The sequence below is a fragment of the Ambystoma mexicanum genome, chromosome 8, assembly GCF_040938575.1.
Source record: "Ambystoma mexicanum isolate Mex_15411 chromosome 8, UKY_AmexF1_1, whole genome shotgun sequence".
Lineage (NCBI taxonomy): Eukaryota > Metazoa > Chordata > Amphibia > Caudata > Ambystomatidae > Ambystoma > Ambystoma mexicanum.
Window position 1 is genome coordinate 342,116,892 of NC_090929.1, and position 288,358 is coordinate 342,405,249.

The 288,358-nt window shown below is 47.3% G+C and overlaps 1 protein-coding gene across 4 annotated transcripts; it reads left to right on the forward strand.

Moving 5' to 3' along the window:
* The first annotated feature begins 2,218 nt into the window (after nucleotides 1-2,218).
* On the forward strand, nucleotides 2,219-224,535 carry LOC138471918 (ectonucleoside triphosphate diphosphohydrolase 8-like). 4 transcript variants are annotated; one of them, XM_069609790.1, is made up of 12 exons: nucleotides 2,219-2,372; nucleotides 31,884-31,967; nucleotides 84,504-84,549; nucleotides 87,429-87,563; nucleotides 119,999-120,116; nucleotides 137,629-137,776; nucleotides 157,427-157,586; nucleotides 171,228-171,458; nucleotides 194,157-194,420; nucleotides 201,432-201,542; nucleotides 216,098-216,235; nucleotides 220,758-224,535. In XM_069609790.1, the coding sequence occupies exons 4-12, from the start codon at nucleotides 87,438-87,440 to the stop codon at nucleotides 220,968-220,970; spliced, it is 1,509 nt and encodes a 502-aa protein (XP_069465891.1). In that variant the 5' UTR covers nucleotides 2,219-2,372; nucleotides 31,884-31,967; nucleotides 84,504-84,549; nucleotides 87,429-87,437; the 3' UTR covers nucleotides 220,971-224,535. The 4 variants fall into 4 exon arrangements, with proteins under 4 accessions (XP_069465891.1, XP_069465889.1, XP_069465892.1 ...); XM_069609791.1 differs by lacking the exon at nucleotides 2,219-2,372 and adding an exon at nucleotides 2,373-2,491; XM_069609788.1 differs by lacking the exon at nucleotides 84,504-84,549.
* The last annotated feature ends 63,823 nt before the right edge of the window (nucleotides 224,536-288,358 follow it).

Genomic DNA, 288,358 nt, shown 5'->3' on the forward strand with positions numbered 1-288,358 from the left:
GGCAAGCTAGACTTTTAGTGCGAGAAGTCATTTGTGGAGTTTGCCTATTGTCCCACAATTTGTCCTTGACTGAAGAGAAGTCACTTGATGACAATGTCCAACTTAGTCTAGAACACTGTCCTTCAACTCAAGCGAGGCGTGGTGCTGTCAAGGATGGAGGTATGGTTTTCAGCGACTATCTGTTCTTTGGACCCAACAGCCACTAGAACTAGTTCTGCTGAAGAACCAGTAGGTGCTCAGGCTGAAGTGAAAGATGCGTCTGTTTCTGTACGTCCATCACCTGGATAGAAGGGTGGGTTGACACATAGTCATTCTGTGGTCCTCTTTCACATGTTCATTTGCTCCACGTTGTAGACACTTGCAGAGTAACTTGTGTGGGATGAGGGGGGGGCTTGCTAAAGCCAGACACCTGTTTATCATAGGGAGCCCCACTGCCCCTGATGTGCCCTGCCAATATGGTTTGTTCCCCTGTGGCTTTTGTGGGCCTGATTGGGATGGTGTTTGCAACCTGCAATTTCTATATGTCTATGTCCCTCCTTGTGCTTCTTGGGAGCATCCTTGTCCTTCTGGGGTGTCCTGTGGTGCATGCAAGGGTAAGCAGCTACTACCATCTTTGTTTGGCTCTGTTTCCTTGAAGCCAGGTGCTATTTTGTCTCAACGGTTGCAGCATTATAGAGGTGTTCAAGCATGAACCACTGTCTCATACCTCACATAGTTTTCACCAGTGTATGAATTATTCACCAGTTTAATTGTTGCCCAATTGTGCTATGCTCCTTCACATCCTTAATAAACAGTTTAAACTCTGTACAAATTTACTTACTTTAACTGTTGCCCCACTGTATTTTGTTCCTTAGCATCCTCGATTGTTTGCCTGTGCTATGGTATGAATGCTTTGCTCCAACGCTCTCTTCTTGTTGTCCAAACGCTGCATACACAGACCAACTATGCCATCCGCAACCAGCTATTTAAAATTCCTCCCTACAGACAAACAACAGACCTGGCTAACCTCTAAACCAACTTTACAAGCACCCCGCACTCCTGCCAATGCACCCTAGCACCATGGGCAAACGGGGTCCCCCATCTGAACACAGGCTACCTAGAAACTGTCCCGCACACAGTACCCAAATACTCCAAACTGCATGCATGAAGCTATCCTGCTTTTTCCCTCTCTCCCCACTAACCTAATACCCCCACAACCCTTTTCTCTTTCAGATACGTCAGAGCCAGTAGATCAGTGCCGAAAGTGGCAAAAGAAAACAAGGCGGGGCTGATCAAGGGGGCATGGGCTAAGAGAGGCACCTGCCCCATTAGACCACACCCCCTTAAGGAGCCACGGCTAAATGGGTTACAGACATTGGCGACCCCCACCCACCAAGCAGCCCTTTGCTGAGATCAGCACTCATTAACAAAAGAGATGCCTAGTGGGGGACAGCACCTCACCTTTTCAGTGTTCATGGTGGCGCTGTCCCTCGCCAGGCATTGCGCTAAGAGATTGCTGCATCTCGTAACTAAAGAAATGCCTGACGAGGGACAGTACCACCATTATATCTGAAAAGGTGAACCTGCTGGAAATCAAGGCTTTAGAAAAAAAAGACCAGCGGCATCATCTTTTCTTCATAATGGTGATGCCAGCACCCGGGCATCTCTGGTACCGTCGCCACCATTATGAAAAAAAAAATGTTTTCAAAGCCTGAAGCTCACATGAGCGAGAGCTTCAGGCTTTAGAAAAAAAGATTTGGGCTCTTGAGGGCGGGCTGCCAGGGTACAAGAGGGAGTCCCAGCAGGGCCACTTCTCAGAAGCATATTTCTAAGCCTGTCAGGGCTCTGCTCACTTTAAGCCCTGCAGTAGAGGCCATACAAATGGATTGTGATATAAATACCAGTAACATAACATAGAGCAGCATAACATTTGCAGCATCCGGCTTTAATAATTGACATTTAAGTCCAATTTGTTAGAATCAAAGTCCAGTTCCGCAAATTGAAATTAGACAAGAATACACCTCCCAGATTGCATTGTTTGGTTAATGAAAACCGAGGATATGAGAAACGGTGATAAGGTGAAGGCTGAATTTAGTCACCAAGGCTTTTTGGGGCTCTCCAAGCCAGCTTTGAACGTTACCAGGAAACGTGCGAAGCGCAAGTGAACTGGCTGTTCGCTGCTCGTGCTCTGGCTGGCTTTCTCTGCTCTTGCCAAGAGGAAGGAAAAAGAAACACATTAGCATTCCAGCGCTGAGCAGCCGAGTTGAAGTTTTGCTTTCATTTTTCGCCGTCTGAGCAGGAAGTTGCAACAGAAGCATACACAGAGACAGGACCCGAGCAGGAAGAAGCCATCCCCAAGACAACTCTTCTCGAACTGACGTTTTCGCAAAGGGGTGAGTAGGGCGTTTAAGACACGCGGCAGGTCTTCCGGGGTCAGAGGTTATTCGCATCGGTAATCAAAGTAAAGTTTATCGCGGACCCTATCTGGGGCAACCGAGTTGTCGGAAGGCAGGTGAGCAGCTCACGCCGCGTTGCTTTTCTTCTTGCCTTCTGCAAATATTGGTCCTGTGCGTGTAATGAGAAAAACAAAACTACATGTGGCAAAATACAAAGGATAAAAACAGCGCTCAGTAAATGTGACTGGCTCTGAGTGCATGGCACCGAGACCTAATAATCCAGATTGAATCCCCCCACTCATGATTTCTCAGCCAAAGGGGTATCCGGGCTGCTTGTGGCACGCCCTCCAGTGGTAACACAGAACAGCTTGTACCATTCATGTTCTGTGTTATTGGGATTTGTACCGAGTGCTACTGGCATTTTCACAGTCTTCAGGCGCTCTGTTGGATTTGAAAAGGAAGGAGGGCTGAGTAGAGTTATTTAGTGGGCTAGAGAAGGAAACCGTAAGAGAGCTTTGCTGTGCTGTTGGTAGCTTCACTTTGGGGAAAAAGGTGACTGTGCGCTGGGTTTGGATTTGTTTGGAAAGGTTTTGGCAGTGTTTTGATGTATGAGTGTGTATGGGGTGTTTTATTGTGTTTGTGGTTTAGTTGGGTGTTGCGGGATGTGTGCTGTTTGGATAGATGGCAATTTTTCACAGTGGGCTCAAGGGTCTCTTGCGCGTTGTGCCACTCGCATGGCCCGGGACACCAGACATTTGCATAATTTGCATAGCTCCATCCATCTTGACTAAAAGTACAAAATGCACTGTCAACCCACCTCGCTGCCGACAGATGCATTATAATTAGAAACAGAGACGTTTTGCTTGCATTCTCTTCTATATAATGGTGTTTAATAGTGTACGTAAATTGAGAACTCAAAGCACCTACATCGCTTGCTTGTTTTTTAAAATGAGGCAGTAAGCTATACTTTATTTTTTATTTTTTATTCAGGGCTCCCAAATCTGCCAACTGTAAGAAGTCATAGGTCAAAGCTCTCTAATTGTTTTGCAAATGCAGACCTTAGTAAAGCTATTGCAGATGAAAGTCCCACTTTGCATCTATACGATCATCATCATTTTGGAAACATGATGACCTTGTTTCTCTGCTTGAGGTTTTTTTTCAACACCTTTGCGGCCTCAGGGATTTTGTGTGCCAAACACGTGAGTCGCGGGTCAGTTGACAGCTCTGAGTTTCTGGTGTTTTCAGGTTTCTGCAGTGGCAGAGGTATGTGTGCGTTTTGTTTTTGTTGTTTGAGGGTGAGTATGTAGGATATTGGAAAGTTTCTAGTAGGATTAGTGGTGAGAGTGCTCTGTGCACTTCTCAGTGAGGGTTATGTTGGTTTGGCTGGGTTCATATCCTTGTATGGTGGTTTTGGATTAAAATGCTTCGTTTCATTGGGGTATTCAGATTACGGTTCATTAGGGTTCTGTTATTTTGGTTTGGGTGTTTTCTCCGTGTGTTGTGGTTGGCTGTTTCTCTTTGACATTGTTTCGGGTTTAGCTCAGTTTGCTAATGAGCCATGTTTTTATATTTATTTATTTATTTATTTATCTATTTATACAGAAATACAAGAAAGCAAATAACAATAAAAACCAACAGTAAAACATATTAAAGCATAAAAGTACTTAAACAAATTCCCGAATTTAGATACAACTCCATATACCAAGTTAAAATATCAACAAACAACTAGTAAACTTCAAGAAATCTTCCCCAAATTTTGTTAAAAAAGTTCATCTTTCTTTGTCTCCTGAAAATGTCATCTTCCAGATTTGCAAGGGAATGCATCTCCAAAATCCAATCTGATGATAGCAGTACAATAGGTGATTTCCAATTGTGCAGTATCATCTTTTTACCTATTGAGGCACCTCTAAATAAGAACTTCTTTTTCGAAATTGAAAGATCACCCAATAAATCATCACAACCTAAAATCATCGTTTTGAAGTGCAGATCAATTATTGTGTCGAAAACAAATATGCACATATTGCAGATATCTGTCCAAAACCCTTGAATCCGAGAGCGATGCCATAAAAAATGCTCCAATGAACCAACATCGTTCAAACATTTCCAGCATTCATCCGTTTCAGTCATCCCCCGCTTCATCATTCTTTATGGTGTCCAATAAACTCTATTAAGGATCTTAATGTGTCTAGATCTTTTGCATAGATTCAATGAACATAGTTTCACATTCCCACACATATCCATCCATTGTCCTACTGAGATGTCAGATCCGATCCTCTGATTCCCTCCTCTCGTAACTTTACATTGTCCTTGTACTTTGAAACAATTTCCCTGTACACTCTACTTGCCATCCCTCCTTCACCTGGTCCTCTCCTAGTAGTTAAGAGACTCAGATCCACCATAACCTCCCATTTCACCACACCAATACTCTTCTTTAAACGTCTATAGTCATGATCCGTGAAATTAACAATATTCCATTTCTGATGTACTTCCGTTCCAGAAATCCATCTCTCATTCTGCCATAAGTCACCAATCCAACATACTCCACCAACAAACCAATCCACCCAGAAAAGCATTTTTCATTTTTCCTTAAATGCTGCATTCATCCAAATGGAAGCACTTGGCGACCTCAATGTATCCGATCCCAAAAAGGTACATAAACCAGCCCAGCATTTCCTCAGATGCTCAGTAATGGGATTTCTCATACTTTTAGTATTACTCGTGGTAAGATTGCCCTCGACAACAGTGGTCCAATAAGACCAATCTCCGCAATAACCCAATCATCTGGTTGCACTTCAAGAAACGGCACAATAAATTGACATGTGAATGCTGTATGATAAGCCCGAAAGTTTGGTAAGCCCAAACCCCCTTTTTCCACAGGAAGTTGAAGTTTCCAAAGTTGTAAACCTTGCTGGCTTCTAATCCCACATGAATGATTGTATCAAATATTCTAGCTCTTTCCAATAGGAAGTCTTAATTTCCAATGGGAGCATGCTAAGTATGTAATCAATTCTCGGTGCAGCAGTCATTGTCAAAGCATTAGCTTTACCCCACAATGATAAATTAGGAAGGGACCATCTTTCCAAACATGCCTTAAGATCTTTACACACCTCACACATGTTCTCTCCCACCAAGTCTTCAACTCTTGGAGTCAGCCATACACCAAGATATTTCATTTTCCTCGCACACCATTGAAATCCCAATGATTCAATAAATGCCTTATCACAGGTAAATTTTAAGGGCATAACTTCCGATTTGGACCAGTTGATTTTGTAGCCCGAAACCTTGTTAAAATGCCCCTAGAGTCACCATCAGAACCGGTAATGAAACATCTAATTCATATCAACAGAAGATCGTCTGCATAAAAACACATTTTTTGCATTACCCCTTCAAAACCTACTCCACACAAACGCTGATTTTTGTCGTAAAGCAATCGCCAATGGTTCAATTGCCAGGACAAAAAGCACAGGTGACGGGGCAACCTTGCCTAGTACCCCTCAGCAATGCAAAAGTTTTGGATTGCAAACCATTTGTTCTTACATCTGCAGTTGGAGAAGTGTATAAAAGGTTTATCCACAAAATAAAATCCTCTCCAAAGTTCATTCTCTTCAAGACTGAAAATAAGTAGGACCAATTTACCCTATCAAATGCCTTTTTTGCGTCAAGTGAAAAGGCAACAATGTCCTCAGACGATGACTGTGCAGTAGATATTGTTAATAACAATTTCTGAATATTACTAGAGGTCTTCCGGTTCTTAATGAAACCCGAATGATAAACATGTACGAGAGTACCAATCAGTTGATCAATTCTTAAAACCAACACCTTTGCAAGTATTTTATTATCAGTATTGATCAAACTGATTTGACGATAACTCAATGGTAGATTCCCATTTTTACCCTTCTTCAAAAAGACTGAAATTGTTGCATGTAAAGTGGAGATCGGTAAAAGACCCTCAGACTTTGAGGAAATGTACATATCTTTTAGCAGGTCCAAAGCAGAGTCAGGTAAAATCTTGCATAGCTCCACTGGCAACCCATCTGGACCCGGTGTCCTACCAGTGTTCAATTGGTTAATCGCCAATTTAATTTCATCTAATGTTATTAAATTCTCAAGCACTGCTTTATGAACATCTGATACCTGTGGAATTTCCATGGAGTCAAGAAAAGAATCTCCCTGACCAGAAATATCTGGCTCATTCTGATACAGATTCTCATAGTACTTCCTGAAAACATCATTTATTTCGACTGGTTTAAATATTGCACGACCCTCAAGACAACATATAGATGTAATAGCCCCCTCACAATCTTGTTGACGAAGCTGGTAGGCCAACCAGCTATCACATTTTTCGCCATATTCAAAATAGGAGCATTTTAGACAGAAAAGCTGTTTCTCAGCCCTTTCATTAATAATTCTATTCATCTCTCTCTTTAAATTACACAGTTCCTTTTTCTTAACCGGATTTGCTGGATCAGTTATTAAAACATTAGTCACCTCCTTAATGCGAATCTTTAAATCTGTTCTATCTTTTTCCATCTTTTTCCTCTTACTACTCGACAAACCTAAAACAAGGCCCCTTATTGTACACTTAAAAGCTTCCCATATTCCTGGGAGCAGGTGCAAGTGGGTCTAGGTCACCTGGCCTAAGCACCACCCACCTTCTTAGCCCTGCCTCTTCCTTTCTGCTCTTAACCCTTAAATCAAGGGCGTCTCTCGCCCGGGCGTCTGAAGCAAAGGGCAAACAAAGAAAAGGGCAATTCCTGTTAGGACCTGTTTGGACCAGGAGGACCCAGGGGCCGACCCCCGCTCAGACAGCAGGTTAGCACGTACCAAAATGTGTTTACACCCTCTGTCCCCACAGGCCAACCTCACCCCCTCTTGTCCCCTGTGATGTTTCTTTGTGCCCATCCCTTCTCACACACAGGTGTTGCCTGTTTTGCTTGATTCTTCTACTCTGCTTCCCCCCTCCCCTCCTCCTCCTCCCTCCAGCCTACTTCTGCAGGAGTCTGGTTTCACCATCACCGTCTTGTGGCCAATGCTGGATTTGACTTTTATGGACTTCATTGATTCACGTTGTGTCACCCTTTCTCAACTCTCAAGCTGGACTTCCGTTGCATCTTGTACTCATGGTGGTCCTGAATCATGCTGTTCCCGTCTTCATCTTGTATCCTGGCTTGCAACATGATGTGTTACTACCGACTTCTGCAATTGTATTCGCTCTCCCCTCTTGCTTCTCCACTCTTTTGGACTGCTTACTCTCTGTTCTCCCCTCCTTTCCCTTCTCCTGTCTCCTCCCCTCCTCCCCTTACTTTCTTCTATGCACTTACTCTATCAGAATTGTCCCTGGAACTAGTATGATAGAATCCTCGTCTGTCTCCTCCCACCTCCCCTTACTATCTCCCCAATCCCCATCCAGCACTATCTGAAATGTCGTCAGGCCGAGCACGATAGTTAATTTCACATACTTACTGTTCATGGCCTGTAAGAATGTCATTGTATTTTCCTTTGTTCCATTCCCTTGCCTTGAAGCGCTTTGAAACACATTGTGTATAGGCGCTATATAAATAAACTATCATATCATATCATTACTTTAACATTCAAATCGTCAGTACGATTTTCCCTAACAAAATGGTCTACCTCAGTTCTAATTTTGTCAAGTAACTCCTCATCTTGTAAAATAGAGGTATTCATCCTCCAAGTGAAGGACTTATGGAGAATAAAATCAAGTTTCACTGCCAAAGAGACTGGGGCATGATCAGAAACCACAATATTCCCAATCTCACCTGATCTGAAGTTTTCAGTCATTTTACCACTATTTAGAAACATATCAATACGTGAATAGGTACTGTGAGAATTGGAATAAAACTGAACTCCCTCAAATGTGGATTCATTAAACGCCAGCAATCCTTTAAGTAATTTTCAGCCATCAGTTACTGAAATTACCTGAAAAGAGCATCCTTTCAATTTCCTCACATTCATTGGTTCAATCCAGTTTCGGATCTAACACCAAATTGAAATCTCCACCTAGAACCACATTGGCTGACTCAAAGTCCTGAATTAATTGTGAGACTTTCCTAAAAAAAGGTACCGTCATCTATGGATGGTGCGTAAATATTACACTGTGTCACCTTCAAACCTTGAACTTCCACTAGCAGAACAATAATTCTACCATCTTTGTCAGCTTTTTCAGGTAAGATCTTAATAGGGGCATTTTTACGGATCAGTATTGCCACTCCCCTAGATCCAGAGGAAAAACAAGATCCATACGCACCACCAACCCACTGTCTCTGTAATTTTTTGATTGCCTCTTTCAACAAATGTGTTTCTTGCAAAAAGTAAATATCACATTGCTTGTCTCCCATATAATCAAATATTTTCTGTCTCTTGCTCAAATTATTCAGACCATTCACATTCCATGTCATTACCTTCAAATCTGATTTCACAGAATTATGCATCTCTCTGAAAAGATCTCGAAGTACACCAATTGTTTGAATATGTAACAATGAGCCATGTTTTTAGTAATTTTCTGAATCTTAGGTGATCTTCTGTTCGTATTTCTTTCAGGAGTGAGTTCCAAAGTTTTGCCAGGATGCATAAAGTTTGCTCATTAGTGGTATAACCCGCGAACACATTAGGCAGGGAAACAACCAGAGGTACATAGCTACCAAGTTACCATGTGTCATGCGTGACACATCAAGCTAGTCCTAGTATTTCCCAGTAAATGCTGGCACTTGGGGTTTGGTGTTTCCCTTTGTAAGTATGGGCCTACAAATCACAGCACAGGGTACCTTGGCAGCTATGCAGGGGAACTATTGGGTGTGGGGCAGAGCTCGCAAGTTTCCTGGTTCCTTGCAGAGAAAACCATCCACTATCCATTTTTCTTTTGAATTCTGGGGCTTGTAGTATGCATTTTAAGTTTGGAACTACAAATTCCAGAATTCCAAGAAATAAAACTGGTCCGGGTGGCTTTCCTACTCATGGAAATGGGATACTTGAGAGCTCTGTCTGGGGTGAGCGAACACACCCAAGGCCAGCATGTACAATACCATAAAAAGTAAAGGTAAAAAAACAGAATGGGAGCCACTAATGTGCAAATATATCTACTTTGAAGTAAAACAAGTTTCACAGGATGCAAAACGTGTGCTAAAAGGTGTAGAAAATATATACTAGGGGATCAAAGATCCCCATCTCAGAAAGAACTGGTACACTTAAAGCAGCAGCCCACTTCCACCCCCGCAGACCCCCATGCAAAGAGCAATAACCATGAAAACCCAGGGGTAGACTGGCTTTGAGAGAGACAGAGGCCCTCATTACGACCCTGGCGGATTTTTTCCGCCATCGGCGGACTTTTCCGCCATGGCGCAAAGTCCCTTTACGCCATGGTGGATGGCGGACTTACCGCCCCATTCCGAGGTCGGCGGGGCGGTAAGTCCCCATTGACCCATTTACCCTTCCCCATTCCCATTTCGGCCCCATAGGGCTCAATGGGAGTGGGGAAGGAGTTAATTACGCCACCGTAAAGTACGGTGGCGTAATTAACACCAAGGTCCCAGAGCGCCATGGATTTTTCCGCCCGCAAAAAGCGGGCGGAAAAATGACCATGGCGCTCCGGGAACTCGTAGTTGGCGGTAAGGGGTCCGCGCAGCTAACGCTGGCGCAGACCCCTTAGCGCCAGGGTCGTAATGAGGCCCAGAGACATTTCCCAGACGGCCAGGGCTGTATGTGTATTTATGTGACCTATAAAGAGCAAACCTATAGCTGTGAAGCACTGGTTCACTGTACATATGGGACACATCCTGGGGGTTACAGGTAGAGTGCGGGCGTAGCAGAGAGAGCTTGGATGGGCAGATGGAGTAGGGGATGGGGTGCAGCTCCATAGGAGTAGTGTTGGGGTGAGCAATCAGAAATTGTCACCATGTTTTTTGAAGAGTAGAGTCATTGAGGCCTTCTTGATGTCTAGGATGAAGGGGGACAGTCTTATTTGTATCGATAGCTTGTTCCAGAGACACTGTGCACAGTTGGAAAAGACCATTTGCTAATTGTTTGCCAGATGCAGTTCTTTATTTCCAGTCTTGTGATGTTGTACTTCTGGTGGTGCGTTGACGTCTGCAATTAGAGTAGTGTTTTGGTAGTGACTGCTTTGTAGGTTATAGAGGATGTCTTGAACCTGATGCATTCATGAAGGAGTACCCAGTGCAGCTACTTGAGGATGGGGGTGGTGTGGCTGAATTGTCTTAGTCCTACGACGAGGCGTGGCCAAGGTGCTGTTGCCATCGTCCAGCTGGGAGATGATCAGGACTAGAACATCTGTTTTGAAACTTAGTTCAGGGAAGAAAGGCTTGACTTTGCGGAGGCAGCGCAAGCTTGTACCATGCTGTTTTGGTTTCTTGACAAGGTGTGTTTTAAATGAGAGGTCGCAGTCTATGGTAACGCTGAGAAGTTTTCCACTGGGAGAGAGTTGAAGTATGAATCGATCGATCTTGACGTCAGTCAGCCAATTATGCACTTGGGCATGCTTGATGGGGTTCCTTGGGAGAATGACATGGGTGTTGGTCTGGTTGAGATTCAGGTTGGCACTTGACATCCAGACATGGATCAGGGACAGACAGTGCTTGAGTTGATGGATGTTGTTGATGCAATTGTTTTTTTAAATAAAGCTGTGAGCCGTCTTTGTATTGGTGTTTCTTGAAGTCAGTGTTGGCAAAGAGTTCCCTAGACGTTCCGTAAGGGCTGAAGATTACCAGGGACAGGACAGAGCCTTGTGTAACTCTGCCAGTTGCTTGCATGATCTGGGGCCTGCTGGTGCCCATCATTTTCCATACAGGCCAGCCCTTGGTGGGGTTTTTCACATGTCAGATATAGTAGGGTAGGCATATGTGCTAACAATCCCCATTTCATTTTCAAGGTCATCATCCGGTCCACATTTCTTTTGTTTGTGTTCTGAGTCTTATAGTCCTGCGTTTATGTTGACAAAGGCAATACTGCAAGTCCCAGAATGCAAAGAAAAAACAGGACTGGACGAGCATTTCCCAAATTACATGCAGTATGTTGGCGTGTGTGGCAATAATTGGCTGTTGGCCAAGGAGGCTAAGCTCTAAGCTAGACTTCTTTACATGGCTAAACTGTGTGATCCTGGGCAAACCAGAGCTCCCTTTTCTTTCAACCCCCTCGCCGCCCTTAAAACACAATTGCTTCAGTATTATTAAAGTGACATGGCCATTACATTAACATTGTGTCAGGCTAACACTTCGGATGCCAGTTCTCCTCCACCAGGACTTTGCATCGTACACAGTATATTCCGGGACTTGACTTCTCGTCTTTTCTTCCTTTCCCAACATGACCCAGTCTCTCAAAGGTGTTGCCCTGCAGCTGTTGGTTTGCCTCAACGTGACAGGAACTGGGATATTGAATGCAGCATGGAGAGGAACTAGAAAGGGTCTGCTTGTCTTTTTGTTGGCAGTCTTCATTGCTCAAATACAGTCAACACACGTGGATTGCTTTCCCTCTGATTAGGCCTTCTCACAAGTGAAATGTGAAACTCCTATTCAGAAGCCATTTACAAGCAGACACAGCACACATTTAATCTCCTTTTATGTAATACCTACAAGCAAAGACATGACACCAACTGGCTCCACTATTAGGTTTATAATTATCCCAGCAATTCTGAAGCACACGCTCACATAAGGAAACGTAGCGTAAAATAAACCACTTTTATTCATCCAGAACGTGGCCAGGCTGTCACTTTATGCTTTTGGAAAAAGAGAGGGTACATATGATTTGGAATTTGCTGGTTAAAGGTGTCCTAGGGCGGAGGGGCGTTACCAGTCACAATGAAAACATGTCTGCTGGGGTTACTGCCGGGGAAAAAGAAGGATACACTGTTGTTGAAGTTTGTTATGCTAGGGATAACACTGGCGAAACGACAAATTGCCATGAAATGGAAACAAATGACGGGTTTTCCAATACGGGCTTGGTCCAGTGAGATCGGCAAATGGGCAACAGCGAAAAGGGGTATAAGATTGGAGCAGGCTGAATTTATGGAACAGGAGCGCATTAAGGTTGTGTGGGATGAACACCTAGATGCTGTTCTGGATTCCCTGGACTTACTGCCCCCATGAGGAGGGAGGGTGGGGGGGAGAGGCTCATAGGATACCAGAGATGGTGCATGGCAGGGAAGGGAGATGGAGATACAAATGCCTTATAAAGGTAGAAGGGGAAGGTTCTGGGGAGGTTATAAGGGCCTTTGGTGTAGGGGATCATAGGGCGATTACCACTGAAGGGAAAAGTGGCTGATGAATCAGAAGATCTGGGGGGTCGGGAATGGACATTGGTGCTGGAGGGAGGGAGAGGGGCGAGGGCATGTTATTAGGAGTGGAATACAAAAATAAGGCGTTAAAGCAAGGAATACGTAGTTTATGCCTTACTTTTACACTCCAGCAGATTTAAAATGTATTTCATGTAGGGGTTGGGGCTCAAAACGAATTTAGCATTTCCGCCATGTTTCTCCTAGTTCAACTGACCCAAGGTTTTACGCCTGCATTGGATTTTCATGCATGTGTAAAACCGATGGATTTCTCTGAAATCTGCTTGCGTTTAGCTGCTAAAAGCAGGCTGATTTCATAGGAATCCCTTGTAAATAGCAGCTGCCAAGCTCTATTTGCAGACAGAATTTACATTTTTTGCCAAACAATGATTAAAATGAAAGAGTAAAGGTGAGTTCTCCTCTTTTTACGGTTATATTTTCCATTCTGTACTGTAAAAGTGAAAAATTCCATAGAGGTGACCCAACAGCACTTAGATGCTAATTATGTTTGTCCCCTGCATGCAGTGTGATGAATCCTGTGGAGTCTTCACTGATCCCCAGCCTAAGATCTCCCATGTGGCCTGGGGATGGCAGCCGCTACCTGATCCTGACCATGGGGTTGATATTATGAGGAAGGATCACATGGGAGGAGATAATTGTCGGCGAGATGTGGTGATCCCACCTGGGGGGACGCAGTATTCTTCCCTTGCATGTGAAGAAGGCCATATAATTCCTAAATTCCTGATGGCATGTTGTCAGTATACAAATCCTTTCAGTTGGGGGTGGGGGGGTGTAACCGTTGAGGAAGTGATGCAGTAAGGAGACGTGAGACTCCCACCACCACCTGTTAACATCCTGACAAAATCCTGGTTGTAGTGCAGGCAGCTGGTTCGGAGTTGGTGCAGCGGTTTTTGCTTCCTTTCGCCAAGATATCGTACAGAGACATTCAATTAACCACATTCACTGTGCCCGATGACTCTGTCAACGGTATAGTATCTCTACTTCTAATGTTCAGATATTCACCAGTAATTTAGCTCCACTCGCGTCTTTCATCACACACATTTAACAATGTTTTTTCATGTGCTAACTTTACAATGTTGCCACTTGCAACCTTGACTTCAACACAGATCGGTCTCCCCAACGCACCGGCTGTGTTGTTCTATGTCACTTCTTTGTTCTTGGAGCCAAGGACGATACCACAGTGTCTGCTGCTCCTCCCCCCCTTGGTCAGTTCTGCAGAAGGACCCTCAATATCTGTGACATACAATGCAGGATTCTTTAGTCTTGTTTCCTGGTCTTACATTTTCTGCTTTGAGGGTTTCTTGAAAGTAACAACTTTCTGTCAACGAGGTCAAGGGTATTCCCCCTTTCACAAACCTCTCGTGCCTGGCCGTCTTTCTCCCCTCGTACAACTGCCAACTCGAAACGGCTGTACCTTTGTGTGTTTTGCCTCACTCAGAGTGCATTCTCATGCTCTGCCTTTTTATCTGTGTGGTGAAGTGGAAGGAAGTCAGGTGTGAGTGATTGTCGATAATTGCCTGACCTCGCCTGACCATGGTATTAGGACATGTCATGTACACGGTTTGGGTGTGAGTCTGTTTTCTCCCAGAATAGGCCATCTGTGAGAAGGTGTTCGTGCAGGAAAAGGGGGAGGGAGGGTTGAGTTTCTAAATATCCCATCGGGTAAGATGGGATAAAGGTGTTACAGGGAAGAGATGATACTGCGTCTCACCATTTGGAGGACCCCTCGCCCAGGTGATCCTTACGCACTGGTCCACCCACAGGGTCTGGATCCAAAGGTGATGGCTGTGCCCTGGCCACCTGAGAGAGGGATCTGTGGGGAATAGCGGGTGAGACGCCTTTGGGTTTCTCACACATCCCAAGACCTATGCCTTGGCTCTCAGGAATACAACCTTGAATCTAAGCCGCAGCCCTTCACTTCTTCAGCTGCACACATTCCTACCAAATTAGTTCCAAGACCTAACTTATGTGGGGGCAGGTGTGTGTTCTTTACTGCGCCTGGGAACCGGGATGCAATGGTGAGGCGAGGGATAAGGCCTCATTCTGTGTTTCTGTGAAAACATGGCGTGCAAGGATTCAGGCCTACTTGTAGAGGCAGTGTTAGTTCGTGTTATGACTGTTTTGTATATAAGCGTACTATGTCCTACATAATTCAATTGCAACACTGCTAATTAACTTCCCCCTTTATGGTTTCCTACTCCTGTCAATTAGCCCTGCCCATGACACACACCCTTCCCCCTACGCCGTCCTGTGCTCATTTCCATATTCTAATATATTTTTATCTAAATCGTCTAGTAGGTGCGGTGGCCTCAACATGCATCCCAACAAGAGCCAGTCACTTTGAGGCAGTGATGTGAATTTGAAGATGATCAAGGGACGTTCTAACGGTTTTGCATCTGGTGAAGTTATGTTTGTTTTTGTTGCCAGTCCGCAAGACGGAGAAGTGTGGAGGCCAAGGAGGAGGCTCACAATAGTCAGGGCAACTGAGTAATAGTTGCTATTAGGGCTTTGGTAGAGTGGTAGGTGCAGCAGTAGAGGTAGCAGTAATAAAGTGGTGGAGACTGAAGCAATTTTTCAAAAGGACCCCAGGGCTATGTGCCCTTGAGGGATGGGGAAAGCAGGCTGGGGAAAATGAGATGGGAGAAACAAGGAGGGCGAAGGCATTAGAGGTGAGAGTAGATCACTTCAGTCTTTAAAAGAGTTGAGCATGATACCTCGAAGTATCACCCAGTGCGGATTGCTTGAAGGCAATCAGAAATATCTGCAAAGAGATCAGGAGTGCAAATCGGAAATTGGAAGAAGATTTGAGCATCATCTGCAAATAGGTAATCGAGGCACTGAAAGCAGATGAGATGTCCAGTCAAAATGGTGATTATTAGTGGTCTAAGGACAGAGCCTTAGGGGACACCAACATGGAGGGAGGTTGAATCAGAGGTGGCCACGATTCATGAGATTGAGAAATGAGATGGAACAAATGGTGGTGAAGCAGTCAAGAGAAGTATCCTGGATCTGAAGGGCTTCAAGAGTCTCAAGAAGAGGGGAGTGGTCCACTGTATCAAATGCAGTGCAGAGGTTTTACAATGATTAGGATAGAGGAGAGTTTACAGTCCTGAGAGGAGATCAGTAAATCTGAGCAATGAGTGAAGGCTGTTTTGCCAGAAAGATGGCTGCAGAAACCGTTCTGGAGAAGTTATGGAAGTCATTAAAGCCAAGTTGGTGGCAATCCTGTTAAAGATGTGTCTTTCAAGGATTTCAGAGTAGTGTGGAAGGAGAGATGCAGGCCTATCCTTAGAGCGATTTTTGGGGTTAGCTGAAGACTTAAGAAAAAAAAACATAGCAGAGCAGCTACCGGAAGCCACCAGGGGGCGCAGAGATGTATTGACACATCCACGTCGGTCTCCTCCTCCGTGGCTGATTTAGGGAACTGAGCCCCCCTTTTGCCCCCAAGAGTGTCCACCTGACCCCCCCAAGAGCAGCATGGCCCCGTAGAGCAGCTAACAAAGACAATCCCGGTGTCTCTACCCCCTGTATTGCCCGAGAACGTCGCTCGCACTTAGGAGGTGGGGCTAGCGGGTGCTGAGGCCCACTCTGCAGCTCCACAGCAAATTGCGGTGTTGTTGAAGCCTGACCACCGAGGGCAGGAAAGGGACTGGTGTATCCCTCGATTGCCTCCTATGTACGTAACCGCCCACTGAGAGAAGGCGTTTGCATTTAAGTGTCTGCTGGAACTAAGAGGCGTGTGACTCCGGTCCCAGGAGAGGCTAGACCCGCCGCTGAGAGAACCCACATCGGGAGTGGAACAGTGAGGAACTTTGCACCAGGGGAGTTGGTGCCGCGGCTCCTGCGCATCTACCCGCCGACCTGGGCACCCTCACCGTGGAATAAGGAGCGGGAGACGCCGGTTGATCGCGGGCTCCTCCGGACTCTGACCAGGTGTGCAGACCTCCCACCTGCCCCCTCCAAGGTACATGGTGGCGGGGGAGCTGAGGAGAGGGGGGCCTCCTGTCATCCTCAAACACCATCAGTTGTGTCCCACGTCCCAGACGGGAGCTCGCAATTAGGAGGAGACAGCCTATTTTTCTACAACACTTGCCCTTTAATCCTCATGAGGCCTCTCCCGCTTGACACCAGAGACTGACTATTTAATTGTGAACGCACAGAGGCTTGCGTAATCTGCCTCCCTCAGGCAAGTACACTATATCCATTACTCGCAGATCCGGCCACACTGCACTTCACTGAGGCTGTCAGTCCCTCCCTCACTCCCCCTGCCTTATCGGCAGAGGACCCCTGACATCAACTGAACACTGAGGCGCCACTGGACAGTACCAATAGGCAGCAGTACCTAGAGTGTCCAGTGCAGCCACCCCAGGGGGAGCCGCTCTTGCAACAGCGATCTGACCCAATGCGGCTCCCTGCCTTGCATCTCGCATAACCTCCTCTCTCCCAGATGATCCTAAACTACTGGTGACCGTGGGCCCCCAACCTCCATGGCCCACACCATCCTCACCTGGGCTCAGAAGTAGGTGGAAGAACCAATGACAATACGCCCAACACGGGTGACCCCTCCACGCATAACTTACGTCCCAAGAGTGACAACAACAGTTTTAACACGCTTGCAGCATACTCTTCTGCTGAAAACTGAGGAACAAGCCCCACGTTCAGGCGTCCCAGACCTCGACACTGCCCATCAATCCATAGACCCTTCGACGGTGCCGCAGTATCATTTTTTGGAAAAGTACTGTCCGCATACAGCGGACCACATCGCACTGCATATGAGTCCCACGCCTACGCTCCCCTTCCCCCTGACTTCAGGAGCAGCACAGATAGGTGTGGAACGAGTGGCCTGCCTCCCCCAGGACCTCTCATCTGCCGGAACCCACACTTCAGTCTCAGGATAATCAATGCATAACTACTTACCTAAAATAATGCTTGGGAAATTACAGCCTGTCCGAACAAGGGCCCCAGGGAAGATCCTCTTACGTACCTGCACCAGATACCCCTTTGACGACCCCCTGCTGGAACTTTTCATCCTAATAGCACCTACCTCAACGTCCTGGTCCCCATTCAGACTCCGGTCGGGGCCTCTTGGTCCTCTCCTGCGCCTCCTTGGGCAGGCCACAGAATCCCTGCTAGGGCAGGGATCACGTTTTTGTTGGGGGTGGCGGTCATTCTGATATCTCATGATGGACTGGGCTGAGGAGCTGAAAAAATACTGCTGCACCTCAACTCCGCCGCTCCAGCATCCCATCATGCCCTCTTCCTCCCAATACGAAGCAGAAGAAACCCAGTCAGTAAGTAAGGGTATGGCAGCCCTCTTAGGAGAAATAAGGGGCTTTCGGGCAGACATCTGTAAAAGGTTGGACACTCACGATAAAAAAGTCGACACCATGGATGACCGTTTCCAAGTCCTTGAAGCCAGTAGAACCTCGGTCGACCTCTTGGAGACCCAGATAGATATGCGCCTCTCTGAAATGGAAAGGAAGGAAGAGAAATGTACCCTCAAGCTAGACGACTTCGAAAATAGAGAGTGTCACAGTAACCTGAGGTGCCTGGGCTTCCCGGAGCGGGATGGAGAAATGCAATTGTACATCATAAGAGCTGTCAACGCAGTAATCAGAAAACCTTTCGATGAAAGCAACACCAACGAGCCAACAATCGATAGAGCTCACAGGACGATTTCTTAGATGTACATTTGCCTGAATACTGTTGACATATCCAACTACCTTTCTCTTTACTATAATATTCAATATCCCCCCCAAAAAAGGTAGGGATTACATTCGATACATAGGGCCTCATTATGACCCAGGCGGTAACCATGGCGCTATTAGCTCCATGGTTGCCGCCGGAACCTTACCGATTCTGCCATGGTGAATGGAGCAATTACCGGCCCATTCCAAGGTTGGCGGAGGCGGTAATTCCCCATTCACCATGGCCCTTCCCCATTCCCATTTTTGCCCCCATAGGGCTCAATGGGAATGGGGAAGGTGGTAATAACGGTACCGCAAATTGCGGTACTGTTTTTACCTCCAAAGTCCCTTTGCGGGTCCTGTCCTTAACGCCTGGTAAAACCAGGCGTTAAGGTAGGACCCGCAAAGGGACCTCGGAATAGGGTGGTAAGGGATTACCGGCACCAGTGCCCTTACCGGTACCGGTACTCCCTTACCGCCCGGGTCGTAATGAGGCCCATAGTGTTGTGTTGGGTTTTCCTCAAATTTCTAGTAGTGTTATTGTACCTGTTGAAGTACTCCCTTGTAACCAATTTCTTAAGTTCCAGTGCCTAGATGCCTCTGGGTTACGTGCGCTTTATAAATGCCAAAATAAAATAAATAAATTGCCAAAATGTAAACACTTTTAGGGAATCATACCCTAAGTCCTTTATCTCAAAATTGTGCTACTTTCTGAGCTTTTTATACCAGAGCTCTTCAGTTTCAAGTGGCCATCCAGTCCTTTTTTTCACTTTTGGATCCTGGGATGTGTAGTTTTTATTTGCCATTTAAATTTTTAGAACTACAAGTCCCAGAATTCCAAGCAAAACAGTACTCAGCGGCCTTCTCGGGTATGGTCATGGGAAACTTGAGAGCTCTGTGGCTTTTCTTACCCATTATCCACAAAACGTTTGCACCAGTAATTACCAAAGATACTCCTGTAATGAAGTGATGATAAGATATTTTAATATTTTATTGGTTACAGTTTATTTATTGAGAAATAAAGTGATGGCCATTTCATAAATACCTAGATGTAAATAAAACATTTACACAATAAGAAGCAATGATGGTGTGCCATGGGTACAGTCGGTTTAAAGTTGTTCATGTAAGCAATCGTAAATCTGAATATTTATGTTCTTGTACCCAGGTGACTTGTGCGGATCAACACATTTTACGGTGGGAAATATGCCTTATATAATAGTAAAATGAAATCACATTATTTTACATCATTCATGCTGCCCCATTTCATGAGCCTGTAGTCTGAGAAAGTCAGCTACAACTGTTGGCTTTATCAAAGTTTGCTTTTAACAGACCAGTGCAAGGAACAGATGTAAATCAAAGGGCTGACTGCACACTTAGTTCAGACGTTTTTATGACACCTGTCGCACATTTCTCCAGCGGCATTTAAGCCTTTAACTTTTAGCAGACAGCTTAGAAATAATACTGGCAAAATCTGATGTTACTGCTTAGTAAAGTTATCTCAAAGATAACCTTGGTTGATGTGTTTTGGGCAGGCAGGTACTGGCAGGAAAGGGCTGTAGGAATTAGCCCGGCCATGGGCAGTCAATGGGTGGGTAAATAACCAAACAAGACCTACAAGCTGTGTCCTTCATCACATGCCACCTACCTGCTAGCTTTACTCCAATTCAATAGTTTTGGCTTGTAGGTAGTGCTCAAGTGCCACCTAATAGCCAAAGTTAAAACATATTTGTTGTTAAAGGATAGTTCCGGGACTTTTTTTTTATTGTTCCTATGGTTCGGCCATGTGTTTTTAAGCATAAATCGGTAGATCGTAGAAAACTTTCCTATGGACCTTACCCGCCTTTTCGTCCATTAATGCACTCGAAATCAGCCGCCATTTTCTGATAATCCCATCATTTCCCCCCATCGCCCTGGCTCACCTGCTTTTGCGGCACTAAATCAAATCCCCCGCCCCTGAAACAGACTTGATCAAAACATTCATATTCCCCGCCTCTATCCGTGACGTGACTGAGCTGCGTAGGCAAACGCGCCCAGGCGTCTTCTACGCGACTCCACACAGAACCAGGAAATCAACACAGATGAGTTCAAACAACACATCGCGCCACAATTGGGAATCTGAAACTGTACTTTTAAATTAAACCGCAAGATTGTAAATTTGGTAAAGTACATTTATTTGACATCAAATGTTTTGAGAATATTCAGCGATTAGCATTTTTATTTGCTCACGTTCCAAAAAGTTCGTTTCGAGGCACACGATGTTCCTTTGCTGTACACAGGGTCTTAGATCATCTCACAATACAGCGCCACAATTCGGAATATGAAACAGTGGTTTAAAAGCAAACGGCAAGATTGTACATTTGGCAAAGTACATTTATTTGACATCAAATGTTTTGAGAATATTCAGCGATTTGCATTTTTAGTTGCTCTCGATCCAAAATATTTCGTCTTGAGGCAAGCGATGTTCGTGTGCAGTAGACAGGGTGTTGGTTTACGATAAAATAAGCTCTTCGGTCGCACTGATAATCGCATGGCTATTCCAACAACGAGGCACTAGGGCACCACAACGGTCTGTATGTTGCATCTAGCCGTTAGTACCACGTAAGGGCATACTTGTACTTGGCGATCGTCCCACAAAATGGTCAGGGTGCTAACGTTGTTCACGCGGAGAAGCAACTGGCGGTTGAAAAACCCATCCGCCGGTGTCTGGTACTCGTGACACAGACAATAATGGACGATGTATCTATTTGAAAAACATAAAAAAAGGAAATTAGTCTCACCATCAGATCTTTATTAAAATTATTCATTTTATATATTAGGTCTGGAAATTATTTCATAGCTAGGACAGTGCAACTGGGTTTTCTACGTCAAGGGGGGCTGTAGGATACTGAGACAGTCCCCCAGTGCAGGGGTTGACAGGGAGTGCAGGTGGAGAGTGGAAGGGCCCAGGACCGAGGTCGCAGACAGTGGACAAGTTAGATAGTGCGCGGTACAAAACAATATGCCACATAGAATGAACAAGTACAACTTAACCCGTCTTTAAAGCTACTGTATAGTAATTAAATTGCGGTATAAACTCATCTAAAGAGTTACTTACATTATATTTGCATTTTCCATTGTGTCTGTGCGTAGGGCAGCCCCGAAATACCACTCCTTCTATGCCGACGTTTTATTTCTTCTAATGAACGAACATGAAATGACTTTCGTTTCTGAAATTATATTCATTATCGTTTCTTACGTGGTCCCGGCCTGTCAAGGTCAAATAACAATAGAACCTTATACTGAGTCGTGGGCCATTCTGGCACCCGAGAAAAAATCAAAGCAGCTGACCTTTACTTTGAACGAACACACATTCCTAGTTAGCTACATTCAGTGTAAGGCCGTCTTACAGGACTTGAAATTTACACTCCATCTTTGCATTTTGTCTGCTTGCTTTGCTGCCCCACAGAACCATAAATACGGAGACATTCTATATTTTTGGAAAAATAATTTATATTACTGTTTGGTTTAATTTAATGCGCAAATGAACAAGGTTGGATATATAAACATATTCAATGGGCCTGCGACATGAGGAGACTCGAGAGAACAGACAATCAAATTACAATCATTTAAACCGTGATGTGTATTTCTCAATGAGCTCTGCTTTAGGTGGACATGGAACAGAGGCAATGTTGGGTGGCAATGCAGTTGTCACCTGCACAGGTTCGTTCACGACTCCATTTATGTGCCTATCTAGGACGTCAACAATAAGTCTCTCAAACTCATATTGCATATCCTCAAACACTGGTTTGATCACCCATTGTTTACTTCTTTTAGTGAAGGCCTTATTGTAGCGAAGCGTCCCTAAAGTTCCGGTCGTCCTACTTTGTTGACGGCCAACATTATGGTTATGTGCCAAGACCGCTAGAAGAGTCCGATTTATCATGCCCTCCATGCCAAAATGCAATCGTTTTGGCCTGTACTTTAGGCACATATTGTGGAACACCTCCAAATCTCCTGTGTGGCAGAATTCCGTGAGTCCCCTCAAAGCTTTTGTTATAGTTTTATCAAATACAATCTTTTCAATGGCTTTGTGAGTGGGTGATGAAGGAATCAACCACTTCTTCTTCCGTGCCTCCTCTGTGGACAAATGGCCATGTTCACAATTGTGGAAATGTTGGTTCGTGTTCCAGCTGTGCACGTTTGTACAGTGTAGCATTACTGACCGCCATTTTTCCAGTAGAATTTCCAACGACCCTCCACATGTTTTTGAGCTCCACCAAAGATGGTTGCTGATTGACTTGGACCACTGTGAAATACCTTGCATATCTTTTTTTTTACCTGCAGCCGACAATTTTTTATTGATTGTTTTTGCAAGATGCCAAACGTCAAATTGGTGATTTATATTTTTGTACTCTTCTCTCATTGTCTTGGCAATTGAAACGTGTCTGTCCGTGGCTATCAGGTCGATCACCATTCCCCGCGATTGTAGTTCTTGCAATGATGCTACAAAGCCAACTTTCTCCATGGCCACTGAGGATGTACTTTGTGACACCTGCACGACCACCGAACTCACAATTTTCTTACTTTCCATGTCCTGAAAGTGGTAGGTGCAGTACTTGGCTGAAAATCCTGGGCTGTCACACTGTCCATCACCGGCTAGCCTGAACCGTTTGCCCGCGAATGTACTATCAATAGACATTTTTTCCATTCTCCAAGCTTCGCTAATGGCTGGAAATAGATAATCGGTTTGGTATTTGTAGAACTGAGTTTTCGCAATGAAACGGATTCCCACAAACTGAAAGAAAGACTCTAATTTTTTAAAACTTGAACCACTAAAAAGTGCAGCCGCTGCACAAAGTAGATTGCCTGCTGGCAGTTGTCCCAGCGTGGGTTGTGCAGACCATGAGAAAGGATGATATTTTGTACAGGTGGCATGTATTTTAAGGTTAGTGCCTCGAATTGCACGAGTCACATTAATCAATGGCTCCCCACATACTTCCCCACCTACCGAATGCCCACATTTCAACCGAATAATAATATCAATCAAACAACTATCGAATACAATGAATTTGGCCTCTTTCCTTATACTGTCACTCTGCATCCCAGCTGGTTCGGCCTGTAACGTTGAGGACATGTCACTCACATGAAAGGTAGAATCTCTGATATCGTCTTCCGCTATGTTCAGTGATATTGAAGGTGTTTCATTGTAGTCCACTTCATTCTCTTCCATTGCAACATCTGTTCCTTCTCCGGCAATGGGTGAATAGGACAATTTCTTCAACTTTCTCGCGGTCTTAGTTTTTGCGGGTGTAGATTCTGTGAATTTATCTCCAACTGCATCCGAACTACCAGGAGGACATTCACTATCAATGGCTGGTGGTGGTATAGCTCCGTTGTCAATCACTTCATATTCTTCCCATTGGCACGATGCATCTCCAGTCTCAAGTCCCTGCCAAAAGGTTTGACAAGCAACATCTCTCGTTCGCTTCACTGTCTGTGTAGATCTAGTTCGTACACCCACTCGCAACTAGAGGACAGATTGGAAAAGGGATGTTCAGTTTAAACACAACTTACAGTATTGAACTATTAACAGTGAAAAACAACATAATATAGTGACCAGGACACTAACCTTCTTTTGCTTTCTTTTCTTTGAAACTTTCTTGCCTCGAACTTCAACATCAGGACGCTGTTGCTCCGACTCGTGTGTGCATGTCTCCACTTCCTCTTGCGCTGCAACGACTACATTTTCATGATAAGCACATCCATCACGCACTAACGCTCCATCGACTCCCTGAAACATAGAACTTTCATTAGTATGTATAATAATATCGAAAACACAAAATGTACTTGGGGACCAATACCCACGTACATCTCAATAGCAAAACACGAATGAACGCTTTGTGTAGAACATTCAAACGACAATTATTCACGCATTGTTGATCTAGTTAGATGGAACTGTCAAGATCCATACCTCGGGCTCCTCATAGACTTCCATTGATGATATTAATGAAGATGATGCTTCAGTGACTCCCTGAAACACAGTAATTGCATTAGTATGGTTTTCTATTTTGATAAAAAGAACAGAAACTTTGTGCAGGCGTGAACGGCTCATCTAAATAGACCTGCACAAATGATCAGTTGTCTAAAATAAATAATGGATATGTAAATATGTTTCGATTTGCTTGATCGTTGGAAGTGTCACCACCCAGAGATCTGCATCAACTACTAGGGGTGATGTTCTTGTAGAAGGAGCTCCGTCATCTCCCTGAAACATAGTACTTGCGTTAATAAAGAAGGAAGTATAGAGGATGTAATCACGTCATATGATTTCGCTTGATCGAACTGTCAGTATCCATACCTCGAAATGCATAAGAACATCAAGGGACGATGTAACTGCGGTGCACACTTCTGCAAGCTGTTGCGCCGACCCGTAACTGCATGCTCCCCCTTCTTCTTGGACTAATGCTCCATCGACTCCCTGAAGCATAGGACTTTCATTAGTAATGAACACAAAATTGAAAAAAGAAGACACATAGGAGGGCGACGGAACTGTCCTGAAACGTACCTCGAGCATCTGAGTGACATCAACGGTAGTCGTCAATACGCTGGACTCCTCAGCATCTCCCTGAAAGACAGTACTTGCATTATTTTGGATAACAATAATTATAACTGAAAACAAAGACTAGAGGACGAGTACAAGGGTGTACCATTAGGTAACATAATTACACGATAAATTAAAACTATTGATTTACATGCCTAAAACAAGTCAGTGGCAGAATAGCCAAGTAAGATTACCCGATAGGCGCTTGAAGTGGCTGATGACTGCAATAACGACACGGATGGAGAATCTTCCGCCTTCATATTGAGTGGATACATGAATGGGAAATTATTGTTAGCTAATGCTACACACTACCGCAAGGCCAAGAGATAATATACGTAAACTTAACTCACCAGTGTAGGGATGTGGACGAATAGAGTGGGAATAGCGGTTGAGAGCAATTTTCGCCTCGCTCGCGGTGTGTTCTTCTTTATTAGCAATGATGTGGAGTACATGTCAGAGGTAAAGTGCCTGCTGCAGATGCGGTATCGATCACCCCTCTTGTCCGCAAAGACCTCTAGGACTCTACTTTCAAGCTCAGACGGTGGATATCCGCAATATCGGACCCATTCTCTTATCTGATCTATTGTCTTAGGGAAAACATGCATTATAGTACCTTCAGATTTATTATGGGTCTTCGAAGGGCAACCGCCAATGGAACAGGCAGGCATTGTGGAAAGTTCTGAAAAGTAAAGATCAACAATTCTCTATGAATACCAATGTAAACTCAGAACATGTGACTAGTTCCTTGCATGTACTGTCTTGAACGAAAAGAAATTGGACGCAAAATGATTATCGTACATGGCCTTACCTTGACGAACAAACAGTTAGATGCAGGGATCAGAGTAGTTTCTTGTCGTAGAACAGGGAGCAGTTCACAGGTTGCAAACTGACGAGTTTCCTCGAAGTGGTCACGGAAGTTCACAGAGACGAAGAGCAGATAACCAGCACCTTCACGGGTTGACTAGCAAAGCGCAAAGAAGTGCTCATTAGAAATATGAAGTGGGTTATAAAGAATTCGAAACAGGGGTGTGTTTGTGAATGAATGACGTGTATATGTTGTGGCATTATGTGGATTGCAGGGGGCCGTCCAGCGTGAGGGGGGATGCTTGGCAGGAGACACGGGGTCTGGAGGTAGACATGGGAACAACAACCCATGCTCTGTAGACCACTTTGAAGTGTACATGGTCTTTGGCACCTCTTGGCCTTTATCGCTCCCTGACTGCTCCAGTTGCCAGCACAAGTACCCCGGTGCGAACTGCCTTTGATAGGGCGGGGGGGTGGATTGGGGCGGTGGTCGTGCAGACAAGACACAGGAAGACTCGTGAATGGAGACACACTTATGTGGATTGCAGGGGGCCGTCCAGCGTGAGGGGGGATGCTTGGCAGGAGACACGGGGTCTGGAGGTAGACATGGGAACAACAACCCATGCTCTGTAGACCACTTTGAAGTGTACATGGTCTTTGGCACCTCTTGGCCTTTATCGCTCCCTGACTGCTCCAGTTGCCAGCACAAGTACCCCGGTGCGAACTGCCTTTGATAGGGCGGGGGGTTGGATTGGGGCGGTGGTCGTGCAGACAAGACACAGGAAGACTCATGAATGGAGACACACTTATGTGGATTGCAGGGGGCCGTCCAGCGTGAGGGGGGATGCTTGGCAGGAGACACGGGGTCTGGAGGTAGACATGGGAACAACAACCCATGCTCTGTAGACCACTTTGAAGTGTACATGGTCTTTGGCACCTCTTGGCCTTTATCGCTCCCTGACTGCTCCAGTTGCCAGCACAAGTACCCCGGTGCGAACTGCCTTTGATAGGGCGGGGGGGTGGATTGGGGCGGTGGTCGTGCAGACAAGACTCGTTTGCCGCAGGGCCTCACCAAGGAGAGGCCATCTAACTGCATGTAAGAGGCTGGCTGCAGGATCTAGTACATGGAAGGCAGGGGGGTGAGTTTATAAATACCTCACCCTCCCAGGAGAATATATGGGTGCAGTTCACCCTGGAGACCCTGGATGCCTAGGCAGTTAGTCAGCAGCAGGCTGGCCTGTGGTGGCAAGGCGGCACGGGCCAGAGGTGGTCATCTCTGTACCCGGTGCCCAAAAGGATGATTTATTATGATCAACCATATTTACCTATAACCATGTTTTGTATCAATAAAATACAACGGCCTTCCTTTTATTGCCAACGCTTGAACAAATCAAAACAACCATTGTTAAAATATATATTGGGTTTTATTTTGGATCTTAATTTCAATTGAACATAAATAATAAACATTACACATTGTAAATTTGCGGTTGCAGCACATCCAGGGAAAATCCGCGGTATTGTCCACTGTCGCTGGGGAAATGTTGTCTAATGGCAAGTACCGCACAGGCAGGTATTACTCTCCGAACGCGGTGTCCGAGCCTCCCGTGAAGCCACCAAGTGAAGCAACGATAGGCCACCAGCCTGTACCACCTGTGAAAATGAAAGATGCAAACTGTATTAAAATGACAAAACTTTCTTATCACTGTCGATTCAGGCAAAAAATGTCATTCTGCTTTAAAAAAAATTCTATCTAGAAAATGCTCAATATGGAACCAATTTACATGCATTCGAATGATATGTAGATGTAATTTTATATGTGTGAGACGACCATGACATAGTAGTGGCATCACTGGCATCACAAACAGAGTATACTTACTCGTTACTCGGATTACGCGGACGAACAGTGCCGCGAAGTTCGTGCATAAGCACCATCATCATCCTCAACACGGTCCGTGAGAGGCAGGCTTCCCTGAACTCTGGCAGCTCAGTGATGCATTGCGGACTTGGCTCTCCTTCCGAAATGTAGGCCAGGCATCCCGAGTTTTCTTGGCAGCAGCAGTTCTCCTCCTCAGTTGGCATTAGCTCGCACCGATTGCACGTGCACCAGGTGGAGACGCCGTCCATGCGACATGGTCCAGGCTCTTCATCCGTTGACTGGTCTTCCCAACTGCCGTCCGAATCCCCATCGTTTTCGCGTGCTTGCCTTTCCAGTAGTTCTTCCTCGGTGTACTCGGGCTCGTACATATACGGCATTATTGTAGCCATTATGTGGTAAAGAAAGTAAAATAATTTATAGCGGTGGTACTGGTATCTGTTCACACGGGCTACAATCAATGAAGGTAGCTGACCAGAGCACAGAAACGAGTCACAGAATACTCAAAGTAACACAGTGAGAGGAATGGATTCGAAAATCTGCTGCTGTGTGTTGTGAAACGGTCTGTTTATACTTATTGAGGAAAGAGGCGTCCTGCCATTTCCATGGCGACACTTCATTAGCTGAGGCGCAGCGATTGTTGACACGAAACGGGAAATGGGCGGTATGCGTCTGCTGATGTCAGGCTCAGGGGCGGGGGATTTGATTTAGTGCCGCAAAAGCAGGTGAGCCAGGGCGATGCGGCAAGTGAGAGGATTATCATAAAATGGCGGATGTTTTCGAGTGCGTTAATGGACGAAAAGTCGGGTAAGGTCCATAGGAAAGTTTTCTACGATCTACCGATTTATGCTTAAAAACACATGGCCGAACCATAGGAACAATAAAAAAAAAGTCCCGGAACTATCCTTTAAGTAATGAGAGGATACTCGTGAATCCTGGGCAACTCGTGCAGTTGGAGAAACAACATATAAGTAAAGCATTTCACTAACTCCTTTGTTCCCCAGGCAGTAGGATTAGTTAGCGAAGGGCCCATTACTGTTAGAAGCACTGCCGCTGCCTACGAGTCATAACATTTTAACGTTACTAATAAATATACTGAGGTAAAGAAACCACTTCTGTTTCATAGATGTTGTAACGTCAGCAACAAGCCATAGGGCTTGTGCTGAGTCACATGCGTGTGCATGTGACCCGCAATAATAAAGCTGCTGAGCGGTCTTCTGCTTGGCAATTAGAGACCAAGCCTTTGTCAGAGTGGTCATTGCAGCTACATGCTGCCATCCAGGCCGTGGCCCTACCAGGCCGCCGTGCCCTCCAGGACATACTCACCATGTGGGGGTCAGAGACCCCGGACCCCTAACATCTGGTGACAAGGTTCTCTGGCCCCACGTGATGCTGGGGCATCCTCTGGAAAGAAAATTTAAAAAAAGGAAAGGAAAGGACATAGGATGCGTTGTCGGCACCCTGTAGCGGGGAGGCAGGACATGCCCAGCGTCGCCTCAGACCAGCTTCCGGAGCCCCCTCACGCCCAACATGGTGCACTGTGGTTGTAGCTTCTCTGGCACTAGCTCCAGCAGTGGGAGTGAAGATGCGGCCCGTGGTGTGGTGCCGCAGAGTGCCCCATGATTGACTCTCCAGTCGGGGGCGGGAAAGTGGCCAAGGTGTATCCACTGCTTTGGATGGGTCTCCCGCCGGATGGAGGAGTGGGGTGTGAGGACTGCCGTCACATTGCTCCAACACACCTGACTGGGGCAGTGTAAGTGGCATGCTCGCAGCCAACAGAAAATAAAATGAAAATACATCTCCCACTTGGGGGAGCGACAGCGGCGTGTGCTCACCGCCTCAATAAAAGAACAAAAGAAAACATGAACCTCCCTCTTCGGGGGAAGGGAGTGAAAGCGGTGTGGCCACCATCAAGAAGGAGCTCTGACCTGGGGGAGATGCAAGCGTGGCGCTGCCGCTTTGGCGGAAAAACAAAAAGTAATTATTAACTCATAACTCTCCCGCCTGGGAGAGAGAAGTAATGAAAGGTATGAATCTGTTATTTGTTTCCATGACCATCAGTTTGGCTTTAGAGCATCCAGAGGCACAGACACTGCTGTTCTGAACACCAGTGAAAACCTGCTCTCAAATCTTGACTCTAAATCTCCTTCTATCCTCATTCTTCTCGATCTCTCTTCTGCCTTTGACACTGTTAACCACAACATCCTGATCCCCATCTCCATGATACCCTGTGCATCACAGATCTGGCTCTGGCGTGGCTTGCCTCCTTTCTCTCTAACCATTCTTCCAGGTGAAACTTGGGTCCTTTCTCTCCACTATCACTTTCTCCACTTGTGGTGTCCCCCAGGGATCTAACATATCCCCATGGTTCTTCAACGTCTACATGGCTTCTCTGTCCCACTTGATCTCTACCTTCAACCCTAACTTTCAGTGTTTGCGGATGACGCACAGCTCTCCTTCAGGCTACCCTCGGCCTCTTCCTCCTCCTCGCTCATTCCTGACTGTATGTCCGCAATTCAGTCTTCGTATGCTGCTAACGATCTCTGCCTCAGTGCCAGTAAGACTGAGATCATCCTCATGGGACCCAGGCCCCCGCTTTCCCAATTTGCCACTGGCCGCCTCCCTTGGCTTCTGCGCCCTTACCTGCCAGTGAGGCAAAAAACCTTGCAGTCATTTTTGACTCCACTCTCTCCTTCCCTTCTCACATCTCGGACATCTGCACCTCCACAGAGGTACTCTACCTTTGCTCACCTTCTCCCAAAGGCTCACCATCCCCAGAACCCTGGTTCTCTCTAGGCTGGACTACTGCACAGCCTCTTTCTCAATCTACCTACTTCTACTCTCCGCCCCCTACAACTAATCCAGAACACAACCGCAAGACTTACCATTCGCTTCAAGCCCAGGGACCACATCTCTCTGGCACTGAAATGCCTTCACTGGCTCCCCGTGGCTGCTAGGATCAAGTTCAAGACACTCTGCATACTCCACAAGGCTTTCTGGGGCCATGCCCGCACTATTTACAATGCTCTCTTCCTAAATACTCTTTCTAGAGCCCTCAGCTCGGCCTCCTCCAACTCTCTGCGTGTGAGCCGTTTTTCCAAGCAGAGATTTGGGGGTAGATATTTATCCTCTGCAGGTGTCTCCCTCTGGAACAACCTCCCTGCCTCTCTCTGCATTGAGCCGGAATGCCCTAAATTCTGGGAAACTGCTGAAGTCCTTCCTTTTCTCTTCCTCTTTCTCTCCCTCTCCCTTGCTAACCTCCCCTCTCTTTCTCTCCAGCTTCACTGCTCCATCTCTCCCCTAACCCTGCTCAGTTGTGCTGACTGGTCGCCTGGCTCCCCTCCAGAGCCTCACAGGTCCCAGGTTCCCCCACTAGTCTTTGCCCTTGCCTCCGGGCCTCTTCGCTATGCTGTGCACTACTGCACTTTGAGTTTTTGTTCCATGAGAGGGGTAACCCCCACTGCACGTCAGCATAAGTTCCATGAGTGATGTAGATCTATGCACTTGACCATGGGCCCTGCTGGACTAGGCGCACTTGTTTCCCCCTGCCCCCTCCCTTGCACCTCCGTCTGTACACTTGCATGACCTGAATTTACTAGGCCTAGTAAGTTCTGTCTGGTTCCCCCTTGGTCTTCCCTCCCATATCTGGTTGCACCTGAAACACTTCATGCACTTGCACTAGGAGAAATGCAGTCAGGCCTAGTACGCTAGTAACTCTGTGTTAGATCATTCGGAAACTTCAAGGCCTAAGAATGACTATTGTTTTTCCCTTGCTGCCTTACCGCCTTGAAGCGCTTTGAAACACTTCACTTGTGTATAAGCGCTATACAAATAAGCAATTATAATTACTCTGTTCTCTAGGGCCACAATGTTCAAAAAGGATCACGACTTTTGATGCAGTGTAAACAACTTTGTAGAACCCTAGACCGTATGAAAGAATGATTGTGTGTGCACACTGTTCTGCACCCATATTTCTGCTACATTTATCCAGGAAAAAAATTTAAAAATATTGTTGCATTCTATTTAAGAACTGAATTCCTATTGGATTCGGTGACGGTACTTATTGCCTGGTTCATGCAAGGGCGTTGTTTTACGTAGTACATTTTATGCCCAGTCTTGCTTGGTATTTATGATATAGTTTACCCCACGGTGGGGCATTTATTTATTTATTTATTTATTTATTTATTTATTTATTCTTAGCAATGCAACTCTTAGCAGGGTTTATAATACTGTGTTTTGTGTGCAGGGCTGCTTAACCTTTCCTCTACTGTTGGGGATTCCGGAGGACATCCATCAGCATCGGTCCCAGTGGAGACGCTACACCATTAAGGTATGAACTTGTGCTACTGATTGCTTGAGACCTAGGCCTTGAGTTTAAGAAAGGCTCGGGTGCGCGCTTTTTTTTTTAGGATATATCTGTATTTTGTGGTGATTGCACCTGCTCTGTGCATGAAAGACCCTAAGATTTCATGCCAACCTTTTAGTTAAGCCAGTCCCACAGTGTTCTCCTTTTACGCTTGGCGGTAAAATAGATGAAAAGTTGTATGTTTGTAGTTTTTTTAAAACAATTTTCAAAAGCCTATTATAATCTGTGTAAGCAACATTTATATTCATGAACGGTGTGTAGCTCATAGGTTAGGCGCTTGACTCAGACATGTGGCCAGCTTACACTTCAAAGAGGGCATGAGCCCCCACACCCACCCACCAGGAACGAGGATCTAACAAAGAGGACCCAGCGAGGAGGTCCCCGTAAGGAGCACGCTGCACCTACGAAGCAACCTGCCCCCCCCCGCCTGCAGCCACAAACAAATGCTGCATCCAGCCCTGCCTGGGCACCCCATCACCTCCACGGCTTCCCTGGCCCCCAGTGTCTCCCTGGGACCGCACGCGCCGACATATACCAATTTCAAAATGTCGGGCGCGATGCGGCACGAAAACGAGGCTCAGACGCCTCTTCGTTGCTAAGCAACGCGCGTTTGTATCTCATACGAAAATACAAACATCCGCCGGCAGGCGGAAGAGCCGGCGGCCATCCAAAGGCCTCTTAAGGCCAGTCGAGCCTGTTTGCTCCTGTTTGCGCTCTGTGACGCGCTCTCGGAACCAGCCCCACATCTGGTAGTGTGGAAAACCAGCCCTGTACCAGTACAAAAGGAGCCTGAGCCTGGGACCCGCACCTCTGCCCTCCCCGCTCTAGGTAAGCTGCCACTGCTACTGTACCACATAATTGACTACTCAAAGTTGGAACTCTATACCTTTTTGCTCCCACACACAGCCCCTCCTCTAGCAAAGCACAATCCCCAACTTGCCATATAATGCAACTCCTTACTATGCTAACTAATCCGACTCTAGGTCACCCATCCACCCCCTGTGCACCCTGCTATGTTATGAGCCTTTAACTGCTAAAATCAAATCTAGGTGACTCACTGCCTGTGCACCCTGCTATGTTTTATGCTTTGAACTGCTAAAATCAAATCTAGGTGACTCACTGCCTGTGCACCCTGCTATGTTTTGAGCCTTTAACTGCTAAAATCAAATCTAGGTGACCCACTGCCTGTGCACCCTGCTATGTTTTATGCTTTGAACTGCTAAAATCAATTCTAGGTGACTCACTGCCTGTGCACCCTGCTATGTTTTATGCTTTGAACTGCTAAAATCAAATCTAGGTGACTCACTGCCTGTGCACCCTGCTATGTTTTGAGCCTTTAACTGCTAAAATCAAATCTAGGTGACCCACTGCCTGTGCACCCTGCTATGTTTTATGCTTTGAACTGCTAAAATCAAACCTAGGTGACCCACTGCCTGTGCACACTGCTATGTTTTATGCTTTGAACTGCTAAAATCAATTCTAGGTGACTCACTGCCTGTGCACCCTGCTATGTTTTATGCTTTGAACTGCTAAAATCAATTCTAGGTGACTCACTGCCTGTGCACCCTGCTATGTTTTTATGCTTTGAACTGCTAAAATCAAATCTAGGTGACCCACTGCCTGTGCACCCTGCTATGTTTTGAGCCTTTAACTGCTAAAATCAAATCTAGGTGACCCACTGCCTGTGCACCCTGCTATGTTTTATGCTTTGAACTGCTAAAATCATACCTAGGTGACCCACTGCCTGTGCACACTGCCATGTTTTGAGCCTTGAACTGCTAGAATCAAACCTAGGCGCCCCATCGCCTTGCATACCGCTAGTGACCTATGCTTCCCTGTCTGATTGCCAATATCAATTCCAGGTGACCCACTGCCCGTGCACCCTACTAGCTACCCAGGCGGACGCTGCAACTGTACTAGAGCACAGCCTGCCTGTACTGGATTAGTGCCCCCATTCCAGGTGCCCAGACAGCTCACTGAACCCTAGCGCTACCCACCCAGCACCCACCAATATAATGCTAGCACTCCTCACCATCATCATGTTCCCTTTTTGTATAGTCCCTAACATTACACCATGCACCAGAGGACACTTCATCAAGGTTGGCAATGGATTAGTTAGACCAGGTTGTCCACGCCACTTCCCCATCCCCTGCCCCACCCCTTTCCTCCCTACACTTCCCCCCTTCCCCATACCATCTTCTCAGGCCCACACTACACCCATCACCATCAAGAAGGAAGCAACCTCAGACATCCCGTGCCTTAGTCCTAACCCGCCTACACACCATCACACCATACCTAGCTGCATTAATGACACAACCTCACCCATCCTGGGCATTGAAAGACTCTATAGACTCATGTCTAGAACCAAAATGTCCCTACGAGATACCACACTCACCACTTCACCCAATACACTGACCAAACTAAACACCACACCTACTAATTTCCAACACAAAAGATTCCATAACGCTCCACTCAAACACCAAACCAATAACAAAACCACTGACTCTTCCCCCATCGAAGGTAACACACCACCCCCTGCCCCCACCTCCACCCTCAAAACTACACTCATCAATGCCCGTTCACTAGGTGCCCATGCTATAGATATCCATGACCTCATAGAAGACCAACACCTTGATATGCTGGTGGTCACTGAAACCTGGCTTCACCCAGCAGCAGGACCACTTCTAGCCCTTGCTATACCCCCAGGATTCAGCATCCTGAGAACAGACAGGACAAACACCCAAGGAGGCGGAGTTGCCATAATAGCCAAAACCTCCCTGGAAATCAGAGAATGTCCAATAGAACAGATTCAAGGTTATGAACTCCTATTAGTCAAGTATACCTCCAACCCTAAAAGCTCCACCAACCTACTAGTGGTGTACAGAGCACCTAACAAAAACACACACCCTGACTTGGACATCCCACTACTCCTAACGCCCCTCATCAAGCCTAAAACCAAATGCATAGTCCTCGGTGACTTTAATCTAGGATACAATGACCCCCTCGACATAGAAGCATCTACATTCTATACAGCCATGACAGAGATGAACTTCATACAACTGGTAGATAAACCCACCCACTCAAAAGGAAGAACCTTAGACTGGCTTCTCACTCTTAACTCTCGAGTCACCATTGACTCCATCCTCCCAATCAACTGGTCAGACCACTATGCAATCAACTTCACCATAGACAACGCCAGTACCGAACACATCACCCCAAAAAAACCAGAAACATTTGAGACTAGAAATATCAAAAAGCTCTCCTCCGACAAACTCACTCCAGCCCTGAGTGCCTCCTTTGCCCATATGGTTCTAGGTACCAACAACCCCTCCTACCTAGCAGAACAATACCAACAATGCCTCACCCAAACCATCGACCTACTTGCACCCATCACCACCAAAACCCGTAGACCTGATAAACGCTCCTTCTTTTGGTTTAATGAAGAACTTATAGCCTTAAGACGCACAAAAAAATCACTTGAACACCTTCATAAGAAAAACAACACCCCAGAATCGGCATCAGCCTTCGCCGAAGCCAACAAAACCTACAAATCAGCAATAATCACTCAAAAAGCCAATGCTTTCAACCTCCGCATTGCCAACGCGTCCTCAGACAGCAAAGAACTCTTTACCATTCTTAGAGAGCTCGAAAACCCCTGTCAAATCTCAGCACCCTCAAACGCTAGCAAAGATTGGTGCACCACCATTCAAAACGCACTCTCATCCAAAATCCTCCTACTTCAAAATAAAATCGATAGTAAAAAAATACTCCTTGCTGACAAAACTCCTCCCACAATATCAACGACCACCTCAAACGCCACTACTGGTCCCCCATTCCAATTCTCACCAGTGACCAACAAAGAAGTCTTTGACACTATAACGAAACTCAAAGCCTCCAACTGCAAGGAAGACCAATTCCCATCCCATCTAGTCAAACTATGCGCCCCCACTCTCACACCTATCATCACTGAATTCATCAACGCCTCCTTCCTCACTAACATAGTCCCCACCAGTATCAAAAAAGCCTGGGTGACACCACTTCTAAAAAAACCTTCCCTGGACCCAACAATACCCACTAACTACCGACCTATCACAACGGTCCCATTTCTCTTAAAAATAATCGACAAAATAGCCTACTGCCAAATTCAGAACCACTTGGAACAACATCACCTACTAGGAGACCGCCAGTCAGGTTTCCGCCCCAACCACAGCACAGAGACAGCCCTTCTCGATCTGAAGATCCAAATGGATGCCACCAGAGAAGCAGGTAAACTCTGCCTTCTGATGCTCTTGGACCTCTCAGCGGCCTTCGATCTGGTCGACCACGACAAACTCTGTAACACTCTAGCAAACAACTTCAACCTAGCTCAGAACGCTACCAACTGGATCAAATCCTTCTTGGCTGATAGGACTTCCAGAGTATCCATCGGCAAAGAATCAGCAGACCCAGTGTCTGTCCCTGCAGGTGTGCCGCAAGGCTCCTGCCTATCCCCCACTTTGTACAATGCCTATACCAAGCTTTTATTTGCAGCCCTGGATGCCCTGGGTGTCATCTATACTAACTTCGCTGATGACACCCAAATCCTCATTCCTCTCTCAGGCAACCATGAACAAGACTCCCTCCTGGTTAACCAAATCTACTCACTCATCCAAAACTGGATGGCTAACAACAGCCTCTGTCTCAACGACGACAAAACCGAGCTCCTCATACTAGGCTCCTCCAGCAAAATTAACACCCTTGAGCCCGCCTTTAAATCATTCACCATCGATGGAACCATTATCCCTGTTCTTAAACAAGTCAAGACCCTCGGCGTGTACTTAGATGCCACACTATCCATGTCTAAACAAGTAAACACACTAGCCTCATCCACTTCCTACACCTCTAAACTCATCTCCCTCAGTCGTAAATTCCTCTCTACCAGCAACTGTGTTACTCTAGCCAGAGCACTCATACTGTCTAAGCTAGACTATTGTAATATCCTATTCCTTGGCACCTCCAAAGCCAACATAGCTAAACTTCAACTCATGCAAAACAAAGCCCTCAGAGCAGCTTTAGGCATCAAAAAATCTGAACATATATCCAACACCAGAAGAGACCACCACTGGCTCCCCATACAAGCCAGAATTCAATTTAAAACCCTGTGCATCACCCACAAATGCAGGGCTAACAAAGCACCCATATACCTCAACAACACAGTCATGATGAAGCCCCAGACCAGACTCCTCAGGTCCAACAAAAACGCATTCCTTGAAACCCCCAGATACAAAAGAGAGAAAGCAGGGGGCAGCAGCTTCAAAACACTGGCCCCCAGATATTGGAATGCGCTACCTACCCACATTATGAATGAAACCTCATTCCCCAAATTCAAAAGCCTCCTGAAGACTTGGCTCTTCAACAAGTTCTAATTGAAGCAGTGCACTAATCCCCTCCAATCAACTATTTCACCTGACTGCTTTGTATATTAGTGTATTTTATTGATTCCTACTATTGTATATTTCTTGATTGTTATACCTGTACACCTCTTTGATCATTATAAGATTGCATTATCCCATTGTCTGTAACTACGCCGTGATACCCCCGGGTCTGGGCGTATAACAAATGTAATAAAATAAAATAAATAAAAATAAATAAAAGGTTCGAATCGCAGTATGGCTGTCTCAGGTCTTCATCCTTCCGAGCACAATAAAATGGGAACCATTAAATCAAGCATTATACAAAAACCGAATGTTTCGCTTATGTTTGTGAGCTATCATCGAATTCAGGTTAGACAGCTCAGTGAGATAACCATTTGCTGCAGAGATCTGTGTTCACACTCCAGGTCCTAGCTAGGCTTGAATCCCAGCGCCGGTGATTTAGGCAATGGTGCATTGAGTGACATTAAATTGGTTAAAAACCATGGATGTTACTAACATGCTACAAAGTGGCTTGCTCTGCCTAAGCAAGCGCTATTTGCACAACCTCTGCAATTCCTTATTTACTGGATGTGCTTGATATAAGTTTGTATCCTCTCTTTTGTACCTTTTTTCGCGGCGCTCTCCCTGTGAAGAAAATCCAGTACAAGCTACTGTTTTATTATAACAAGTAAGACCGGTTTTCCAGAGCAAACACATTGTGCTTTATAGTCTGTTTTGTGAGTCGTGTGACATTTGGGAAAATTAAAACAAAGTTCACAGCCCTCTAACTTCTCTCTCTTCCACCACTCTCTTTCATATGAATGCTCTCCCTCTCTGTTTTCATTGAAAAACATCTTTTTAACTCTTTAAAAAAATTTTTTAATGAGCACCTTTTCAGAAACCCAGAGGTTTAGGTTAAACTCGTACTTAATATATTGTTTCCCATTTTTTTGTATGATCAACTTATTCAACGTGGGCCCAGCTATCATAGTGCTAAACACAGAACATACAACTTGTACAATAAAAACTTAGAAGAGTATAAAATTAACCAAGGTGGCGGGGCCTTGGGGGAGCTTAACGTGGAGATGATCCTAACAGGTAAGCTTTGAACTTATTCCTGAAACTAAGATATCCCAGAAATAATTCAATAACAGAGAATGGACCTCCACAATCAGGGGGCTTTCCAGTGAAGAGAGTTGTCTCTGTTTATGATAGCTAGAGCCACCTACTTCCAACTGGACCAAATTCAGTTTACTTTGCTACCAGCAGAAGGAGCTAGCTTGGCTGTAAGGTAAGAAGGCAGGTTACAGTGGATGGACTAGCAGCCAACAGTAAAAGGACCGAGCTTCTAAGAGGAGTCAATGGAATTGGTGTCACGTGATCAAACGTGTAAGAAGGTTTCAGTACAGCACAGCTTATCACGCGGCCAAACCTCGATAACGCATGAGCTTGGAGTGACCTTCTAAAATGGACCACTTGAGGTTTCCTCAAAAGATGGAGCTGGAACTGGCCGGATTGATGAGGATGCCGAACCCTTTGAGTGTCCTGCGATGCATAGATAAACTTCTGTTACCAGGCAGATGTTGACATTCTAATTTGGAGAAGAGTTGGTGGGCGGGAACTGTCTCCCTGCCCCCAAAAGTCCTGGGAATCCCCCAGGAGAACATTTTATTTTTGTGCCGGCACTCTAGGCCCCCAGGAGAAGGGGAGGCATCAAAAGATTAAGGTTCACCTGCCTTGGTTTGAGTCCATCAGGAACCATTGCTGAACTGAGAGACAACACTCACTTGCGTGGTGAAGGTAGAATTCAGTCTTGTGGAGCCATGACAGCCATCCAGTTTTACGAGCCCTGAGACAGTCCCCCGATTGTCTGAATAGCTCGTCAAACCTGAAGGTATTTTTATTTTATAATTGGTTATTTATAATGCGCTTAATACCGAAGAGGTTTCTGAGCACGGACCCAGGTTTCGAACCTGTGTTGCTCTGTGTCGCCTTGCGCCGCCTTGCGCATTGCCACTGAGCTATATACTACCTGTGCCGGTTAGCGTGATATCATTTGAATACCAGCGGGCAATGATTCCAGTGGTACCCACAAAGCTCCATATACGTATTTAAGATGATGGGAGAAGGCTACAAGCGGGAAAAAATTGGGTAATTAGTAATGGGAAACCTTAATTGTCTACCTTCATCGTTTGCAGTGGATTGGCCAGGAAAGTGGTTGGTGAACCTGCACATCACTGCTATTATTATTATTATTGTTATTATTAGGCTACTGAGTGCAGACCTAGCTCCGGGAAGCAACAGAGTGCTTTATAATTATAGATGGAAGAATAAGGTTAGGGAGCACAGAAAAAAAGGAGTGGGGATCTAACAACAGGAGAGGTAGAGCCATAGTCTGCAATGGATATACAAGTAACCAGAGGAGGAAACAGTGGGGATCAGATTGCCCAGTCTCAGGTTAGGTGGGGAGTCGATACTGACCTCAGTATGTAATGTAAAGTGGTCTTAAATAGGTAAAGAAGGCATGTTATCTATAGTAGACGCAGGCACAATAGATTTAAGTTTAGAAAACGTTTATTTGGTATTTGTGGTTGGGTTGGTAGAATTTCTAACTGGCCCTAACTCTAGAATGGGAGTAGTCCCGACCATTAAACAAATAACAAGTCCAAGTCAGTCTAGTCAAAATAAAAAGGCCTATACTAACAAAACTAACCTTGTCCTCCTTCTCAAATGACAAATGTGTTCAGGGAATACAAAAGCAAAAATAGTGTCTTAAAAGAAATGTCTGAATGGCTTAGGTAACAACTCCCTTACCCACATTCAGCAGCACGGGGTCTCGAGAGTTTCTTAAAAAGGAAGGGTGGATGGCACAGTTCTATCAGTCTTGCACATTTTGGCTTACTGGTACTATTCAACAGTTCAGGCTTGGGCTTCAAGCTTTTGGCAATTCTATCAGTTCCTTAGGCTTTGTCCGCCTTGTCTCAAATACACAGTTCTGCTCTTGACTATTACTTTGGCACAATTGAACACAGGCTTCCCTCTGCCGGCCTCAAGCCTGTCTTTCTCTTTGTAAGGATTCCCTTCCCCACGTTTTGTCTTTATATCATTTTACTGTTAAAGACTTTAAAAACTGCAAGGATTTTACGTAGACATCTGCATGACACTTCGACCTCTATTTAAACAATTTAACAATCATTCTCATCTCGCAACAGCAATGCCTCTTGGTGCGTGTAGTTTCCCATTCTCTTTACTTTGCCCTCTAGGCCTCTTTCAAAGTTCACATACTTTGCTTTTCACTTATTAAACTTTCATTCGCGATCGTGGTTACTTTCTTGCCTTCGGTTCCCGTTTTAATACACTTCAACTCAGAACATTCACAGAGTCTTTCGAATGTGCGATTCCGCCCCACAGGATCGCTCTGTTACTTTGTATACTTTCCTTACAATTCAGCAATTGTCCTTTCCAATACGCGTTTTACCGGCACACGCGCAACCTTACAATTTGTTTCCGTTACTTTTGATTTTAACACAAACGGGACTTTTGTTGCCTTCGATAACTCACCAGTCATGTTAATTGGGTGTTTTTCATGTAACCGTCAAGGCCGTTACCAACGCCTTCTCTGCTCCCCCCAACTCTGTCGTTCACCCGGGAGGGTAGCGGGCCGATTTGAAGCATCTTGAAGGTTTCTCCTTTCCGCTCACTCGGTTTTAGTCCTTGGACGCTTATGGCTTCCCAAAGTGTGGAATTCTCTTGTTCTTCGCAACTCCCGATCAGTCCCTTGGCCTTCCAACTTCCATAGCCTGGTTCTCATCCTCAAAAGAGCTGCTCCTTCTTGTACCCAGCCTCGCTCAGAGCGTGCCTGTGTGCACCACTTTTTATCCTGACAGGGAGTGTTAACAAGTAGCAGGTGTGTATAGTTAGGATTACGTGCCTGACTCTGCCTGGTCTCATTAAAGGGGCAGAGCCATTGCAAGTCAGTAGATGTAATCTTTCTGGCCTCATTCCTCATCTTACTTGGCTCAGTAATGTTGTCAATGTGAAGTAGGGAGGAATTATGGAGCTTTATTTTCCCATACAATAAGCAGGGATAGGGGTTAGATGGGTTGTGGAAAAAGGGGGATACTATGTCTCACAATCAGGTGCTTCTCTCCCCTCCTACCCAGGTGATCCTCCCTCGCTTGTCCACCCCCAGTGTTGGGATCCAAAAGCGATGGCCTTTCCCTGGCCACCTGCGTACAGGAAACCCCTGGGGACTAGATTGTGAAACACCCTCTCTTTTTTTACATACAGCACTCTTCTGCCAATAATGTTGGCCTCACTGAGCATGGTTCCGTAAGAAAGGAAGGCAGGTTGTGTTAGTTGGATAGCGGGAAGGCAGATACAGAAACCTATGGTGTTGATGGATGAAAGTCGGGTGCCTGTTACCTGAGTGTCAATATGAAAATCTCTGTTGTTTGTGGTTGGTACCGACTGGGCAGGTAAGTCATTTTTTATTTTTTGTTTATTGATTTTGACAAACAAAGAATGATTGCAGCAGTCAATTAGGCAATGGTAGTTGTACAATATATGGTGAAGCGCATGACCAAATGCTTCAAAATACACATAATTAAACACTAGAACCAAACAAAACAACAAAGAAAAATTCCCCATGCATGTTAACCTAGGCTCTGACACTGAGCAAGTGGTTCAATAAATACAGTGGCAGAGGTATATCAGCATGGGTACTGCAGGGGTAACAGGATGACAATAGAACTTAATTAGATTCAGGAGGGGGATGGGGGTGCCGAAAACGTACACATAAGAAGACACAATTACCAAGTGACAAAGTGTTCATGTGGGCTTATCGTCAGATGAGTAAACAAGCATTTTCCAAGATTCATAGGAGTCCCCAATGGTTTCATGTAGACTATGTAATGATCTAGCCCACACATTAGTTTCAGCTTCACTCCAGATTTCAAGTTCACGGTACCACTGTTTTATATTGTGGGCCCCCGTTGACTTCCAGGACACAGCAATGCGACGTTTAGCAAGATTGCAGGTCAAATCCATAAATGTAATGATATGTTTGTGGTTGCCATTCCTAGGGTATGCGCCGAGAAGGCATTCCATCGAGCCCCAGTTTTATCTAGCAACGCCTGCCCTTTTGCAAGCCTGTTCGATGCGAGACCAATATGCTTGTACCTTTCCACAATACCTGAACATGTGGATTAGGTCACCAAGGGCAGATCGGGTGCTTGCCTTTGTTGAACTTAGCCACTCTACTGGGTGTCATGTATGTACAATGGAGCACATTTATTTGGATTAATTTAAGGCAAACATTTCGAAATACAACTCTAGGAAAACTGAGTATCCATTCCCACTCACGCTCTTTGACAGTTCCCAAGTCTGATTTCCAGTGCAATTTCAATTTAGTGCCCCAATGGTTAGGTCTGTTCAGCAGGCAGCAGTATAGTCTGTAGACAGGCCTCTAGCCATCCTCCGGGGTAAACATCAGGGTTCGTAGTTCAGTTTCTTCTGGTTCAGTAGGCCACCCACTCCATTTACGTCTAGCCACACCTACCACTTTCATGTACTGTAGAAATTGCCCTTTGGGTAGGCCAGTTTGTTGGGCTAGGTTTTCAAGGTCCCCAAATTTACTGTCTTCAAAACATATCTCCCCAAGTGGAGATACCTGATTCTTCCCAGCACCTTGCAACCGCAAGGTCTTCTCTATTCCTACACACGTAATTCATATTGGGACATTGGGCGAGTAAGGACATGAAATTTAGAGCAGCTTCAATGTTCTGGACCACATCTACAAGTAATGGCAAAGAGTGTAAGTAGTTGGGCAGGAGCCACAGCATGTCATTGAGGTGGGCTGGAGCTACCAATTGCTGTAGTAACAGCGTCTCAGAAGTGATATAGTCGGATAAACATTTTGTTACAAAGCTGAGTTGAGCCACCAAGTAATACAATTCCAACGTTGGTATTGCATGCTGCCTTCTTTGTAAGGCAAGCGCAATACTGCAAGGGCAATTTTGTGTCAGGCAGGGCCCCATAAAAATCCTCTGAGCAGTGTGTCTAATAGGCGAAAGAAGGGGCTTTGATAAAGTAAAGGACATTGGTGAAGTAATACAAAAATCTATTGAGGACAATCATTTTTATAATTGCTATTCTGCCCATGAGCGAAAGCAGCAATCAGGACCAAAAGGACATAGATTTTTTTAAGGCCTTTTACCACCCAAAGGGTGTTACGTATGTGTCCTCTGGAGTATGCATGATCTGAACGTGCCAGGTATCCAAAGGAGCACGTTTCCCACGGGAGTCCCAATTCCGGCAAAGCAGCTTCACTCACCCCACAAAGACCAGCCAAAGGAAAGAAGCAGGACCTCTTTCTGTTGAAGGAAATCCCAGAAAGTGTTGCAAAATTGTCCAGTACATTTACAACCATTGGTAGGTTGTGTTGTGGTTCACACAGCTAGAGCAAGACGTCTTCAGCATATAATGACACAAGATGTCTACTACCACCTACAATGATACCCGCCTCAAGGTATTCCTGGCGCAGGTAGGCCATGGGTTCCAGAGCCAATATATACAGCATGGGTGACGGTGGGCAACCTTGACGAGTCCCCTGCTGAATGTCTCACACTTCAGATGCATGTCTACCAGACTTGACCCTGGCTGTAGGCGAGGAATACAGCAGCCTTATCCAGCGAACAAAACTCTCTCCCAACCCAAAGCTCTGTAACACAGCTAACAACCATTCCCAGTAAACAGAGTCGAAAGCCTTGATCTTGTGAAGTGATGCCACAACACAGTGCTCTGTACCTGTGTTGGTTTGTTCAATAATATGTTGTATTCTACAGAGGTTCAGAGAGGTGCTATGGCCAGGGACGAACCCAGTTTGGTCTATGGGTATCAGGTCTGCAATAACTTTACAGAGCCGCTCCGCTAGTACTGTGGTCAGTATTTTCATATCATATTTTATAATGGCAAGAGGGCGGAATGAGTCACAAATGTCCATTGGTTTCCCGGCTTTAGGTATGGGGATTACCAAGGTTTCTCTCATACTGGCCGGGAGCATGCCTTTAGCGTATGCTGCTTCATAAACCTTTAGTAACACTAGAGCTAACGCTGAGCTGTATGCTTTATAGAATTCAGGGAGGAGCACATCACTATGGTCGTTTTACTTGTAGTAAGCAATGTAATTGCTTTTCTCACCTCCTCCACCGTGATAGGTTGGTCTAGTAGGGATTGCTGTGTGTTTGTAAGCCTCGGTAGTAGAATAAGGTAGAGAACCTCTGCCACTATACCAGGGGATACCCGTTTATTGTGTTTATATAGCTGAGAATAGTACATGACAAAGATATCATTGATCACACTCTGGGACCTCCATGTGACCCCCCCATATTCATCATGTAAGCAACTAGTGAGAGGTCTAGGATGTTCTCATTTACAAAGCCATGACAACAGCCTTCCGGGTTTATCCCATTCTGCGTGTGCCTTGGTGGTTTGCGTGACGTAGTCAAACTTAGACAACCTTTCCCACACCTGAAGGCAAAAAGTCTGGGTCTTGGCTAATGTCTCTTCGTCCAACTGGAGGCCCGTGTGCCGGGCCTCCAGTTTACGGATCTTTTCCTCCATGGCTTCTAACTCCTCCTGCAATGTCCAATGGATACCCCTAGCACTAGCTATAATTTCTCCTCTGGTCACCACCTTCATGGCTTCCCATATAGTGCCCCACTCTTACATGCGCCCTACATTGTGCTCTAAGAATTCAGAGAGCGAGGCTTGTAATTTGTTTTTAAAAGTTTCGTCAGTTAGGGCACCAGCAGGCATGCGCTACATCGGAATTGGGGGGGTCTAGGGTTCCTAATGTTCCATGTGATCACTAAGGGGGAGTGATCAGATATCGAACGTCCCAAATACTCAGCAGTACAGATGTCGGCCATCTAGTCGGAGCAGTTGGACGTCGACTTTGACCTGATCTATCTTTGTCTTCAATGAGGATCTCAAATGCCTATTGCAGCCAGGACCTGGTCTTCTTGTGGGACTTTTTCTGGGATGCGACAACCGTGCTCTGTGGGGACTCTCTTTGTTTGCTTTGACTGGAAAACGAATCCATGATGGTTGGTTTTCCTTTGTTTTTGGTGGGTGACATTATTCCGGACAGCAATCAAGACAAGCTGGGGTGTATGCCCTAATAAGTATTCAAATGTTCTGTAGGTAGTACAGGTTACGTGCGTGTCTCCCGGTGGCGCTGTGCAAAGTAGCACATTCATGTGATCTCAAAGTACAAGCATTGCAGGTGCCGTAGGTTGTGGTGCTCAGGGAACCTCCAATAAGTGTGTTGAAGCAGCAGGAAGGACGTCAGAGCGCAGTGATGCTTAGCCCAAGTAGGGGTATATGCCCCAATACGTTTTTGAAAGTACCGTGGGTAGCAAGGGTTAAGTGAGTGTCTACTCATGGCACAGTGCCAGGTGGCGCTTTTGTGTGGACTCAGAGTCCAGACATTGTGAGGGCCATTGGATATAGTGCTTGGGGAAACTCCGCCAAGTGTGTCAAGGTAGAAGGAGGTAAGTCAGAGCACAGAGATTATCAACATCGTCTAGTCTCTCAGGCAGTCACAATTGTCCTCACGCAGAGACCTGGATTACGGCAAGACGTTACAGTACAGGGCCTTTGCAGTGGGCCAACAACTATGGTGCTCTTAAGTAAGGAAGTGCAAGCTTGCAAGATTCCTCACAGACAAACGTTTCCAAAGCTTGGTAACAGTGGTGGCACTCAGCAGGACATCTGGCTCCAGTGAGCACCCTCTATGTGTGGTTCAGGTGCCAAGGGGAGAGGAGGGAGAAGTGAGGGATCCCAACCCAGTAGTTACACTGCACAAGGGCAGTATTAATAAAACGTGCTCCCCGGCTCCCGATTCATAGCAGTTAACTTACGGGGAGAGATGCAGGTCTTCATACAAGAGGTCCGATGACCTCGCAGGCATGAATGAAGTTGCTCCCGCTTCTCTGCACCTCAGGCTGCGTTGTGCCGGGGCAGATCTCTTTTGCTTGCAAGCGCTGGCTCCTGGCAGTGTCTTAGGTGAGGGCAGCGCGTTCCTCATAGTCCGCGCACCGTGCGGCTGCCGGCACCCGACAGTGGGGAGCCATAGGAGGATTATGCCCACCTCCAATTTCAACCAGGGTGTCATTGTGGGGTAGGATCTCAGTGCGGGTGCCCCGGGAAGTATACGCATGGTGCAAGTACGTCTCCGTTGTTCCGCGACTTTCACATAGTCACTGTGATGGCCATCTTGGATCATCCGAGCCCAAATGTTCAGCGCGATTTTCTTTAGCACAGTGTCTCCGATTTTTGTCAGGATGAAGTTGATCAGCCGGGCACTGGTATCCGCTGCAAGAAAGTGCCTATAGGTGCCACGGAAAGCTGTTACTACCGGCTTATTACAGGATCAGAAAGGATCACAGTAGGAGTTCAGTGGGATCATAGCCTTAACACATGACCCAGGACACACACCCCCACCTCCAGCAGGTCAGTCATATGGGCAGCCCCCGGATTGTGGAGTGCAAAAATGAACAGCATGGTTGTTGATAGAAGATGGATTTGGTCTGAATCTGTTAAGAACACTAAACCTAGGAGGTCATCCGTAGAGTCTTGGAGGTGTAAGGATGCAAGATTATAGTAGTGAGGAGCTGGTTGTGGAATGAGGGGTGGAGAGTGGGGTTGAAGGTGTTGTCACTTCCTGGCTCTTGGTGGTGCATTTCACTCAGATTAAAGGTGCAGCTCCGTACCACGCAGGAGAGGTTCATTGAATCAGCTTAGATGCCCGCAGAAGGTAGTGCCAATAGTTTTGAAAAATGTCTGTCGTGGATAAGCCCATGTTTCTGTGCACAGTTTATATTCAATTGCTATAATTTTCCTTTTATTTCAAAGTTGTTGGTTGAAAAGCCAAATCTTGAACTATTTCGTGAAAGTCAGGTGGTTCTCCTTCTGGCGTTTCACAGTTTCCCTAATTACTAGGGATGTAGGCACGTGATGGAACTATGCCGTAATTAGGCATGTGTAGAAGTCAGTTAATCTTTCATGCAGATGTAAGGAGCAAAGTACTACAAGAAAGCTCCTAATGTGTTTGGTATACAGGTAAGTAGTGCACAGAATGAAATCTGGCTGTACGCTAAGTGCTCATGTATTTATATTAAGTTAAACAGTTGTTATAGAAAACTGTAGCAATACAATTGATTTAACCTAGCCATGTGCTAGGTAGCAGGCCAATTCAACTATGCATTAGTGGTCGAGTATAAATCAGTTATAAATCTGTTATATGCTAGATATACTTGGTTGCAGTGTAAAAGCCATAAAAGTGTGAGGCCAATGCTATGTTTAAACTAGCTGTGTTGTGTGTATGTGTGCACCAACAGGGTCTATGTGGCTATGTGCTTGGTATGCAGGCAATTACAAAGAGTTAATGTAGCTATTTGTTAGGTTTTATTGTGTGTTTTTATTGTCATGGATTAAAAAATTAAACCTTTCACAAATTACATACAGTGTTATGTATGCAGTGAACGGTATGTGTTTGCAAGATATTGAGAAGAACTTTATGTTCTTGAATTGAGTGCTAACAAGAGATTGCACAGTACCAGGAGGTAGGGGTTGCCAAAATCCAGTGAGTGAAGGACAACATAAACATCTTGCTGGCTGGCTAGCTCTTTGTTATGTCGCTTCCAAACCCCAGATAGGCAAGTATTAAGCTCTCAAACTCTATTTGGAAAAAAGTAGACAAGCATGTTTTAGTAGCTTTGTCAGTCGAACCGTACCATCCTTTCCTTCCCTCTTATCCAGAAGGATGCACCTTCCTACACAGTCTGTTCTTTAATAGGCCACACCCAGTGTTCAGGACAGGCAGTCCCAGAATTGATATACTGGAGTTTGACTTGCAGTATACTTTAAGGTGGGTCCTGGCAAAGAAGTCAACAAATGGAATTGCCAAAGGACATCTCGAACCATTCAAGTATCCCAATATCACATAGTATGCTAATTTTCCTATTCTTCAAATCTGCCTTCTAACCCATTCCAGTTAATCCTGTGCACATCACAACAAATGCATCGTTTTTGCAACATACGTTCAGATCTACGTTAAAAGACCCTATTCTAAAAGCTCGAGTTACAAAATAGCAGAGCCGACTTACTCACATTTTGTAACTCAAGCTTTTCCGAATGTGCCTTTTTGTCCCCCGCTTTACATTTAATGTATGCGTGGGTCCCATGCCTGCTGGTCCTAGAGACCCAAGCTGATGATGCCCAACAAGGCGAAAACATGTCTGGGGATGTTTGTGGTCTCGTGCAGAAGGCATGTTACCTAGCAGTTCGGGCTGGACTACCCCTTTGGGGGTGGGACCAAGCCTGATTTGCATATGGTCTTTCCCATTTTGTAATGGCTTGGCAAGCGAAGTACAATGGTCTGGAGGGTTGCCCAGAGCAATGCCAGAGGTTAAAATGTATTATAAACCTTCCAGCCATCACCTCTTTTGTTTTGCTATTGTCACCCCGAGTGGGACGGGTATGCCCAGACCTGGGTCCTGTGTCTGCTGGGCCTAGAGACCCAAGCTACTACTCACTGATAATGCCCATCAAGGCTGAAAAATGTCTGGGGATGCTTGTGGTCTCGTGCAGAAGGCATGTGACCTAGCAGTTCAGGCTGGACTACTACCCCTTTGGGGATGGGACCAAGCCTGAGCTGCATATGGTCTTTCCGCTTTTGTAATGGCTTGGCAGGTGAAGAACGATGATCTGGAATGTTGCCCAGAGCAATGCCAGAGGTTAGGATTTATTATAAACCTTCCAGCCATCTCCTCTTTTGTTTTGCCATCTAACAACAGTGCCTGGCAAATGTATAATACTTATAAACCAGCCAAAACTGTTGGCTTTGCCAAAGCTTGTTTTTAACAGAACTTCAGTGAAGGACATGCATAGTGCTCACAAATTGAGTGGCTGAAGGCAGACCTGGTTGAGACATTTTTATTACACCAATAGCAGGTTTACAACTCCAATGAAGTCATTAACTCCTGGAACACTGCTTTGATTAAACAGTGGCAGGCCCTTGAGAGCTATATTTAATGGTAAGGCTTGATTTGAGCGAGCTCAAAGAGATCCCAGAAGGATTTGTTTTGGGCAGTGAGGGGCAAGAACAGGTGGGAATGGTCATAGCGATTAGCATGCAATGGGCAGTCAATGTGTGGACAAGTAGCCATACAACACCTGAAAGTTGTGTATCCCCCCCTCACTCAGATGACATTTCTCCCCACCTCTACTTTAATGCAATAGTTTTGGCTTGTAGGTGTTGCAAGTGCCACCTAATAGCACCAACTATAAATATATATAAGTAAGGAGCCCTGATGCCAGTTAGCTGCTCCATTATGCAGAACAAATGCATCCTGGTGAAACCTTTGCTACAGGTGCAACCATTTTGAAGGAGAGGATTTCCAGTTTAAGTTGATGAACAATTTGTTAAATGCTGATGTGGAGGGCTTCAGTTGCCATGGTTGGTGCATTGATATTGATGAGTTTTGTATTTGTATGTTGCATTACACTGTGCTTTACATTTCTGTTGTCATTATGTTGTACTGTGCTTGCACATTAACAAGAGTGGCTACAGCGTATAGGGTAGTTCAGTGCGTTTGCCCTCCTTCTATTTCCACTGCTCTTTTTTAAAAGGTAGTTAAGACGTTTGATGTTTTTGCATAAGGGGGTTAACATAGCTGGCCCCTTAGTTAGGTGATTTAGCAAGAGGGAGTGGCTGGGTGATCTGCACATTGTGTTGCGTCTTCTTCCTTCACACTTGTTTGTTTTAGGCTTTAGGAGTGGGTGTCTCTTATGGTGTGCTTTTGTTGCCGAGAGTGGTGTGAACACTTTTGGGGAATATTGGTGTTTGTAGGAGCAGTGGAACTGCATTGTTGGTTTATGGACTAGGAGCTGTGTTCCCGTTCTCCCAGCCCCGTTTGGGTCCTTTGATGGCCTCTGTAAGGGGACCTGGCAAGATCCAGTTTAGGTTGCGGAAGGGCCGGCTTCAAGGGCTTTCAATTTTTTTAATTGCAATGGGGCCAGCGCCTGGGATGGAGGGGCGCAAGCAGCTGCCCCTTGTTGGCAGTTTGATGACACAGCAACATAAACCTTTATTTCGGATATTAAATGTACTCTGTGCAGCGCTCACGTTACAGGCTTCCCTCTGCAGGTCGCCACTTCTCTGAGCTTTTCAGTATCGCGGGATTCTTCACACCGCGTGTGTGCTGTTTACAGGGCCTTTGCTGGCACCTTCAGGCCCTCATCTGTATTGGGATTTTCGGTATCCAGCAGCGTTCTTCTCACCTCATTGCCATTTTATTTTATTTTTTTGTTCAGCGCTGGCCCTACCCAGGGGGTCTCGGAGCGCCTTACATGGTTCAAAGTTTGAAAAGGTGGGAGTTGAAAAAGAAGTTACACAATGTTTTCAGGAAAGGAAAGGAAGATTGGGATAGCCATGTGGTAGCAGTGGAGGAGGGTATGTTTTGAGGCTCTTTTTGAAAGTGGTGATGGAGTATGAAGTGAATATATGGATGGAGAGGGAGGGTGTTCCATGCCCGGGGTGCCCAGTGGGAAAATGCTTGTTTTTGAGTGCATGTGGGTTTGCAGAGTGGAATGTGTAGAAGGTGTTGGCTGGCTTGCCTGGTATTTGTGTGGGTGATGGGTTTGAGTTTGTCATGAAGGGAAGATGGAGTGTTACTCCGGTTTCATCCATATTAGCCCCTTGCTGATAGAGCGATTCAGCTACATTTACAAAGCTATTTTCAATGTATATCGTGTTTTGGCTGCTAAAATAAGGAGACCTAGGATGAAAGTATGGCCACTGGAAGGACTTGGCAACCATAGTCTAAAGCTGAGCAGGAAATACTTTTTGGATAAGCCCCTCTCAGCCAGGAGCATGTGCGAGCCGGGACAGGAGTAGTCACTCATTCACTTCCAGCCAGATCATAGGTGCACATTTTCTATTTGTCCATGGAGCTGTTATTTGTGTTTAAAAGGCTGAAGGGGAAAGTGAAGATATCAGACAGGGCGTTCATATTTTATGGCCAGTTTCAGTGTTGCTGCCTGCTCAGCAGTGCCCGACTCAGTGGTGGCAGCACCCCAGGCAGTGAAAGAAACATTTGCCCCCCTGCCCTGTGCCCCTAGTCAAAGCGAGGATCGGGGGGGGGCATTTTATTTTAACTCCAAGCTCCCGAACCAGAGCAGTGAGATAAGCACTGGAATAGGGTGCTGATGCAAATGCATCAGCACCCTATTCTAATTAAAACTGCCCGCTCCCATGCCAGAGCAGGGAGGTAATCACCTCAATAGGGTGCTGATGCAAAAGCATCAACACCCCATTGTTATTAAATGTAATTGAACACAGACAGTTCTCAGTCTCACTGCACTGAACAGTACAATAGTTACAGGTGTTCCAAGTAATTCAAAGAATGAGGGATTTCTCATGAGTCCAATGAGTTAAATAACGAAGTTGTCTAACACGTGTTTCGAGTCATCACTGACTCTTCATCTGAGGCTGAAAGTTTCAAGAGCCCAGGGCTTACTTTCATTTCATTCAGTTCAGCAGCATTGCACAGAGTTCTGCAATTGCGAAGCAGTGAGAGAGTGCATCTGGCACTGGCCACAATATACTTAATTGGTTAGGCTAGCTCTTGAAACTTTCAGCCTCAGATGAAGAGTCGGTGTTGACTCCCCTGCTGGAAAGCCCGGCTCCAGCACAAGAGCAGAGCACATTTAATTTCAATAGGCCACCTGGCGGGCCTTCTCCCACCACGCCAGCTCGGGTGAGCCCTTGAAAGACTCCCGCGAGCTGGCGTGGTGGGGGAGCTAATGGCGTCCCGGGCGGTCGCCTTAAATGCCCGGCCCTGCTGCTCAGTACCCTTTGCATCTCACACATAGATGCTGCATGTGTTTAGCACCATTCCAGATCCAACCTTTCGAGGCACTCTTTGGATAAACATACCCAGCCAGTTATTTGAATAAAAAGATGGCGGGATTGATATACAGGGACATTTGTTTAAGTAGCATTTTGTGCAACACTCGTCCTGCTTCTAAGAGCTATAATAAGGACAACGTGATCTGATGGCAATTTAACTTGTGACTACAAACGTTGCACACATGTCTTCGGAAAGTGCTTTACCCGTAGAGCAATCTTACAACACCCTTTCACGTCTGTAGTTTCAATGTATTTGTTCATAGTCTTGCAAGGAGACGTGTGAGTGAAGTTTTTGTATGTGCATACCAGATGTGTGTGTGAGGAGATATGCAAATACAGACTGTTTTTATTTCATAAAAATAAAAAGATAGCTCGCTGGGACTCTGCGTCTGCTGCAGAGACATGTCTAACATGCAGAACATATAGATTGGAATCCCAGCAACGTCTAAAATTGACTTAAATGTGACCGAGGTTAGAAGCTCAAATCGGGCACTGAGGATGAAATGACGTGCATTGAAAGGTCTTTGAAAGGTCTGAAGCCTCAGCAATACTTTTGGATACATCCCTCTCAGTTTAGAGCAGAGGTGTTCAAACTGTGGGGCGCGCCCCTCTGGCATCCCAGGGGGGCGCCAGAGCCCATCATGAAATGTAAAAAAATATATATATATATATATTTTTTTTTTTAGATTGGAGGAAATGGGAAATGGGAAGGGACAGCTCACATGGTCAGACTGACAATAAAACGGTCTTAGGCACCAATGAAAAAAATGGCCAGCAGTTGCAAATGAATATTCAGTCCTTTAGTCACATACTGTTTGAATAATACCCAATGGGTTGTTTTTTGTTCAAATGTAAACAAATTGTGATATTTAAAGAATATTTATTCAGCAACAATGGTGAAAACTACTAGCTGCATAGTGAAGTAACTTGTCAAACTGCACACATTGGCCAAAACAGTGGCCCATTTTGACTGGCCTACACTAGCATTTAGCATTTTTGGTACGGTCATCGCCCTATTGCCCAATAGGCCAGTCCAAGCCTGCCGGCTCTTCCATAATGAGTGAGGGGGCGTCCACCCACTGGCCACCTCACCCATTATGGAGGAGCTGAGGAGCCAGCCCAGTGAAACACGGAGCACTCCCTCAGCAGATTTTTCCATTTGAGGGAGTGCTCCTGGGCTGGCTGAACTGTCAAAGGGAAACACTGTTTGCCTTTGACAGTTCATTTCCCCAGCCGCACATGATCACTGAGCCATGCAACGCTGGGCGTGTTTTGCTTTGCAGAAGGTATGTTTATGGTGATTTATTTTTTATTCAAATGTGTATGGATGTGTGTATGCTTGTGTTATGGGATTGTGGTGGGAGCAGGTTGGGCAGTAGCACTGGGATAGTAGTGGGAGTAGGGTGGGGAGAGCCCAGGGTTGTACTGGGAGTAGGGTGCGGTGACGGCACGCAAAAGTTCATAGCGATTTCTACATACTGTCCATCTGGCACTTTTGGGGGGGCCCGGCCAGCCCAAAGTTTGCTCAGGGGGGGCCCAGGCCAAAAAAGTTTGAAGAGCACTGGCCTAGAGTGTGTGTTAGTCTGATCCGATGGACTGCAAGTACCAGAATGCATTTGATTGCTATAGGAAAACTAAAACAGTTTCCATTTGTTGTCATCGACCCCGGGATGGAACTGCTTTTCTTTATAAGAATGAAGTGGAGCGTGCTTTAAGACACTCGTGTAAAGGGGGCTAGCATGCATATTGTATGACCTGTTTTAGTTCTGCGCGCTCAGTGCCCTTTGCTTCTGCCACATGTTATGAATACCATGTATACAGCAGTCTAATCACCTGCAATGTGACTTTACAGTGCATACCTGGTAGGGGTGTAGGAAGGCGTGATTTACAGGCATAAAAAGATAGTTTGGGATTTAAGGACTTTCAAATAAACTCCATTAGCAAAATACAGCCATGATAGACCCAAGGCGATCTGAAAAGGGGGCTACTTGAAGTTGGAAGACTATGAAGGATCCAGTCTCTGGCCCTCGAGTGACTTGGTGTTCTAGTGGGAGGTCCTCCTCCAGGAGCACCCACTGAGCAGGCAGCGGACAAGGGCCTAAAGCCATAGGCCAGGTGCAAGTGATCCAAGCACGGAGAGACCGCCTTGTGGATGTCGGTTATTTTGGCGATTCAGTTTCAAAAGATTAAACCACATTTATAATGTTCTGGGTCCTCGGCACTCTTTCTAATAACATGATCTGATCTGGAAGGTTATTTCACTAGGAAGCGGGGGGGGGTGGGTGTAGGTGGGGGTTATGGAGACGCTAATGTGTGTAGCATTGTGTGCCACATTACTTCTGCTTTCTAGCGCTGTATTATGGATGAGGAACTTAGTTGGCCTTCGCGGTGATTGGAGACGTCACTGACTGCAAGCTGCACACAGCTCTATGAAGGAAGCTCTTAAACCGTTGGGTTATCTTGCAACAGAGGAATCCATTTTTAACACAGCATGCACAATGTAGATGTACTTGATATGTAGGCATGCAAAGAGTCTAAAGAAAGTATGTGTGTGAGGTGTGTGTGTGTATGTGGTGTTTAGTATGTATACATGAAAGAGGCGTGTTTCAGAGAGATGCAAATGCAGGCTGTTGGTAGTTTATACAATTAGATAACTCACTAGGACAATGTGCACGCTGTAGAGATGTGTAGAACCTGTAAATCAGAGGTTGGAATCCTGACAGGTGTGACGCAGCACTATATTCTTTTGAGGTAATAATACCTCAAAATATTCTTTTGAGGTAATAATACCTTGATATTGATAATTCAATATCAAAAGACAATTCAGCAACTGGTCTCCGCCATAGAAATGACGGTATACTCAAAAAGGATAAGGATCCTAAGGGACATGTTCAAAGGCCTGTACATGTGGCTTGATGCAAGCTGAAATCGGCATCGCTCCAATGACGCACTGCGTAGTAGCCCGTTCCCGGGATGGAAAATTATTATTATGCTGCAAGAGTGTAAATCATGACAACACCTTGAAATGCAGACAAGGCCGGGCACATTGCCACATGCACAACCTTCTCCTGTGAAGATAGCAGGAATTTTTCAAGGGGTGGTGACCCCTTTGTTGGTTAAGGCTTCAGTGGAGATGTAGGGATTATTACAGTGTGGCATTTAGGGTGAAATTGGGCATGACCCGTATAATTTTCTTAGTTATGGGGGATTCCTGGAAACATGGATCCTCCCCAAAAGGATAAAACAGTTCATAGAAAATAGATCAACTTGTACAAGCGACTAGTTACTAGGAATCTAAAGTCACACAGTGACTGCCAGGACTTACTTGACAGAGTGCCTGCCCTTGAGGCAGGAAACTGGCAGGTCTTTCTCCTTAGTTAGTCTCTTAAGAAAGAGCTGAGAAACAGGGAAAGCGGGCCTGGCATCCTCCAGCTGCCGCGTGAAGCTGATCAGGCCTTTCATTGGCTCCTTTTATCTACCTAGGAGTATGTTCAAGGGGCGTCATCCTGTGATGGTAGACCACTTCTGACCATCTGCATGTTTACTTGTGGTTCAGCTCCCTGTCGTCTGTGTTTAGTGTGCGTTTTCTTTGTGTGCGTCAACTTTTAACTGCTTCTTTATTCATAAAGCCATGCCTATTTGCTTGGATTATATTACTTTTATTGTGACTACTTTTACAAAAATATTCCGTGACTAATTCGGTATTTTCCTAGTCCTCCACAAACTTTGCCTCTTAACCCCTTGCCATTGTACTCCATCCCCATTTTACTTCCTCTGATCACAACTCGTTCAAAGAACACAGCTCCTGGTTTGACTGCCTGTGTGTTTTCCTTTTCCCTTTTCTTGACCGATTATAAACTGCCTGCCCAGACAGTTGTGACATGTTATAGTGATGTAATGCGCCGTTTTGGATTGTTGCGCACAAAAGGGGCTAACATGTCCAAAAGCAGCCACCTGGCCGTTCTTTTATTGCCTTCCAACACGCACATGAACCAACGCAAAATGATTTCAACCTCTTGTTCAACGTGAAATACTGGAAAAATACCATTTTGTAGGTGTTCAGTATATATTTCAATACATATTTCAAACAGCTGCAGCAATTACTTTTACTGCAGTGGCCTTATATTATCTATTTTAAATGCTGGCTTATTTCACTTTGACAATATTGTAGAGTAATGGACCTTAACCAGGTCCCAGAGGAAGTCCCGCAGGAAGAGCTGCGAGATCACGAGCGGCAGCTCCCACTCAGGAATTCTGAGCGCGGCAGCCTGCAATATAATCGCCCCTGCACCCTCCTGCCCAGAGACCCTACTCACCTTAATACAGGAACTACTTGCAGGACAATGTCAATCATATAAATAGATGCTGCAATATATGATAAAAGGTGATTATTATATAAAGACAGTGTTACGTGTGTAGAAATAATAAAAGCACGCTAACTCAACCTTCAGGCCTAGTGTGATCATTGTAAGGCCACTACAAATATCTAACTCATTATTATTGCCTCCTCTGCCTCAGAAACAGTATCAATATCCAGGAGACTAAAACACACATTGCGTCTGATCTACGAAGCTTTTTTCAATGGGATTTCCGATTGAAAACGCTTCTGTAAATCAGGCCCATCGTGTACAACCTCCCCTTTTGGCAGATAGACTCTCCCAAGAAAATCTTTCTCAAGCAAAAAAAAGCCATTTATCGAAACAACTGTTTGCGTCAGAGACAGTCTAGTTTTAAATTAATAAGTTTTAGCTTGAGTATATCACTCTGCATAAATTAACTGAAAGTGCAAGCCAGCTTTTTCAGACTAAAGAAACATTTTATCTTTCGAGCAAATTATTCTGGTGACCAACTTGTGTGAGCTCCCCCATTCACTTCAGACCACCCATCCCCAGTCTAGTGTTTGAGCTTTCCCCCAAACTAACCTGGTATGTGATGTCATTAGTCTCCCCTGACCACGTGTAGGGATCTTCATACACATCCCTAGCTGTCAGTCTACCCAACACTCCGACCAATCGCCTCTCAGCCCTGCCTCTCTCACTTAAGTAGCAAAAGTTTGCATTCGTTTGACCTACCTTTCACAGAGACCTGTCCATTTTCATGGGAATAAAAGGTGGTATTGTAGAGAAGGAGCCAAGTACCCTCACTTCAACCACTTCGCCCATATTACCTACATGTTGGGAACCAGAGTGTGAGACATGTGCGGTACCAGTAAAAATACTGATATCGAAGAGAATCCTGGAAGCAAGGTTCCCATTGAGAAAGCCATACCTGCATACGAGACAGAATGATGGCCATTTGAATGAAATCCCGGAAGAAGCAGGACCAATGAATGGAAGGGAAGAATGGTGACATCACACGAAGAAGCTGACGTACATGGACGAGATACAGAGACAAGAGAATGCAGATATTCTACAAGGCATCAAGAAAGGATCAAAGATAAGTGACATCTTGGGGTCAAGATGAAGAAACTTATGCTGCAGAAACGATGAAGATATCAAGCTATTTTACACGTGTACAGATGCAAGCAGACAAAGTATTCTTGAGGCTAGTTTTATAGTGAATAGATTGTTGCATGCGCCTATATATATATATAAGAATGGATGTTTCCACTACGTATTATAGCAGAGCTGGACCAGAGAAGGAAGGCCTCTTTTCCAGTGTGTCGCAGTTAAAAAAGCAATTGAATTACAGAAGCAGATCTCAGAAAGGCAAGGCTGGACGTGTCCCAAGAAGCCATAGTCTTATCAGGTTTGGGTGAGCAGACATTGGATACAAATTGTGTGAAAGAACAAAACTCTTGTTCAGAAGACATGGACAAAAACAAAGAAGACGTTAGAGGTCTATTAGAAAATAGTATTTTATATACACTAGAGCTCGATTTTGTGGTCTTCAGTCACGTGGAGGGATGAAGTTGGACAAGCACGATGGTGACACCTATGCATGAGGGCAGAGCGTGCCTTCACTCCCCTGAATTCTCCAGAGCAAAAGAACACTCCCAAGGACAAGTTCAAAGCCTTAAATGACAGCAGACCACTGAGGTGATGATATATGAATATGCTAATTGGTGGGATGCTGTTACGCTCACCTGATATCCCCGGGGGCGTCTGGAAGGCACTGAGATCTGGAACCCTGGATGCATAGTTCCCCAGTGCTGAATAATGAATCTTAGTTATTTGTAGGGTGAACTATCCGTCCTGCGTTTTTTGTGCAGGGGCGCTTGACGTTTTTGGCGAGCTGCCCGAGTTGCTTCACTGGTACAGTACGCCTTCCTTGGGCCCAGGCCTGCTGTGACCCGGAATCTGCTGGTAGGCAGGTAGGTTTGTTAATTGTAAGTCTTTTTTCTGTTTATGGTGGGAATTCGTTAATGTATTTATTTCCTTCTTTTCAGGTGCGAAGGTCTTGATGCTGACATGCCGGATGGAGAGGCACGGTTCTAGGTAAGAGAAAGCGCGAAGCGCAGCGCCTTTATTGTCTTTTAAAGATAACCTGTGTTTTCTTCTTCTTCTCCTCACAGGCCGCTGTGGAGCTGCGAGTGGATGAGAGCGCAATGAAAAACAAGCTCCCGGAATCCGTTACGGTAAGTACAGCGCTGTGCGTTTTTCTAATATTGAAAGCGAAACTGAATATGTCTCTTTTCCTTTGCAGATGTTACTGTGGTGCTCCGGATGGAAGCGTGGCGTAGCGCGATGGAATTCAGGTAAGACTGATGGACTTCGATGTTTTGGAAGCGCGCGTTATAATATTGTTTTTCCCTTTCTCGTTATTGCAGGTTGCAATGTTCGAACAGCAGCTGTGGTAGCGGTTCGCCGGAAGTCCTTAAGCTAGTACTCACAGGTGAGTGATGTTTCTTCTTCTCTCGGTTTGCAGCGCGGTTGAGAGGCTGAGTGCTGGATGGTGTTTTCTCAGATAAGAGAATAATCTTGTTCTTGCAGGATTACAGGAAGATGCTGAAGACCAGGAGCTGGACACGGTGAGCGTGACTCTGCTGGTTGCAGAATAACACGAAGCGTGTTCTGCCGTCAGGGTGTGGGTTATATAGCCCAGGTAAAGTGGTACCAGGGAAAGTAGTTCCAGGTCTGCCACACCCAAAACACTAGACCGCATAGCTTGGTTCTTAGAAATAGACTGTGTGGGTGCTTCCATGTTGGATTTAAAGGCCCATGTACATAAATGGGACCTAGTTTAAACAGCCCTTCCTTCCTACATATGAGTCTGGTGACAAAGGCGCCAGGACTGGCTCCAGGAGCCCTTTTGCAGTGGTTTTGAGGCCCTCAGGGTTCTGGTGGGAACCTGCTTGTGGCACAACATGTTCCCCCTCACAGTGGTCATGACAGCACCCTCCCCCCACCCCCGAGGCCCCTCTCATTGTATCCTTCCTGTCCGGTCCGGGTTTGGTGGGGTTATCCAGGTGAAACCTCTCAATCAGACGTGGTGTGTGAATATGTTCACTTGGTTCCCAAGTTCTGTCTTGAGGCCCGTACCCTTTCCAGTCCACCAGATAGTATAGCTTAGATCTGGTACGTTTCAAATCCAGGATGTTTTTAACTTCAAATTCAGGCTCTCCATCCACTAGCACAGGTTTTGGTGGTGTTAAGACTCAGATTCCTGGTTGTACAGGTTTTACAAGTGACACATGGAACACCGGATGAATTTGTATGCTTGGTGGTAAGGTTAACTTGACGGCCACCGGATCTATCACCAATTCGATGGTATAGGGTCCTAGATATCTTGGACGAAAGGTCCGGGTACCTTTTATGGGCACATGTTTTGATGCCAACCAGACTTCGTCTCCAACTTGGTAATCGGGAGCTTTCTTTTGATGCCGGTCCGAGAATTTATTTTCTCTGTCTTTGGCTTGCAGTTAATGTTCATTTGCCCTTTTGAAGGCTTGGGTTATGCTTGTGTGTAGAGTCTTTACTGCTGGCATTTCCAAGGTTGTGGGGAGTCTAGTTCAGAGGTACGTGGATGTCTTCATTGTATTGTGTAGAATGGGCTTTGTCCCGTGCTGGTGTGTACGGAGTTATTGTATGCGTATTCCGCTATCCATAACAAGTCTTTCCAATTCTCTTCCACTTGATGCAGCATGCAACGTAGATACTGTTCTAATGTCTGGTTTGTTCTTTCTGTTTGTCCATCCGTTTGGGGGTGATGGCTAGTGGATAATCGAACATCGATTTGTGCCATGGTACAACATTTCCTCCAGAAGTTGAATACAAATTTGCTTCCACAATCTGAGATTATGACTGAGGGGAAAGCATGCAGTTTTATAATCTGTTCAAGAAATGCTTTTGCCAGACCGGTAGCGTTAGGAAGTCCTTTGAAGGGAATGAAATGTGCCATTTTAGAGAACAGGTCTACAACCACCAAAATGGTATTAAAACCTTGACAGGAAGGTAAGTCCGTAATTAAATCAAGAGAAAGAGTATGCCAGGGAGCCGGTGGAATATCCAGTGGTTGTAGGAGGCCAGCTGGTTTCTGTTTTTGTGATTTATTCTGTGCACATATCCCACAGGATAGAACGAATCAAGCAATGTCCTTACGCCAGGTTGGCCACCAATAATTCTGTTTAACCTTGGCTAGAGTCTGAGCAATTCCGGGATGGCCTTCGATAAGGGAATCGTGATAACCAGACATGACCAATTCTTGCAGATCTTTACTTGGTAGATATACTCGTTCCCTGATGTAGGGTAATCCATCCAGAACCGTGTGATGTTCATTTTGGGAATTCCATTTCTGCATGATCTCGGGGTTCATTAAGGTTTGAATCTTATCTTGAAGTTCACTCAGAGTCAATGTGGTGGTGAGTCCCAGTAGTTTATCACTTGGGTTGATGGCAACAGGGTCCGGGGTACTGTTGGTTTTCTCTTCAAAACCCATACGAGACAAGGCATCGGCTTTGCCATTCCGGACTCCCAGTCGGTATGTTATTACGTAATCGTATTCTGCGAAGAATAGAGCCCACCGCAACTGTCTTGACGATTGGGCTTTTAACTGACTTTAGGTATTGAAGGTTTCGGTGATCTGTGATTACTGTGATGGTATGTCTGGCACCTAATAGATACTGCCGCTAGGCTTTGAAGGCTGATTTTATTGCCAACAATTCTTTGTCTGTAATTGAATAGTTAAGTTCTGGTGGTGAGAATTTACGTGACCAAAAGGCCACAGGGTGTAATTGACCTGTCTCTGGATCTCTTTGATAGAGAACTGCTCCCATAGCTACACTGGAAGCATCAGTTTCCACTACCTAGGGGAGATCAGGGCGAGGATGTTGTAAAAATTTGCGCGGAGGTGAATCTTTTCTTGAGTTCTTGAAAGGCCTGTTCCGCCTCTTCAGTCCATTGGAATTTTTTGTTGTTTTTTCTCAGTAACGATGTGATTGGGTGGACTATCCGTGAGAAATCTGGAATAAATCGGCGATAAAAATTTGCAAAGCCAAGCATGCTTTGGGTTCCTTTAAGTGAAGAAGGTGACGGGCAATTAAGGATGGCATCTACTTTGTGTAAATCCATCTTGACTTCCTTTGGCGAGAGAACAAAACCGAGGAACTCAACTTCGGTGACATAGAAGGAGCATTTCTCGAGTTTAGCGTTCAGTTTGTGCTGGCGAAGTTTTGCAAGGTCCGAGCGAACAAGTTCCACATGATCTCTTTCAAAGGGGGAATACACCATGATGTCGTCAATATAGACCAGGGCACAGACATCGATTAATTCCCATAATACATCATTCATGAAGTATTGGAACGCTGCGGGAGCGTTGCACAGCCCGAAAGGCATTACTCGATATTCGTACAGGCCATACTTGGTGCGAAACGCGGTTTTCCATTCATCCCCTTTCTTAACATGTACAAGGTGGTATGTTCCTCTGAGGTCCAGTTTGGTGTAGATTCGGGCACCCTTGACTTGGTCCAACAGTTCTGGAATAAGGGGCAAAGGGTAGTGTTTTTTTACTGTGATTTGATTAAGTGCATGGTAATCGATGCAAGTCCTCAAATCTCCTTCCTTCTTGGGTACGAAGAATAAGGAAGAGGCTGCCGGTGACTTTGATGGGCGGATATACCCATTAGCCAGGTATTGATCCAGATATGACTTCAAGTGGAGATTTTCGGTTTCTGTAAGTGCATAAATTCGACCACAAGGAACCTGTCCGACAGGTATCGGGTCGATCTGACAGTCATAGGGTCTATGTGGCGGTAATGTGTTAGCCTGTTCCTTCTGAAAAACATCTTGATAATCCTGATATTCTTTTGGTAAGGTGTCCATTGGTTCCGCGATCCCCGATGCTATTCTTTGAACAGATTTCAGGTTTGGCTGTGGTATAGATTTCGGGTAGCAAGCGTGGGCGCATTCGTCGGAAAAAAGATCAGTCTCTTTGCACGCGAGTCTATCTGGGGATTGTGAGTTACTAACCATGGCATCCCTAAGATCAACCGGAACTAAGGAGCTCTGATGAGGTCAAATGTGAATGCTTCTTGATGTCCATCCTGACACAGAAGGATTAATTCTGTTGTGCATTGGGTTACTGGTCCCGAAGCAATTTCGGTACTGTCAACAGTAGTTACCTTTTCAGTTGTTAGTTTTGCGATAAGGGAAGTCCCATTTCTGTTGCCAGATCTCGATCTATGTAATTACCAACTGCTCCGCAGTCTATATATGCTTCTATGGCATGCATCCATGATGGTAGTTGGTGATTGATCAAGGTTACTGGTAGGGCGAAATGTGAGGACTGTGACTCATCCTTCTCGCTCGACAAGCAGACCTCTACGCTTGCCGGGCCTGGTAGTTTTCCGATTCCTTTCCATCATCTTCTTTCGCTGTAGCGCCTACCATCTTCTTTGGAGGTTTCACTGGGCATTCTTTGAGGTAGTGACCCGATTTACCACAGTAAAGGCATAACTGTAGCTGTCTCCTCTTGTCTCTTTCACCCTTGGTTAAAGGGGGTCATTGTCAAGTTTCTTATATTTCGGTATTGAATTTTGGTAATGAATTCTTAAGTTAACCTTAACTTTCACTATTACAGAGGGAGAGTGTCCCAATTCAACATGGTGGTAAAGAAGCAGGCGTTTGATTGGTCATTAGCATGCTGTAAGGTGATTGGGTGAGAATGAGACAGGGGAGTTTCAGCAGGATTCTAAACTGCCTTTCATTGTCACACCTGAAGCAGGAAGGTCCTGTTTCTTATGAAGTCTAAGTTTTGTCCCAATACAAGTTATCTTATGATAAATTATCTGGAATTTGACTCAGCTTTCAAGTTAAACCGCCGAGGGACAAGACAAGCGGACCATTTGGTGGGAGCGCTGCGCTCTAGTACCTTAGGAGAAGAGGCTAATGGCAAAACTATATTTTTTGAAGTAATTTCAAGAAGTTAAAACTGAAAACTTAAGGAACAAGTTGTTAAATTTAGTTTAGGTATTTAGTTAGGTTCTTTGAAAATCAAATCACCAGTGACTTGTTTCTTTAAGAGTTCTGCAGACTCAAAGCTTAAATGGCATCTTTATAATTCTCTGAAACATGCTATTAACGCTTGTAACTACTGATCAACTTAGCGTAACTGTTTCAATCCTTTAAGTGATCTGTGTCGTGTACCTGTTTGCTTACGGTGTAATGATTAGTTGGGGAATGAAACGCCGTTACAGCTTGTAATCCTTACTTCTGTGAGTATCTGATGCGCATGCGCGAGACGGTTCCCTTTTCTTTCCCGTCATTGCGCATGTTTAATTATTAGAGTTAAATGCGCATGCGCGCTAGACGGATTAGTTGTTTTGAGGTTTCCCGTCTTCGAGCATGTTTCAAGAGGTAGCATTTCTTTTTTGCACACGCGCTAGTGAGAAATAGTGTTCCTTCACTAATCTCGGTGCGCGTGTGCAACAAGGAAGAATCAAACACTATTTTTCCAAACACGCGCTTAGTAGCGCCTGTGTATAGTGTACCTACACGCATCTAGTGCGCATGTGCAACAAGGAAGGTTCAGAGTCTATTTTTCACACACGCGTGTAACAGTGTCAGTGTCTCTTTGTTTCCTTAATGGTAGTGTGCACTTAGGAAGAAGTGTTTAATAAGTTCATGTTTGACAAAATCTGAAATGTTATATCTGCATGCAATGATATATTTTTGTGAATTACACAATGTATAGTGAATTTAGAATTTAAAGTAATATGACACCAGATCTTTTAAAAGGAAAGACATTAATGCACTTTGGTTTGGTTTATGTACATTTACAAGGAAGGTTCATTTTCTTGAATTACAAACCAATCCAATGTCAGCTATCTAAGAACTCATTCTGAAGAAGAGTCAAATATAAGATTCTTTACAAATGATTCCATTTGAAATACAAACTTTGCTAATCTTTTTCAAAGGAAGAGAAGGACATTAGTTACTTTGGAAGAGAACATTTAGGTGCCAGTCAGTTTGAACTTACAGTCGGCTCTCCTATCTTCCATAATTAAAGGAGTTATTTGGGAACATTTTAATTCAGGAAGTTATCATCCCATTAAGCATCTACAACCAGTCAATTCAATAGACAATTTGTTATAAGTTAAAGCTACAGTTGCAGAATTGGAGTTTAAGAAGTTTCATCATCTTTTCTAAGAGTTTTGGAAAAAATTTAAAGAACTACTAAAATATCCACCTTTCAGATTTCTGGAAGGCAAAACAGGCATTAATCTATTCAAGGGAGGTTTGGTCGGAGAGAGATTTTTTGGGAGAAAGTAACATTATAATTTTCTCGTCCTCTGCAGGTGCTCAGCTGTTTCGAGAGAGAGAGAGAGAGTGACCTGTGTTCTGTTTTTTATTTTATCCACTTTCCCCTTTTCCCTCTGAGGTGTGGAGATTTCTGCTGTGTTATTCAGTAGTTGACTACACATCTTTGGGGGACCTGTGGGGCCAGCAGCTTCCGTGGATCCAGATTCAGGACCTGGCAGACATACTCCTCCAATCTGCATGGGTTCTGTTGTATTTTCTGATGGACGTTGAACATTATCTTTTGAACGTGCGTACATGGCACGATTTTCGAGTCTTCTTCGGTCTGTTCTTTGATCCTGTAATCTCTGGTCCAACTGAACTATCAGGTTGATAAACTCTGCACAGTCTTTAGGTGGGTCTACCACTTGAGCAAGGACATCCTTCAGGTCTCCTCGTAGGCCCTGATAAAACAACGTGGTTCTTTTATCTTCTGGCCACCCCGCTTCTACAACCAGTCTTTTAAAGGTGGCAATATAACTCAGCAAATATTGATTGCCTTGGTGGAGGGGCAGGAGTTCGTTATCAAGAGCTTGTCCATGCAAGTGTTGAGCAAATAACTTTTCCATCTCCTGTTGAAAACCCCTGAAGTTCTGCAGTAATGGGTCATCCCGGCTCACTAAAGGTACCAACCAGTCTGCAGCACTTCCACTCAAATATGATAACACGAAGGCCACCCTCGCCTGGTTGTTTGGGAAAGCCCCAGGCCTACAAAGAAAATGGAGGCGGCACTGGTTCATGAATGTTGCGTACCTTCTGGGGTCTCCATTAAACCGTTCTGGTGGTGCCAGGGGTACTTCTCCAGGCAACGTTATCTGTACTGGATTGACTGATGATGGTGTAGTGATGGATGGGGCGAAAGCAGGCAATGGAGCCTCCCCGCCTGTGTTTGTAGTAGCTGTTTGCTTAGTTCATCAGTACAGTCTTTTGTGACTATTAACTCTCGTTTTAAGGCATTGGTTTCCTGCCGGGCTGCGTGTACCTTGATGCATAATTGTTCCCAAAGCTGGGCTAACTGATCAGTTTCAGATGTTTCCATGACGCCCAGGTGGATAAGGTTTAAAGGCTTTGTGTTCTGTTGTGCTCACCTGATATCCCTGGGGGCGTCTGGAAGGTTCTGAGATCTGGAACCCTGGATGCGTAGTTGCCCAGTGCTGAATAATGAATCTTAGTTATTTGTATGGTGAGCTATCCGTCCTGCGTTTCTTGTGCAGGGGCGCTTGACGTTAGTTGGCGAGCTGCCCGAGTTGCTTCACAGGTGCAGTACGCCTTCCTTGGGCCCAGGCCTACTGTGACCCCGAATCTGCTGGTAGGCAGGTAGGTTTGTTAATTTTAAGTCTTTGTTCTGTTTATGGTGGGAATTCGTTAATGTCTTTATTTCCTTCTTTTCAGGTACAAAGGTCTTGATGCTGGCGTGCCGGATGGAGAGGCATGTTTCTAGGTAAGAGAAAACGCGAAGCGCAGCACCTTTATTGTCTTTTAAAGCTAACCTGTGTTTTCTTCTTCTTCTCCTCACAGGCCGCTGTGGTGCTATGAGTGAATGAAAGCGCAATGAAAAACAGGCCCCCGGAATCCGTTAAGGTAAGTACAGCGCTTTGCGGTTGTTTAATATTGAAAGCGAACCTGAATATGTCTCTTTTCCTTTGCAGATATTGCTGTGGTGCTCCGGATGGAAGCGTGGCGTAGCGCGATGAAATTCAGGTAAGACTGATGGACTTTGATGTTTTGGAAGCGCGCGTTCTAATATTGTTTTTCCCTTTCTCGTTATTGCAGGTCGCAATGTTCGAACAGCAGCTGAGGTAGCGGTTTGCCAGAAGTCCTTAAGCTAGTACTCGCAGGTGAGTGATGTTTCTTCTTCTCTCGGTTTGCAGCCCAGTTGAGAGGCTGAGTGCTGGATGGTGTTTTCTCAGGTAAGACAGAATAATCTTGTTCTTGTTCTTGCAGGATTACAGGAAGATGCTGAAGACCAGGAGCTGGAGACGGTGAGCGTCACGCTGCTGGTTGCAGAATAACACGAAGCGTGTTTTGCAGTCAGGGTGTGGTTTATATAGCCCAGGTAAAGTAGTACCAGGGAAAGTAGTTCCAGGCCTGCCACACCCAAAACACTAGACCGCATGGCTTGGTTCTTGGAACTAGACTGTGTGGGTGCTTCCATGTTGGATTTAAAGGCCCATGTGCATAAATGGGACCAAGTTTGAACAGCCCTTCCTTCCTATATATGAGCCTGGTGCCAAAGGCGCCAAGACTGGCTCCAGTAGCCATTTTGGAGTGGTTTTGAGGCCCTCAGGGTTCTGGAGGGAGCCTGCTTGTGGCACAACTTGTGCCCCCTCACAGAGGTCATGACAGAAGCTATAGTTAAGACTAGCTCACCAGCATCTGGAAGACCAGCCTGCATGCTGCTAACGTAGGTGGAAAAATACTGATGGAGGTTAGAGTGCCAACCAATTGTAGGGGACCGCGTGATTAAGGGTCCTATAGTTTGTGTAACTAATGGGACGTCATGTATTTAGTGACATTCATAGTGGCCTGTTTAAGGGGAGGGCTTAGTTGCCCCATCTGATGTTAAGAAACAAATCACTTTTCTTCATTCTCTTAGACGAGTATGGATCGTATACTTAGAGGTTCCTTAAGAACCTATCACAATTGTCACTAGGATTTTGTAGTTTGCCACGTAGAATGACATAGGTTAACGTCATCAATTACGATTTTTTGCTATAAAAGAATGCTTTTTTTAAAGATGCATTGAGAGATCTTACGCTGAGACGTCTGTCGATTTCCGTTGTACACCCTGTTTTAGATAATGGATATTAAAACAGTTGCCTTTTTGCCAAATACCTGAGTCGTTTAGATTATTGATGTTGGAGTAACTTCTGCATCCCAATCCATCTCAAGGGTATTGCTACCTTGTCTTAAAGGGCTGGAGGCCCCCAGTTTACTATTGTTTTATTATAAGCACAATCTTGAAATGAAAGACGATCAGCGTGTGCTGTCTGTCCTATGATTGGGTGAATTATTGCAGGGCAATGGTGAATGCTGCTGAGCCTTTCTTCTACTCTAAAGTCTTAACCCTGGAATAGGTTACCCATGCTCACCTGGAAATGTAAGTGCCAGTGAGCATAATTCTTGCAACAGATTTCAGAACAAAATGTCCGCTCTTCACTTGCAGTGTTAGCAGTCACACCAGTCGTGCCTACAATGTTGTACAGGGCCCCCCTTCACCAACACCCCCTCCATAGTTTCAGCTTGCAATACTTGACATATTGAAAATATAAATGACACAAGTAGGGGATTGGCATACAATGTCTTAAGTCCACTTCTGTATCATTTTTTAGTGCAATGAGGATTGGCAGGTATAGGTGACTAATTAATACAATATGTATGTATTCTAAGTCCATTCAAATATGCAAGTCGGCACAGGGGCCTGCACCACCAAGTCCTTGCAGGTTAGTCTTTTAATTTCTGATGACTCCTCTTGTAAGTCCAATGCAGCCGAGGAGGTGTTGAGCCTACTGCAGCGGCCATGCCTCTGTACTTATAGTAGAATAGGCCATTTCAGCTCAAAAACCGCAGCACAGCGCCAACTAGTGGCCGTCACTGGAAGTCCACCTGCAGATCACAGCCACACAGCAATATACTGTGGCCATGAAAATTAGCTACAAATCGTGCTTTATACTCCATGTGAATTCTTTTTTCTCTTATATGACAGTGCTATTTTATACATAGCGGTAAATCTTCTGTGTATCAAATACCAGTGCCCTTTGTTATCCAGACGCTAATTGCTTTATTACCTAAACGTTAGGGCAATCAGGAGCTTAACTACCTATAACTTTCACTTAGTTCAATAGTGTTAACGTGGGTAGGTGGTAATTTAGCCCCATTAATGCCCAAATCTGCATGCACCACTGCTACATGAACACCTAAATGCAAACATCGGCTGTATCTCCACCAATCAGCTTCAAAGGATAAGCATTCACTCCACTGCCTTGATGGTGCTACCTGGCCATATGTTAGCAACAGCTAGCAAAAGGTGGTAGTAAGGGGCCGCATTATGACAGTGCCTGGCAAGTCCTATCTAATGCCTATATAAGAGCAAAACGGTTGGCTTTGTCAATGCTTGTTTTTATCAGAAATTTAGTTCAACGGACCGATGCAAGGGCACACATATCTCTGATGTGAATCAAGTGGCTAAGGGCCCGCAGAGTTATATTACAGCAGGAAGTAGTTTGCATCTGTAATTAAGCCACTAACTTTCATAAGACTGCATAGAAATAGCAATGTCATCCCCTTAAAGGCACAAAGCTAGCTCAAAGAGATCCCAGCGGGCTGTTTTTTGGGCAGTGAAGGGTGGGTGGGAATGGCCACGTGGAAACACATGGACAGGGGTGCTCAATAGGTGGGTAAAAACCCATACTGCACCCACAGGCTGTGTTCCTGCTCACATCCCTTCACTCTCGTATCTTCACTTTCAGGCCAATAATATAGCTTTTGGGCAGCACTTACAGTGCCCCCCAATAGCCAAACCTGAAATCAGTGAGGCTAGATCAAAGGTTGCTGACACAGTTTTTGATTTCAAATAATTAAATTTGGTAGTATCGCGCAGTCTGCATACACAAAGTAGATATTGATATAAACATAACAGGATCTGAACACGACTGCCTATGAGTAAAACACACATGATGTGCGGTGCAAGACTGTCGTTCCTATTTATCTCTGTGAATGTTCTCTCCTTTTGTAAATCCATACAAAGCAAACCAATCCTAAAGTCTATGGCGGCGCAGCCGTTCAGCCTCTCGAGTAATGAAAGTGCTCCACTACTGCAAATCCGACCGTCGCGAAACCTGCTTACTGTGGCGCTGCCCCACCGCCGCGTACTGTATAAATAAACGGGGCGTTCCCGGCCGCGTCAGAGCGACCGGGAAGCCTGAACTGTAAGGACGTGTGTCGTGTGTGGTCCTTACAGGGTGGGGGCTTACGGGACCGCATGGGGGCCAGGACACACCCCCAACAGTGGCGACGAGTGGATGCGGATGCCCGGGCCCGGCGGTGAAAGAATTCCGAACATTTTTCTCCATCAAACGGAACGCACTGACATTTCGTTTCATGCCGTGGCTGCGGATCGCACACGCGGCTGGCGGCCATTTTGTCAGCAGGGCCGTGGAACTTCACCAAACGCCGGTTTGGATGGTGAAGGTGATCCAGGTCTAATTTTTTGACATACTGCTTGCAGGCAGTCAAACCTGCACGCCCATGCCCGTTTTTTGGATTTTTCTCCAAATTTGGGCCTCCTACGTAGAGTGAAAGCAAGGAGAAGGGCTAAAATGGCTGGCCCTGTTTAGCCCAGTTCTTTTTCTTCACTTAAATTTTGGAAATCCTACACCCCTGGGTGTTTGCTGCAGCGAAGAGGCACAGTGCTTCTTCATCCCCTTCATCATCAGGCTGCTGTGGCCTCTTCTTCGCCCTCTTCATCATCAGGGTGGATTACTGCAGTGGTTGATCTTCAAGTTGGCAAGTTTTTCTTCTGCTTCTTCATTTCTGGTGGCAGTCTTAGGAGTGCTGAGGACAAGAGTACACCATCCCCCTCCCCAGGTTGGACTGTTATTTTGCTTGTGGGGGGTGTCCAGACTGTGTGGTGGTGGTGGGTGATTGAGTTGCGGCCCCCAGATTCCAAGGTGGGGGTGCCTGTGCGCTCAAACCCATGAGTGACTCTGGCGGTCAAGGCAGTGGGACTCCTGCAGCCGCACAGCTTCCCCAGGACGGTGGTCAGGTGGCAGCTCAACAGCACGTCCTTCAGGCTCCGGTGCCTCCAGTGCAACACCCATTGGCGGCTCCACAGCTACCCCCTCAAGTCCAAGTAGGTGGTCAAGCTCCTGTGCCTCAGGGGCCACCGGTGGTACAGCCAATTGCTCAGCAAGGACTTCCCATTATGGCCCAAGCACGTGCCCATGCAGCCCTGCAGCCCATCCCCGAATTTGAAGCATCAGGCCCACCATCCAGCATGGGGCCCAGGTGGAGGAGGTGGGTTGGGCGCCTCGATAAGTACTTCAGGGCCGCCCAGTTAACGGATGATGACAGCAGGGTGGCAACTATGCTGTACTCCACGGGGCCTTCGGTCCAGGAGATTTTTTAATCGCTTCCTGCAGGGGATGGCTCTTACGACGCGGCCAAGGCTACACTCCTGGCCCATTTTCTGCCCCTTGCCAACGTGGACTATGAAAGATTTGTCATGCTATCGGCCAAGCAAAAGGACGTTGAAACACTGGACACCTTCTATGGTCGCCTATGTCGCCTCTCCCTGGGCTGTGCATGGGGAGGCGCGGAGGACATGATGCGCACAGTGCTGATTCAGGCGTGCTCCTCGGGCAAACTCAGGAGGCAGGTCCTGAGAGAGCCGGGTATCACTCTACACCGCATTCTGGAACTAGGCCGGTGCCATGAGGTGGCGGAGGCTCGGGCAGCCAAGATGGAGGCGGGGTCCCGCTCAATAAAATCGGAGGAGGTGTGTGCCATGTGGCGTGGTGGCAGAGGAGTGAGAAGGCCTGGTGTGGAACCCCGTGACAGAGCAAGGAGAGCGGGGGAATCGTGCCAGAAGTGCGGGTATGACCTCCCCCACCCGACGGAGTGTCCGGCGGCTGGAAGGACATGTGGTAGGTGCGGCCTGCCTGACCATTTTTCGAGAGTGTGCAAGGCAGTCCTGTCTGTGATGGTGCCAAGAGGTCCGGCTCGGACGTGGGTCCCGCGCCAAAATCGCCCACCAAATGTGGCCCAGGTGGACCAGGGTGGGGAGGATGCCCAGGTGGACGAGGCCGAGGAGGAAGAGGAAGAGAACATTTTCTTTGTTTCCAGCGTGGAGATCTTGAAAGGGAAGGCCAGGAGGCAACCGAGGTGTGTGGTGGAGGTCAATCACTCGCCGGTCCCGGTGCTGGTGGCCACGGGTGCATCGGTCAATGTGATGGCCCGGGGACACTATGATGCCCTCGACTCGCCCCCAAAGCTACTCACGCCGAGAGCCCGCATATTTGCGTTTGGAGGACTGGAACCAATACCGCTGGACGGTGCCTTCGTGGCGAAGATGGAGCATGAGGGCTCGCAGATCAAAGCCCGATTCTATGTGACACCCGTAAGCAATAACACTCTGCTGAGCTATGCCGCTGCTGAGGCTCTTGGAATTGTCACTTTCGCATACTCAGTATACCTCCAGGACATCAATGATCTGCTCGACAAGTATGCCGCCCTCTTCAATGGCATTGGAAGGATGGCCGGTGACCTGGTGAGGTTGCACATTGACGACTCTGTGCAGCCCATCGCCCTGAAACACCGCAGGGTACCATTTCATCTGAGGGAGCAGGTCGATAAGGAGCTGGACAACCTAGTGAATCTCGACATCATCGAGAAGGTGGAGGGCCTGACCCCCTGGGTGTCGACGATTGTTGTGGCTAGGAAGCACAAACAACCTGACTCTGTCCGGATCTGTGTAGAAATGAGACTGCCCAACAAGGCCATCAAGAGGGAGCGGCATCTCACCCCCACTATCGATGACATTAATGCGGAAGTACTAGGGGCTCGGTTCTTTTCCAAACTAGACCTCCGAGCGGGCTATCAGGTTGTCCTCCATCCCGAGTCCAGGTATATCACCACATTCACCACTCACCGAGGACTATACCGGTATAAGAGACTGAGCTTCGGGGTGTCATCGGCTGCCGAGGTCTTTCAGAACATCATTCGGGACGCCCTCGCAGATCTGGAGGGTGTCCTAAACATCAGCGATGACATTTTGGTATTCGCAAGGACTGAGGTGGACCATCTGAGAAAGCTGGGGAAGACCTTTGAGAGACTGCAAGTGCTAGGCCTCACCCTTCACAGGGACAAATGTGAGTTCCTGCGCCCTTCCATCGAGTTCTTTGGTTTTGTCTTCAAGGAGGGAGGGTGTCGCCAGACCCGAGGAAAGTCCAGGATATCAAGAAGGCACAGCCCCCCGAGTCGGTGTCTGACGTGCGGAGCTTCCTCGGCATGGTGACCTACTGTGGGCGTTTCATCCAAAATCTCGCCTCTAGGTCTGAACCACTCCGGGCTCTGACGAAGAAGGAGTCAGCCTGGCACTGGGGCCCGCTCGAGCAAGCAGCCTTTGAGGACATCAAGAGCGCCCTGACAGCTGAGGACACCATGGCGTTCTTCGACCCGGCGCTGACATCAGAGATCATTGTGGACGCCAGTCCATTTGGCCTGGGTGCCGTGCTAACCCAGGTGGATCGGGATGGGAGCATCCGGCCAGTGGCCTACGCCAGCAAAGCGCTCTCCGAAACTGAACAAAGATACTCACAGATCGAGCGTGAGGTGCTGGCGGTCCTCTGGGGCTGTAGGCATTTTCGACTCTATGTCTTGGGGCGTCTAGTGACGGTGGTGATGGACCATAAGCCCCTGCTTCCCTTTCTGGCAGGGTCATCCTCGAAACCACTTGCCAGAATTGAGAGGTGGATGCTCGCACTCCTCAAGTACGGGGTCACCCTGGTGTATCGGCCGGGGGCCAATAATGCGGCGGACTATCTCTCCAGACATCCGGGAGTGCGTGGGGGAGATGAGTATGACACCTGTGCGGAGGAGGCCGATGATCACGTCTGAATGGTGGTGGAGGCGGCCACGCCAAACGCAATGCCCCTGTCAGAACTGGAGGCGGCAGCTGCCGAGGATGAGTGCTTCCGGATCCTAAAGCACTCCATGCAACAGGGCTCCTGGAAGTCTGTCCTGGAAGCGTTGGCGGGGCGGACCCAGGAGGCCAAGACAGGCCTTGGGCAACTATGGAAGGTCAAGGAGGAATTGTCCTTCTCAGCGTCGGGCCTGCTGCTCCGAGGTGACCGGATAGTGGTCCCCCAGTCCAAGGTGAAGGACGTGATCACCTTCGCCCACCATGGGCACCAGGGCGCCGCCAAGACCAAGGCCAGGCTGCGGCTGAAGGTCTGGTTCCACGAACTGGAGCGGAGGGTGGATGACTTTGTTGCGGCCTGTGTATGGTGCCAGGCGGCATCTCCTCTGCAGCGAGAACCGGCCATCGAAGCAATGCCCAGAGGCACGCAACACTGGGAGGTCGTCCATGCAGACTTTGGGTCAACGTCCATAGGCACCCATTTCCTTGTAATCGTCGACGAATATTCACGGTATCCGGAGGTGGAGTTTGTTGAGTCGGTGGCCTTCGAGCACGTGGTTGTGGCCGTTGAGAAAGTGTTTGCGGCCCATGGGTTCCCCCACACCCTGTGCTTGGACAACGGATCACCATTTCAGAGTGAGCGGTTCTCCGAACTCATGGAGAGCTGTGTGGTCCAGTATAGGAAGGTGTCTCCGTTGTGGCCCAGGGCAAATGGAGATGCTGAAAGACTGATGCGGACGCTGAACAAGACATTCAGGATCGCCCAGGGACAAGGCGCGTTACAAATACCATATCATATCATATCATATCAAGGACAGCCATTCCAACGAGCCCTATACCAGTTCCTGCGGGTGTACCGTACCACCCCACATGCATCCACGGGGGTGGCTCCAGCTGAGACCCTGTTCAAGCGCTGCCCCCGGGGTCTGCTACCCGAGGTCGGGGAGAAGGAGCCCGGGGTGATTGACAATCAACAAGTCGAGGTAGACCGGCAGGTGAGGATTGAACACGAGAACCTGCGAAGGGGTCTCCACCACCAGCGGCTCGAGCCGGGGGACGAAGTCCTCATCCGTAATCGACACCCCCATGGGAAGCTCTCGCTCCCCTATGAGCCGGAGCCATTGGATGTTGTGGCTGTAAAGGGGTCCATGGTGACGGCCTCTGATGGAAGATCTGCCGTCACCCGGAATGTCAGCTTCTTCAAGAAACTGGGTGATCCAAGAACTGAACCGCCGCGGGAGCCAGACGTAGTGGAAATACCGGAAGATGGAGGAATTTCCTCCAGCACACCTGGGTCTCCTGTCTGGGGGACGTCGGCCGAAGGACTTCCCGTGCCGGAGGTAAGCGGAAGGTACCCCCAGAGGGCTGGGCGAGGGAAACCCGCTTACCTCAGTGATTACGTGCTGGGACAGTTGGTTGGTCAACCTGAGTGAGGGGATCCGGGTGGCTGACATTAAAGGGGTGTTAAGCAAGTGTGGTGTGAAATTGTTTTAGTGGTTTGCCGTGTATATTAAAAGCATTTGTGTGTCCTCCCGAAAAAGGAGGAGTGTGGCGCTGCCCCGTGACGGGACGCGCACGCGGTGGCGTGACGTTGCACGCCGCCACGTGCTGTATAAATAAACGGGGCGTTCCCGGCCGCATCAGAGCGACGGGGAAGCCTGAACTGTAAGGACGTGTGTCGTGTGTGGTCCTTACAGGGTGGGGGCTTACGGGACCGCATGGGGGCCAGGACACACCCCCAACACTAAAAGCCTCCTGCCATGTAGGCCTGACAGCTGGGCTGCCATGTTGAAAAGTCCATCAGCCTCCCTGATGCCTGCAGACCGCCTGCAAGGATCACTGATACGTTTCTCTTCGGCTATAGGTCGGGAGCTGCCACTTCTTCATTTGTGGAACAAGCAGCCGAGGCGAGGCGGAGCAGTCGGAGAATGTTGAGCAGTCATTGCCTTACCTCTTGCTGTGCGTATGTGCAAAGTAAACAACGGTAAAACCATAATCGGGCCGCACCCCAACCACTTCCGAAACCAAACCTTCCACATGATATTCCGTCTTCCTCTGCCCATTCTGGATGTACATGCCTACTTAAACTTAACTGCGGGAGTGGGCGGAGCCTGCAGTTATTTCTTATGGGAATTCAGGATGCACATAAACGCCCTTAGTACTTAAGTGGTCAAAAGCAAGGTTATCATATATGCACCAAAACCACGAAATATGCTGTATGGTGATCATGCATGCCAAATGTTACATTTATATTTCCAATAGCTGTCACCCCCCGCTTTGCGCGGTAATTCCTACTAAAAAAAAGAAAACAAAATGAGACAAGGGTATATTCATATTTTATACTTTTAACATTGTCTACACCATGGAACTTACCCACATGCCACATTTCAGGTGTGTAGCATGTTTGGAAGTGTGCTGAACATTTCAAACAGACACACACACATACCCAAGCATTCTAGACCGGTTACAAAAAAACTGCTTAAAAAAGAAACAAAATTAGAAAAATGTATATTTTATACTTTTTACAATGTCTACACAATGGACCGTACCCACATGGAAAATTGCAGGTTTGGCCAAGTATGCTGAACATTTCGAACAGACACACAAACAAATCCAAACATTGCAGACCGCTTTAAAAAAAAAAGCTCTAAAAAACAAATTAGAAAAATGTATATTTTAACATTTTTGCACTGTCTACACCATGGAACCTACCCACATGCCAAATTTCTTGCTGAACGTTTCGAACAGAAACGCACACACACATCCACAAATGTCCCTTTTATATATATAGAGAGAGATTAATGAATACAAGTATCCTTTTCCTCCTGTTCTCACTGTGCATTATGTTGCCCCTCTCATTATCACATTTCAATGATAAAGCAGGTGCAGGGGTGGACTGGAACTCTGGAGATTTCCCAGTAGGCCTCTGCATTCAGGACATCTTTTATGTTGTAACCTGTTTTATTTCCACATTTTCTCAAAGCAAAAGGGTTGTGCTTGCAGAAAATGTGTAATATTGGGCCACTTTAAAAATATTTCCAGGGTTTCTTTTGGTTCCCAGTCCACCCCTGGGCAGGTGGTCCTTTCACTACATGTAGTGAACCCAAATGCCCACACGTTCTGTGCGTTTCACACACTCCAAAGGTTATCTGTGGTATTAGTCATAGCGAATGTGTGTGTTTATATATAAATATATATTCAATGAAACACCTTAGTTATGGTGCAGTTAAATTGTGCAGATTTAACGCAACAAAACCCTTGAAATTCAGCAGATGTGGGAAGTCATGACCAGCTTAACGTGGTGCATTCCCCCCTTAATGCCATGTCCTCCATAATGCAATTTTGCATGACAGTGTGAATCCCGTCTATTAGCAATGGGAGCTCACTGAGTTAAGCTGGTCATGACTTCTTCATCCGCTGAATTTCAAGGATTTATTTTTTTTAAATCTGTGCAACTTAATTGCACCTTAACTACGGTTTCTGAAGTGAATTTCAAAGGTTTTGTTATACCATAGTTTATTCAAAGCCACTAGCCATGACCTTCATTGTTGCCCCAATCGGATTTCTTTAGCACCACTTTGGCAAAAGGCCGGCCTTGGCCACTGTACATGTTCCACCTATAGGTTTTCTTGGGGCCCACTAGCCATGGTCTTTGGCCAGGTCTCGGGAGGATAGCTCAGGGGCAACCTGCTCGCCTTGGAAGCAAGACGACATGGAGAAACACAGGTTTGAACCCCAGGTCAGCGCTTAGAAACCTCTGGGTATTAAGAGCATTATAAATAACCAATTATAAGTTATTATATAAATGATATGGTCAGTCTCCACAGCCTTTAGCAGTCGCCACTGTGCTTGTTTCACCAATAGGTTTCTTTACGGCCCACTAGCCATGTCCTTCAGCTGTGGTCACTGTGCATGTTACACCAATCGGATTTCCTTAGGGCCCACTAGCCATGGCCTTTGGACATGGACAGTGGACACAGCCATCCACCTATAGATTTCCTTGGGCCTGCAGCCGTGCCCACTGTACATGATCCACCTATAGGTTCGCTTGGTGACCACTAAACTGGGATAAAACGGAGGTCCTGGTCTTTGGGCCCACTCCTGAGTCTTTAAGATGGTCTTCAGCTTTCTTGCCTGCCGAACTTGGCCTTCTACCTGCCCCGTCCAGAGTAGTTAAAAAACTGGGGGGGGTCAGCTCTAACTGCCAGTTCGTTCATTTCAAATTGCGCATTCTGGGCAAGGTTCTACCAAACCTTCATTGTACCCTCTGCGCTTTGGTAGTCTTCTTCACTCACACTGTATGGATTATTGTAATTCACTCTTTCTTGAGCAGCCCAGCCTTTTACTCCAGTGGCTAAAAGTCCTTCAAAGTTCGGCTGCCAGGAGGGCTACCGGTGCTGCCCGCTATGACGACTCTGCCTCTCCCATTCTCTTTGCCTTGCACTGGCTACCTGTGGCCAAACGGGTGAAGTTCAAGGTCCTCTGCCTGGTACACTGGGTGTTTTATAAAACCGGGCCAGAATACCTTGAGGCTAAGTTCATTCAGTGTGTCCACTCCAGCTCCTTACGCTCTTCTACGGCTTTACGGATTCTTGTTCCCCGATTCAGACTTTTTCGGGTTGGCGGTCGCTCTTTCTCAGTGGCAGCTGCCCTGTTATAGAACTCCTCCCCGCTGTCTCTGCGTGCAATTATGGACCCTCTGTCCATTCAACGTGCTTTGAAAAGCTTTTTGTTTTCAGCCTGAGTTTCCTAATCCCTTTTTCTTTGACTCCTACTCGACATACCGCCCAGCGCCATGATGCCCTAGTTGGTGAAGGCAGCGCTTAATAAATGCAGCTAAAATAACATAACTAGCCACAGCGTTTGACAATGTTGCACCAATAGGTTTCTTTGGGGCCCACTGGCCAGGGCCACTGGCACAAAGACCCATTTCCCCCTGCCTAGTAGATGTGATAACAATAGATGTCCCCTGATAAAGACATTTCCCAGGTGTAAATTAACCCGATTATTATCCCGCTAATTATCGCAGTAATGAATACAATAATCTCTGCAATTGCTTCAGATTTATGTGGATCTTTTAAAAAAATAACGGTGCCACCATGACCTCAGTAGTTTCCGCGGTAATCAGAATCACTGCAGTATTACCCAGATAATGCGAAAACGTTTGAACTGCAACTGGCTCCACAGAGCACCTCCAACTCCCCAACTTCGCCTGGTGTCCTCTTTTCCCCTCTCCACCATTAGCCTGATGCCAGTTCATCCTTTCTCCTCCTCGAAACAGCTTTTTTTGCCACTTTCCGTTTTCACATTACCTTGGTAATTACCACGGTAATCACTTGCATCGAGCCAAAAAAAGGCAGCTTTTTCATTTCTGAAAAGGCTTGCTGATGCATTGTGGGACACTTATATAGCTATAATTTTGGGAGAAGGGGGCACTCTATTGGTAAATGAATGGAAGTAGGCCGAAAACAACATTTTGCAGACAATTTTGTACGTCTCGCCATGTCCACTCTATATTACGTCCAATCGCCCGTGTCCACTCTTTACTTTAAAACACTACTGAGTCACTGGCCATGGGCAGTGATTTTTCACCCCGACCTCACTGTATGTGTCCCAATTAATAATTTTGTTATTTTTATAACTTTTTTCCCATAGCCACAGGTATACCCCAGGTTATACCCGAGGGTATTTGTAGTACGGGTACTGTACGTTTTGTCCGACTATCAAAGTCCGACCCCACCAAAAGACCTAAAACAAACACCACGAAAAGTTCAGACTACTGAAAGTCTGAACTTTTCATGGTGTGTGTTTAGGTCTTTTGGTGGGGTCGGACTTGGGGCTGGGGGGTTGTCAACCGCAACTCCCCTCTCACTACAGTGAGCAGTGGTTGCGGGGGACAACCCCACAGCCCCCAGCCAAATGCAGAAAAAAAAAGCCAGGGGCTGTGGGGGTGTCGCCCGCAATACCCCGCTCAGTATGCTATACAGTATAGTGAGCAGGGGTTGTGGGGGAAACCCCTGCTGCTCCTGAAAAAAAAAGAAAAAAGAAAAGGACCCTGTGGCGCCGGTTCCCAATCACGGAAGTGAAAGGGAACTGGCACCACAGGGACACATCGTGAAGGAAAGATAAGTAGGCTTTGGTTAGGTTGGGGGTGTGGTTGGGGGTGTGTTGTGGGTATGTTGTGGGTGTGGGTCGGGGTGTGGGTATGTAGGGGTTTTGAATGCGTGTTCGCATGGGAAATGTGCAAACCATTTGTGGTTCACACATTTCTCATGCATATTTTTCCGTCGCTGACTTTTCCGCGACGGAAAAATCACGCAGATCCGTAGTACGGGCTACATATACCCGCAAGTATTGTAGTTTTATACCTGCGGTTATTGGGAAAAACAGTGAAAAAACAAAAATGCTTCCAGGCCCTCACCAAGTTCCCCCCTCGTGTGTCATTTGTTTGTAGCAGCTAATATCGGCCCAGAGACAGCTCCAGCATAAAACAGAACCCAGCGGTATGGACAAGGATCATGCTATTTGTTGTTTCAAGAGACAAGGCTGTGAGGGAAGACAGAAAAGGATAGAGTGAAGTGCTAACTAACCCTACCTAGTGCAGGGTCTCAACTAGGTTGCGGTGGTGTAGCGCCTGTCTAATAGTGATAGGATAAGAATCACATTACCAATTTCTATTGATTGTAATACATTCAGCCTTGTTGGTCCTATATCGCTCCCTTCCACTGTGTAAATATATTGGAAGAGAATGTAGTAAAAAAGCGCACCAGGGAAAAACACGTGGGGCATCTATTGGGATAGTATCTACTTTAATAACCCATAGATTGTCTCACTACCCCTGGGGTGCTAGTTAAAAAGACACAAATCAACAAGGGACAAGATTTTCCCTTTTTGATTGATTGATGGATTTATTATTTATTTATAGAGCACTTTACACTAAGGCGCTGTACAGTGGAACAACATAATACAAGATAACAACAAAAAAATAACAGTGGGAGCAAAATTACATCATGAATCATTCCACAAAACAGTGCAAAGAGCAATAGAGCAATTAACTGAAGGTGGGGGGGAGGGGAGTGGGATTAGGTGTGGGGGGGTGGAGATGAGTTGGACGAGGCTAATGGAAGGGAGAGAGAGGAGGAGGGGGAGAGAGAAAATCAGAGGGAAGGGAGAGGGGGGAGGGAAAGTAACGAGGGCAGAGGGGGAGTTTTCAAGGAGGAGAGTGGAGGAGGAGGGATTTAAGGGAAGTGCGAAATTAGGTGAAGGTTGTGGTAGAGCGGATTGTGAGAGGGAGTGAGTTCCAGTGCAGAGGTGCAAGGAGTTGGAAGGAGCGGAAACGGGAGGAAGCGCAGGGGGATGGAGGTACAGTGAGAAGAAAATGATCAGCGGAACAAAGGGAACTAGAGGGGGAGTAGAAGGAGAGAAGGGAGGAGAGATAAGGAGGAGCAAGACCATGGAGGGATTTGAAGACAAGGCAGAGAAAGTAAAATTTTTGCTGTAAGTGAAATGGTAGCCAGCCAAGGTAAGAGAGTGAGGAAGAGATGGAGTCACGGGAGGTAAGGAGACAAAGGGTATGAACAGCAGAGTGGTAGATGGATTTAAGAGGGGCAAGATGAGATGCGGGAAGTCTAAAGAGTAGTGAAGAGCAGTAGAAGAGGCTGGAAAAGTTGAGAGAGGAAATTAGGAGTTTGGTAGCATGGAATGTGAGGGAGGGACGGATTTTGCGAATATTGTAGAGGTGGTATCGGCAGGTGCGAGAGGTGAGTGAAATGTGTTGGGAGAAGGTGAGAGAGGAGTCAAAGAGAACTCCTAAATTACGAGCTTGGGGAGAGATAGGGAGATTGGTGGGAGGAAAGTGAATGAAAGGGGGTGGAGAGGGAGGAGGAAGAGAGTTAGAGGGGAAGAAAAGGACTTTGGTTTTATCGGTGTTAAGAGAGAAAGCGGGAGGACATCCAGTTCTTGATAGCAGTGAGGCAGGAGGAGAGTTTAAGGTGAAGGTCAGTTGAGAAGAAGGAGAAAGAGAGAAAGAGTTGAGTATCGTCAGCATAGAAATGGTGGGATATGCAAAACGAGGGGATAACAGGGGGAATGAGGGAGGTGTAAAGAGAGAAGAGGAAAGGACCAAGTACAGAACCTTGAGGAACGCCGTAAATAAGAGGGAAGGAAGGAGAGATCTGGCCACCCCATGATACAGCGAAGGAACGGGAGGAGAGGTAAGAGGATAGCCATTTTAGAACAGGGCCTTTAAACCCGAAGGAGGAAAGAGTGTGGAGCAAGGGTGGATGATCGACAGTGCCAAAAGCTGCAGAAAGATCAAGGAGAATAAGGATAGAGGATTGCTTGGCATGTCGAGCAGAGAGGAGGGAGTTAAGGATAGAGGTGAGAGCAGTTTCTGTGGAATGATTGGGACGGAAGCCAGATTGGAAGGGAGGAAGGAGAAAGGAAAAAGTGACAAACGATGAGAGCTGAGAGTAGGCAAGGCGCTCAAGAAGGGAGAAAGGTTGATGAGGAGAGGCAGGTGATGAAGAAAGTGGTAAGGTAAGGGATAAGAAGAGGGTAGATCTTGGGGATAAGAATGGAGGGAAGAGGGTCAGAAGGGGCGGACGTGGGGAGGGCTTTGGATAGAAGGGAGGAGACTTCGGAAGGGGAAACAGGTGAGAAGATGGACATGAAGGAAGAGGGAGGAGAGGGGGGAAGATGAGAGGGGGAGTCAGAGAGGGAGTTGATTTTTTTTTTTGCCAGAGGGTGAGGATTTTGGAGGAGAATAAGTTAGCAAAGTCAGAGGGAGAAAGTGTGGAGTTGGATGAGGAATCAGGAGTAGGAGGAGAGAGAAGACGAGAGAGAGTTTGAAAAATATGATGAGGGTGGGAGGCTTGAGACTGGAGAAGGTTAGAGTAGTAAGAGGATTTGGCCGCTGCAAGACACGAGTTGTATAGTGCATGGTAAGAGAAGTAAGAGGTTTGATTAGAAAGCGAGGGAGTTTTGAGTCATAGTCTCTCCAGCCGTCGGAGAAGGCGCCGCATAGAGAGGAGATGGGAAGTAAGCCAGGGTTGACACGGAAGAGAGAAGGGGGGTAAAGTTGATCAAGGGCAGTGGAGATAGAGGAGGAAAGGGAGGATAGAGCATCGTCCGCAGAGAATAAAGCAAAGTCATGGAGACATGGAAGAGAAGAAGAGCAGGTGTCGAAAAAGATGGTAGCGTAGAAGTCACGAAAGTCACGACGTGAGTAGATTGAGTAGATTGGAGGGGAGGGATTAGCAGTAGGGGATTGCGAGAGAGGAGAAAGGGAGAATGAGAGTAAGGCATGGTCAGAGAGATAAACAGGAAGAGAAGAGACAGGGGAAGAGGGATAGGAAGAGTTGAAGATGAGGTCAAGAGTGGAGCCAGAGGAGTGAGTAGGGGACAAAAGAAAGGGGGGAGAGGAGGTAGGAGTCAAGGATGGAGAAGAGGGGAGAAGATTGAGGGGGAGAAGGAAGATGAATATTAAAGTCGCCAAGTACTAAAAGAGGAGAGGTGGAGGGAGAGATAAGCGAGAGGAGATGATCAAGGTCTTCATAGAAGGAAGAGAGAGGGCCAGGGGGACGATAGATGATCAGGAAGGAAATAGGGTGGGGAGAGGAAAAAGACTTATAGAGGAATTCAAAGGAAGGGAAAGAAGGGAGAGTTGGAGTGGAAGAGGAGGAGATGTATTTGGGGTGGTAGAGGAGTCCAACGCTTCCACCACGGCCAGAGGAGCAGGGGGGGTGTGGATGAAGGAGGAAGAGGAGGTTGTTAAGGAGGCGGGGACAGAGGTGTTATGAAGGGGAATCCAGGTTTCAGTTAGACAGAGGAAATGAAGGTTAAGGCATAAGAATAGTCAAGAATATCTGTGGTTTTATTACAGATGGATCTGGCGTTCCAGAGAGTTGTGTTCATGAGGGCAGAGTGGCTGGCGGTAGGGGGTAAAGAAGGTTAGGACGGTGAGCGAAGGAAGGAGCGTGACTGGAGGAGTGGGGGTGAGGATAGTGAAGAGGACTAGGCATTAGGAGGAAAGAGGAGAGTAGGAGGGAAAGGAGAAGGTGGAAGGGTGGAGAGAGGGGGGAGAGGGAGGTGGAAAGGAGATGTGGAAGATCGCATACCAAAGGACTCAGAGAAAGGACGAGTAGAGAAGGGCAGTAGTTGTAGGAGTTAGAGATGGAGGAGGTAGAGACCAGTGTGATCGTTACAGAAAGGGGGCAGTGTGCAGTGGAGTACCAAAGTCTGGTATGGGGAGAGGATAGATCAACAGTAGGTATAGGATGGCGCCAAAGGTGGTCTCCACGGTCACTTTCAGGCTGCTAGATTCCAATAACAGTAACCTTATGCCTAGATATGACAAACACATCTAACCATTAAATCAAAAGGGGAACAATACACTAGTGAAACCACGCTTCTTGACCAATTAAATAAAATTCTTTCCCCCCTCTGCCTTTCTCTAAACTGGGGAGGGTGAATCACATAAGATTACCGCATGTGACATCGACAAGCGGATAAGACATGATCAGATAGAGCCTACCTATTAATAATACAAATATATGTGGCTTCAGGTTTGAGCCAAGAATGAAAAAAGAGGATACTAATTACCAGCTGCCTCTTTGATGGAAATAGCGAAATGTGGTGTCTCTGTAGTAAATGTTTGTATATGTGAATGACATGAAGTAAAGTGCCAATTCATAATCCAGTTATTGGAATCTAGCAGCCTGAAAGTGACTGTGGTGCATATTCTGCTTTTGCCCATAGGTTCCCTCGTAGACTGATCCAGTCCAATGACACCTACAGCCAGGTGGTAAAGTATCAATCCATCTACCTGATCCTGTTTCCCCAATCTGGTTACTAATTGTGTGACAATACCAGGTTGGATAAACCGAAGACTGTCCTGGTGAAAGTGGTTTTATCCAAGTTTATGTCACTGAAACCGGTCAACGGTGTTTGCTACACTTAAAAGGCATAAATTGGCCTATTTTTGGAGTTGGAGGAAACCTTTTTACCTATCTCCACCCACCGCCAGTTTAATATATCCACAGACGGAGAGTGGCGATTGTATTGTCTTCTTGTTCTGGGAAAAAGGGACAATCTTGTTCCTTGTCCCTTGTTGATTTGTGTCATTTTAACCCTAGCATCCCAGGAGCAGTGAGACAATCTATGGGTTATCAAAGTATATAATATCCCAATAGATTCCCCACATGTGTTTTTCCCTGGTGCGCTTTTTTACTACATTCTTTTCCAATATATTTACACAGTGGGAGAGAGCGGTATAGGACCAACAAGGCTGAATGTATTACAATCAATAGAAATTGGTAATGTGATTCTTATCGTATCACTATTAGACAGGCGCTACACCACCGCAACCTAGTTGAGACACTACACTAGGTAGGGTTAGTTAGCACTTCGCTCTATCCTTTTCTGTCTTCCCTCACAGCCTTGTCTCTTGAAACAACAAATAGCATGATCCTTGTCCATACCACTGGGTTCTGTTTTATGCTGGAGCTGTCTCCGGACTGATATTAGTTGCTGCCAAAAAATAACACAGGTCTGCGTTTGCCTGCTTTTTTGTGTTAAAATAAATTGAGTAAGGGCAACACCCTGTCATTTTGATGTAACTTGCCCCCCCGTTTGGTTACACCCCCCCTCATGTGTGCCTGCTCCCCCAAGCCCCTCGATGGCCTCCTCGCCTCCCCTGCCCTCTCCCATTCCCGTGACAGCACTCATTGTTTCTGTGATGCAGTTTTAGTTGAAATGAAAGGTAGCTGTGGTTGTACCCCAGGTAACCGAGGGTATGGGAACAATATTTCAGCCTTGTGTTGCAATCTTGATCTCTAGCCCCCCTCGAGCTCCTACATTTTACTTGGTGTCCTCTTGCCTCCTGCCACCTCTACACTGATGGCATTTGCATTTGTTTTGACCTGCAAAGGCTTTTTGTCTGTGTTTTTATTTTCCAATACCCCGGGGTATATCCTGGATTAGTACCCGGCGACATGTCAAGCAGAATGCAGCACGCATTCTGATTGGCTCTCGCCGGGTCCTTACCCGGCCGAGAATCCTTCAATTCTCGGCCGGGATTCCAGCCGCCTTGTCCTCGGCAGGGGGGGGGGACAGCCCCTCAGCCAATGAGGAGGCTCGAAGCGGGGCCATCCCCGCTCCGAGCCTCCCCACGGCTTCGCTCTGGTCTATAACTATGGGCCCCGGGGCATTACCTGAGTCGGTAATGCCCCTGCCACTCGGGTCATATTGCTTAAGTATAACCCGGCTATCTCTCGCACTGAGAGAAAAAGAAATGATGGCGGCTGTTTCATTTATAAAAACCCGATAACTCAGTGTATCTGGGCAGATGTCGCTATTTATTTTGAAAAAGAGGCAACCGCCTTCTCCGTCAAATATTTAAAAAATAACCCCAAACCACAAACTTTCAGTCACGGCCACTGTGCATGTTACACCAATAGGATTTCAGCCAAATCCCTCACACGAGTCAAACGTTATTAGCAATTCATTTGGGGGATTTTCTGTGAAACTCTGTCTCACCTTAACTATGATTGCTGCCCTATAATATCAGTCTACTTTGCAAACATAATGGACACTTGCAGAAAAAAGAACACCAGTGGTAACTTACTGCTCTGCCGAGGTTTCTGCTCAGCTTGGCAATGTCGCCTGTGGTATTGCAAATGCACATTATTTCTGACAGTGTAACATTAACACGGGTACAAATACCACTGGTGCTTTTCTACACATATCTGTATGCTTTTCCAGCAGCTATATAAATACCGTCACAGGTAATTACTGCCTCCAGTAAAATTACAGCCGGTTAAGTATTTACATTTCAAGAGCTGGCATGTGACCTTTAACGCACAAACCACTCCTCCATTATCACATGCTTATGTACTGTTTACACATGACATATTCTTCATGCGGGAGCAGGTAGTTATGGGTGCTGTCATTTTTAAGACCAGCTTTTATATTAGGGAGTAAATGCAACACATATTTGCCAACGTGATCCATTCCATTATGTAGGTGGTTATCTAGTCCTGCTCTTTTTCTTTGCATTCTGGGACTTGTAGTTCCACGTTTCCCATGATAAAACTCGGACTACAAGTCCCAGAATGCAAAGAAAAAAAACGGACTGGATAAGCACCTATAAATTGGAATGGTCATGTTGGCAACAGGCCAGGCTGTTTTGTCCTTAATGGGGACTGATTGCCGTTCTTCTATAATATGGCCCATGTTTTAGCTATCGCATGGGTTATACTTGCAATTGCGAAGCCAAACGGATTGCATGAGCAGAACAGTCTCATTGGGAACTGCGGGACAATACAGGGGTACAGTCAGGCCTTCAGCATGACTGTCCCTCTGACATTTGGGGTGCTTGGTTGGTTCTCCGAAAAAACCTCTCAGAAAAGACTTCAAATGTCCATAATTTCGAATGCCCATTTTGAAAGTTTGTCAAAACCTTCATGGCTGTCGAGAGACCGGGTTGATAAGAGGGGAGGAGGAGTTGGAGCTCTGGGGTATTTGGAAGGGCACCGCCCATAAAAATGCATGGGGCATGGGGTTAACTAAAATGTTCTTAGCCAAACTTCCGAGGACTTGCACAGAACCCTGCGTTCCCATTCAGGCCTGCGAGTGTGATGCTGCCGTTCTATGGGGTGAATAACCAGCCTGCTTCTCTTGCAGGTCGCCGCGATGAAGGCATGCCTGCTGCGGCTGAACATTCGCTACTTCCTGGCCCTGATCTTCCTTCTCGCAGTCTGGATGGCCTTTTTGGTCACATTGAGCGTGAAGACCGCGTACCTGCCGCCGGGTAGGAAGGTAGGTGGCCGCTGGGGTGAGAAATGCTGGCGCCCCTAAGCACCTGCAGTGCTATTGCTCGGGGCATGCAGCCACGAACAGCGGATGACGTAGGCTTCCATTGCACTCACACTTCAGAGGCTTTCGCTGCATGTGTACGCTTGTCTGTTTTCTTAATCTTTTTTCAGCAGCTACATTGAACGCCATAAAGGAAGCTTTCTGAACATTCCCGCCTATAAAAACAGCAGTTTCATTCCATTCCACAGTGTCCTCTTTTTTACAAGTGGTGGATCTCCCTAAAATGGTATAAATACCCTGGGATATTCAACTCCAGAGCACTTCTGCTCCTCCCCATGACCTCGGACGCGTGCAGAAGTGTGTGGGGAAGGGGAAGGGATGTATTTTACTTCCTGTGTGTACATGAGACTTCCTTTGGAAATAGCAAATGCAATTGAAGTCCAGAATGTTTCCTGTAAACTCCCAGATCAGTTTATTCACTATATCAACTCTTTATTTTTTATTAGCAAAATGTGTTCAACAATAACTTTTTCCACTATACATGCAACAGTTACATAGAAATTACACATCATGTCAACAGTTAAAATCTAAGAAGAAGACAGCAAATACACCGTCATCCAGATAAAAACAATACATTGGGCCTCATTACAGGTCCAGCGGTAACCCTGCCGGTGCTACTGGCGGGTTGCTGCCGGACTTACAATGTTTACCGACGCCCAGCTTCCCGGTAACACTGGGGGATTACATCCCCGGCGTTACGGGAAGTCAGGCACCGGTAATCGTAAATTCCCATTCCCAGGACTCAATAGGAATGGGGACCACGGAAGCACTGGTACCGTTAATAATATTGGACCGGCACAGTTGTAATGAGGCCTGTAATCAATCACCAATTATTTTTCAGGGAATGACTCTCTCAAAAAACAAAGTGCTGCAAAATGGCAGTCATTTGTACTCTACCCATACCGCGCACCCCCCCCCCCCCGGTTTGGCAAAATCTTCAAGTTATGAACGGTATGCACATATTAACAGAAAAAATGAATGAAATGATAACGGAAAAAATATTGAAAATATACATATATATATGGGGTAAAGGGTTACAAGGTGTGAAAGGGGTTCACCGTGGGGTTGGAAGCATGGGAAAAAGGGGGGATTGGGTGGACAGGCCCCCCAATGAAAAAAAATCAACATTTGTTTTTCTTCATGAAAATTTCATTCGTAATTTTTTCATTTGTTCAATTCACATGTAACCAATATATCAACTCTTGAAAAAGAGGTGGGTGGATATGAAAGCACGACAGTGAGTGAGCCCCCTGCCCCCCGAAGACCAACGATTGGAGGATGAAGACTAATGTCCAGTTAGGGAATTCGATCTAATACCCAGGTACACCCTGAGAGAGAGGGGGAGGGGGTGATTATTTAATAGGTCTTTCCAGTGTTCAAGAACTGCTGCTTTTCCAATCCTTTTGTGCCCGAGGCCGGTGTGGGGCCCCAATGTCTTATTAGTTCAGCTGATAGGACTGGCACAACCAAAGTGCAATCCAGCAATTAACACGAAACTATGCAAAGTGTCACCATGTGCGACCCCCGGGTTCGACCACTGCAATTGTCTCCTTGTTGCAGCAAAATCCCATCTCAAGTGCTTGTAATGTGGACACGTATATCCTACAAACCACTTAATTCACACTTTAACATTCAATACCAATCAATTCTGTTTGAAAGAATACCAGCATATTTTCTTATTTCCACAATGCCTTCTCAAAGCAGTTATGATTTTCCATAAAATATACCCTGCTCATTGTGCCTGCCATGAACCTGAAAACTTAAAGCAGCTTTCAATCAGAGATGAAAGCTGCTAGAATCATTTAAATCATTGCCAAGCCGTACCACTAGTTTGATTACATTTTTCAGAGCGTATCTTTAGTTCAAATGCTCTTACTTTCTCCCAGCCAAACATCAACTCGGACTGGACATTCAAGAACTGCTAATTTCACACACAGCATCAGTGCAACCTGAGCAAGACCTGCAAACACATTTCTTTTGTCAACACATGTTCCAGTCTCTCTGCGCCAATGAATAAAGTATCAGAGACTGCTTAAATTGCAGAATTCCAGGTGTAGTAAGTACCAGTGTCTTTTCATTATAGTCTTTTCATGATTGGCAGTAAAAAAGTCAGCAAACTCAGGAGAGAAGATCTGCTCCAACCAAAAAGTGGTGCCACAAGACAAGGCTCTAACAAGATCTGACTCATTACTAGATACAACATGGACAGCCATATACTTTACACTATCATGAAAAGACACTGGCACTTACTACACCTGGATGTTGATATTGCAAAATCGGTAGATCCACACCCTAATTTTACCTTCAGCAAAGGGATCACTCTTAAGAATATACTTAGCCCCTCCTTCATGCTAAATATGGAACGCCAGCCAACATGTTTCTATAAAGATCAGTTCAAAGGATTTTGCAAATGCAGCAGCTGTTCGATGTGTCCTTATACTTTTGACACTGAAAGTGTTCAATTTAACCCAGGACAGGAACATACAATTGACTCATTCATTAATTGCAATACCAAATTTACTGTGTACTGTATCATTTGTGTGTGCAATAAGAAATACATCGGCAGCACTATCAGACCACCCAAGATCCGAATCAGAGAACATCTATCCACTATAGCAAGTCAGGACGCCAAATATCCATTAGCCAGCACTGGCAGAAATGTCACCAATTGGATCTCAAAGAGAACATTAGATTTGTTGGTCTGGCCAGAGCCATGCTGCCCCCCGGGTGGGTGGCAATCTGACACATACTTCGCAGGCTTGAAGCCAGAGTTATTTACGAGTACAGGGCTGCCCAGTGTGGTCTTAATTCCGACCATTAATTAGCTGTCTTTTTATAATTCATGGCCTCGGTTCCGCCTCTTATAAACACTAATTAATTTCTTCCCTTAATTGCCACTACAACACAAGTTGGTCTATGCCAGTGATCATTTATAGCATTATGTGTGTTCCTTACTTGTATATTAACACTACCAAACATGTTACTTCAGTCCATCCCCAACTGGTGCGCCCTTATTCATAACACTTAGTTCATTGTAGACCCATGCCAATAGGAGCCAGGTTGCTTCGAGGCCATTAGAGACTATGGGGGCATAGGTTAACTCAATATGAGTGCACGTCCTGTACTTGGTCCATCCATCAATTAGTCTGGGTCTCCCCATTAAACAGCGTATGAGTATGAACCTACAAATTGGTTCCACAATTGGTGATTGCCACGTCTTTTTTGTGGCCGTAGCGATTACTCCACGATATGCTACATTTATGCATTTAAATTTGCAGAACTTAATTAGCCTCCATTCATAAATCATAATTTATCAAGCATTGACTTATTTATTCAATTTGTGAAGATCCGGGTACGTGTAATTTCTTTACAAGAGCCACTAGACTTACAGTGGCTAACTAGTAACCACACAAACAAGCCGCCCTCGAGAATGCCTCCACGAGCTAGCATCCACTGGAAAACAAAACCAGGCTGGATGGCTCGGCGCCCGTGTGGAGATTAGTTTTGCACGAAGCAGACCACCAGGTAAGGATTTGTTTATGGTCCCTAAGACCAGCTGTGCGCTAAACTTTAAACTTTTTGATGGAATGAACACACGAGACGTCAATGACTTCTTATATATGCACTGTTTATCTTCCTTTCCTCCTTGTTCAAACGGGACTATTTACATCATGGAATCGTTTCTACCGTCATGGTTACCTGCACATTTTTACATTTCACGGGTCGGACAACAGTAATGTTCATTCCGCACTAGCGAAGAATTGAAGATATGTTCCATTGTCTATTCACTTCGTTTATTTGTCTTGCCAAATTGCAAATACAATACATACCATACCTTCATGGCCCTTAATACTGCAATTCAATTTATTTTCATTTTCATTTTCATTCACATTTTGGAATCATCCAGTTACAACAGCCAATAACACTTTAAGATCATTAGGATACTTTGCCTGTATCGTCACTGATCAACTGTATCAGATCTCTTTTCATACACAAGGTATACATTTTATTTTACATGCGAATAATTAACTCGCTTTAATTAATAGAAATACGATTGTTTAGCATCTTTGCATTCGGAAACAGCATCGTCTCTAATGGACAAATTGTTGGTTGTTTACCCCCTAACCCCACTTTTTTACTTGCCTTCTTCAACCATGGCTCCTTCTCCAATTGGCATACACCATATCCACGGTATTAAAAAAAAATAAAAACTTTTATTTTTCCTTTTTTCGGTTACCTTTGAATTTCCTATGTATATGCTTGTGTTTTATCTACATCGTTGTGTACTGATGTATCTTTACAACCAAAATATGCCTGTGGCATTGCATGGGCAGTTGACTTGTGTTGGTGTTTTGTTGCCTTACCCCATCTCCCCCTTACATGTTTGCTTCCACCATGTCACTTGCTTCAATTGCATGTATATTATGCACTGTTTTGTCCAATTTACTTTGGTTTGTGTGGAATGACCTCTTTCATTTAACTTAAATCAGCCTCAGAGGAAGAGCAAGGATTGCTCGAAACACGTGTCAGGCTGCATATGTTCTAATTAAACAATTGTGCAATTTAAGCAGTCTCTGATACTTTATTCATTGGTGCAAAGAGACTGGAACATGTGTTAATTTTGCTATTCCTGTGGTGTACTTGGGCAACGTACCCACAATCTCCAGCCACCTGCTGCCTTTGCTGTGTTAATTTCTTTTGCAAGCGCAGTGTCTCACTGGTCTTCTCTGCCTCCTTTTTTGTTTACGTTTCTTTTGTCAGCGGCAGAGCTTTTCATATGTATGATGGAACTTTTTCAGCTGAAAGACCTGCCCAAGCACCAGTTAACTTACAAATCTATAATTGTTAAAGTGAGCAACACAAAGCACCCATTTAGAGGATTGTTCATACAATTGATGTCTCCTAGCTTGACATGCAAAAAAATAAAGGTGCTTTATGTCACTAATAAAATGTTCTCAACGTCATGAAAAACATCGAGCTGGAGGTTTGTTACAAAGAATCTCCATATCCATCTGAGTTTATTATGAAACTTCTTTTATTTCGTGTCTTAAATCACTAGTACATTAGGGTTAAATAGACTTTTCAGGTTTGCTTTATCTTGCATTATGGCACTTATAGCTTACCATTCAGGATGTAAAAATAAAAGCCTCAATGTTAATCTTTTGGCTTAACATGTTGCTACAAGGATTTACATGTTGTCATGTGGCTTTACTATGCAATTTGCTTGTTTTGTAAGTAAACTCTATAAAACAGTATTATTGTAGGCCTTGAAATTCAAAACTTAAATATTTGTACCAAGTAAAGCTTGGAAGGTAAGCTTGGAAGGTACGTGGTAAAATCTGCAGAGAGGGTTAAAATTCCTGCTCCACTGTTTAGCCAACTTGTGCAATCCTGGTAAATTATTATAATCCACTCTGGCTTAACTGCAAACGTTGGAGTCCTTATTTCAAATAGTGTGTATTTAATTGCACTATTTGAAAAAACAACACCCTTGCAATGGAACTTAATGCATAGGAAGAAAATGGTGTACTTTTGTACTCCTCTGTTAGTGGACCCCCAAAGAAGTCACCTAGAATATCACTGGTGCATTGGCCCTTCCTCAGTTCTGTATCACTTGGTTTGACAGGCAAATATATAGTCTCAGCAGCCAGTCAGTCTGCTGCACTATAATTTTTGGTAAACTAGCTGTGGTAGGGCCAACATTAATTTTCTCTCCTCTTGAGGTCAGTCACAGAAGTTGCTTGGGCCCTGCAGAGTACTATCCCACAAGACAATGAGTGAAACTCTTTGCTATGTCCTGTTATGCTATTTTAGGGGAGCCTGAAAGCCAGAGATTAAGACCTGCCGGCACTCTGAGTAAGAGACAGATAATTTGAGGGTCTGGCACCCTACCTATCAACAAGAGAACCCCAATGAAGAGAGAAAGCCTAGCTTGACAGGAGAGTGAACCAAGCTATCAAGGAACTGTACTGCGAGTCTGGAGCCCGCACACAAATCCGAAACGGAGAATAAGAAGTTTGAGACCCTGAAAGAAAGAGAAGGAAATACTGAAGAAATCCATGCTTGGCAGGTGAGTAAACCAAGATTGTTGCAAACAGCATGGCTAGTCTCAGACCCACACCCATAACAGATTCCAAGAATAAAGTGAGCTTTATTTATAGCAGAGGGTCTGGCACCCAAGAGCAAGAGACTCTTAGAAACTGTCAAATTCCCCTAGATGGTATTTTGGCAGGAGAGCGAAGCAGACCTCCCCAGGGAATAAACGAGAAACCAGGTTTCAACAGGAAGCCGACTATTTATGAAAGAGTGGAAAAGCCAGGGAACGGGAGGCAAGTTCCCGGGTGGATTAAACATTGTTTCTCAGGAGCCAATTTCTTAGCTTGTGAAGTGGAACAAGCAAGAAACCAGGGGAAAGGAGTAATTCCCTGAATATTGGCACAGTGTATCTTTGTAAGAGAACATTTCCTTTTATTAATACGACCATTGACATTTGGAGCTTTCCTTTGATGAAGGAGTTTCATCATCACCTTTTGAGAAGAGAACATTCTTGCACTTAAGATTTATGCTATTAGTGTTAGGGTTGGAATTAGGGTTTTTGTACACGACTGTGACTAACGTTCTATTTGACATCCTGACAGTTTCACTAGTTTTCTTTGAGGCAGGGAAAACCCTCTTGCAATTTAGACATAGGGGGGCATTTTTCCAACCCTCAATTTACTTTAATAAAAGTTTATGACAACAGTCATGTCACATCAGTGTCGGTGCCAGTCTTCTGCACCCTTACAATACCCAAGAAGAGTTTTCCCAGAAATTACGAGTTCCTGAAATGGGGATTAAGTTCTTATGTATGTATAGAGACAAAAAATTGTTGTTCAGGGACAAGTCCCCGGGGAAACTGGGTTGCAAGGAAAAGAGGCTTCTTTGTGAATGGTAGTCTGCAGGATGTCGTAAAAGCTGTGCCATGCACACTGACACATGTGAACTTGGAAAAATAGTGTGAGGTTGGTAAATTACAAACAGACAATCATGCCACAAGCCACATGGTTTACAATAAGCTACCTACACCGCAAGCTAAGTCAGCCGGTTAATGAGTTACCCAAACTGGGTAGAGAATGATTATGATCAGAGCTGTTGATGTAACTATTTTCTTCTCTTCTATATTCCTTCGATTGCATGTTCTTATTGTGTCATTTGTGCTTTTCTTTTGACATGAATGATTAGAATAGACTCTGTTTTCTTTTCAACTAAAAAGCGTGGACTCTAATATAATTATTGATTTATTATTAGTGTATTAAGTTCTTCCCCCGTTAAATTCATTTTCAGGACTAAGGGCCTCAATACAAGTATGGTGGTGTGGGTAAAAATGTCAGTAATGCAGTTGTAATTCTGTTACCGCCACATTATTGCACTGCTGCACTACACGTTTCGTGATAAGGTGGATGATTTACTTCCAGCAAAAAGCTGGAGATATATCCTCCACCGTACCACCAGCGGAATTACTGCTGGTGGTAATTCTGCCAAAATCTCCATGGAGTCCTACCAACACTGAAAATGGTGATTAACACAGCCCACAAACCACTTTTAATCGTGCAGTAAATCCGCTTGACCAAGTGGCAGTAACAGTAATCGAGTTTGGCTGTAATTCGGCAGATTTACAGCTGAATTTTGATGGTTCCCAACAGAACTGGAGAGGGGAGGGAGGCTTCCTCTCAGAGACTGGACAATGACTCTTTGTTCTTAAAGGGTCTTTCATGGGTATCGCTTTCGATCACACTGTCATAACCTATAAAGGTGAAGTTTTAGAGGCTGGGTCAGGCTGTTGTGGGATTGTTCTGGTAATGTGAACATGTAGCTCTGTACATTGTCTTGCAAAACAATAGAGCTGCCCCTGACTTTGCTACTGCATGAGAATGATGTGAGCTCTGTTTCTCTGACCATTTGGTGCCATGACTCTTATTTGTCATGCTCCAAGTTACACTACCGGCTTGCTGACCACGTTCCATTGAACCCCTCCAGTGCTCAAACTAAGAGGTAAGGAGTCCTATAAAAACTCTGGCATGTGGTCAGTGGGAGGCTGAGCATAAGTGGTGTTTCTTTGTACCCACACAGGGAACCAGTTTTTACTATGCAGTGAGACATCACACAGAGGGTGTGGTTAGGCATAAATAACATATCAGGTCAGGTATAAAAAAAAGTTACAAGCAGTAAAATGGTTGCATCTGTTTACTGGTGTCGTAAAGCAGCAGCATATTCTCTGGAGTCCGGTATTCTAAAATGCCTCCTCAGCAATTAGTCAGGAGAAATCAGGATATCGGTATGTTTGGCTGTGTCTTTTTTGCTACTACCCAAGAATGATTTCAGGAGCTCTTTTTCTCTGACAGACCTGAGACAGTTGGGTAAGAGGGGCGACCACAATTTCTTCTTGCCAGCATAGGAAGAAAATATCTGGCTAACACTGCTTGAGGTGAGCCAGTCTCCAGACACAACCTTGCCCGTAAGGGACAGGAGAACAGGGAAGTGAAACCATCCCAGAGACGTTGTTTTTCATCTACTGTAACTCTTGCAAAAGATGCAATTGAAGGTCTCAGGCACCAAACGATGGAAAGACAAATAGAGCGAGAAAGTGACAGAAAGCCAGAAGAAAGAGCCAGACGATGCTTGAGTAATTATCCTGTTTTCTATCACATCACTCCCAACAGCAACTAGATCCTCTGTACCTTCTTGTTGGTCTATTTTATGTTGTTGGTCCAAGCCCTACTGTGGTTTGTAATTGATAACCCTTTTTAAAAATTGTTCTTTTTACTTGGGCAAGCACATTTCTCTATTGTTGTGACTTGCCTTTCTGACTTTGCTTTGGTATTTTCTTTATACTGTGCCCAGCTGAGAGCCTTGTCCGCAGAGTGGCGTATTGTGCCCTGTCTAGGGGAGCCAGACCTTTGTTGGGGAGTGCATCCAGTGCCCCCAACGTGCACGGCAATACAAGCTTCAAAAGTCTCTTTGAAGAAACTAAATGTTATAAAGAAAGCAGATTCATGCAGTTAGATGTCCCTGTGTAGGCCCAAAATGTGCTAGTGACTGTGCTTCCATAAGCAGTGTCCCTGAGTGACAAGTATGTTGTAAGTCCTAGACCATATACATGGGTTTAACCACATATCCCTAACAAGTATACTAGCATTTAACATTAGTCAAGGAACCATTATGGGCACCCATAATGATAGCAAAGGAAGGTGAGCTTTTACACTAATTGAATAGATGGTATATAGTCTTTACACCGAAAATTGTATGTAGACATGCACATATAACAAATATTTTATATAGGAAATACATAACGAAAATGTATGTGGGGTGGGGTAAAGGGTTAAATATAGTTGGCAAACGGTTGGGGTGGGTTTTTAGGGGTGGGAAACTGGAGTTTGCCCCCCCCCCCCAAAATAAAAAAAAAAGTTATGTTTTTTGTTATAAATGTTTCGGTATATGTGCATTCTACATAACATGTTGTTATAAAGACATGTAACCTGAATAGATGATACATAAGTAGGCCTTGAGATAAACCCGGATATCCCTTTAAGTTAACAATCCTAATCCTCATGAATTAGCAGAAACTATCAGCAAGGCCCTTCTAAAGAAGCACACATATACGAAGCTGTAACTTCCCTCAGTAAGACTGAATGCAGCACAGTGATTGGTCAATGCAGGTAGGCGAGCACATTCCCAAGCCTGAATTTCGGTAGTTGAGTCATGCTAAAGCAACAAAGAAGTAACAAACCCTAGAGCTATAGGACACACACTGCCCACAGATTGGTTGAGACACATCAGCTTAGCCAAGTTCCCAAGGATGATTTCAAAAGATATATAACAAATGATGTTCCTAGCTAGTACATCGAAATGTATCACAGTGAAGGTCACAAGTTGGTAGGGGCGAAATAAGGAGCAATTAAGAGCATGTTAAGGAAGAATGATCAAGGAGCAACACTGCCCTCTGTAGGAAAAACCTCACTGAAAGAGATTCAATCACCACAACAGAGACCATACCCCGACACCATTGCAAATATAATAGAATCAATTAGGCATTCATGATTTATTAAAGAAAATTATGAACACACCCAACAAGACACACACAATTTTGATCAGAAGTACATTTATGATATCTCAATTAATACATATAAGCATCCTTATCATTGTAAGGAAATTAAGTTTGCTGACATCCTAGCCCCCAGCTCATAAGGTCAAAGACAGAGTGAATGAAGTCATGCACAAGCCAAGAGAAATTAAGTGCTAAAGGGGAAGCGAGTACTGTTTCCAACGAGGAGTTGCAACGTTAACAGGCAATAAACAGTTCATAATGGTGGCAATGGTAAGTTGGTGCCAACCAATGAGGTATTTAAAAGAGGATGTAAAATTATCATTTTTGTTGCTGCAATGTCACTTCTCACATCTCACACAGGGATTGGTTGAAAACTATTTGGTCACTCACCCCACAAATACTCCTCATGGAACAGCCAATTGTGAGGGGTCTGTATGCGAGTCGAACAACTGCTTGGAGGTTTCTCAAAATTAAACATTTTATTAAAGTATAAGTTTGCAAATAAAGCCTTGCTTGCCCTACTCTATCAAAGGATTCCCTACCTAGTCTAAAGGCTAAGGGAACGATCTCTAACATAGGTAAACTGGCCGTCACTCTAAACAGCCAATATTCAAATAACGTAATAAAGCAACACCAAATAATAAACAATAAGCGAACAATATATGGATTATTTTCACCTGTCCTTGGTAAAATCATGTTTCCCAGGTTTTAAAGTCAGCTTCAAATGTTTAAAGGAAGGGAAAAGTCTTGAACCAGTTCTTATCAGTTCGAAGTCAAAACAAAAGTTCATCAAACAAACATCCACTGAAACCAATTCTCTGGTTTCGGTTGAAAAGATCCCCTTCCAATTCTAGCCTAGAAAATAGCACCAATGGTAATTCTGGATCTCTTCTCTTTGAGATGATTTGCCACAGTTCAAAGAATAAGTATTGTAAGAAACCTATGGGGGTTCAAAGAATAAGTATTGTAAGAAACCTAGAGATATTCTGCCATGTAGACCCCGGTATTCCTCTATTCAGGTGGCCAGAGGAGGGTCATTGCTTTCTGATCCCAACCCTGGGGGTGGACGAGCGAGGGAGGATCACCTGGGTAGGGAAATCCGGGGTTGCCTTCTTGGGAATGCCCCAGACAAGACAGAGTATTCTGACGGCGCAACAGAAGAGGAGGAGGAAGTCCTGGATGCCTTCATGGGATACGTTGATTCCGGTCACCCTAATCCAGGTCTCATTTTCCCTTAATACAATCCCGCCATCAGTGACCCAAGGGGAGGGGTGGGGGAAGAGTCAATTGCCCAATGTGGGGAAGGAAGAAACACCATGTCTCAAAGGTACACAGGCCCTCCTTCATTGACAGCCAAGGCGGGGAGAAGCGATTGCCAACATGGTACTGTCCTTGACTCTTGACAGCAAAGCAATGGCAACGAGTTCAGCACAGCCGGTGAGTTGGAGGAACTGATAGCTGACCGGACTGTGTTATGCTCAAGGTTGCAAGTGGCAGTCTTGTATGTAGAAAGAGAACTTGAATACAATTGAACTTTGTGAAAACAAGATAGGTACCAGATACAGAGTGGTCCGGCGCCACGTGGGTGCTCACTCGAAGGTCTCTGTTTGGTGCCCCTCCTCCCTGAACGGGGAAGAATTATTGAACTGTGAAATCAAAGTGGTCCTCCAGCGGGTTACGTTAAATCCTGTGCACATTTGAAAATCTTTGATTGTTTGTAAACTGAAATTAGTCCGAGCCTGGCCAAGGAAGACTAATTGTAAAATTATCAAAAATAGGCTGTGAGCTTTATTGGACAACAAGCTACGCATAACAACCACACAAGATAGAACCAGCAATGGTAAAAAACATTTTGGGGGACATGGGATCAGGTGAGCGGGAACCCTGCTCCATCGTAGGGCCAACTCGGGGCTGATCCCTGCCGCCACCGTGAGGGGGTTTACGGCCCCTCAGTCCCCCCAAAATATGCCTTATGTACACCCTCTTTCTGACAAAGTCCAAAAATTCCCTGTGAAAATCTCCATCCTTTTATTGATAGAAGTACCCCATCGTTGAGAAATGATTCCTTGTTATTTAAAGAAATGGCCCCATGTTTGATGAATTTGGGGCCTGTGTATGTGCAGACATTTCCCCAAGCTTAGTTTAATTTTCTTTTGGAAATTACTATTGCTTTATTAAATTATGCCCCATGCCAATGCTGTCTGGCTAGTATTTCAGATATCATAACCTCTGTCTGGACTTCAAAGTCCAACTGCTTTACCCGATGCAGTAACTCTCCAGAACCACCAAGGTGGTATTTCTGACTGCAATACCTCTGCATTCCCCAAGTAAATCGCTATGCTACACATTTCCCTTAAAAACCATCTATTGCCAAGCTTGGCTAAATCGTTTCCTCCAGAGTTTATTACTCGGTGGTCCAGGGGTCTCCAATACCTATCAAGTCAGCCAACCTATCATGCAAATCATCCTGCAACATCCCAGGTGAAACCCCCACCATGTGATTGTGGTGTTGTGAAAAGAGAGGGGGCAGAGTGGGTGGCATAAAAGAAAACACCTACTTTTGCAATGTATGCCCTTCCCACTATCGTAGTAGACTTGTTGGTGGGGTTAGGGGGGTTGGTCCTGTGGGAAAACATGGGTTAGTGAGTTAAATCTTGTTGCTTGTAATGTACCCTTGAAACTCCACTTTCGACCTCCCAGCATTTGAACCCCTTTTGCCCCCCAGCCCACCTAACCAGGCCACAGTGACTGCTCCACTTCTGAAGGGGTGGGTGCCGAATTCTGGCATTTCACAGCCTGTCCCCATGTGTCCTATTTTCACATTTGCAGCTTACCTTCATATTTTTGGTCCATCATACACCTTTATTTCAATGCCTCTTTTCGAGGCGTTAGATCTGTTTCCATCACCAAATCCTTACGTATTACTAGTCAATCAAAAACCCTATTTTCTTTGCTTTTCTTCGAGGCATTTGTCGTAGTTTCCTCTTTGTTTTCATTTTTTAAGTATCCATTTTGTCCTTTTAGTTGATGATTTCCCCCCCACCCCGACCCACTTCGGGTGGGTGGGAGGTTTATTCTTTGGCATTTATGTGCCTTGCCTTGTTGGAGCAGTTTGCCGTGCTGCAACGCAAACTTATGAAGAGGGGTTGCAGGCAGTCACCTCTTGCTCTTTCAAAGGGCCGGTGACCCCCAATGGTGGCCTGATATTTTCATGAATGTCCTAGTGGTGCCTATTGGGCAGTGCACTTCATCATCTGTACCATATAAGTTCATTATTCAGCCTTTATCCTGCTTATCCATTTCAGACTTTCTTGACATGCTGGACATGCTATCCTAGGATTAAGTTAAATCACCCCATGCCAGCCCTTCTTCAGCTTGTGTGTCCCTGGCGATGATCTTAGTGACCCTGAAAGCACCTAAAGTATGCTAGGGCCAACGCATGCACCTGGCATACTGCCCCGCCGTTTTGGATGCCAGCGCTTGTTGTGCCAGTCCATTACTATATTTGTGGCATTTTATTTATTTATTTTTTGTTGTGCTTTTTATGGTTATACAATTGACAACCTTTCATCACAGGATCATCCTTTGATATAAAAATAACAAGACAAACATTAAAAAGGAAAACGAGAGCAAGAGAGAAAGAAAGAAAATACAATTCAGCTGTCATCTGCTAGTTTTTTTCTGAATGACAATTAACAATTTGACCAAGGCCAAAGTTATTGGTATTTTGTCACCTGACAACATCATTTTCCACTATAAGTCCGTCGGACTGTATATTTGTGGCATTACTTTGTAACTGCTGGACAAGCGACTGCTATTGGAATCTCTTCCCATATTTTTCTTTTTACCCTGGTCTCTTTTCTTGTTGTATTATTTGCTTGTTGTCCTTCTCTTGTTTTGCATTTTTGTTACCCTTCCCCTGGTTCTTCTGTTACCGGGGTCATGCACTGTTTTACTTCTGGGTTTAGTTTTCTTAAATTATTCAGTTGAAAATGGGATAATGCCTCCACGAGCCCATTCCTTTTCCCCGCAATGTACCTTTCATTCATTTCACTATTCCGTTTCCATGAAAGATAAGAATCCGGAATTAAGGCATCCAAAAATATACTGATTGACACTCAAGTCACAAGGATTCAAAGTCAAACATGTTTATTGCAATTTGCATTCGATCAAATGGGTCTCAGCACCCTACGACGTGTAAGGCAGACACCGTGAGAGGAGAGAGAACGAGCATCAGTACAACAGTCACATATATAGAAAGTGTTGCCTGGCCCCCTTTGTTCAGACATCATCAGGCTAGGGTTCAAAGGGTTACTACGTAATTTATTCTAATTGAACATTATACATTCTCGCTGCCATTGCCAGGACAATTAACTATCTGACAACCGGGTGCATCTGGATGGGGAAGGCATATTATGTTCCCTATAATGAGGTGGCATTCCTTGCTCTACCAGCTAACGTTATCTTTCTGTGCTAAGGTCAGACAGTTCTGAAGCAGGAATGAATAACAGCTCCCACAGAGGAGCACATACCATCATTTATATTTCTCTCTAGCTGCCTGCTGAAATGGCCTAACGAGACTGGATGGCACCTGGGTTTGCTGATTAGTCGTGCTCATGTACAGCTTCAAGGTTCTCCCATTAGAGGACAAACAATCCATTTGGCGGCCTGGCATTTCTAACTATGTAAGCAACTCAAAGTTCAAGCAGCGGTCGGTTACTGTGCTCAAGCTGAAAACCAGAATATATGGGATGAGCAGAGAGCAGAATATAACTCAAAATGGCCCCCTTACACAAAATGGCTTCTCGAGCAATGGTTTCAGGTTAACATTGTTTTATGATGCGAAAGTGATGCGAGTGTGTTTAGGCCAAGACATAATCAGACGGCATAACTTCATTTATGTTTTCACATCCAGGGCACACTGGTTCTGTGCCTAATAATGTCCTTTTGTTTATAACCTGCACCTGTGCCAGGTTGTGTGACATGTTGTTAACATACCGATGCTTGCCCCAAACGTGGAGCACGAGCCAAATTGGAAATCTCTAACAGCGTAATGTTCCTCTCACAAGGTTTCCTATATAGCTAATACTTATTTTAAATTTGCGCCCCGGTGTGTGTGATGATGCTTTGGTGACCCCTTTCAGTTTAAGTTTAATACCTTCTGCTTTTAGATGTGTGCCTTTGTGGTAATATTCTGGGTGCTAGAATGTGAATGTGCCTAGTGTGCCAGGGGATGGAAGGAAGATTCATGAACTACAGCATGCCACAACCTTGCCCCTGCTTACTTTATTCGTTTAAGCATTTCTGTGGCTAACTTGAAGTGTATGCGTTTGTGCTTGCAACATGCACCATACCTAGCTTTTATTTGTCTTGTGTTATCACATGATATTCAGAGCGCATCTTAACCTTCCTCAATATCATGCCTGAAATTCGAGGCGCATATTAACTTACCTTCTTTAACAATGTCACTGGCTAAATGTGGTGTGAGTGTTTTCAACTTCAAGCATACCTCATACATGAAATTTCAGGGCGCATTTCAACTTTCTTTCTTTAAAATTATCTCCGAGTCCGGGGAGGGGGATCCAGGGTGAAGAGTAAATCGCCCGATGTGAATATTGAGAAAGGAACTTTCTTTGTTGTTTATGGTACATCAGGTCGTCTGAGGCAAGAGACTTTGCACAAAAGAGACTTGGGCACAGAAGACCCTGATATTGGTGAAAGGAACTGTGACCTCATGCCAGAGAAGCCCAGGAATGTGCTGTGCTGGAGCAACCCACCTTTTCCCGTTCTAAAAACGCGGGGAAGGGAGGCCAATGGCCTAAACATCCTGATTTATCGCTTTGAGAACACTTCTTTCTTTTTGTGAACATTACCCCACACTATTTAGTAGCATAGTAGTAAGGATTGGCAATATTTTTTTTTTAGTGTAGGCCCTTTTTATTTGACTAGACTCCACTAGGACTGTATTATTATTATTTGATGGTCGTAGCTTGCTCCCATCTTAGGTTTAGGTTTTTCACAACCCTGATAATGTTCAATAAACACCCTTGAACTGTGATCACTTCTGTCTGTCTTTGATACTATGCCTTCCATACAACGCCTATAATAAGACATGGGGTCTTACTTGCAGGCTATGCCAGCCCTACTTGGCTTAAACGACGGGCCCTAGACAGTCAGCAGGACCGGAAAGTAGAGGGCGTGGGGAGATAAGCGCCGGGGGCTGGTCCACACCGACTGGCAGTTTGGTACCCCCAGCACAAGGAATCAAGGCCCAGCCCCCACACCCTGCAAAAGCAAGAGAAAAGAAACAAAAGGCAGGAAGAGTGGGCAGAGCCCGGGCGAATCAGGTTGAATGAAAGCACCATCCTCATGTGCGAGTAAATGGCAGAGGTCCGGTTGAGAGCCGAAAATCCCAGGACAAACTGGTTTCAGACAAAAGATGGACTCCCCATAAAACGGGACGGCCGGCAGCAGGTTGATACATTCAGAAGGCAAACACATCCACACCGATATGCTTGGAAAGGGCAGCCAGGGCAAGGAGTTTTCTTTTCCCACCACACCCACCCTTATATGAGCATTGAAGGAGCTGGCCAGAAGCAAATGGAGAAAGCCAAGCGGCAATACGCTGCTTGACAGTCGTAGGAAGGGGAGGGTGGTACGGGTCAGAGGACATAATGCCAACTGTACATATGAGGTGCACCAGCCAGAAATGGAAGCACGGTAAAAGATGAAGGGGAAAATGTCCAGCTTGAAAATTCAAAAAAGGGCCTTGCCAAACATAGGTCAAGGGAAGTGGCAAGCCCGCTCTCAAAGGCTGGGAAGAGCTCCGAAGCCATCTGTACCTGGCTGGTGGCAGGCATCAATCTCCTGGACCACGAGGTGCCCAAAAGAACACCTTGAGTTGTTGTGAATTGCTTGTGGTTGTGTTATGTTACAAGAAAATGAAGCCTTCCCCCCTAAAATAGTTTCCAAAACAAGCCCTGTGGTACAGTGTATTCAATTCAGGTACATGAGGTCTTACTTGCGGGGTATGACAGCCCTACTCAGCTTAACGGGACAGAGTGTGAAACAGAGGCGTAAAAGCACCACACCTTGCTTTTAGGCTTCTGTTTCATGCTCTGCCCCATTTAAAATGATGCTGTTATTGTTCCAAGTTTAAACAAGCTAGGCATTAATTGACAATAATCTTTATTTGCAGTTGGGAATGTAATGTTTCCTTCAGTAAAAATATACCTACCACCATATCGGGCAAGAAATGACCCAGCCTAAAATTGGAAAATCAGATCCTGCAAATAGTCTATTGTTCAATGGCCATAGCCCTTTCAGTCCACAAAACAACCAACTAATCGTTTTTTTTTAATTGATCACATTCGTATTTATCCAGCCAAAAATGCGTGTCTTCTTTTTTCCCACACATTTTTATTTCCTAGATCGCTAAGGCACAATGGAGCTGAGAATCTAGTAAAGGTCAGGAGGTCAGGAGTCATGAGAAGGGGCGGATAGATCCAGTTTGGGGTGCCCATTACAACAGCGTCTTCTTGTGGCACTAGCATAAGCATGTGGGTTGATGCTCAGTTCCAACGTTATGCAACAAGGTGTTTTAGCCCTCATTTCAGGGGCAAGCCAGAATAATCAACTGTGACAAATAATAGGAGTTGATGCCCAAAACATCTAGGGGTCAGTGGGTTGCAGAACTCTCTTGTAGACCCAATCAAGAGCTTTGTGGCAGGGCTAGGGAGATCAGGCATAGGGTAGCATTCAATGCCATGACATGCTTCAGGGTTCCACTCTTGTATTTTGGGAAACCCTAAGGTTGGTTGTTCTTACAGTGTTTTGTAATCACTTAACTTGAGGAGAATCTGAAGTATAGAGCCAGACAGTACCCCTCCCACTCCTCATGCCACTGCTGCCTTTTCAGGGGTGCAGGGAAAGGTTAGGACATGGGCCGGGTAAAAAGGTGAAGGAGTGGTGGGTACAGCTGGGGCTGCCACCCATTGATGGACGGCATCTCTGACATGCCGGGCGATGAGTTCATAGATTCGATCTGGATGCCTCGTTCTGGAAGCATGAGAAAGTCACTGCTGCTTCCTTAACTCCTTTCAAACTCATGTCAAGAGAGCATGTCTTGTTTTCATCTTCTTTATCCTGCTTTACCCAAGCCACTCTTATTAGAAAAGGTTTCCTGAAACGGCTTCGTTGCCTCAAGCAACACACAATCCCCACCCTGTAGTTGAGGTTTCCAGTGTATTCATCAAAGCCATTTTTCCCCCTCAGCCCACTCATGACTATATGGTAGGTCTGAAACTTCCCCCGTCCCTTTCGGTACAGTTTTCTTCTAGGGCAATAGAGACTCTATGTTGGCAGTCACTACTTTCTTGAGGCCTCCTCAACCTGCCTTAAAGAGTTTGTTTTTTGTTTTCCGGGGGCCCCGTGGCTTGCATTCACCAAGTACTGCTGTGCCCAAAACTGCTCCTTCCTATTATTCCTCCCGCAATCCCTACCAGTTCCATCAGAGAGGCAGCATGACAATGCCAGTGGCTCTTGTAGGCCATGGTTCACTCCCTGCTGTCTTCTTTGCTACTCTGTTCTCAGCAAAGGTTTGCATTATTAAAGGTCTGTAATTGCTCACCACAGCCTAATCTGCCCTGCACTCGTTTCTCAGCGGTCATTGGGGTGAATCTCCAAGTGGAACACAGCCCTGGGAAAATTGGCCTTCTCCACAATACCACAAATACCCACATTGGTATTGTGGCTACTTCACCCTATTAACCCTGCTCTCTACACTAATGCAAAGCTCACAATAGCATCCTTTGGATTGGATAATGGATCCGTTACCAGAGCTCCAAGGTCGGGTGAGTATCTTGGAGCATCCCTCCCCCATCTGACTTCTCTATTTTTCTTTATTGCTTGGGTTCTCTGCCCCCATATTCTGGGTTTTCTGCACTTAAAGATGCTAATTCTCCCTTATCTGCGTTCTCACTGTAGCTTCATTCCCGGAACAGCTCTTCAGTATCTATAACCCCTGCCAAATTTCAACCACCTTCTGTGACGATTAACTTCTCTGTATATTCTTCTTCTCTGATAAGGGCCACCATTAAAACGTTTGTTCAAAGTCCACGGCACATAAACATGTGTTGCGACACTTCTTCGAATTTATTTCCACCACCCTAGAGATTCTTTATTTCTTTGTCTGTTGGAGGCATACGTGCATCTGAAGCGGCCCTTCTCCTTGAACTTGACAAAGTGCCTGGGCTGCTTTATGAGTAATATCCTCAAACAATTTCATTGTGCAACCCAGAAAGTGCACTCAACGGCCGTTTCAGAAGGGCAGTGAAATTTTAATGTGTCCTCATGATTTTAGTACAGCCAGCAGTGTTGATTATTTTCTGACCTTGGCATTGGCCCTTCCTGCAATAATCATTTTGATAGTGTTGGTTGCAAGTTGAAAAAAGGAGGAATTGACTTTGACATGTGTCCTCCTTCATTCACCGGCATGTCTGTTTCGTGATCCAGTCTCACCTGAACCATCGATCCCATTTCCCTGGATTCACTTCTGTGCACTCCCTAATTGGTAAAGTTAGTGTTTTCCGGTAGTGTGGCCCAGGGTGTCGAACGCTGCTGACAGGTTTAAGAAGATTTGTGATTTGTAGAAAGTTTTATAAAGTGCAATACTTTTACTGAGTAGACATCTTGCTCCTGTAGAAGGACATACAGAAGGAAAGACAAAAGAGGTTCAATTTCCCGATGGAAAATACGGCAGCCTCAGATGAAGAGGGAAGGACTGAAAAGGGCTTTGAAAATAATACTTTTTAATGACTTCCTAAAAGTCAGTAGGTTTTCAGTTAATTTGATCATCAGTGGCAGGTTGTTCCAAAGCTTTGGTGCCTTTACACTAAAGGTCTGTCGACCTGCTTTTTCTGAATATGGGGATGGTAATTCTACTATAGTCCTGAGGTTTCAATGTTCTAGATCGTTGATAGTTGAAATCTAGGTTGTAAAGGGTTAGCTTGTTGGCTCTGTGTGAACAAGGCACATGTCTTTGAATATCATCCTTTGTCTGATTGGCAGCCAGTTAAGAGATTGCAGACCTGGGGTTCATGTGATAAAACCTTCTACGTCTTAGCAGAGGTCTGGCATCTGAATTCCTTGCGTGCTACAGTTTAGTTATGATTTTTAAGCTAAACCCAAAGCAAGCACTATTTCAGGAATCTAGCTGGGATTAGATAAAGACATTTACAATGGTATCTCCAATGTGGTAGAAGTTTCCTTAGTCTTCTGATTGGATAGAAACAGGATTTTTGGCGTATGAGTCGTACTGTATTTGGGACAAGTCAGTCAAAGATAATGCCGCTGTTTTTCAAATATGGAGAACACCTCGGGCAATCATCGAAGGTTTCGGGCTAGAAAGTGTTGTCCCAAGGGGAAGAGAGGGTATTGACAGTCATAGCATTGGTTTTGACTGGATTGATCGTAAGGTAGATGGCATCCATCCAGCTCTTTATCGCCAATAGGCAATTCTTGGGATTTCTGGCAGAGGTGACTCTGTCACCAGTTAGCTTTATGAAGAGCTGTGTGTTATGAGCATGATTAAAAAAGAAGAGGTCAAACTTCAGACAGTGTTAGCCCGAGGAGCCAAATATAAGTTAGAATGTTTAGTTGACAGGTCAGAGCCCTGCAGAACCCCAAAGGCTAGTAGTTTCTGTGAGGAAATAAAATGATCTAATTTCGCTATTTGAAAGTGATTTATTAGAAAGGAACTAAGCCATTCGTAGTTTTTTCAGAAAGTAAAAACATTTAGCATAAAAGCAATTGCAACATAACAAAAACATATTTTAATAATATTAGAATTTCTTAAGCAAAGGGCTCCCTCCATAAAGGATTTCAGGGACCAAGCAGCAAAAGGATCCAGAGCACCAATGAGACATTTGACCGCTGGTCAATATTGCCTTATGTTCAGGTTGCATAGAAGTGGAACATAAATATCTCTCCCTTAAGTGCACGAAGAAGAACAGAAAATGAAATGTATTAATGATTCAACAGAATCTGGACAGGAAGGACACATTGCATAATTTAGTTTTCTTCCACTGTTTGAGAAAATCTAAACTGATCCTTTTCAAGACCTGCCCTTTTCCATGAACTGAGCAAAACCAGAAATATGTTCTCATTGATAATCATCTGTTGATGTTGAAGCAAAGAGGTTATGAGTGACTTAAGTGGGCAAGATTATATCCTGTTGGAAACCAAAAGACTGCCTCTATATTGTATCTCTCCAGCTCTGAAATCTCTCCATTGGCTCCCAGTGGATGCAATGATTAAATTCAAAACCCTCTACATTGTCCACAAGGCTTTCTGGGGCCTGGGTCCAACATACCTTCAGCTATCCCTCCGCAAATACCTCCCATCTCGAGCACTCTGCTCCTCTACCTCTAACTCCCTCAGGGTCAGTCGTTTCTCAAAGAAACAAGCTGGGGGTAGATCTCTGTCTTCGGCTGGGGCCTCCCTCCAGAACAGCCTCCCTGCCACTCTAAAACTTGAGGAGAACCATCTCTGGTTCCGGAAGCACCTCAAAACCTTCCTCATTGCTTCTGCCTTCTCCTCCCCTCTCCCCTGTTGATTCTACTCTCCCTCGGCACCATGCACCTGGCCACCCTCTGTCCTCCGGGCCCAGATACCTGCTCATCTTGCAACCCTCATGAACTGCCTCCGGGCCACCCCCTGCACTGGGGTCTGTATCTGTACCCATACAGCCCTCCCCTTTTCTTCCTGCACGTTCAGACCTACATGGCCTGCTGTCATAAACCCAGCACTTGCCACTTGCTGGCTGCACTCCCATTGTTTGTTGCCTTTTTATTTATTATTTTATTATTATTTTTGTTTTTTCCCTCTCACTCCGCACTCTCCTTTTTTTCCCCCTTCCATGCACTTCTCCCCCTTCTCCCTCTACCCTGCACTTGCACGTTCTCAATTTCACTGGGCCTAGTAAGATCGTTGTTTTTGTTCTCCCCTGTTCCCCTTCCCTTGCCTTGTTGCGCTCTGAAACACTTGTGTATGAGCGCGATAGAAATAAAATATCAATATCAATATCAATATGCATTTAAATAGCACCAAATTCAATTACCGTTACCGCAACTTGGTCCCGTGGAGTTACCATGGGATTACAAGTGGTGATAATTCCCCATTTCTGGAGTTCATAGGACTCCATGGGGATTTTTGGTAGTTGTATTGTCTACGGAATTACCCTGTGGTAAATCTGCTGATTTCTGGAGGTAAAGTGGAGGATTTACCTACAGCAACAAGCTGGAAGTGAATCCGCCACTTTTCCACCAGTGGTAAATCCGCCAAAATGTATAATTTGGTGGTGCAGGGAAAGTGGCAATAACAGAATTGCTTCTGTACTGCATACTGCATTCTAATGATGAAATAAATAAGGACTGAGTTTATAGAATGTACTACGAAGAAAACATTTTAGAACTTTTAAGGAATGTAGTAATAGAGATTGAACATGACGAATGCTTGATTATATATATCAGTTGTGAGCATAAGGTTGGTCCAGGGGAATCCCTGAACCTTTTGTTACTATATTTTTAACCCTTGTGCTAAGGGTTTTTCTACTTGTTTTCTCCAGATACCACGACTTACTTTTTGTACGAAATAGATCTACTCATTGATACACTAATGTATTTACTATAGTGGTGCTCACCTCTGTCCTTTCTTCGATAACAGAATTGCTGCCACTTTTTTCTCCCCTCACCACCAAACTTGTAATGAGGCCCAGAGTGAGGTAAGGAGAGGGCAGCAAACCTCCGCCAGTGAACCAGTTGCAGAGTGAGAGCCACATTCCAGGATTACCCGACACAGGACCACAGACAGACAGATTGGGAAAGCCAAAAGCTTTGTAAGTTCTAGACCAACTTGGCAATCTGGCCAAAATGCGGATGTTGTGAAAATTGAAGGATCCATGACCCTTCAAATCCTGAAAGAACCAAGAGTGTTTCCTAATGACAAGGGCATGATAAGCCCCATTGCAAATGATGTGGTGTGACGAAATGACTAATACATTGTAGAAATACAGGGGTACACTATTCTAAACTCCAACCCCACAGTACTATTAAACCAGCAGTGATCTCAATCATAAAGATGAAACTGGCATTACATGAATGTTATAGCCCCTTCAGCACTTCATGGTAGCATAGAACAAGGGCTGGCTATACTCTTCAACAGGGTCTGAGCCATAATGGAAGCATCTAAACGGCAACAGCACAGTAAGTACCACAATAAAAGAAAAATCTAATCAAGGTTCTGTGGAAATAAGACTTTAATTAAATTAAAAGGACCGACAAATAATTAAAAACACTAACAACCCACCCCTTTAATTATATACACAGAGAATGGAAACTTTAGGTGAAAAGGGCACTTGGATATGAAGGACAGGGGTCTGCAGGTAACAGTCTTGTAGAAAAGTAATCAGTTTCAAGAATATATCTTTTAAGGTGTAAAGTGAGGTCTTAACTATCGTTATGCCAATAGAACAAAGCCCAGTGGACAGACACACTGTTAGATAACGTATTGTTTTATTGCAGAAGGGAATCAAGGTAATTCATCACTTTTCCCCAAGGGGGAGCCTCTGACATGAGGCTAGGGAGGTGAGCCCACAAAACACTCCATAGCGGTCGGGGCAGGTGGGACCTCACTGGGAGAGACTCCCCCCTTTGGGGACAAGGACTCCTATTCCTTTACTTTACTTTATTTGTTGTACCGTGCCACACACCCAAAGTCCTCAGGGCACACGAGGAACTCCCTAAGTCATATCCCATGGTGGCATACATGGGAATATCAGATGTACAGTATACAATCCAGAGACGTGTTCAAGAGAAAACTAAAATATACTCTTGCCAACAAGAGAGAGGATCTATCCCTTTAAACAGAAATCTCCATTTAACTCGGACGAAGAGACTGGAAGGAGAGGACACACCAAATTGTGCTGAGGCAGAGGGACGCGTACGCAGGCTGGGGAGGCCCCCTGGCAGCGTAACTCCTGGGAGGGGAGGAATAAGCAGCAAACAGTTCAGATACCCGCAGTGTTACCAGCTCGCAAGGAGAGGGAGAGAGCACGGAGAGCGGCACATCGGACAAGACTGAGATGTTGAGAAAACAAACAACTAAACACACCTAGAGCAAAGAAAGTCCCCGGAGACGTTTCCCCAACAGAATCCAAGGTAATGGTGAGAATGGGAGAACCAGGAGGCCGCCGGATGATAATCATGGAATAGCAGGAATTTGTCTCAGTAGAATTGAGGAGAAAGTAACGTTGAAGTCAAGGAAGTGGAACTATAATAGTGAGAAAGTGCAAGTCCAGATAAATGCTGGAAGAGATAACAGTAAAACTGAAATACAAATACCCTCGAAAGAGGGGAGAGTTTTATATATGTTAAGATGCAGAGACTGTACACCAGAAGGAGAATCCCATGAATGGAGGCCAACAAACGCCCACAAGAGTAAAGATAAGCTAAACGAGAGAGGGGGAACCTTAACTATCAAAGCATACAACCGCTAAGGAAACGTGTTACCAAAGTACAATGGGCACTTCATTGTGGAGGAAAAGATAAGAGAAAGGAGAGAGAAAAAAAATCCTGGAAAACAATTTAAGTGGAGAGAAATACCACAGACCTTATGAAAGAGTTACAAGAACCTATACAGAGGGTGACAAGTAACTATTCTAAATTAACCTACTAATAAGAACCGTCAATCCAAGGAGAACATCTTGAGAGAAAAAGACAATCAGGAGAAGAAAATCATTCTCCTGATCTTATTTTTGTTAGATAAGTGGTAGGGTCAGTTAGAATTTGTTTTTTGGACAGTAGACCTTGTTTGTGTTGTTTGACTTCCTGACCACAAACCAGCACTTTAGGTATTTATATAGGCTGGGAACACCCACATAGCAATATGGAAAGTTAGGCATTTTCTTATCATTTAATAATTATCCAAATAGAAATGTCAACACTATGTCTGCTCTTCTGACCCTCCACAGAGGTCAACAGTGTCGAGCTAGGTCTCTGGGAGCTTTCCGGTGCATCGAATCTTCTTTGAGTGGTTTGCCCTTATTCGACGGATTCAGCAACACAGTGCATTTCAACAAGCAACAACAGCTTGAGACTCGAAGAGGCTTTGGACAAGCAATGATGTTCAAATCCACACGGATCAAAGGTTTGTCTGGTCTCCATACTTGGAAGTGGCGATTTACTTCAGTGACAAGCTGACCCAACTGAGTTCAACGATGTAATGAGTTTCAACAATTGGCAAAAGCTTGAGGCTCAAGGAGGTTTGGGACAGGCAGAAATTGTTTGGATAGTCCCAACTCAAAGACACTCAGAGCTTATTTTTGCATCTACATTGAAAACTACTTTGTTTGATCTTTGCAGTGGCTCAAAAGTGTTCAGAGCACTCGCAGCTGCTCAAATCGTATTGAAAAGGCAGATTCCTTTGGTCCTTGGTTTGCTAGGAGACCCTCCACTGGGCCTTTGAGAAAATGCAAGTCAGTCTTCTGCCCTTCACAGTTAGAAAGGTTGTCAGGAACACTTGCAGCGCTGGCCACTTCAGCAGGCAGAGTCCTAGATACCACTGTTCAGCTGTATTCAGGCCTTTTCAAACGCAAATCACTGCAAATGTTCCCCTGAAAGCGTTAGCGAGAAGGTCTACACCATCCGTGGAAATCCTTATCTTAAGCGCAGTGGATAGGAATTTTGGGGAGTCTTTACAAAAGGTTACAGTCAAATCTTGGAAGATGCTTCAAGAAGATGGTTCCATGAAGATGATTCAGATAAGGGGGGTTCACCCCTTTACATAGTCTTTTTGCCACAGAGGACTAGTCCACTCCAAACCTTATGTAAGTGGCTAATCCCTGCTTTTGTAACAAGGGTTATTCCTTGTGATGTCAGCTCCCAGAGTGTCTTATTTACAGGTAGTTGGGGGTGGGGGGGCATGTTCAAGATGGTTGATCCGTTCTCCTGTGTGCAGGTCCTCTCCCTAGCTACACTCTACTCCGCCCCCATCCCTCTCCTGACTGCCCGGGATCAACAGGACTCCAGTAATTGTCTTCCTATTGTGACTTTCCCATTGTGTTGTAGAGTTGACTTTAAAGCTCCCAGTCCTCACCCCATCCCTGGAGGACGTGTGTCTCATTCTCCCAAGAAGATGGCAAGCCTTCCAAGCAGAGAACAAAGAGCTTCCAGAGCTGGTCCACCATTTGTTGTGGGTGGATATCCCAAGATCAGACACAATACACATATGGCTCTGCTGCTGCAAGGGTCACAGGAAACCAATTAATAATAAAACATCAGATTGCGTTTTGGCAGTTTTAACTGTAGCTCCTCACATGCCACAATATAAAACCAGATATAGTATTATATTTATACTTTACCAAGGTTCCCCCACCAGGAAATGAGGATATGCAGGTAAAGGTAGTTTGAATCATGCCTGTCCACTGTTAAAAGCAGCCCATGGATGTTGGAATTAATTTGCAATGCAAATGTTACTGCGTTGCTGCCATGTTGCCACATCACATTGCAGCTTCTGGTGCCAGTAGACTGGGCACAGCAAAATACACATGTATGAACTATACTTTGTTAGCAAAAAGCATTGAAGAAGGAGACCTGTTTAGTGTTGCTCGCTTTCTGGGATAGAAAACCAGCATCATTTTGCAAAGCAAAAATAAAAAAGCTGAGGATTACACACCCTCGGAGATGGGATACTTTCAGAGGCAGAAAGGGTAAAGCAGGTGGAATTCAGAAATGCCACCTGTTTTACGATGTATCATTCCTACCGACTACGAGGTGGGGCATATTTGCTCCATGATGTCTTTATCTTGTGCAGTAAATAGTACATAAATCACCTCCACATTTAACCTCCACCAGAGAGGTGGAGGTAAACATTGTAAAAAATCCCCAGAAGATGTTTTAGTTTTCCTTCCCTGCATTGAAGGTAAGTGCAAGCACCTCCCTTCACTGCTGAGAAAATAATCCTTCTAGGGGGTGCAATGCACACATTTCTCAAGGACTATGCTTTTGAGCAATTATATTTTTCTTATACAGTAGCAGTGTAAACAGTTGCTGTATACCTTTAATTTCCAACCTCAGAATTACAGGGAAATGGATTCAAATAATTGGAAAGAAATGCATGCAGCTTTCTAGAAATAATGCATGCAGTATTTCAAGTTATCCGCAACAGTTACTAGCAACCTAGCAAAATTCTCATAATTCGGTGTATTTTCAGAAATACCACATGCGCTTATCATAATTGCCACATGCCGTATTTCCCTTCGGAAATCAGCCTAACTCGTAAAGAAGCCATATAACCCTTCTTTTTGAGTAGGGCCCTGCATCCCTCAACAATGAGAAGGACGAAATATCCATTAACATTAAGAAAGACCCAATATCCCTTAGGAGTGAGAAGAGGCATTATAGCCATTAAGAGTGATTTGTGGTGCTATACCACTGGAACAGAAAGAATTTGGCTAGACACTATCCTGGCAAGACCAAAAATAGCAAACTGACCACTATATCCATGTGGGGGGAATTGTGGTAAAGCTAGGCTGTGCGCTATATTCCTGTGGCTGTGAACTGAATGAAGAAGTGGCTGGGAGCTATATCCTTGTGACTTATAATGGGAAACTATACCCCAGAGACTGAGTTGAGCATAGAGAACCAGAGGAAGCCCAGATTACTTATTGGAGAGGCAACACTTATGCCTCATCTTATTACCCCTTCCCCCCCCCCCACCCCGAGACCCTGTGCTTTTGTCGTTACTGGAGTGGAACACCATTTTAGTTTAAGATAAGCTCCTCATTTTCATAGGTTCTTATCTCCCCACCCCCAGCCACTTATTTTTTAATGAACCAATGTTAAAACCGTACTCTCTGCGTTTCCCCTGTTCTCCTCAGATGAGGTTTCTAGACAAGTCCGATCTATGAAAGCCTGTCAAAACAGGTTCTCCCCTGTTCCTCCAAAACCATCAAGGACCACATTGGCTCCTGCTCGGACTGATTTCTGCAACCGCTCCTTGAGCCTCTGGAGCCTTCCCCTCCTGCCTGAAGCACTCCCTTGTGCACCCTCTTCTTAAGAAACCCTCTGCCGACCCTTCCTGCCCTGCTAACTATCGTCCAATCTCCATCACTCCTTTCCTGGGCAAACACCTGGAAAAGCTGGCCATCTCCCAGCTTAATCTTCACTCTGAATCTGTTGGTTGTCTCCATGACCATCAGTCTGGCTTCAGACCTGCCAGAAGCACAGAAACTGCTCTCCTGAATATCCGCGAAGACCTGCTTTCCAACCCAAATCCCAACACACCCTGTGTCCTCATCTTACTTGATCTCTCCTCTCCCTTTGACACTGTCAACCACGCCATCCTGCTCCACCGTCTCTGTGATAATTTGGCTATCACCGATCAGGACCTAGATTGGCTGACCTCCTTCCTCTCCGATCAACACTACTGGGTCCAATTTGGATCCTTCCTCTCTTCTATCTCTATCTCTACCTGTGGTATCCCCAGGGGTCTAGCCTCTCCCCCTGGCTGTTTAAGCAATACCTGGCACTTCTTGCCCACCGCATTGCCGCTTTCTGCCCCAACTTTCAGTGCTATGTGGATGACACTCAACTCATTTTCAGGCTCCCCTCTGCCACCTCTTCTCCTTCTCTCATCTCTGATTGGCTGTCCGCCATCCAGGAGTGGTGTGCCGCCAATGATCTCTGCCTTAATGCCAGTAAGACCGAGATTCTCCACATCGGCACACCCGCTCCCTCCTTTCCTGTCACTCTGTGGTCGGCCTCTCTTGACCTTCTTCCTGCTCCCACCTGCGAGGCCAAAAACCTCAGGGTCATCTTCGACTCCACACTCTCCTTCTCTCCTCACATCTCTGATGTCTCTAAGAAGTCACACTACCAGCTGCGCCTCCTCAGAGGTATTCTTCCTTTCCTCTCCTTCCCCCAGAAGCTCACTGTCTCCACAGCTCTGGTTCTTTCTAGGCTGGACTATTGCAACAGCCTCTTTCTGAATCTGCCTGCTTCTTCTCTATGCCCTCTGCAACTCATCCAGATCAGGACTGCGAGACTTGTCCTTGGCCTCAAGCCCAGGAATCATACCTCTCCAGTACTAAAATCTCTGCACTGGCTCGTAATGGCTGTGAGGATTACATTCAAGACCCTCTGCATTGTCCACAAGGCCTTCTGGGGCCTGGGGCCTCAATACCTTCAACTCTCTCTTCCTAAATATCTTCCTTCTCGAGCACTTTGCTCATCCCCCTCCAACTCCCTCAGGGTCAGTCGCTTCTCCAAGAAGCGAGTTGGTGGTAGATCTTTCTTCGGCTGGGGCCTCCCTCTGGAACAGCCTTCCTGCCTCCCTGAAACTTGAGGAAAACCATCTCTGGTTCTGGAAGCACCCCAAAACCTTCCTCTTTGCTTCTGCTTTCTCTCCTCCTCTCCCCTGCTGAATTCCTGGCCGAAACTGAAACTGCACTGGTTACCTGGCCACCCTCTGATCTCGGGCCCAGGTCACCTCCCCCACCAGTTGCACACCTGCACTGCCTCCCTGGCAACCCCCCGCACTTTGGGGATTGTTTTTCTGTATCCCTACAGTCCCCCTTCCAGCACTTGACACTTGATGTCTGCACTTCCTCTGCACTTGCCACCAGCTGGCCATATTTTTTATTATTGTTCTATTTATTCTATGTATCCCATGTACTGCACTGTCCTCTGCCCCTTCCCTGCCACACTTTTCCCCTTCCCATGCAATCTGAATGACACCTGGCCTACTTTGTTTCGGGAGGATAGCTCAGGAGCAACGTGCTCTCCTTACAAGCAAGACGACAGAAAGCACCACGGGTTCGATCCCCGCTTCCGCGCTTAGAAACCTCTGGGTATTAAGCGTGTTATAAATAACCTATCATATCATATCGTAGTAAGATCGTTGTCTCTGTCTTTCCCCTGTTCCCCCTCCCTTGCCTCGGTGCGCCTTGAAACACTTATGTATAGGCGCGTTATAAATGCCATATCATATGATGTTGGGAACATAAGAATTACCATAATTTATAGTGGGCCCTGGGCTCTTCATTTGCTACAGTACTCAACCTAACAGAGATGGTGCTATGAAGTCGCCTGGGAAATGGCCACAAGGGGGCAACATATCCCCAAAAATGCACCCTCAGTAAAATCAAACCCTTTCCCCACAGGCGACTTTTTTCATGCCACATTATCACATGGAACCAGAGAGTCAAGTCTGGAAAGCACAACACGTATCCACTCATTTGCACAGCCTACCAGTGGATGTGAGGCTTGGGCTGTTAGCGCATGCAGCTGGCAAATTAACTGCTAAGTCTGCCCGGGCTGCTGGGCCTTGGGCCTCCATGGCACCGTGCTCCAGCAAGACTAACTTTGCCGTAACGCAACTCTGTCTTGTTCCGGCGCAATTCAGTGCCTGCATTTGATAGACAGCAATGGTTTTGCACCAGTGTGTGGGAGGATAGACATCTTGGAATTCAGTTCCTGGTTTCTAGCGCTGAATCCCACCTGCTCTGGGATGCACGCCAGGTGTATATTATATGTGACTCTGAGGCAGGGCCAGCCTGAAGGCCAGCAGCGCCCTGGGCGAACTGGCACCTCCCCCTCGCCCACCGCGCCCCCTGGTTAACAGGGGGCGGGGCAGACGGGGGCGGAGCCAGGATGGGCAACTTTTTTTTTTTTTCCCTCCTCGCTCCGGCAAGGAGGTTAAATAGGTGCCGTTAGTACCCCATTGTCATTGAATGAGCCCGCCATTGCTGGTTCATTCAATGACATTGTGGCACCTGCCACACCCTCTGCCACCACGCCAGCTCGGGGGAGCGCTTGAAAGACTCCCAGGAGCTGGCGTGGTGGGGGGCTAATGGCGCCTTTTCTTGTGAAAAGTGTCCACGGCGGAGGGGCGCATTTCAATGCACCCACCTCAGCGGGCACCTTTTACAGTAAAAGGCCGCCTGCTGCGCCTTGCCCCACAACGCCAGCTCGGGGGAGCCCTTGAAAGATTCCCCCGAGCTGGCGTGGCAGGGGCAAAAGGCGCCCTGGGGGGCATAGCGCCCCGGGCGGTCGCCCGGCTCGCCCCCCCCTAAGGCCAGCTCTGCTCTGAGGGCATGCATCCGCAGGTGTATGCAACACTCTCTGAATTGACCTTACATGCACATCATTGGTAGTCCACCAAGCACTCGGAGGGCATGGAGTCTCGAGTTATAAATCACACGTGCCTGCACTGCGCTGCCACTCATGTTCACTTGATTCCTGATATGATATGGCATTTATAACGTGCCTATACACAAGCGTTTCTTGAGAGGAGGAAGCATGCACTTTAACTGAGGAACACACTGAGGGTCATATTCACTGTGAACTAGAGTAACAATCATGCCTGCAAGGACTTCCTTGCATCTTTACGACTGCCTTTTTTACGTAGACACTACTTACTAAAAGTAATGACATTTTTTTTTGTTTTGTGTCCCCTTTCTAGGCCCCCTTCCCACACCTATTTTTAACTATTCCCGACCCCCAACCCTTTATCTGCCCTTTCCCACCCCCCAAAATTCTGATGACTTTTACCTAATCTTAGGCATGGTTTTGACTCTACTACGCAGTTTTACTCATTTGTGTAGTGGAGTGGGGACGCATAGACGGATTACCGTTTCCAGCAACACTCTGTCATACACATGTGTTGGCTTCCTAGGAAACCCGCTTCCTTGCACGCCACCTAAAAGGAGGCAGAGGCCATTGGAATCAATTTTAAGCAGCACCTGCCTGCGTACATGCAGTGCGATGCAAAACCGAGAGGCCTATAGGCCAATAGCCCGCATTTACACCATTGTTTTGAACTTTGCAGTGCAAAGTACTACAATTGCACGGCGAGGACCCGTTTGCATGCAAGTGCAAATGTGAAAGGTCCTCTTCTGACATGGATCCGGCCTGTGAAAAAGAGCACCACTGACTTCCGCTTTTCTGGTCTCCCTACAAGACTTTTCCATGTTTGGACTTTTCTACTTAATGGGTTGTTTTTCAAACCTTGTCAATGTATTTCCTGATAGAACCTTGACTGTGAGGTCTTTTCTTTTTTACTAAAAATAAAGCACACAATGATTGATAACCCCCCCAAGCACCCCTTTAGAGAGTTTTCTAAGGCGCCTCTGTTCTCCATTGTTACCTGGCCAGCCCTTTAATGCTTCTTGCCCTGTGGGCGGGGTAGGTGTTCAGCCTCCCATAAGTGACGTTCTCTCTTCTCTCTTCCTCCTCAGTATGGAATTGTGTTCGACGCTGGCTCCGTGCACACGGCCCTCTACGTCTACCAATGGCCGGCCGACAAGGAAAACGACACTGGCATCGTGAGCCAAGACTACATGTGCAGGCGGCTAGGTGGGTATAACGCGGATTCTTTTCCCACTCAAGCCAAGTAACTGCATGCGTTACTAGCCAGCTGAAAGGGCATGGTATGCTGAAGGCGGGCCCAGTCAGGCCACAGGAAGAATGCCCGTTGCAGTTGCTTTCTGCTGCATGCTGTTGTGGCAAATGGGTTTTTGGACACTGCTTTATTTGCATGCAGTCGACACAATCAGTGGAAGTTCTAGCTGTTACATGAGAAGGCCAACTGCAACCAACAGACACCACTAGGTGTCGCTCATGGGTTCCAGGATGCGGGTGTAGTCCATCCTGCAGTAGATGCCCAAAGCCCCATTAGATAAAGGGATGGACTAGAAAACATGTGTAGTGCTCATAGGTGGCACTTTAATGAGGGCAGTGGTATAAGTGGTGGGGGGTGCAGCCTGAAGGTGTGCTTTATCCTCCTACCCAGTCAGCAGGTGGGCAACAACAGTGGGCAAGTGGGGTGTTTTCGACCCTGCGACCCCTGAAATTGTTGGTTATTTTGACTTTGCTTGCCTAGAAAGCTGTGGGCAGGCCGAGAAGGTCACAAATGATACGACTGCACTGTTAACAAAGGCCTGCAAATGAATTCTGTAAAACATTGCATTGTTGGCAGCAACTGCGCTTTTCGCATGCCTACATTTTTAGGCAATTGAAATCGTGATGGGATGTTAGCACTTGATGTCAGGAGAGTGCTTCGAAGGGCGAGAGGACACAGGGGACCGCTCATTCTCACAGCAGTCCTATCAGTGCTAGGCTATTATGCAAGTCTGTGCAAAAAGGTACCCTGGCCTGGGCTGTGACAAAAGGCTGTGGTCACACGGCAGAACACAGACAAAAGAAACATGCAGACCCAGAGTTGCCACTTCCTGGGGCTCTGCTGCAGTCCCCTCACGTGCCAGCATAGCCCCTTTTATTAGGACGAATCATGATGAGGTCATGACTCGTTTTCTTAAAGGGGCAAAACACCCATGGTTAAATGGGAAACACACAACACTGGGCTGCTGATCGGGGCGCTTGGCAGACTCATAACCGGGGGACTCGAAGTCTTACACTAGCTTTCAGAGAACTGGTCCACGCTGCATGCAGCGAGCTCTGCTGCTCCAGTGCCCCCTGGCTCTGTAACGACAGCCCCATAACCGGCCGCATGACTTCTCTGCTTGGATCATGTGTGTGTTAAAAATGCATTGTGGTAACGAAATGAGCCAATTTAGGTGTCTCAGTCCATACAAATAAAAAACAGTTTAGTTTGTTTTTGCACATAACAGATACTACCTGACCATAAGTTTGCAACAGGGGCAAAGTGTCTCTGTAGAAGGCCATATGTTAGGAGTTCTTGCCTATACAAAAGCGCTTTAAACGCAATTTATTTGTTGTATAAGCACCTAACAAATGCCCAATAAATAAATAACACTAGGCAGCTGGGCTTGCCTCTAGGCTAAGGCGGAACATGTTGTGGCAGACCTTTCAAAACAGATCAGTGCTTCCTTTCTGTTTGCTGCTAAACCCTTATCCCAGGTGGAATCTCTGAGAACAGGTGAGTCATGCTAATCTCCACAATTCTATCCAGATGTGATGCAAGGTTATCTTCACAGTTCTATTTAGATGTGACACATGCTAATCTCCAAATTTCTGTCTAGATGTGACACAAGGTTATCTCCACAATTCTATCTAGATGTGATGCAAGGTTATCTTCACAGTTCACAGGCCTTCGGAGACGTGAAAAACCATGTGGCGCAGTCACGTTTGGACACTAGTCACAGTTAGTAGCTAAAAGCAAGCTAATCTGCAAAATTCGGTCTAGATGTGACACAAGGTTATCTCCACAATTCTATCTAGATGTGATGCAAGGTTATCTTCACAGTTCACAGGCCTTCGGAGACGTGAAAAACCATGTGGCAGCTAGCCACAGTTAGTAGCTAAAAGCAAGCTAATCTGCAAAATTCGGTCTAGATGTGATGGAGGCTAATCTATACAATCCTGTCTAGGTATGGTGAAAGCTGACATTCACAATTCTCTCTAGTTGTGACGCAAACTAATCTTCACAATTCTCTCTAGATGTGACGCAAGCTAATCTTCACAATTCTCTCTAGATGTGACGCAATGCTAATCTTCACAATTCTGTCTAAATGTGACGGAGGCTAATCTTTACAATTCTGTCTAGATATGACGCAGGCTAGTATTACAGTTCTGTCTAGAAATGACGACAATGCCAATCTTCACAATTCTGTCTACATGTGACGCAATGCTAGTCTTCACAATTCTGTATAGATATGATGCAGTCTAGTATTACAGTTCTGTCTAGATATGACACAATGCCAGTCTTCACAATTCTGTTTAGATGTGACAAAGACTAATCTTCACAATTCTGTCTAGATATGACGCAGGCTAGTATTACAGTTCTGTCTAGAAATGACGCAATGCTTATCTCCTTAATTCTTCTGAGTGTGAATCATGGATAAAATTCACCTGGACAGAGTGTAAACGCCTACATTGGAGGCACAACAGTAAGTTCCTCTTCCTCAACTAAACCAGACCACTACTTAAGCAATGCCACTCCTACCGTCATGTTTAAAAAAAGTTGTAACTCATAACACTACTTTGCATAAGGCTAAAGACCCCCTGATCAAATGTGCCCTTATCAATGCCAGATCTATCCCAGCAGATGCACTAGACATTGCTGATTCCATCGAAACTGAAGCCTTAGATTTCCTAGCCCTAACAGAAATATGGCTACATGCAGCATCGGGCCCCTCACTATCCTTAGCAGTACCAGAGAACTACGCCATCATTAGATGTGAAAGAGACTCCTCACTCTCCAATGGCGGAGGTGTAGCCTTCATTTTTAAAAGATCTCTTAATTTGCGACAAATACTAAACTCACACATTAACTTTGCAGATCTATTAACAGTCACACTATAGACCTCTCCCACTCAAACAGCCACATTTCACCTTATCTACAGACCACCGAGCCCAATCAACACCTTCGTTGAAGACATATCAGCCCTTATCACAGCTAATACTAAACCCAACACCCAAATTATTTTACTTGGCGACCTCAGTCTAGGTTATCAAGACCCCAAGGACCTGGCAGCACAAGACCTAGCCAATTTACTAATAGACTCCGGATTCACTCAACACATCCGGGAACCAACTCAGAGTAAAGGAAGAACTCTGGATTGGCTTGCCGATGTGAACTGTTCCATCAATCTTGGATCCGTCACACCATGTACTTGGTCGGATCATTATAAAATTACTTTCACCATTAAATCTAATCCCCTTAGTCTCAAATCTAACACTGCACCCCCATCCACACTAGAAATAAAAAGGACATTTCCAAGGAGAAACTTCTCCTAATCCTTCCTCTTCTAGACAAAGCCTCTGAAGCCTACTCCGACCCCACAGTCCTGGTAGACATCTACAACCAAACCTTACTAAAGGCACTAAATGCTATAGCTCCTCTTAAACTAAGGAAATCTAAACCTTGCCCCCATCTAAATTCATGGTTTACTCCTCAATTAAGTGATTTACGTAAAGCTAAGAGAAAAGCTGAGGCACATTGGAAAGGCCACCCCACAGAATCAAACAAAAATATCTTAAACATGGCATCAACTGCATACAAAGACGCTATATTCTTGGCTAAAAAAGACACTTTCAATAAGCGCATATCTCAGGCAGAATATAACACCAAAGAGCTCTTCAAGATTCTCAAAGAACTTGAATCTCCTATAGCCCCGATCGACAACTGTATCACTGACACCACTTGGTGTACCAATATCCAAAAAGCGTTCCTAGAGAACATTTCTACCTTACAAATCAAAATCTACTCCAAAAAATGTAGCCTTCCGATTGACCACCCCTACAACCCCATTACCAACAACCACACTACTCATGTACGCACGTTCAAACCCTTGAACTTCTCCCCACTCTCCATTTGGGAAGTAGAAAACATCATTAGAAAGATCAAACCATCCAACTACCAAGGCGATGCATGCCCTGCCCCAATCATTTAATTAAAGAGGCTTCTCATGAACTAGCTCCTTTTATCACGTCTTTCATTAATGCCTCATTTAAAGCTGGGACTGTCCCTGACAACCTTAAAGATGCCTGGGTCATCCCTCTAAACAAAAAACCCACCCTTGATCCTAACAACCCTGCCAATTACAGACCTATTACAACGGTGCCCTTCCTCCTAGAAATTCTGGACCGTGCAGCATACATCCAAATTCAGGCCTACCTAAAAGCAAATAATCCCCTCAGTCTATGCCAATCAGGTTTCCGACCTAGTCATGGTACAGAAACCGCCCTAATTGATTTAAAAACACAAATCAAGGACCTAAAAGACAAGGGCAAACTGGCACTACTACCATTGCTTGACTTATCAGCAGCTTTTGATTTGGTGGATCACCAAATCCTTTGTCACCACCTCAAAATTGCTGCACATTTCTCAAAAGAAGCCACCTCATGGATTAAATCCTTTTTGGCTAACAGATCCATGAGGTTCTTCTCACCTACCGCTTCCGCAGAGCCATCCCCTGTACTATGTGGGGTACCGCAAGGATTTTGCGTCTCCCCCACCCTCTACAATGTTTTTACTAAGCCACTCTTTGATATTCTTGACTATCTGGGTGTCATCCGCATAATTTGTGTAGGTGACACTCATCCCTATCTCAGGTGGCCATGTACTGGGCTCAATCACCATCAATAAGGTCTATGCGACCATCCAGGCTTGGATGGCCCACCATGGGCTTTGCTTGAATGATGAAAAAACGGAGTTACTTATCCTAGGCTCTTGCCCTAGACTGAACAAACTAGACGCATCATTCAAAGCATTCAATATCGATGGGAATACCATTAAGGTGTCCAATGATAGTAAAACCTTGGGCATCTATCTTGATTCCACCTTATCTTTCGACAGACAAACTAATGCTGTGGCATCAGCGGCTGCTTATACCTGCAAACTGATAACAGCCTGTAGACCCTTCCTTTCCACTGCTAACTGCATCACACTCGCTAGAACCTTAATAATGTCTAAGATTGACTATTTTAACGCTCTCTATCTTGGAACTAGCCACAGAAACATCAATAAACTCCAGGTAACGCAAAACAACGCCATTAGGGCTGCCCTTAACATCCAGAGGAAATCACATATATCTGACACGAGACGTAAACCTGCACTGGCTACCCATTGACCAAAGAATAGCACTGAAAACACTCACCTTCACTCACAAGTGCCAAGCGAACCGCGCACCTGAATACCTCTCAAACCGCTTCCTGGCGCACACCTCCACACGACACTAAGATCCACCCAAACCCATTCGCTGCGCATACCTAGATTTAAACTGCAAAAAGCAGGTGGGGCCAGCTTCCCAGTCTTGGCGGCCAAGTTATGGAATACCTCCCTACCACAGCAAGAGCTGTGTATTCCTTTTATTCCTTCAAGCACAAAGTCATCCTTTGACCAGGATCTAGCTGCGGCCCACACATAATGGCCTGTTACATTCCCTAACAGCACACTTGTACCACTGTAACTGCTTCATGTGATATGTCTACTGCATCTGTGATCTTCGTTTATTTATCTGTACATTTGTAACTGTCTATAATTTGCTTGTATGTAACCACTTATGTCACCTTTATGCGCCTAGATGCCCACGGGCCCGGATGCGCTTTACAAATAAAATAAATACAAATAGGTGCAAAACACCTACATTTTAGGTATCTGGATAAAGGGAGAATGCTTAAGTATGGGACAGAACAGTAAATAACACCACTGCGGTTGGTACACAGCATTGACAGGGGTATTCTTTACTAGCTAGCTCATTTTGGTACGCTATGTTGTGTAGGTAATAAGAGAGGCAGGGCTTTTTGGAATACAGTGATTGCTGTACTCCCCACCCAGACCACACTTATCTTGTCAGTTTCTGCTTGTTGACAGCTGGCTACTGGCTTCTCAGGAGAACACGGGCAAATACTGTCTGAAGCTGCTTCTTTGGGAGCTGCCCTTTGCCTTTGGGCCCTTAGCCGAATGGGGCTGCATGGGCAGTGGGCTGCCCTAGGGGGTGTGGTGAAGAGCCTACCTCCTGGATGGAAACAACCAATCACGGGCACGGGGCAGTGGGAGGGTGGGGGCAGAGGAGAGATCACAGTTGTGGCAGAAAAATCAAAAAAAGACAGCTAAATAACAGGCAGCAAAGCAGGGGAATGGATGACAAAAACGAGCAGGGCAGAGCAAGGGAATGGATGACAAAAACGAGCAGGGCAAAGCAGGGGAATTGATGACAAAAAACAAGCAGGACAAAGCGGGAATGGATGACAAGAAACGATCATGGGAAAGCAGGGGAATGAAGGAAAAAAACGAGCAGAGGAAAGCAGGGGAATGACAAAAACAAGCATGGGAAGGCAGGGGAATGTATGTCAAAAAACGAGCAGGGGAATGGAGAAAAGGAAGGGCACAAAGCAGGGCACAGATTACAAAATGGAGGAGGGGTAGCAGGGGCAAAAGTACAACACCTACCCCATCAAGACCAGGACACTGGATGGAAAGAGTGTCCTGGTCTCCAGAGGAGGATTTGGCTTCCCATGGAGAAACAGCCAATCAGAGGCATGGGGCAGGGGGAAGGAGGCAGCAGGGGCAAGGTCACAGGCGCAGCAGAAAAATGGAAAAATGCTGCAAAATAACAGGCGGCAAAGCAGGGGAGTGGATGACAAAATAACGAGCAGTGGAATTAATGACAAAAATTAGCAGGGTAAAGCAGGGGAATGGATAACAAAAAACAAGCAGGGGAATGGATGTCAAGAAATGAGCAGGGGAATGGGTGATACAAAAACGAGCAGGGGAAGGCAGGGGAATGGATGACAAAAAATGAGCAGGGCAAAGCAGGGGAATGGACAAAAGGAAGGGCAAGAAAGCAGGGCAAAGATTACAAATTGGAGCAGGGGCAAAAGTACAATACCTACCTCAAGGCAAGGACGATGGATGGACAGAGTGTCCTTGTCTGCAGAGGAGGCTTTAGCTTCCCATGGGGAAACAGCAAATCACAGGCACGGGAAGGGGGATCGAAGGGGCAGGGGAAAAGTCTTAGGTGCAGCAGACAAATGGAAAAAGGACTGCAAAATAACAGGCAGCAAAGCAGGGGAATGGATGACCAAAAAACGAGCCGGGGAAAGCAGGAGAATGGATGACAAAAAATGAGCAGGGCAAAGCAGGGGTATGGATGACAAAAAACATGAGCAGGGCAAAGCAGGGGACTGAAGAAAAGGAAGGGCAACAAAGCAGGGCAAAGATTACAAAATGGAGGAGGGGCGGCAGGGGCAAAAGTACAACACCTACCTCATCAAGGCTAGGTACGCTGGATCAATGGAAATGTCATTATTATAATAAATAGCTCAGAAAAAGGCTGTGTAGTGCAATCTAGAGCTGGGTCACACAGTCAGACGAGTGGTTTTCTGGTCCGTGCTGTGGACAGGACTGTACATGCCAGCATGCCCTATTTCATTCGGACATTCTGATCCATTCTTGGTTTTTACCTTGGTGTTCTGGGACTTGTATTCTTGGGCTTCCCATTATAAACCCAGGACTACAAGTCCTAAAATACAATGTTAACTTAGAACCGGGACTGGATGAAGATCTCCCGTATGGAATGGGGCGTGTTGGCAGGACTGAAGTGGGGAAAAGATGCTTCAAAGCACCACGGATAAACCTTGGATGTTTTGTTTTTTTATCACCATCCAAACTGTCGTCAACACGCCAGCCCAGGCCCGGGGCAGTGTGAGCATGTTGGCGTGCATCATTAAAATGCCCCAAGAATTCACTGAGAAATACAGTAAGAACAGTTATAGTTAACCCTTTGAAATAAAACCTTAGCAATTCTCAGAAGAAAAAAACATTGTTTGAAGAGACCGTATGGTTGCAGTGCAAAATACACAAACCACAGAAATTCCCCAGTTATGGTTCAACCATAATCCAATGCCCGCCTGGCCCTGGTCATCATGGTAGACCAACAAAAAAGTTCCCAATTAGGGAGCTCACGTCCCCTGCACACTATCATGTGTCTGGTAATCCAGAGCCATAACTTATTTAGTGTAAGAGATTATTCATTCATAACCAGTAAGTAGTATTTAATTCACATATTCTCATATGTGATATTTTTATCATGGAACAATTATAAGCAAAAAATGTCAGTCAAATTTTTATCACAAGTCTTCTTTTTATTCGTGATGATGGTACCAAGGGGGCCCAACGCGTTTCGAGTGCCATCACTCTTCATCAGGGGCATGTGATTTTCTAAAGAGGAAGTATATATAACATTCTGTTAGAAAAAATGATCTCTACAAATGTGTTCAATTTCAAGGTTTACAAAGAAAAATTAGGATCCATAGTATGGTGCCACATGACATCCCAGATGGTCTGCACATACCCACAGTTCACAGGGCAAGAAGAACAGAAACCGCTGAGCAAAAACAGCAGTTCCTCAAAAGGCTTTTGCTGATTTTCTCTTTTGTTTGGAGGGTAAAGGCACAGCAAAGATCAAATGCACCAGAAAGATTATGTTTATTAAATGTGTTCCCATGTCTTTGAGCAACGCATGGCAGCTTGCATCCCGGACCATAACTGTAAATGTCTCTGGCTTTTATGCTTTGCTCTGCGACCATAATGTAATGTTTCTTTAATGTTTTTTCAAATGTATTGTAAAGTCATATACTGCGACTTTTTAGTTACGCTTAAGCTGAACTCAGCATGTACAGACCACTATTTCAGACACTGATAACTTCCGAAACCATTCAGGACACAATGAATTTCTTTGGTAGGTTTCGCGATTCAAAGTTATAGCAAGGGTTCCCAAAAGATGCACTTTCCACACGAACCCCCATGGAGAATGTTTGCTCTGGTCTACACCAAACACTGCTGGATGGATCTGCATCAAACATGTCTGAGAAGCTAGTGTCTGGCCCATCTTGCAATCTTCACTTGGTCTGGGCAAAGCCTTTGCAATGGTATACATGAAAAACCCCAGACAGTGTGCAGAGAAGGGCAACATTGAGTTGCAGATATTTTGGGCTTCAAAACTCATGTGAAGATCCAAATACGTCTATTGTAGCACCTGATTCATAGTTATTTTAAGTTTGCAGACCAGGACGGCAGTAAAATGGAATTTGATTGGAAGAGAACAGTTCCTATTGGTTAGAGAAGAAATGATAATTTTTCAATCAGCCTCCATCTTGCTCCACAGACTTTATTCTGCACTGAAACAAAAAGGATAAGAAAGATATAACATCATTCTGAGGCTTATTCCAATCCATAGCAACGGTAGCCTTTGCCTTTCAAGGCAATTGCATAGTCCGCAGACTGTGCGATTCGAAAGAACAGGGTAGCAACCATGCCATGGCACTCGATGCTACTGTTAGATATGCTCTGATGTGAGAGAAGGCAAGGGAATGTGTTCGATGCAGTCGGCAATGTGTTCGATGCAGTCGGCACTGTGGTGGTGTGTTTGTGTACGAGCGCGATATAAATAAAATATCATTTAATTTTTGAGGTGCCCAGGGCATGGTCTTGTGGTGCACTACTCACTGGTGGTGGCTGCAGGCCATGTCTAGTGAGCACTTTGGGTCTCTCGGAGGTGCCTGTAGCCTTTGTGAAGGCCATAACCCAGGCGCAGCCTTCACTAAGCATGGCCACCGGCAAACAAACTCCCTTTAAGAAAATGCTCCTACAAGTTTCACCCACAAGCAACAACTGATTTATGGGAGATTAGACGTTGGACCCTTTGCCACGATTTGTGTTTGAAGCAATCTTTTATATTTAAGGCCATGTTGAAAAAATGTATCAAATCAAAAAGAGAAACTGGGGCTCAGTACCATTAAACATTAAAACCACAGCTTCCTGTCAAGATCTGATGTTGTGATCCGGGAAGTGTGATTTCAACCATGCCCCCTCTCGGCTTTATAAAATGGGCAGATCAAAAGAAAGTGAACCAGGTCTTTGTCCATCCCCATACCACACAGGCATTTTGATGAGGCCTTGTGCCAACTGGCTCTTTTGGCAAGCAGATACGGGCTTAGCCTAGTCCTAATCAGTAACCTCCTCCCCGCTGGTGAATTGAGGCTGCTGATGGGCTCGGGAGCAGAAAGACTCCCTTTTGCTTCCACATTCATAGCGAGAGAGGCCAAAGATTTAACAATATCCGCATCCGCCGCCAGCGCTCTTTCTCGAGACCAACGTTTGATTGCTGATTTCACTTGAGCCGGTTGGTCCCACAATTATCTACCCCCTTTTCAGCTAAGAACGATCCCAGAGACTGCTCCCTTTCTTGAACCATGTAACTGTGTCCGTACCCGGAGCAGACACCTAGACAGGGCATTTCGGTTGTTTGAATCCCCCCATTTTAGTTTGGAGAAGTATGTCAGGTGTCTGGTCTGTGACATAGACGAAATACTCTGTAGCCCTAATTACATTTTTAGTGCACTGCTCAGGCACCCTGGTGGTAGGCCCAAAACCTGGTGCCAGAATTGTGTCTGAACTATTTCCAACTGCTTACAGTCACTGTATCCCCAGATCTCACTGCCATACAGTAACTGTGATGACACCTTAAGTTAAAAAACTTCCATGCACTTGTCCAGCCTGAGGACTCCATATTTAAAAGAAAAACCTCTGCCGCCCTTTAACTTAACTCTGGCCTTCGACTATTGTTTAATGTGTTCCGTCCAGAGACTATTCCTTGCAAACTTTAAGCCTAGTTAGACATATGAGTCCACTACATATGCGTCACACTTAGATAGAGTTGTGAAGATTAGCCATGAGCCAGAGTTAGATAGATGGCGAAATTAACCATGTGTATCAGTAGATAGGATTGTGAAGATTAGTCATGCAAAACACTAGATAGAATTGTGTAAATTAGCCACCTAGAAGAACTTGGAGAGAAGCCAATGCACTAACCACCCTGCTCACCTCCAACACATCCTCCAAATACTATACACGCCCATGGGGCTAGCCAAATTCTACACAAACACACACCCAACATAAGTATGACTCGCATACAACAAACAGTCCCTGACACTGGACCTTACCCATACGGATACAACAAGCCAGTGCTCACAACCACAACCTAAATACCAGCCAACCTACATGTGAACAATGGACAGCCCCCCAACATAACAAACATTCCCATTAAAAAACAACCTAGGCATTGGGCCTTACCCATACGGATACAACATGCCAGTGCACGTAATCAACTATCTGCAAGCCAACACACACAGATGCCAGTTTCACCTGGTTCTGGACTTATCCTATCACTCTACCCACACTGACCAACCCGTCCTCTTTCTTGCAGAGCCACGTGAGCGACTGGGGACTGCCCCTTGGTGGTTGCGGTGTGTGGTATAAATTAACATAACATAACTCCAATCCGTTCCCCCTTGATTTCCCACCTGAAGGGATTCCCCTTTTTCCAAAAAATCTAGATTTTGGTTTTACTTTTGTTTAACTGTAATTTGTGGTTTTCAAGGAAGTCCCTGTCATAGTAGAGTCATTAATTAAGGCCAGCTGGGGTTAGCGCCAATATAACTGTATTGTCAGCATGAAGTAATGTGCTATATTCCTTATTTCCAAGCCTAGGCAAACATACCATGATATCTTTATCTGGTTCAACATACTAGTAGACGGGCAAGCTGACAGCCCTGTTTAACCGCCCTGCTGGTCTCAAAGCAGGGTGTATTTGCTCCCACTCCTCCATGCACCACTGCTATCATAGTCTGGTCATAGCATAGTTGAACCAATCTTAGTAGACTGTGAGGGATCCCCAATGCAACTAATTTCCTCCACAATGTGCCCCTATCAATTGCGTCAAAAGCCTTTTCCAGCTCTAAAAAGGCAGCATACACAGATCTGGCCCGAAGTCTGCAGTATTTGTCGACAATTGTAGATATTATAAAGCAATGGTCTATCATCTGCTGTGATGACTGTAAAATGTTGTTCTCTATCACCCAATCTGCCAAGAATGCACTTAGCATAGATTTTGGACGCAATATCCAATGGTGACATAGGCCTCTAACCGTGGGGATCATCCAACTCGCCTTTCTTAGATATAGGTACTATGATCCCGTACCTCCAACGAGTCGCAACTTTCAAGGCTTCCCCAATTTCCTCAAATAGTTTTGCCAATATTGGCACCCACCTATTTGCATTCCCCACAAAAAACATCTGAGGTTAACCCATCCGGGCTGGCAGCTTTCACCTTCACCAGTTGATCGATGGGCACTGGAATCTCTGACTCGGGGAACGTGATATTGTTACAAGTACCAGCCAACTGGGGCCAGTCCTTCTTACCCAGGTCAACATAAAAGATCTTCTGGAAGTTCGTCTCCCATCTTCCTTTGTCTATGTTTCCCACTTATCGCAGTCCGTCCTTTCCCAGACTTTAGCTGCCAGCCTCCAGAATAACTTACAGTTATTGGTGCTCACTGCTTGGGCTAGAATATCCCATTGTTTTTCCGTTGCCTCTTGTTCTTTCTTTTCAGTAGCGCTTTATATTCCCTTTTCAGTTCATATCTCTGTCTGGCCTTTAAAGTGCCTTTCCTAAGTGCCTCATGTAAGAATTTCTTTCTGGTCTGGCATTCAGAGTCGAACTACGCTGCATGCAAGTTTGTTAGGAGCCTTCTTGATGTTCGTGTCCAATCTCCTATGCATTGTATCGCAAAGGGTATCTATAAAGGACTCAAATACTGCCACTATTTCTGCTGCAGTGGGCCCACTATCCAGTAATGATTGACACTGGATGTTAAAACCTTCTGAGATGAGGCATTTTCAGTATGAACCCTATCCGGTTGCCGGATGTGATGTACCGTCGAGCCCAAGGCTTGTTGGATGTCATGCCCGAATGGCCTAATATATAGGAAAATAGCAGAATGGTCACTCTCTACTCTTTCCTCAACCCAGAAGTCAACCACTTTATTGAAGAAATGGCAGTCCACCACAATGTAGTCAATAATAGATGTATATGATCCTCTAGTAAACATATGTCTAGGTGGAATGTCCCTCTGTGTCCTGCCAATCAATTCCACCATGGAGAATTTAGAGAGAAGATTAGCTAACTCTCTGCCGCCTTGATCTGGCTTACACAGGGCTACGTTCCGCTTGGGGATTCTGCAGACATCATTCAAAAATCAGCTAATTAAAACTGGCCAGGCTTCACATTCCAATCTCCCTTCACAAGGAGATTGCCTGGAACCACGTCTACCATAATCTCATTCAAGCAGTCCCTCAACTCCCCTAAAGTTATCCTTTCCTTTTTAGGTAGTGAATAAACATTAATAATATCTCTTATTCTGGCAGTCACCCTCCAGCCATGTCAAACACACAATGACCATTGACTGAAGGTCAGGACGTGATCTGGTCACATTCCATCTGTTCTGCACACGAATCATGGTGGTTAGCCTTCCTTTATTCCTCTTTATGTTTTTTTTCGCAATTTCAGAGTATATACACGGAAACCTGGTATGCAGAAGTTGTCTTTTAGCCAGTTCCCTTGCGGGCAGATAATGATAAGTCGGGCCAGATAGTCGATCCAGTCGGCATACAGCTGTTTTGCTCTCACCCCAGCCACGTTCCAGGACATAATGCTAGTGCTCGCACACTGGCTGTTATTTTAATTCCCCCGGAGTCCCCTATCTGTGTATGTAACTAAAGGTGAGCTGGGTTTTGGAGAGTAAATCAGTTGTACGCCCTGCCAGTGGCTTTGGCTGTGGGCTCCCAATTCAGCATTTTATCTGCCATCAATGTTTTATCCAGTTCCCCCTTAGAGAGGTCTACTATCAGTGGGGAAGTGCGGGCAGGGGGAGCATCAACTAAAGACCTAGGCTCCCTCATATCCCCAAACACATCTGTTGCCCTGGCCTGAGCCGGCATGATATGATCGAGCCATGAATCATGGATGTGGCGCTGCCTGGCCTTCACATGTTGGAATACCTCAATCCCTTTCCCCTCCAAAGAGTTTCTGCATTGTAATAAGCATGCACGAAAGTGGGTGGTTACTGAAACAGTAACGAAAGTTACAACCCCCACAAAACATGCAGTCCGACAAGATTCGCACAGCACTGAAGTTGTTAAAAGAAACCGCAGAAAAACCCAGCGTTTCTTGGATGGCTGCATCAAAAGCACGTTTATAGGAGTTCTTGTTCGTGTGTGTTTGACCTTTGAAGGTCACGATCAGGTTTAACTCCCTCCAGTTAAGTTTATGCACATTAATCGATGAACGATATACCAAGTAATGACAATAATTGCTGTGTATAGAGAACAAATAATTGATGTATGAGACGCCTCATTGTACTTCATATATTCACACCGATTTCTTTATAAAAAATATTTTGGGACAAACAAGTCTGTTGTGAAAACCCCTGAATCTAAACAACTGTTTAGTTGAAGTGTCTGTGCCCTTTTTTGTACCTCGTTGTTTCTGGAGGTACCTACCTTTCACATGTTTACTGGATCCTGTAGCACGGATTTAACAAGAGCACCTTGAAGTGAGTGCATTTAATGATCTTACTTTGCACTTATTGAGAGATACCTGAAGGAAACTGAGTGCACCTCTACACCACCCCAATAACAACCTTAACTCCCTCCCGTCCCAGGGAGGATCGGCGGTCTCCATAGTTTTTGAGATTTCTTTCATTGAATAGTGTAAGGGTGTAGACACGGGCCACAAAGGTGGCATGCTTGTTGGCATACATTTTTATTGTACTCAAAAATAAGGAAAATACCCTACCTGTCCCTATGACTGAGAGGGGCTTCCCTACCTAAAACAAAACTAAGGTAAATATCAGAATGTCTGTCAAAAATAAATAGTCCACTGCCCTACATCCCAAACCGATTTCTGCCCCTTACACTTCAACAGAAACCTACAACTAGAATGTATCCTGCCTATAACAGGATGACTCCCTCCTTCACGACATTTCAGGTAGTTCATAAATGGTGGGGGAATTTCTTCTTCCCTTAGCCTCCACTAGGCATTTAATGTGTTGTTCCCAGTGGTCGGTGAGAAGGTTTGTCTCTCTCCAGACCTTCTCAGCAAAGTTCCAAAACAATATTGAGAAGGTCTTTCCCTACGCCAAGCCTTCGTCAGGCTCTCTTTTTCAATAGTCTTATTTATTCAAAATTGCATCTTCTGCTAAAGGAGGTTTTTCCCTTCCTTTGGACTTTTCCATACCTTGTGTCATGGGATCTCTCCCCCTTGACTTCTCGTGACTTGGGCCCAAGGAGCTCTTCCCCTGGACTTCTTGTGACCTATGCCAAAGGATCGCTTCGCCTGGACTTCTCGTGTCGTTGTGTGGGTTCCAGACCCCTTTCTCAGCTCTCTAAGGTGTATTTCTTAAGCTCGGCTCACTAACCTGCCAGGTGTTATTTCTTATGTATAAGTTTCTTGGTTTCTCAAGATTTGGGTTCCCAGGCCATCTTTCCACTTTATAATGTCTCTCAGCTAGGTCTGGTTCACTCTCCTGCCAGGCTTCTCCCTGTCTCTTTGGGGGGCTGTTTCACCCCCTCTGTCCTCAACTGGTCTCTTTCTTGGGTCCCACTGGTATGAGGAAGATGCCTTTGCACTTCCTCTCAACCACAGCCTTTGGGTCTCCCTGTGCCTTCCCGTTCCCCCTACGCATACCTTTGAAGTTGGTCCATGAGGGTTCCGGTCCCCGGCAACACCGTTAAGCTTCTACAGCTTCCCCTGGGCTCTTGGGTTTTTCTTGCAGCTTTTGACGGCTCCACAATGCTGGTTTCTCACTGCGCGGTACTCGTCTGGCTTGGATTCTGCCATCGGACACCGGTTTTCCCAACAACTAGGTAGGTCGTGGCTCTTCTCTGTCTTCTCGATCGCTGCCTTCTTGTGGCAGGCGTTTGGGTGTGCAGCGCGTCCTTTCCGTCTCTCCCGGCTTCCCAGCATAAAGCTGCTCTGGGGCTGGACTGACGATGAGCAGAGTCCTTGGAGTGCTTTGTCACGTTATATGCCTGATAGTCTTTCTAGATTCCAATAGTTAGTATGTTTGCATTACCCTGCTCTTCCTCGTGCAAGTACCTTAGGAGTCATCCACATTCACTCTTCCCTCGCTGTTCCTCTTCACAGTACCATCTGCCCGATGCACATATATGTGGAAATTAGTAGAGGAAAGAGGAGATTGAGAGGATGGGGATGTCTGATCCCCATGTGTATGTTTGGGTGATGAGGTCTGGCCGCATGATAATGTGGACACTGCATTCTCTCTGGGTTGTCCTCACTCCTCCCATAGCCACCTATGGGATTCTCACACTGAGTCCCACACCCAGGATGATTCTCGGGTAGTGGCCTCACCTCCCTAGCCACATGGGGAGGGTCCCCCTCCCATGGAGAAGTGACGACATTGAGGGATTTGTCACAATAGTTTGTTTCCGCAGCACCAGTATAGTTTTCAAGATTGTGCTACGAGCCCCACTGATACTTCCCTTGGGGTCCCTTGTTAGTTGTTGTTCTGGCGGTTGAACATCCTTTGCAGATTTGGGGAGTGGGCCTTCCTTCTCCACCCCTCCACTAATTACCGGGTACTTCACCTCTCCTACAGTCTGTATGGGCAGGCCAGGCCTTCCGCCCTCGATCTTCTGAGTTTGCCACCCACCTTCCCCATCCTTTTGGTGTTATTACTGATGTCAGTACATTCTGCTCGTTCAGCTGCTCTTTTTTGGCTATCGAACTGCCTAGGCAATATCCCCCTCGTAGTAATATTTGGAATGTTTGGAACATTGGATGAGTGCAAGTTAACATGCATGCAATTTGTTCTCGTTCGTCTTACTCAGCTGGGGGGGTGGGGGGGATGAAACAAGCTATCAAATGGAGCACCTTGAGGAGGCACTGCCTGTCTAACCTGCAATCCACTTTTAGGCCAGCCAAGGTCTGGATTAGCTCAACCATGGCGGCCTCCAATCGCAGCATAGCCTGCCACATTTTGTCTTGGGACATCTGCTCCCTTTTGCGAAAAAGCCATGATGGTGTGGTTAGGCTATTGATATTGGGCCAAGTGTCTGCCCCGAGATCTAATGGAAGGCTCAGACTCTCCTCTCGACTGTGCTTTCGGATGACAGCTGTTTTGTATATTTCATATGAATATGCACAGCGAAAAATAAAATAGGCGGGGCAATTGTTTGGGCTAAACAAACCTCGATCTGATAAAACCAGAGGACAGGAGATACAGCAAAACCGCAATAAACCGCCAATAGACACATGGGTTTATTGTTCAAGAAAGTCCTCTGTAACCTGCTCGTGCATGTGTACAATCTCCAACTGTACAGTCTTTTCCTCTCTGCAACCTCTACAAACCAGTGTCATGAATGGATAGCCAGGGAGTGATTCCTGCTTACATTAGAACACGCAAATATGCAGCTGAAAAGAAATGGCAAAGAGATGGCAAGACAACATTTGCTTCCATGTGTTGTGCTTCATTGGTGGGGCACCGAATGCCAACTGTGAACCCGTGAGCCCTTTTCTTTCAGGAGGCATTTCATCCTATGCTGATGACCCAGCTAAGGCCGGCGAGAGCTTGAAGGATTGCCTGGACAAAGCCATGGAAATCATTCCATCCAATCAGCAGAAGGAAACACCCATCCTGCTTGGAGCCACGGCTGGAATGAGGCTGCTCAGGTACAGCACTATCAATATGCTATTATTATGATAATAATGAATAATGTGTTCTTGATATGTCTTGCTACTACTCTTTGGCTGTTACATAGGGAAGAAGACAGCAGTTGATTCTGTTACCATATGAAAAGGTACTCAGTGTCTTAATCTTTGAACAATGAAGAGCAAATTGGCTATGTGGGGGTACGATCATGTGACTTTTTGGCAGTGAATATATTGGCTAGAAAATGTATTTTCTATATTCTGAGACCACTGAACATTTTGCTTATTTTTTCCTGATGCCCCAAGTATATTTTCCCAGTGAGTTCCATCCAGATCTCTTTGGGGAGGTGACTCATATGTGTTGGTGGCACTTTGGAGACCCTTATGCATCCAAAGTTGGAGGCTACTGGAAAGATGCTCTAAGTCTACCTGAGTCTATATCCTGACCCAGGCAGTTCTACTGGTTCTGGTTGTTGCCAGGATAAATGTGTACATTGCTGCGCGAATAGTAGCCCTTCTTGCTCACCTGAAGCCTTTTCTCTTTGGAGGCTTCCAAAATGGAATGGGATAGGGTTGTCAAATCAAACATCCAGCCAACTATGGTTTGCGGCCATAGAGTGAGATTGGAGTGATTGCAGTAGGTGTACGTCTGGGCTTCTCTAGAATTCACATTCACTGGGTTCTGCACAGAGAAAGCCAAACATGTCTTTTTTGTGGCCAACACTGTTTGTGTTGCTGGCAAATGTGGTATAGTGCACATGTGCACATGTGTCTGATAGGATGGCGTAAGCCTCCATCCTCCCCAAAACGCGGCCATCTGCTGGGATTTGATCCTGGAGCATCTCCTGGGATGACTGCATAAGCTCTGTACCAGCATTTTCTGGGACTGTCAAACTCCAGCAGTAAAGTGCTCAATCTCTTCTGACCAGAATCTACTGTGTATGGTGCACCTTTCATCTGGTGCAGCTGGCCCAGCTACAGCCATTCTTAAGGCAGTGTTTCAATGGCTCTTCCTCTCTCAGGACTTGCCTCTGCTGCTTGACCTCTGAAAGCAGGCACTGCATCCTCCTGACGTCCTGTGTGACTGTTGTTTCTGTTGGACCAGTAGTGGACAAGCCATCTGTGTGCCAGGAGCCTTGTGCTGTTCTCCTAGCATGGGGACCTCCAGTGGGAGGTCCTGCTGCATTTTCGTTCACTTGCATCCTCTGACCCTGACTAGAGTCATGATTGCTGGATATTTGCACTTCGGTCATGAGTCACCATTCCATTGCCTGTTTAAAATGTTTCCCAAATGGCCTTCCCAATGCAATACTCAACCAGTAGCAGGTCATACAAAAAAGAGCTGCTAGATCTTCCTTTGCCTGTTCAAATCTTCAAGGGGGCGGGGTGGGGGGGTTCTTCCCACCTCAGCTGTACTCCCAGGTTCACTCTTGCAAAGACGGGGGTCTTGTGTTGCAGACCCTGCACATGGCTGTCAACCACAACCTTCCCAGCTGGTGCTCCAAGGACTCCAATCTGCAGGACCTTCACTGGAAGGACTCTTTTCTTCCCTTATCAGGATCTCATTTAGGGAGGTGGGTCCTCTTGCTCATCTCTGGAGGTCTGTTCAGTTTGTCCATGGCTCTTGTGCTGAGCTAGCCCATCCAGTACAGAACCACCATCTTTCCTGCTGGTGACTTCATCACTCATCGATGTAGTCGCCCGTTCTGAGACGGGTGAGAGAAGCTCTTGTACTGGACTGCATCTTGTGAGTTCTCTGAACCTTCAGGAAGTCTTTAGTTGATCCAGTCCTCTTTTCGGGCTCCAGGTATAGCCCTCTCGTTTATCTCCATAGGATTATATTTGTCGTTTTTTAAATTATTATTTAATTTTTATTGTGTTTCTTCTCCGAGACAATTTTCTGAACTTTTAATCATTTTCTGAAAAAGTAGCTGTTTTATTGTATATTAACCTGTATGCTGTGTAGTTACTTCCTATGCATAGTTTTATTATGAAAACTATATTTTTACCGGTATATTGTTTGGACCTTCTCTTAGTGGCTGATAATCAAAATATTTAGTGTGCTTATAAATCCGCTGACATCTTCTGAGAGTTACCTTGACTCAGCTGGCCATCCTACCCCCTGCAGAGTTAGGAATTGAAAGGAGGGACCCTGTAAACTGGCTAGGTGGATATACATAGAAAGAGAGCCAAAGAGACCCAAAGGACAATCTCCCTAACATCTGTTGCCAGTGGTGTCATACATGTTTTTGGGACTCAGGGAATACCTGAGAAAATCACCAACAAGAACGATACTAATGTGGCAGCGCGTAAGAAGGACAGACTTATAGAGGCTTATCAAGCACAGGATCTTAGTGATCAGGCTTAACCAAAGCTGACCAGCTGGCAGCCATTAACACATTTCACAAAGGAATAGTCAATGATTCTAACCCCCCTATGTTTGTTTCTTTGCCCTCTCCTGTTGTTGATCCTGATGTTTTAAAGTTAAGACAGATGGAGTTTGCCCTTAAAACAGCTCAAATAGCAGATGTTAAAAAAAGAAACTAGACACATCGAGTACCAGGTGTATGGTGACTGCCTGTCTTGTAGAATGATGTGTTGTTGTGGCTAGATGCAGTTGAGTTGCCATGTAAACGCTGATGTGTCGGGGGAGGCTCAAGCTACATGTGCGATTGGCCTTTGACCTCCGAGTGGATACGGGGCTATTCTTGAACTGTCCGAACCGGACCTTCCATGGGCCACTCCTTCTTCCCTTCTTTGGAAGGTGTGGCCCATGGAATGCATGACCCTTGCCAAGACCAGAGGATCGCCTATGACAAGGACCTCTTTAAAATACAAATATATATATTTACTAGCTGTAGGCAGCGTATAATTTTCAGAAGTAGCACACACACAGTCACACTCTGTGTGTGCTCGCTCTCACTCTGTGTATATCTCTCTGTTCTCTCTTTCTCTGTGTGTGGTCACTTTGTCTGTTTCTTTCTCTCCCTCTGTTAGTGAGTGTCGCATCATCAGGTGTACTCTCTTTGTCAGTTCTGTTCGGCATGCTCACAATGTCTCTCTCTGTCGGTGCAGTCTTTTTTATCTCCCGTTGTATGTGTCCGTGTGGTCTGACGCTACCTCTTCCGATGTTTGTGCGTTCTCGCTGGCCCTGTTCTACCTGCCCCTCTGTGTCAGTGAAGTCTGGTATATGAGCAGTCTTTCTGTCAGTATGGTGTGGTTTTCTCCCTCACAATTCTGCCTCTCTCTCTTTTCTCCCTTTCACACTTTCTCTTTTTCTCGTTGTCTCTCTCGCTCCCCCTCTCCCTCTCAGTCGTAGTCTCCATCTCTCCTTCTATGTGTCTGCATGACTCTCTGTCTCTGTCTCTCGCTCTGTCTCTGTCTCTGTCTCTCTCTCTCTCTCTCTCTCTCTTGGTCAGTCGAGCTTTGATGCTCATAGAAAAACAGATAATCCTTTTTAATGTAAGTGTGACGGACAGTTTTAGAGACAAAATGGTTTCTCTATGTACATTGTTTCTCAGTAAAATAAACTATTAAAAGATAAATAAATGTTGATATTATTCTAACTTTATAAACCGTCTCTTTTTAAAATTGTACAATGTTCATTTTTAATGATCACTTCCAGTACATGTTGAGGTCATAATAAGAAATTTCATTTGTCTTAATGAGCAAAGCACATTAACAAAACCTTGAATAAGTATATACATAATTTCCACTTAGACTCTTTTGAAATTCCCCATTAGAAAGGAGAAAGGGACAAATAGCACAAATGAGGATTGCATAAAATCAAATATCATTTTGGGGACTGGTCTGTCCCCAGAATTGGCCACTGTTTTGTGATCAAAGGATTGTATACTCAAAACACCAAGTACATAATGTGCAGTGGTCTTGGTTCTTAATTTCCTTTGTCACTACACTCACCCTAACATTAAAGTGTTGGTAACCTTAAACCATATGTATTCATTTGGGCAGCTTCAGGATTTGGAGGTAAAGATAAAATAGCTGTCACACCTGTTCCTCCGTTGGGATCCAAGGGCTGTCCTCCTTTTTGGTTCCATGATAATGTTTCTTATCCCCACTCTGGATTTTAGACGAGGATGGGCTGACAGGAGAAGCCACAGTTGCAGGGCAATGCGCACACAGATGCCCAGTCCCCAATGTGCAAACATCCTTTGAGAAATGTGTATAGGAGATATATATATATATATCGGACTAAGAGATCTGATTTTCAGCTTCACGTGGTCAAGCCAATTTCTTCCCTTTCGCTACTTGTATCCGAAGGTGAAAGCAGCAAGTGCCTGGGTCCTTTCGAGGATAGACTAAAGCAGCAGTCTCTACTGTGACCTTCCCAAATCACTACTCCACCAGCAGCAGGTCATACAAAAAAGGGCTGCCAGATTTATCTTAGGTTGAGCCCTAGAGACCACATTACCCTGTCTGTGGAACCATTTTACTGGCTGCCATACAAAATACAGTTACTGGCATAAAATTCTTGTTGTATAGGAATTGTTCGTATTACAACTGTTCGAATGACAATTGACCTTTTCACAATTGACCGAATTGTGAAGGTCAATTGTAACATATATGCGGGGGGAAACCCCCGCAACCCCCCACCCAACCCAAACCCGCCCAAAACCCCATATATATATTACCAAAGCGATATATATATATATATATATATATATATATATATATATATATATATATATATATATGCGGTCAATTGTGAAAAGGTCAATTGTGACCATTTAAATTCGGTCAATTGTTCATTCGAACAATTGTAAACAAACAATTTGGGTAATACCAAAATTCTGGCATAAAATTCTCTGCATCATCCTTCTGACCGACTGCAGTTCTGGCCTTATGTACCTCCAAAATAAAGGGACCAAATACTGCCCTCTGAGGCTTTTAAGATTTGCTTCCTCCAGGTCCCTGACCATCCGACGAGTGTGGAAAAAGACAGGACACTAGATGTCTCCGGGCCTAGTCCATGGCAACATCTTTCAATATCCCTCAGAGATGAAGATGGGTCTATACCATTTCCCTGCACTGGACATTTAACCTCGCTTTACCAAAGCATTTCTTTGGGAAGGCAGCTCCACCTGCCACCTATGTTTACACTCCCTCCCCCTTTACTAGTGTGCCCATACACCCTGTTTTTGCCACCTCTTGTCCCACAGCCAGTCCTACACCTTCTGTAGTAAAATGCGGTGGACTGTCCTGCAGTGAAATGGCAGCGGTGGTGTGAGGGATACCAAGAACACCACAGACTCCATAGATGCCTGCAGAACTCACCTCCTACTTGCATCCTCTAACGGAGACCTTGAAGCTCTTCTGTGGCACTCTTTGGGTTTGGCGCCCGGCCTCTGGCACTTAGTTCTTATTTCTTTGTATGTATTGCTTTCAGTGTCTCGCACCTCCTCGTTCCTCATGCATGCTTTAGTTTTTTTATCCACGGCCACTGAACCCTTACCTGCTTTCCTAATCCTTTTCCCCATAACCTGTACCCAGTGGGTATCTATGCAGGGCTTTGTAGTACACAGGTGTCAGAGCATGTATACCCTCCAACTGTGAAAGTGTTCAGTTAATATAGATCTGAGGAATCAACACTCTAGAAGGTTCTCGGCTTACTGCTTTTCCGTAGGCTTGGATTGTACTTTTCATGTCATTGTAATTGGGCTCAGGGACAGACTCCCCAGTCTTGGCAGGCAAAGGACCATGTTCCTTTATCATGCCTAATATTGCCACATGGTGTACAAAGAGGCTGCTAGGTTGTCAGTACTTTATCTATTTTTACTGTGCTATTGCAACAGAAGGGCCCATATGCTCCAGTATGTGCAATCAAGCCAGTCTGCTCCTGTCTGTGGCGGTAAAGGGCCTATGGCATTGCAGATTTCAAAGGTGATGTGTTTGACCTAGTGTCCTACTTTTTACCCGGTTCTCAGCTGGCTGACAGCTGGAAACCTAAACTTCAGGCAGGGAAGCTGTACCATCATGTACCCCTTACAAAACATGCTTGCCTTCTCAAATCCATGTCTTTTAAGAATGCTAGGCCTGCATTCAATCAGCATCAATCATACATTAAAATCATTACACTCTATGCCATTCATTGCCAGACCCGCCGGAAAGTGTTTTTTTAAAATAAAAAATGTACTCATAGGAAATGCTCTTGCCATGTTGTGTCTTACACAGATTTTGGTGGCTAACACCATTTCTACAGTTACTGACATGCAGCCTCCGAACTATAGTATCAGATATTGAATTATTCAATCACGATCAGAAAGAGGGGGTGGCAATTATTTACAGTCAGAATGTATTTATAGCATAACAAACTGCTCCTATTATAATAAACACATCATTGCTGTTGGTAAAGGTCACATTACAATGCATTGTCCCCTTTACTATTCTACTGAGTTATAGGCTTCTTCATGGACCAACTTGCAGATGAGGGAGCTGAACTTCGACTGTCAAACCCAACATTGCTAGTTTTGGGTGTCCTGAATTTCTAGTTTTAACATATTAAAGACACAAAAATACCTCCTTGAAACACGTAGCCTGGAAACCTTTGCCTTGTCCCATTACTGGCATTCCACAGTCCTGTAGAGGGAAGCCTGACCCTTCCCGTTTGCCATCTTTTTATACCACAGGATCTTACCTAGGCATTTACAGACTTCGTAGTTTGCCACCAATTCATAACCTCCATTTACCTCTAGAAGCAAGAAATAGAACGGGCTCTAGACACAATAGAAATCACCACACACCTTCACAGAAATGCACTATATATTCAAATTCTTCAGCAAGAACCAATAAGCAATCCACCTAGTTCACTTGGTACAAAAATGCACTTGTAATAAGCACTTGCATTGGGCACATTTAAAAATAAGCGAAAGACACACTTCAGATCAATAAGCCATTTGCATTGGGTACATGTGAGAATGAAAGAGAAACACACTACATCAATAAGCATTTTGCATTTCAAACCTATGTGATTTTCTCTATAACCTAGGAAATCCTAACTGTCATTCATTTGTGATGACGGCAATGCAGTATGTGTACAGTTTCAGCTCTTGGCTACTCCCTTACCCTTACCTAACATTAGAATGGTAATAAGATTATGGGATTTATGGACTCTCTGCCTTTCAGAAGAGCCTACCTCTGCTCTTGCCCCTGATTTGCCAGGCCCTTCTTGCGGCAAAGTACGACACAGTCCAACTCTGCCAGGACACGACACAGTCCAACTCTGCCAGGACAATGTCCCAGATTCGAATTACGGCCTTTAAAGGACTTCATCTGCAGCTACACCATTCTGCGCCTTGATCGATGATCCTCACCAGAAACAGCCAGGAGGGCCAGTGCTCTCTCTCCAGCAAGCCAGCCAGAAGCAGCACCTCTCTCTCCCCAGGAAGCTAGAAGATCCTCCTTGTTCCCTGTCTTAAACCTCTCAGTGAAAAACACATCCTTTCCTTTACCTCTGTACATTTTCTGTAACATGTTTTTAAGATTTAGCCTCCTTGCTTCCATGATGGCATCTGTCACCACCCCCAAAAACAGGCCATGTAATTTTCCAGCCCCCAGCAACCTTTGGACAACATTTTGCTAAAATGGCATCCTGAGATCCGGGGGGAAAGGTTACACTTCATCTCCTCCTTACTTTCCTGAGCTACAAACAATGAATTCTTATTTTCAAGGACCATCTCGATGTTACATTGCATGCTCTGAAATCCGCCTTGCAAGTGTTAGGGTGGTCAGGAAAGGTCCCCATGATTATGAGGGATTCATGTGATGCGCGCCGTATTGCTAACTGGGAGTGGCAGAAAACTCTGCCGCGATGTTGCAATTTTCATATGTATCAAAGTGTAGTTAATTATGGATGGGATATGTTACCTTAGTATTACTGTTGTCTAGAATTGATACATATTAGCATGCACATGCATAGAAAGATAAAATGTTAAACCCACCAAAATGTAAAAACATACATGCACATTAATACAAATACATGAGGAATTCATGAATCTCATTATAGTGGGTTTGTACAAATGAATCAAACCATGATAGTCGGGATTGTTTGCAAGGTGAACTTTGACTGTTAAGTAACTGATTCTGTGAGGTTTTAGAAGCCAGGGGATGGGTTCATAAGTAACTCCACAGCCTTTGTGGTCAGCACAGCTACAGGAACTGGCCATGAGTTTTATGGTTTGATGAATTTTACAGATGGCAGAAGATAATCTCCTGATGAATGCGAGCGTGACAAGAAGGGGTTTTCATTATTTTTTTTAGCTAGCAGTCAAACATGGGATGAGCCAATGCCAAGGCTAACTAATAAGAAACCAGGAGCTGCAATTGTATTGTCAGATGTGCTATGTGCGATAAAGCGGCACAGTATTCAGATTAGAATTGTCCACTGAGACTAATGAGCTGGGGAATGAGATAGCATCACTAACTCAAAGAGAAATAATTTACCCAACCTTTGTCATATCGATGGGAATATTCATGCGAACCATGTGCAAATCAAGATTTAGGGTCTAAACGGCTTACGGCAGTTATTGCTAATAATGAATTATGTTTCAATACCAATGTTTAACCATGTGCTGATGTCTTGACCCACCACAATTGAATCCTAAGAAGAGGTGTGTTCTGTAGATGACTATTAAAATAAAACTGCCCAATGAAAATGGGATTTCTTTGAAGAGGTATTTGTCCAGTCATATTTGGGGGGTGGATTGCAATAAAGTATCTGGGAGTGTTTTAACTGTTGCAAACATGTATAAAAGATGACAACTGATGTGGTTTGTTGAGACTTGGGTTAATTTGGTTCTGCAACACCATCTAACTGCTCCCCGGATAATTGTACAATAAACCTGCTTTATGTACAAAGTGTGCACTCATTCTTCAAGTGTTGGGCCCACTTGGGTTGAGGTGATTACGGGGTCTGCCCTACACAAGGCACTGCAGAATCAATCTCTATTTCTCATTAGTTGCTGAAGTATAATTTTCTGAACGAGGGAATGTCTCTGTTCATGCACCTTGCTGAAAAGTCAGCACGTTTGTGGCATGTGGCCTACAAATCAAGCCAACTCTACTTACCCCAATACGAAGTGTTAGCAACCAGTGTCACCCCACTTGTTATCCCCAATACTAAGTGTTAGTATCAAAGCACTTAACTACACTTAGAATATACTGTACACATTCTTTAGCTCATAACCTCTCCTACAGTCCCCGGGCTGATCACACTTTCAATGAGATCATTCCTTCTTTTGATGATTCAAGGCTTTTGCTTCCCTTTCCAGTTATCTGGTGAGATCACAGAGGCATTCCTTTTTCTATGCTCGCAATCTTTGTGTAATAACTTCCTACTATTACTAGGCACCCTATCGAGACCCATCCTTGGATATGTTATGTTATGTTATTTTGCATTAATATAGCGCCTTATGTACCATTGGTATGGTCTGAAGGCGCTGGTAGGTTGAACGCCCTTGTGAACCGAAGTTCAAGTCAGTAGAGGGAGTAGAGAGAGTCAAGGTGCGTGTGAGCACCGGATATGTGTGCAGCTGGTTTGGCATTCGTGTAATAGCTTCTTCTTAGCGGTAGGTCTGGTGGTTGAGAGGTCAAGAGTATGTGTTTGTTCTGGCAGGATTTATTCAGACCGATTGTGGCTGCGTTAGGCCTGAGGAGAACGCCTGGCTGGGGGGTGTGTAACCAGCAGTGTTTAGTTAGAGTGATGTGGAGTATGAGGCAGATGTTGGTATGAGAACAGCTATACTGAATGGTGTCATAGTATCGCTGTGTTCTGTTTGAGTAGTGGTGTAAAGAAGAGAGTAAGCGTGGAGGTGTGAATATGGTGGTTTACTTTAGGTGCTTGAGATCGCGCCCACTCCAATAGTTCCATGAACTTCATCCGTTCCATGTACTCCGACTGTTCCGTGTATTACGACCGTTTCAAGCACTCAGACCGTTCCTTTCAATGTTCTTTCATGCCCTCCAAACCATTCCATGTACGTCACGCCATTCTGTGCACTCCAATCCGTTCCATGAACTCCCACCCGTTCCATGCACTCCCACCCATTGCATGCACTCCCACCCGTTCCATGGACTCCTATCCTTTCCATGTACTTCAACCATTTTATGCACTCCACCATTTTATGCACTACTCCTTTCGTTCGTTCTACCCACGTTATCCTTTCTCCATGCATCATCCATACACATACATATTCACACAGCTCCTTTCATTCGTTCTACCCTTGTCATCCTTACTCCATGCATCATCCATCCGCATATGTCATCTTTGCACGTTCCATTCACTTAACTAATTCCACCCATTTCACTTGTTCAATCCACTTCACTAGTTCCAGGGCACACTTCTAAATTCAACCAGGGCACGCTATTAGGCACCCTCCTAAAATTCAGCTTTGCACAGAAAGGATATTAGGCGCACTTCTAGATTCGACCAAGGCGCGCTAATAGGTACACTCCTAAATTCAACTTTGCACAGAGAAGATATTAGGCAACCCAATTCAACTCTGCACAGAGAAGATATAGAGGACGCTTCTAAATTCAACCAGGGCACGTTATCTGGCACACTTCTAAAATCAGGCAAGGCACGTTATTAGGCACACTTCTAAATTCAACTTTGCACAGAGAGGGTATTAGGCACACATTCTAAAGTCAACCAAGGCACACTAATAGACACAATTCTAGATTCAACTTTGCACAGAGAGGATATTAGGCGCACTTCAAAATTCAACGAGGGCACGCTATTAGGCGCACTTCTAAAGCCAACCGTGGCACGCTATTAGGCACACTTCTAAAGTCAACCAGGGCATGTTAATAGGCACATTCCTAAAGTCAACCAGGGCATGTTAATATTGCACAAGTTCTGAGGCAAAAGAGGGACCCTAGTGGTCTAGGTGCCAGCTGCTGGCAGGTTGAGATAGGGTTCAGTTGCAAGAAAGTCAAAGTTCCATAGGAGAAGATCTCAAACCAGTAAATGTTCACTTTGGGTTATTGTGTTCAGGGACTTCTGAGAAGGCTCCCTATGTGTTCCAGTAATAGGCCTGGGCAAGTGGTCTGGGGAAACTCCCACCACACGAATCACCCACTCAGCCTCACAGGATGCACACCAGACTCTTTAGGGGCAGTGTTGCTGGGGAGCCTGCGGGTCCTCCTTTAATGTTATTTTCCCTATATACCTAAGTCAAATACAGTTCTTAAGGATAGAGAGATACTTAGTGTCATTCCCAAAACTCTAGTCAGCCTTCAGTGGAGTGCCAAAGGATACTTGGTATCCCTCTTCTATCTGCTCCTGTGACTTTTTAGTCACCTACAGAATGACCTACTTATGGATGGTGGCAGTGGATGCGTTCTACTAACTGTTGTGTATTTTCTATACTGCAGGCTATGTCCATAGTTTTGGTAGTGCACAATAGGGGCGCCCAAGTACCAACTTGGGGCATCCCTTCTTTCTTCGCCATTGCTAGCGTGGTTCTTTGTTAGCCATTCTACCATTCTGGCAGGGGGAGGTGTGTGTGTTCTGCCTTTGTCGGAAACTAGTAGGTATACCCGCCTATGCTCCAGAGTGTCTGGCCAGGCAGGAGGTGGGAGAGGAGTCTTGTTTCCCCCCCCCCTCCCTGTCCTTTGTCTGCCAGAGGGCCTGAATAGGACCAGCTCCCACAGGGGAGGATAGGACAGCCCAACGCTCCTTTCCGTAAAATGCTGAGTGATTGCGTAGGAGTGTGCTGGAACTGTATAAAATGTTGAGGCTTCTGTAGTGTAAAGCAAGTCGTCCACAGGAAACAGAAGTAACTGAAGAAGACCAGAGACACCTGCAGACCCTCTGCAAGCCCGTGAAGCACCCACCGCTGCCCTGACCCCCTTTTCTATGCGACAGAGGAGCTCTGAAGAGGACTGTTATGATATGGCTCACTATGGACTCCACAAAATCAAGGTTTCTTTGTGGGTGTACATTGAAGTAGAGATGCCCACCAAACTGTTTTTTTCACAGATTGTTTATCCACAATTCTTGAAGTGATAGCTCGTATCAAGACGATTGAGACCAAACGGGTGGTTATCACAAGAGATGAAAACATCTAGAGCGGAACTGACACCACTCGCATGATCCTTCATAGGAATTTCTATTTAGAAAGCAGCTTAAGCTAAACAAAAGCAATTTTATGAAGGAAAAAAAACCTTTGAACCTTTCCCTTTGTACGAAAATAAATAAAGCGTCTAGTTCCTGTAAATATTATTCAAGCGTTAGGGATTCAGATAATCCCCAGCTACCTCTTCAGTTATTGTCCCTTCACAAGATATGTTGGACACTATCAGAATTAGGTCTGAGGTTGCTGATAGTTTTGCCTCTAAGACAGGAGAATGGCCTAGTCTAGAACCGCATGGACTCAATCTCACCCTTTCTGTTTCTTTGCTTGAGAACTTTATTTTTTTACCCTCGAAGGAATGGATACATTACTATTCTTTGCCAGGTGCGTGGTATCCCCACTTGACATAATTTCTTCTAAACATTCTAACTAGATTTTCCCCCTGTTCAACTTTGAGATACAAAAAAATCTTTATAATCTTTTACTGTCAACTGGTTGGTTCCTGGAACAGTGGAAGCGAGCAGTGTTGTGCCCGTTAGTGAAAAAACTCTCATTGGATTTAAATCACCCAAGCAATTTATGGCAAGTTTCGTAGCTAGCCTTCCTTAGTAAATAGCTGGAATGGGTGGTAATTAAACAAATGAGTATGTTTGCTGAGGAGAGTAGCCTCCTGTGTCTGGCATAACTTTAGATCAAGTTGTTACACTGAGATGGTTATAGCTACTATGTGTGAATTCTTGAGGGAGAAAGTTAATGGAGGTGGCACTGGGCACCATTGGAACTGTCTACAGCATTTGACACCATGAACCATTGTATCTTGTTATATCAGTTGAAATCCTACATTGTAATTGGCACTGCACACAAATGTCTGTCATGCTTTATTTTGGGTCAATCTCAGTCTGTACGGCCAGTTTTTTGGATGAGAGTTCAGGCCATTACTTTGTGGACTACCTCAGGGTTTGACACTGTTGCCCCCTGCTTTTTAACCTTTAAATAAGACCTCTAGCACAAGTGATCAGACAGGCTCGTGTTTGCTTTTCAAACTATGCAGATGATGCACAAAACCTGGTGAAACTATCTGGAGGAAGATTATTCCCTCAAACAGAGGAAATGCCGAAATTGTTTTAAAAAGTACAACCTCTTAAAACTGAAGTGCTGTTGTCAATGCAATCATGGATCTGCGGAGTTCGTTAATTTGGCCCAAATCCATCTGTGTTTGCCCCGATCACTCAGCAGTTGAGGTATCCTGGAATCCTGATGGACTCTATTCAGTTTCAGGTGGCAAAATCATTCTTTTTAAATCTGCAGAAATTGAGACATCTGCTGCCCTTTTATCATTTCCCGCTAGGTTATGACTGTAAATGTTTTGGTTTCCTCATGTATTGACTCTTTAAACAGCATCTACCTGGGTATGGTGTGGATGCAGAAGGTCAAAAATGCGATGACAAGGTTCCTCCTCAGAATCAAGAAATATGATCCTATTTCCTCTCGATTGGCCTCCCTACATGGGTTGGTAATCAAGAAAAGGGTAGGGGTCAAGGTGATGTGTTTGGTCTGTAAGGCCACCTTTGGACAAAAACCAATAATTCTTGCACATTGCTTCACTCGCTATCAAACAGACAATTGAGATCTAATAAAAGATCTCAACTGACCATCACCTGAGATAGGAACATCGAGTTGGTGGTCAATCCTTCCCATACCGAGCTGCGATGAAGTGGAATTTGCTTCTACTTGACTTGAGTCTTCTGTTGTCAGAAAAATCTGAAGGCTTACACTTTTTAATGAAGAATAATGCTTTTGGCCAAAACAGGCTATAATTGCCCATCATTGAACACTCATAGTTGTATAGCTTTTATGTCAATATGTGAAAAAAACTCAATGCAAATGAACATTTAATCGTCCAAGCCTTTAAATCCTTAAATGTGTATCTTGCTTATCTCAAGCACAAGCATGGACAAAATATAAAGTTATGATCTTAAGCTACTTTTCTATATGGTATTTATAATTATGTGATTCAAGTGGGTTGCTTAACCTCTAAGGCGTCCCCTAAATGGGCAGTAAGAAAGGTATTTTCTGGGGTTCTCGTGTGGCAGTCTTCGAACATGCTTGTGAGTTCCTTTAGGATATGAATACGGCAAAAGCTGCTGGTTTTATAAGGGTTTTTATTGCTGAGGGCATCTTTATGAGCAATTTAGATACTGGTCAAACTCTGTGTGTTTAGACAAACTCATATAGGATTCCCACAGGATTACTAGGCCCATCCTATTGTATTCTGGTATACCTTCCTTTAAGAAACCAAATGTCTCTTGCAAGCCTGAGTAGATTTCTCACTGAGATGATTATTCAGGGACCTGAAGGTCAGATGCTTGAATGCTTGCACGTTCAGCTCAGCCTTTTGTCTTTCTGAGGTTGATTAATTGTGTACAGTTAAATTGGTTAACATAAGAAAGTTGTATTTACTGTGCTGTGAATTGTCAAGAGCTCCGGTAGCAAGCTGTATGTAAAAGCACATTATTGCTATTATAATTCTTGCTCTTCTATGCAAGGGTCCTTTAGGAAATTAGCATCTGAGGGTGGCTGAGAGGAAATGGAGGGCTTCTTGTTCATCCTCTGACAAACTGGACTGTCACTTGCTCCAAAGGCAATACCAACTCTCTGTCCTCAGCAAGAATCAGTCCACATTCAAGCTCGTGTCTCTGTGGCATCTAACAACTCGGCCGAACTCTTTAAAATCTGCAAGGAGCTGGCCAACCCTGCTGCAGTCTCTACCCCTCCTGTTGCCTCCCAGGCTCTTTGCAATGCCCTTGCCTCTCACTTTATCTCAAAAACCCAGGACATCCGGTCCACTCTCTCCACCCTGACCCCTCCGCTCCCCTCTCCGTCTGTGCTTGCTGAACCTCCTTCAGCCACCCCCCCCAACCCTCCTTCTCGTCCTTTGCTCTTTTCTCCCCTGATGAGGTCGCTAGACAAGTCCAATCTATGAAAGCCTCATCAAAACAGGTTCATCCCTGTTCCTCTAAAATCATCAAGGACCACATTAACACCCTCGCTCCGGCCCCTGCTGATTTGTGCAACCACTCCTTTGCCTCAGGATCCTTCCCCTCCCCTCTGAAGCACTCACTTGTGCATCCTCTTCTCAAGAAACCCACAGCTGATCCTTCTTGTCCAGCTAACTATCGCCCAATTTCCATTACTCCCTTTCTGGGCAAACTCCTGGAAAAGTTGCCCATCTCTCCGCTTAACCTTCATTCCAATTCTGTTGGATGTCTCCATGACCACCAGTCTGGCTTCAGAGCCGCCAGAAGCACAGAAACTGCTCTCCTGAACATCCGTGAAGATCTGCTCTCCTACCTTGACTCTAACATTCCCTCTGTCCTCATCCTTCTCAATCTCTCTTCTGCCTTTGACACGGTCAACCATACCATCCTGCTCAACCGTCTCCGTGATAACATGGGTATCACTGATCAGGCTCTAGCCTGGCTGACTTCTTTCCTCTCTGATCAACCCTCCCAGGTCCAACTTGGGTTGTTCCTATCATCTATCTTCCTCTCTACCTGTGGTATTCCCCAGGGGTCTAACCTCCGTCCCTGGCTTTTCAACCAATACCTGGCAACTCTCGCCCACTGCATTGCCATTTTCTGCTCAAATTTCCGGTGCTACGCTGACGACACTCAACTAATTTTCAGGCTGCCCTCGGCCACCTCCTCTCCCTCTCTCATCTCTGATTGCCTAACTGCCATTCAGGATTGGTGTGTTGCCAATGATCTTTGTCTAAATGCCAGCAAGACGGAGTTCCTCCTCATCGGCACACCTTCACCATCCTTTCCCCTCACTCTCTGGCCAGCCTCCCTTGGCCCTCCTCCTACCCCCACATGTGAGGCTAAGAACCTCTGGGTCATCTTTGACTCCACACTTTCCTTCTCCGCCCACATCACTGAGGTCTCTAAAAAGTCAAACTTCCTACTGCACCTCCTCAGAGGTACTCTGCCTTTCTTCTCCTTCCCCCAGATCTCATGGTCTCCCATGCTCTGGTTCTCTCTAGGTTGGACTATTGTAACAGCCTCTTTCTAAATCTACCTGCCTCTACTCTCCGCCCTCTGCAACTAATCCAGAACAGGGCTGCAAGACTTGTCCTTGGCCCCAAGCCCTGGGATCGTATCTCTCCAGCTCTGAAATCTCTCCATTGGCTCCCAGTGGATGCAAGGATTAAATTCAAAACCCTCTGCATTGTCCACAAGGCTTTCTGGGGCCTGGGTCCAAAATACCTTCAGCTATCCCTCCGCAAACCTCCCCTCTCGAGCTCTTCGCTCCTCTACCTCTAACTCCCTCAGGGTCGATTGTTTTTCAAAGAAACGGGCTGGGAGTAGATGTGTCTTCGGCTGGGGCCTCCCTCTGGAACAGCCTCCCTGCCACTCTAAAACTTGAGGAGAACCATCTCCGGTTCCTGAAGCACCTCAAGACCTTCCTCTTTGCTTCTGCCTTTGCTCCCTCTCTCCCCTGCTGATCTTTTCTCTCTTGGCACCGTGCACCTGGCCATCTTCTGTCCTCCGGGCCCAGGTACCTGCTCACCCTGCTGCCCTCCCGCGCTGCCTCCGGGCCACCCCTTGCACTGGGGTCTGTATCTGTACCCATGCAGCCCCCCCTTTTTCTTCCTGCACTTATCAGACCTACCCTGTCTGCTGCCTTAAACCCAGCACTTGCCACTTGCTGGCTGCACTACCACTGTTTGTTGCCTTTGTTATTTATGTATGTATTTATGATTATTTATCTGTTTCTCCTTTGCTCCGCACTTTCCACTTCTCCCCCCTCCCATTGTACTTTTCCCATTTCCCTCTCCCATGCACTTGCGTGTTCTCAATGTCACTGGGCCTAGTAAGATTGTTGTTTTGTTATCCCCTGTTCTCCTCCCTTGCCTTGTCGCGCTCTGAAACACTTGTGTATGACTGCGATAGAAATAAAATATCAATATCAACCTGCCCATATATTGCTATGAGGATAATCCAATTGCATCCAGGTGCTGTAGAGACTCGGTCCTTAAGTCAATATGTTCCCGTTTACTGCTATTGTTGAGGGTATTGTTAGCAATGAATCCCAAAAGGGAGTCAGTTTTACCTCTTGCTGAATACATGTTAATAAACAATTTCAGCTCAAAACGATGATAATGAGGCCAGGCCCAGTTCGCATCTCAGGGCCTCAACGGAGATACCCCTTGGCAGATCCAACAAAGAATGGAGTAACTTCTCCTCTACAATACCAAGCCAAGATACAAATTGTTCGAACAAAAGCCACACAGGATTTCAGGGATCACACATTACTTGCAGAACCCCAGGCAACTTCAATTGAATTAGCCTCTTTTCTAGCATGAAGTTCTTCATTACTTGCCATTTGTTACTAGATTTCCGTGAAAGAGCATTCTTATAGTGTGACGCAGTTGAGCAGTTCTTTAATGGCATGCCCAGATAATTTTAAGTATCCACTACTGGGACAAGTATTGACTCTCGCCATCTGTCCTCGATATTACCTGATATCACTATTAAATTAAAAAGTTTGGGAAGTAGGTGCACGCAAAATAAAGGATTGCTTTTAATCTGAACGTTTGATCCACCATCAAACCCTGGAGCCCTGGACCCTTTTAGTTTCCTCATGACATTTAATGCATCCCCAATCCCATATTCGAGGTCAGAGTTTACAAAACAGTATTTATGTTCCATACCCGACTCGACTTCAAGTTTTTTATCAAAAAGATTTTGCACATGATTTCCCCAACATTCTTTTGAGATTTCGTGGATCTCCTTCCTTTGACGGACCAAAAAGTGCATAAATGTGGCAACATGTTTTTATTATCACGACCCTTAAGAACACTGTGACTTTATTTCCAATTTGCATTATGGAGATGCCAATGTATATATCGTGTACGCCTGGGGCTAAGCAATTTGTTCTTGTCTTGGCTGGTGAGAATTTTAGATCTAGTAATCTGTCATATAAAAGCACGCGGCATTTCTTTCTCTTTATGAATGGCAATATCAAAAGGACCAAGAGATGTTTTATGATCATGTATAATCACCCTACTATGTTTGCAGTTATTCCATATCTTTTTCAGCATAATGAAAATATCCCATTCACTACTATGTAGCAATTCAACAGCTGTTTGCCAACAATTCTTCAGCTCATTATTGATCCTTTCTACATTCCATTGTGACCAGACTATTCTATTAGCATGAACGTTTGTTGGGACTTCTTGCCCAATATATCTTTTTGTCTGGCCGCATTAAGTACCAATCGTTAAAAGCAATCTAGCATGGTAATTGTATAAAGTGAAATGAGCATCTAAAGTTTTAAACATTTTCTTAATTCTATGACACACAAAAACATAGTCTAGGCTTGATGAAATTGTCCCATTGGTCCATGTATTAAAATGATGGGTGATGCCTATTCATCTATTACAATGCAATGCTGCTCTGCTAGTGATCAGAGACATAAAATGTGTAATTGTCATAGTGTTGATTGTGTCCTGGGGCAGACAAGATCAACAAAAGTCAATAATTCAAAGCAAACAACATTGGGTTAGCAAAGAAAATATGACACAAAAACTGTACATATAGGTAAAGCTGTGCATGTGATCCTAGTTTTCAACAAAGTGTGTTACCATTCTGCACAAAAGTCTCCTAAAAAAAGTTGAATAGCCTTGGAACGGGATTTAGCTTGGCAAATGGGATTGGAAAATTGGCAGAGAGGTAGATGTCGGGGAAGAGCGATCATGGAGTTTCGCTAAAATAAACAGAAAGGGGTGCCACAAGTGTCAGTTATTGGACTGGATCATTACATACGTGTCAGTGAAGAAAAGTGGTCAATTCATTTGGCAAATGGACATAGAGAGAACCATTAGGATTTTGTGGTGCACATGAAGATGGGTAACCAGCCAAAAGGAGGTATTTGTACCACTGCACACCAGTTAAATAAGGCCCTTCTAGTGTATTGTGTACAGTTCTAAAAGACACACCTATATGTACTATTATGTATAGTTCTGGAGGTCAGTCTCCAAAAATGTAATGTGCAAACTACATGTCCTTTTAGGGGGGATGTCTTTTTACAGACCAGTATTCCTGGCAGAGTGGTTAGAGTACATGATTGTGGCCTGGATGGGGCAGGGGTGCTTCAGGGAGGTCTTAACATTCAAAATAATGTTTTTCTCATAAGAGATAGTGGTTGAAATGCACAACCTTAGAGGGGGAGGAAGCAAAACATTACATACTCGTTTTTTGTGCCTGTTCAAGACAAATGTAAAAAAGTGTATACATTTGTTGGGAACAGGTACAAGAGAACAATTGTACTTTGTGCGTAAGCATCAAGCAAGACACCATTTATGATGCAGGTGTTATGAGTAGGCAGGAGATGGACTGGATGGGTTGACCACCTGCTCATAATCTAACACAAATAACAGGGAAAAATGTGTAAAATATGTTTTCTTTGATTCCTATAAGTTCCAAGAAAAGTTATTTTTGCTGTGACTCAAAAAGCTTGAAAGCATCCCTTGAGCTTCTGTCAGACCTATAACCCTTCTGATGCTGTGTCTTTTCAGAGAGAAGAACCCAACGAAAGCAGAGCAAGTCTTAGCCGAGGTCTCCAAGACTCTCAGGACGTATCCTCTGGATTTCCAGGGAGCACGCATTCTCTCTGGAAATGAGGAGGGGTCCCTAGGCTGGATCACCACCAACTATCTCCTGGAAAGCTTTGTGAAGGTCGGTGGCCTGGTTTATGGAGGGCGGGGGATGACCAATGGCCTCTCTTGCAATGCAGATATACTGTGCAACTAGCCAGATGCCTCAAGGGTTTCACCTCAGAATTAAACAGTTGTCTGTTCGTCAACCAGGCTCGAACTCCCCCAGAGGGCAATGTGAAGGGGTCAACTAAATAGGCTGGTGTTGGCCGGCTTTGTGGGGAACGTTGGCTTTTTGATGACTTGCCACTTTGTAGTTGGTGTTTCTAGTGAATTTAACTGGATAATATGTGCCAATAATACTCCCCCATGTACCACTTGAACACTATGCCATAAAACAAGACCAATTGTAATGTGCAAATGGGAATCACTCTTATTTCAGCGCTCGGGCAGTTTTTGTCCCACTCTGACCCTGCGGTCAACTGTGTAAATCTAGACAAGGTTCGAATTCATTGGAAGCTTGCGGCTGCGCGTTCATTTGTTTTTCCCTCAGCCGTTCTTATATGGTTCCTAGTGACCGCTTATGGGTGGGTTTCATGCTGGACATCAGGAAATCCCTAGATGAATTGTGGGAAAAGTCTATGCTGGAGTTCTACTAAACACATCTTGTAACATTCCTGTAAGATGCTATATATACATTCCTACATAATGAACAGTGTTTATTTAGTGATTCCTATTGTTTCCCTGTGTAACCAGGTCTCTCCTAGAAGTCATATTAGTGGCTCCCTTTATAGTGCTGACCGGATAGCTCACTGAGTGAAACACTCAACGCGGGGACCTGCAAGTCACAGGTTTAAATCACAGTGACCGGATAGCTCACTGAGTGAAACACGCAACGCGGGGACCTGCAGGTCACAGGTTTAAATCACAGTGACAGGATAGCTCACTGAGTGAAACACTCACCGCGGGGACCTGCAGGTCACAGGTTTAAATCACAGTGACCGGATAGCTCACTGAGTGAAACACTCAACGCGGGGACCTGCAGGTCACAGGTTTAAATAACAGTGACCGGATAGCTCACTGAGTGAAACACTCAACGCGGGGACCTGCAGGTCACAGGTTTAAATCACAGTGACCGGATAGCTCACTGAGTGAAACACTCAACACCGGGGACCTGCAATCACAGCAGCGATGGCTCACACTTTCATGCTATCTGGCAAACTGAGTAACATTACATTGGATAATAGTAACAGCTGTTAGACAGCAAAAGCTGTAGTACTATTCATTATATAAAAGTCAAGTTACTGTATTAATTCATGCTTGATGTCCTGCAGGAAACTGTCATGTAAGCATGCAAAGGGTCTACCATTTAAAGTTCATAATTGTTCATATAATATTCCTACTTACTTTCCAATAGCAATTTTGAAGATGGTTGTGTGTGGGTAATGGCAGCACTAAACGCCTTTTTTGATTGCATGCTAGTGGGAGAGCTATCTTTGGCTTTGAGTGGCTAGTTGGACAAGCGTTGGTGGCACTGATGCACTTTGTTTATTTGTAACCTTGCCTTTTGACCTCTCAATCTGAACTTTGTTTTGCCTCCCAGTGATGTCTTGCTACCACTAACGTGCACAGCAAGCCTTCCCTCCACACTTGGCATAGAGCTAGGAGAGGAGAAGCACAGCAAAGTCCTGCAGGCTGGATTTGCCTCTCGGTGGATGTTGAATGTCACTTTTCCCTGTTGTCTTGAAGCAAGTTCTCTGCCACGTGTTTCTCCAGTGCCTCCTTGAATTTTGTGTTTCCTGATTTCCCTCCATCATTGACCGCAGTATGAAATGCTGCCACTGACTGCAAAGCTGCAGAGAAGGAAAAAAAAGCAAGCAACAGTCTCTTCAGACCAAAAGTGCATACCGGGTGCTAACCACCTGTATCACTAGGTCTGTCATATTGCCTCTGTTTGCCAACTTCGTATTCCAGCAGGTAGAACAGTGACAGTACCTTGTTGAGTCCACAGTACTGTGTCCCATCTGGCTGGTGACCTCAAATGTAATTACACATTTTATCCATTTCTTCATATACGCTTAAACACTATCAAACCAGAAAGTCCCAATCATATTTTTAATTTAAAGTAATTGATTTGCTTTTGTTTTTTTGTAAACGCGGAAAAGCCACTTCATGGTTGTGGGGGCTCGGGGGGGGGAGGGCGGGCGGGGGGATGGAGTCCGGGCAGGAAGCAGGCATGCAGAGTTCACAGCGAGCGGCTTGCTCCGGGTCAGCCTAAGCCAGGCTTTGCACTCGGTCAATCAAGCATGTGTCCGATCAGTAAGGACTCGGTCTCCCAGCAGTTGCCCATCTGTGCTGCAGTCTTGCTTGATGCACTTGAGTTCATTGCTTGTCCTGCAATTGTGCCCAGGTGCGCCCTGTGCGCATGTGTAATGTATGTCAATTCCACAATGGGTGCGAAGCGGTGGTTGCTATTGTTGCCTGTGGGTTTGCTAGAAACTCAAACTATTTAAGATGTGCCCTATCCTCAAAGGGCATTTGAATGTGTGAGTCATAGATGCACATGCCCGAATGCCCTCTTTTACCCACTTTTTTGTGCAAATTGGGGTGTTGTGGGGGAGGTGTCTGTGCATTTTAAAGCACATCCTGTATCCTGGAACAGGATGCACTTTAAAATGAGCAGAAACCTCTCCCTCCACGTGGCTCCTTGGAACAAGGGCAGGTGGGTGCACATAGCGTGACTGGGTCAATCCTGATCTTGTTATGCATATTTAGTTTGGGCTATTGGGTGGCAGTTGCACCACCTATAAGCGGAAACTATTGCATGAGAGTGCAGATAGGGAGAAATGGCATATGAGGAGGGTCACAAAGATTGTAGGTGTTGTTTTGTATTTGCCCACCCATTGACTGCCCATGGCCATGCTAATCCCTAGTGCCATAACCACCCAGTTCCTGCCCCTGCCCACCCAACACACTGCCTAATGGGAACTCTTTGAGCCTGCTTTAATCAAGCCTCACCATTAAACGTTGCTCACTAAGTGCCTGCCAGTGTTTTTTCAACGAATTCTTCCGAGAGTTAATTACTTAATTGCAGCTTTAAATATGCACTGGTGTAATACAAATGTCTTAACCAGGTCTGCCTTCAGCTACTCAATTTATAAGCACCATACGTGTCTTTCACTGAAGTCCTGTTAAAAGAAGTATTGCCAAAGCCAACAATTTCGATATGTGTATACATATTAGGCATTTGCCAGGCACTGCTATTCGATGCCCAGGTACTCACACTATTTTCTCTCCTGCTACCATCAATGGTCAGTTAATACCATTATGGTAGTGCCTGGCAAGTGTCTTTCCCATGCCTGCACAAAAGCACAAGCTGTTGTCTTTCCCAATGCTGGTTTTAATTGGAACAGCAGTGGTATGAAACACTGCTGCCCCACTTGTATTTCCATTCCTCAATCGGGGATAGAAATGCTTTTTTCTGTTGGCATTTCACAGTAACAAGCCCATTAGCATCACCGTTACTGTGAAATATGCCTCCAGGAACTCTGTGGATGCTGGGAGGTCCTCATATATGGAAGCATGCTCACAACACTAATGTATGCAAGGGGGCTGGGCAGTGCCTCTTTTGTGCTGCCCCGCAGCTCCCAGGAAATGGGCAGGTCACCTTTGTGGATAAGGTGATCTGCACATTCCTACAATGAACGCAAATGAAAAAGCTCTTCCTCTGCTCTTTTGTCATTTGTGTTCATTTTTGAGCATCTGCTCCTATGTTTTTAATAGTGCTTTCCCCTTGTGGTGATGGTCCCAGAATGTGTGTTCCACTTCTGGAATGGAGCGGTAGTTAGTCCCAGAGTGTAGGGGACAGGGGGTGCAATGGTTGTAATTCCAATCCTTGGCAGACATTGGTAATATTTGCTTTCCGTGAGCTGTGGCTTGAATGCAGATACCACCTGAAGCTCTGATGTTGCTGATGGTTGGCCTACTGCAGTTGGTGTTGAGGTGTTTTTTTTGGTAAAATCGCGGCAAAAATGTCGTCTGCGCAAAAAAAAATGCAGAAAAAATGCTGTGATTTGACCCGATAAAGGTGTACCCTATTATACCATTTAGGGGGAGCAGGGCTTGCAGGGGTGTACCCCGCATCCATTACATGGATTGTGGTGGCAAAACCACGGCCTTTTTGACGAGGTTTTTTGTGTAAACGGCCATTTTTGCCCCAATTTGAACACATGGAACCGTTTTCCCCATGTGATTTTCAGTGCTGCTTCTGATGTGCAGGGTATTTGTTGGCCGGACCATAGGTGCTGGGTGTCTGCATTCTTATTTTACTGTCCGCGTGGAAGGCTTTCACACGTTTCTGAACTCTTCAGTGCTTTGTTCATAAGTGTTCTGAGCAGGGCTGTCAGAAGATGTGGTGAGGCCCGGGGCAAAACATTTGGTGAGGCCCCCTTACAGTTTTTTGCACTCGGCCAGCGGCGGCATATCCGCACACAGGAGACTTGAGAAATCTACCCTTGAGTTTGTGTGCAGGATCCCAAATATGGTTTATTACTACTTTCTCTAATGAAGAAAGGTTCATGCCAGACTAACTTTTTTATCATATGAATAAATATATATAAGATGGCATGAGCTCTCTACTGCGCCACCTCCAATTCTCTGAGGGTCAATCACTTTTCCAAGCAAAGAGTTGAGGGCAGATCTCTTTCTTCGGCTGGGGCCTCCCTCTAGAAACAGCCTCCCTGCCTCGCTAAAAACGAGGAGCACCATCTCCGGTTCCGGAAGCACCTCAAGACCTGTTTATTTGCTTCTGCCTTCTTTCTTCCTCTCCCTTGCTGATCACCTGCCTGATCCATGCACTGGTCACCTGGTCAAGCTCTGAATTCGGGCCCAGGTCCCTGCCTGTACGTCCTATTGCAATCCCGCACTGCCTCTTGGCTCCCCTGCACTTGTGGTCTGTATCTGTAACCCTACAGTCCCCGCTCTTGCTCGTATTGTCCACCCGTTGGCTACACTTATGAGTACTCACACTTGCCACCAGTTGGCTGCACTCTTGTTTCTACTTTGTTCCTGCACTTCTGCATCCTACCCCACCCTCGGCACTTCTCCCCTCCCCATTCCCTGCTCTTGTACGATCTGAATGACACAAGGCCTAGTAAGATCTGTGTTTTGTCCTACTCTTTTGTTTCTCCCTCCTTGCCTTGTCGCGCCTAGAAACACTTGCGTACAGGCACGTTATAAATGCCATATCATATAATTAAGGAGCACCCTGCCCCTGTTTGCGCATTAAAACACACATCATACACAGTGACAAATGATGTACAGTGGAGGCTGGTACATTTCTGAACTTAAGAGGCTTAAATGTTTGTTCCAATTAGTCAGGATCAACAGAGCACAGTGAGGGAGCCCAAACCAAAGGGTGGCTTGGGGGGGGGGGGGTTCTAACTCCCAAGAAAATGTTTGAAACATTGGGTTAAAAGTATGCATTTTATAGCACTTTCTTTGCAAAATTGGGTAGAAATCCACACAGTTTGCAATTGGTTTTGTATGGATGCACATGGAAATTCCCAATAGTTGCAAATCACAAATTGTGCATAGGAACATTTTCCAATACATTTCATGCCGCCTTTCCACACGGGATATGCTAGTATAAACATATATTCATGCTGGTTGTTCTAATTATGTTGAAGCAGGCTGCATCAATATTTGCCATTATTACCATGTACGGATTCCCAACCAGTAAAAATGCCATGCCACAGAAAGTATATCCAGGCTGACTGTGTACCATAAGTGTTATTACTGGCTAGATTGGCCTACATTCAAAGTGGGCCAATTTAGCCAAGTAGTATGTTTGCTTTAACCTTGATGCATAGTCCTGTGCATCAAGGGTAAAGCGAAAAGAGCACTGGCAATGCTAACAGTTTGGGCATTTGTGTAGGCATGGCAAAGGCACTTCTGTATTGGTATTAGCTGGCCATTGATAGTGCCAGTGCAAAATGGTTTGAGTACCTGAGCAGCTAATAGCAGTGCCTCGTAAATGCCTAATACTTATACATAAGCCAAAACTGTTGGCTTTACCAATGCTTATTTTTAAAAGAATTTCAGCGAAAGACATGCAGGGTGTTTTTAAATTGAGTGGCCAAAGGCAGACCTGATTAAGACATTTTTATTACACCAGTTACGTGTTTACAACTCCAATGAAGTCATGAACTCTTAGAAGACTCCTTTGAGGAAACACTTGCAGGCACATTGAGGGCAAAGTTTGATGGCTAGCCATGTTTAAAGCTAGCCCAAAGAGTTCCAGTGAGGAGTTGTTTTGGGTGGGGAGGACAGGGACTGGGTGAGAATGCCATAGGGATAAGCATGGCCATGAGAAGTCATTTCACTGTTAGCACCTGCATTCATATCCATACACTTTTAGGTAATTGAAATCGTGATGTGGGGTTAGCACTTGCATGCTAGGGGAGTGATTAGAAGGGAAGTGGTGACATGAGACATCTCATTCTCACAGCAGTCCTTAAGTGTGATGTTTCAGAAATGAAGGCAAGAGGTAGCTGCTTGTAACATTGAAGCTTCACCAGAATAGTCTCATTCGAAAAGTGGAAAGATTTTAGGTGCCCCCACACAAGGAAGTTTGCCCCTTCCTCACAGCTACTGACGTTAAGAGAGAACTCCTCTCCTGTCAGTCAGCATGATCACGCTGACATGAACATACTGACTGACAGGAGAGGAGTCCTCTCCCATCAGTCAGCGTGGTCACACTGACAACATGAACACACTGACTGACCAGAGAGAATTCCTCTCCTGTCAGTCATTGTGGTCACGCTGAGCAACCTGAACACACTGACTGACGAGAGAGAACTCCTCTCCCATCAGTCAGCGTGGTCACACTGACAACATGAACACACTGACTGACAAGAGAGAACTCCTCTCCTGTCAGTCAGTGTGGTCACGCTGAGCAACGTGAACACACTGACTGACAGGAGAGGAGTCCTCTCTTGTCAGTCAGCGTGTCCACGTTTTCAGCTGAATGACGGGAGGCAGCAGAGCTCACTTCTGAGCCCTGCTGTCTCCCATTATTTTGCTGTTTATTGCGGAGCCAAACGGCTTCACAAGAAACAGCAAAATCATTGCAGGGGCAGCACAGTCCCCCGTGTGAATAAAGGACACGGGAGACTGTGCTGCCTTCCACTTAGGAGAGGGGGCCGCGAGGCCCCCAGCAAGCGCGAGGCCCGGGGCAATTTGCCCCCCCTGGACCCCCCTCGTGACGGCCCTGGTTCTGAGTTGGGATTTGCCTAGAGTGCTGGGTGGTGTCGTTTGAGCGTGAGTAAGGAGGGGAGTGGGCGGCGGGGAGATCTGCTGCGGAATGCCTACTCGGCGGGTCTACTGGGCTTCGCAACTGTGCTGCTGCTGAAGATTAAGCCTTTTTAACACCTGTAGAGCCAAAACTATCCTTTATATTCAGTGGCTGATGGCGGATGTGGATGAATCCACATCTTCGGTAGTGACCTCATTCTTTCTGTGTTTCTGGCAGTGTTTATTGAGCTACACTGTGTTCCTGGTTTGTGCTTAGCACTTTAATAACTGCCAGGCTATTATGCACGTTAGATGATAATTGTTAGATGTGAAGAGTGCCTCTGATTTTATGGCAACCGATTGATGGCCCCTAAAGAAATGAACCTGGAAGTAAAGCCGGTGTGTCCGGTGGTGAAAATTATGGAGGAAAAAGTGGAGGAGGAGGGAGTGGTAGAGAGTGGTAGAGGAGAAACGAGGGAGGAAGGGAGAGATTAATTCTTCTGTCTTTTTTTTCTTTTTACTTTTTAAATTATGGAAATGATGTATGTGGATGAATGGAATTTGGTAAAATGTTGTATTTTAACCTAATACTAATAAAAATAAAATATACGAATAAAATGCAAGTCTATGCAAAAAGAACGAGCATACTCATCCTTGGAACTTAAGGGGTTAATGATTGTCACTTGTAATGGCGGGAATATTGTTGTTGTTCTTTAACCGCGGAATGGAGTTTATTTGAGAATTTGATGCTGCGCGTGACACGAGCGCTCAAAACGTATTTGCTTTACCAATGCTTCTTTTACTTCAAACTACTGAGCGTTTCCCTGCAGAAGAAGGTTTCATTTATAACAGACCCACTGAGGCATATAGGCGCCATGCTCATTTCCCTCCCCAGGTAATACCACATACACATTGAGGCAATATTTACCTGGGTCGCGGTGCACACCAGTTGGTCACAACCCACCATCCCAAGGCGATGGCCAGAGCACAGCGAGAACCATAACCAAGGATTGGGGGGGCCATTAATCGCTTGCCACCCAGGTAATTATGGTCATTAACTCGTATGCTAGAAATCTGGGGTAGAAATGGTTTTGGCAAAATGGTTTCCATTGATAAAGAAAATGCTTGCGTGTGGCGGTTTTCACTGAAGGAAAATGTAACCAGAGAAAGATGGCTGCCATGAAGAAAAGGGAAGTAAATAAACATGTTTCCATTTACCATGGCAGTGATGGAGGCGCGAGCAGCATGGGTGAGTGAAACCTTATTTTTAGTTTTGGCTATTAGGTGGTGCTAATCCACGCATTGACTGCTCTTGGCCATGCCAACCCCTACGGCCACTCCTCCCCCTCCCCCTAACCCTCTCTGCCCAACTCAAATATTTATGGGATTTCTTTGAGCTAGGTTTATAAAGCAGTGACGTCAAACGTTGTTCTGTAAATACCTGCCAGTGTTATTTCATCTTCTGTGAGTTAATGGCTTAATTGGTGTTTTAAATGTCCTACTGGTGTAATACAAATGTCTTAACCAAGTATACCTTCAGCCACCTGATTTACAAGTGGTATGTGTGTCCTCGCACTGAAGTCCTGTTAAAACAAGCATTTGCAAAGCCAACAGTGTTCACTTGTGTATAGCTATTAGATACACATTTTCCAGGCACTGCTGTGATATGCCCAGGAACTTGCACCATTTTGCAGCTGCAACGATTAATGGCTAGTTAGCAACATTATGACAGTGCCTGGCAAATACCTAGCCCATGCCGGCAAAAAAATCCTAAACTGTTAGCATTGCCAATGCTTGTTTGTCACTGTCGATGTGTCATGATCCATCGATCACGCCCCTTCTGGTCTTCCTGGTCCCTGGCACGTCGGGGGTTACTCGCTGTAGTACACCCAACATGGCCGTATACACGGAACGCGGTCTATCGACCTTTACGTCCTATGCAGCACGTTCTATAAATTAGCCACTCCCCTGCGGTTCCGCGCGTCTCAACGCTACCGATAGCTGTGGCCTGACGTGCTCCGTAGTTCGTTCTCCTGAACTGTGTTGCTTCCTGGTTCCCGGACCTTCCTCCTTCTCCTTTCCTACTACCTTCCTTGACCCTGTCTCTTCCGCGTTCCGCGCATGCCGCCTCCGTGTGCTGCCTCCATTCCAAGCTTCCTGGAGTTTCCTAGATCCTGGACGAAGAAGCTGAACAAATCCTGGAATCCAAAGACGGCCGAGCGTGCTTGTACAAGACCAGAACTGCTCGAAAGAAAACCCTGACAAAGGACTCCGCAAAACAGAGAAAACAGGTGAGAAAAGGGGAAACCTGTGACACAATGGGAGGGTAGCTTTCAAAGAGAACAGCAGGCATGAATGAGGTGGTTTGGACGCAAGGGCAGATCCATCAAAAAGTCCATAAAACATGCATTGCACCAGTCAATTGTGCCCACTTTCCAGGTTTCTTCACTGTCAGCAGCGGAGGTGGCAGTAGTGGGTGCTAATATTGTATAGTTTACAGGACTTCTTGTAGGGTGTAGCAGATCTGACAATGTTGAGGTTGCTGTCAAAGCGTTTCCCTTTGAGTTGCTGTTGTATTGACTCTCGTAAGGCAGCCCGCGTGCACTCACAATCGTTTCAGGCATGAGTCACGGGTGTGGTGGCATTTATTGTGCAATACTGTGCTAGGTGCTTCTTGTTGGAAAAAGCTGTGCCTAAAAGTTTTCGAAGAAGTCTATTTTAAATTTCTTTAAGAGGGTCACACATTTTACCTAAAAAAGATTATCGCCCGAATATACCTAACCAAGTTTGAGTCCTGTAACTGAGAAGTGGAGTCTGTCTTTTGAGCTATAGCTTTTTTTTAAGGGTGTGATATATGTCTTGACTGAGTGGAGTGGGACTCTTCGGTTGTAGCATCTTGCTTAGATTAGATTTGTATTCAGATATAATAGGGGTCTATGATAGCCTATGGAGGGTTTAAGACATTTTTAATGTATTTCCTTAAGCAACATGTATGGCCAAACGCAGACTGAGTGCTAAAGTTATTATCATTTTCAATGTATCAATTGGCAGTGTGTCTCATAGATACAGTTCCTGGCCTTGTCAGATACAAATGTTTGTTCACTTGGAAATAATCATGGAGCAAAGAGATCTTAGAAAGCACGCTCCCGGGTTATCATATGGGGAGGGTAACACGTATGTAAAGTCAATGGTTTTGATGCTCAATTAAGACGAAAGAGCACATGCATGGTAGATATTAACGGTAAAGACAGTGTGCAACAGACCAACCCTGATATTATTATATTGAGTTTGTTAAAGTGTATAAACAGTTGGGTATTAGAGGATAATCCCCAGGAATATTACTGTATGGCAATCAATAGAGGATGAGGGAATTGCTTGAATATGGCAGACATTGGAATTAGAACATGTTTAAGAAAACTGAAATGGGAATTTAGACGTCTGATTACATTTAAAAAAAGTAATTCTTGGTGGAACTATTGTGTAACATGTTGACATGGTAAGAAGCCCCCGCCTCTGGCAGCATATTTATACTCCACTCCAGTGGACGCTTTACTACTGTCTCCAAACTGCAAAGTTTGCAGCAGATCCACACACTCGTGTAGATGTCAGAATTGAGCATACTCCCCTCTATGTGGTATGTTATAGTCACAAAGCCAACAAGGATCAAACGTAGGTCATACGTGACATGTGTTTACCTATACCTCCTGTTAAGGTTATTACAAGGGTGAAACTACAGTGTACATAAAAGTAACACAATTGTGTTTAAGCAAAGTTTCAGTCACTGGTGTTTGTAGCCTCCTTGGTGACTTCCTTGTGCGGCAAATGTGTTTTAGGCGAACAGCCTCCAGGGTCCTAATTCCATATTAGAGTCTGTTGGTTCGTTCTGTAGTCACTGTCATATTGGAGCTGGCCTTACACCAGGACCAGGAGCCATAGGTTTACAGGAGGATACCCTAATGCATTTACAGGGTTTTTGCAATTATTCTTACCACCTTACCCACAAAGGGTCCTGGTTACATTGCCTCCCATCCCAGTCTTTCTCTCCTCCTCTGCATCATTCTCTAAGCCCCTGGGTCCCATGATCGACCTCTCAACCTCCTGGACCCCTCTCTCTCCATAGAGAAACCAAGAGGTTAGCATTGGCTGCCGGGAGAAAGGTCCCTTCAGTTTTTAAAGGGTTACACATCATGCAGTGCAGTTCCATCCATTGATGCAGTGGTACACAACCTGCATTCTTCAAGAGGTTTTGGCCTGCAACTCCCATAAATCCTACCCAGCATAGTCAATGGTGAGGGATCCTGGGAGTTCTAGGCTAAAACATCTGGAGGGCCACAGCTTGCCTACTGCTGCAGTGATGGATAGCAAATAGGCAGTAAGTGATAAAAGAGGACTGCTCAAATGTGAAAGTAGGGAAAGGGAAGAAGTTGAAAGTACCATCGCCAAATAAATGATAGGAGAAGCCAAAGCAAGAGGGGAGTTTCCTGAGACAGTGGGTGAATTGTGTGAAGAGAAACTAAGGACACAACATTGCTGGATGCCCTACTAGGAAGGGATGTTGGAGGATATCTCAGTGTTCAGGAAATGCAAAGGGAGAAGTCATATAGGTAGGTGGAGACACCCAAGTGAGGACAGTGCCCTGAAAGCAAAGATGTGAGAGTCTGAATCAGGGATGGTGCTGATGAGCTGTTTAAAGGTGGCTGGGAGGACAATGTGGATAGATGACAGGGGTGACCCACAGTGAAGGAGTGAATGACATGGGTTAGCACTTTAACAGTGGGGTGCCTGCAAGAGAACCCAGATCAGAGGGCTCAGTTGGTCTCTAGATAGTCAGTTATGCAGATGGAGACTACACAATCAAGAACTTACTTTGATATAATGTGCAAGGACAGAAACGGTAAAATGGTTGGCTGGTTTGATGAGGTCACCAGGTGGTTCCTTCAAAATGGGTATGTTGGTGGCCATCTTTAAAAAGTTCTGAGAAGATAACAGCGGAAGGTGAAAGGTTGAAGAGAGGAGAAGGGTATGGACCAGTCAGGACTGCCAGCTCCTTCAGTCTGCTAGTGTCATCAGGAGCACAGAAGGGCTTGACAGTCCCAAACAGTGTGTGCCAGCTCAGTCAGGTGGGTGGGTGTAAAGTCTATGCTGAGGTTACGTTAGAGTTGGGGGTGGCATAGAGAAGGAGGGAGGGAAGATGTCAGCTGAGAGAGAGGAGGAGAAAAAGCAAAGGCTATGGAATGGTGTGCAGAAGGTCAAGGATAGCCTGCGAGCACAAGAGTGGAGAGAATTTAATGTAATGTTTGGACTTGGTTCAGAGCACTATTGAGAACAAGGAACGATTCCTTGTAGGAAGTAGGGAATCCAGGAGTGGGGCCTTTTTCCCACAGGTGTAGGCTGAGGCCCATGGCAGCTCTCAGTTGTAAGATGGCTGAGAGATTGATGGCTGAGGGGCAAGAGGGATTGGAAGTGCAAAGAGATGCTAGTGCCAAATTACAATCCGGATATGCACATTCAGTGGAGTCAGCAAGAGGTTGGGAAGAGCTCAGAGGGAAGCCCTCGTCTGGTCTAGGTAGTGAGCCAGTCTGGCTTGAATTTCCATTTTATAATTTTAGTAGACGGTAGTACAGCAGTGGCAGGATAGAGACAATGAAATGTGGAACAACCAAGTCAGAAGGTGATGTCTCAAGTGAGGGGCAGACAAATTGTTTCAGGGTGAGAGCAGAATTATATCAATTGATTGACATGACTGTCAGTTGGAAGATTATGGAGAGCGACTAGAGAATGGTGGTTGAGAGTGAGGTCCCAGTGGAGTTCCCGGACCTTGATTACATGATCAGGGTTCTAGACCCCTGTGAGAATGCCTTGAACATCAGTTGAAAGAACTTCATAGAGGAGGTCAAGATAATAAAGACGAGGCAGATGAGAGGCAGCCAGTAGATGAGGTTGTTGTGGGATGTTTAACAGCAATATGCCAAAAAGCATAAGACCAGAGGAGTAGAACAGCCATCATTGCTCATTCTAGGGCAACACAACCACCTTCTTGAGATATGCCAGTGTGTTAGGCAGCATGCATGGTAGTGTGACGTGGGGGATCCATGTTTCAGTGAAAACCTATTCTAAAATAAGTATCATTACGTTGGGTAATAACACAAGACTATTCAGTTTCTAGTGTGTGTAATATAAATTGTCAACAGGAATGTTAGCAATCTTAACAGTGCAGAAGTGTTGAAGCCAGTCTTCCTGTTGACGGTACTGATGGAAAAATGATAGAGCTCCAGATTATTTGGGCCAGCAAAATATGCAATGGTATGGTGTTTATCGCGGTCAGATTTCTGATGCAGACATTATGAGCGTAAACTATCCTGTGTTCACCTACTAGTAATACTCCACACTGACCATCTTTCCTTATCTCCTTTCTGTGTCTCTGCTGTAGTTCTCTTTCGCAGGCGATTGGGTCCACCCAGTGTCCGCTGAGATTGCAGGGGCGATGGACCTTGGAGGAGCCTCAGCTGAAATGACCTTCCACCCGAGCGGCCCCATCACGGACAAGGGCTCTGCCATGGAATTCCGGCTGTATGGCTACAACTACACGGTCTACACCCACAGCTACCTCTGCTATGGCCTATTCGAGGCACTGGATCAACTCATGGCTGAAGTCCTAGAGGTACGCCATGCATTGCGCCTCATCTTCAGTGTGTCTGTAATGCAATGCTCTATATAGGGTGGTACTATGTGTCAATGTATATCATTACTCCCCTGATACTGCAGTAAATACTGAGCCTGATGAATGTGATGCCATTTTTACTGCAGTAAATACTGAGCCTGATGAATGTGATGCCATTTTTCAAGCTTAACTTACCCATAAAGTGTTCTCCGACATCGGGATACGCTCAATTTAAACCAGATTGACTCACTAAAACAGGGCTAGTACCCCTACCAACCAAGCATAGTGTAACTAATGTGCAGTTCTCCCCGGTTTGCAACCTCCCATGTTACTTTGTCACTTGTCTGGATAGACCAGCTATCAGCAGCACCAAGCCATGACAGGAGCTCTGCCAACTACTGCTACCCTTCTAAGAGAGACAGGAAGCAGATGGCTGGTTCCAGTGCCCCCACGTTGATTGCTCAGCACAGCCCAGTCCACAAGCATGATATATCCACGGCCCCGCTGACAGAGCCAAACAAGCCTTGGCAATGCCAACAGTTTTGGCTTTTGTGTAGTCATGAGAGAGGCACTTGCCAGGCACCGCCGTAATAGTTTTAACTGGCTATAGACGAAAGCAGCTACACAATGATGCCAGTACAGGGGCATGTATTAGCAGTGCCTTGCAATTGCATACAACCTATACACAAGCGAAAACTGTTGGCTTTACCAATGTCTGTTTTTAACAGAACTTTAGTGAAGGACACACCTAGGCCTTATAAATCGAGAGGCTGAGGGCAACCTGGTTTAGACCTTTTGATTACAACAGTAATGGGGTTTGTAACTCAAAATAAGTCATGAACTCTCATAAGACTCTTCAAAAAACACTTGCAGGCACTTCGAGTGCAACGTTTGGTGGTAAGGCATGATTAAAGCAAACTCAAAGAGTTCCCATGGGGAAGTATTTGAGGGATAGGAAATGGGTGGGAATTACCATAGAGATTAGCATGGCCATGGGATGTCAATAGGTGAGCAAATAACCAAAAAACACCTACAAGTTGTGTGTCCCTCCTCATATGCCATTCCTCGCTATCTATACTCTAATGCAATAGTTTGGGCTTATAAATGTCATAAGCGACACCTATTAGCCCAAACTAAAAAGGGCAGCCGCATGGATGAATCCATGAAGCTGATGAAGAGAGAGTAACATACAGAGACCGGCCCCAGAAGAGCGGCTTAGGGAGAGCACACAATAGGAACCAGAGAAGGGCCTCAAACAGAGCACAAAAAAGGAATATACATTGAATAAAATATTAATCAAAGAGCATAAAAAGGAAGACTAGAGTGTACAAATTGGGGCCCGAATGAGGACAAGGAAGCAAGATAGCCTCAATCCCTCGGATGCGTGCAAATCGGAAGAGCATAGAAAGTATTACAACCTGATTCTGAGCTCCATGTAAAATAAGGAAAGTGTGATTCTGAGATGGAATGACACTTTTCGTATTTGCTTCATATTATCTACCCTATAATATAAAATCATAAGTGGCGATTTCGTGTAACTATTTTTGTAACGCTTGAAATTGGGATCATTGTATATCCTGTAGACATGAGTCTGGTGTCATTCCGTTCCACATTTCGCCCATTTTATTGGTGTAATTTCCAAACTGCAATTCCTAAGGCGTTTGAAGTCCATTCACTGGAGTTCATTCACTGATGAATTTGTGTTTAAGTGACGATTTTGTGTATCGTTTCATATGAGTCTGGTGGCGTTCCGTTTCACGTGCATCCAACTTTGATGGTATACTGTCTAAATCTACAATTCCGGAGGCGTTTTTAAGTTCATTAACTGATGAAGCTGTGTGATGACCTTGTGTAAGTGATGGTACCGTAACGCTTTGAATTGGGGTCATTGTATGCCTTAAAGATATGGGTCTGCTGTCATTCCGTCCCACATTTCACCAACTTTGCTAGTATACTGTCCAACTTTCCAATTCCCCAGAGGGAGGGGGGGACGTGCGAAGGAAGCTAGACTTTGGTGGAGGAGCCCTACAAGTGACCAAGCCGCCGAGTTGAACGTGCAGTAGTCACCAGGGGGAGCGAGCAAAATCCCCCTCCACCCCCAGTGTGCAGTGGGCTTATATTTCTATAGCTACAGAATATGGCAAAAATAAGAAAAGTGTTTCATCATGGAATGACACTTTTCTGAAAAGATCTTAGTATGCCTTTCCCTGCATCTGTAAAGTTCAGATGAGGATACATCAGGAGGAGTTGCCATGTACCGTGCAAAACCTCTTCATGCAGACACTGGATCACCATTCTGTTCCTCCCGTACCATCATGTTTTCATTGTATTGTGCCCTTTTTACAAAAAGCAGATGCAATCCATTGAAATCAAGAGTGCAATACTAAAAGCCATTTTTGTCATGCAGGCCGTCAGTGTAGATCTCCAACGAACAAATGAGCACACAGCAGAGATTATTACTGACTCTGGGCCCGATCCATAGGTCTGTGTAAAATTAGAAAAGTGTGGTTCTGAGGAGGAACAACACTTTTCCTAAAAGCATCATGATCTGTCAATAAAATAAGGTAGTCTATTGACATCAAGGCCTCAGCACTTGCATGACCCTGATTTAAAGCCTGATAGCTGCCCTAGTCAACAATGCAGGGCAGACACTGCAAGAGCATCCTCCTTGCAAAACCCTACTTTTGCATTTAAATAAAAGGAGTTTAAAATACGGCCCCTGTGAGGTGTTAACATACACTGCATAAGGTTTTTCTTGTATAGTTAGGCATTTCACAGATGGCAGCAACACCATGGGAAAGGGAAGCCTTAGTAAGCAAGATAAAAAAGTATATCTATACAAAATCCAAAACATGGCACCGAGCCGGGTCGCACAACACACACAGCAGTAAAAATGCACCTTACCAGACACAAAATGAGGTCAGATAAAACATATATTTAATAGGAACAATGTCCTCATGTCCACGAGAAAGAAGAAAAGCTACGCGTTTCACACCCTTGCTTGATCACACATAGAAATAAAGAAAGTCCCAGTACTTATAACTATATAGAACAACTCTATGGTAGTGCCTCTGTTTACAAGACTGTCAATAATAGCAGCCATCTTTCAATATGTTTTAACATTGGAAAGAACTGAGAAATGTCTCTGTAAAGTGCAAAGTGCCAATAAATAACAGCATACATCAATACATATCTAACTACTTACTCACATGATCTAGATGAAAACCACATACAAATGTTAAAAAAGCACCAGTGCCACCATGAACCCCAGTTAGTGATGGGTTTAAACCACCATAAACCTAGGTGAGATAAATGCATGTACACTCGCCTGATCCCCAACTGGTGGTGAAAATTAGCAACCTAGAAATTGAAACCGCTCATTTAAAAACAAAGTGAAATGTGCATATAGACTGACATGAGTGTTCACGCCACGTCCCGATAGGCATACACAGTACAAGATCCCGAGTAGACGCCCTATTGTCAGAGTAGTCAAATGCCTAATGACGATCCAAGCAAAGTAGCAAAGCTCGGACCGCCCTTGCACTCTCTATGAATGACAGAGCAGGACAAAGTACAAACAAAAAATTGCATGTAATTAATCTGTTTAAAAGACTCGACCATTGTCAATCGGACTAGATCAATGTAATAAGGTGCATAGTGCAATCCTTAAAAAACGAATGTCCTATACTTCTACTTAATAATGGGAATGAAAGAGGAGAGAATAACATGCACAGTGCAATACATCTATGGTTAAGATGCAAACTCTAAGGGCAGGAATCAACACCTCCTACCTAATGATAATGTTGCAGGAGGTAAAAATAAAGTGCACAGTGCAATGCACTTCTCCAGACCTAATGGACGTATTCGATCCCAAAACACATCTTAATTAAGGTGCCAAATGCAAATAAGCCTGACTAGAGAACGAATGGTTATAAAAACTCATGCCAGACTAGCCACATAAAAATCTACCCTAATGAGAAAATAAGAAAAGGATATATCACCTACTGCAACACACACAAACAATGAACATAATATTACCAACCATAGAGTGCTAACAAAGGACCTACAGGATCCAGGCAACAATTGCCAAATAGAGCATACACAACTCAAAGTATTGCATCAAAATTAAAATAAGTACAATGGGACAAACATAATACCTGAAATTAGGAAAATAAATTGTTAAAGGAAGAAGAAACCGACAAAGAATTCCAATTCATATTCATTCCAAATGTACAAAAGCAGATTATATGGAGAAACAGATGAAGAAAAAAATCGAACAAATACATCAACTAGGCTTCAGAATGATATGCCAATGAAGGTGTAAAGTTCTTCATCAATATTGTGTCCTGATGGAAACTTAGTTTGGAAATCTACAATAATCCTAGTCTACGTTTCAATGTTCTATCACCACGACAAGGATGTTTCTTAATATGTGCAATTCCAAAGAACGAGAAACCATCCAGATGTCCATTATGACACTCGTGGAAATGTTTGGCAATAGGATAAGAAGCATCAGCATTCTTGATCGCTTGGATATGCTCTAAATCCTTATTTTAAACTTGCAAGTCATGCTCCCAACGTGCCACTTTAGACAGGAGCAGCTAACAACATAAACAACAAAATCTGTGTTACAGTTGATATTGCAGTGAATGGTAAATGTGGTACCAACTATGGCATGTTTAAAAGAAGACAAGCAAGTGGCATACTCACACACCTTGCACCTAGTGCATTTAACAAACCCAATGGTATTCTGGGCTAACCACGTTTGTGATTTGACAGATAGTAAGAAGCTGTAAACAAGCGTATCCTTCATAGAGGCTGCTCTACGAAAGGTAGCACACGGGTGAGCAGAGAGGACTCTGTTTAGATCCTTATCAGCCCTAGGACATGCCAATATTTTGTGATAATTTCACAGATCTGTCTGGAATCAGAACCATAAGTAAGAATTAGTCTAGTTTCTTGATCAGTTTCATTGGCACTGGTACTCGATGTGGTCAAAAGAGTCTCGATTAAGACTGCAAGCATTCACAAAAGCCCTTTCTATGTTTTTTTAGGACAACCCCTAGTGACAAACTGAGATGCGGCAGAGGCACTCTGGGTATCAAAATCGACCTAATCCAAGCAGTTGAGACAGAACTGCACAAACTCCCCATAGGGAATACTATTAATGCAGGTCCTAGGTTGATTACTCACAGCTGACAAGGGCTGATTGGAAAAGTGGGCGTGTGGAACACTGGTACCCAAGCCACTTACCCCTTTGTGTACCATGATGTCCAAAAAGACCAGATCAGTACTGATATGGGGTTCTGTGAAATGTAAATTCAATTAATTACTCTTCAGGATTTTCACAAAGTCCAACCACTCAACCTCACTGCCTTTCCAAATAATAAACAAATTGTCAATGTAACGAAGCCAGCAAGACACGTTATCAATATAGGATTCATTTGCAGAAGTCCAAACAAAATCATGTTCCCACCACCCCATGGGGAGGTTGGCATACGAGGGGGCAAAAATAGCCCCCATCGCAGTCCCTCGGACCCGGTGGTAGTAGGAATCATTAAAAACAAAGTCATTGTTATTGAGACAGAACCTCATCATTTCAATAATCATAACAGTGCAACAAAGGTAATTGAGAGAACCTTGCATCAAGAAAGGACTTGCACTCTCCCAGACCAATATGATGATTGATGGAAGTGTCCAATGACACAACATCAAGGGTCACCAGCAACATGCCGTCTTCCCATGGTATACCATGGTATACCATTAATGTAAGATAGAAAATCCTTAGTATCCTGTATGAAAGAAGGTAAAGTGGAAACCAACAGATTCCAGTTCTCATCAATAAAGCTAGACATTTTCTCCAATAGAGACGAGGTGTTTTGTGGAGAGACTTATGTATTTTGGGGAGGAAATAAATAGTGGGGATGGCTGGAGCAGAGGGCAAGAGGAACATGGCCGTATCTTGATCTAGAATACTAGAATCTGACCACCTTTGCAGTAAAATAGAAAGATCCCTGATGATATAAGTAGGAACGGATTGCATTCTAATTTCATGTAGCAACTCCGGTCACTGAGTTGTCTATTAGTTTCACAAATGAGATCAACACAATCCATTAGAAAAATCTTGGACTCCTTATCTGAGGGTTCAATGACTATATCAGGATGATTTTGCAAATGGAGCAAAGTACGCTCTTGTTTGATGGTCAAATTGTAATATGAATTAGAGAGCATCAGGAGGATTTGCCATGTACCATGCAAAATGCAAAAACTCTTCATGACGACACTGGATCACCATTTTGATCCTCGCGTACCATCATGTTTTTGGTGTATTGTGCCCTTTTTACATTGAAATCAAGAGTGCAATACTACCAGCCATTTTTGTCATGCAGGCCGTCACTGCAGATCTTCAACGAGTACATGGGCACACAGCAGAGATTATTACTGACTCTCTGCCCAATTCCTAGGTCAATGTAAAATTAGAAAAGTGTTGGCTTGTGGTGAAACAAAACTTTTCCTAAAAGCATCATCTGTCAAAGAAAGAATGTGTGATTTATTGACATCAAAGCCTCAGCATTTGCATGACCCTGATTTAAAGCCTGACAACTGCCCTAGTCATTAATGGAGGGCAGACACTGCGAGAGCACTCTCCTTGCAAAGCCCTACTTTTGTATTTAAATAAAAGGAGTTTCAAATATGGCCCCTGTGAGGTGTTAACATACACTGCACAAAGTTTTTCTTGTATAGTTAGGCATTTCCCGGGTGGCAGCACCACCATGGGAAAGGGAAGCCTTAATAAGCCAGATAAAAATGTATATATATGAAGGCATCATGACACAGACAAAAGGTCCAAGTTTGATCCACAAAGTTTTATCAACTTTTAAATGCAGGATGGAGTAAAGCCTAACTTGTCCTATGCTAAGGTTGTATTTCCTTACCTAATGAAAACTGAGGTTAGTCAGTGTCAGGAAGTCCAAAGCAAATGTCCGTCAGTCTCCAAAACCTATACCTGCCCTCACGTCTAACTGTATACAATGTGTAGGGATGTCAGCAAAATAATTAAAAATGTTCAAAGCAGTTCTGTGCTTCTTCCAGCTCTCGGCATGAACTCAGATTCCCTTTCCCCAAGTGCAAAACAGTTCAAAAGAAATAGGGGTTCCCTTCCCCAAGAGTTCAAATCTTCCAGCTTTTCCAAACAACACAGTTCCTTCGGACACGTCCCAGCACTTATGGCATTGTTCCATTTCACTGATTCACATAGGCAGTTCAGTCTCCTGACTTCAAAACACATAAACGGTTATTGTAAAACCCAAGCTTCTTTATAGGTGCTTTCAGTGACTCTTCCATACAGTGGTGCATTTGGTCTAGGCGCAGTTGTCGGACCACATAGTCCACCCATTACAGGTCACGCAACTGATACCCCTTCTTGGCTGCTTCTCCAATAAACACATTGCCCCGGCTTCAACTTGACAGTGATGCTTGGTTTATTCACCTGTGTCACACTCTCTTGACACTGTATCGTGGCTTGTTTGGCCACTATGCTTGTATTACACTTTCTTGCATTCTCCTGGCTCTTGCCAATGTGTGTTTCCTCATAACATGTAGTTCTGTATATCAGGCAGATATACAAACTTTCTTTCAGTCTGCTTAATATTCAAGAGTGCCCAAAACATGCTTTCATTCTGTTCAGTATTCTAAAAGTACTTAATTTGCCTTTCACTTGCTCGCCAGGTCCAAACATTTCTCTTATCCCAATTTCTGGTATGGTTTCTAGGTTTTTTTCACCGACCATAGTTGTATTAATATTCGTTTTCAACTGTTTCTCAAGCTGGTCACTGTTTTGCATTACGATTCTTTTGTTGATTTGGACCATAGAGTTCAATGTCTTTCAAACGCATTTGTCACATCAACTTTCTTCCTTTTTAAGTTTTCAATCTTTCAGGTCGGTATTCAAAATTACTTAAAGTTCAACAATTCATAAAGGCTCAACTGCCCCCTCGCTGTGCCCGGAACCCTTTTGTAGGCGGACTCAACGGATTATGCTTCCAGCGGTTCTGCGAGTCTACCGCCTGTCATGGTTCAACTTCTCTGTGTGGCATCTTGCATCTGTGGTGTGCTGACGTTTGGCGGCTGTGCTTTTTCCATTAGTTGGATGTCAGCAGGACGGGCACTTCCTTGCAGGTCCTCAGGCTCTCGTCTGCTTCACTCCAGCAGTTCAGCCTGGATCGCCGGCTTGCACTGTCTCTGCCTTCCACTGCCTCAGCTCTGCACTGCCAGATACTCCTGCAAACCTCTCCCCTCCACTCATGCCAATGATTGTGGCTATGGCTCTCCCAGCCGGCTTCACCCACTCTGTTTCCTCCTTCACGGGTCATGGGGATATTAAAGTCCCACCCAAACTGATTGGTCTTCTTGCAACTAGACCTCTCACTGTCTTTGCGGATGTCCCTTTTCCATGTTGTTTGTGTTGTCCTCTTCCTCATCCCAGTAGCAAAGTAGTGTTTGGTACTCTTCTTCGTCTCAATACCAAAATGGTGTGTATGTGTGAGTAGGTGTCAATGGGAAAATAGGGACAGGATTGGTATTGCCCTACAAGGGCTTGCGGGGATATTTGATTCCCTGTGAAAGGGAAATGGGGGATACCATGTCTCACCTAAGGACGTCCTCTGCCCACTCCCCAAGTCTCCTCCACCCAGGTGATCCTCCCTCGCATATCCCCTCCCCTCCCTCGCAGATCACCCCCATGATCCAGGGGGAAAGAAGTGAGGATGCCCTCAGGTTCCTCACACTATATAGTAAAAGTATTGATCTAAAAATGGCAAAAGGATAATAACTTAGTTAGGCTAATAAAGTAATTTATTTGCAACTTTCGTAATCTTTAGATCACTTCATCAGGAATAGGAAGAAGGAAGCCCATAGAATAGTAGGGCAGCTTAAGAATATATATTTTCTTTCTGTGAACAATGCTTCCTGTACAGCAGCATTGTATTATTAATAATAATAATATCAGTTTAAAAGGAGCAGCAATCTTTTTGTGCAATGCACACATAGAAAATCACTTCTGACAGATCCTATTTTCAGCACTAAGGAAATAGCACACAATGATGAATTTGCCCAGGATGAGCTAGTTGAGCTCATATTCTTCCAATTCGTAAATTGGCGATGGGGAGCTGTTACGTGTTGACATACAGATAGGTGGCTCCCTGACACCACATTTTCTTCATTTGCACGGCTGAGTGCAAAAGTGCAAGGCAAAAGGCAATGTGTGTACACCACCTTTGGTCTTGCACTTTTGCACTCCGCCATGCAAAGTGAATAACTGCTGGCTTGCTGGCATGCTCTCATTTACATTTAATTTTGGCAAGACATGGCATGGCATGCAGCGCTCAAATTTACGATGAAACCCTGCCGGACACGCTTGCATGGTAAGCAGTGTTCAGAATTGAAATTAAACACAGCCGGACATGAAGCATCTACAATGGATTCCTGCGGGGTCCACCTGCTTGTGCATAAAGCAAACAGACCCCTTAGGGAGGTCCAACATTTGCACTGGCATGAAAATACATGCCGCCGCAAATGCTGGAGCATTCGTAGGGTGGGAAAGAAGGAAGGAGGTAGAAACATAAGTTGCGTTCTGCCCCTCCTCACCGCCCAACAACAATAATTTGGGGGTAATGTTAATGGAGGATTTTAAAGCTTTATGCTTTTACGCCTTTCATTAACATCACGCCCCCTTAAAAAATGTGCTCCAGTGTGGTTATGTCAGGAAGCCAAAATTGTTTCCCAGTTCTACTGTTTGAAAGGCAGACAGTAAGTTACAGCTGTGCCATCCTATCTTAAACCATTGCTTCCTGCTAAATTGTCTTCAAAAGCTACAGTTGTTCTGTGTTTAATAATGCTGTCTTGCAAAGCATCAAACTACATGGTAATTCAACCTGACAAACGTAACATCTCTGTAAAGGCATGTTAGCAAAGAAAGCTGTATTCACTTTAAAAGGGCAAAAAAGCACAAGAGAATGCTCCTTTGTAAGGTGATTTGAGGTCATGGTGCAAATCACAGTTTGTGCATAGCAATTTGATAACCTAAGCCCCACGCCAGTGGAGAGAGGTGCAACATGTACTGTTTGTTTCTCTGCATTTTGATGCTTGCAGTTTTGTGTTGCCATTAAAAATGCAGCTCTAAAATTGACAGAAAGAAAGTCTGGCAACCTTGGAGGTTCTGTTGACACTGTCATGGGGCAACTGGATATTTCACTATGCCCTGCTGTGAGATGTATGATTTAAGCACCTGCAAGTATACATATTTCAATGATGCATTATGTGAAAGTGTTCGGATTCCACCAAAAAGATTTTTTTTTCTACAAACAGTAGCAAATACTTTATTTCGGCATGCGCCATTTACAGAATTGACTCTTCCAGCATATATAGACAAGTTAAACACATTACAATTGATATTACAATTGTTATCTTAAAATATGCTGGAAGCATCTTCAAAAGTCCTGCAAGTAAAACTACACACGACAAAAGACAATCCATTGCAGCCGAATCTGACTGTACTTTAATGTATTAATTTATGTTGCGCAACCACTGACCCGGAGGCTTAAGAGCGCCCAAGAAACAAAACAGAACAAATCAAGAACATTAAAATACAGATCCCTAAAAACATAGGGGGATAATTTCGGCCCACTGTAAGCACAAGATCTATTGGGAGTCAGCAGAGCTAGCTGAACAAAAATGTCTTGATTTTCTTTCTGAAAGTCAAAGTTGTAGTTTCCTCTCCAAGACTCAACGGGAGTGTTTTCCAGACAGCCAGACCTGCAGCAAAAAAAGCTCCTTTCTTTACCTTTGACAGTCTGCAGGCAGGAATTCTCAATTGAGTAGAGGTATTAGATCTCAAGTTGTGTACGCTGGACATTCCAGCCAGTTCTTCCTAAGGATAGGCTGGGGCTGTACTTCTCAAACATTTGTGTGATCAGCATGACGCGGAAGGAAATTCTGTCTTTTATTGGCAGCCAATGCAGACTTCTCCTGACCTCAGATATGGTCACTCTTCCTACGGTCCATAAAAACTCTGACTGCGTTATTTTGTACAGCTTGTAGTCGATTGACTTCTGTTTTTGGCAAGCCAATTAAAAGACTACTATAATAGTCAATTGTTCGCCCCATCATCGTTTTCGCCAATATTTCTTGATTCTCTTTAGAAATAAATGGGCGCGCATGGGTCATTAACTTGATATAATATGAAGACGAAGAGACCAGGCTGCTAGATTAAGCCTTCATATTCAAATTATGGTCAAAGTAGACCACAATGGTTTACTTTTTGTATTAATCGTGCATCCGTCAATCTGGAGCTGAGCATATTCCAACTATTACATATAAAATGCCTTCTTAGATCTAATAAATTTGTACAAATAGGCAAAAAATGAAGTAGATCCTTGATCGCACCGCTAATGCAGGTAAAATAGAAAGGGCCTCATTACGACCCTGGCAGCTCTACCGGTGCCATTAACCCCATACCACCTCATTACGAGGTCTGCTCGCGGGACCCGCTCTCTACGCCTGGTTTTGCCTGATGTCTTTAGCGGGTCCCGCGAACGGCCAAGCTTCCTAAAAAAGGGCCCATCATTAAAGGGCCCGTTGCTAGCATGCTCCCCATGCCCATTGAGCCCTACAGGGGCTCGAATTGGAATGGGGATGTACCGGGTCCGGGTTCCCTGAATGGGGAAATACCGGGCCCTCCAAAGTCGAAATGGCCCGGTATTTCCCCATTCAGGGAACCCGGACCCAGACCAGAGTTTGGAGGCAGCCATGCCTTTATTAAGGGCATGGCTGTCTCCAAACTCGTAATGAGGCCCAAAGTCTTAAATTGCTATGACATCTGTCCTTTTAATGGCAAGAAATTTAATCTTACATAGCTACATAGCTAAAATACATCTTTGAATAGGTGAAAGGCTCTCCGAGACATTTTCCTTGTGAGTACAACGTGCCATCATTAAATGTCTCAGTGAGCAAAGGTGTATCCTACTGTTCATGACTTGATTGAATTCTAGCTTTCTTGCTTTCTTTTTTAGGTATCGCCTAGTGATCAAACCCCAAGCCCCCTCCCGAGATGCTTTATATCTACGGCCCACTTTCTGCATAACGTGGAGCATTACTTGTACCAGGGATAAATGTATCTTAAATGTCACAAGAAGAATTTCTATCTAGTTCTTCCATTACATTCCTAATATTCTGATTTCCCAAAGGGCTAGAATGTAATTTACATGGTTCCCACTGAGGAGTCGAAGTGTCTTAAAAACTAATGGAACGATGTCACCCGCCCTTACACCACAACCCTCCTCCTTTTCCACCACAAAGCAAAGTCCACACTTGGTTCCTGCCTTTCCTCAACTGCACCCCCGACCACTGTGTTTTACAACTGTACTCCAAAGACTGAAATAAATGCATCTTAAATAATCACGATTACTTTAATTCAGTCACCGCACGGTATGCAGTTGCACCCCTGCCCCCTTTCCAATCATCCACCATTCACACCTCTTAAGGGACAAGTCAAAGACGAAGGCCGCCCCTCCTACCTACCCATTATCTACACACACAGCCGTGTCTGTGGCAATTTCACTAATCGGAAGACAAACCTTGATCAGTGTGTTAGCAAGGCAATGAGGAGTCTCGTGAATGGGTTTTACGTCCCAAGCAGGCTGCCGAAATGAAGAACAGCAAGGCAGCAGCTGCAAGATAGCTCACTGAGGTGTGACATGGTTGGAGATCTAGCTAGGCCAAGGTTCGAACCCCCAATAAGGAGGGCAGCGGAAAACAAATCTGCTGTTCGACAAAAAGTAAGGGAACTATGGCTGATTTTACCAAAACGTAGAGGAACGTTGTACCCTTTAGTTCCCAGCCAGGTCGATCTCTGGTTCAACTCCACATTTGGAAATTAATTCGAAGGTTTGGAGAACAACTCCAGGAAAACGGCTGCCTCGGGATCTGCTTGAGTGACTTTATGAAATGAGAGATTAGCCAAACTGTATCCCGCCTATTTTACATTAACAACAAAATAAAGCTAATGCAACACTACCACCTGGTGACATTTAAAAGAACTGCATGCAATCATTCATTTGTACCGGGTGAAAGTGCAACGGGAGCTAGTCTGTAATTTATAAAACTGCAACCTGTGCACTCAACCCACCCAGGCCCATGACCAGCGTTCTCCAGTTGACCAATCTATGCAACCCTGGGGAAATTACTCTACTTAACTGGGAATTAGTTCGTTTGGCTGCCACCATTAGAATCCCTTTGGCGTGGACACTTCAATAAAAGCCTCGGGCATTCGTGCTCTTTTAGACTCCAGTGTTTGCTCCAAAGATAATAGAAATAGTGATTATGTATATAGTGCAAACCACAGTCTGCATTGGCCCTTTCCTTGCTCATTCCTCTCTCACTTGTGAGCCATGGTTCTCGCCCAACAGAAAAGTGAAATAGATTATCGACTGTGGTGGGCAAGAGGGATTGATATGATATGATATGGCATTTATAACGCGCCTATACACAAGTGTTTCAAGGCGCGAGTGGAGCATAGGCCTTGATTCTGTACCGAGTCTACCAGCATGATTTATTTTGCTCGCACCCTGGATAATAAAGAATAATTCTTCCAAAAGAACATGATTAATTTGTTCGCTGCAAGGGGAGACCCCCACAGCTGTGGGGTCTCCCCTTGCTGTCTGGTTTTTTGAGTGGGACTTTGGGAGGATAAGGCAAATTGATCTTGTGCAAGGGAACACTTGCCAGACCTGAGGCTTGCCACTTGCCACACATCTCTTTAGTTTTTCTCCAAACTTCCCCAACCATCCAAGACGTGGGGGCTAGATGTTGCTCTGACTTGCGCCTGCTGGGGGGGGGGACTGAGGAAAGCACCCATAGGGCTAACAACTCTGCACAGTAACAAGCTCCAAGTCTGTGTCAAAGAGTGGCTACAAGCAGGTGGCATTGACACACAGTTTTTATTGCTGGATGACGTTAAGTCTTAAAAGTACAGTTTCAAAACTAAGTGTATTATTTAAAATGACATTACTTTGCCTTGTAGTACTTGTAGTGTTCCATTCTGGTAGATTTGAGAGTGTCAGAGGCGGCTTCAGAATAGCTGTGGTGCGGCTTGACACGTTTACGCCTGGACATTGTTAGGTACTTTCCTCTAGTATTATTCTTGACTGTTCCTCGTGGACATGGTGTCCGAGCCCTGCAGCCCTGCAGCATTTTACCTAAGACTGCAGACTGCCTGGATTCTGACGGTGACTCGCAGCAGCCTGCAGCTGCCACAGAACGAGAATGAGACAACAAGTGGGTGCAGCCACCGGAGCTGCGGTGAAAAGAAAACGCTTTGCACAGGTACTGTGCACCCCCTTCTCGGTACACAGCCTCACTCTTTTGCCACTTGCCCTCCCAACCGGGCCTGCCATGTCCCCTTGACCCTTTGCCCCCGAGCTCTGGCCCACTCTCCCATTCTGACCGGAGCCCCTATCGTCAGTGGCAGTCCCGGCTAAATTCCAATCCCAGCAGTTAGTGCATTCTGCACCCCAGGGACATCATTTCACCAAATGGTCAGGGGTAGCAGGGAAGATCACAGGGGTTGCAGGTGCGACCCCTGGGAACTCCTACATGACGTCCCTGCTGCACCCTGCTGCAGAGTCGGATACAGTCAGTGAATTACCACAATCGTGGGAGTTGTTGGAGGCCCATGTTTCTGTGTGTGCGCAGAGTAAGCTTGCCCTGGGATTTTGTGGCAAGTAACTCACTGGGGCAGGGGGAGTTGGAAACTGTGGTGTGGGGGGTCTCGGGCCCTACGTGTGATGGTGACTGCTGGTTTCTGATCCCATTGAGCCGTCTTGGGCCCCTGGACCTCCTGTGCCACACTTCTGACAGAAAGGTAGGGCAGGCTACTTCCTGCTTACCGGCTCTGGGTTTGTCTTTTCCTTCCCTGTGGCAGAGCCTTCCTCTACCATAGGCCTGCCATCCTTTTTGTCCCCCTGACAGACACAGAACTGCAGTTTCTTTTCTAAGTCTTCACTGGGAACTGGTGGCTACACCCGTAGTGGTTGCAACATCTGCCCCATAGCCCCACCATATGACGGACTCTAGAAAAGCTAGCTATGGCCAACGCAGCTCCACGGCTTCGAGTGCGAAATAGGAACATGCACCCACGTGTGAAAAGAGGGAAAAGAGACCCTAATGGCTCAGCTCGGCAGTCCAACATCATGGGCTTCCTTAACAAAGCACCGATAACATTGCTCAACTATAAACAAGCCCTTGGCTGTTCTAATACACGGAGGCTGTAGTGCAGGAGCCCCTTGATCTACCTACTCTGGCTCCCAAACCGGTTAACTCTTTTGCTATCGACAATAATGGGTCCCTCCTAAATCTGTGTGAAAACACCAGGTGAAATTTGCTGGGACCTGACCTCTCGTCAGGGGTGGAGCTCCCAGCGACCAACCTTTCAACCTCCCCTGACATGGGCAAATTTGCTGACACCATCCCACTTTCGGACAATGATGATATTGATCTGGACGGAGCGACAAAGGATAGCATAGCAAATAACTCTGTAAACTTTGGGGAGGAAGTCTATGGCCCTTCGCAAACCATCCATTCTATTGAGGCCAAACTGGAAGCCCGACTTACGCTGGTCACAAAACTGGCAGAAAACCAAACTAACACCAACTCGCTCCTTGGTGAGGTCCTACAGCATCTGTCTTCTGGTGGCCCCTCCCAAGGGAAAAAGCCCAGCCTCCGAAATGAAATAGGCAGCTCTATGACTCTAGGGCCTAAAAGTCCCAATAACAAAGGGCATTGCCTCTGGTCCCCCTCCTATTTTGCGGCCACCAGGGGTAAAGAAACATATCAAGGAACCGGTCATTGAACAAGATAAGGTTAACATTGTTGCTTATGCCAAGGACCACGCGCTAGAAGCACTTTGTGCTGAAGTCTCTATGATGAATAGCCCGGCAGCAGTGAGTCCCGACAAAGTGGACGGTAGCCCCCAACTAAGGTGCGTATCCAAAACTAAGGGTGCCCAGCTAGCTGGCCCTGGTCCACCAGAACCTAAAGTTAATCCTAAACCTAATCAGGGATATTTTACTCTTCCTAAAGAGCTGGGGGATGGCATGGTAAGGCAGGTCCATTTATGTGGCCCCTTAGATGGCTGCGTCACCGCCCCCCGGGGTCATGAAGATGGTGGAGAGTTTGAGGTCTGAGACATCCTGCAAGGAGCCCGGACGGGGGACAAAGGTCAATGCAGTCCACGGCCATGCACCACCGTCTCCTCCATTTCATTCCAGACCAGACGGCCTGATAAGGGCTGCAGCAGTGGGGCAACAGAAATAAGATTTGGTGAGAGACTGATAACTGCCCACAAGCAAAATTATCGGCATATCGGAGGTTGCACACATGTGGCAACGACTATACAGAGTACTGACAGGATCGACTTGAGCCGCTCAGGGCTGGAAATCAGCTAAACTGAATAATATACAAGAATCCAACCACATGGGCGGGAAAATATCTGCTGTCCGCTTGGCTCTGTTTGGTTGAATCGACACAACAACGTAGAGACCGGGCTCAGCATGGGCAGGTAGATGGGTCTCAGTGTTGAATGATGCCCCACTGATTCTAGCCCCTTTCTTAGCCGAACGTGGCTGGTCCAACTTCTTAGCTTAATCCCGGCGCTCAAGAATTTGACCAACATTGACATTTCATCTCTTGAACTGCCCAGAGCAGGTAGCCCTACCAATTGGGTCCTGGCGACGATGGCCTCTAGCAAAGCAGCAGAGATGATTTGCCAGCATACTGAGGACTTTACGGAACTAGGTTTCGAGGTGGATATTTTCAGACCTTTTAAAGCATTGGATGCTGAATATGACTGAAGGCCAAAGGGCCTTCGTAGTGCCCCCATACATCCATCTCAAAAAAGGCACAGATAAGGAATGGCAATCGAGAAGCCGCACGTGGTAAAACATTTCTCCTAACACACAAAGATATAAGTCTTCCCCTTCTACAATCCGATTCATCTCCTGGAACTCGCGAGGTCATCGCTCCTTTTTGTCACACAGTGAGGGTCCGGCTCAATGAATGCTAACATGTTCTTACTACAGGAGACCTGGCTGACGAGCATGTTTGAGCTAGATGGCTTTACATTGCTTTTCAGCCTGTCAAAGATCCCTCTTGCAGGGCGCCCTATAAGCGCCTTTGCATGGACACCAAGGCTACATATAACTTGAAACCTTATAAGGGCAGGAGGACACATAGTAACCTTCTCTGTGGGGTCAAGCACAATTCCCCTTTCCACACACATCCCTCATTACTGATGACTATCTATGAACCCTGTGCGGTGGCTGTACCGCCTCCCTTAAGATTAAAGTTACAAATATCCTACGGGAGTGATATGCCTTCAACCACAAAGGTTCCATTATTTTGGTAGGAGACTTCAATGTGGACTGCATGGCTGACACCGCTACAGGCCCAGTGAGGGGCTCCAAGCCTCAACGGGATAAGCTGGGAGGGAACCGGTGCGACATCCTTGCTGAATTTGATATGGCCGTTATACTCACCAAGGAAGGGGATTATAGTCCCACAAGGTCCAATGGACCCTACAAAAGTGGAATTGACTTTGTTTTTATCAATGATGTCATGCAGAACTGTAACCTGGTCCTTGTGGTATGCCCCACTAAACTCAGTGACCATGCAATACTTCCATGGAGTTAGCCTGTACTCCTAAACCCAAGACCAAATGAATTTCTAACCCGGTGGTTAATCTTCAGGTTATCGCCTTCGCTGGATGGTGGCCAGCATTTGAAACTTCAGCAGTATGGTGGCCAATAACGAAAAACCCCAAGTGGAGAGGCTGGAGGCACATGACGGGCAACTTGACCGTTTGGTCAGCATGTTTAGCCATCCCAGGGTATACACCTCCTACGGTGGGGACCTTGCCCCACTTCTGGAGTAATCTATGATGTGGAAATTAAAAAAATGAATAGGGAGAAAAAAAAAGCCATGAGGGTCATTTGTCGCAATAACAACCTAGAAGCAGAAGAAGGGGCTGAGTACCGCCTTGTCAAATCCCGCTACAAGCAATGGCTATGCAACCATCGCTATGGCACCACCAACGCAAAGTGGTCCTTCATCAACCGACTGATTTTCACCAATGATTTCCAAGAAAATTTGGTATGTGACCAATTTTGCTTTGGCTGGTGCCACTATGAGGGAAATGTCATGTATGCACGAGGGGGGTTGTGCTTCCGATATAAAGAAAGGTCTACTGGGACCCTAACAAAGTCTTAAACATAACTCCAAAAAAATCCATGACTGGATCTCTGATATGGCACCAATGTAAAGAAACAGATTATGTGGGACTCATTGGCAAAATGAACTAATCCTGTATGGTAGGGCCTGATTGCTTGAACAACATTGTCATTAAGTCTGACCCTGCTCTTTGGGCCAACCTATTTCACTCCTTGTTTGTTCATGTCTGTGACACAGAATTAATTCCCGAGACTTGGCTTCACTCTATCTTGTTCCCAGTCAACAAAACAGGCCCCCTGAGATCCCTACGAACTATCGCATGCTCGCAATGTTAGACTGTTCCTCGAAAATGTTTTCAAGCATACTGTTGGAAGTCATGACTTCCTGGGTCACTGAAAAGGGACATTTTCACTTCTCTCAAACGGGGTTTAGAAAGAATGATAGCACTTCCCACCCAATCTGGGTCATACAGATGCTTATTTCAGACTCCTAGCAATATCCCCACTCCCAACTGTATATATGTTTTGTTGATTACTCTGGGGCCTTCGATAGTGTCACACAGAGCCATCTCTGGGAGAAACTAGCCAGTTGGGTTATTGACCCCTCCCGCCTTTATTTTCTTAAATTCTTATATTCTGATCCGAAAATTCGAATTTGTTTATCCCAGGAGGGGGAGCTATCCGATCTGTACCCTACAAACAAGGGGCTCAAACAGGGCTGTGCCTTAGCACCCTTGTACAATCTGTAAGTAGCAGGTTTTCACAAACATCTTGGACGGCTTGGAAATAATCATCCTCCAACCTATGCTAATAAGAGCGTGCACTGCCTTACCTATGCTGATGACACAGCGATACTGGCCAGAAACCCAGATTGGTCTTCAACAATCTTTGAAGGCTCTTTCTCAGTATGCCAAAATGAATGTCCTTGTGATAAACACCCATAAAACTAAGATTGCCCTTTTTGGGAAGAAGGTTAAAAAAGATATACTTCACATGGCTAGTCAGCGACCGCCCTATTGAGTGTACCAGTGAGTACAAATGCTTGGGCGTTTACTTACAGAACAATCGTTTTGCCACAAACCTGTCAGATAATATTCAGACGAGAACCTGGAAGATGTGGCTTACACAGGAAGACTACAAATACGATTGGGGAAGGTTCCATCGAGGCCGAGGTTCAAGCCTCTAGGATGTCTATCGTATCCACTATAATTTATGGCCTAGAGATCTATCTAGAATGCTGCATTAAGTGGTTGGTGACCCTAGAATCCAAAATGGTATGTTCCCTCTTGGGCCTACCCTGTTCCACCCCAGTAGAGTTCATCAGACTTGAGCTGGGACTCCTTTCACTCTTGACCTGTTGAAAAATCTGAGCTTGTAGACTTTGGGCAAACATCACTTACTCTGAGGGGAATGGTAACCCTTTGCTAAGGTTAGTTAATGCCCACCATGAGAGGTGCTCTCGCAGCTGCTGGTTCATTGAGATGGAACGTATGGTTAGAAGCCATTTCTTTGAAATAGGGGTGGATAACCCCCAGTCACCTTCATCGATTTCCACCTTTCTCGCCATGTGAAAAGGACGATGGAATGGGACAGAATCCAGTTGCTTACAGGGGTGTTGCTAGGTCTGGAAAAGACCCGGGGCTACGCTGATGTCGGAACTGTTGGGACTGGGGGCTAGCTAGCCTTTTGGTTGTAGCTCCTGAGATTCTATTCGGGGCTAAAACCAAAAGACAAGGGGCTACAGCCTCCTCATAGCATCGCCTCTGCTTACCTATCTGGTAGGCAAAGCCAAGTATGTGAAATACACTCACCAGGACAATTACCTCGACGAACCCCGCAGTTAGCTTACTAAGTGCCATTCTCCCCCACTCCTACGATTTATCTTATATTTGCATGGCGAACAGCTGCCAGTCTTCGCCAACATAGATGCCTGGACTGGTGTGCCCAGGGAGGACCCTCTATGCAGGATATGTAATCAAGATATTGGAACCGCTCGACATGTGCTCACCAATTGTAGCCTCTTGACTAATGTTTATTCTAAAAGCTATGGGAAATGTGGGGATTACAAGTCTGACCAATTTTGGCGTGCCATCTATTGCGCCGAATCCTTGGTCATTACGGTGGCTACACGCCACATTTGGAACCGTATCAAGAAGAACATTGTCTGATCATTTTACTTATTTAACAACGTGGTGCAAAGCTCACTCCTCTCCTCCCCCCTCGATGAGCCCATAGTGATGTATTTGTATGGATTACATTCTCCTTTTTATTACAGCTTTTGAACTTTCATGTTTTTTTTCTATTATGTGGTTTTATAATATGATGGCGGTTTTTATCCATTGAATGTTATGGACTTGTGATATTTTTGCTTTTTAGAGCTATGTTATCCGATGATTTCATTTGCCCATGTGTAAAAGGTTGAATTACCAAATGCACAATAAAGGGGGAAAAAAGTGTTCCATTCAGGATTTGAAAATAAAGCTACAATCATGCACTTTCTGTTTAATGTAAGGATGTATGCAATTCACTACTTGGTTTATGATGTGATGTGTATACTTCTCAAGTCATGCCTAGGAAGCATATTCTTTTTTTTAGCCCCATAAAACTATAGAATCTTTTATATTGGCTAGAGGAGAGAAGGTATTTGCACAGCTATCTAAAGTCTAGACTTGCCTCAAATCCCAACTTAATTTCTTAAAGAAAGTGTATGCTCCTGGGCAAATCATTTTATTTTGCTGTGCGATATGTGATTGTGGCGGGGAGGCAGAAACCTGGTCTGGGCTTTTGTGTTGTAGGAGGTCTGGAGGCAGGAGACCTGTTTTGGGTTTTGGGTTTGGAAGGGTGGGATGGCAGGAAGACAGAAAGGCATATGTCACTAGGTTGGCTTGTGTTTGCCAAGCCAGACCCCGCTTCACTCGGCTCATCTATGATTTGTATGGATCCCCACCTCGAAGTCTGTGCTATACAAACATTGACAATGTGCACATCTTTAAATCTAGCCATAAAAGGAAGGAGGGGCCAGTAGGAAAAGAACTAAACCTAATTTGAAAAAGACGTTGAGTCTATTTCATAGGTAAAAAAATACCTCTTTCTATTTACATGCCTCAAGTGCGCAGGGTCTGAAACCTGCGGCTCTACAGATGTTATGGACTACAACACCCAAGAGCCTCCACCATTGGTAAGGCTGTGTAGTACTGATGGGCATTGTAGTACAGCACATCTGGAGAGCCCACGGGTGCAGACCCCTTTCTTAGGGGCTCATAGTAAGTAATGCGAATGCTGCCTGCTTGGAAGTGGAGGTATTACCCCAACTTTCAATGGCGGCAATGCACTAATGGATGAGACAGAGGTGCTGATGCAGCCTTATCTCCACTTTGTACTCAATAATTGAGAACTACCACAACTCTCAATGTGGCAGTGAATTACCACTACTGCATAATTCATTTGGGTGACACACTCGTGAAAAGGCACTTAGTAGCGCCAAGTAAAGTGTTGAAAAAGTTTCAGAGGTAGCCGAGGATATACTCCTGCTCCGAAGGCTAACCCAGAGTCGGCAGAAGAGTCCTGTCCGATGCAGTGCGTCTCGACTTAGCGAATGCAGCGACATCTCGTGACATGTGTGGGATGCTTGTTTTGCCCGCAGGAAGCAGTCCTTCCCCAAGTCACAGGAAATGACTCCTTCCTCGGGGACATCAGCACACGGTACCTCATCCTGGCAACAGCTGGCCTCGTCATGCCTCTCTAGGTGGCAGCAGCTGGGAATCAGACCTCTTAGTGCTAGAACATTGACCAAGGCCAGGCCACCACTGTTCCAGCTCCAAAGCTATGAGAGGATATGTAGCAGTGATGGAGGTTAGGGGTGGGATGGGTAGAGGCAGCAAGAGTTGTGGGTGTGCAATATTAAAACGCATGCAAGAATAGAAAATGTATGAGCTCGTGGGCTTCACCCAGGACCCTCATGTTATGCTTCGTACAACCCAAAAGCAGTAAGGCAGCAGTGAAGGAGGCCTGGCCCATTGCTGCATGCATTAAATGTTAGGGTATCGTATGTTAATCATATTTATAATGACTTGCATTCTCATGTTGCTTTCCCACAATCACTGGGTGCCACAATTCATTTCACATGGCCCTCTAACAGCTATCTCCCCTTCCTGGACCCCTAGAAATGGGCTAGTGACTGTCTAGTTTGTAATCCTCTGCGTAACTTCGCCATGCACAGCTAAAGGCCCCCCCCCCCCCAACCCAAAACCCTGCTTTTTTTCCAAATCCAAATAAAAAAACAGTGGCACGATTTTGGTACCGCCGCCGTCTAGACGCATACAGTGCTGAGCCGCACGGGTGTCCACATATAAAGCATACCTGGAATGTGTACTATGAGACGTGTGTACAAGTGTTATTCACCAGTCTGTGTTCCCCACAGGCGCAGAAATTCACGAATGTCACTCATCCCTGCTACCCCCAAGGCTTCCAGAAGAACGTGTCCTTGACTGATCTCTATAGCAATCAGTGTGTGGCTGCACCCGCGCAGAGCCCCCCCAAGGGGAACATCAGTGTGGAGGGGGCCGGCGATCCTGGAAAGTGCAGGGAAGCGATGCAGAGAATCTTCAACTTCTCGGCCTGTGAGAAGAAGCCAGATTGCACCTTCGATGGAGTCTACCAGCCGCCTGTGAACGGACAGTTCTATGTAAGCATGTAACCCTGCCTTGCACTGTTGATGCACCTGTGCCTGAATGTGTTGACCTGAGCAACATGCCTTACTTTGATTCTCATCAAAAATCTCAAAGCACGTGAACGGGTGTTATTACCAACAATCTTGTATGTCCATCAAACATGCTGTCTCGCTCAGGACACTGGCCCCTGATGGAAAGGTGTTTCCCAAGGAGCCGGGATAGAAATGTCACACTGTATGAGGGTGTTTACCATGGGGTAGGTATTGGGTGGCCACCATTTTCCAAGTCTAGAAATGCGTACTGAGACGGAAGAGGGATACACAGCCGATGCAAGACCCACTTGGAGCTTTAGGCTGCTCCTATTAGAATCACACAAGAGTTATGGTTGAGTGAGACACCACTCGTAAGAGTGACACCAGTGAAGCAAGCAGTATAACAAACAACAAGGTTTTCAACTTTCTATTGGTCCTTAGGCCTTCCCTAATTCCCTTGGGTCAACTCCGCTCTCAAGCAGTTCAAAATAGGTCACTCACACTGTTGGGATTTTATAGTAACCCAAACACTTCTGGGCATCATTACAAGTGTGGCGGTAATTCCATAAATGTGTTTACTGTTACTGCCACCTGGTGCCGTGGATTTACCATGGGATTATAAGTAAGTGGCGGTAAGGGATTCAAATTTTTGTAATCCATTGGACTCCATGGGGATTTTGTTGAATTTAATACAAGTGGTAATTCTGGGGAAGTAAATATGACATTCTTTGGAGTTAAAATGGAGGCTTTACCACCAGCTACATGGTGTAGGTAAATCTTTCACTTCACCTCCAAAGTCGGAATTCAGCAGTGTGATAAAACTGGTGGTTATTCCATTACTATCAAAAAATGTACCTCACACGTTAAACTCATAACGAGGGTCTTTGTCTTTCTTGGCTGGTGTAGCAGTCGTCTGACTGTTCGTTGGTCTTTTTATCCTATCAGGATTTATAATTGGCCCTGGGGATGCAGGTTGTGGGTGTGGATTGTGTACAGGACCAGGGTCGGACTGGGTCACAAAATTGTTTCGGGCACCAATGAAAAAGTAGCCCACTGTTGCAAATGACAAGTCATTCCTTTTGTAGCAGACTGTTTAAGTAGTATCAAAGGGATTCTGTAACACTGGTCTAATCTACTAGAAGCATGGTGAAGTAACTCATCAAAGTGGCCCACACTGGACAAAAAAGGTGGCCCACTTTGACCCAAAAAACTGGCCCACGCTAGCATTTTGCATTTTGGATTCAGGCATTGCCCTGTAGGCCAGTCCAAGCCTGAACAGGACCTTTGATTAGTCTTGAATCCCACAAACTACAAATCTCAGCAGACTGTCCTGTGTTTCTGCACCCAAAGTAATTTAAGTAACGGTCCTGCTATATTTTATTTTGTATTGGGATTTATAATGTGCCTACACACAATGGGCCTCATTACGAGGTAGTCGGTAAGGGATTACCGGCACCGGTAAGTAGACCATGGACTATTTTTACTAGGGCAAGGGATTTGCAGTGGTCTGTGTTGCACACTCTGAGCCCTCCTGCTTCATGTCCAAAGGAAGAGGTGTAGGGGCGGTCTTTGTATGGATAAACCGAGTATTGGTGTAAATGTGGAGTGCTTTTTCCCAGGCCACGAGATTGTATTTTGGGGGACCAATTAGGAGGTTTTTGCCATAGTCCAGTCTGCTAGGGACTAGGACCTTGATGACTGTCTTGACAAAAAGGATTGCACAGTAGACACAGTTCTTGCAGGTTGATGAACAGATGGTAATGGGTGGGCAAGCTGCACTGGTTAATGAAGGTAGACAGAGGCACCCGAGTCCCAAAGTTGTCTCCAGGGTTGCAACAGAAGGGGAAGAGAGTACTGTGATGAATCCAGGGAAGTCACCCCTTCTCCCTAGGGGCGGGGGGAGCAACCCCCTATGAGACTAGGGAGGTGAGCCCACTACCCTCCCTATAGGACAGGGCAAGTGGGATCCCATTGGCTGGGACCCCCTTTCTCTGGGGACAAGGAATGTCAAAGTAGGGATTCCCCTTCCCCTTACCTCACTGCAAAGTCCCAAGCATACGTTGGGTATATGGCAACAGAGCAGGGTAGCCTGCTGCATGGCCGCTTTAAGGGGGATGGCTTGGTCTCTGACATATGTCTCATTGTAAAACCCAGAATCAATGGGATCTCTTCCTCCACTCCAAGGAGGGTCTAAACATCAAGGAAATTTGGGCTAGTGGAGAAAGTTGTTGTTGTGCCAAAAGAACATTAAGAGAAATGTTTGTTTTTCTTTTGTTGTTTGCTCATCTACACCACGATACCCAGTGGTGAAGAGACTCTCTGTTGAAAACATGTTTTTGTTTGTTCACCAAACCATAAGCTGGACAATACTTTTATTTTTTCGAATTCTTTCAGAAAACTCGCCACCACTGAGTGAACCCAGGGGGAGAGCAACCCAAATCTAAGATAAGACTTGGGTCTTCTTTTCTTTCTTTTATAGTGGTAGGACAGATGGTAGGATAGCTTAGGTTTTTGGCAGAGGAACGAGTTTATTTGTTTGACGTCCTGACAAGCACCCGTTTGTTGTTTTTTAGAGCAGGGAACTCATCATAGAAGCAGGGCTTAGAGGAGGTTTTCTTTCAGTTCAAATTAGGTTATGTTTAAGCATATCCTTGTGTCAGTCTCCTATGGTTGACTTACCACAGTACACAGTCAGGAGATGAGAGAGGGAGTAGGGAAAGGTTCTGGGTAAAAGAACAAAAGAACTGAGTGAGTAAACTCTGAAGATGATTGCACTTACCTTAGTAAGGACTACAATAACTTCATTCTAAATCCACATATATTCACTCAGCGTGAGTTTATAAGCAAAACAGATCAATTTAATGCTGACATATAGGGCCTCATTACGAGGTAGGAGGTAGTCATGGTGCTATTAGCACCATGGCTACCCCCTTACTGCATTCCGGGTCCGGGTTCCCGAAATAGGGATTTACCTGGTCATTCCAACCTTGGAGGACTCGGTAAGTCCCCATTCCGGGAACCATTCCCCATTCCCATTCAAGCCCCCATAGGGCTCAATGGGAATGGGGATGGAGCTAATAACGGTACCGCAACTTGCGGTACCGTTGTTATCTCCGAAGTCCCTTAACGGGTCCCTTCCCTAATGCCTGTGTTAGGGAAGGGACCCGCTAAGGGACCTTGGAATAGGGTGGTAAGGGATTACCGGCACCGGTGTCCTTACTGGTGCCGGTAATCCCTTACCACCTACCTCGTAATGAGGCCCATAATCTTCCCTTTAAGTGAGCAGACAAGGAAAGGCCAGTGCATTTGGGAGCTATCGTGGGCTTTCATCAGAGCAATCTCTGAATAGAAGATCTGTCAAAAATGTGTCGACAATTCGCTAGCATGGTCTTGTCAAAAAAATAGAAAGTGCTGGATGAAATGTCACCTCTGATGATCAGAAGATCAAGCGTGGATAAGGTCCAGTACAAGCGTCTGGCACAGCGGTGTCAACCCGCAATGTAGGCGTTTTGAGATATGATCCTGGGTGCCATGGATGGCAGGAAGCCAAGGGGTTCAGTTCTGGCTTTGTTCAGCAGGCCAACGCAAATCACTCAGTGCTGAATAACAGTGAGGAAGTCGGTCACTGGTTCTTGTGCATAGAAGTAAAGGAGATGAAGAGAACATGTGCCCTTTCTCTGAAAAAAGTGGGGAAATATGACAGAAGAGGAGTAGGACCGGTCTGCGAGATTCTATGCGACTGCAGGGAGAGTAGTGCCTTTGATGCTTAAGGTGATCAGATTACATCAGATCATTGAAAAACTCCCTTTACAAGGGTGGGCTGTTATTTAATAAGCAAATGCATTACGGGAGAAGGTTTTGGTTACCTTCAATTGAACACATTTGACGCACGTGCCAGAGGCCCTATTGAAGAAACTTTGCACTGCTGCATGTGCAGTTTTGCATGACAGTTGCACTGGGGCAAAAATCGCACTACTGCAAACATACATAGTTTAAAAATGTTTTTGTATTTTTTTACCCGAACTGGAAATACTTTGCAAAATTGTACTGCACCAATGCACATCTATAATACAGGCCCAGATTCTAATTATTTACAAACGGAAAGCCCAAGACTTGAAATGTGATGTTCTGGTGACAGACAGAGTCACCAGAACATCACAGTGTTCAAATTGAGCATTGAGCAAAGACAGTGTGGTCAGGGCCAGGGGCACTTCGTGCTGTATTCCTGATGTCTTTGGCTTGAAACTCTGAGAATAAAAAGGGTTTTATAGACCTGGGTGGGCATTGCATGTTTAGATAGTGTAGATATTAGAAGGTTGTACTTGAATGTATCAAAGGCGGTGGGGAGCTCAGGGAGGATAAGTGGCGGATTGAGGGCTGTGCTCTCACTATGGTGACTGGTTGAACTACTCCCTAAAGACCCGTTTAAGTGATCAAAAGTATTGAATAGCACCCTTCTGCCACTATTGGTGGCCTTGCGGCGCTTAGACCAGAGACCACCGCTCAAATGGACCACAGTGTCTAGCGCTCCGCTGCCTCTTTAGGTTGTCCTCTCTATTAAGAATGTCATGATTTTGTATGAACTTTGACACTGAAATCCAATTTTCTAGCAGCTCAAATATAGACGAAGAACAATTATTATGCACAGAAATTGACACCAGTCTTATCTACGAATAGAGCACACTTCAGCACATCATGAGCCCATCGCGCAACAGTACGCTGTCTAATTCCAGTACTACACAACAATGAACTAGAAAATGCTCTATATTATGGGTAGGTTTTGTTTCAGGTCCTGTCAAAAGAGGAGGTGAGCACACACCAGCGCACCCGAGGTGCTGGAGCATATGTGGGCAGGCCCCATCCCTCCCCACGGTTACCTGTTGGCAGGTCTGCCGCAGAGAGAGGAGGAGTCGGCGGGGCTGCAGCAGGTCCCGCTGCAGCCCAGAATATGTCGGGCCACAGACCGGCCAGCCACAGAGAGTGCCTAAAGTGGCAACACCGGCAGGGGACATGCAGCAGAGGTGTTCCGGTATCCCTGGGGATGCCACAAACAGCACATCACGGCTATAAAAGATAAGGACGCCGCACAGGCTCTAGCAGTCAATGCAACGTCCAACAAGGGAGCCTGCACACCACCACTAGCCCGCCAGAAGTTATTGTTTTAAAAGAAAGGCCTTATTGGCAAAGTACCCACTAAACCATTAGATAATGGTAAAATAAAACTATCTCGATCCTCAGACCTAACGAAGAGGGGACAGAATTTACCTACTGGACAGTACAAGACCATTCTGAGAAATGTGGCAAGAGGGGGCAGGGCTTCCCATCCATTATCAGCCCTTCCTTACCCTTCCCCTGCCATGTCCCGTGAGACAGGCAAGCTATTGGATAAGGTAAGTGGACCAATCCTGGAAGGGGGGTATTTAAGTAAGTTTAAGTGAGTTGCTTAGTGTGGGTTATTTGGGAGTGGGCCGTAGGTGGAGGAGGATGTACGAGAGACCAGAGATAGAAAGTGGGACAAGAGTGTGGAGACCTTGAACCGAGTGTTTGAGCTTGGGACTAAGCAGTGAGTAGAGTAGCAGAGTAGTGGTGGGGGTGAGAGTGGTACCGGTGGTGGTAGTAGTTATGATAGTGGTAGAGTGGTAGTGGTAGAAGGAAGTGATAGTTGCTAGTAGTGGATGGCAGTAAGTGCTAGTGAGTGGTAGTCGCAGTAGAGAGAGACAAGCAGTAGTGAAGTTAGTAGAGAGGCAGTAGTGTAGAGAGAGAGAGTAGTAAGAGTGACAGGGAGTGGGAGAATAGAAGTAATGGTAGGAGCAGAGAGGGATTATAACAGAAGAAAAACAAAAGGCAAGGAAGTAGAATGAGAGGAGAGAGGAAAGAGAGAAGAGAAGAGCGGAGGTAGACGTAGAGGGGTAGTTTGAGGTTAGGCCAATAGTAAGAGCAGGAGTAAGAAGAGAAGAAAGATTAAAGGGTGGAGGCAAGAAGGCAGAGTGAAAGATCGGAGAGACAGCAGTATGATGGGAAGAGAAAATCAAAAGGCCAGTGGTGGAGGGTCAGGTAAGATCGAGTGTGCAAGGAGAATAGGTGCACTGTGTGGAAGAAAGCACCATCCCCAACGACTCCCTTGGAACACGAAGCTGGTCAGGGAAAGACTAGACGGCCCCTAGGGAGTCCGTTAGACATCGTTTTAGGGAAACCACAATTAGTACAAGGAAGAGAGAGAGACAGATGGGTGTTTCCTTTCGGCAGTACTAACATCCCATTAAAGACGCCTGGCTAGGGAGGGGGTAAACCAGTGGGAAGTAAAGAACGAGGTACAGCCCTAGCGCCAAACTTCCCAGAGATCCCAGTAGGCCCTAAAAGAATTCTATAGCCTATCTGTCTGTCAAATCATCAATAAAAACCCTTGGATTTGCTATCAGAGTCAGAGTGGTTATTTGTGGCGAGCCTCCCCGTCACATCAACAATGTGTTCCATTCATTACACACCCCTACTAACAAAATCAGACTCTCCCCGTCAAGCCCCATACACCTCTCCAGCTGTTTGCTTCTTTCTATCCTTCTACCGCTGCACATATCCTATCTCATCTTTGCCCTCCTCCTTTATCCCACAGAGCACTGGAAACATACTCTGACACGCAACTACTCAGACGCGCCTTGGCACAGTCAGTCCACTAGGTCTTATGGGAACCATACAAAAGCTTATTAACATGACATAACATATTTTATCGCTACTCAAAAAGGTGAAGCATAGGAGGGCGTGCAAACTTCAAAGGTCTCTTTTCACTGTCTGACGGTGGCGGATAAAATGCAACACTTCAGCCATATTGGCAGTTTCAGTGTAGAAGCCCCTGCTGACACCTCCTGTGTTGTGCAAACTATACAAAGAATTGGAAGGTCTTTGAAGGTTTGGTAATCGGTTATCTTCCATGAGCTTGAAAGTGGCTGCATCAAGTCTACATGGAACTACATCTCAAACCCGTTTTCTCTTTTCCAGGCTTTCTCTGCATTCTATACCATCTTCAAGTTTCTGAATCTGACGGATGGGCAGCCCCTGGAAGTCGTCAACTCCACCATCCGTGAATTCTGTAACAAGACCTGGACAGAGGTGAGAAATCCCCTGAAACTAATGCTAAAATACTCACAAGAAGCAATTCATGGATATATTATTAGGGCATAAGTAAAAAAGCAACTGACGAATACAAACATTTAAACAAGTTCAACCTATACCTGGCACTGCTTGCCCACCGCATTGCTGCGCTCGGCCCCAACTTCCAGTGCTACACGGATGACACTCAGCTCATTTTCAGGCTACCTTCAGCTACCTCTTCTCCCTCTCTCATCTCTGACTGCCTGTCCGTCAGCCAGGAGTGGTGCTCCGCCAATTATCTCTACCTTAATACCAGTAAGACTGAGATTCGCCTCATCAGCGCACCCGCTCCCTCCTTTCCTGTCACTCTCTGGCCGGCCTCTCTTGGCCCTCTTCCTGCTCCCACCTGTGATGCTAAAAATCTCGGGGTCATCTTCGACTCCACACTCTCCTTCTCTCCTCACATCTCTGACGTCTCCAAGATGTCACATTACCAGCTGCACCTCCTCAGAGGTATTCTTCCTTTCCTCTCCTTCCCCCAGAAGCTCACAGCCTCTTTCTAAATCTGCCTGCTTCTACTCTCTGCCCTCTGCGACTCATCCAGAATAGGACTGTGAGACTTGTCCTTGGCCTCAAGCCCAGGGATCGTATCTCTCCAGGACTTAAATCTCTGCACTGGCTCTCAGTGGCTGCGAGGATTAAGTTCAAAACCCTCTGCATTGTCCACAAGACCTTCTGAGGCCTGAGGCCTCAATACCTTCAACTCGCTCTTCCTAAATATCTTCCTTCTCGAGCTCTTTGCTCATCCGTCTCCAACTCCCTCAGGGTCAGTCGCTTCTCCAAGCAACGAGTTGGTGGTAAATCTTTCTTCGGCTGGGGTCTCCCTCTGGAACAACCTCCATGAAACTTGAGGAGAATCATCTCCGGTTCTGGAAGCACCTCAAAACCTTTCTCTTTGCTTTTGCTTTTTCTCCTCCTCTCTCCTGCTGAATTTCTGGCTGAAACTGCTCTGGTTACCTGGCCACCCTCTGATCTCGGGCACAGGTCCCCTCCTCCGTGAGTCACACACCTGCACTGCCTCTGGGCAACCCCCGCACTTGGGGACTGTCTTCTGTATCCCTTCAGTCCCACTACCAGCACTTGATACCCAATGTCTGCACTTACCCTTGCACTTGCCACCAGCTGGCTGTACTTTCATTTATTGTTATCATTCTATTATCCCTTGAACTGCACTGTCCCCTCGTCCTTGCCCGCCTCACTTTCCCCTTCCCCCTTCCCATGCGCTTGCGCAATCTGAATTACACCTGGCCTAGTAGGTTTGTTTTCTTTGTCTTCCCTCTGTTCCCCCTTCCTTGCTACGTCGCGCCTTGATACACTTGTGTCTAGGCGCGCTATAAATGCCATATCATATCAAGCGATGTGAGTAGAGTATGAAGTCTAGACTTTATGATGGATTTGGTTCTCGTCAGAATGGCCCAGGAGAGAGACCATGAAATTCCCTACATTATGATCCATCTCCACGCATGGCAGTGACAAATCAGTGAACCAATGCATGTGTGCAGAGTAGGGCATGGACCCTCCTGTATTTCTGGGCCCTTGTAAACACCCAGGTGTTGAATCCAGAGTCCTCTCCACCATGGAAATGAAATCAGTGACTCTGTCTAAAAGTGGCGGCCACCAATCACCCATCACTTTCCACTTATTGCACCTGGGTTTTGCAAAAGCATGAAAGCAGGCCAAACCTGTGGAAACCGACTGATTCCGCTTCATGGAGTGCACAAGCCCTGCACACTATGTCGGGTCCCTCCACCAGTGTGTAAATAATTAGTACAGCAAGTCATTGAAATATGCAGAAATTCGGGCTCATTAGAAGTTTCCCAGTATCCCGCTGGTAGCTCCGGCATGATACTGGTAAACTGGCCATACCGTCTCTGCCGCCTGATATCCTGGCATTACCGGGATATTACGGGCAGCAAGTTCCCATTCCATAGAGTCCTATAGGTAGTACTGGTGCCGGTGATTCTGACATTTCTTTGCCATCAGGGGCGTCCTCTACTGGTAGTTCAGGCCTGCCGGTAGATCAGAGACCCCGCCGGCAAACTCTGGTTTCCAATGTCTGGTAAAAATATCAATGCTGGTATTACTGGCAATTTTTCTGCCTGCCAGACCGGGGACCTCGTAATGGGGCCCATAGACTTTTCCCAAAGAGACGTCTTCTCCAGGAAAATTGTTTCACCATAAGGACCAGAATGAAGCCCTTTGTGTGGCCTCACCTACGCCCTGGATTCTAAGAATCTCGGCACACTCCAGATCTCAAGGCCATATTGCTATGCTGAGGAATATATAAGGATTCCTAATGTCTGAGCTGAAATCCTGTACCAGGGATCTGCAACCCTTGGCTTTCAAGATGCTTTGGACTAGAGCTCCCATCAGCCCCAGCAGATGTAGACAATGATGAGGGAGCATGGGAGTCGTAGTCAAACACATCTTGAGAGCTGCAGATTGCAGAACCCTGGAGCTTAGAATATCGAATCGATAGGTGAAATCGTATGTCCTATTTATTTGCGCTTCCTGCCCTCCTTCTGTTCACGTAGCCTGGACTCATTAAAACTGCATAACATCGTGCGTTAGGAATAACTGTTTCTACCTATTAGGCTATTTAAATAAGGTCAGTGTAAAAGGTTTTTCAGATGCAGTGTTTCTTCGGTTTCATGTTTTATGGAAAATAGTGAAGTGTAGCCTTTATCCAATGGAAGATGATTTAGTTGTAGGCCATTTTGAAGGCACTGTGAAACACTGTTAGTTTGCATTATGTGTTGCCAAATTGGTAATACGTGGAACCATTAATTATAACATATTTTGTAATCGTATTGAATGTGCTTTTCAGCGCGAGAGAGAGAGATGAGGCCGAAAGAAGGACAAATGAGACAAAGAGAGTCCATGAGACAGTCAAATGGGGCAAGGGTTTGTGGTAGACAGGGAAAAAGATAGAATGTGTGAGAGTGAGAAAGAGAACCTCTGAAAGAGGAAGCAGGAGAGGGGTCTGTGTGGCTGACCAGAGACACTATCCACTCATGTAAAATGGCCTTAACACACATTCTCCTTGGTTCTATTGTGACGATATTGAATGCACCCTGCACATAGAGCACACGCATGTTATACTGCCCTCGCTGGACTTCTATGCATGTCAGTCCGACCTCTAGTTGAGGGATTTAAGAGGCAGATGTGCGGTGCAGCTGGGCCGGCGACTTACTCCTCCAGTGCACAGAGACTGGTGAGTGGACGATCTCTGCCATTGGCCCTCACTGGCTGAGAGTGCAGGCAGCTGAGTCAGCACTGGAAGGGGTGTGGCCAGGTCTGAGGTCCTCTGCTTGCGTGATTGTGTGATTACCTCCCCTCCCACATAAGAGGGCATGTGGATGCTGGACCCAGTGCTGAACCTCTCTCTCTCTCTTTTAAATGCCTCATAAGTGGTGGCCAATGTGAAGCGTCACCATATGAATGGCTTTTCTTTCTATGCCCATGTTCAAAGTCTACACGCTTTGTAGGAACACGCCTAGTTTGATCCAAGCCTCAGGGGCCGTGCCACGAAGAGGCAGCATAAGCATCCAACCCACACAAAGCACCAGAAAACCCCTGGGGCAAGAAATACAAGCTTACACCTGCTTTACCTTTCTGCAAGAATTATCCAAACCAACCTAAAATTCTGGAAGCAATTGTCCTACCCGCACATGGTTCTGGGATAGGCCTTCCAAGATGCAGTTTCATGAAAACAACTTACCCCAGCAACTATTTCCTGATTTACTTTCAAGCAAATCCTATATTTCTGTGGTCGTTTTTGCTTGTCAATATATTACAGAAGTAATATTGTAGGTCCATTGCTGTAGTACAAATAGCACCTAATGTCATATGGTGCTGCATGTTTAATAGAAGCGCAAACTAAATCTGATGCTCTATGGGAAGATTTCTTCTTGAGCTTTATCATGTTTGCAGCTGGTACAGCACTTGGGAGTGAGAGTGGGGGGTGATTCTCCTGCCTCTGTATGTTGAGGCTGTACTCTTCTGGCCTGGTGTTATTTTTCCATTTGGTAGTAGGACGTAATTTCCAGGTTACTAAACTCATTGGACTTGATTTTAGAGGCAGCCTTCTCTTGGAATAGTTTGCAGGCCTTGTTCTCATGGCACCAATATATCAGCCCCCTGCACAGTGTTTTTGTATGATTGGCCTTATCGCCACCCAGTAGGTTATTTTCGATCATTGGAATCTTTCCAATAATTATTTCTAAAGTGGTAAAAAAAATGTGTCTGAATTCAGCATAGATGTCTAGGGATCCTAAAATGTTTGTGTTGCGCACGGATATGCATCTCCTGATGGAGGACATTATAGTGTGAGCGTCTGTGGGATATCTGAACATATCATATGATTTTTTTAATTAAATTAGAATGCCCTAAAAAGTACTGCCCAGAGCCAAAAGTCTACAGACATCCAACCTTGTATTGCCACTCCAGTTGTGCAGGTTTGGGGCAGTCTTTGGCAGGAAAGAGTCTTCTTCTCAAAAGTGTCCCAAGGAGCAATTCCTGTTATTCCGATGGATTGAGGCCCACAGAAAAACCTTGATGATGGAGGGGAGGGGTCTAGGGATGAAGACCTAAATGAAGAACAGGTTCAACAGCAGTGCCGGAGACTCAGGAGAGCAATACACTGTAAAGGAAAGGGCATTTCTGGAGAAGGCAGTGGGTGGTTCCCTAAGGCGGTTGCTGTGCACCTTGTTTGGTGACCACCGTAGGTTCCAGCAATGACACACTGGTGCAGGGCCAACCCCAAGTCCCTTGGGAAGGATCAGCAGTGGCTGGTGAATGTTTTAATTGGAGGGGCATAAACGTTTTCCACAAAAATGTGGGAACAACCAAGAGGGATTTGTTTCAAATAGTTTGTTCAAATGGTGCATTTTAAAGAATACTTTCTGTGAAAAACGGGGTGAAAAGCCACAGTTTGTAATCGTTTTTTTTTCAAATATGCAATGGATACTAGACATTTTCCAAGGCCTTTTCGTGGTGACCTTTCCCCACTATATGCCAGTATAAAAACATTTTAATGCTGGCTGTGCCCATACATGTGTATTCTGGTTTCATCAATATTTACCAGTATTCCCATACATGAACAGACTCCCATTTGATTTGTGCATAATGCCAGTAATTGTACTATAAAAAAAGATGTCCATGCTGGATCCGTCTGTATATGCCAGTATCCCCATTACTGGATTTTCCAGTAAACATGCCATACCATAATAAGAAAATATGCTCAGCCTGGCAATGTCAATGTAGTCCAGTATGGCCATATAATAACACTTATTATGTTTGCTTTGCCCATGATTCACAGTAAAATGAAATGCCATGCCACAGTAAAAGAAATGCCCCATTCTAGGCCGATTAAGACACGTAACAACTCTTAGCATGTTTTCCTTACCTTTGATGCCCAGTAAGAAAAAGCCATACCACAGTAAGAAAACATGTGCAGACTGGATGCCACGTAATAACCCTTATAGTTTGCCTTCCCATTGATTTCCAGTAAGAAAAAAGCCATGCCACAGTATGAAAATGCAGTATGAAAACGCAGTTAGACTTGCTGCAACAAAGCAGACCAGTCTAATCACCTAATAACAATTATGTTTGATTTGCCATTGACGCCAGGTAAAAAACGCCAAGCTAGAGTACATTAGTCACACTGAAGTTACGTGAATACATAAGGGCTCTTGCCACCTTGTTGGTCTCCGGACAACATGATTTCACAACACGCTGTAATCTTGAAAATTAATCAGGTCTACTATACGCCCTTACACATGAATGTATTTGTATATAAATCGGACACGCCATGGGTCACTGGGTTGAACTCAACCTGTTACTAAGTGCCCAAAAAGCAGCGCACCTGGCAGTCATCAACAAATACCTACTCCTGAAAGCGGACAATAACCCACCTTGGAACCTAGCTGAGAAGAACCCTTTGAGTTCAGAGACTCCTACAACTATGACATCGTACGAAAACCCTACAAATCCTCTGTAGGTAAACTCTACCGATATTCCTCCACCCCCCCACCAACATCCGAGGTAAAATAGATTTATACTTTATTTTATTTCATTTATATAGCGCTCCAATAAACCCATAGGCATGATGGCGCATACAGTACAAACAACATAAATAACAACAAGTTATACAGATGGTAAAAAAAAAAAGTCCGCCTAAGAGTATCAACCAACCAAAGGAGGAGTACACAACAACGCCAGAAATAGAGCAGAGGCTTAAAGTCCATTAACCATAAGGCCACAGTGTATAGGGGAAAAGTTCCTATAACTTGAAGTAAATCAGAAAACCATATTACAATTAGAAGACCCTCTGGGAAGATATTTACACAGTCTTAAGAAATCAGGTAAAGTGCTAGACCCGCAGCCCACTAAAGCACAATCATTATTAGGTTGCGAGCACCAGTCTCTTAGGTCCAGCCTGCGGAGTACCTTCAAGTCGGCTAGTCTGACCTCAGCCGGCCCAGTTCTCTGTCTTAACCAAGCTAGAACCTTATTACGCAAGGCTTCTCTGGGCTCCTGACCTTCAGCCTTACGAATGTTGGTAATTATGAAGTTCCTCTGGTCCATGATAAAGTCATGTGTACTCAGATCATCTATTTTAGGCATTCAAGGCTTTTTAAGGCGGAAGTTCTGCGAAGGTCCCAACTTGAATTTAGCATTCGTAGAAGAATGTTGTTTAATCACTTTTTGACCCAGTTTCGGAGCATGTATCGGGGGGAAGGCGGTGGTTCCTGTACAGGGCCCATGGTGACAGTATTGGGTATTATGCCCCTTTCCATATTGGCCATTGTTGGAGTAGTGAGCATCAACGGCTCCTTACTGCAAGGGTCAGTTTGTGAGGCTTGATCAAGTAGCTCACTTTGTATGTCGATTTTACAGACATTGTCCAGCTTAGTGTCCAGCTTAGGTACCGGAGGCCCAACAACTGGACTATGAGACTCAACTGTTTGTGAGGCAGTATTGGCTCTGGGTGGGGGAAAATCCAACACCCAGTTGCTCAGTGAGTCCACCAATAGGCCCAAATCAAAGGGACTTGTGCATAACAGTAACTCTTTAGCAATGCTGGCCATGAGGCCTGGCAATTGAGTAAGAGCTAAAAGCTCAGAATGAGAGGAATTAGGCCCAGACCCCACTTGCAAGGCATCTAGAGTACTTATGTAATGGGCAATGCTCCTCCCTGTATATTTCTCCAGCCCTTCCAGGGAGGGGAGAACAACAGGAATAAGGGCTGGCTCTGTAGTAGTTCTTAAGGTGTTCTCCGAGAATGTAGGTAATACGAGATCCAGCATCAGTGGTAGATTATCAGGTTCTTGAGTTAGGCATTTACTGGCAGAGGCAGGATCCTATACTTTGTACTTTTCCGGACCAAGGAGGCTGCCTTGCAGTCTGTCTCCTTCAAGAACTGAGCGCCAGGACCTCTGAGACACAGTCTCTGGTCGGCATGGGAGAAGAGTCCACCAAACCAGCGGGGCCTACTTCAGCTACTCCTACCATCAACTTGTCACGCGGTCCGGCGTTAGAATATTTATGCTTATACAACTTCTCAGCTGTTCTACTGTTCACCCCGGGACCCCTACCGCCGGTTTCAGACCCACTTTAACACAACACCTTCAATTGCTCTCCCTCTGCTGGGCTCTGACCAAATTAATGTACTTTTCCAAACGTTCTCTACTTTATCAAAATCAAAGACTTGACTGTGCGCAGGATTTTGCTTGACCTGCCACAGGACCACTTCGATTCACATTTATTCATTCTTTTTCAACTGATCTCCCTCAGCTGGGCTCAGACCAAATGTATCTACTTTTGTCTCTTCTCAGCTGGGTACCTTACAGAGACCTTCGACTGAGCACTCACGCGGTGCCGGACCACTCTGTCAAAGGTATTGCAGCATGCTTTAAATTTCAATCACTCATCAGCAGTTCAACATTACTTACTTGTGCCTCTTATCACACACGTTTTAACAATGTTTGTTCCAGCGCTCGACATACAATGTTTCTGCTTGCAACCTTGGCTTCAACACAGACAGGCCTTGTATCGGTCTCCCCAACTCACCGGCTGTGTTGATTTCACTGACGCTGTTTTGTTCTTGGAGCCAAAGTCGGAACCACAGCAGCTGGTGATTCTCCCTGCCTTGATTCCTGGCGCGGGAAGGCCCTGGGTATCTGACACACTATGCAGGATTTTTCAGCTTGGTTTCCTGGTCTTTAACTTTCTATTCTTGAGGTCTCTGGAAAGTAACGGTTCCTTGTCGAACAGGTAATGGAAATTTCCCTCCTTGCGATCCCCTTCGGTTTTGCTGGTTTTCTTCTCTCGATCAGCTGCCGTCTCGAAACTGCTGTGTCCTTGTGTGCTTTGCCTCCCTCAGAGTGTGCTCTCGTGCTCCGCCTTTTATCCATGTGGGGAAGTGTAATGTAAGTCAGGTGTGTTTCATGGTCAGTAATTGCCTGACCTCGCCTGACCATTGTATTGGGACACGTCAGGTATACTGCTCAGGTGTTAGTCTGTTTTCTCTCATAGCGGGCTGTCCGTGAGAAAGTGTTTGTGTTGTAAAAAGTGGGGAGGCCGAGTTCCTAAATATCTTACCTGGTAGGATGGGGTAAAGGTGTTACAAGGAAGGGGATACTGTGTCTCACCGTCCAGTGTCCCACTCCCCTAAAACCACTCACCCAGTTGATCCTCCTGCACTGGTCCACCCCAAGGAACTGGATCCAAAAGTGATAGCTGTGTCCTGGCCACCTGGATGACAAATCCCCAGGGACTAGTGGGTGAGACAACTTCTGGATTCTCACAACAGCCATCCCATATAAATATATGTTAACAATGTGTACATTCATTGTTTGTATATGGCCGGTGGTGGGGCGAGCATGTTTCAGACCATGGACACCGGACCACGGACACCGTTTCCAGTTTCCATGGCCTTGGCTTCTTGCAATATAAAGGACTGTAACGGGTGCCGACTTCGAGCTTGCACGTGTGTATTTACATGTTTGCGGAAATGCTGGTCAGTTTTACCAGAGGTGCCGTGAAGACCAATAAATGCTTCCCTTTTCTTGGTGAACAAAGGTTGATATGATTTTGATTGTGGGTTCTGAGTGTGTGGAGCTAAGTGCGCTGAGTTGCGAATGCAATTTCATGTAAAGATAAAGTATCCATTAAGTGGCCCCAGGCCATGTGCAACCCTGTGAGAGTTAAATAAGTGGAGTGCGGCGATTCCAAGCTTAACAAACACGACTTCCAGTCATGAAGGGATTGTAAAACAGAAAGGGATATTGAGACTCCAAAAGCCCTTCCGGAGATGATCAGGGTGTAATGTCAGACCCACAGTGTCAGACCCACAGCAACAGCCAGGTCCGTTTGAGAAGGGAGGGCAGTGGTCCAGCTGCGTGGGTGGATCCTTGTGGCAGAGGGAGAGAAGATCTGAACGCAGGGAGAAAAAGGTGGAAAAAGAGGAAGATTTCCTGTACGGATCCTTGTTAGAGAGAAGGGCCTGTGATCGGCCCATGACAGAGGTGTTAAGAAGTTCCTGGGCCCCTTTGCTGCTAACGCACGACAGAGTCCTCAATATTTGCTACAACTAAAGATACCATGTCCTGCACAGCCCTGGTAAGCCAACTGAGAGAAAGCCTGAGAGAGGATAGTCTTGCCTGAGGCTCTGGAAGGGTTTGGGCTCACAAGAGGGTTGGAATACCAGTAGGTTCAGGGACCACACGAATGAACCGAGAAATGTTTTGATAAATACTGCCCCTGCTAGACCCCCAGCCTGGGAATATGGCCAATCCAGTGTATAAAGGAATATGAGACTGGAAAAGGAGGTGACGAAAAACCCACTGAGTGTTACTCTTAAGGTCTATCCATTCAACAGATCTCCCTCCGAGATCTGTATGTGCCAGAGTCTGCCTCAGTCAGCTACCTCAGTTAATAACAGCAGCCTCCTCCTCCAAGCTAAATGAATAAATCAACATGTTGTCTGGAAATTGTCCCTAATTTCCCATGTGTATGGCCAAAAGATATGTAGCTTTTCAGCAAAGCTCTCACATGTAGTTGCAAATATCAAGAGTTATCAACTGGTTCGATAGCACAGCCAGTAGTGCACTCACTTTGACATCCGGGCAGAGCCTGCTAACGCAGGTTCCAATCCCGGCAGGGCCAAACTCAGCCTTTCATCCTTCCGAGGTCGATACAGGAGCACCACACAACAGGGGTAATAATAAGCAGTGCTCAGATACCTGAGGGTTCGCAGCGCTATATAAATGCAAAATTATTATTATTATTAGTAGTAGTGGGAAGGCAACTACATATGTATCGTATCCAGGAGGGGTGGTAGTGGGTCAGTTGTGCCACCAACAGAATCAAAGTAGCATTGTACCTGATAAATGTCCTGTGTGTGTGTATATTTACCTTATTCTATGTCTCGTGTCTGGATATGATTCAACCATATGCATATTTAATCATTCTGATCGATCCATTGCAGCGGGGGTGATGACCGCACATTCAGTAGCTCCTTGAGGGTCTCTGTCGACCCAAGGGGGCAGGGGGCAGACATAGATCATGCAGATCAAAAAGCACTAGGAAAGAACAACATTGGAATAGTGACAGTGGGCTTTACACCATAACCATCCTCCTATTATGCATCGCAGATTGCCCCTGAACCATCAATAGCCCAGGGTTACACATGCATGGGGGATTTATCCCTTAGCTTGCTAGGACTTGTAGGTCAAAACCCTGTGGAAAGCAACATGACCTACCCCACAATCCAAAGCGAAAAGCCAGGTCTGGCTCAAGGTGTCACAGGTGAAATGGGGCCACTTGGAAGATGTAGCTTCACTATGTTAAAAACATCTTGTTCTCAATTGTGTTGCTCTTTATTTTTTCACTAATGTATTGCAGTGTGCCCAACATAAAGTTGTCATACAAAAGTGCAATTGCTAAAATCACTTTCAATATACAACTTAAAGTTACAAATCTGTACCATCATTAAAACAGCATAATTAGCATCAACACCAATTAAAATGAATTTGGCGAAATATTCACATATCAGACATACACCTGAATTTCTCAAATTATACCTGCAAGTTACATCTATGGGCTCTTCCTATGGTTCCGGTTGGGAGGGTATTTAATAATCTGCATTGTCCAGGCATTGTTAACATGTGTGACATGGACTGAAATGCACGAGTACCAACACACTACCTTACTAATTAAAGAAATTTGGCATATAACAATCTTTTAGCAAAGATTACTTTCAAATATGTACTAAAAAAAGTTCTCCGGTACATGGTTTTCAGCCAAGTCGAGGCATTCCGGAAGGGATACCTTTTGCCATTAAAAGGAAGTTTAAAAGGTAGTTGTCTCTCTGATTGATATGAAGGACATTACAATTAAACATGCCAAGGTTTCATTCGAACTACATACACGTTGCAAGGGGCAGAGCCTGCTTGGGGAGAATACCATCGGTCTGTAATAGCTTTTGCAGATATCCTCTTGAAAAACATTATTTTTGTATTGTGATGTAATGTAATGTAAACCAATGTATAAAGCGCGGCAAAGACCCGAAGGCATCAAGGCGCTGAGGCAGTAGACTGCTGGAGAGGGAGGCACAGAGAACCGAATCAGAACAGACATGTTTTTAGCTGCCTGCGAAAGGCAGATAGTGCGTGGATACTCCTAACATGCGGAGGGAGAGCATTCCACAACTTGGATGGCAGCACTAAAAAGGATCTGCCACCCATCTGGGTACGCCGAAAACACGGGACAGTTAACAAAAACTGATGAGCCGAGCAAAGGTTTCTCTTGGGTTGATAGAGGGTCAGCCTTGACTGAAGGAATGAGGCCCCTGTACCATAAATGGCCCAATGAACGATATATAACATTTTAAACTCTATCCGAGACTGACCGGGAGCCAATGATGGCACCGGAGAAGGCCGCGGGAGTGAGTAAGTCTGGGGGCATTCAAGGCCAGCCTGGCTGCCACATTTTGTAGAATTTGGAGGCCCTGAAGTAAAGCCGCCAGTTGACCCAAATAGATGCCATTGCAGTAGTCAATGGCACCCATAATGGCGGCTGTGACAATTTTACTCCTAGTGTAACTGGGAAGGAAGGGAAGCACTGATGGAGAGTTGTGTGAGAGTAGGATTGTGCATTGGTTAGGCCTTGAGCGCAAATGTGTGCGTGTATACTGCAGTGTTAGGTGTATGTGCCAAGTTGAACCATACAGTAATTAGATGTAATTTGGTTTGTGTTTTACATCAACACTGTTATTCAGCAGTTAAACGATTGAAAGAAAAATATCTATACCATGAAACCAAAAAAAGACATTTTGTTTGTTGAAAAGATTTTGCGTGCCAGACATTTAAAGCTTTTGACGGAGGGCCGTTAGCGACTTGCAGTGGATAGTGGGGTGCCCGTGGTGAAAATTGTTGGGGGATCTTCAGGTTCTGGGTGATTGGCGGGAGCTGGTTTCTGTGCAATGGTTCAAAGTTTGCTATTGACAAGAAAATCCCTTTCCGTATTGTCCAAGCGTAAAAGCATGAAGTGGTACAGCTTCTAATTGTCTTCTGGTTGGACTTGTGTTGGTCAGTTTCTGTTTTCAGTCTGTGGCCAGACACTTAGTAGGCAGTGGATGTCTGCGCTTTGGGTTTTAGGCCTCTTCGAGATGGTCTGTTTACAGTTTAGCCAAAGTGATGTACAATAGTCCCAGTTGTTGTGTTGGACGTCTGCTTACATTCACAATAATTTGGTAATATGGGCCTATACACCCTGATTTTAACGCTACATATGGTGATCCATTCATGTATGAAATCTATATCATATTACAGTGATATCGTAACCAAATTTTTATTAGTGTACTGAGGAACAATGCTATGTGTGATGCCACTTCCTGTGAAGTCAAGGGGTGAAAGGTTGTGTGCCATCACTTCCAGTGATGTCACTTGGGTGTGTGGTCAGATGAAATCACTTTCTGTGCTGACAGAGGTCAAGGGTCATGTGATGTCACTTCAGCTACCCAGGATATTTTGATGAAATGACATCCCTGTCTGCAAGCCTTCTATGTATATCAGTTAAAAACTAAGTTTAAACCCAACGAGAGTTGCAGCCTATTTTATTACAAATGCTCGGGATGTCACAGCTGTTCTTCCACCAGATGGGCATCCATGGCTGCTTCACTTTGTTTTGTCTCTTTACTACAATTCTGTTGTGATAGATTACTTTCGGGACAGGTCTTGGCTTTGCCCCACCGCGCTGTTCATCAAGTCCACTGTGTTCTACTTGTGTGTGGCGTAGCGGATCCACTGCATTGACATTATGTGTTTAATCCACACAGTGCAGTGGGAGCCATCTACATGTTTTGGAGCCTGCGCTTTTTCAGAGGTTGTGCTTTGTCTGGAAGAGGCACCAAAGAGGTTGGCACCCCTGTAATACGTCTATTTGTAGACACCTGTTTAAACGTGTGCACTTTTGATCAAAGTTGACCAATTGCATATACATTTATTTGGATATGTAACTGTGTATGTGGAGCTAGAGGAGTTAACGGGGGGCAGGTGCTCTAGAGAGGGCACTGGGTGGGGAACCCGGTACACCCAATTTAAAAAAAAGATGAACCTGGTCAAGATCATATCGACCAGAACAAAATGTACACATTTAAAAAGGTGTCTTCAAATAGACGTAGAACCGGGTGTCTCATGTGGCCAGCCCTGGAGCACATCTCATCCCACTCCATTATTCTAAGTGTTCTGCATGTCCTGGGAGCAGGGACAGAGATATAAGTTGGTCACCAATATATTGGCTGCCACAAGACCTAGTCAATTTTGAAGACATTGGGGCTCATTACAGGGTTGCTGGTAACCTTGTACCACCCTTCCCACCGCCTGATATCCCTGTGCCACCGGGATATCCCAAGCGGTGGTGGTAATAGGACTCCATAGAAATGGGGTCACTGAAACACTGGCACCCTTGCTAACAGTGCCAGTGCATCAGTGAGAGACATGGGGCCTGCCGGGGGATCCGTAGCCCTTACCGGCATTCTCTTAGTATGGTGGTCCGTAAAGGGTGTCAGTACGTTGCTATCGGCACCCTTATTTCCAGACAGCCATACTTGGAATGAGGGCCATTGTGTCTCAATTGAACCCCAGGAAACATGAAAAGGTCCTTAAATGTACGTTAAGGAAATAGTGCGAGACATGGCTTGCATATCAAATGAATTGCTAGTCACTGATGAGGACCTCGAGGGCTTTTGGGAAGAGAAGAGGAGAAGGTGCACTGACACAGATGGGAGGAAAGCGGATACCTTGAAAAAGGAAGGTCCTTCTGTTACCCTTAGTGCTATACACAGCAGGCTGTTGCTTCCCGAGGCAATGCTTCCTCTTTTTTTTCCCATCTTTTTTCGAAAGAAAATGGGATCACTTTTCTTTGTTTTTATACAAACAAATGTGATGAAAAAGTATTTTTGTGAGCTTATGTTAAATAGTGATCTCTTTCTCTTTCTGATTTTCTAGCTAGTAAAGCAATTTCCTGCTGCAGACAAGACGTATCTCCCCGGTTACTGCCAAGCAAGCACATATATCCTGACTCTCCTCACCGACGGTTTCAAATTTGATGGCCAAACATGGAAAAATATCAACTTCAGGAAACAGGTAACTAGTAGGTCTTAAGCAAATCTTCGGCTGTTGACCAGAGTCTAGTTTCATGTATTGATGTTGTATGTACGTCAGACTTCTCCTACTTATAAAGTTGCAGTCGACCCCACTTGCCTGCGAGTTGTTTGAAGATAGACCCCATATGTAGCCTGAAAACTTGAAGAACAAAACGGGGGTCATTTTCAAAGCAAGAGCGAGGCAGAAAAGCAAGGATTGAGCCATTTACTCAACCCAGCGCCTTCTGGAGGTGGAGTGGGGGCGCAGAGCAGAGTTTCCATTTCCGCTGAGCCTTACTCCTCCTTCCCCTTCCAATGGCACAGGCGTTTTCTCTTGCATGAGATTTAAGGTGGAATGCTGTGGCATCCTCCTGCTTTAAGCAGCTAAAAACAGGCCACTTCCCTGGGAACCGATTCCTTGTACAACTATGTGAAAGTTCCATGCAGGCCTGAAAGCATGAGCACTTTGAAGACGGAGGAGGAATGCACAGCGGAGATGTGAAAGTTGGTCCGTTCCTACAGTCTTCGGGTTTTGCTCTTGACCCTCCTGTTGCTTCCCCACAGTCTTCGGGTTTTGCTCTTGACCCTGCTGTTCCTTCCCCACAGTCTTAGGGTTTTGCTCTTGACCCTCCTGTTGCTTCCCCACAGTCTTCGGGTTTTGCTCTTGACCCTGCTGTTCCTTCCCCACAGTCTTAGGGTTTTGCTCTTGACCCTGCGGCCGTTGGTAATCCCAAGCAATGCCATTTGGAAACCTGGCTTTCTTCTAAGTTACATAACTTTTTTTATCCTGGATGTATACTAACCAGTGGTGGACTGGCAACCAAAAGAGGCTCTTTTCAAAGTAGCTCCATATTAGACATTTTCAGAAATCCCAACCCTTTTCCTATGAGAATATTTGGAAATAAAATAGGTTATGACACAGAAGAGGCCCAGGGTGCAGAGTCCTACTGGGAAATCTCCAGATTTCTCTAGAGGCCTATCCACCGCTGATACCAACCCAATAATTACACACTAGGGTACAGCCAAAATAACAATCCAATCACCCACATAGCAAGTACACGGTATGTACCAATTGCTCCGCCTCTGGACTGGAATAGTGTTTGCATTTAAGTGGCATTTAATATAATTGACACATAAAAAAGTACTGGATTAATCTTGAATTTTAAACTTTGGGGACTGAATGGACTCCGGGCACTGTCCCAGCAGTCAGAATTACTGATCTTAATTCTGAACGTGGACTCCAGCTCTATATTATAACTCACATCAGAAGCGTTGCTGGGGGGGTGGGTGGAGCTGAGGGGGCTGTAGCCCCAGGTCTTTTGATTGTAGCCCAGGACTGAAGCTCAGGAGCTCCAAGCAAAAGGCTAGCTAGCCCCCAGTCCCGACATTAGCATAGCCCCGGATATTTTCCAGAGCTGGCAACACCCCTAGGTCGCATTTGTGTTAGTGTGAACCATGCCTGAAAACCCCTGTTTTTCACGTTGTGTTTACCATCATTGAGGCTTTTTTCAGGGATATGGAATCAGCATGGGGACTCGTCCAGCATACTACGCAGATACGCCATATGATGAGATGGGAAGCTGTCATCTGACAACTGTCCTCATCAAGTAGAGGCACAATACCGGGATCCTAAGTGAAGTATGGGATCAGGCATGGCCTCGCGGCCAACACACCAGCTCCCGAGTGCTCCACTTTTTATATAGTTTATTAATTACCAAAGCACCACCAAGCACAAAATTGAGTTTTTGGAAGACTTTAATTGTAAAGTAGCACTGGATACGTTTTTGTAGCTTAAACTGTTCACAGGGCTTAAACACGGCTCATTATAAAGCACATTAAATCACCTGGTCCATCTGGGTCTCTTCCAGCCTGTGGACGGCAACTCTGCTACAAATGACATGTCCTCTGTCATGGGTGGCACTCTCTCTCCAAGCTGGCACTGGATTATACCTCTGAGGCCTCCTAAACAGAAATGCAGTCGAATGTCCCCATTTTAAAGCTGTTAGCTTCAGTAAAGCACAGGAGCTGCACAAACTCCAGTACCGTCCCAGGCCTGGCAAGAAGGCCGTGACCTGCCTGCATTCTTATTGGGGTGAGGTGAAGGACTGGCCTGCACACTGTACCATGCCACCTTCAACCAGTGGGCATTTATGCTTGGATGTAGATCAAGGCTTGAGTGAAATCTCCAGTGGGCCTTATCTTCCCTCCAGTCTTTCTTTCCTCACTCTCCAGGACACTGCTCCCTGTCAGAAGGCAGCCTCCTCCCCTTCACCTGAAGGCTGATGGGCCAAGCCGGCTATCAGTGCAGATGAAAAGGCCCTTTAACCAATCTGCAAGGTGCTTACTTTAGGGGGGGGTCCGTCCCACTTCCTAATGTTGTCATAGTGACGTTACTGTTCTCATTGTCCGAGCAGCAGTCCCCTTTCTAGCTCTATGGAGTTTCCATGTGATGTAACTGGGCCAACCCTAGCTTCTTCTACTCTCAAGCCTCATGGTAACTTTGTGTCATAGGGATTTAAAGATGGTGAACCCGGTAGTGCTGTGTCCTTTCCTTTTCATTCCAAGTGACTAGCGCTCAATGAGAGCTTTGTTTGCCACCACACAACCTTCAGTCACTGTAAGAATGTTAATACTGGTCAATGAGGTTCCTGGCCAAGCTCACTGGTCACATCTGCAGTAATGCCCTCGATTTCCCTCCAACATTACCAAGTCATGCCCCTGAGATAACTCCCCCATCCCAATTACTCTCTCGGAGGTCTAATGTAGACAAAGTGGCCTGGCTTTCTGCCCCACCCTATGGTGGGGGGTGCAAACACCTTGGCTCTTCTGAATCCCCCAACCCTACCTTGGACCAGGGCCTGCATTTACTACAATATGGCCGCCCCAGAATGTGCAATGAGGCGGGGGCCAAACGGGGCACAGTTCTAGCAATCCCATCCTCAATGCGGTCTCCTGACATGGTAGCCATGGACAAAGGCCTGAAGGACTGCCACCCTTCCATGATACAAGTCTCACACAGCCCGGGGTGCAGTGTGTTCGGTGCTGCCCAGTGCTCCACCTCTGAAAACACTCATCAAAAAAGCGTGTGGCCTAATGAATAAACGATAGGGTCACTTGCCCCCCCCCCCCCCGGAATGTATTGTGGTGGCCCCTACATTAGGTCAGTTTGTCTAGCCAAAGCCACACCATTGCACAACACCTTTTTCCTGATATCGCACATTGATATTTATCAAAGTGCAGTGCAACGATGCACCAAATACTGCTTTTGCAGTGAATAAATGAATGGGTGTGGCACCAGCCAGGGATGCAGCATGCACGCATTCCATTGCTTTCATGTTCACTGCCACCAGCATACCTTTACACGTACCGTCTGGGCCATACACGTTCATCGAGACCTATTAACATAGTTCTGACGTGTGAACAGCATTTTCAAGCCAATTACCCCCCTTCCACCTCGCCACCACTTGGAATCAGAGAAGTCTCCACTTATTTAATGTGCATGACTTCCGCTGCTTATATAAACAGAGACCACTTGCTACTGTGTCAGCCGTTCACTAATGGCACACGTGCCTGGATGATTTTCAAGCCGCTCCAAGTGTGGTTCTCTTGGCCTTCTTAGTGTGGTATAGCTTCTGTGACAATTCCGTGAGTCCATTCCTTCAGGATCTGAAAAGCAGAGGCATGGGAAGTGGGGGGTCCCTGCCCAGCTACAGGAGTGAGCCCCAAAGGGATCCCACAAGGGCAACCCTAGACTGTGTTGGCCACCTTCCTGAACTGTGTGTCCAAGAGCAGTGTCCAGCTGCTACTGGGGAGGGAAAAAGAGAAGTGACTCCAGAAACTGTCTACCTGTTACATTATCTGTCATTAGCATGCAACCTTCCTTGTCACAGTTCCTTCCACATTCTAGCAACATCTGGATGCGGGCCCTCCACCGAATGTGGCAAACCCCTCACCAAAGCCACCCTGCTCAGATGGGGATGGTGTCACTGTCTGAAAGTTCCTGGAAGGGAATGAAGTTGCTAGATGGCAAAACATGGTATTATTTTCACTCTATGCACATCATGTTGGGTGAAAATAAGCATTTGCGATCTTCATATCACACCGTGAGGATCAGACCTTCACTGTAGAGCAGGGTCTTGATCCACTGTGCAGTGAACATGTCATTGAATATACCCAAGCCTGTGATACTCTAAAGCCACAATGTGTGGGTTTAATTCTCATTAGATGTCATTGATGTGCGTAAACAAATGAGTTCTTTAAGAATGTATCATTGGTGACTATCACAAAAAGAGTGTACCTCCCCCTAGATCCTCATGGAGTAGAAGAAACTGTACCCTCACAGACATCTTTAGCTTCTTTGCTAATACTTGGAGATGAGTGCTTTGATTGGTATTATAGAATTGAATTGTTGAACTGGCACAATATGCGCTTTTGCCATACACATCACCTCAAGTAACAGACCGTTCTTCCCTTGACAGTAGGACTATTCATATATTAAGATGTGCCCTTTTCTTCCTCCTTAGGCTGGCAGTGCCGACATCGGTTGGACACTGGGATACATGCTGAACCTAACCAATAAGATACCCTCAGAGGCACCCCTGTCAGTGACCGGGCATGATTACACCATGTGGGTGATCATCGTTGTTGTTAGCTTCTCGGCAGCTCTTCTGGTGCTCTTCACTTTTGTTCTTGTCTGCATTCAGAAACCCGTTTCCACCTACGAGACGTTGATGTAGCCATGAAAGACTGTTTGCCTTCATTAGGTGATGTTGCTTTGGGACCAATTTGGGAGCCTAGAGTCCAATGAGAGCCATGTGATTATGCTGTAACCAACGTAAAATTGAGAGCCAAAGTGAGCCAAGTTCCAATGATTAAGCTATAATCAATATTGTGAGCCAAAGTGCACTAAGTTCGACGGTTCAACAGAAACTACAAATGGCAGCCCTTTCTTTTAAGGCAAAGCACACTGGAGTCCTTGTTTGATGGGTTACAAAGCTTCATTTTTTGAACACACTTTTGAGGCACACACACAGAAAAAAAACGCTTTGTACCAGAATCTTTGCTTTACTGAAAGAAGACCTATCTGGGCTCTATTATTGGGGTTCGATTCAGACTCTCGGTGCTGTGCACTGTAAACATATGAGTGATTGAAAAATGGTCAATTCTTGAAAGCTGTTTGGAAGGTGACTTGGCGTGGGCATGCCTGATAATCACCAAAGACCTAACACTCTTTGCCACAGGAATATTCACGTGCCAGGCCTAATACCAGGCATTCACCTTATCAGCCTCAATGCATGCCCATGACCTCCAGTTACTAGATGGGCGCCTTGGGAAAGAAAATTGAACAAGGTGAGGGTGACTCTTTAAAAAAGTGAGCAAAAAAAGTCATGAAATCACAACTGAAATTACTGTATCGAAATTCAAAGGGTTTATAAATCACATAAATTGGTCAAGGTTACTTCCGGGCTGCAGATATATCCCTAGGCTTCGACAAATATGTTTTTTGATTGCATCTTCTTCAACATAACTAAATCCTTCAAGATTAAACACCAAGAACATAGTGACCATGAGCTTCTTCACTTATCAGGCCCTCGTTGGTCAGCTCGCCACAATATTAGTTTTATGCCCAAGAGCTAAACATATCAAATGGTAAGAACCATTGCAGGTGAACCCCGGATCTATTGAAATGACTGAATTTACAATTGCAATACCCATGAGAAGTATGCCCAGAAGTAATTTATGCAGATGGTCTTATGTCACAGCTTTACAGACATTCAGAACCAAATGAGCACGTAAATCAAAGCAAGGTCAGTCTGATCATGGACATGTATACGATATTGAACTCCATAAAACAAAGAATGCATATCGGGCTGACAGACGAGCTGTAAGAAATATGTCTAAACAAACTAAGGCTGATGAATTGAGATCTCTAAAGACCAGATATAAAAACTGGATTAAATCCAGGAAAAGCAAGGATGACCCAACTGGATGAGGAACAAATGCTCCAGGCCCTTACGTCTAAAAGCTCTACATTAGTATGGAGATTACTAAACAAGGCATATAAGACCACACAGACAATTGTGCAGATAAATGCTGTACCGGAAGAAACCTGGAAGACCTATTACCAAACCTTATATGCAGCAATTCCCCTAACCTTCTTGGCTCCCATTGATAAATGTTTGATCATGATGATGTCATAGTTAGTGTAGAAGATATTGCGTTCCACATATCAAAACTCAGCACATCTAGGGCCCCTGGGCCGATGGCCTCAGTAATGCAATACTTAAGTTAGACCCTGAACCCTGGGCGAAATTCTCTTTGTCATATTCAGTCGAGTATTGCACGACCACCAGATTCCTCCATCTTGGCGTAAATCCATCATAATGTTGATATATAAAAAAGGTGATCGACATCTGCCTGGTAATTACAGGCCTATTGCCCTCCTTGATGTCTCAGGCAAAATATTTGCACGTCTGGTACTCAAGACTTTAATCGAGATCCTAGAAAACAATCTACAGGATCCATTTCAGACTGGATTTGTCCCAGGCCTAGGTACCAAAGTTAACCTGCAAACTTTACATGCCATCAAAGCCCATGAGTACCAGATGAAACAACTGGTATATTTCGCCTTTAAAAATTTCCAGTCAGCCTTTGATTCAGTTTCACTTCTTCAAACGAAGTTGAGCAATGCTGCCTGTCCACCATATGTGAGACACTGGATACATAATTTTCATTCAGAAACCACCATCCAGATTCGACTGGAAAATGATCTGCTCCAATTGCAACTCATAGAGGCCTAAAACAAGGCTGTGTAATGGCATCTTCACTTTTCAATTTTTTCATTTAATTTCTGACATGAAATTGCATTTTTTTGATAATGTTTCTGACTCTCCCAAGTTAGGCCAACATGCAGTCCCCTGGTTGTTCTATACGGACGACCTTATCTTACTGCCAAAAACCTCCAGAGGTCTGCAAAAGCTCCTTCTGCAACTGGGCAAATACATTGATTTGAATGTACTAACTGTAAACCTGGGAAAATACAAGATATTAATATGTACAAACAAACACTATGTAAAAAAACATCTATTATATGGTCTTTACAGGAGAACCCAATACAATTTGTTGACGAGTACAAATATTTGGGCTTGAACACCAATAATCAACCATCTGACCGTCCATACTTAGCTGAAATAAATACAAAAATTAAGACAGCAACTGCACAGGCGCCCATTCTGCACGCAAAACATGCAAACTTTTAACTGTTACCATTAATACATTTTTATAAACAGAAAGTTGTGCCTACCACTGTATATGGTGTGAATCGCGAAGTTGGCGCCCTGCTAATTATTGGCAACAAATTGAGGGGTTTTTTTGGAATCGTGCTATCTCTCCCACTTAGTCTTCCAATGTGCATTTTAAGGCACAAATTGGGTCTTCTTTCTCAATATGGATCGTACATGTGGAAAATGTGTCGCTTTTATAGGAAATGTTTATTACCATCTCAACCGGGTTCCTTAATGAATATTCTGTCAATGTATGTCATCGCCAAAGACCACATATTTATGCTAATATGGAAACAAAAGGTCTTAGCTCATATGGAATTCACAGGCATTTCAGATGAATTGCTGAAAAACAATCCGGACAAGTCTAAAACCAAATCAGGTCAATATGATTGCATATCGACCAGAGAACAGTGTACGAAATATATATCCTTCCAGCAACACCAATTTCTCCTAAAACGTATCAATATCACTGAATCCTACGGTACTACATTTCCATCTGCCAAGTACAGACAATTGTTTGAGGTTTCGACTTAATCTATGGTGCACAAATGATAAGCAAAGAAATGTATGCAGATTTTTTAAAAGGAAGGAACAACCTGAAATATCTGTTGTCTAGTTGTCCAGCTTTATTGGTGGAAAGAAAAATGTGTTTTCAACGTTTTTTTAATGACTATACAGTTGTAACCTGCAAATCTCTATGGAATGGGTTGCTTAATTGTCAATTAGTATCTATTGGACTGGCTATTGTAAACTTTCTTTTGTCTCTCAAATTGGATGAATTTAACCATAGTCATTGAATGTCTCTTGATGATATCATTCATGTTGCTTTGAGTATATTTAATTCTTGTTTTATTCCAAAGTTCAGATATGTTACTGAAGATAACAAAAAAGTTTTTATGTGTAATTATGAAAGTTATTAATTTCCTTTGTTTTATATTGTGTGCTAATTAGATATTTGATAAATATTGAACGGTTGATTTTTTACAACTAAACCAATAAAAAAAATGTTTAAAAATCACAGCGATTCTCACTAACCACAGTGCAGAGCGTTGCCTACTTTCATGTTGGGACTAAGCTCTCCTGTGTTTTTCAAACGTAAACGGTGTCAAGTTAGTCATGCTGACCTAATGGTATTGGTCAATGCAGGCAGGCCACTACCTGCTTCTTCTGAACAATAACGAACACAAACAAATCAAAAATCAATATCTGAACATATGAAGGAGCACAGCTGATGCACATTAGGGTCCAAGGGCCTCATTGCAACCCTGGCGTTGGACATGGTCCATGCTGGATTCCGCCATGGTGGGTGGCGGATTTACCGCCCCATTCCAATATTGGCGGGGCGGTAAATCCCCATTCACCATGGCCCCTTCCCCATTCCCATTTTTGGCCCATAGGGCTCAATGGGAATGGGGAAGGCGCTAATTACGGCACCGTAAATTACGGTGCCGTAATTAGCACCAAGGTCCCTTAGCGGGTTGGACTTTAACGCCTGCAAAAAGCATGCGTTAAAGTGTGAATCAGGCGTTAAGGGTCTAACGGCTCCGCAGCCTTTTACGGTGCCGTTAATCCCTTAACGCCAGGGTTGTAATGAGGCCCCAAGTGTCTTTACACCTTTTTTCACCCCCCCCCAATCCAGGGGATTTTCATTTTATTTTGAAGAGTGGTGGTGGTAGCAGCCAAGTCCTGAAAAAAAAAAAGTGGCGGGACTCATTAACATAGAAATTGAATGTGGTTTCGCCAGAAATTAGCATATCAAGATGCCCTCTGAAAAAAGTGTGGGACTCTGTTCTCTCACGTCTACCCTCGACACAGGCCCTAAATGGTGGCATGGAACGGTCATGCGGTGGACCTCATCCTTCCTTACACAACTTTTTACACCTGATCAAAGCAGACAGATTCCATAGAAATCCCTTGTAAAGTACTACCATAATTGTTAAGGCATTTACACTGTAACAGATAAAATATTGAGGAAGTTGCAAAGCTTTTAGTAACAAAATCACAGGAGGTATGGATGGTTCTTGGAGTAATGATTAGAATAGGCAAGTAAAAAAAGATGCACTGCCTGGAAAAAGGATGTGGGGAAGTGACGCTAGGCCCCACCCCCTCTCTCCTTGTCTCTCACCTCCCATGGGAGTCCCACTCTAGCCCAGTCATCCGTAACCCCAGGTTAGTCTTTGGTAACTCCTTCTGCCTCAGGCTGGAATAAAATACAGGTGGCTTCACTGAGTGCAGGCTAACTAACTCAATTGTGTATCTTCTACCTAACACTACGCTAGCGATGGTTAGTGCTAGTGGATGGGTATGTGTGCCATCTGATTTTAAAAGCCCTCTCTCCTTGCTACTCTCCTTCCCCCCGTAACGTCCTCCTCTACACAACTCCACCCACCTGTTCTCCTCCAAGTCCTTCTGCTCTACTTCTTTTTATGTTTCTCTCTCCTTCTCCTGCCTCCACCCCTGGATGTTGAGTCTCCACCTTCCCCACCAACTCTACTACTACCAGTCCTCCCACTACTACCACTTCCACACTGCTACTCTGGCTCCTACTACAACAACCTCCTCTTCACTCTAGTACTTCTCTACCTGCTTTCCACGCTACTTCCTTCACTACAGTCACCACTCTCGCTACTACTACAATATGTTCTACACACTACCACTTCTCTTGCTGATACTTCTTTCTGCTACCCTCCCTGACTACTATTCTACCTACTAATACTCTCATCACCAAATTCAGGGGTATGATGCCCTGCTCACCGTTCCACTACACTCACTCTCACTACACACACGCGCGCCCCACTTATTTAATAAATCCTATGCTATGCACCCTGCTTCTACACAGGGGAGTTGCTAGGTCTGGAAAAGACCCGGGGCTAGGCTGATGTTTGTATTGTTGGGACTGGGGGCTAGCTAGTCTTTTGAAAGCTCCTGAGAATCTATCCGGGGCTACAACCAAAAGATCAGGGGCTATAGCCCCCTTAGCCCCCCCTAGCAACGCCCCTGCTTCTACACCCCTTTTCTAGTCTTACTTTCTCCTAACACTCACTCCCTCTCACACTAACCACTACTCAACTGCTATCTCCCACGCTATAGCTTCTCACTCTCACCTCCTAAACTATCCCCTCCCCACTTCCTGCACTACAATGCACTACACTACACACCACTGATACTCTAAAAAATACCTCACCTTTTCAAGCTCTGCCACCAACTCTTCAATACTCCACTACACTGTCCTTCCTCTGCCTGGTCTCTTGCTCCATCTCCACCTGCGGCCTCACCCATGCAACCCATCCACTGCCTCTGCTAGCGCCTGCTTTTATACTGTCAGGATGCTGCTTTAGTGCCTTCCACCCCTCCCCATTTGCTGCAGCGCTCATCTGAGTCCGTGCTCCAATCAGTGCCTACCTTTCCCCAAGGAGGAGGGCTGCACCGCTGGGAAAGCTTAAAAACCCCTCTCAGCCCCTCCCCCATTTCCAGCATGGCTTTTACAACAGTCTTCTGTTGTGCTGCATGAGTGGAACTTCGTTTTCTGTTGGCATGGTGAATTTGCTGCTTCTCTGCAGTGCTGGATGCTGTTGGGTTGTGGTGCCCGGTCAGTATGTACGAATGGCTACATTTCGTGTTTTGTGGTTGTTTGGCTCCGGTCTTGACTGCTCCCAAGGGGTTTCTGGGATTCTGGGACTTGTGGTTCTGAAACAGAAAAGAAAGAACAATGGCCAGCAACTCTGATATCAGGGTTGATGTTTCTGGCACATGGGGGAGAGTTTTCGGGGAATATGGACCCTCAATTTCCACATCACCTGTCTGGGGAAGAGCTAGTTCTCCCATTTGACAGGGCCATGGCACTGATCTATCAACGCTTTTTCTGAAATGAGAAGGAAAAAGATTGTGTAAACCCTGTACCAGCAGGATTTACTCATTGTTTTCCTCTGTTTCAAACATTATGAATATTGCACATTGGGGATCGTTTTGCCCGTAAAATGAGTGCATACCCTCGGTGCAATGTCCACTTTGCAGTTAATATGCAGCGATACATACCATGAACCGATAGAAAACGGTTTGAAAAGCCAGGTTAGGCAAGTTGGGAAGACGGAATTCCATTTCCAAATATACATGTTACGCAAAAACGTCCCCTGTCATCTATCACACACAGCCCCCAAGCGCAAAAACATCCGTTAACCCTTTTGAAAGGTCAGGTTTTTCTTTTAGCTACATACAACTATCGCAAATGAATCGGACTAAGTCCCCCAGAGCGCTATAAAAGGTGCGAAAGATGGACGTCAATGGGTCTCATTACGAGTTTGCCGGCCCGGTAACAAACTGACCTGGCGGGCATACCGGCACCCGCGAGCAGACCTCAACGGATGCACAAGCACCATTCATGAATCGTGCATCCGGCCTCCCCATTCCTATTGAGTCCAATGGGACTCAAATGGGAATGTGGACTAATATTTTCTATCGCCCTGGAACAATTCCAAACATTCCCAGGTGCCGGAAAATTCATGACTCTGCCGGAAGCCGTGCCGGTATTTAGCGGCATGGCTACCACCAATGTCATAATGAGGCCCAATGTGTCACAGCTGTTTTAGCGCCTCCAGAGGAGTTTACTTTTATTGACAGACAGATTCAGGCCACCGAACAGGATGTACGTTCCCGCTGTGCTTTGCCACGCCACCAGGTTTGGTTGACCGGCCTGACATTTCCATGCTGATGTAAAACCCATCATTGTCATTCACAATCGTTCATTGTAGGAGACCTTACACTTTCCCCAAAACGTTGTGGGGAAAAAAGGGCGCAAAGGCGATTTTTCCTGTTTTAACGTGTGTTTTCCAGTAGGTGTGGCTTTGGTAATGTATATTTTTTATTGTAAAGCTCAGACAGAACAATAAATGTTATCTTCTTGCAAACCCTTGATTATTTGTGCATCATTTGCAAGGCTGAAAGTAATAACTACAGCATCTCTGGCAGCCCGAATCTTGACATTAATCCGAAACCAGAAGCTCAGGCTCTCAAAGGAAGAGGTAAAGGTCATCTGTGCACAAATGCACATGGATGGCTTTTTAAAAGAGATGTGTGCTTTAAAATCACTTGCTTTTGCATCTTCATGTATATAAATAATAGTGGTATGCATCAAACAATAGATTCAGCAAGTTTTACAACTCCAAAATAGTCTTAACAAACTGTGGACACAAATAGCTTTACCTCCAGCCCCGCGGAGCAACACCTCAGTGGCATCTCAACGCAAAGGCAACGCAGACACAGTTAGATCTTTCCAGATACCTTTTGCGGAACAGTGTCCTGTGGCTTAAGACGAACTCAAGTGTAGCCAGTATGAAACGTCCCACCTGCCCCTCTCTTGCCCAGGTTTTCTCTTGCAGTGCCTGGGTGGGTAAGAGGGCTTTCTCTTGCACAGGACACAGCTGTCGCAGTCTTCTCTGTCTCTAGCCCAGGTTTTCTCTTGCAGTGCCTGGGGGAGTAAGAGGGCTTTCTCTTGCACAGGACACAGCTGTCGCAGTCTTCTCTGTCTCTAGCCCAGGTTTTCTCTTGCAGTGCCTGGGGGGTAAGGAGGCTTTCTCTTGCACAGGACACAGCTGTCGCAGTCTTCTCTGTCTCTAGCCCAAGTTTTCTCTTGCAGTGCCTGAGGGGTAAGAGGGCTTTCTCTTGCACAGGACACAGCTGTCGCAGTCTTCTCTGTCTCTTGCCCAGGTTTTCTCTTGCAGTGCCTGGGGGGTAAGAGGGCTTTCTCTTGCACATGACACAGCTGTCGCAGTCTTCTCTGTCTCTAGCCCAGGTTTTCTCTTGCAGTGCCTGGGGGGTAAGAGGGCTTTCTCTTGCACAGGACACAGCTGTCGCAGTCTTCTCTGCCTCTAGCCCAGGTTTTCTCTTGCAGTGCCTGAGGAGGGGGTAAGAGGGCTTTCTCTTGCACAGGACACAGCTGTCGCAGTCTTCTCTGCCTCTTGCCCAGGTTTTCTCTTGCAGTGCCTGAGGAGGGGGTAAGAGGGCTTTCTCTTGCACAGGACACAGCTGTCGCAGTCTTCTCTGCCTCTAGCCCAGGTTTTCTCTCGCAGTGCCTGGGGGGGAAAGAGGGCTTTCTCTTGCACAGGACACAGCTATCACAGTCTTCTCTGCCTCTAGCCCAGGTTTTCTCTTGCAGTGCCTGGGGGGGGGGGTAAGAGGGCTTTCTCTTGCACAGGACACAGCTGTCGCAGGCTTCTCTGCCTCTAGCCCAGGTTTTCTCTTGCAGTGCCTGGAGGGGTAAGAGGGCTTTCTCTTGCACAGGACACAGCTGTCGCAGTCTTCTCTGTCTCTAGCCCAGGTTTTCTCTTGCAGTGCCTGGGGGGTAAGAGGGCTTTCTCTTGCACAGGACACAGCTGTCGCAGTCTTCTCTGTCTCTAGCCCAGGTTTTCTCTTGCAGTGCCTGTAGGGTTGGAGTGCTTTCTCTTGCACAGGACACAGCTGTCGCAGTCTTCTCTGTCTCTAGCCCAGGTTTTCTCTTGCAGTGCTTGGGGGGGTAAGAGGGCTTTCTCTTGCACAGGACACAGCTGTCGCAGTCTTCTCTGTCTCTAGCCCAGGTTTTCTCTTGCAGTGCTTGGGGGGGGGGGGTAAGAGGGCTTTCTCTTGCACAGGACACAGCTGTCGCAGTCTTCTCTGTCTCTAGCCCAGGTTTTCTCTTGCAGTGCCTGGGGGGGTAAGAGGGCTTTCTCTTGCACAGGACACAGCTGTCGCAGTCTTCTCTGCCTCTAGCTCATGTTTTCTCTTGCAGTGCCTGAGGGGTAAGAGGGCTTTCTCTTGCACAGGACACAGCTGTCGCAGTCTTCTCTGCCTCTAGCCCAGGTTTTCTCTTGCAGTGCCTGGGGGATAAGAGGGTTTTCTCTTGCACAGGACACAGCTGTCGCAGTCTTCTCCGCCTCTAGTCCAGGTTTTCTCTTGCAGTGCCTGGGGGGGTAAGAGGGCTTTCTCTTGCACAGGACACAGCTGTCGCAGTCTTCTGTCTCTAGCCAGGGTTTTCTCTTGCAGTGCTTGGGGGGGGGGGTAAGAGGGCTTTCTCTTGCACAGGGCACAGCTGTCGCAGTCTTCTCTGTCTGTAGCCCAGATTTTCTCTTGCAGTGCCTGGGGGGTAAGAGTGCTTTCTCTTGCACAGGACACAGCTGTCGCAGTCTTCTCTGCCTCTAGCCCAGGTTTTCTCTTGCAGTGCCTGGGGGGTAAGAGGGCTTTCTCTTGTACAGGACACAGCTGTCACAGTCTTCTCTGCCTCTAGTCCAGGTTTTCTCTTGCGGTGCCTGGGGGGGTAAGAGGGCTTTCTCTTGCACAGGACACAGCTGTCGCAGGCTTCTCTGTCTCTAGCCCAGGTTTTCTCTTGCGGTGCTTGGGGGGGTAAGAGGGCTTTCTCTTGCACAGGACACAGCTGTCGCAGTCTTCTCTGTCTCTAGCCCAGGTTTTCTCTTGCGGTGCTTGGGGGGGTAAGAGGGCTTTCTCTTGCACAGGACACAGCTGTCGCAGTCTTCTCTGTCTCTAGCCCAGGTTTTCTCTTGCGGTGCCTGGGGGGGTAAGAGGGCTTTCTCTTGCACAGGACACATGTGTCGCAGTCTTCTCTGCCTCTAGCCCATGTTTTCTCTTGCGGTGCCTGGTGGGTAAGAGGGCTTTCTCTTGCACAGGACACAGCTGTCGCAGTCTTCTCTGCCTCTAGTCCAGGTTTTCTCTTGCGGTGCTTGGGGGGGTAAGAGGGCTTTCTCTTGCACAGGACACAGCTTTCGCAGGCTTCTCTGCCTCTAGCCCAGGTTTTCTCTTGCAGTGCCTGGGGGGGTAAGAAGGCTTTCTCTTGCACAGGACACAGCTGTCGCAGTCTTCTCTGCCTCTAGCCCAGGTTTTCTCTTGCAGTGCCTGGGGGTAAGAGGGCTTTCACTTGCACAGGACACAGCTGTCGCAGTCTTCTCTGTCTGTAGCCCAGGTTTTCTCTTGCAGTGCCTGGGGGGTAAGAGGGCTTTCTCTTGCACAGGACACAGCTGTCGCAGTCTTCTCTGTCTCTAGCCCAGGTTTTCTCTTGCAGTGCCTGGGGGGTAACAGGGCTTTCTCTTGCACAGGACACAGCTGTCGCAGTCTTCTCTGTCTCTAGCCCAGGTTTTCTCTTGCAGTGCCTGGGGGTAAGAGGGCTTTCTCTTGCACAGGACACAGCTGTCGCAGTCTTCTCTGTCCCTAGCCCAGGTTTTCTCTTGCAGTGCCTGAGGGGTAAGAGTGCTTTCTCTTGCACAGGACACAGCTGTCGCAGTCTTCTCTGCCTCTAGCCCAGGTTTTCTCTTGCAGTGCCTGAGGGGTAAGAGGGCTTTCTCTTGCACAGGACACAGCTGTCGCAGTCTTCTCTGCCTCTAGCCCAGGTTTTCTCTTGCAGTGCCTGGGGGGTAAGAGGGTTTTCTCTTGCACAGGACACAGCTGTCGCAGTCTTCTCTGCCTCTAGTCCAGGTTTTCTCTTGCAGTGCCTGGGGGGGTAAGAGGGCTTTCTCTTGCACAGGACACAGCTGTCGCAGTCTTCTGTCTCTAGCCAGGGTTTTCTCTTGCAGTGCCTGGGGGGGTAAGAGGGCTTTCTCTTGCACAGGACACAGCTGTCGCAGTCTTCTCTGTCTCTAGCCCAGGTTTTCTCTTGCAGTGCCTGGGGGGTAAGAGTGCTTTCTCTTGCACAGGACACAGCTGTCGCAGTCTTCTCTGCCTCTAGCCCAGGTTTTCTCTTGCAGTGCCTGGGGGGTAAGAGGGCTTTCTCTTGCACAGGACACAGCTGTCGCAGTCTTCTCTGCCTCTAGTCCAGGTTTTCTCTTGCGGTGCCTGGGGGGGTAAGAGGGCTTTCTCTTGCACAGGACACAGCTGTCGCAGGCTTCTCTGTCTCTAGCCCAGGTTTTCTCTTGCGGTGCTTGGGGGGGTAAGAGGGCTTTCTCTTGCACAGGACACAGCTGTCGCAGTCTTCTCTGTCTCTAGCCCAGGTTTTCTCTTGCGGTGCTTGGGGGGTAAGAGGGCTTTCTCTTGCACAGGACACAGCTGTCGCAGTCTTCTCTGTCTCTAGCCCAGGTTTTCTCTTGCGGTGCCTGGGGGGGTAAGAGGGCTTTCTCTTGCACAGGACACATCTGTCGCAGTCTTCTCTGCCTCTAGCCCATGTTTTCTCTTGCGGTGCCTGAGGGGTAAGAGGGCTTTCTCTTGCACAGGACACATCTGTCGAAGTCTTCTCTGCCTCTAGCCCATGTTTTCTCTTGCGGTGCCTGAGGGGTAAGAGGGCTTTCTCTTGCACAGGACACAGCTGTCGCAGTCTTCTCTGCCTCTATCCCAGGTTTTCTCTTGCGGTGCCTGGTGGGTAAGAGGGCTTTCTCTTGCACAGGACACAGCTGTCGCAGTCTTCTCTGCCTCTAGTCCAGGTTTTCTCTTGCAGTGCCTGGGGCGGGTGTAAGAGGGCTTTCTCTTGCACATGACACAGCTGTTGCAGTATTCTCTGTCTCTAGCCCAGGTTTTCTCTTGCAGTGCCTGGGCGGGGGTGTAAGAGGGCTTTCTCTTGCACAGGACACAGCTGTTGCAGTCTTCTCTGTCTCTAGCCCAGGTTTTCTCTTGCAGTGCCTGGGGGGTAAGAGGGCTTTCTCTTGCACAGGACACAGCTGTCCCAGTCTTCTCTGTCTCTTGCCCAGGTTTTCTCTTGCAGTGCCTGGGGGGTAAGAGGGCTTTCTCTTGCACAGGACACAGCTGTCGCAGTCTTCTCTGCCTCTAGCCCAGGTTTTCTCTTGCAGTGCCTGGAGGGGTAAGAGGGCTTTCTCTTGCACAGGACACAGCTGTCGCAGGCTTCTCTGCCTCTAGCCCAGGTTTTCTCTTGCAGTGCCTGGGATGGGTAAGAGGGCTTTCTCTTGCACAGGACACAGCTGTCGCAGGCTTCTCTGCCTCTAGCCCAGGTTTTCTCTTGCAGTGCCTCGGTGGGGTAAGAGGACTTTCTCTTGCACAGGACACAACTGTCACAGTCTTCTCTGTCTCTAGCCCAGGTTTTCTCTTGCAGTGCCTGGGGGTAAGAGGGCTTTCACTTGCACAGGACACAGCTGTCGCAGTCTTCTCTGTCTGTAGCCCAGGTTTTCTCTTGCAGTGCCTGGGGGGTAAGAGGGCTTTCTCTTGCACAGGACACAGCTGTCGCAGTCTTCTCTGTCTCTAGCCCAGGTTTTCTCTTGCAGTGCCTGGGGGGTAACAGGGCTTTCTCTTGCACAGGACACAGCTGTCGCAGTCTTCTCTGTCTCTAGCCCAGGTTTTCTCTTGCAGTGCCTGGGGGTAAGAGGGCTTTCTCTTGCACAGGACACAGCTGTCGCAGTCTTCTCTGTCCCTAGCCCAGGTTTTCTCTTGCAGTGCCTGAGGGGTAAGAGTGCTTTCTCTTGCACAGGACACAGCTGTCGCAGTCTTCTCTGCCTCTAGCCCAGGTTTTCTCTTGCAGTGCCTGAGGGGTAAGAGGGCTTTCTCTTGCACAGGACACAGCTGTCGCAGTCTTCTCTGCCTCTAGCCCAGGTTTTCTCTTGCAGTGCCTGGGGGGTAAGAGGGTTTTCTCTTGCACAGGACACAGCTGTCGCAGTCTTCTCTGCCTCTAGTCCAGGTTTTCTCTTGCAGTGCCTGGGGGGGTAAGAGGGCTTTCTCTTGCACAGGACACAGCTGTCGCAGTCTTCTGTCTCTAGCCAGGGTTTTCTCTTGCAGTGCCTGGGGGGGTAAGAGGGCTTTCTCTTGCACAGGACACAGCTGTCGCAGTCTTCTCTGTCTCTAGCCCAGGTTTTCTCTTGCAGTGCCTGGGGGGTAAGAAGGCTTTCTCTTGCACAGGACACAGCTGTCGCAGTCTTCTCTGCCTCTAGCCCAGGTTTTCTCTTGCAGTGCCTGGGGGGTAAGAGGGCTTTCTTTTGCACAGGACACAGCTGTCGCAGTCTTCTCTGTCTGTAGCCCAGGTTTTCTCTTGCAGTGCCTGGGGGGTAAGAGTGCTTTCTCTTGCACAGGACACAGCTGTCGCAGTCTTCTCTGCCTCTAGCCCAGGTTTTCTCTTGCAGTGCCTGGGGGGTAAGAGGGCTTTCTCTTGCACAGGACACAGCTGTCGCAGTCTTCTCTGCCTCTAGTCCAGGTTTTCTCTTGCGGTGCCTGGGGGGGTAAGAGGGCTTTCTCTTGCACAGGACACAGCTGTCGCAGGCTTCTCTGTCTCTAGCCCAGGTTTTCTCTTGCGGTGCTTGGGGGGGTAAGAGGGCTTTCTCTTGCACAGGACACAGCTGTCGCAGTCTTCTCTGTCTCTAGCCCAGGTTTTCTCTTGCGGTGCTTGGGGGGTAAGAGGGCTTTCTCTTGCACAGGACACAGCTGTCGCAGTCTTCTCTGTCTCTAGCCCAGGTTTTCTCTTGCGGTGCCTGGGGGGGTAAGAGGGCTTTCTCTTGCACAGGACACATCTGTCGCAGTCTTCTCTGCCTCTAGCCCATGTTTTCTCTTGCGGTGCCTGAGGGGTAAGAGGGCTTTCTCTTGCACAGGACACATCTGTCGAAGTCTTCTCTGCCTCTAGCCCATGTTTTCTCTTGCGGTGCCTGAGGGGTAAGAGGGCTTTCTCTTGCACAGGACACAGCTGTCGCAGTCTTCTCTGCCTCTATCCCAGGTTTTCTCTTGCGGTGCCTGGTGGGTAAGAGGGCTTTCTCTTGCACAGGACACAGCTGTCGCAGTCTTCTCTGCCTCTAGTCCAGGTTTTCTCTTGCGGTGCTTGGGGGGGTAAGAGGGCTTTCTCTTGCACAGGACACAGCTTTCGCAGGCTTATCTGCCTCTAGCCCAGGTTTTCTCTTGCAGTGCCTGGGGGGGTAAGAAGGCTTTCTCTTGCACAGGACACAGCTGTCGTAGTCTTCTCTGCCTCTAGCCCAGGTTTTCTCTTGCAGTGCCTGGGGGGTAAGAGGGCTTTCACTTGCACAGGACACAGCTGTCGCAGTCTTCTCTGTCTGTAGCCCAGGTTTTCTCTTGCAGTGCCTGGGGGGTAAGAGGGCTTTCTCTTGCACAGGACACAGCTGTCGCAGTCTTCTCTGTCTCTAGCCCAGGTTTTCTCTTGCAGTGCCTGGGGGGTAACAGGGCTTTCTCTTGCACAGGACACAGCTGTCGCAGTCTTCTCTGCCTCTAGCCCAGGTTTTCTCTTGCAGTGCCTGGGGGGGTAAGAGGGCTTTCTCTTGCACAGGACACAGCTGTCGCAGCCTTCTCTGTCTCTAGCCCAGGTTTTCTCTTGCAGTGCCTGGGGAGTAAGAGTGCTTTCTCTTGCACAGGACACAGCTGTCGCAGTCTTCTCTGCCTCTAGCCCAGGTTTTCTCTTGCAGTGCCTGGGGGGTAAGAGGGCTTTCTCTTGCACAGGACACAGCTGTCACAGTCTTCTCTGCCTCTAGCCCAGGTTTTCTCTTGCAGTGTCTGGAGGGTAAGAGGGCTTTCTCTTGCACAAGACACAGCTGTCGCAGTCTTCTCTGCCTCTAGCCAAGGTTTTCTCTTGCAGTGCCTGAGGGGTAAGAGGGCTTTCTCTTGCACAGGACACAGCTGTCGCAGTCTTCTCTGCCTCTAGCCCAGGTTTTCTCTTGCAGGGCCTGGGGGGTAAGAGTGCTTTCTCTTGCACAGGACACAGCTGTCGCAGTCTTCTCTGCCTCTAGCCCAGGTTTTCTCTTGCAGTGCCTGAGGGGTAAGAGGGCTTTCTCTTGCACGGGACACAGCTGTCGCAGTCTTCTCTGTCTCTAGCCCAGGTTTTCTCTTGCAGTGCCTGGGGGGTAAGAGTGCTTTCTCTCACACGGGACACAGCTGTCGCAGTCTTCTCTGCCTCTAGCCCAGGTTTTCTCTTGCAGTGCCTGGGAGGTAAGAGTGCTTTCTCTCGCACGGGACACAGCTGTCGCAGTCTTCTCTGCCTCTAGCCCAGGTTTTCTCTTGCAGTGCCTGGGAGGTAAGAGGGCTTTCTCTCGCACAGGACACAGCTGTCGCAGTCTTCTCTGCCTCTAGCCCAGGTTTTCTCTTGCAGTGCCTGGGAGGTAAGAGGACTTTCTCTCGCACAGGACACAGCTGTCGCCGTCTTCTCTGCCTCTAGCCCAGGTTTTCTCTTGCAGTGCCTGTGCCTGGGGGGTGGGGGGGCAAGAGGGCTTTCTCTTGCACAGGACACAGCTGTCGCAGTCTTCTCTGTCTCTAGCCCAGGTTTTCTCTTGCAGTTCCTGTGGGGTGGGGGGGGGGGGTAAGAGGGCTTTCTCTTGCACAGGACACAGCTGTCGCAGTCTTCTCTGTCTCTAGCCCAGGTTTTCTCTTGCAGTGCCTGAGGGGTAAGAGGGCTTTCTCTTGCACAGGACACAGCTGTCACAGTCTTCTCTGTCTCTAGCCCAGGTTTTCTCTTGCAGTGCCTGGGGGGTAAGAGTGCTTTCTCTTGCACAGGACACAGCTGTCGCAGTCTTCTCTGCCTCTAGCCCAGGTTTTCTCTTGCAGTGCCTGGGGGGTAAGAGTGCTTTCTCTTGCACAGGACACAGCTGTCGCGGTCTTCTCTGCCTCTAGCCCAGGTTTTCTCTTACAGTGCCTGAGAGGTAAGAGGGCTTTCTCTTGCACAGGACACAGCTGTCACGGTCTTCTCTGCCTCTAGCCCAGGTTTTCTCTTGCAGTGCCTGGGTGGTATGAGGGCTTTCTCTTGTACAGGACACAGCTGTCGCAGTCTTTTCTGCCTCTAGCCCAGGTTTTCTCTTGCAGTGCCTGGGAGGGGGGGGTGTAAGAGGGCTTTCTCTTGCACAGGACACAGCTGTCGCAGTCTTCTCTGTTTCTAGCCCAGGTTTTCTCTTGCAGTGCCTGGGGGGGGGGGTGTAAGCGGGCTTTCTCTTGCACAGGACACAGCTGTCGCAGTCTTCTCTGTCTCTAGCCCAGGTTTTCTCTTGCAGTGCCATTGGGTAAGAGGGCTTTTTCTTGCACAGGACACAGCTGTCGCAGTCTTCTCTGTCTCTTGCCCAGGTTTTCTCTTGCAGTGCCTGGGGGGTAAGAGGGCTTTCTCTTGCACAGGACACAGCTGTCGCAGTCTTCTCTGCCTCTAGCCCAGGTTTTCTCTTGCAGGGCCTGTGGGGTAAGAGTGCTTTCTCTTGCACAGGACACAGCTGTCGCAGTCTTCTCTGCCTCTAGCCCAGGTTTTCTCTTGCAGTGCCTGAGGGGTAAGAGGGCTTTCTCTTGCACAGGACACAGCTGTCGCAGTCTTCTCTGTCTCTAGCCCAGGTTTTCTCTTGCAGTGCCTGGGGGGTAAGAGTGCTTTCTCTCGCACGGGACACAGCTGTCGCAGTCTTCTCTGCCTCTAGCCTAGGTTTTCTCTTGCAGTGCCTGGGGGGTAAGAGGGCTTTCTCTCGCACAAGACACAGCTGTCGCAGTCTTCTCTGCCTCTAGCCTAGGTTTTCTCTTGCAGTGCCTGGGGGGTAAGAGGGATTTCTCTCGCACAGGACACAGCTGGCGCAGTCTTCTCTGCCTCTAGCCCAGGTTTTCTTTTGCAGTGCCTGGGGGGTAAGAGGGCTTTCTCTTGCACAGGACACAGCTGTCGCAGTCTTCTCTGCCTCTAGCCCAGGTTTTCTCTTGCAGTGCCTGGGGGGTAAGAGTGCTTTCTCTTGCACAGGACACAGCTGTCGCAGTCTTCTCTGCCTCTAGCCCAGGTTTTCTCTTGCAGTGCCTGAGGGGTAAGAGGGCTTTCTCTTGCACAGGCAGGACACAGCTGTCGCAGTCTTCTCTGCCTCTAGCCCAGGTTTTCTCTTGCAGTGCCTGGGGGGGTAAGAGGGCTTTCTCTTGCACAGGACACAGCTGTCGCAGCCTTCTCTGTCTCTAGCCCAGGTTTTCTCTTGCAGTGCCTGGGGAGTAAGAGTGCTTTCTCTTGCACAGGACACAGCTGTCGCAGTCTTCTCTGCCTCTAGCCCAGGTTTTCTCTTGCAGTGCCTGGGGGGTAAGAGGGCTTTCTCTTGCACAGGACACAGCTGTCACAGTCTTCTCTGCCTCTAGCCCAGGTTTTCTCTTGCAGTGTCTGGAGGGTAAGAGGGCTTTCTCTTGCACAAGACACAGCTGTCGCAGTCTTCTCTGCCTCTAGCCCAGGTTTTCTCTTGCAGTGCCTGAGGGGTAAGAGGGCTTTCTCTTGCACAGGACACAGCTGTCGCAGTCTTCTCTGCCTCTAGCCCAGGTTTTCTCTTGCAGGGCCTGGGGGGTAAGAGTGCTTTCTCTTGCACAGGACACAGCTGTCGCAGTCTTCTCTGCCTCTAGCCCAGGTTTTCTCTTGCAGTGCCTGAGGGGGAAGAGGGCTTTCTCTTGCACGGGACACAGCTGTCGCAGTCTTCTCTGTCTCTAGCCCAGGTTTTCTCTTGCAGTGCCTGGGGGGTAAGAGTGCTTTCTCTCGCACGGGACACAGCTGTCGCAGTCTTCTCTGCCTCTAGCCCAGGTTTTCTCTTGCAGTGCCTGGGAGGTAAGAGTGCTTTCTCTATCACGGGACACAGCTGTCGCAGTCTTCTCTGCCTCTAGCCCAGGTTTTCTCTTGCAGTGCCTGGGAGGTAAGAGGGCTTTCTCTCGCACAGGACACAGCTGTCGCAGTCTTCTCTGCCTCTAGCCCAGGTTTTCTCTTGCAGTGCCTGGGAGGTAAGAGGACTTTCTCTCGCACAGGACACAGCTGTCGCCGTCTTCTCTGCCTCTAGCCCAGGTTTTCTCTTGCAGTGCCTGTGCCTGGGGTGTGGGGGGGTAAGAGGGCTTTCTCTTGCACAGGACACAGCTGTCGCAGTCTTCTCTGTCTCTAGCCCAGGTTTTCTCTTGCAGTGCCTGTGGGGTGGGGGGGGGGGTAAGAGGGCTTTCTCTTGCACAGGACACAGCTGTCGCAGTCTTCTCTGTCTCTAGCCCAGGTTTTCTCTTGCAGTGCCTGAGGGGTAAGAGGGCTTTCTCTTGCACAGGACACAGCTGTCACAGTCTTCTCTGTCTCTAGCCCAGGTTTTCTCTTGCAGTGCCTGGGGGGTAAGAGTGCTTTCTCTTGCACAGGACACAGCTGTCGCAGTCTTCTCTGCCTCTAGCCCAGGTTTTCTCTTGCAGTGCCTGGGGGGTAAGAGTGCTTTCTCTTGCACAGGACACAGCTGTCGCGGTCTTCTCTGCCTCTAGCCCAGGTTTTCTCTTACAGTGCCTGAGAGGTAAGAGGGCTTTCTCTTGCACAGGACACAGCTGTCACGGTCTTCTCTGCCTCTAGCCCAGGTTTTCTCTTGCAGTGCCAGGGTGGTATGAGGGCTTTCTCTTGTACAGGACACAGCTGTCGCAGTCTTCTCTGCCTCTAGCCCAGGTTTTCTCTTGCAGTGCCTGGGGGGGGGGGGGTGTAAGAGGGCTTTCTCTTGCGCAGGACACAGCTGTCGCAGTCTTCTCTGTTTCTAGCCCAGGTTTTCTCTTGCAGTGCCTGGGGGGGGGGGGGTGTAAGAGGGCTTTCTCTTGCACAGGACACAGCTGTCGCAGTCTTCTCTGTCTCTAGCCCAGGTTTTCTCTTGCAGTGCCAGGGGGTAAGAGGGCTTTTTCTTGCACAGGACACAGCTGTCGCAGTCTTCTCTGTCTCTTGCCCAGGTTTTCTCTTGCAGTGCCTGGGGGGTAAGAGGGCTTTCTCTTGCACAGGACACAGCTGTCGCAGTCTTCTCTGCCTCTAGCCCAGGTTTTCTCTTGCAGGGCCTGTGGGGTAAGAGTGCTTTCTCTTGCACAGGACACAGCTGTCGCAGTCTTCTCTGCCTCTAGCCCAGGTTTTCTCTTGCAGTGCCTGAGGGGTAAGAGGGCTTTCTCTTGCACAGGACACAGCTGTCGCAGTCTTCTCTGCCTCCAGCCCAGGTTTTCTCTTGCAGTGCCTGGGGGGTAAGAGTGCTTTCTCTCGCACGGGACACAGCTGTCGCAGTCTTCTCTGCCTCTAGCCCAGGTTTTCTCTTGCAGTGCCTGGGAGGTAAGAGTGCTTTCTCTCGCACGGGACACAGCTGTCGCAGTCTTCTCTGCCTCTAGCCCAGGTTTTCTCTTGCAGTGCCTGGGATGTAAGAGGGCTTTCTCTCGCACAGGACACAGCTGTCGCAGTCTTCTCTGCCTCTAGCCCAGGTTTTCTCTTGCAGTGCCTGGGAGGTAAGAGGACTTTCTCTCGCACAGGACACAGCTGTCGCAGTCTTCTCTGCCTCTAGCCCAGGTTTTCTCTTGCAGTGCCTGTGCCTGGGGGGTGGGGGGTAAGAGGGTTTTCTCTTGCACAGGACACAGCTGTCACAGTCTTCTCTGTCTCTAGCCCAGGTTTTCTCTTTCAGTGCCTGTGGGGTGGGGGGGGGGGGTGGTAAGAGGGCTTTATATTGCACAGGACACAGCTGTCGCAGTCTTCTCTGTCTCTAGCCCAGGTTTTCTCTTGCAGTGCCTGAGGGGTAAGAGGGCTTTCTCTTGCACAGGACACAGCTGTCACAGTCTTCTCTGTCTCTAGCCCAGGTTTTCTCTTGCAGTGCCTGGGGGGTAAGAGTGCTTTCTCTTGCACAGGACACAGCTGTCGTAGTCTTCTCTGCCTCTAGCCCAGGTTTTCTCTTGCAGTGCCTGGGGGGTAAGAGTGCTTTCTCTTGCACAGGACACAGCTGTCGCGGTCTTCTCTGCCTCTAGCCCAGGTTTTCTCTTACAGTGTCTGAGAGGTAAGAGGGCTTTCTCTTGCACAGGACACAGCTGTCACGGTCTTCTCTGCCTCTAGCCCAGTTTTTCTCTTGCAGTGCCTGGGTGGTATGAGGGCTTTCTCTTGTACAGGACACAGCTGTCGCAGTCTTCTCTGCCTCTAGCCCAGGTTTTCTCTTGCAGTGCCTGGGGGGGGGGTGTAAGAGGGCTTTCTCTTGCACAGGAAACAGCTGTCGCAGTCTTCTCTGTTTCTAGCCCAGGTTTTCTCTTGCAGTGCCTGGGGGTGGGGGGGTGTAAGAGGGCTTTCTCTTGCACAGGACACAGCTGTCGCAGTCTTCTCTGTCTCTAGCCCAGGTTTTCTCTTGCAGTGCCTGGGGGTAAGAGGGCTTTTTCTTGCACAGGACACAGCTGTCGCAGTCTTCTCTGTCTCTTGCCCAGGTTTCCTCTTGCAGTGCCTGGGGGGTAAGAGGGCTTTCTCTTGCACAGGACACAGCTGTCGCAGTCTTCTCTGCCTCTAGCCCAGGTTTTCTCTTGCAGTGCCTGGGGGGGTAAGAGGGCTTTCTCTTGCACAGGACACAGCTGTCGCAGGCTTCTCTGCCTCTAGCCCAGGTTTTCTCTTGCAGTGCCTGGGGGGGGAGGGGAGGGGTAATAGGGCTTTGGCTTGCACAGGACACAGCTGTCGCAGTCTTCTGTGCCTCTAGCCTAGGTTTTCTCTTGCAGTGCCTGGGGGGTAAGAGGGCTTTCTCTTGCACAGGACACAGCTGGTGCAGTCTTCTCTGTCTCTAGCCCAGGTTTTCTCTTGCAGTGCCTGGGGGTAAGACGGCTTTCTCTTGCACAAGACACAGCTGTTGCAGTCTTCTCTGCCTCTAGTCTAGGTTTTCTCTTGCAGTGCCTGGGGGGTAAGAGGGCTTTCTCTTGTACAGGACACAGCTGGCGCAGTCTTCTCTGTCTCTAGCCCAGGTTTTCTCTTGCAGTGCCTGGGGGGTAAGAGGGCTTTCTCTTGCACAGGACACAGCTGTCGCAGTCTTCTCTGTCTCTAGCCCAGGTTTTCTCTTGCAGTGCCTGGGGGGTAAGAGGGCTTTCTCTTGCACAGGACACAGCTGTCGCAGTCTTCTCTGCCTCTAGCCCAGGTTTTCTCTTGCAGTGCCTGAGGGGTAAGAGGGCTTTCTCTTGCACAGGACACAGCTGCCGCAGTCTTCTCTGCCTCTAGCCCAGGTTTTCTCTTGCAGTGCCTGAGGGGTAAGAGGGCTTTCTCTTGCACAGGACACAGCTGTCGCAGTCTTCTCTGCCTCTAGCCCAGGTTTTCTCTTGCAGTGCCTGGGGGGGTAAGAGGGCTTTCTCTTGCACAGGACACAGCTGTCGCAGTCTTCTCTGTCTCTAGCCCAGGTTTTCTCTTGCAGTGCCTGGGGGGGTAAGAGTGCTTTCTCTTGCACAGGAAACAGCTGTCGCAGTCTTCTCTGCCTCTAGCCCAGGTTTTCTCTTGCAGTGCCTGGGGGGTAAGAGGGCTTTCTCTTGCACAGGACACAGCTGTCGCAGTCTTCTCTGCCTCTAGCCCAGGTTTTCTCTTGCAGTGCCTGGGGGGTAAGAGGGCTTTCTCTTGCACAGGACACAGCTGTCGCAGTCTTTTCTGCCTCTAGCCCAGGTTTTCTCTTGCAGTGCCTGAGGGGTAAGAGGGCTTTCTCTTGCACAGGACACAGCTGTCGCAGTCTTCTCTGTCTCTAGCCCAGGTTTTCTCTTTCAGTGCCTGGGGGGTAAGAGGGCTTTCTCTTGCACAGGACACAGCTGTCGCAGTCTTCTCTGCCTCTAGCCCAGGTTTTCTCTTGCAGTGCCTGAAGGGTGAGAGGGCTTTCTCTTGCACAGGACACAGCTGTCGCAGTCTTCTCTGTCTCTAGCCCAGGTTTTCTCTTGCAGTGCCGGGGGGTAAGAGTGCTTTCTCTCGCACAGGACACAGCTGTCACAGTCTTCTCTGCCTCTAGCCCAGGTTTTCTCTTGCAGTGCCTGGGAGGTAAGAGGGCTTTCTCTCGCACAGGACACAGCTGTCGCAGTCTTCTCTGCCTCTAGCCCAGGTTTTCTCTTGCAGTGCCTGTGCCTGGGGGGAGGGGGGTAAGAGGGCTTTCTCTTGCACAGGACACAGCGGTCACAGTCTTCTCTGTCTCTAGCCCAGGTTTTCTCTTGCAGTGCCTGGGGGATTGGGGGGGGGGTGTTAAGAGGCCTTTCTCTTGCACAGGACACAGCTGTCGCAGTCTTCTCTGTCTCTAGCCCAGGTTTTCTCTTGCAGTGCCTGAAGGGTAAGAGGGCTTTCTCTTGCACAGGACACAGCTGTTGCAGTCTTCTCTGTCTCTAGCCCAGGTTTTCTCTTGCAGTGCCTGGGGGGTAAGAGTGCTTTCTCTTCCACAGGACACAGCTGTCGCAGTCTTCTCTGCCTCTAGCCCAGGTTTTCTCTTGCAGTGCCTGGGGGGTAAGAGTGCTTTCTCTTGCACAGGACACAGCTGTCGCAGTCTTCTCTGCCTCTAGCCCAGGTTTTCTCTTGCAGTGCCTCGGAGGTAAGAGGGCTTTCTCTCGCACGGGACACAGCTGTCGCAGTCTTCTCTGCCTCTAGCCCAGGTTTTCTCTTGCAGTGCCTGGGAGGTAAGAGGACTTTCTCTCGCACAGGACACAGCTGTCGCCGTCTTCTCTGCCTCTAGCCCAGGTTTTCTCTTGCAGTGCCTGTGCCTGGGGGGGGGGGAGTAAGAGGGCTTTCTCTTGCACAGGACACAGCTGTCGCAGTCTTCTCTGTCTCTAGCCCAGGTTTTCTCTTGCAGTGCCTGGGGGGTGGGGGGGGGGGGTAAGAGGGCTTTCTCCTGCACAGGACACAGCTGTCGCAGTCTTCTCTGTCTCTAGCCCAGGTTTTCTCTTGCAGTGCCTGAGGGGTAAGAGGGCTTTCTCTTGCACAGGACACAGCTGTCACAGTCTTCTCTATCTCTAGCCCAGGTTTTCTCTTGCAGTGCCTGGGGGGTAAGAGTGCTTTCTCTTGCACAGGACACAGCTGTCGCAGTCTTCTCTGCCTCTAGCCCAGGTTTTCTCTTGCAGTGCCTGGGGGGTAAGAGTGCTTTCTCTTGCACAGGACATAGCTGTCGCAGTCTTCTCTGCCTCTAGCCCAGGTTTTCTCTTACAGTGCCTGGGAGGTAGGAGGGCTTTCTCTTGCACAGGACACAGCTGTCACAGTCTTCTCTGCCTCTAGCCCAGGTTTTCTCTTGCAGTGCCTGGGTGGTATGAGGGCTTTCTCTTGCACAGGACACAGCTGTCGCAGTCTTCTCTGCCTCTAGCCCAGGTTTTCTCTTGCAGTGCCTGGGGGCAGTGGGGTGGGGTGTAAGAGGGCTTTCTCTTGCACAGTACACAGCTGTTGCAGTCTTCTCTGTTTCTAGCCCAGGTTTTCTCTTGCAGTGCCTGGGGGTAAGAGGGCTTTCTCTTGCACAGGACACAGCTGTCGCAGTCTTCTCTGCCTCTAGCCCAGGTTTTCTCTTGCAGTGCCTGGGGGGGTAAGAGGGCTTTCTCTTGCACAGGACACAGCTGTCGCAGGCTTCTCAGCCTCTAGCCCAGGTTTTCTCTTGCAGTGCCTGGGGGGTAAGAGGGTTTTCTCTTGCACAGGACACAGCTGTTGCAGTCTTCTCTGCCTCTAGCCTAGGTTTTCTCTTGCAGTGCCTGGGGGGTAAGAGTGCTTTCTCTTGCACAGGACACAGCTGGCGCAGTCTTCTCTGTCTCTAGCCCAGGTTTTCTCTTGCAGTGCCTGGGGGGTAAGAGGGCTTTCTCTTGCACAAGACACAGCTGTTGCAGTCTTGTCTGCCTCTAGCCTAGGTTTTCTCTTGCAGTGCCTAGGGGGTAAGAGGGCTTTCTCTTGCACAGGACACAGCTGGCGCAGTCTTCTCTGTCTCTAGCGCAGGTTTTCTCTTGCAGTGCCTGGGGGGTAAGAGGGCTTTCTCTTGCACAGGACACAGCTGTCGCAGTCTTCTCTGCCTCTAGCCCAGGTTTTCTCTTGCAGTGCCTGGGGGGTAAAAGAGCTTTCTCTTGCACAGGACACAGCTGTCGCAGTCTTCTCTGCCTCTAGCCCAGGTTTTCTCTTGCAGTTCCTGAGGGGTAAGAGGGCTTTCTCTTGCACAGGACACAGCTGTCGCAGTCTTCTCTGCCTCTAGCCCAGGTTTTCTCTTGCAGTGCCTGGGGGGTAAGAGTGCTTTCTCTTGCACAGGACACAGCTGTCGCAGTCTTCTCTGCCTCTAGCCCAGGTTTTCTCTTGCAGTGCCTGGGGGGTAAGAGGGCTTTCTCTTGCACAGGACACAGCTGTCGCAGTCTTTTCTGCCTCTAGCCCAGGTTTTCTCTTGCAGTGCCTGGGGGGTAAGAGGGCTTTCTCTTGCACAGGACACAGCTGTCGCAGTCTTCTCTGCCTCTAGCCCAGGTTTTCTCTTGCAGTGCCTGAGGGGTGAGAGGGCTTTCTATTGCACAGGACACAGCTGTCGCAGTCTTCTCTGCCTCTAGCCCAGGTTTTCTCTTGCAGTGCCTGGGGGGTAAGAGTGCTTTTTCTCGCACAGGACACAGCTGTCGCAGTCTTCTCTGCCTCTAGCCCAGGTTTTCTCTTGCAGTGCCTGGGAGGTAAGAGGGCTTTCTCTCGCACAGGACACAGCTGTCGCAGTCTTCTCTGCCTCTAGCCCAGGTTTTCTCTTGCAGTGCCTGGGAGGTAAGAGGGCTTTCTCTCGCACAGGACACAGCTGTCGCAGTCTTCTCTGTCTCTAGCCCAGGTTTTCTCTTGCAGTGCCTGAGGGGTAAGAGGGCTTTCTCTCGCACAGGACACAGCTGTCACAGTCTTCTCTATCTCTAGCCCAGGTTTTCTCTTGCAGTGCCTGGGGGGTAAGAGTGCTTTCTCTTGCACAGGACACAGCTGTCGCAGTCTTCTCTGCCTCTAGCCCAGGTTTTCTCTTGCAGTGCCTGGGGGGTAAGAGTGCTTTCTCTTGCACAGGACACAGCTGTCGCAGTCTTCTCTGCCTCTAGCCCAGGTTTTCTCTTACAGTGCCTGGGAGGTAGGAGGGCTTTCTCTTGCACAGGACACAGCTGTCACAGTCTTCTCTGCCTCTAGCCCAGGTTTTCTCTTGCAGTGCCTGGGTGGTATGAGGGCTTTCTCTTGCACAGGACACAGCTGTCGCAGTCTTCTCTGCCTCTAGCCCAGGTTTTCTCTTGCAGTGCCTGGGGGCAGGGGGGGGGGTGTAAGAGGGCTTTCTCTTGCACAGGACACAGCTGTTGCAGTCTTCTCTGTTTCTAGCCCAGGTTTTTTCTTGCAGTGCCTGGGGGTAAGAGGGCTTTCTCTTGCACAGGACACAGCTGTCGCAGTCTTCTCTGCCTCTAGCCCAGGTTTTCTCTTGCAGTGCCTGGGGGGGTAAGAGGGCTTTCTCTTGCACAGGACACAGCTGTCGCAGGCTTCTCAGCCTCTAGCCCAGGTTTTCTCTTGCAGTGCCTGGGGGGTAAGAGGGTTTTCTCTTGCACAGGACACAGCTGTCGCAGTCTTCTCTGCCTCTAGCCTAGGTTTTCTCTTGCAGTGCCTGGGGGGTAAGAGTGCTTTCTCTTGCACAGGACACAGCTGGCGCAGTCTTCTCTGTCTCTAGCCCAGGTTTTCTCTTGCAGTGCCTGGGGGGTAAGAGGGCTTTCTCTTGCACAAGACACAGCTGTTGCAGTCTTCTCTGCCTCTAGCCTAGGTTTTCTCTTGCAGTGCCTAGGGGGTAAGAGGGCTTTCTCTTGCACAGGACACAGCTGGCGCAGTCTTCTCTGTCTCTAGCGCAGGTTTTCTCTTGCAGTGCCTGGGGGGTAAGAGGGCCTTCTCTTGCACAGGACACAGCTGTCGCAGTCTTCTCTGCCTCTAGCCCAGGTTTTCTCTTGCAGTGCCTGGGGGGTAAAAGAGCTTTCTCTTGCACAGGACACAGCTGTCGCAGTCTTCTCTGCCTCTAGCCCAGGTTTTCTATTGCAGTTCCTGAGGGGTAAGAGGGCTTTCTCTTGCACAGGACACAGCTGTCGCAGTCTTCTGTGCCTCTAGCCCAGGTTTTCTCTTGCAGTGCCTGGGGGGTAAGAGTGCTTTCTCTTGCACAGGACACAGCTGTCGCAGTCTTCTCTGCCTCTAGCCCAGGTTTTCTCTTGCAGTGCCTGGGGGGTAAGAGGACTTTCTCTTGCACAGGACACAGCTGTCGCAGTCTTTTCTGCCTCTAGCCCAGGTTTTCTCTTGCAGTGCCTGGGGGGTGAGAGGGCTTTCTCTTGCACAGGACACAGCTGTCGCAGTCTTCTCTGCCTCTAGCCCAGGTTTTCTCTTGCAGTGCCTGAGGGGTGAGAGGGCTTTCTCTTGCACAGGACACAGCTGTCGCAGTCTTCTCTGCCTCTAGCCCAGGTTTTCTCTTGCAGTGCCTGAGGGGTGAGAGGGCTTTCTATTGCACAGGACACAGCTGTCGCAGTCTTCTCTGCCTCTAGCCCAGGTTTTCTCTTGCAGTGCCTGGGGGGTAAGAGTGCTTTCTCTCGCACAGGACACAGCTGTCGCAGTCTTCTCTGCCTCTAGCCCAGGTTTTCTCTTGCAGTGCCTGGGGGGTGAGAGGGCTTTCTCTCGCACAGGACACAGCTGTCGCAGTCTTTTCTGCCTCTAGCCCAGGTTTTCTGTTGCAGTGCCTGGGGGGTGAGAGGGCTTTCTCTTGCACAGGACACAGCTGTCGCAGTCTTCTCTGCCTCTAGCCCAGGTTTTCTCTTGCAGTGCCTGGGGGGTGAGAGGGTTTTCTCTTGCACAGGACACAGCTGTCGCAGTCTTCTCTGCCTCTAGCCCAGGTTTTCTCTTGCAGTGCCTGGGGGGTAAGAGGGCTTTCTCTTGCACAAGACACAGCTGTTGCAGTCTTCTCTGCCTCTAGCCTAGGTTTTCTCTTGCAGTGCCTGGGGGGTAAGAGGGCTTTCTCTTGCACAGGACACAGCTGGCGCAGTCTTCTCTGTCTCTAGCGCAGGTTTTCTCTTGCAGTGCCTGGGGGGTAAGAGGGCCTTCTCTTGCACAGGACACAGCTGTCGCAGTCTTCTCTGCCTCTAGCCCAGGTTTTCTCTTGCAGTGCCTGGGGGGTAAAAGAGCTTTCTCTTGCACAGGACACAGCTGTCGCAGTCTTCTCTGCCTCTAGCCCAGGTTTTCTCTTGCAGTTCCTGAGGGGTAAGAGGGCTTTCTCTTGCACAGGACACAGCTGTCGCAGTCTTCTCTGCCTCTAGCCCAGGTTTTCTCTTGCAGTGCCTGGGGGGTAAGAGTGCTTTCTCTTGCACAGGACACAGCTGTCGCAGTCTTCTCTGCCTCTAGCCCAGGTTTTCTCTTGCAGTGCCTGGGGGGTAAGAGGGCTTTCTCTTGCACAGGACACAGCTGTCGCAGTCTTTTCTGCCTCTAGCCCAGGTTTTCTCTTGCAGTGCCTGGGGGGTGAGAGGGCTTTCTCTTGCACAGGACACAGCTGTCGCAGTCTTCTCTGCCTCTAGCCCAGGTTTTCTCTTGCAGTGCCTGAGGGGTGAGAGGGCTTTCTATTGCACAGGACACAGCTGTCGCAGTCTTCTCTGCCTCTAGCCCAGGTTTTCTCTTGCAGTGCCTGGGGGGTAAGAGTGCTTTCTCTCGCACAGGACACAGCTGTCGCAGTCTTCTCTGCCTCTAGCCCAGGTTTTCTCTTGCAGTGCCTGGGAGGTAAGAGGGCTTTCTTTCGCACAGGACACAGCTGTCGCAGTCTTCTCTGCCTCTAGCCCAGGTTTTCTCTTGCAGTGCCTGGGAGGTAAGAGGGCTTTCTCTCGCACAGGACACAGCTGTCGCAGTCTTCTCTGCCTCTAGCCCAGGTTTTCTCTTGCAGTGCCTGGGGGGTAAGAGTGCTTTCTCTTGCACAGGACACAGCTGTCGCAGTCTTCTCTGCCTCTAGCCCAGGTTTTCTCTTGCAGTGCCTCGGAGGTAAGAGGGCTTTCTCTCGCACGGGACACAGCTGTCGCAGTCTTCTCTGCCTCTAGCCCAGGTTTTCTCTTGCAGTGCCTGGGAGGTAAGAGGACTTTCTCTCGCACAGGACACAGCTGTCGCCGTCTTCTCTGCCTCTAGCCCAGGTTTTCTCTTGCAGTGCCTGTGCCTGGGGGGGGGGGAGTAAGAGGGCTTTCTCTTGCACAGGACACAGCTGTCGCAGTCTTCTCTGTCTCTAGCCCAGGTTTTCTCTTGCAGTGCCTGGGGGGTGGGGGGGGGGGGTAAGAGGGCTTTCTCCTGCACAGGACACAGCTGTCGCAGTCTTCTCTGTCTCTAGCCCAGGTTTTCTCTTGCAGTGCCTGAGGGGTAAGAGGGCTTTCTCTTGCACAGGACACAGCTGTCACAGTCTTCTCTATCTCTAGCCCAGGTTTTCTCTTGCAGTGCCTGGGGGGTAAGAGTGCTTTCTCTTGCACAGGACACAGCTGTCGCAGTCTTCTCTGCCTCTAGCCCAGGTTTTCTCTTGCAGTGCCTGGGGGGTAAGAGTGCTTTCTCTTGCACAGGACATAGCTGTCGCAGTCTTCTCTGCCTCTAGCCCAGGTTTTCTCTTACAGTGCCTGGGAGGTAGGAGGGCTTTCTCTTGCACAGGACACAGCTGTCACAGTCTTCTCTGCCTCTAGCCCAGGTTTTCTCTTGCAGTGCCTGGGTGGTATGAGGGCTTTCTCTTGCACAGGACACAGCTGTCGCAGTCTTCTCTGCCTCTAGCCCAGGTTTTCTCTTGCAGTGCCTGGGGGCAGTGGGGTGGGGTGTAAGAGGGCTTTCTCTTGCACAGTACACAGCTGTTGCAGTCTTCTCTGTTTCTAGCCCAGGTTTTCTCTTGCAGTGCCTGGGGGTAAGAGGGCTTTCTCTTGCACAGGACACAGCTGTCGCAGTCTTCTCTGCCTCTAGCCCAGGTTTTCTCTTGCAGTGCCTGGGGGGGTAAGAGGGCTTTCTCTTGCACAGGACACAGCTGTCGCAGGCTTCTCAGCCTCTAGCCCAGGTTTTCTCTTGCAGTGCCTGGGGGGTAAGAGGGTTTTCTCTTGCACAGGACACAGCTGTTGCAGTCTTCTCTGCCTCTAGCCTAGGTTTTCTCTTGCAGTGCCTGGGGGGTAAGAGTGCTTTCTCTTGCACAGGACACAGCTGGCGCAGTCTTCTCTGTCTCTAGCCCAGGTTTTCTCTTGCAGTGCCTGGGGGGTAAGAGGGCTTTCTCTTGCACAAGACACAGCTGTTGCAGTCTTGTCTGCCTCTAGCCTAGGTTTTCTCTTGCAGTGCCTAGGGGGTAAGAGGGCTTTCTCTTGCACAGGACACAGCTGGCGCAGTCTTCTCTGTCTCTAGCGCAGGTTTTCTCTTGCAGTGCCTGGGGGGTAAGAGGGCTTTCTCTTGCACAGGACACAGCTGTCGCAGTCTTCTCTGCCTCTAGCCCAGGTTTTCTCTTGCAGTGCCTGGGGGGTAAAAGAGCTTTCTCTTGCACAGGACACAGCTGTCGCAGTCTTCTCTGCCTCTAGCCCAGGTTTTCTCTTGCAGTTCCTGAGGGGTAAGAGGGCTTTCTCTTGCACAGGACACAGCTGTCGCAGTCTTCTCTGCCTCTAGCCCAGGTTTTCTCTTGCAGTGCCTGGGGGGTAAGAGTGCTTTCTCTTGCACAGGACACAGCTGTCGCAGTCTTCTCTGCCTCTAGCCCAGGTTTTCTCTTGCAGTGCCTGGGGGGTAAGAGGGCTTTCTCTTGCACAGGACACAGCTGTCGCAGTCTTTTCTGCCTCTAGCCCAGGTTTTCTCTTGCAGTGCCTGGGGGGTAAGAGGGCTTTCTCTTGCACAGGACACAGCTGTCGCAGTCTTCTCTGCCTCTAGCCCAGGTTTTCTCTTGCAGTGCCTGAGGGGTGAGAGGGCTTTCTATTGCACAGGACACAGCTGTCGCAGTCTTCTCTGCCTCTAGCCCAGGTTTTCTCTTGCAGTGCCTGGGGGGTAAGAGTGCTTTTTCTCGCACAGGACACAGCTGTCGCAGTCTTCTCTGCCTCTAGCCCAGGTTTTCTCTTGCAGTGCCTGGGAGGTAAGAGGGCTTTCTCTCGCACAGGACACAGCTGTCGCAGTCTTCTCTGCCTCTAGCCCAGGTTTTCTCTTGCAGTGCCTGGGAGGTAAGAGGGCTTTCTCTCGCACAGGACACAGCTGTCGCAGTCTTCTCTGTCTCTAGCCCAGGTTTTCTCTTGCAGTGCCTGAGGGGTAAGAGGGCTTTCTCTCGCACAGGACACAGCTGTCACAGTCTTCTCTATCTCTAGCCCAGGTTTTCTCTTGCAGTGCCTGGGGGGTAAGAGTGCTTTCTCTTGCACAGGACACAGCTGTCGCAGTCTTCTCTGCCTCTAGCCCAGGTTTTCTCTTGCAGTGCCTGGGGGGTAAGAGTGCTTTCTCTTGCACAGGACACAGCTGTCGCAGTCTTCTCTGCCTCTAGCCCAGGTTTTCTCTTACAGTGCCTGGGAGGTAGGAGGGCTTTCTCTTGCACAGGACACAGCTGTCACAGTCTTCTCTGCCTCTAGCCCAGGTTTTCTCTTGCAGTGCCTGGGTGGTATGAGGGCTTTCTCTTGCACAGGACACAGCTGTCGCAGTCTTCTCTGCCTCTAGCCCAGGTTTTCTCTTGCAGTGCCTGGGGGCAGGGGGGGGGGGTGTAAGAGGGCTTTCTCTTGCACAGGACACAGCTGTTGCAGTCTTCTCTGTTTCTAGCCCAGGTTTTTTCTTGCAGTGCCTGGGGGTAAGAGGGCTTTCTCTTGCACAGGACACAGCTGTCGCAGTCTTCTCTGCCTCTAGCCCAGGTTTTCTCTTGCAGTGCCTGGGGGGGTAAGAGGGCTTTCTCTTGCACAGGACACAGCTGTCGCAGGCTTCTCAGCCTCTAGCCCAGGTTTTCTCTTGCAGTGCCTGGGGGGTAAGAGGGTTTTCTCTTGCACAGGACACAGCTGTCGCAGTCTTCTCTGCCTCTAGCCTAGGTTTTCTCTTGCAGTGCCTGGGGGGTAAGAGTGCTTTCTCTTGCACAGGACACAGCTGGCGCAGTCTTCTCTGTCTCTAGCCCAGGTTTTCTCTTGCAGTGCCTGGGGGGTAAGAGGGCTTTCTCTTGCACAAGACACAGCTGTTGCAGTCTTCTCTGCCTCTAGCCTAGGTTTTCTCTTGCAGTGCCTAGGGGGTAAGAGGGCTTTCTCTTGCACAGGACACAGCTGGCGCAGTCTTCTCTGTCTCTAGCGCAGGTTTTCTCTTGCAGTGCCTGGGGGGTAAGAGGGCCTTCTCTTGCACAGGACACAGCTGTCGCAGTCTTCTCTGCCTCTAGCCCAGGTTTTCTCTTGCAGTGCCTGGGGGGTAAAAGAGCTTTCTCTTGCACAGGACACAGCTGTCGCAGTCTTCTCTGCCTCTAGCCCAGGTTTTCTATTGCAGTTCCTGAGGGGTAAGAGGGCTTTCTCTTGCACAGGACACAGCTGTCGCAGTCTTCTGTGCCTCTAGCCCAGGTTTTCTCTTGCAGTGCCTGGGGGGTAAGAGTGCTTTCTCTTGCACAGGACACAGCTGTCGCAGTCTTCTCTGCCTCTAGCCCAGGTTTTCTCTTGCAGTGCCTGGGGGGTAAGAGGACTTTCTCTTGCACAGGACACAGCTGTCGCAGTCTTTTCTGCCTCTAGCCCAGGTTTTCTCTTGCAGTGCCTGGGGGGTGAGAGGGCTTTCTCTTGCACAGGACACAGCTGTCGCAGTCTTCTCTGCCTCTAGCCCAGGTTTTCTCTTGCAGTGCCTGAGGGGTGAGAGGGCTTTCTCTTGCACAGGACACAGCTGTCGCAGTCTTCTCTGCCTCTAGCCCAGGTTTTCTCTTGCAGTGCCTGAGGGGTGAGAGGGCTTTCTATTGCACAGGACACAGCTGTCGCAGTCTTCTCTGCCTCTAGCCCAGGTTTTCTCTTGCAGTGCCTGGGGGGTAAGAGTGCTTTCTCTCGCACAGGACACAGCTGTCGCAGTCTTCTCTGCCTCTAGCCCAGGTTTTCTCTTGCAGTGCCTGGGGGGTGAGAGGGCTTTCTCTCGCACAGGACACAGCTGTCGCAGTCTTTTCTGCCTCTAGCCCAGGTTTTCTGTTGCAGTGCCTGGGGGGTGAGAGGGCTTTCTCTTGCACAGGACACAGCTGTCGCAGTCTTCTCTGCCTCTAGCCCAGGTTTTCTCTTGCAGTGCCTGGGGGGTGAGAGGGTTTTCTCTTGCACAGGACACAGCTGTCGCAGTCTTCTCTGCCTCTAGCCCAGGTTTTCTCTTGCAGTGCCTGGGGGGTAAGAGGGCTTTCTCTTGCACAAGACACAGCTGTTGCAGTCTTCTCTGCCTCTAGCCTAGGTTTTCTCTTGCAGTGCCTGGGGGGTAAGAGGGCTTTCTCTTGCACAGGACACAGCTGGCGCAGTCTTCTCTGTCTCTAGCGCAGGTTTTCTCTTGCAGTGCCTGGGGGGTAAGAGGGCCTTCTCTTGCACAGGACACAGCTGTCGCAGTCTTCTCTGCCTCTAGCCCAGGTTTTCTCTTGCAGTGCCTGGGGGGTAAAAGAGCTTTCTCTTGCACAGGACACAGCTGTCGCAGTCTTCTCTGCCTCTAGCCCAGGTTTTCTCTTGCAGTTCCTGAGGGGTAAGAGGGCTTTCTCTTGCACAGGACACAGCTGTCGCAGTCTTCTCTGCCTCTAGCCCAGGTTTTCTCTTGCAGTGCCTGGGGGGTAAGAGTGCTTTCTCTTGCACAGGACACAGCTGTCGCAGTCTTCTCTGCCTCTAGCCCAGGTTTTCTCTTGCAGTGCCTGGGGGGTAAGAGGGCTTTCTCTTGCACAGGACACAGCTGTCGCAGTCTTTTCTGCCTCTAGCCCAGGTTTTCTCTTGCAGTGCCTGGGGGGTGAGAGGGCTTTCTCTTGCACAGGACACAGCTGTCGCAGTCTTCTCTGCCTCTAGCCCAGGTTTTCTCTTGCAGTGCCTGAGGGGTGAGAGGGCTTTCTATTGCACAGGACACAGCTGTCGCAGTCTTCTCTGCCTCTAGCCCAGGTTTTCTCTTGCAGTGCCTGGGGGGTAAGAGTGCTTTCTCTCGCACAGGACACAGCTGTCGCAGTCTTCTCTGCCTCTAGCCCAGGTTTTCTCTTGCAGTGCCTGGGAGGTAAGAGGGCTTTCTTTCGCACAGGACACAGCTGTCGCAGTCTTCTCTGCCTCTAGCCCAGGTTTTCTCTTGCAGTGCCTGGGAGGTAAGAGGGCTTTCTCTCGCACAGGACACAGCTGTCGCAGTCTTCTCTGCCTCTAGCCCAGGTTTTCTCTTGCAGTGCCTGTGCCTGGTGGGAGGGGGGTAAGAGGGCTTTCTCTTGCACAGGACACAGCTGTCACAGTCTTCTCTGTCTCTAGCCCAGGTTTTCTCTTGCAGTGCCTGGGGGATTGGGCGGGGGGGGTTAAGAGGGCTTTCTCTTGCACAGGACACAGCTGTCGCAGTCTTCTCTGTCTCTAGCCCAGGTTTTCTCTTGCAGTGCCTGAGGGGTAAGAGGGCTTTCTCTTGCACAGGACACAGCTGTCGCAGTCTTCTCTGTCTCTAGCCCAGGTTTTCTCTTGCAGTGCCTGAGGGGTAAGAGGGCTTTCTCTTGCACAGGACACAGCTGTCGCAGTCTTCTCTGTCTCTAGCCCAGGTTTTCTCTTGCAGTGACTGGGGGGTAAGAGGGCTTTCTCTTGCACAGGACACAGCTGTCGCAGTCTTCTCTGCCTCTAGCCCAGGTTTTCTCTTGCAGTGCCTGGGGGGTAAGAGTGCTTTCTCTTGCACAGGACACAGCTGTCGCGGTCTTCTCTGCCTCTAGCCCAGGTTTTCTCTTACAGTGCCTGAGAGGTAAGAGGGCTTTCTCTTGCACAGGACACAGCTGTCACGGTCTTCTCTGCCTCTAGCCCAGGTTTTCTCTTGCAGTGCCTGGGTGGTACGAGGGCTTTCTCTTGTACAGGACACAGCTGTCGCAGTCTTCTCTGCCTCTAGCCCAGGTTTTCTCTTGCAGTGCCTGGGGGGGGTGTAAGAGGGCTTTCTCTTGCACAGGACACAGCTGTCGCAGTCTTCTCTGTTTCTAGCCCAGGTTTTCTCTTGCAGTGCCTGGGGGGGGGGGGGTGTAAGAGGGCTTTTTCTTGCACAGGACACAGCTGTCGCAGTCTTCTCTGTCTCTAGCCCAGGTTTTCTCTTGCAGTGCCTGGGGGTAAGAGGGCTTTTTCTTGCACAGGACACAGCTGTCGCAGTCTTCTCTGTCTCTTGCCCAGGTTTTCTCTTGCAGTGCCTGGGGGGTAAGAGGGCTTTCTCTTGCACAGGACACAGCTGTCACAGTCTTCTCTGCCTCTAGCCCAGGTTTTCTCTTGCAGGGCCTGGGGGGTAAGAGTGCTTTCTCTTGCACAGGACACAGCTGTCGCAGTCTTCTCTGCCTCTAGCCCAGGTTTTCTCTTGCAGTGCCTGAGGGGTAAGAGGGCTTTCTCTTGCACAGGACACAGCTGTCGCAGTCTTCTCTGTCTCTAGCCCAGGTTTTCTCTTGCAGTGCCTGGGGGGTAAGAGTGCTTTGTCTCGCTCGGGACACAGCTGTCGCAGTCTTCTCTGCCTCTAGCCCAGGTTTTCTCTTGCAGTGCCAGGGAGGTAAGAGTGCTTTCTCTCGCACGGGACACAGCTGTCGCAGTCTTCTCTGCCTCTAGCCCAGGTTTTCTCTTGCAGTGCCTGGGAGGTAAGAGGGCTTTCTCTCGCACAGGACACAGCTGTCGCAGTCTTCTCTGCCTCTATTTATTTTTAAAATTTGTTTATTGGCATTTGTGGGTATATGCATTACACCTTTTCATTGGTCAGGTCTTTAGCTCAGGCTGACTGACTTACTTGCAGGTAGCATGCCATTACATTCACAAAGGTTAACAACATTAATACAACATAAAAACATTAACTGTCTCCTTATGGGGGTTAGCTGGAGGTTAGTCCGTCTTCGGAGGGGGGGTGGGCGGTTGGCACGGCTTTGGGGGGGCCATCGGGAATCCTTCTGGGATGGCCTGGTTGACGGGGGGCCGTATTCCAATGTTTATTCGTTTCAGTGGGTCGGTAGGGTGTTCGAGTTCATTATTCAAGGGGGTTTATCATCGGAGGATCGAAATATTTTAGCCATAGTGTCTTTCCATGCCTCCAGTGCCGTGCTTGATTCTTCGGTGGATCTGGCTATGCTGTCTTCCCAGGCTTTGGTTTCAGCATTTGCCCACCTTTCCAGTTCGATGCGCCAGGCTTTACAGCTCGGACCCGCAGGTTTTTTCCATGCCATGGCGATGGTTCTCTTGGCTGTTATACACAACAGGTCCATCAATTTCACAGCATGTTTAAGTTTGGCTAGCCTGGGGTAGCTACCCAGGAGGCATTCCGCTGGGGTCCATTTGTATCTCGTGACTTCAGCTACTTCGCAAGTCTGCTTCACTTTTGCCCAGAGAGTTTGTGTCTTAACGCAGTTCCATAGCATATGGATCAGATCTGCTCCTTCCGTCCCGCACCAGTTACACTGTGCTTGGTTGTTCTTATTAAACTTTGCTAGTTTTCTTGGAGTCAGGTAGGTGCGGTAGAGCACATTGATTTGTATTAATCGGAATCTCTGGTTACTTGACACCTCCTTCGGGAACGACAGTGCCCTGAGCCATTCGTTGTCGGACATTTCCTGCCTCATGTCCATTTGCCAGCGGGCCCTCATTGCTTCGCTTCGAGGGTTGGGGATGTTGCGCATGATGCTGTATATCTGCGATACTACCTTCCCGCCATCGTTCAGGTTGTATATCAATGTCAGAAAGGGATCTGCCTCCGGTTCCTCGGGCCAGGTGGCCCATCTAGATCGGGCTATGTTTCGGAGCTTTTGGTACCACAAGAATTGTCCGGCGTGGATATCCTCCATCACCCGTATTTCGGCAAATTCTCTAAATATGCCGTCCATGTAGAGGTCGCCCCAAGTGTATAGCCCTTTCCTTTCCCACGATCTGATGTTGTTCAGGTTAACGTGTGTTTCGCCCAGGCCAGCCAATATCGGCACTTCTTGGTAGTATGGTTGTTTCAGATGCTGGATCATCATAGCTCTGTGCCATATTCTCTTGCCTAGGTCTGCCAGGAATGGTGGTTTGCACATAAGGTTTTTAGGGGCCCAGATCAATTCCTTCAGCCGAAGCGGCTTTATCAGCCCTTGCAGCAGAGGGGACTCGGAAGTGACATCGTCTGCTAGCCATTTGGATACATGGCTCAGTTGGGCCGCCAGGTAGTATTTTTCTAAGTTTGGTAGTTGAATTCCGCCCTGCTCATACGGCAGGACCAGCGTAGATAAGGCCACTCGGTGTCTGCCGTTTCCCCACAGGAATTCCTTGATTATTGCGTCAAGGAGTTGGAAAAAGGGTTTTGTAATGTAGAAGTGCACGTTTTGAAATCCGTACAGGAATCTGGGGAGGATGATCATTTTAACTATTGAGGCCCTGCCTAGCATAGACAATGGAAGCTTTGCCCAGAATTTTATGGATTTCCTAAGTATGGGAACCGCTGCCTTCGTGTTATGCTCATGCATCAGCTCCGGGGTATGCATTACTTGGATCCCAAGGTAACGGAAAGCCGTCGTCCGCCACTTGACGCCCACCTTGGGGAGTTCATCGGTGCTTCTATTTTTTAATCCTGCTAGTGGGAACAAGCAGGATTTAGTTTTGCTAAACTTAATGCCAGAGTATTTGGCATAGTTGTCAAGGACGTCCAATATTGTCGGGACATTTTTATGGGGGTTATTTACGTATATCAGGACGTCGTCGGCATATAATGAGATGATGTGGTCTATTCCTGCCAGCCTGATCCCTGCATCAAAGAACTGGTTTCTAAGGTAAATTGCTATGGGTTCTAATCCCAGAACGTAAAGCATGGGAGAGAGTGGGCAGCCCTGCCTAGTGCCCCTTTGGATGTCCCAGGCTTCCGACACGTATTTCCCAGTTTTGAGCCTAGCCCTCGGATTATTGTATAGGATCTTAACCCATTTGATGAACCTTTGGCCAATTCCAAATCCCTCCATAACCGCTATGAGCCACTCCCAGTATATGGAGTCAAACGCCTTAATGGCATCTAGAGACAGTAGTGCTAGTTGTTCGTCACATGCGTTAGTTTGGGCTATGATATGTTGGAGCCTTCGCAAGTTCAGGGACGTGCTTCGGCCGGGTATAAAACCATTCTGGTCTATGTGTATGACGTCTCCAATCACTTTGGAGAGTCGGTTTGCTAGGACCGTCGTCAATATTTTGACGTCATAATTCAGCATAGCGAGCGGTCGGTAAGAGTCGCATTTATCGGGAGGTTTATCGGGCTTGAGCATTGGTATCACCAGGGTTTCTCTCATGCTGTCTGGTAGGATGCCTTCTTCGTAGGCTTCTAAGAAGACCTGGTGTAGTAGGGGGGTCAGGGAAGGTTCGAATGCTTTATAGAACTCGGGGGGGAGCCCATCTGTCCCCGGGGTTTTACATGTGGCTAGGGAGCGAATGGCTTCTGATATGTCCTCTTGTGTGATGTCAGAGTCTAGGGTCTCGGATCGTGTTGGCGATAGTCTGGGTAGCCCTATTTCTTCTATGGTGTCCAAGATTTGTTCTTGCGGGACTTTTTCTGTATGGGAATATAGTCTGGCATAGTAAGCTTTGAAGGCATCGTTGATGCCCTGTTGGGTACCATGCACTGCACCATGTTCATCCTGTAGTGTCGTGGTTATGTGTTTAGGGTGCTCTCTTTTACAAAGCCAGGCTAGTAGCCGGCCAGGTTTGTCCGCTTCTGAGTGTGTTCTGTTAGTTCTGGTTATGAAATCAAATTTGGCTAGTCTGTCCCATGCCCCTGAGCAGTCCTCCCTAAGAGTTCTGAGGTCATTTTCCCTCCCGGGGGTATCCACTGGCGTGGATTCAAGTGTTAATATCTCACATTCTTTCTGTTCAAGGGCGGTTTTTAGGGTTCTCCTGATTCCTCCGGCTTTCGCTATAACTTCCCCTCTCGTAACTACTTTTAGGGCGTCCCATAATGTCCTGGCGTGTTCGACGCTACCTGAGTTTTCAGTTATGTAGTTCTCTATAACTTCATGTAGTTCCTCCCTGAAAGCTGGATCTATTAGGGCCTCGGTGGGCATTCTCCACATGGGGATGGGTGGTCTGGGGCTATAGTGTCGCCAGTCTAGCAGTAGGGGGGAGTGATCGGAGATAGTCCTCCCTAGGTATTGCGTATCACTTACTTGGGGTAGGTGTTCTCTGCTTATGAAGAAGTAATCAAGCCTGGTGTGGAGTTTGTGGGGTGATGAGTAGTATGAGTAGGCCCTTTCGGCTGGGTGTAATTCCCTCCACGTGTCAGTCAGATCCAGTTCCTTTAATAAGGTGACTAGGGATAGAGTGGCTGCGGAGGGACCCTTCTGTGGGGACCAGGATCTGTCCAGTTCTGGGTCATGAACACAGTTAAAGTCGCCTCCCCACAAAAAGAGGCCCTCCCTGTACTGCACCATCTTGGAACCCAGTGTTTTCAGGTGGTTGGGGATGTTGTTATTGGGGAAGTATGAGTTAACTATGCAAATCTCTTTGTGCTCAAGGGTGCCCCATATTATGAGGTATCTGCCCTCTGGGTCTATTTCCGTTTTATGCAGGTGGATTGGTGTTCGTGGGTTGATCCAAGTGTAAACCCCTCTGGCGTATTTAGAGTAAGGTGCTCCGAAGCCCTGTCCCCCCCAGTACTCATCAAGCTTTGCGTTTGCTTCCTTGTCACAGTGTGTCTCTTGTATCAGGGCTATGTCCACTTTCTTCCTGCTTAGGTAGGATTTGATTCTATTTCTACGAAGGTAGGTGCCCAGGCCCCTTACGTTCCAGGTCAGTATCTTAATGTGCGTTGCCATCTGGGTTATGTTGGAGGTGCGGGAGGGTCTTGCTTCTCCCTGGTGTGTCTGCGTTCTCATCTGGGGCCTCAAGGTCAACCCTTGCTCGTGGACTCCTGCCCCTCCCAGCCACCGTTCTGGCCCCCTGGCCCTCCAGTTGTGCTTCTTCATTTGGAGACTGACTAACTACTTCAACTACCATTCCGGGGAATGGATTAACATTACAAAACAACAAGAAGAAACTGCCCCCAGCAGTTGTTTCAAACTCACAACGCTCGGGGGCTCCCAAGCCTTCCATACCTCTCCAGGTCTTCGGGTTCGGGCAGTGTGTAGCTGCGTTGACTACACCTTGTCTGTTGGGGGGGTTCAGCAGCTGTCTTGTGATTGGGGCTCCTGCTTCCTGCCCAATCTTTCTGTTTCCTTGATGCGGATCTGGGTTCAATCATTACGTTCTATTTCGCTTGCGTTGGACTCTTGCGGAGTCAGCTTTTGCTGCTTTTCGCCTGTTCCTCTGTGTCTTCCGCTAGGTTATTATGTTCGAGCCATAAGTTTGCCGCGTCCGGGGTTTCCAAGAAGATCGCCTTCCCTTTGTGTATTATTTTAAGTCTTGCTGGGTACAGCAGCATGTATTTAAGATTTAGTTTGCGTAGTCTGGCCTTTATGGGTACAAAGGAATTTCTTGCTCGTTGCACCACCGGCGTGTAATCAGGGTACATGACTACTAATGCATCATCTCTTTTGATCTCTCCCCCTTCTCTGGAGAACCTCAGTATAGTTTCTCGGTCCCTGAAATTCAAAATTTTTGCAATCATAGGTCTCGGGTAAGACCCTGGGGGTGGGCGTTTCTGGAGAGATCTGTGGGCACGTTCCACGGAGAACCCCTGGGTGAGGTTGCCTGCCCCAATTTCCTGTAGTAGCAATGATTCTATGAATTCTGTGGGGTCTGAGCCCTCCATGCCCTCCGGGATTCCCAAGATTCGAACGTTCCGTCGTGCCCGGCCCTCTGCTTCCTCGGATCTTGCTTCTAGTCTTGCCACCGTTGTTTCTAGCGCTTTGACCTTCGCTTGTAGTCCCTGCGTCGCCTCTGAGGTCTCACGTGTGGTGACTTCTGTGGCGGTGACTCTTTCAGCCAGGTTTCGGGCATCTTGCCTTATTAATTGGAGGTCTGATATTATCTCCCCCCTCATGTCCTCTACCGTTGTTCTCAGTGCCGCGATTGCCTGAAGGATCTGTGAGTCACGAGGGTCTGCCGTCGGTGTTGGCACCTCGGCCATGTTGTTCTCCGTGTGTGATATCTGTTGTTTCGGTTTGGGGGTAGTAAATGCGTCCATCGTTATGTTTTTTGATCTGCCTTTGGGAGGAGACATTACACCGCCTGATGGTTCTGGTTTTACCGATGCCAGTTTATGGATAGTGGCCACGTTGAGTTATGAGGATCTCTCCTCTGGGGATCGTTTCAGAGCTGAGTCACACCCTGGCTTGGTGCTCGTGTTCGCCCCCGTTGGCCGTGGGGGGTGGTTAGATGGTTCCACAGTCCCGCTATAACCGCGTCATCGGCCGTCCGTGGCGCCCCCCCGGCGCGACCCTCAGCGGATTGTCCGTGGGCTTGCAGTTCGGGTAGCTGGGTGAATGATAGCTCCCCTCGGGGTTAGGTGGTGTGAAGCAGTTCCGAGCGTTGGTCGCCGCCGCACCCTGCAATTGATGGGACGGTCGGCGGCCCCCGCCGATGCCACGTGTCCGCTCGTAATGGCAGGCACTTACTTCTGGTGTGCTGGTCGGGGATGCGGTTGCCTCTCCTGATCCGGGCCTTGTCCCGGGCTGGGTGATCCGTGGGTTTCCAGCTGGGGCCCACACCGATGCTCGGGTGTGTCGCTTCCGCGTGTGCTCTCGCCGGCGGGCCGGCAGGGACAGCTAGCGGCGGCGCCGGGTCCCCTCGCTCTCTGGCTGTCGCAAGGTTCTCCGCTTTCTCCCTCCTCGGGGCGATGCAGCAGGGGCCCGACAATCGTCCGCTTCCTGTGCTTGGTGGAGGAGTGTGGTTATGGCCGCAGTCCGCCCTTCGATCCTACGGTCTCGGCAGGCCGTAGCGTCGTGGGTCCCATGGTCCGGCCGCCATCTTGGACGTCTTGGGGGGAGTTTCAGGACGCTTCGTTCTCGGTGTTATCTGCTCCGATTTTCTCCGGTATTTTCGCCGGTCCCCCAGAGGTGGTTCATCTATGGCTCAGCTGAGTTTCAGCGTCAAAAGTGCATTATTTCGGCCGCGATTGTTCGCGCTTCAGGATCATGGGCAGGAGCTTCATGGAGAGCAGTCCTCACTCCATGCGTACTGGCCAAGCCCCCCGTCTTCTCTGCCTCTAGCCCAGGTTTTCTCTTGCAGTGCCTGGGAGGTAAGAGGACTTTCTCTCGCACAGGACACAGCTGTCGCCGTCTTCTCTGCCTCTAGCCCAGGTTTTCTCTTGCAGTGCCTGTGCCTGGGGGGTGGGGGGGGGTAAGAGGGCTTTCTCTTGCACAGGACACAGCTGTCGCAGTCTTCTCTGTCTCTAGCCCAGGTTTTCTCTTTCAGTGCCTGTGGGGTGGGGGGGGGTAAGAGGGCTTTATCTTGCACAGGACACAGCTGTCGCAGTCTTCTCTGTCCCTAGCCCAGGTTTTCTCTTGCAGTGCCTGAGGGGTAAGGGGGCTTTCTCTTGCACAGGACACAGCTGTCACAGTCTTCTCTGTCTCTAGCCCAGGTTTTCTCTTGCAGTGCCTGGGGGGTAAGAGTGCTTTCTCTTGCACAGGACACAGCTGTCGCAGTCTTCTCTGCCTCTAGCCCAGGTTTTCTCTTGCAGTGCCTGGGGGGTAAGAGTGCTTTCTCTTGCACAGGACACAGCTGTCGCGGTCTTCTCTGCCTCTAGCCCAGGTTTTCTCTTGCAGTGCCTGGGGTGTAAGAGGGCTTTCTCTTGCACAGGACACAGCTGTCGCAGTCTTCTCTGTCTCTAGCCCAGGTTTTCTCTTGCAGTGCCTGGGGGTAAGAGGGCTTTTTCTTGCACAGGACACAGCTGTCGCAGTCTTCTCTGTCTCTTACCCAGGTTTCCTCTTGCAGTGCCTGGGGGGTAAGAGGGCTTTCTCTTGCACAGGACACAGCTGTCGCAGTCTTCTCTGCCTCTAGCCCAGGTTTTCTCTTGCAGTGCCTGGGGGGGTAAGAGGGCTTTCTCTTGCACAGGACACAGCTGTCGCAGGCTTCTCTGCCTCTAGCCCAGGTTTTCTCTTGCAGTGCCTGGGGGTAAGAGGGCTTTTTCTTGCACAGGACACAGCTGTCGCAGTCTTCTCTGTCTCTTACCCAGGTTTCCTCTTGCAGTGCCTGGGGGGTAAGAGGGCTTTCTCTTGCACAGGACACAGCTGTCGCAGTCTTCTCTGCCTCTAGCCCAGGTTTTCTCTTGCAGTGCCTGGGGGGGTAAGAGGGCTTTCTCTTGCACAGGACACAGCTGTCGCAGGCTTCTCTGTCTCTTACCCAGGTTTCCTCTTGCAGTGCCTGGGGGGTAAGAGGGCTTTCTCTTGCACAGGACACAGCTGTCGCAGTCTTCTCTGCCTCTAGCCCAGGTTTTCTCTTGCAGTGCCTGGGGGGGTAAGAGTGCTTTCTCTTGCACAGGACACAGCTGTCGCAGTCTTCTCTGCCTCTAGCCCAGGTTTTCTCTTGCAGTGCCTGGGGGGTAAGAGTGCTTTCTCTTGCACAGGACACAGCTGTCGCGGTCTTCTCTGCCTCTAGCCCAGGTTTTCTCTTGCAGTGCCTGGGGTGTAAGAGGGCTTTCTCTTGCACAGGACACAGCTGTCGCAGTCTTCTCTGTCTCTAGCCCAGGTTTTCTCTTGCAGTGCCTGGGGGTAAGAGGGCTTTTTCTTGCACAGGACACAGCTGTCGCAGTCTTCTCTGTCTCTAGCCCAGGTTTTCTCTTGCAGTGCCTGGGGGTAAGAGGGCTTTTTCTTGCACAGGACACAGCTGTCGCAGTCTTCTCTGTCTCTTACCCAGGTTTCCTCTTGCAGTGCCTGGGGGGTAAGAGGGCTTTCTCTTGCACAGGACACAGCTGTCGCAGTCTTCTCTGCCTCTAGCCCAGGTTTTCTCTTGCAGTGCCTGGGGGGGTAAGAGGGCTTTCTCTTGCACAGGACACAGCTGTCGCAGTCTTCTCTGCCTCTAGCCTAGGTTTTCTCTTGCAGTGCCTGGGGGGTAAGAGGGCTTTCTCTTGCACAGGACACAGCTGGCGCAGTCTTCTCTGTCTCTAGCCCAGGTTTTCTCTTGCAGTGCCTGGGGGTAAGAGGGCTTTCTCTTGCACAAGACACAGCTGTTGCAGTCTTCTCTGCCTCTAGCCTAGGTTTTCTCTTGCAGTGCCTGGGGGGTAAGAGGGCTTTCTCTTGCACAGGACACAGCTGGCGCAGTCTTCTCTGTCTCTAGCCCAGGTTTTCTCTTGCAGTGCCTGGGGGGTAAGAGGGCTTTCTCTTGCACAGGACACAGCTGTCGCAGTCTTCTCTGCCTCTAGCCCAGGTTTTCTCTTGCAGTGCCTGGGGGGTAAGAGGGCTTTCTCTTGCACAGGACACAGCTGTCGCAGTCTTCTCTGCCTCTAGCCCAGGTTTTCTCTTGCAGTGCCTGGGGGGTAAGAGGGCTTTCTCTTGCACAGGACACAGCTGGCGCAGTCTTCTCTGTCTCTAGCCCAGGTTTTCTCTTGCAGTGCCTGGGGGTAAGAGGGCTTTCTCTTGCACAGGACACAGCTGGCGCAGTCTTCTCTGTCTCTAGCCCAGGTTTTCTCTTGCAGTGCCTGGGGGGTAAGAGGGCTTTCTCTTGCACAGGACACAGCTGTCGCAGTCTTCTCTGCCTCTAGCCCAGGTTTTCTCTTGCAGTGCCTGGGGGGTAAGAGGGCTTTCTCTTGCACAGGACACAGCTGTCGCAGTCTTCTCTGCCTCTAGCCCAGGTTTTCTCTTGCAGTGCCTGACGGGTAAGAGGGCTTTCTCTTGCACAGGACACAGCTGTCGCAGTCTTCTCTGCCTCTAGCCCAGGTTTTCTCTTGCAGTGCCTGGGGGGGTAAGAGGGCTTTCTCTTGCACAGGACACAGCTGTCGCAGTCTTCTCTGTCTCTAGCCCAGGTTTTCTCTTGCAGTGCCTGGGGGGTAAGAGTGCTTTCTCTTGCACAGGACACAGCTGTCGCAGTCTTCTCTGCCTCTAGCCCAGGTTTTCTCTTTCAGTGCCTGGGGGGTAAGAGGGCTTTCTCTTGCACAGGACACAGCTGTCGCAGTCTTCTCTGCCTCTAGCCCAGGTTTTCTCTTGCAGTGCCTGGGGGGTAAGAGGGCTTTCTCTTGCACAGGACACAGCTGTCGCAGTCTTTTCTGCCTCTAGCCCAGGTTTTCTCTTGCAGTGCCTGAGGGGTAAGAGGGCTTGCTCTTGCACAGGACACAGCTGTCGCAGTCTTCTCTGTCTCTAGCCCAGGTTTTCTCTTGCAGTGCCTGGGGGGTGAGAGGGCTTTCTCTTGCACAGGACACAGCTGTCGCAGTCTTCTCTGCCTCTAGCCCAGGTTTTCTCTTGCAGTGCCTGAGGGGTGAGAGGGCTTTCTCTTGCACAGGACACAGCTGTCGCAGTCTTCTCTGTCTCTAGCCCAGGTTTTCTCTTGCAGTGTCTGGGGGTAAGAGTGCTTTCTCTCGCACAGGACACAGCTGTCGCAGTCTTCTCTGCCTCTAGCCCAGGTTTTCTCTTGCAGTGCCTGGGAGGTAAGAGGGCTTTCTCTCGCACAGGACACAGCTGTCGCAGTCTTCTCTGCCTCTAGCCCAGGTTTTCTCTTGCAGTGCCTGTGCCTTGGGGGAGGGGGGTAAGAGGGCTTTCTCTTGCACAGGACACAGCGGTCACAGTCTACTCTGTCTCTAGCCCAGGTTTTCTCTTGCAGTGCCTGGGAGATTGGGGGGGGGTGTTAAGAGGCCTTTCTCTTGCACAGGACACAGCTGTCGCAGTCTTCTCTGTCTCTAGCCCAGGTTTTCTCTTGCAGTGCCTGGGGGGTAAGAGTGCTTTCTCTTCCACAGGACATAGCTGTCGCAGTCTTCTCTGCCTCTAGCCCAGGTTTTCTCTTGCAGTGCCTGGGGGGTAAGAGTGCTTGATCTTGCACAGGACACAGCTGTCGCAGTCTTCTCTGCCTCTAGCCCAGGTTTTCTCTTGCAGTGCCTCGGAGGTAAGAGGGCTTTCTCTCGCACGGGACACAGCTGTCGCAGTCTTCTCTGCCTCTAGCCCAGGTTTTCTCTTGCAGTGCCTGGGAGGTAAGAGGACTTTCTCTCGCACAGGACACAGCTGTCGCCGTCTTCTCTGCCTCTAGCCCAGGTTTTCTCTTGCAGTGCCTGTGCCTGGGGGGGGGAGTAAGAGGGCTTTCTCTTGCACGGGACACAGCTGCCGCAGTCTTCTCTGTCTCTAGCCCAGGTTTTCTCTTGCAGTGCCTGGGTGGTGGGGGGGGGGGTAAGAGGGCTTTTTCTTGCACAGGACACAGCTGTCGCAGTCTTCTCTGTCTCTAGCCCAGGTTTTCTCTTGCAGTGCCTGAGGGGTAAGAGGGCTTTCTCTTGCACAGGACACAGCTGTCACAGTCTTCTCTATCTCTAGCCCAGGTTTTCTCTTGCAGTGCCTGGGGGGTAAGAGTGCTTTCTCTTGCACAGGACACAGCTGTCGCAGTCTTCTCTGCCTCTAGCCCAGGTTTTCTCTTACAGTGCCTGGGAGGTAGGAGGGCTTTCTCTTGCACAGGACACAGCTGTCACAGTCTTCTCTGCCTCTAGCCCAGGTTTTCTCTTGCAGTGCCTCGTTGGTATGAGGGCTTTCTCTTGCACAGGACACAGCTGTCGCAGTCTTCTCTGCCTCTAGCCCAGGTTTTCTCTTGCAGTGCCTGGGGGCAGGGGGGTGGGTGTAAGAGGGCTTTCTCTTGCACAGGACACATCTGTCGCAGTCTTCTCTGTTTCTAGCCCAGGTTTTCTCTTGCAGTGCCTGGGGGTAAGAGGGCTTTCTCTTGCACAGGACACAGCTGTCGCAGTCTTCTCTGCCTCTAGCCCAGGTTTTCTCTTGCAGTGCCTGTGGGGGTAAGAGGGCTTTCTCTTGCACAGGACACAGCTGTCGCAGGCTTCTCAGCCTCTAGCCCAGGTTTTCTCTTGCAGTGCCTGGGGGGGCAGGGGGGTAAGAGGGTTTTCTCTTGCACAGGACACAGCTGTCGCAGTCTTCTCTGCCTCTAGCCTAGATTTCTCTTGCAGTGCCTGGGGGGTAAGAGGGCTTTCTCTTGCACAGGACACAGCTGGCGCAGTCTTCTCTGTCTCTAGCCCAGGTTTTCTCTTGCAGTGCCTGGGGGGTAAGAGGGCTTTCTCTTGCACAAGACACAGCTGTTGCAGTCTTCTCTGCCTCTAGCCTAGGTTTTCTCTTGCAGTGCCTGGGGGGTAAAAGGGCTTTCTCTTGCACAGGACACAGCTGGCGCAGTCTTCTCTGTCTCTAGCCCAGGTTTTCTCTTGCAGTGCTTGGGGGGTAAGAGGGCTTTCTCTTGCACAGGACACAGCTGTCGCAGTCTTCTCTGCCTCTAGCCCAGGTTTTCTCTTGCAGTGCCTGGGGGGTAAAAGTGCTTTCTCTTGCACAGGACACAGCTGTCGCAGTCTTCTCTGCCTCTAGCCCAGGTTTTCTCTTGCAGTGCCTGAGGGGTAAGAGGGCTTTCTCTTGCACAGGACACAACTGTCGCAGTCTTCTCTGCCTCTAGACCAGGTTTTCTCTTGCAGTGCCTGGGGGGTAAGAGTGCTTTCTCTTGCACAGGACACAGCTGTCGCAGTCTTCTCTGCCTCTAGCCCAGGTTTTCTCTTGCAGTGCCTGGGGGGTAAGAGGGCTTTCTCTTGCACAGGACACAGCTGTCGCAGTCTTTTCTGCCTCTAGCCCAGGTTTTCTCTTGCAGTGCCTGGGGGGTAAGAGGGCTTTCTCTTGCACAGGACACAGCTGTCACAGTCTTCTCTGCCTCTAGCCCAGGTTTTCTCTTGCAGTGCCTGAGGGGTGAGAGGGCTTTCTATTGCACAGGACACAGCTGTCGCAGTCTTCTCTGTCTCTAGCCCAGGTTTTCTCTTGCAGTGCCTGGGGGGTAAGAGGGCTTTCTCTCGCACAGGACACAGCTGTCGCAGTCTTCTCTGCCTCTAGCCCAGGTTTTCTCTTGCAGTGCCTGGGAGGTAAGAGGGCTTTCTCTCGCACAGGACACAGCTGTCGCAGTCTTCTCTGCCTCTAGCCCAGGTTTTCTCTTGTAGTGCCTGGGAGGTAAGAGGGCTTTCTCTCGCACAGGACACAGCTGTCGCAGTCTTCTCTGCCTCTAGCCCAGGTTTTCTCTTGCAGTGCCTGTGCCTGGGGGGAGGGGGGTAAGAGGGCTTTCTCTTGCACAGGACACAGCTGTCACAGTCTTCTCTGTCTCTAGCCCAGGTTTTCTCTTGCAGTGCCTGGGGGATTGGGCGGGGTGGTTAAGAGGGCCCTCTCTTGCACAGGGCACAGCTGTCGCAGTCTTCTCTGTCTCCAGCCCAGGTTTTCTCTTGCAGTGCCTGAGGGGTAAGAGGGCTTTCTCTTGCACAGGACACAGCTGTTGCAGTCTTCTCTGCCTCTAGCCCAGGTTTTCTCTTGCAGTGCCTGGGAGGTAAGAGGGCTTTCTCTTGCACAGGACACAGCTGTCGCAGTCTTCTCTGCCTCTAGCCCAGGTTTTCTCTTGCAGTGCCTGGGTGGTATGAGGGCTTTCTCTTGCACAGGACACAGCTGTCACAGTCTTCTCTGCCTCTAGCCCAGGTTTTCTCTTGCAGTGCCCTGGGGGGGGGGGGGGGTGTAAGAGGGCTTTCTCTTGCACATGACACAGCTGTTGCAGTCTTCTCTGTCTCTAGCCCAGGTTTTCTCTTGCAGTCCCTGGGGGGGGGGGGTGGGGGGGGTGTAAGAGGGCTTTCTCTTGCACAGGACACAGCTGTCGCAGTCTTCTCTGTCTCTAGCCCAGGTTTTCTCTTGCAGTGCCTGGGGGGTAAGAGGGCTTTCTCTTGCACAGGACACAGCTGTCCCAGTCTTCTCTGTCTCTTGCCCAGGTTTTCTCTTGCAGTGCCTGGGGGGTAAGAGGGCTTTCTCTTGCACAGGACACAGCTGTCGCAGTCTTCTCTGCCTCTAGCCCAGGTTTTCTCTTGCAGTGCCTGGAGGGGTAAGAGGGCTTTCTCTTGCACAGGACACAGCTGTCGCAGGCTTCTCTGCCTCTAGCCCAGGTTTTCTCTTGCAGTGCCTGGGTGGGGTAAGAGGACTTTCTCTTGCACAGGACACAACTGTCACAGTCTTCTCTGTCTCTAGCCCAGGTTTTCTCTTGCAGTGCCTGGGGGGTAAGAGGGCTTTCTCTTGCATAGGACACAGCTGTCGCAGTCTTCTCTGTCTCTAGCCCAGGTTTTCTCTTGCAGTGCCTGGGGGTAAGAGGGCTTTCTCTTGCACAGGACACAGCTGTCGCAGTCTTCTCTGTCTCTAGCCCAGGTTTTCTCTTGCAGTGCCTTGGGGGGAGGCTGGGTAAGAGGGCTTTCTCTTGCACAGGACACAGCTGTCGCAGGCTTTCTGCCTCTAGCCCAGGTTTTCTCTTGCAGTGCCTGGGGGGTAAGTGGGCTTTCTCTTGCACAGGACACAGCTGTCACAGTCTTCTCTACCTCTAGCCCAGGTTTTCTGTTGCAGTGCCTGGGGGGTAAGAGTGCTTTCTCTTGCACAGGACACAGCTGTCACAGTCTTCTCTGTCTCTAGCCCAGAGGGCTTTCCCTTGCACAGGACACAGCTGTCACAGTCTTCTCTGTCTCTTGCCCAGGTTTTCTCTTGCAGTGCCTGGGGGGTAAGAGGGCTTTCTCTTGCACAGGACACAGCTGTCGCAGTCTTCTCTGTCTCTAGCCCATGTTTTCTCTTGCAGTGCCTGGGGGTTAAGTGGGCTTTCTCTTGCACAGGACACAGCTGCCACAGTCTTCTCTGCCTCTAGCCCAGGTTTTCTCTTGCAGTGCCTGTGGGGTAAGAGGGCTTTCTCTTGCACAGGACACAGCTGTCGCAGTCTTCTCTGCCTCTAGCCCAGGTTTTCTCTTGCAGTGCCTGGGGGGTAAGAGTGCTTTCTCTTGCACAGGACACAGCTGTCGCAGTGTTTTTTGCCTCCAGCCCAGGTTTTCTCTTGCAGTGCCTGGGGGGTAAGAGGGCTTTCTCTTGCACAGGGCACAGCTGCCGCATTCTTCTCTGCCTCTAGCCCAGGTTTTCTCTTGCAGTGCCTGGGGGGTATAAGGGCTTTCTCTTGCACAGGACACAGCTGTTGCAATCTTCTCTGCCTCTAGCCCAGGTTTTCTCTAGCAGTGCCTGGGGGGTAAGAGGGCTTTCTCTTGCACAGGACACAGCTGTCGCAGTCTTCTCTGTCTCTAGCCCAGGTTTTCTCTTGCAGTGCCTGGGGGGTAAGAGGGCTTTCTCTTGCACAGGACACAGCTGTCACAGTCTTCTCTGTCTCTTGCCCAGGTTTTCTCTTGCAGTGCCTGGGGGGTAAGAGGGCTTTCTCTTGCACAGGACACAGCTGTCTCAGTCTTCTCTGTTTCTAGCCCAGGTTTTCTCTTGCAGTGGCTGTGGGGGTAAGAGGGCTTTCTCTTGCACAGGACACAGCTGTCGCAGTCTTCTCTGCCTCTAGCCCAGGTTTTTTCTTGCAGTGCCTGGGGGGCTGGGGTGAGAGGGCTTTCTCTTGCACCGGACACAGCTGTCACAGGCTTCTCTGCCTCTAGCCCAGGTTTTCTCTTGCAGTGTCTGGGGGTTAAGAGGGCTTTATCTTGCACAGGACACAGCTGTCGCAGTCTTCTCTGCCTTTAGCCCAGGTTTTCTCTTGCAGTGCCTGGGGTGTAAGAGGGCTTTCTCTTGCACGGGACACAGCTGTCACAGTCTTCTCTGTCTCTAGCCCAGGTTTTCTCTTGCAGCGCCTGGGGGGTAAGAGGGCTTTCTCTTGCACAGGACACAGCTGTCGCAGTCTTCTCTGTCTCTAGCCCAGATTTTCTCTTGCAGCGCCTGGGGGGTAAGAGGGCTTTCTCTTGCACAGGACACAGCTGTCGCAGTCTTCTCTGTCTCTGGCCCAGGTTTTCTCTTGCAGTGCCTGGGGGGTAAGAGGGCTTTCTCTTGCACAGGACACATCTGTCGCAGGCTTCTCTGTCTCTAGCCCAGGTTTTCTCTTGCAGTGCCTGGGGGGGGGTAAGAGGGCTTTCTCTTGCACAGGACACAGCAGTCGCAGTCTTCTCTGTCTCTTCCCCAGGTTTTCTCTTGCAGTGCCTGGGGGGGTAAGAGGGCTTTCTCTTGCACAGGACACAGCTGTCGCAGTCTTCTCTGTCTCTAGCCCAGGTTTTGTCTTGCAGTGCCTGGGGGGTAAGAGGGCTTTCTCTTGCACAGGACGCAGCTGTCGCAGTCTTCTCTGTCTCCAGCCCAGGTTTTCTCTTGCAGTGCCTGTGGGGTAAGAGGGCTTTCTCTTGCACAGGACACAGCTGTCGCAGTCTTCTCTGCATCTAGCCCAGGTATTCTCTTGCAGTGCCTGGGGGGTAAGAGGGCTTTCTCTTGCACAGGACACAGCTGTCGCAGTCTTCTCTGCCTCTAGCCCAGGTTTTCTCTTTCAGTGCTGGGGGGGAGGGGTAAGAGGGCTTTCTCTTGCACAGGACGCAGCTGTCGCAGTCTTCTCTGCCTCTAACCCAGGTTTTCTCTTACAGTGCCGGGGGGAGGGGTAAGGGGGCTTTCTCTTGCACAGGACGCAGCTGTCACAGTCTTCTCTGCCTCTAGCCCAGGTTTTCTCTTGCAGTGCCGGGGGGGAGGGGTAAGAGGGCTTTCTCTTGCACAGGGCACAGCTGTCGCATTCTTCTCTGCCTCTAGCCCAGGTTTTCTCTTGCAGTGCCTGGGGGGTATAAGGGCTTTCTCTTGCACAGGACACAGCTGTTGCAGTCTTCTCTGCCTCTAGCCCAGGTTTTCTCTAGCAGTGCCTGGGGTGGTGGGGGGGTAAGAGGGCTTTCTCTTGCACAGGACACAGCTGTCACAGTCTTCTCTGTCTCTAGCCCAGGTTTTCTCTTGCAGTGCCTGGGGGGTAAGAGGGCTTTCTCTTGCACAGGACACAGCTGTCTCAGTCTTCTCTGTCTCTAGCCCAGGTTTTCTCTTGCAGTGCCTGTGGGGGTAAGAGGGCTTTCTCTTGCACAGGACACAGCTGTCGCAGTCTTCTCTGTCTCTAGCCCAGGTTTTTTCTTGCAGTGCCTGGGGGGCGGGGGTGAGAGGGCTTTCTCTTGCACCAGACACAGCTGTCACAGGCTTCTCTGCCTCTAGCCCAGGTTTTCTCTTGCAGTGCCTGAGGGGTAAGAGGGCTTTCTCTTGCACAGGACACAGCTGTTGCAGTCTTCTCTGCCTCTAGCCCAGGTTTTCTCTTGCAGTGCCTGGGAGGTAAGAGGGCTTTCTCTTGCACAGGACACAGCTGTCGCAGTCTTCTCTGCCTCTAGCCCAGGTTTTCTCTTGCAGTGCCTGGGTGGTATGAGGGCTTTCTCTTGCACAGGACACAGCTGTCGCAGTCTTCTCTGCCTCTAGCCCAGGTTTTCTCTTGCAGTGCCTGGGGCGGGTGTAAGAGGGCTTTCTCTTGCACATGACACAGCTGTTGCAGTCTTCTCTGTCTCTAGCCCAGGTTTTCTCTTGCAGTGCCTGGGGGGGGGGGTGTAAGAGGGCTTTCTCTTGCACAGGACACAGCTGTTGCAGTCTTCTCTGTCTCTAGCCCAGGTTTTCTCTTGCAGTGCCTGGGGGGTAAGAGGGCTTTCTCTTGCACAGGACACAGCTGTCCCAGTCTTCTCTGTCTCTTGCCCAGGTTTTCTCTTGCAGTGCCTGGGGGGTAAGAGGGCTTTCTCTTGCACAGGACACAGCTGTCGCAGTCTTCTCTGCCTCTAGCCCAGGTTTTCTCTTGCAGTGCCTGGAGGGGTAAGAGGGCTTTCTCTTGCACAGGACACAGCTGTCGCAGGCTTCTCTGCCTCTAGCCCAGGTTTTCTCTTGCAGTGCCTGGGATGGGTAAGAGGGCTTTCTCTTGCACAGGACACAGCTGTCGCAGGCTTCTCTGCCTCTAGCCCAGGTTTTCTCTTGCAGTGCCTCGGTGGGGTAAGAGGACTTTCTCTTGCACAGGACACAACTGTCACAGTCTTCTCTGTCTCTAGCCCAGGTTTTCTCTTGCAGTGCCTGGGGGGTAAGAGGGCTTTCTCTTGCACAGGACACAGCTGTCGCAGTCTTCTCTGTCTCTAGCCCAGGTTTTCTCTTGCAGTGCCTGGAGGGGAGGGGGGTGGGTAAGAGGGCTTTCTCTTGCACAGGACACAGCTGTCGCAGGCTTTCTGCCTCTAGCCCAGGTTTTCTCTTGCAGTGCCTGGGGGGTAACTGGGCTTTCTCTTGCACAGGACACAGCTGTCACAGTCTTCTCTGCCTCTAGCCCTGGTTTTCTGTTGCAGTGCCTGGGGGGTAAGAGGGCTTTCTCTTGCACAGGGCACAGCTGTCACAGACTTCTCTGTCTCTAGCCCAGAGGACTTTCTCTTGCACAGGACACAGCTGTCACAGTCTTCTCTGTCTCTTGCCCAGGTTTTCTCTTGCAGTGCCTGGGGGGTAAGAGGGCTTTCTCTTGCACAGGACACAGCTGTCGCAGTCTTCTCTGTCTCTAGCCCATGTTTTCTCTTGCAGTGCCTGGGGGGTAAGTGGGCTTTCTCTTGCACAGGACACAGCTGTCACAGTCTTCTCTGCCTCTAGCCCAGGTTTTCTCTTGCAGTTCCTGTGGGGTAAGAGGGCTTTCTCTTGCACAGGACACAGCTGTCGCAGTCTTCTCTGTCTCTAGCCCAGGTTTTCTCTTGCAGTGCCTGGGGGGGAGGGGGTAAGAGGGCTTTCTCTTGCACAGGACACAGCTGTCGCAGTCTTCTCTGCCTCTAGCCCAGGTTTTCTCTTGCAGTGCCTGGGGGGTAAAAGTGCTTTCTCTTGCACAGGACACAGCTGTCGCAGTCTTCTCTGCCTCTAGCCCAGGTTTTCTCTTGCAGTGCCTGAGGGGTAAGAGGGCTTTCTCTTGCACAGGACACAGCTGTCGCAGTCTTCTCTGCCTCTAGCCCAGGTTTTCTCTTGCAGTGCCTGGGGGGTAAGAGTGCTTTCTCTTGCACAGGACACAGCTGTCGCAGTCTTCTCTGCCTCTAGCCCAGGTTTTCTCTTGCAGTGCCTGGGGGGTAAGAGGGCTTTCTCTTGCACAGGACACAGCTGTCGCAGTCTTTTCTGCCTCTAGCCCAGGTTTTCTCTTGCAGTGCCTGGGGGGTGAGAGGGCTTTCTCTTGCACAGGACACAGCTGTCGCAGTCTTCTCTGCCTCTAGCCCAGGTTTTCTCTTGCAGTGCCTGAGGGGTGAGAGGGCTTTCTATTGCACAGGACACAGCTGTCGCAGTCTTCTCTGTCTCTAGCCCAGGTTTTCTCTTGCAGTGCCTGGGGGGTAAGAGTGCTTTCTCTCGCACAGGACACAGCTGTCGCAGTCTTCTCTGCCTCTAGCCCAGGTTTTGTATTGCAGTGCCTGGGAGGTAAGAGGGCTTTCTCTCGCACAGGACACAGCTGTCGCAGTCTTCTCTGCCTCTAGCCCAGGTTTTCTCTTGTAGTGCCTGGGAGGTAAGAGGGCTTTCTCTCGCACAGGACACAGCTGTCGCAGTCTTCTCTGCCTCTAGCCCAGGTTTTCTCTTGCAGTGCCTGTGCCTGGGGGGAGGGGGGTAAGAGGGCTTTCTCTTGCACAGGACACAGCTGTCACAGTCTTCTCTGTCTCTAGCCCAGGTTTTCTCTTGCAGTGCCTGGGGGATTGGGCGGGGGGGTTAAGAGGGCTTTCTTTTGCACAGGACACAGCTGTCGCAGTCTTCTCTGTCTCCAGCCCAGGTTTTCTCTTGCAGTGCCTGAGGGGTAAGAGGGCTTTCTCTTGCACAGGACACAGCTGTTGCAGTCTTCTCTGCCTCTAGCCCAGGTTTTCTCTTGCAGTGCCTGGGAGGTAAGAGGGCTTTCTCTTGCACAGGACACAGCTGTCACAGTCTTCTCTGCCTCTAGCCCAGGTTTTCTCTTGCAGTGCCTGGGTGGTATGAGGGCTTTCTCTTGCACAGGACACAGCTGTCACAGTCTTCTCTGCCTCTAGCCCAGGTTTTCTCTTGCAGTCCCTGGGGGGGGTGGGGGGTGTAAGAGGGCTTTCTCTTGCACAGGACACAGCTGTCGCAGTCTTCTCTGTCTCTAGCCCAGGTTTTCTCTTGCAGTGCCTGGGGGGTAAGAGGGCTTTCTCTTGCACAGGACACAGCTGTCCCAGTCTTCTCTGTCTCTTGCCCAGGTTTTCTCTTGCAGTGCCTGGGGGGTAAGAGGGCTTTCTCTTGCACAGGACACAGCTGTCGCAGTCTTCTCTGCCTCTAGCCCAGGTTTTCTCTTGCAGTGCCTGGAGGGGTAAGAGGGCTTTCTCTTGCACAGGACACAGCTGTCGCAGGCTTCTCTGCCTCTAGCCCAGGTTTTCTCTTGCAGTGCCTGGGGGGGGGGAGGTAAGAGGGCTTTCTCTTGCACAGGACACAGCTGTCGCAGGCTTCTCTGCCTCTAGCCCAGGTTTTCTCTTGCAGTGCCTGGGTGGGGTAAGAGGACTTTCTCTTGCACAGGACACAACTGTCACAGTCTTCTCTGTCTCTAGCCCAGGTTTTCTCTTGCAGTGCCTGGGGGGTAAGAGGGCTTTCTCTTGCATAGGACACAGCTGTCGCAGTCTTCTCTGTCTCTAGCCCAGGTTTTCTCTTGCAGTGCCTGGGGGTAAGAGGGCTTTCTCTTGCACAGGACACAGCTGTCGCAGTCTTCTCTGTCTCTAGCCCAGGTTTTCTCTTGCAGTGCCTTGGGGGGAGGCTGGGTAAGAGGGCTTTCTCTTGCACAGGACACAGCTGTCGCAGGCTTTCTGCCTCTAGCCCAGGTTTTCTCTTGCAGTGCCTTGGGGGGAGGCTGGGTAAGAGGGCTTTCTCTTGCACAGGACACAGCTGTCGCAGGCTTTCTGCCTCTAGCCCAGGTTTTCTCTTGCAGTGCCTGGGGGGTAAGTGGGCTTTCTCTTCCACAGGACACAGCTGTCACAGTCTTCTCTGCCTCTAGCCCAGGTTTTCTGTTGCAGTGCCTGGGGGGTAAGAGTGCTTTCTCTTGCACAGGACACAGCTGTCACAGTCTTCTCTGTCTCTAGCCCAGAGGGCTTTCTCTTGCACAGGACACAGCTGTCACAGTCTTCTCTGTCTCTTGCCCAGGTTTTCTCTTGCAGTGCCTGGGGGGTAAGAGGGCTTTCTCTTGCACAGGACACAGCTGTCGCAGTCTTCTCTGTCTCTAGCCCATGTTTTCTCTTGCAGTGCCTGGGGGTTAAGTGGGCTTTCTCTTGCACAGGACACAGCTGTCACAGTCTTCTCTGCCTCTAGCCCAGGTTTTCTCTTGCAGTGCCTGTGGGGTAAGAGGGCTTTCTCTTGCACAGGACACAGCTGTCGCAGTCTTCTCTGCCTCTAGCCCAGGTTTTCTCTTGCAGTGCCTGGGGGGTAAGAGTGCTTTCTCTTGCACAGGACACAGCTGTCGCAGTGTTTTTTGCCTCCAGCCCAGGTTTTCTCTTGCAGTGCCTGGGGGGTAAGAGGGCTTTCTCTTGCACAGGGCACAGCTGCCGCATTCTTCTCTGCCTCTAGCCCAGGTTTTCTCTTGCAGTGCCTGGGGGGTATAAGGGCTTTCTCTTGCACAGGACACAGCTGTTGCAATCTTCTCTGCCTCTAGCCCAGGTTTTCTCTAGCAGTGCCTGGGGGGTAAGAGGGCTTTCTCTTGCACAGGACACAGCTGTCGCAGTCTTCTCTGTCTCTAGCCCAGGTTTTCTCTTGCAGTGCCTGGGTGGTAAGAGGGCTTTCTCTTGCACAGGACACAGCTGTCACAGTCTTCTCTGTCTCTTGCCCAGGTTTTCTCTTGCAGTGCCTGGGGGGTAAGAGGGCTTTCTCTTGCACAGGACACAGCTGTCTCAGTCTTCTCTGTTTCTAGCCCAGGTTTTCTCTTGCAGTGGCTGTGGGGGTAAGAGGGCTTTCTCTTGCACAGGACACAGCTGTCGCAGTCTTCTCTGCCTCTAGCCCAGGTTTTTTCTTGCAGTGCCTGGGGGGCTGGGGTGAGAGGGCTTTCTCTTGCACCGGACACAGCTGTCACAGGCTTCTCTGCCTCTAGCCCAGGTTTTCTCTTGTAGTGTCTGGGGGTTAAGAGGGCTTTATCTTGCACAGGACACAGCTGTCGCAGTCTTCTCTGCCTCTAGCCCAGGTTTTCTCTTGCAGTGCCTGGGGTGTAAGAGGGCTTTCTCTTGCACGGGACACAGCTGTCACAGTCTTCTCTGTCTCTAGCCCAGGTTTTCTCTTGCAGCGCCTGGGGGGTAAGAGGGCTTTCTCTTGCACAGGACACAGCTGTCGCAGTCTTCTCTGTCTCTAGCCCAGATTTTCTCTTGCAGCGCCTGGGGGGTAAGAGGGCTTTCTCTTGCACAGGACACAGCTGTCGCAGTCTTCTCTGTCTCTGGCCCAGGTTTTCTCTTGCAGTGCCTGGGGGGTAAGAGGGCTTTCTCTTGCACAGGACACAGCTGTCGCAGGCTTCTCTGTCTCTAGCCCAGGTTTTCTCTTGCAGTGCCTGGGGGGGGGGGGGTAAGAGGGCTTTCTCTTGCACAGGACACAGCAGTCGCAGTCTTCTCTGTCTCTTCCCCAGGTTTTCTCTTGCAGTGCCTGGGGGGTAAGAGGGCTTTCTCTTGCACAGGACACAGCTGTCGCAGTCTTCTCTGTCTCTAGCCCAGGTTTTGTCTTGCAGTGCCTGGGGGGTAAGAGGGCTTTCTCTTGCACAGGACGCAGCTGTCGCAGTCTTCTCTGTCTCCAGCCCAGGTTTTCTCTTGCAGTGCCTGGGGGGTAAGAGGGCTTTCTCTTGCACAGGACACAGCTGTCGCAGTCTTCTCTGCATCTAGCCCAGGTATTCTCTTGCAGTGCCTGGGGGGTAAGAGGGCTTTCTCTTGCACAGGACACAGCTGTCGCAGTCTTCTCTGCCTCTAGCCCAGGTTTTCTCTTTCAGTGCCGGGGGGGAGGGGTAAGAGGGCTTTCTCTTGCACAGGACGCAGCTGTCGCAGTCTTCTCTGCCTCTAACCCAGGTTTTCTCTTACAGTGCCGGGGGGAGGGGTAAGGGGGCTTTCTCTTGCACAGGACGCAGCTGTCGCAGTCTTCTCTGTCTCTAGCCCAGGTTTTCTCTTGCAGTGCCGGGGGGGAGGGGTAAGAGGGCTTTCTCTTGCACAGGGCACAGCTGTCGCATTCTTCTCTGCCTCTAGCCCAGGTTTTCTCTTGCAGTGCCTGGGGGGTATAAGGGCTTTCTCTTGCACAGGACACAGCTGTTGCAGTCTTCTGTGCCTCTAGCCCAGGTTTTCTCTAGCAGTGCCTGGGGTGGTGGGGGGGTAAGAGGGCTTTCTCTTGCACAGGACACAGCTGTCGCAGTCTTCTCTGTCTCTAGCCCAGGTTTTCTCTTGCAGTGCCTGGGGGGTAAGAGGGCTTTCTCTTGCACAGGACACAGCTGTCTCAGTCTTCTCTGTCTCTAGCCCAGGTTTTCTCTTGCAGTGCCTGTGGGGGTAAGAGGGCTTTCTCTTGCACAGGACACAGCTGTCGCAGTCTTCTCTGTCTCTAGCCCAGGTTTTTTCTTGCAGTGCCTGGGGGGCGGGGGTGAGAGGGCTTTCTCTTGCACCAGACACAGCTGTCACAGGCTTCTCTGCCTCTAGCCCAGGTTTTCTCTTGCAGTGCCTGAGGGGTAAGAGGGCTTTCTCTTGCACAGGACACAGCTGTTGCAGTCTTCTCTGCCTCTAGCCCAGGTTTTCTCTTGCAGTGCCTGGGAGGTAAGAGGGCTTTCTCTTGCACAGGACACAGCTGTCGCAGTCTTCTCTGCCTCTAGCCCAGGTTTTCTCTTGCAGTGCCTGGGTGGTATGAGGGCTTTCTCTTGCACAGGACACAGCTGTCGCAGTCTTCTCTGCCTCTAGCCCAGGTTTTCTCTTGCAGTGCCTGGGGCGGGTGTAAGAGGGCTTTCTCTTGCACATGACACAGTTGTTGCAGTCTTCTCTGTCTCTAGCCCAGGTTTTCTCTTGCAGTGCCTGGGGGGGGGGGGGTGTAAGAGGGCTTTCTCTTGCACAGGACACAGCTGTTGCAGTCTTCTCTGTCTCTAGCCCAGGTTTTCTCTTGCAGTGCCTGGGGGGTAAGAGGGCTTTCTCTTGCACAGGACACAGCTGTCCCAGTCTTCTCTGTCTCTTGCCCAGGTTTTCTCTTGCAGTGCCTGGAGGGGAGGGGGGTGGGTAAGAGGGCTTTCTCTTGCACAGGACACAGCTGTCGCAGGCTTTCTGCCTCTAGCCCAGGTTTTCTCTAGCAGTGCCTGGGGGGTAAGTGGGCTTTCTCTTGCACAGGACACAGCTGTCACAGTCTTCTCTGCCTCTAGCCCTGGTTTTCTGTTGCAGTGCCTGGGGGGTAAGAGGGCTTTCTCTTGCACAGGACACAGCTGTCGCAGTCTTCTCTGTCTCTAGCCCAGGTTTTCTCTTGCAGTGCCTGGAGGGGAGGGGGGTGGGTAAGAGGGCTTTTTCTTGCACAGGACACAGCTGTCGCAGGCTTTCTGCCTCTAGCCCAGGTTTTCTCTTGCAGTGCCTGGGGGGTAAGAGGGCTTTCTCTTGCACAGGACACAACTGTCACAGTCTTCTCTGTCTCTAGCCCAGGTTTTCTCTTGCAGTGCCTGGGGGGTAAGAGGGCTTTCTCTTGCACAGGACACAGCTGTCGCAGTCTTCTCTGTCTCTAGCCCAGGTTTTCTCTTGCAGTGCCTGGAGGGGAGGGGGGTGGGTAAGAGGGCTTTCTCTTGCACAGGACACAGCTGTCGCAGGCTTTCTGCCTCTAGCCCAGGTTTTCTCTTGCAGTGCCTGGGGGGTAAGTGGGCTTTCTCTTGCACAGGACACAGCTGTCACAGTCTTCTCTGCCTCTAGCCCTGGTTTTCTGTTGCAGTGCCTGGGGGTAAGAGGGCTTTCTCTTGCACAGGGCACAGCTGTCACAGACTTCTCTGTCTCTAGCCCAGAGGACTTTCTCTTGCACAGGACACAGCTGTCACAGTCTTCTCTGTCTCTTGCCCAGGTTTTCTCTTGCAGTGCCTGGGGGGTAAGAGGGCTTTCTCTTGCACAGGACACAGCTGTCGCAGTCTTCTCTGTCTCTAGCCCATGTTTTCTCTTGCAGTGCCTGGGGGGTAAGTGGGCTTTCTCTTGCACAGGACACAGCTGTCACAGTCTTCTCTGCCTCTAGCCCAGGTTTTCTCTTGCAGTTCCTGTGGGGTAAGAGGGCTTTCTCTTGCACAGGACACAGCTGTCGCAGTCTTCTCTGTCTCTAGCCCAGGTTTTCTCTTGCAGTGCCTGGGGGGGAGGGGGTAAGAGGGCTTTCTCTTGCACAGGACACAGCTGTCGCAGTCTTCTCTGCCTCTAGCCCAGGTTTTCTCTTGCAGTGCCTGGGGGGTAAAAGTGCTTTCTCTTGCACAGGACACAGCTGTCGCAGTCTTCTCTGCCTCTAGCCCAGGTTTTCTCTTGCAGTGCCTGAGGGGTAAGAGGGCTTTCTCTTGCACAGGACACAGCTGTCGCAGTCTTCTCTGCCTCTAGCCCAGGTTTTCTCTTGCAGTGCCTGGGGGGTAAGAGTGCTTTCTCTTGCACAGGACACAGCTGTCGCAGTCTTCTCTGCCTCTAGCCCAGGTTTTCTCTTGCAGTGCCTGGGGGGTAAGAGGGCTTTCTCTTGCACAGGACACAGCTGTCGCAGTCTTTTCTGCCTCTAGCCCAGGTTTTCTCTTGCAGTGCCTGGGGGGTGAGAGGGCTTTCTCTTGCACAGGACACAGCTGTCGCAGTCTTCTCTGCCTCTAGCCCAGGTTTTCTCTTGCAGTGCCTGAGGGGTGAGAGGGCTTTCTATTGCACAGGACACAGCTGTCGCAGTCTTCTCTGTCTCTAGCCCAGGTTTTCTCTTGCAGTGCCTGGGGGGTAAGAGTGCTTTCTCTCGCACAGGACACAGCTGTCGCAGTCTTCTCTGCCTCTAGCCCAGGTTTTCTCTTGAAGTGCCTGGGAGGTAAGAGGGCTTTCTCTCGCACAGGACACAGCTGTCGCAGTCTTCTCTGCCTCTAGCCCAGGTTTTCTCTTGTAGTGCCTGGGAGGTAAGAGGGCTTTCTCTCGCACAGGACACAGCTGTCGCAGTCTTCTCTGCCTCTAGCCCAGGTTTTCTCTTGCAGTGCCTGTGCCTGGGGGGAGGGGGGTAAGAGGGCTTTCTCTTGCACAGGACACAGCTGTCACAGTCTTCTCTGTCTCTAGCCCAGGATTTCTCTTGCAGTGCCTGGGGGATTGGGCGGGGGGGTTAAGAGGGCTTTCTCTTGCACAGGACACAGCTGTCGCAGTCTTCTCTGTCTCCAGCCCAGGTTTTCTCTTGCAGTGCCTGAGGGGTAAGAGGGCTTTCTCTTGCACAGGACACAGCTGTTGCAGTCTTCTCTGCCTCTAGCCCAGGTTTTCTCTTGCAGTGCCTGGGAGGTAAGAGGGCTTTCTCTTGCACAGGACACAGCTGTCGCAGTCTTCTCTGCCTCTAGCCCAGGTTTTCTCTTGCAGTGCCTGGGTGGTATGAGGGCTTTCTCTTGCACAGGACACAGCTGTCACAGTCTTCTCTGCCTCTAGCCCAGGTTTTCTCTTGCAGTGCCCTGGGGGGGGGGGTGTAAGAGGGCTTTCTCTTGCACATGACACAGCTGTTGCAGTCTTCTCTGTCTCTAGCCCAGGTTTTCTCTTGCAGTCCCTGGGGGGGGGGGTGGGGGGGTGTAAGAGGGCTTTCTCTTGCACAGGACACAGCTGTCGCAGTCTTCTCTGTCTCTAGCCCAGGTTTTCTCTTGCAGTGCCTGGGGGGTAAGAGGGCTTTCTCTTGCACAGGACACAGCTGTCCCAGTCTTCTCTGTCTCTTGCCCAGGTTTTCTCTTGCAGTGCCTGGGGGGTAAGAGGGCTTTCTCTTGCACAGGACACAGCTGTCGCAGTCTTCTCTGCCTCTAGCCCAGGTTTTCTCTTGCAGTGCCTGGAGGGGTAAGAGGGCTTTCTCTTGCACAGGACACAGCTGTCGCAGGCTTCTCTGCCTCTAGCCCAGGTTTTCTCTTGCAGTGCCTGGGGGGGGGGGGGGGGGGTAAGAGGGCTTTCTCTTGCACAGGACACAGCTGTCGCAGGCTTCTCTGCCTCTAGCCCAGGTTTTCTCTTGCAGTGCCTGGGTGGGGTAAGAGGACTTTCTCTTGCACAGGACACAACTGTCACAGTCTTCTCTGTCTCTAGCCCAGGTTTTCTCTTGCAGTGCCTGGGGGGTAAGAGGGCTTTCTCTTGCATAGGACACAGCTGTCGCAGTCTTCTCTGTCTCTAGCCCAGGTTTTCTCTTGCAGTGCCTGGGGGTAAGAGGGCTTTCTCTTGCACAGGACACAGCTGTCGCAGTCTTCTCTGTCTCTAGCCCAGGTTTTCTCTTGCAGTGCCTTGGGGGGAGGCTGGGTAAGAGGGCTTTCTCTTGCACAGGACACAGCTGTCGCAGGCTTTCTGCCTCTAGCCCAGGTTTTCTCTTGCAGTGCCTGGGGGGTAAGTGGGCTTTCTCTTGCACAGGACACAGCTGTCACAGTCTTCTCTGCCTCTAGCCCAGGTTTTCTGTTGCAGTGCCTGGGGGGTAAGAGTGCTTTCTCTTGCACAGGACACAGCTGTCACAGTCTTCTCTGTCTCTAGCCCAGAGGGCTTTCTCTTGCACAGGACACAGCTGTCACAGTCTTCTCTGTCTCTTGCCCAGGTTTTCTCTTGCAGTGCCTGGGGGGTAAGAGGGCTTTCTCTTGCACAGGACACAGCTGTCGCAGTCTTCTCTGTCTCTAGCCCATGTTTTCTCTTGCAGTGCCTGGGGGTTAAGTGGGCTTTCTCTTGCACAGGACACAGCTGTCACAGTCTTCTCTGCCTCTAGCCCAGGTTTTCTCTTGCAGTGCCTGTGGGGTAAGAGGGCTTTCTCTTGCACAGGACACAGCTGTCTCAGTCTTCTCTGCCTCTAGCCCAGGTTTTCTCTTGCAGTGCCTGGGGGGTAAGAGTGCTTTCTCTTGCACAGGACACAGCTGTCGCAGTGTTTTTTGCCTGCAGCCCAGGTTTTCTCTTGCAGTGCCTGGGGGGTAAGAGGGCTTTCTCTTGCACAGGGCACAGCTGCCGCATTCTTCTCTGCCTCTAGCCCAGGTTTTCTCTTGCAGTGCCTGGGGGGTATAAGGGCTTTCTCTTGCACAGGACACAGCTGTTGCAATCTTCTCTGCCTCTAGCCCAGGTTTTCTCTAGCAGTGCCTGGGGGGTAAGAGGGCTTTCTCTTGCACAGGACACAGCTGTCGCAGTCTTCTCTGTCTCTAACCCAGGTTTTCTCTTGCAGTGCCTGGGGGGTAAGAGGGCTTTCTCTTGCACAGGACACAGCTGTCACAGTCTTCTCTGTCTCTTGCCCAGGTTTTCTCTTGCAGTGCCTGGGGGGTAAGAGGGCTTTCTCTTGCACAGGACACAGCTGTCTCAGTCTTCTCTGTTTCTAGCCCAGGTTTTCTCTTGCAGTGGCTGTGGGGGTAAGAGGGCTTTCTCTTGCACAGGACACAGCTGTCGCAGTCTTCTCTGCCTCTAGCCCAGGTTTTTTCTTGCAGTGCCTGGGGGGCTGGGGTGAGAGGGCTTTCTCTTGCACCGGACACAGCTGTCACAGGCTTCTCTGCCTCTAGCCCAGGTTTTCTCTTGCAGTGTCTGGGGGTTAAGAGGGCTTTATCTTGCACAGGACACAGCTGTCGCAGTCTTCTCTGCCTCTAGCCCAGGTTTTCTCTTGCAGTGCCTGGGGTGTAAGAGGGCTTTCTCTTGCACGGGACACAGCTGTCACAGTCTTCTCTGTCTCTAGCCCAGGTTTTCTCTTGCAGCGCCTGGGGGGTAAGAGGGCTTTCTCTTGCACAGGACACAGCTGTCGCAGTCTTCTCTGTCTCTAGCCCAGATTTTCTCTTGCAGCGCCTGGGGGGTAAGAGGGCTTTCTCTTGCACAGGACACAGCTGTCGCAGTCTTCTCTGTCTCTGGCCCAGGTTTTCTCTTGCAGTGCCTGGGGGGTAAGAGGGCTTTCTCTTGCACAGGACACAGCTGTCGCAGGCTTCTCTGTCTCTAGCCCAGGTTTTCTCTTGCAGTGCCTGGGGGGGGTAAGAGGGCTTTCTCTTGCACAGGACACAGCAGTCGCAGTCTTCTCTGTCTCTTCCCCAGGTTTTCTCTTGCAGTGCCTGGGGGGGGTAAGAGGGCTTTCTCTTGCACAGGACACAGCTGTCGCAGTCTTCTCTGTCTCTAGCCCAGGTTTTGTCTTGCAGTGCCTGGGGGGTAAGAGGGCTTTCTCTTGCACAGGACGCAGCTGTCGCAGTCTTCTCTGTCTCCAGCCCAGGTTTTCTCTTGCAGTGCCTGGGGGGTAAGAGGGCTTTCTCTTGCACAGGACACAGCTGTCGCAGTCTTCTCTGCCTCTAGCCCAGGTTTTCTCTTTCAGTGCCGGGGGGGAGGGGTAAGACGGCTTTCTCTTGCACAGGACGCAGCTGTCGCAGTCTTCTCTGCCTCTAACCCAGGTTTTCTCTTACAGTGCCGGGGGGAGGGGTAAGGGGGCTTTCTCTTGCACAGGACGCAGCTGTCGCAGTCTTCTCTGCCTCTAGCCCAGGGTTTCTCTTGCAGTGCCGGGGGGAGGGGTAAGAGGGCTTTCTCTTGCACAGGGCACAGCTGTCGAATTCTTCTCTGCCTCTAGCCCAGGTTTTCTCTTGCAGTGCCTGGGGGGTATAAGGGCTTTCTCTTGCACAGGACACAGCTGTTGCAGTCTTCTGTGCCTCTAGCCCAGGTTTTCTCTAGCAGTTCCTGGGGTGGTGGGGGGGTAAGAGGGCTTTCTCTTGCACAGGACACAGCTGTCGCAGTCTTCTCTGTCTCTAGCCCAGGTTTTCTCTTGCAGTGCCTGGGGGGTAAGAGGGCTTTCTCTTGCACAGGACACAGCTGTCTCAGTCTTCTCTGTCTCTAGCCCAGGTTTTCTCTTGCAGTGCCTGTGGGGGTAAGAGGGCTTTCTCTTGCACAGGACACAGCTGCCGCAGTCTTCTCTGTCTCTAGCCCAGGTTTTTTCTTGCAGTGCCTGGGGGGCGGGGGTGAGAGGGCTTTCTCTTGCACCAGACACAGCTGTCACAGGCTTCTCTGCCTCTAGCCCAGGTTTTCTCTTGCAGTGCCTGAGGGGTAAGAGGGCTTTCTCTTGCACAGGACACAGCTGTTGCAGTCTTCTCTGCCTCTAGCCCAGGTTTTCTCTTGCAGTGCCTGGGAGGTAAGAGGGCTTTCTCTTGCACAGGACACAGCTGTCGCAGTCTTCTCTGCCTCTAGCCCAGGTTTTCTCTTGCAGTGCCTGGGTGGTATGAGGGCTTTCTCTTGCACAGGACACAGCTGTCGCAGTCTTCTCTGCCTCTAACCCAGGTTTTCTCTTGCAGTGCCTGGGGCGGGTGTAAGAGGGCTTTCTCTTGCACATGACACAGCTGTTGCAGTCTTCTCTGTCTCTAGCCCAGGTTTTCTCTTGCAGTGCCTGGGGGGGGTGTAAGAGGGCTTTCTCTTGCACAGGACACAGCTGTTGCAGTCTTCTCTGTCTCTAGCCCAGGTTTTCTCTTGCAGTGCCTGGGGGGTAAGAGGGCTTTCTCTTGCACAGGACACAGCTGTCCCAGTCTTCTCTGTCTCTTGCCCAGGTTTTCTCTTGCAGTGCCTGGGGGGTAAGAGGGCTTTCTCTTGCACAGGACACAGCTGTCGCAGTCTTCTCTGCCTCTAGCCCAGGTTTTCTCTTGCAGTGCCTGGAGGGGTAAGAGGGCTTTCTCTTGCACAGGACACAGCTGTCGCAGGCTTCTCTGCCTCTAACCCAGGTTTTCTCTTGCAGTGCCTGGGATGGGTAAGAGGGCTTTCTCTTGCACAGGACACAGCTGTCGGTGGCTTCTCTGCCTCTAGCCCAGGTTTTCTCTTGCAGTGCCTCGGTGGGGTAAGAGGACTTTCTCTTGCACAGGACACAACTGTCACAGTCTTCTCTGTCTCTAGCCCAGGTTTTCTCTTGCAGTGCCTGGGGGGTAAGAAGGCTTTCTCTTGCACAGGACACAGCTGTCGCAGTCTTCTCTGTCTCTAGCCCAGGTTTTCTCTTGCAGTGCCTGGGGGGGAGGGGGGTGGGTAAGAGGGCTTTCTCTTGCACAGGACACAGCTGTCGCAGGCTTTCTGCCTCTAGCCCAGGTTTTCTCTTGCAGTGCCTGGGGGGTAAGTGGGCTTTCTCTTGCACAGGACACAGCTGTCACAGTCTTCTCTGCCTCTAGCCCAGGTTTTCTGTTGCAGTGCCTGGGGGGTAAGAGGGCTTTCTCTTGCACAGGGCACAGCTGTCACAGACTTCTCTGTCTCTAGCCCAGAGGACTTTCTCTTGCACAGGACACAGCTGTCACAGTCTTCTCTGTCTCTTGCCCAGGTTTTCTCTTGCAGTGCCTGGGGGGTAAGAGGGCTTTCTCTTGCACAGGACACAGCTGTCGCAGTCTTCTCTGTCTCTAGCCCATGTTTTCTCTTGCAGTGCCTGGGGGGTAAGTGGGCTTTCTCTTGCACAGGACACAGCTGTCACAGTCTTCTCTGCCTCTAGCCCAGGTTTTCTCTTGCAGTTCCTGTGGGGTAAGAGGGCTTTCTCTTGCACAGGACACAGCTGTCGCAGTCTTCTCTGTCTCTAGCCCAGGTTTTCTCTTGCAGTGCCTGGGGGGAGGGGGTAAGAGGGCTTTCTCTTGCACAGGACACAGCTGTCGCAGTCTTCTCTGCCTCTAGCCCAGGTTTTCTCTTGCAGTGCCTGGGGGGTAAGAGTGCTTTCTCTTGTACAGGACACAGCTGTCGCAGTCTTCTCTGTCTCTAGCCCAGGTTTTCTCTTGCAGTGCCTGGGGGGTAAGAGTGCTTTCTCTTGTACAGGACACAGCTGTTGCAGTCTTCTCTGCCTCTAGCCCAGGTTTTCTCTTGCAGTGCCTCGGGGGTAAGAGTGCTTTCTCTTGCACAGGACACAGCTGTCGCAGTCTTCTCTGCCTCTAGCCCAGGTTTTCTCTTGCAGTGCCTCGGAGGTAAGAGGGCTTTCTCTCGCACGGGACACAGCTGTCGCAGTCTTCTCTGCCTCTAGCCCAGGTTTTCTCTTGCAGTGCCTGAGAGGTAAGAGGACTTTCTCTCGCACAGGACACAGCTGTCGCCGTCTTCTCTGCCTCTAGCCCAGGTTTTCTCTTGCAGTGCCTGTGCCTGGGGGGGGGGGAGTAAGAGGGCTTTCTCTTGCACAGGACACAGCTGTCGCCGTCTTCTCTGTCTCTAGCCCAGGTTTTCTCTTGCAGTGCCTGGGGGGTGGGGGGGGGGGGTAAGAGGGCTTTCTCCTGCACAGGACACAGCTGTCGCAGTCTTCTCTGTCTCTAGCCCAGGTTTTCTCTTGCAGTGCCTGAGGGGTAAGAGGGCTTTCTCTTGCACAGGACACAGCTGTCACAGTCTTCTCTGCCTCTAGCCCAGGTTTTCTCTTGCAGTTCCTGTGGGGTAAGAGGGCTTTCTCTTGCACAGGACACAGCTGTCGCAGTCTTCTCTGTCTCTAGCCCAGGTTTTCTCTTGCAGTGCCTGGGGGGGAGGGGGTAAGAGGGCTTTCTCTTGCACAGGACACAGCTGTCGCAGTCTTCTCTGCCTCTAGCCCAGGTTTTCTCTTGCAGTGCCTGGGGGGTAAGAGTGCTTTCTCTTGTACAGGACACAGCTGTCGCAGTCTTCTCTGTCTCTAGCCCAGGTTTTCTCTTGCAGTGCCTGGGGGGTAAGAGTGCTTTCTCTTGTACAGGACACAGCTGTTGCAGTCTTCTCTGCCTCTAGCCCAGGTTTTCTCTTGCAGTGCCTCGGGGGTAAGAGTGCTTTCTCTTGCACAAGACACAGCTGTCGCAGTGTTTTTTGCCTCCAGCCCAGGTTTTCTCTTGCAGTGCCTGGGGGGGTAAGAGGGCTTTCTCTTGCACAGGGCACAGCTGTTGCATTCTTCTCTGCCTCTAGCCCAGGTTTTCTCTTGCAGTGCCTGGGGGGTAAGAGGGCTTTCTCTTGCACAGGACACAGCTGTCGCGGTCTTCTCTGCCTCTAGCCCAGGTTTTCTCTTGCAGTGCCTGAGGGGTAAGAGGGCTTTCTCTTGCACAGGACACAGCTGTCGGAGTCTTCTCTGCCTCTAGCCCAGGTTTTCTCTTGCAGTGCCTGGGGGGGTAAGAGGGCTTTCTCTTGCACAGGACACAGCTGTCGCAGTCTTCTCTGTCTCTAGCCCAGGTTTTCTCTTGCAGTGCCTGGGGGGTAAGAGTGCTTTCTCTTGCACAGGACACAGCTGTCGCAGTCT

What these genes read in the sequence shown, in the direction of transcription:
- LOC138471918 (XM_069609790.1), top strand. Translation starts at nt 87,438, where the DNA reads ATGAAGGCATGCCTGCTGCGGCTGAACATTCGCTACTTCCTGGCCCTG. An exon ending in TCCTGGAAAGCTTTGTGAAG is followed by an intron (nt 157,587 to 171,227) that starts GTCGGTGGCCTG and finishes TCTCTGCTGTAG; the next exon opens with TTCTCTTTCGCAGGCGATTG. An exon ending in CTGTGAACGGACAGTTCTAT is followed by an intron (nt 194,421 to 201,431) that starts GTAAGCATGTAA and finishes TCTCTTTTCCAG; the next exon opens with GCTTTCTCTGCATTCTATAC.